Source organism: Aquarana catesbeiana, linkage group LG12 (genome assembly GCF_042186555.1).
Source record: "Aquarana catesbeiana isolate 2022-GZ linkage group LG12, ASM4218655v1, whole genome shotgun sequence".
Taxonomy (NCBI): domain Eukaryota; kingdom Metazoa; phylum Chordata; class Amphibia; order Anura; family Ranidae; genus Aquarana; species Aquarana catesbeiana.
Window position 1 is genome coordinate 81,007,422 of NC_133335.1, and position 272,478 is coordinate 81,279,899.

The 272,478-nt window shown below is 43.8% G+C and overlaps 1 protein-coding gene and 1 long non-coding RNA gene across 2 annotated transcripts; both read left to right on the top strand.

The window, feature by feature from the left end:
- Window positions 1-100,502: 100,502 nt before the first annotated feature.
- Window positions 100,503-212,079, top strand: LOC141113351 (uncharacterized). The gene is made up of 12 exons (XM_073606412.1): window positions 100,503-104,871; window positions 127,602-127,660; window positions 131,349-131,412; window positions 152,228-152,337; window positions 154,288-154,362; window positions 169,342-169,435; window positions 169,592-169,695; window positions 175,821-175,884; window positions 185,451-185,564; window positions 185,783-185,944; window positions 187,622-187,735; window positions 212,017-212,079. Exons 1-12 carry the CDS (start codon window positions 100,561-100,563, stop codon window positions 212,077-212,079), a joined length of 5,334 nt encoding a protein of 1,777 aa, XP_073462513.1. The 5' UTR covers window positions 100,503-100,560.
- A 1,309-nt stretch (window positions 212,080-213,388) lies between these two features.
- Window positions 213,389-242,913, top strand: LOC141113874 (uncharacterized). Its single transcript, XR_012236824.1, has 3 exons — window positions 213,389-213,499; window positions 242,526-242,621; window positions 242,703-242,913. It is a non-coding gene; the product is annotated as an uncharacterized lncRNA (long non-coding RNA).
- Window positions 242,914-272,478: the final 29,565 nt, after the last annotated feature.

A 272,478-nucleotide genomic window follows, 5' to 3' on the forward strand; every position in this document is an offset into this window, starting at 1 on the left:
ACTGTGCCCGTCAAACGCAGCCACTGTGCCCATCAAACACAGCCACTGTGCCATAAAACGCAGCCACGGTGCCCATCAAACGCAGCCACTGTGCCCGTCAAATGCAGCCACTGTGCCATCAAATGCAGCCACTGTGCCCATCAAACGCAGCCACTGTGCCCGTCAAATGCAGCCACTGTGCCCATCAAATGCAGCCACTGTGCCCATCAAACGCAGCCACTGTGCCCATTAAACACAGCCACTGTGCCCGTTAAACGCAGCCACTGTACGCATCAAACGCAGCCACTGTGCCCAAACGCAGCCACTGTGCCATAAAACGCAGTCACGGTGCCCATCAAACGCAGCCACTGTGCCCGTCAAACTCTGCCACTGTGCCCAAATGCAGCTACTGTGCCCATCAAACGCAGCCACTGTGCCCGTTAAACGCAGCCACTGTGCCCGTCAAACACAGCCACTGTGCCCAAACGCAGCCACTGTGCCATAAAACACAGCCACTGTGCCATAAAACACAGCCACTGTGCCATAAAACGCAGTCACGGTGCCCATCAAACGCAGCCACTGTGCCCAAACGCAGCCACTGTGCCATAAAACGCAGCCACTGTGCCCATCAAACGCAGCCACTGTGCCCGTCAAACGCTGCCACTGTGCCCATCAAACGCAGCCACTGTGCCCATCAAATGCAGCCACTGTGCCCGTCAAACGCAGCCACTGTGCCCATCAAACGCAGCCACTGTGCCATAAAACGCAGCCACGGTGCCCATCAAATGCAGCCACTGTGCCCGTCAAATGCAGCCACTGTGCCATCAAATGCAGCCACTGTGCCCATCAAACGCAGCCACTGTGCCAATTAAACACAGCCACTGTGCCCGTTAAACGCAGCCACTGTACCCATCAAACGCAGCCACTGTGCCCATCAAATGCAGCCACCGTGCCCATCAAATCTAGCCACTGTGCCCCTTAAACGCATGGGGGGGCTGTTTGCAGGGGGGGTCCATACAACATTTTGATATGGGGCCCTGTGATTTCTAGCTACGCCCCTGGCTGTGTGTTGAATTATTTTGAGGGGACAGCAAATTTACCCTGTTATACAAGCTGTACACTCATTACTTTATATTGTAGCAAAGTGTCATTTCTTCAGTGTTGTCACATGAAAAGATATAATAAAATATTTACAAAAATGTGAGGGGTGTACTCACTTTTGTGAGATACTGTATGTCTCACAGCAATGAGTTCATAGGAAAGCACAGAAGGAGGTGGGTTCAAGGCCAGTTTCATTATCATAGAAGAACTTGAACTCATGCCTGCCACCCATGGTTTCCCCTAACCCTCTGCCCTTACCATTAACCCACTGCAGTAGCAGGCAGTTTCACAATTCTATACGAAGACATGGAAGGTGGAGAGAGAAGGCTCAAGCTCATCTCTGGTTTCTGACATTCCTATTTGCATTATAATTTCACCCAAATCATCCACTCCACTCCTAAGACACTCCTGATCTCCAGCTCCCTTATTACCTCCTCCCATGCTCAACATCAGGACTGCTCCCGAACCTCTGGAACTCCCTACCCCAGTATGTCCAGCCAGCTCCTACCCTGTTCACCACTAGGTGATCCCCGAAAACTCATTTATTCAGAGAAGCCTAATCTGCCTCCAAAACTTTACCTCACCCAGTTCCATTAGATCAGTGCTTACGGTGAAGTACCCCTGCAGGTCTAAAAATACTTCCTAAGTACCCCTGTCTCGAGAAAGTAATTTCTATTGTTTGGGTGTCATGGTTTCTGTGTGTGTGTGTAATGTCAGTATGTGTTTGTGATGATTTCTCTCATGTGTCCCTCGATGAATCTTGATCTTCTTCTTACACCTGGAAATGAATCAGTCCTTACAGTCCATATGAGTCCATAAAAAGGAAAACACGGCTTGACATGTAGACTCTGTTCTTCAGGAGAGATGACTTATAGGGAGGACACAACATGGTGAGCTGTAGTATTCGTCGGTCGGTCTGGGATCCTCTGTGTCTTGTACGTGGGCTGGGCTTCGGGACGTCTCATCTCGGTGAGGAAGATGTGGTAATCTGCTCGGGCTCTGTTCACTCATTCAATCAGGCAACAGTAGCACCTCTTCACAGCATATAGAAGGAATAGAAACAAAAATAACATGAGTATATATACCCCTACTTCCTTCAACTATGATCCGCTGCAAAATAAAAAATTAAGTCCCCAAAGATTCCCAGACCCTTAAAAGGACTTCAACCTTCACTAGCTATAGCTCTGGCTTTGCCTTGCAGGGATCTAAACCTTATCCATATGGGCCTGAACTTTGTTACTAGTATCCCCGATCCAGGTATAACAATCTTTACTTATGACATCCCAGAAACCCCCCCTTGGACTGTGGGAACTTCCTTGTAGCTTCAACAGTTACATGAAACATCCCATCCTCAATGGATGAGAAATTGTTCAATTGTTTCATAAGCTCAAGCTTCCACCGTGTAGAAGCAATTCCCTTCCAGCTGTCCCTGCCATTCTTACCTTCTCTCGCGCCATCAGATCCTCACGATTGGCTGCGTCATAAGATGCTCGGACGAGTTTCACCAGCACACATGAACCTCTTACATTAGGGGAATTACCTTATAAGCTGTAGATCCGCATTAATACCAAAATAAAGTTGAAGCACACTTGTGGGCTACCTAGTTGTCCTGGTACCAAAGCTGGCAAGAACTAGAGCTATTATTAAAATTATAATTAATTCTACCCTTTAGAAATGTATCGTTAAATTCTATTGACAAGTGTCTGTCTTTGTATTTTACTAGTTTCTCAAAACTCCTCTTACCAATATGAACATTACATATAGCATGTACCGGCGTCATCGCTGGGGCACTAGAGCTCAGTGGAGACTCAGAGTAGACCCAACCATGTGTCCTGTTCACTTTCTTTGTAGACATGTTGTACCTAAAGGGAATGTGTTATGTAACAATATAGCAACACCTCTACATTTAGTTTGGTAATGAATAAAGTCTGTTTGCATGATCTATGAAAGAAGGTAGGGTAATTATTCATAGCAAAGTGGGTCTCTTGTAGCAGAACAATTTGGGCTCCCAATTTTTTGTAGGTGGTAAAGGCTTTTTTCCGCTTGTGGGGAGAATTAAAGCCCTGCACATTGTGTGTGATGCATGTAATTACCATCTATGAAATACGATCCATTTGGGCTCACCTGAGTAGTATAGCGATTTTGTTTGTGCTCCGCCAGAATTCTCCGACGCAAGGGAAACGCCATATATGAAATACCCTTCAAAATGTATATTGTTATACCCAATATATAGAATGCTTTGAATGAAAAGTTTCAGACATTGAAAAAAAGCAAACTGAATTAGAAAATGTAAAACCAAAATAATAGCAAAGAAAAAAAAAACAGCATAACTAGAAAGAGCTGGGAAAACAATGGGTCAGGTTGCAAACAGCATAAACCTGAAACTGAGACAGTAGTGCTGTAAGGGGCGAAAACGCCTCTAACTCCAGAAGTCATATCCGGACTTCGCAGGGAAGTCAAGATATGAGTGGAGTGGGGTGGCACGGTAGCGACATCCGTCGGAATAGCTGACAACTATATATAAAACAATGCAAAGCATGTGCATACTAGAATCATACTTATCAGGGGACTCAAAGCAGAAAATCACCCTCAATGTCCATGTTCAGGGCCTAGATGCAGGTCTCTGGAGATACCTGGAAGCGGGCTCTACCCACCTCTCCGCTCAAGTGCACACAGAGCGTTTTGTCCACCTAAAAATAAAAAGACACAAAACAAAACAAAAAAAGTTTGGAGAGTGATCGTTCTGGTGTCCGCATGTACATCTACAGTTCCGTGGGTGGGAATTCAGGAGTCTTGGGATCATCTCGAAGAAATCCAGATGTCATCAGGCATGAGTGAGTTTCATCAGTTGAGGAATAAACTGGACAGTAGCCTCAGGTGGACAGGATAACAAATGTTGTGCCGAGGGACTTCCAAGAACGGGCATTAGGTGGCGATCTATCCACAGGAGAGATCAAGCAAAGTCAAACAGGGCTAAATGGTGAGAACAGAGTCAGCTCCCAGAAAAAGGTGGGCGAGGCACAGCATCAGCATCCAGCAAGCCCAATTTCACTAAAATCTCCTGCCCTTCCAACAAGGTAGTGGCCGTATATGTAGTTCCATTATGAGGAATGGAAAGTTTAAAGGAGAATCCCCATCGGTAGCGTATGCGGGCAGCTGCTAACACTGTGGTCACCTCCTTCATCTTGCAGCGCCTATCCAGGGTTGCTGGGGAGATGTCCGGATATATTTGTACTGGGGTGCCATCCAGGGTGATAGACTGGGAGTTGCGAGTAGCCCTGAGGATCTCCTCTTTAATAAGGAAGTCTTTCAGGCAGAGTACAATGTCTCTAGGGGGTTTATCAGGAGGTGGTTTCGGGCGCAAAGCATGATGTATGCGGTCGCAAGTAAATGCCTTCACATCATGGTCTGGTAGCAATGATTGGAACAGCTTGCAAATGGCAGGGATCAGATCAGTGTTAGATTCAGGGATCCCCCTAACCCTGAGATTATTTTGTCTGTTACGAATGTCGAGATCATCGACCTGTGATTGCAGCTGCGTGACTGTTGTAGCAAGGTTTTCAAATATCTGGAGAGCTCATTGTGAGCAATGCTGAGCTCGTCATGTTTGGTTTCCAAACGGTCAGTACGTGTTCCCAGAGCTGCAGTCGCCTGAGTTAAGGTATTGGTGCTTTTATGAAGCTCAGTTTGGAATTTAGTGGCAATCTTACTGTAGATTGATTCTATCTAAATCCTCTTTTGTGAGGGGGGTAGAGTACTCACTGTCATGAGGTGGAACGGAGTCAGCCTGTGTGCACTGTGAGGAGGGAGAGGCAGGGCTTCTTGAGACATGCCGAACCTCTCCTGTGACTGCACCAGGTAGTTGGTTAAAGACCTCTGCGCAGTCCGCTCTGGTTTTTTCTTCTTTGGCGGCATGCACAGCTTGATCCTGGGGGTGTTGGGGATGATTGTGCCGAAATTCGGAGTGTTCTGGCCCCAGCAAGCAGGCTAAACGGAGTGAGTAGTGTGGAGCTACTCAGACATGCAGCTGATCCCGCGGAAGTCGCGCATGCGCCCCCCCCCCCCCGTTGTGGAAATTTTTATTAATGTATGTTGTCAGATGCCCCCCAGTGTCTGTTTTGCTGTAATACGCTCATGCGAGGGTATTCGCACATACAGACGCTGGTGGAAGACCATTGGATGTGGAAACCTTCCAATGGACACGGCAGATCTGTTTGCTCTTTTAAGGATGTTTGTTTATGCCTCCCCAAGAGACTGGCCACTCCATGGCGATTGCGTTTAAACTCCTAAGCAAGCAGATCTGCGTACTTGTGGGTGAAACCTTGTGAGCTGCCAAAACTATAAGCTACCTGAAAACTGAAAAAAGCTGCCTGCACTTCCCACACTTCCCCACAATGTGAAAAAAACTATATTTTAAGTATATATACTGTGCTGCGCTACTCCTAACCATCAATTAAGACCTGTGCTATAAAACAATCTAGATATACTGCGTAACATAAAACAGTGGATTGCAATAAAAGTTAAATATACTATAAAGTGCTCGTGCTCTGTGAATCACACACAGTCTATAATGATATAAAAATGATCAACAAAGTAAAGTGATACGGTGTCTTCATGCAATGTGCACTCCTCCCCCATCAGTTGTACCCTCACCTTAAGGGCTTAGAAAATAAGCCTAAAGTTGTTTTCAGCAGATAATCGGGATTGTCCTTATGTCTCCTATTAGTATACTGGCTGCTGTATGCTGATGCTCCACACTGGTCACCTCCTGCTCCTTAACCTCCCTGGCGGTATGATTATTTCAGATTTTAGGTGTTGAAAGCAGTACAATTATTTTGCATGGAAATTTGCCGTTTTATATTGTAGGCCTGTAATTCTTAGGAATAATTCACTTAAATCTGTCCAAACCAGTCTAGTAGACATCCCGGGTATGATAAAGTATGAAAAACGAAATCATAAATTATAATATAAAAAATAACTATAATTAATTATACCAAATAATAATATAATAATAATAAAAAATATTCAATAATGTAATCAAATCAAAAACACTGAAATTTGCTCAGTTGCAGAATTGTCACTGTCATTACTTTTCAGTGTTTGACAGATCTCCCCACAAATCACTATCACTCAAGTGATTCTAATTTATTATCGCAGTTTTCTAGCTGGTCTAAAACCACTTTTGATGTAAATGGACCGTTTTGGTTGCTATGGACAAACTCCAGTTTCCAGGCAGAAAGAACAGTATATATAATATAAAACTGCATGCAGGGTACTGGACAGACCACTAGGGACAAAGGGGATGTGTAATTATTTGATACAGTACTGTAATCTGTAAGATTACAGTATACTGTATCTATACTGTGTGTTTTACTTTTTGAATTTGGCACCGAACCCCTTCCCCGTGCGTCGCAGCGCTCTCAGGGAATGGAGCTCGGCACTGTGAATCGAGCGAGACACGGCGGCTTGCAGATCACAGCGGGGAGACATCGCAGGATCCAGGGGACAAGGTAAGCAACCTCTGCAAGGATCCTGCGATGCGATCCCGAGTCTGGCTCGGGGGTTACCACTTTTGGTATTGAAAATCCAACCCGAGCCAGACTCGGGAATACCGCTAGGGGGTTAAAATAGCCCAGCTTTAAAAGGATACCAGTATCTCCTGGTCACGTCCACCAAGCCTCCTCACATATGCCACATAGGGAAAATAATAGAGGCATACAATAGTGTAATACCGTCTGAGAAATGTTTAATCTTAAAAAATGCTCAATTTACATTCAACTCACATTTGTATAATAAAACATTGCTTAATAAAGTTCTGTAGTGCTGTGGTAGTGAGGGGGGGGTAGGGTCACCTGAATCCCGGATCTGCAACCCAAATTTCACAGCGTTCAGTATATCCTATGCCTCCTCTCCAGACCGCTTCCTGCTTCCCACACGTCAGACAATCAGGCTGCTCCTACCGGTTTCGTCACAGATCTTGTGTCTTCCTCTGGGACTTCCCACTACTTGGGAAACATAGCATAACCATACAAAATTATGCCCCACTGAGCCATAATAGAGTATGGCTTGCATCATTGGTAGCAGTGGGAATGTGCACACGATCGTGTTCAGAACCATGTGCTTGCCGCATGGTTTTGCACACGAACATTTGCACACGTCACTACTGCATTTCTATTTGAATGTATACATGTGTGTTATTGGTTCTTTTGAATTAATACAAGTTTCCAGGAGCCTGGCTATTCTCTTCAGGATTATACTGAGCTTGAGGTGATACCAGCATCTGTCTGTGTTACTTGGAGAGATAAACGAGCGTGCTTTCCCGGCATTATATAAGAGAGCTGTTTGTGCTTTTAAGTGCAAAGAAATATATGCTTATAGGGAGAAGATATGCTTATAGGGAGAAGAATTTCCCTGACATTCATGGCAGACCAGAAAGGAAGCCAACAGATCTTCCTAATTCAACAGACCTCGAGGGGGGAAGAGACCTCCAGAACCAGACCAGCAAAGGCCGGCCTATGGTAAGACAACCATACTTCAAGTTTTTTGAACATTTTTGCTGTTCTGTGTTCGGGATCTTGATTCTCTGTGCGCTGTATGAGGTAAGATCTGCCAGGCAACGAACCTTATGTTTTTTTGTCGCTTTCTGTATAATGACTGGACTTTTATTGTAGGTTATATTTTTGTCATTGTAAGTAGGTCTATTAATTGAGGAAGCACCTATATTTAAATACTCTATAGGTCCCATTTTTTACAAACCTAAAATGAATGCTGTGTGTGACTGAGTAGGCTGTGTAACTGTATGCTGCGTAATAAGTTTGTGATGTATATGAGAAAAAGAAATGGATGAATTGTGATTTTTACCTTTGTATGGGACCAAGACACATGTCCCCATAAGTGTAAAAATATTTTTAAGTAAAGGGTTTGTCTTTAAGTTTCTCTTGAAAATGGCTGCTGCATATTCAAGTAACCCATGTGGAGGAAGGGGGAAGGGCGGCCATGCGTTGTTGGGACATGTCTTTCAGGATTCTAGACAATAGCATGGAGGAGTTCTTTTGTTTTGAGACGAAAGTATCAAGCATGCAAACAACATTGTTGATGGTCCTGGGTATCTGTTGACCTTCCAATTTTCAGAGTCAAGTATTGAACTTTGTTTGAGAAAAGAGTGTATGTTTAAGCCGTGTTATTTTGTGGTTCATGTGGCGTTGTTGTTTCATTGAAAAGCATGTGTTCCTATGGGCCCTGGTTGATGTAGCCTAAAGTGTGTGCCTCTGGTTAAGTGTGCATTCTCAATTGTATAGTCAGTCTTTGTGGAGAAAGATTCTAGTGAATAAGTCTGATTTTGGCGGGATCAACAATTGCATTTCATGTGTTGGTGTTTTAGTGTGGCCCTTTTGTCATCGGCCATTTTGTGGTCACCGTGCGGCCGTGGCTCTCTGTTTGTTTGTTGCAACTACCATTTTGTGTTATATGTAACATTTGGCTTTTTTTCGGATGTGTTGTTTGGTTGGAGAGCCTGTGTTTGAAGCCTCACAAGGTCCCTAGTGGTATGTAGAATGAAATGTTTGTAAGTGTTTATTTTGTGTCTCAAATTTGTAATTTTGTGGGGAGAAGTTTATGTTTCTAGTGAAGAAGTCAGTTTTTGGCGAAATCAACAAACTGCATTTTATGTTTTCATGGCACCATTTTGTCATGGCCTGGCTTTCGTCGGCCATTTTCCATTCTTGTAGTCACCATGTTGCCGTGGCAACTACCATTTTTTGGTCTGCTGTGTTTGGGTGGAATTGCTATTTTGATTTATAGAGGCGCAGTTTAAGGCACGGTTTCCTTTTAAGTGAATTCAATCTTTTCTGTTTTTGTACTTTTTACATACTTTGAATTGTGCTTACTGTACCTGTTAACCCATTTCTTCTTTTTGTGTTGTTACTTTCAGTGGTGCTTGTGACCCAGAAGGAGCTGAGAAGTTGACAAATCTTCTCTCTTCCCTCTCAGCGTCTGTGTTATGGGCATACAGATTACTGCCCTTTTCTAAATTTACAGTTGCTAAGTATTGAAGGTTGTCTTTTCCAATGTATTAATTCTTTGCAGAAAGGTTTAACAGTGTTATAAGCTTCCATATGCTTTAAACCGTGATAATATTTTCAATTTGTTTATCACTACCAGGTGTGTGTCTGTTTTTTGGTGATAATCCACAGCCAGGATAACAGTATTTTCCACGTGTGTCCTTAAATGTGTTTGCAGTAATTTTATTTAACCAGGTGTGCCGGAGGGGCTGAGGTCATTCTTGGAGTTGAGGTGGAGATCAGAGAATCTAAATTCACCAAGCAGCTTCTTTGGGGGTGGTGCTACCTATTTCTTATTTTATTTTTGATATAAGTAAGTAGCTCAGAGACAGGACTCAGGAGGGCAAGAAATTAAAATGGGGAGGCACACATGAAAAAGACTCTCACAATGACACTGACAGCAGTGTACAGCAGCACAGATGATGACACCTCAACAACATGACACGTCCCCTCCTGAGTCATAGTGAAAGTCTCTCTCAAGCCAGGTGGTCCCTTCAGTCCACTCCAGTCCAAACAGCACCCGAGGCTCTGCCGATTCACTTGGCTTTCTTGCACCATTACATCACATGATTGCCTCTGCCAGACCCGTCCCCCACCGGCGCCACCTGCACACACTATAGCAGGCACTCAGGTTGGTCTCGGCCAGCCAGTGGCGTCACTAGGGTTGGTGTCACCCGGTGCCAAAAAAATTGGTGTCACCCCCCTCCACCAACTACCTCAGTACAGACCCCCCTCCACTAACTACAGACCCCACTCCATCAATATAGCCCCCCTCCCTCAGTACAGACCCCCTTCCATCAATATAGACCCCCCCACTAAGTACAGACTCCCCTCCCTCAGTACAGACCCCCTCCATCAGTACAGACCCCCGCTCAGTGCAGACCCCCTTTCCTCAGTATAGACCCCCCACTAAGTACTGACCCCCTCCCTCAGTACAGACCTCCCATCAGTACAGAAACCCTCCCTCAGTACAGAGTCTGCAGACCCCCCTCCATCAGTATCAACCTCCCACCTCAGTGCAGACCGCCCCATCAGTACATACACCCCCCCCAGTGCTGACCCCCATCAGTATAGAATCCCCCGTCAGTGCAGACTCCCCCATCAGTATAAAATCCCCCCCTCAGTGCAGAGCCCCCCATTAGTATAGAATCCCCCCTCAGTGCAGACCCCCCCATTAGTATAGATTTCCCCCTCAGTGCAGAGCCCCCCATTTGTATAGAATCCCCCTCAGTGCAGAGCCCCCATTAGTATAGACATCCCCCTCAGTGCAGAGCCCCCCATTAGTATAGACATCCCCCTCAGTGCAGAGCCCCCCATTAGTATAGAATCCCCCTCAGTGCAGAGCCCCCCATTAGTATAGAATCCCCCTCAGTGCAGAGCCCCCCATTAGTATAGAATCCCCCTCAGTGCAGAGCCCCCCATTAGTATAGAATCCCCCTCAGTGCAGAGCCCCCCATTAGTATAGAATCCCCCTCAGTGCAGAGCCCCCATTAGTATAGAATCCCCCTCAGTGCAGAGCCCCCCATTTGTATAGAATCCCCCTCAGTGCAGAGCCCCCCATTAGTATAGAATCCCCCCAGTGCAGAGCCCCCATTAGTATAGAATCCCCCAGTGCAGCGCCCCCCATTAGTATAGAATCCCCCTCAGTGCAGCGCCCCCCATTAGTATAGAATCCCCCTCAGTGCAGCGCCCCCCATTAGTATAGAATCCCCCTCAGTGCAGCGCCCCCCATTAGTATAGAATCCCCCTCAGTGCAGCGCCCCCCATTAGTATAGAATCCCCCTGAACATGTCCACCCACATACTGTATGCATAAAGTTTACAGACCTCAGAACAGCGCGGACAGATGCACACAGCCGTGTGTGTCCCTCGGGCTCCTCCTCCTGTGTGAAGTAAACAGAGAGGAGGGGGAGGCGGCTTCAGTCCGCTGTGCTGAGGGACACAGCACAAGCCGCAGCGGGCAGTGTAGCGGTGTGTGCCGCTACCTACGGGTGTCACCCCTCTGGCGGGTGTCACCCGGTGCGGCCCGCACCCCCCGCACCCACCTAACAACGCCACTGTGGCCAGCTCAGGACTGGAACTGTGCATGCGCAGTTCTGAGCTGAGCGTCACAGCCATATTTTTTACTGGCAACCTTTTTCTGTCATTGGCATTTTCTAGCTAAAGAAAAGTACCTGTTTTTTACTGGCTGCCAGTAAAAATACTGACGGTTGGCAACACTGGTGAGGACCATGTTGATCTGCTGGTGGTGCTGTGGTTCTCATGGCTGTTAGCTGAAGTTCCAGTGCCCACCAGCAGGTGTCTCCCAGAAGCCAGCAGGTTTCAGGGATCATCTCCACCTGGTTTCAACTGCTAGGTGGCTATATAATGCTGCTTCCACTAGCACATGGCGCCTCGGTGAGCCAGCACAGGAATAACCAGATAAATGTAGCTACACAAGGAAACTGGGACCAGACCGTGTATGTATAGCTTTAACCACATGCTGACCAGCCTCCACAGTTGTACTGCGTCAGAATAGCACGGCTGGGCGAAACAACGTTATGTAATGTCGTTTCGTCCTGTGGCCACTAGGGGGCGTGCCCCCCCGCTTGCTCCCCAAGGCGATGTGAGTGCCCGGCGGTCTCGATCACCACCGGGCTCCCGCGATCGCTCGGGGCACACGGTAAACACACAGTTTCCAGTTCTCTGAGGGGAGAACTGACAGATCGTCTATTCATACAGAGTATGAACAGCGATCTGTTAGCTTCCCTGCACAGTCCCCATCCCCCTTCAGTTAGAACACAAACTAGGACACACATGTTAACCCCTTCACTGCCAGTGACATTTTTACAGTAATCAATGCATTTTTAATCGCACTGATGTGCGATGTGTCAAAATTGTCCGTGTCCACCATAATGTTGTAGTCACGATAAAAATCGCTGATCGCCGTCATTACTGGTAAAAAAAAAAAAAAAATATTAATAAAAATGCCATAAAACTATCGCCTATTTTGTAGACGCTATAACTTTTGCGCAAACCAATCAAACGTTCTTTTACCAAAAATATGTAGATGAATACATATCGGTCTAAACTGAGGAAAAAATATGTTTTTTTATATATTTTTTGGGGATATTTATTATAGCAAAAAGTAAAAAATAATGCGTTTTTTTCAAAATTGTCGCACTTTTTTTGTTTATAGCGCAAAAAATAAAAACAGAGGTGATCAAATACCACCAAAAGAAAGCTCTATTTGTGGGAAAAAAAGGACGTCAATTTTGTTTGGGAGCCACGTCGCACGACCGCGCAATTGTCAATTAAAACGACGCAGTGCCGAATCGCAAAAAAGTGCTCTGGTCTTTGGCCAGCCAAATGGTCCGGGGCGGAAGCCGTTAAAGTGAGATTTCTTTACAGTGAATCAAAGATAATCACACACCAGCAAGCAATAAACATGAGAACACATGAAAATCAAAACTACAAAAATGTACCAGGGGGCTTCCTCTCTGTGTTTTCAGGGACGTGGTCAACCTGGTACAATGTACCACATATTAGGACCCGTGCGGATTAGAGTTCACTCCCTGATTTATTCTGTGACAATGGTGACTATAGGTAAAAACCTTAAGGTGGCTCTTCCTAATGAGCCTGTCAGCGATGCACCCAAGCATGTTCAAACTTTAATCCACTTTGTTTCCCGTGGGAAAAATCCCTATATCGACCACTTGGAAGAAACCAGTGATAGGTCTAGCTGTTATGAAAAATAAACTGACACGGATCATGCTCAACGAAAAGCTGGTCAGTATCTTGCAGGATAAAACTGCTAAGTTTGACCGTGTTTGGGATCCTTGGATTAAGTATCTCCACCTTCCAGCTGACTGAGGAGTGTGGGCGGTGGAGGCGGGCGTTAGGACAGTCCTTCATTTTCCTTTTGCTTTGTCTCATTCTTCTTCCCCTCCATCTCTTCTTTTTTTTTCCTTTTCTTTTCTTTCTTTTATTTCTCACTTTTTTTTTTTCTAAATTTTCGGTCTTTTTTTTTTTACAAAAAAATAAAAAACCCAGCAGTGATTAAATACCACCAAAAGAAAGCTCCATTTGTCTGAAAAAAACGATAAAAATTTAATTTGGGTATAATGTTGCATGACTGTGCAATTGTCATTCAAAGTGGGAGAGCTTCCTGGGCAGGAAGGGGGTGAAAGTGCCCAGTGTAGGCAAGTGGTTAAGTACCGTAGTTTGGTGCAATTTTAAACAATGACATGTTATGTATTTTTTTACTCAGTGTAACATCATCTTATATAGTATACTGGAAAATTGGCTTATATATTGTGTTTTATTGCATTAAAATACATTAAAGTGTAATATTTCCCAAAAAATTGTGTTTGAAAAATTGCTGCACAAAAAAAGTGTGACATAAAAACTTGTACCAATCACCATTTTATTTTCAGGTGCATCTCAAAAATGTAATTTATTTCAGTAATTCAATTCAAAAACTAAAACTCATATTATATAGATTAATTACTTTCTTTTAATTTTGATGATTATGGCTTACAGCTAGTGAAAACCCAAAATTCAGTTTCTCAGAAAATTTGAATATTACATAAGACCAATAAAAAAAGGATTTTTAATACAGAAATGTTGGCTTTCTGAAAAGTATGTCCATGTGCAGTATAGTATGCACTCAATACTTTGTCCGGGCTCCTTTTGCATGAATTACTGCATTAATGCGGCGTGGCATGAAGGCGATCAGCCTGTGGCACTGCTGAGGTGTTATGGAAGCCCAGGTTGCTTTGATAGTGGTGTTCCACTCGTCTGCATTGTTGGGTTTGGTTTCTCTAATCTTCTTTTTGACAATACCCCACAGGTTCTCTATGTGGTTTACGTCAGACAAGATTGCTGGCCAATCAAACACAGTGATACCATGGTCATTAAACCAAGTATTGGTACTTTTGGCAGTGTGGGCAGGTGCCAAGTCTTGCTGGAATATTAAATCAGCATCTCCATAAAGCCGGTCAGCAGAGGGAAGCATGAAGTGCTCTAGAATTTCCTGCTATAGGGCTGCGCTGACTTTTGACTTGATAAAACACAGTGGACCAACACCAGCAGATGACATGGCTCCCCAAATCATCACTGACTGTGGAAACTTCACACTGGACCTCATGCAACTTGAATTCTATGCCTCTCCACTCTTCCTCCAGACTCTAGGACCTTCCTTTTTCTCCTTGGCCCAGGTAAGACACTTCTGATGTTGTCTTTGGTTCAGGAGTGGCTTGACACAATGAATGAGACAGTTATAGCCCATGTCCTGGATACGTCTGTGTGTGGTGGCTCTTGAAGCACTGACACCAGCCGTAGTCCACTGTGAATCTCACCCAAATTCTTGAATGGCCTTTGCTTCACAATCCTCTCAAGGCTGCAGTTATCCCTGTTGCTTGTGCATCTCTTTCTACCACGTTTTCCTTCCACTCAACCTTCCATTAATATGCTTGGATACAGCACTCTGTGAATAGCCAGCTTCTTTAGAAAATACCTTTTGTGACTTACCCTCCTTGTGGAGGGTGTCACTGGCTGTCTTCTGGACAACTGATCAGTCAGCAGCCATCTCCATAACTGTGTAACCTACTGAAACAGACTGAGAGACCATTTAAATGCACAGGACACCTTTACGGGTGTTTTGAGTTAATTAGCTGACATCATGAGTCTACAATATTGAACTTTTTCATAATATTCTAATTTTCTGAGATACAGAATTTGGGGTTTCCACTAGCTGTAAGCCATAATCATCAAAAGTAAAAGAAAGAACTGCTTGAAATCTATCATATGTGTGTAAATTATCTATATAATATATGAGTTTCACTTTTTGAATTTAATTACTAAAATAAATTACTTTTTGATGATATTCAACTTTTTTGAGATGCACCTGTATATACAATTTTTGGGAGTTCTGAGTAATTTTCTAGCAAAAAAATACAGAATTTTACATGTAGGAGAGAAATGTCAGAATTGGCCTGGATGGGAACTGGTTAATTCTAGGAACATGGTCCTTCCAAATTAGGATATAAAAAAGGGAATTAACTAGCCTGAAAATCTTAATCTTATCATAGGGGCATTATGAAGAAAATAGAGTAACTGCGGCATGAGAATTATCTTGATCAAATTTACCTTTCCTGCCACTGAAAGGCAAAAGAAATTCAAAATTTTAATGTGATCACGGAACCTCTGTAGAAGGGGGAAGATGAACCCTTAAATATCTAAAATAAATGGGAATAGGGCACGCTAGAGCCACTGGCGGAGTATTATCTCGGTCTAGTAACATTAGAGCAGATTTCAACCAATTTACAGTAAGACTTAAAAATCTACCAAACTAAGTAATAGTGGTCATGAAGGCCTTTTGAGCCCCCCTAGGGAAAGAGAGCCTTGACTGGGGGCATGGCCAGGTGCCAGACAAAGGGGTGGATGGTGATGATTGGTGGAAACATGGGGGATGGGCCTGAGCTCAGGGAACATGTGCCCCAGGGAATTCTGGGTCTTTCAAAAGAATTGGATGGAAGCGCTGCCCACCCTCCTGCCGCTTTTTTCCTCTGTTATGGTATGTCACAGCTTGCTGCGGTTTCTTGACCTTGCCAGCATTTAAAGTTGCTGTAATGTGCTATGCCCTTGATGAAAAAATTGGAAGTAGGCTGTCTGTCCAGCACTTATGGTAAGGACAGGCCCCACTTCCCCCTTTTGGAATTGAGTGCTCACAGTACGACTGTGACTGTCACTGGTTAAATGTGTTCACATGTTACATGTTGGAATTTAATAAAGCCTGTGGCCTTGCCCTTTCCAACCTAATGGTTGTAAGTGTTTTATTTAATGAGGTAAAAGGGCAAGGGTGGTGGGGGATTTGATCCCATTGTGTTACGTTAATTTGTACCTAGGCCCATTGCACCTCAGCAGTCATGGCCTCTTGCAAGGAGGAATCTGTGTCAACAAGTAGAAGCAGAGTATCATCTGCATAAAGCATTACTTTCTCTTGCCTTACACCATAACAGAAGCCAGTAAAATGTGGGTTAGAACTAATCATAACAGCTAGGGGCTCAATTGCCAAGGCGAATCAAAGGAGTGAAAGGGGATACCCCTGTCTGGTACCTCTCCCCAAGGTAAAAACGTGTGACAATCTACCGGATTCCCTAATGGCTGCCTATGGATGGCTATACCATAAGCGTACCCAGGAGATAAATACTTCTCCAAAACCAAATTTCTCTAATCGCCCTTAAATAGGCTTAGTCGATACTGTCAAAGGCCTTTGTAGCGTTCAATGACAGCAACGCCCTGTGTTCCATGTTGTCTGCTGGTGACTACATAGTCAAGAAAAGCCTTCACAAATGAATGGCTGTAGATTTATTGGGCATTAAGCAGGTCTGATCAAAATGTACAGTAGATGTAATAACCCTATTCAGTCTGGTGCCAGCACCTTCCCCAGGAGTTTAATGTCACTCTATAGTAGTAAGATTGGCCTATAATAGCCCGGATCAACCAGATTCCTACCTGGTTTCAAAAGAGGGATAATGTTTGCTTTAGACATTAGACAGAAGGAGGCAGAGCCTGCCTCTCTAGTGAGGCATTAAGCACAGATAATAACTGTGGTAATTTTGAATCAGCATAATGTTTATATATTTCAATGGGTAGACCATCCTCCCCAGGTACTTTACAATATGGGGAGGAACTGACAGCCTCCTGGAGCTCTTTGCCAGTAATACCTTCATGCCCTGTCTGTCTGCTTACCTGGTCTGTGTCAGCCTTGGGCTGCACTCTCACACCTGCATAGTTAAAGAGTAAGTAAACTCTCCCACTCTGATGCTGCTTTTCATTTAGTCCATTATAATAAGTAATTATCAAACTATAGCCACTGTAATTCAGCCCAAATCGCATATTACTTACTGTTTAAAGAAACTTTAAAAAACTTGTTTCCAGGGGTTAGGCAGCGCCATCTTAAGTATTGTTTTTGGAGTCCACAGTAGACTCTATTTCAGCCCTTACATTGAGCACTTCCTGTACTGTTAACCAAGCCTCCTTCTCAATCCAACGTTTCTATGGCAACCCTGTTTCACTGCTCATAGCTGACTTGTTTTATTTCATAGTATTTACTTGTGCCTATTATCTAGTGTTTGCCTGTGTCAGTCTTATCAGCTTCAGCTGATAAGGCTGCAGTAATCCTGTCCAATGCCCAAGTTTACACTGCAAGTGATGTCACATGGTCACATGGGGTGTAGTATGAAGCTCTGAGTGATTATGCAGTCTCGTGGGATTTCAGAGTTGTGTCTAGGAAGATCTGATAATACACAGAGTGTGTCGTAAATCAGGGGAGATCTGGGCATGCTCAGTGAAGTCATTCTAAAGAACAAAAAGGATTACAACAATACTAAGCAAGTATGGAGATATCTACAAGCAGTGTTCATCTTCATCATGTAATCTTCCCTCAGCGTGGCTCAACCCTAGCCTCTACAGGATACACTATTTAACACTGTGCTGTGCTTATTGATTTCAGCTATTAGTAGGCCCCTCAAATAGGCCTTAAATGCCTCCTATTGTATAAGAGGGGAACCAGAAGTGTCCTGATGTGTAAAGAACTCAGCCATGCCTCACTCCATCTCCCCATGTGATGAGAAAAGTTGTTGCCAAAAGGAGCTGAATTTCCACAGAGCTTTAGACAGGGTAGTAGGCGGTGACACCCGGAGACTCAGTAAAAGGAGAGAATGATCCGAGACACTGCAGGGCCTGTAGCTTCATAGGGAAGCATAACTGTGTTACCCACATCAGGATCGATTCTAGACAGGGTGCTATGGGACTTTGAGAAACATGAAAATTGTTTAGACAATGGATTCTGAAGTATCCAGACATCCATCCACCCCACCTTTATGAACCTTGCCAAGGGTATACCCCTCGAATGAGTGGAGTCTGGCAGAACAGGATGCCTGTCAAGAGAGGGATTCAAGTGTAAGTAAGGAGACCCCCCCACCACTACCAAGGGGGCAGTAGGGGTAAAAAATTGGGGGCAATAAGGATCATCACCCCACCCCCCACACAAGGTGCCCCCCTCCTTTGTCCTTCCAGCCAGGAAGGAAATAATATGCAGGAACAGAAGCCACTGTACTCACACAAGAGGCACTCTGTGTAGTCCTCAGTGCTGTGACCAGGTTCCCTCGAAATGCTGTGTGTGACAACCCCACAAGGTCACTGGCAGACCTCCTCCCTGCCCCATCCTCCTCCTCCACTGCAGATGGCCACCCATGGCGGAGACAGTCAGACAGGAAAACCTGATGCCTTGGCGTGTCTGCACTGAGCAAAGCTCTGCTTGCATTCTCTCTGCCAGGTTCTTCCCTCTTCTGGCCGGGGGAGGAGGGCCAGTGATGTCAGCACCCAGTCCCATTGATGTCAGTGGATCACACACGCTCCGGCCCTTCTTGTCACATACTCCGGCCCTTCTTCCACAGACAACAATGGGGCCAGCTGGGGAATCAGACCAAGCACAATTAATTTCCACTCCTCTCTAAATGTTGCGCCCGGGGCAACAGTACCGGCTGCTCCCCCCACGCTATGCCACTGTTGCTATTGCTGTGCTGGAAAATGAGGGGCATCTATTGTTGCTGTGTTGAAAAATGAGGGATGTCTATTGTTGCTGTGCTGGAAAATGAGGGACGTCTATTTTTGCTGTGCTGGAAAATGAGGGACGTCTATTGTTGCTCTGCTGGAAAATGAGGGACGTCTATTGTTGCTGTGCTGGAAAATGAGGGACGTCTATTGTTGCTGTGCTGGAAAATGAGGGACGTCTATTGTTGCTCTGCTGGAAAATGAGGGACGTCTATTGTTGCTGTGCTGGAAAATGAGGGACGTCTATTGTTGCTGTGCTGGAAAATGAGGAATGTCTATTGTTGCTGCGCTGTGCTGGAAAATGAGGGACGTCTATTGTTGCTGTTCTGGAAAATGAGGGATGTCTATTGTTGCTGTGCTGGAAAATGAGGGATGTCTAATGTTGCTGTGCTGGAAAATGAGGGACGTCTATTGTTGCTGTGCTAGAAAATGAGGGCTGTCTATTGTTGCTGTGCTGGAAAATGAGAGACATCTACTGTTGCTGTGCTGGAGAATGGGGGGCTAGCTATTGTTGCTGTGCTGGATATAAGGGCCTGTCTATTGGTGCTGTGCTGGATATGGGGGCTGTCTTTTTTTCTGGATATGGGGGCTGTCCGTTTTTGCTGGATGGATCTATTCTTGCTGTAGTGGGTCTATTATTGCTTCTACTGCAACAACAAACTGAGGGCTCGTGCACATGGGCGTTTAGAACTGTACAGTAGGGATGAGACCATGTGTGTTCGGATATGAACCTGCCTAAGCTATCCTGCCAGGAAGTTGTTAAAGTCAATAGCCAATGATGGTTAGCAGAAGCATTCCCCACAGCCATAAGGGGAATGTATGCGTGTAGCTTCAGAGCTCAAAATGCCTCTGCCACCTGTAGCAAGGTATCCGGCCTTGTTCAGTCTAAAGAGCACCTCCAAGGCCAGAGATAGCTGACATCCTTCAATATGTAGTGGGTTGTGAGGCATAGTGGGTGCAAAGATGGTGAAAGTCACTGGGCACCAGACACTTTTTGGATTTAAAAGAGGTTTCTTTTGACAGTCCTTTTTGTATTTTGGGGGAAAGAGGGTTAGGGCCAGGACACCCTTAAGTAGTTATAGATTAAATTGGCAGACTCCAAGACTTCAATAGGAGGACAGCCGTGCAGGGAAAGGCGCCACTTCTGCACATACAGGAACGCTGTCTCCTATGGCAACAGTCCTTTAACAGTTCCTAACTCAAACGTACCAGTTCTTTCAACTTCACTACAACTGCCTCTTGTAAGTCTTCAACACTGAGCTCCCGGTCTCTCACTAGACCCTCTGATTCACTGACTCTGAATCCCTTGAGCTCCTCCAAGGTTTGCGGTGGTATCTCCCTCAAGCGTCACCCACGCTTCCCTGCTGGGTCCCTAGCTTGGCACTTCAGATACTTCTCAAGCTTTACCCCTGCTGACCACCTCCGTCCCTGGCTTGACTCACAAGGCTGCCCTGCAAGCATCTCCTCTATTGGTTGGGTCCTTGACTTGATCATCGCCTGAAGTTTCCTGATTCTCCTCCGTCCCCCTTTCGGTGAGAATATGGTTCCGGAACTTTCTTCAGTTACTCACTGTGGTCCCTGTGGTCCCTGGTAAAGGTGGCTGGTCCCTTTGTAGCGATAGCTTCCTTTCTACCTCCGACCACTGACAGCTTCTCCGGCCAACAGAACCGTCACTTTGGTTGGACTGCAAGCCGCAGTCCCAACCCTGTGCTGTCCTCTCACTTCTGGATATGCCCTAACACTGCCTGGCAGCCAAATGCCCCCGGGACAGGCCCAATCTCTGGCCTAGCAGCCCGGGGCGTATGAAACACGTCCACCCAGACAGCCGTCCAGGTGACACAGAACCAAGATCACCTGCCCTCACCTGAATATATAGGTTCTCCCAGCAGGCCAAGGGATTCAAGAAAACCCCTGCCCATTGGCTGAGATACCCCATATACTCATAACCTGACCTTGGGGTGCCCTTCTCATATCCACCAAGTTCCTGGCCACCTAGTGGTAGAAGAGAAAAGTGCAACAGGGTCATGACATGAATGAGCGCATCCCTACTGTACATTGTAAAAACTGGGCTTGTTTTGGTCCCCTTGAGTCGCAGGTATTGTGTAAAGCTAGCTAGCAGCAGAAATCAAGCTGAAATACACAGTGGCTGTTTGCATATATTGGCGCACATCCCCATGTATGTTTACAGAGATGTATGCCCTGAACACAGTCTGGGTTCCAGGCATACACCCTGTACGCATCCCTCCCTATATGCAAGTACCGCTGGTTTGCTTGTAAATATGCATACTCACCCACCCCCCAATATACTTGGTTCCTTGCTGACAGCACGAGGAAAGGAGAAGAGAGCTGATAACTGGCTTCTGTTAAAGGGACGTATGCACTGATTATCAGGGCACTGAATTATCAGTGCAGCCTGATCAGTGCCTCCTCATGAGTGCCCACCAGTGCCCATCAGTAGTGTCTATCAGTGCAGCCTAACAGTGCCCATCAGTGCAGTCTCATCAGTGCATATCAGTGAAGGAGAAAAATTGCCTGATAGCAAAATCTTTATAACAAACTATGAATTAGCAAACAATAAAATAACCCAGTGGTGATTCAATACCACCAAAAGAAAGCTCTATTTGTGTGAAAACAATTGATAAAAATTCAGTTTGGGTAGAGTGTTGCATGACCATGCAATTGTCATTCAAAGTGTGACAGTGCTGAAAGCTGAATATTGGCCTGGGCAGGAAGGGGCTAAAAGTGTCCAGCAGACAAGTGGTTAATCTTAGTCCTGCCAGTGCAGTTTTTGTTTATAAAATTAATTTTAAACTGATTTTTAAATACTATAATATAAAGATGACAATAAGTAGTAACCAACTATTGTACTGTCTTGCCTCTGGCCAATGTTTTTGTTAAGCTTACTGAACTTGACCTATACATGAATGGTTATTAAGGGGTTATATGGCCCTTACACTGACTCCTGCCTTGGTTAATTAGTGAAGAAACTTAAGATGGCTGTGGTCGTTTACAGGACAAAAAGGTCATCATTAATTCATGACTGGTGTTTGCAATGCTTGTCATTTTGTTAAGCTGAATTATCTAGACAGCTCACCTTTCCGTTGTAGAGAATTAGGCGTGCCCCAGCTAGTGTACAACAGTCTGCCACGTGATTGCTTTGTTCATTGGGATTTCTATAATCATTTCTTCTCTAAAGTTTGCAAATTAATACCTAATTATTAATAAACATTATAAGAAGTACACAAGTTAGTTACATAAGGTAGACAGACACCCATGTTATCCTTGCTTTTAACCACTTGAAGACCAGGCCTTTTCTGGCACTTTTTGTTTACACGTAACAATCAGTATTTTTTTCTAGAAAATTTTTTTAGAACCCTCAAATATTACATATTTTTATGTAAAATATTACATATTTTTTTTAAAGCAGAGGCCCTAGAGAATAAAATGGTGGGTCTTGCAATTTTCATAGCGGTTTTTCAAATGCAATTTTTTTGTGGGAAAAAATAAAACAAATTTTTGAATTTTAATGCATCAAAACACAATACATAACTCATTTTTTAAAAATGGCGCTGTTTACATCCAAGTAAACTGGAAGTGATGTAAGGTCATCACTTTTGGGTTACTTTATCATAGAGCCGAACACAACCGATCCGGTCTTTGTTCGGCTCTGTGATCAGTAGAGATGGGCGAACAATGCCCGTTCAGGTGCTCGCCAAACATTCAAATTTCAGGGTGCTTGATGGGATGTTCAGCAGAAATAGTGGTTGTTAAGGAGCAGGCTGGGAAGCCGGCGGCAGCATCCTTAAAGTGGAGTTCCACCCAGAAATGGAAGTTCCGCGGATTCCGGATTGGATTCCTCCCCTCCTCCGGTGCCACATTTGGCCCCTTTCAGGGGGGAGTGGATACCTGTCAAATCCAGGTATCTGCTCCCACTTCCAGGGAAAGTTTTCCGCAATCTGTGAGGCGAACTATGCAATGTTCGGCCACTCCTCATTCCCCCGCTGCCTTCTAGGAGACACACAGATCCCAGAAGACAGCAGGGACCATTCAGAAAGCGCAGCGCAACTCGCGCATGCACAGTAGGAAACAGGCTGTGAAGCCGCAAGGCTTCACTCCATGTTTCCCTTAGTAAGGATGTTGGTGCCTGCACCCGGAGCCAAGGGATGGCTCCCTGGACAGGTAAGTGTCCTTATATTAAAAGTCAGCAGCTACAGTATTTGTAGCTGCTGACTTTAATTTTTTTTTCCCAGGCGGAACTTCTCTTTAACAACAAGTGAGTCACCAAATGTCATCAGACTTCCCCACTGACAGCTGAATAAAAAGAAACAGCAAAAGGGCCTGGTATAGATTGAGGGGGAACCCCATGCCAACATTTTTTTTAAATGGCATGGGGTCCCCCCAAAATCCATACCCGACCCTTATCCGAGCATGCCAGGCAGGCCAGGAAAGGGGATGGGGCGAGTAAGTGCCCCCCCTCCTGAACCATACCAGGTCACATGCCCCCAACATGGGGGGTGCTTTGGGGCACCCCAAAGCACCTTGTTCCCATGTTGATGGGGACAAGGGCCTCTTCCCCACAACCCTGGGCAGTGGTTTTGAGGATCTGCAGGCAGGGGGCTTCTCAGAATCCCCAGCTTCCCTCCCCCCCATGTGAATGAGTATGGGGTACATTGTACATGCATGCTCGGTCAGGGATGTCACAAGGGGACCGTGCCACCCAAAGTTACATATAGTTACATAGTTAGTCTGGTTGAAAAAAGACACAAAGTCCATCTAGATCAAAGGGCCTGGTATGGATTGGGGGGACCCCCACGACATTTTTTTTCTAATTTTTGTATTGCCGGCAATGTGAATCTTTTTCAAGAAAGCTTGCAGCTTTCAATTTAAATGTCTTTTTTTCTTTATATATGGCAGCAGGTTCTATACACGGCACAGATACACCACTTTACAAGCAGACAAGGGGACCTCCCAGGCACAATATTTAAAGTATTTTTTAATTTTTATTGTTTCACTTTAAGCATTATTAAAATCACTGCTCCTTTAACCCCTTCCTGACCACCGCACGCAGATGTATGACAGAAGAATGGCACAGGCATACCCGTACATCCCTTTGTAATCCCTGTCTAGTGGATGGCCGTCGATGTCCACCGGTGGCCGGCGATCACGGCGAGGAGAGGCAGAACGGGGAAATGCCTATGTAAACAAGCCATTTCCCTGTTCTGCCTAGCTACTGCTCCCTGTCATCGGGAGCCATGTCCTGAGTAGCCCATCCCCCCTACAGTAATAACATGCTGAGGGAACACATTTAACCCATTAATCACCCCCTAGTGTTAACCCCTTCCATGCCAGTGACATTTATACAGTAATCAGTGGCTATTTTTAGCTCTGATCGCTGTATAAATGTCAATGGTCCCAAAATAGTGTCACAATTGTCCGACCTGTCCACCGTAATGTCGCAGTCTCGAAAAAAATCGCAGATCACCTCCATTACTAATAAAAAATAAATAATAATAAAAATGCCATAAAACTATCCCCCATTTTGTAGACGCTATAACTTTTGGGCAAACCAATCAATATACACTTATTGCGATTTTTTTTTTTTTTTTACCAAAAATATGTAGAAGAATACATATTGGCCTAAACTGAGGAAGTAATTAGTTTTTTTATATATATTTTGGGAATATTTTTTTATAGCAAAAAGTAAAAAAATATAGCTTTTTTTTCAAAATTGTCAGTCTTTTTTTGTTTATAGCGCAAAAACTAAAAACCGCAGAGTTGATCAAATACCACCAAAAGAAAGCTCTATTTGTGGGAAAAAAAGGATGCCAACTTTGTTTGGGTACAACATTGCATGACCGTGCAATTGTCAGTTAACTTGACGCAGTGCCGAATCGCAAAAAATACTCTGGTCATTAAGGGGATAAAACCTTCCGGGGCTGAAGTGGTTAAAAACAATATTTTTCAAAAACATTGATGGGAACGTTTGGTTCTTCAAGTTCGCTAGTTCACTAGTGATCAGCCAGCGTCGCTCACTAATCCCCCCCTCCTATTCCTGCAAGCTCAGATAAGGGTTTGGTATGGATTTTGAGGGGGACTTCAGGTAATTTTTTTTTGGCATGGAATTCCCCTTAAAATTCGTACCAGACCCGAAGGGCCTGGGATGGATAGGGGGGACCCCACTGAGTTTTTTTCAGAACTTTTAATTGCCGGCAATTGTTTTTACATTTAGCTGTCAGCGGGGAATCCTGCTGACAGATGTTGGGTCATGTAAAGGACGGTTGTAAAGGACGTGGCGGCCGGCTTGCCGGGCCGCTCCTTAGCAACCAGCTATTCTTCAAATAAAATTTTTTTTAACAGTCGATCAATTTTTGACCGGTTCGAATTCTAATCATTCCAAAAATTAGAAATTAGTTTGAAAAGGGATGTACACAATGGATGTAAAAACTGAAGTCCAAACCCGTTTTTTTAACAAAAAAAAGTGACTGGTCAGAGGAAGAAAATGGAACGTCCATGTGAAATGGGCCGAAATGTCTTAACACTTTCTGTATCAAGATCAAATAACAAATATAGAAACAACTTAACACACAAAATAGAAGTCCATTTGAAAAACAGCATGGGTCTGATAAAAAGCCTTGCATTTATATAGCTGCAGTTCTAGTACTCAGTACTGTTGAGTTAATAGAATATACGTGGATACTTCCAATCCGTAGATTATGGCAATCGTCTTTGTAAAAAGGAGGCACCCACAAGCAGTTGCGGCTGATGGTATACTTTTTTGGGGGGGCGGCAAACAATGCACCCAGAGCCACCGCCGGTCGGTCGGGGGGTGGCCCACATACGCCTCCCCCCCCTCCCGGTCGGGTCACCAGCAGTCCCCCCAGTCAGTCAGTCAGTCTCCAGCCCCACACTTACCCCATCTAGGTCGCGGGCAACGCTTCCTATGGTCGGCGTGTGGCGGCTTCTCCTGCATCTCCTCCTCCTTGGCATCACGGCAGTTTCTGCCGTGCGTCTCCTCCCTCCTCCTCTTAGGCGACCAATAGGATCGCTTCTCCTCTCAGCCAATCAGGTGATGGGTCTCAGGACCCACTTCCTGATTGGCCAGGGGGAGAATCAGGAAGACAATAGCAAATATTAATTCGCTATTATCATGTGCTTCTAAAAAATAAAAAAAAAAACCATTAGAATCAATGCATCCGACACCCTGCATGTAGATTAGGGGACGGGTGCATAGTTTAGGGGGGTGGCTGACGGGCCGTCACTGCTCACAAGAAGGTAACTAATAGCACTTGGTACAAAGTTATCTGCAGAGAAAAGTTTCATATCAGTAAAAGTAACTGTAAACGATCACCTTGTAAAACAACCCATTCAGTTTAAAATAGAAATGAAAGGCAAAACATTTTTGTATAGATATAAAAAAACAAAAATAAATACCCTTTTTCCCTTTTTTATTAGTATCACATTTCCTCTGTTCTCAGCTGCATAAGAGCTAGGGGAGGAGAAGCAGTGGTACACTGAGCTTCCCAGTGAATGGCTGTGTGTGTGCGTGGGGGAACGGGGGTCAGAACAAGATTAAACATTTGAAGTGAGCATATTGAGTTCCCAGCATAGCTATAGAACTGACCATACTGTGTTCTCCTGCTTAGTGTGGTCAGTTTTTAACCACTTAAGGACTGGGCCTATTTTTTACACTTGGTGTTTACAAGTTAAAATATTTTTTTTTTTTTTTTGCTAGAAAATTACTTAGAACCTCCAAACATTATGTATATATATATGTTTTCAGACACCCTAGAAAATAAAATGGCGGTCGTGTCAATACTTTATGTCTCACCGTATTTGCGCTGCGATTTTACAAACGCATTTTTTTTAAAGAAATAGACTTTTTTTAATTAACAAATAAGAAAACAGTAAAGTTAGTCCAATTTTTTTTCATATTGTAAAAGATAATGTTATGCTGAGTAAATTGATACCCAACATGTCACGCTTCAAAATTGTACCCGCTCGTGGAATGGCGACAAACTTTCACACTTCTCCATAGGCAAAGTTTAAAAATATCTACAGGTTACCAGTTTTGAGTTACAGAAAAGGTATTTTTCTATATTTATTGCTCTCGGTCTAGCAATCGCGTCGATACCTCACATGTGTAGTTTGAACACCGTTTACATATGCGGGCTCGACTTACGTATGTGTTCACTTCTGCGCGCAAGCTCACTGTCCCTTTGAAAAAAAAATTTTTAGCACTTTTATTGCTTTTACAAGGAAAGTAACCATCCCTCGTAATAGAAAAAAGCATGACAGGACCTCTTTAATGTGAGATTTGGGGTCAAAAAGACCTCAGGTCTCACATTTACACTTAAATGCAATAAAAAATAAAAAATACATTTTTTTTTTTTTCAATAAAAAAAAAATTCCCCTTTAAGACCATTGGGCGAAAGTGACTTTCGACGTTGCTTCCGTCATCCAATGGTATGGAGTTGAGTGGGGGCTATTATTCCCTCACTTGACTTCATGCCTCTGAGGGGAAAGGATCGGATCGTCTCAGTCACTACCGACAGCTCTGGTAAGCAGCGGAGATGACCGGGGGGGTGACACCTCTCCCGCCACCGATAAAAGTGATCGTGTGGCGAATCCGCTGCAGAGACCACTTTTATCTGAAAGCGGACCGCCTGCCGTTTTTAAAAATACAGGGGTTATGGCAGCTATCTGCTATTTACAACAGTATTCAATATCAAATTACCGACGTATAACGGCGATGGGCGGTCTGAAAGTGGTTAATAGGAAAACAGAGGGACAGGCAGCATCGAAGGGGAGTTCACAAAGGAAGCAATACAAAGAGAACAGGATACTTTTTTCATATAGGTACATGGTACAGCAGGCACATATCAGGAATATAAATTGTTGGGGGTAACAAATGCTTAAAGATAAGCCAACCTTCAAATTAGTGTAGAGCCTTGCCATATACATTAAGTGTATTAATATTTTGTGTTACACTGCAGTTACACTTTCAAGTGTTCCTATAATATTGAAGTCTTCCTCAGGCTGGGTTCACATAAGAGCAGCATCTGTCTCACAGCAGGGGTCCGGTGTGTCCTGGTTCACCGTTTCAGGTCCTATTTCAGCCCGAATTTTGGGCTGAATTCGGACCTGAAACGGACCAAAAGACGCACAGCATTTTTGTGCAGATTTCTGAATCGGCTCCATAGAGAGCCGGTCAAAATCTCCTGCTATTGCGAATTGGATGCGGGGATACCACAAACAATTCGCAGTGGTGTGAACCCAGCCTAAAGCCAAGTCGTACTGATTATGTCAGCTACTGTTGAGCATTCTACATGTCTGCATTAAAAGGGTTAAGGTCTGATTTATGAGTCTTTATTAGTTCGGCCCATCACTGAAGAGCTTGTCTTAATTCTATGTGCTACAGTAGAGAGGTGATAAATATTTGGGACAACCTTCCAGAGTATTCTTGAATCCCTGGATTCCTGCTCATAGGGATAATTTGATGAGCTCTCTCTCTCTCGGGTTGAGGCTCCAGGGGTCGTGTGTTTTGGGTCTCCCCTTCTAGGAGATTGCTATAAGATACCGGCTTACAAAAGTGAAAGAAGTATTTCGGCTTTGAGGAAGCACCTGCAGCTGTTCTCCACGTGTGTAGAGGTGAGCCTTCTAAGTATTCCTGACTTAGGAATGGCTACCAAAGTACCACTAAAACAATTCATCCCTAATAAGCTGCAGATCCATTGGTTGCTATAGACCGGCATAGTCTGTGGGAATACGTAATGAATTTGAAGAAGATTAGAAGTCAGCCTGAGTTCTGAGACTGATTTTGAGCAACCTGATTGTTCTTCACCCTTCTTTCAATTTCTGCAATCTGCAAATAAATTGTACAAAATAATTATACAAAATGACTTATACACTAGATAAAGAATCAGCCTTGAGCTGGATGTACCTGCACTGTTATGTCAAAGTAAGTGACCCTGGCTGTCATGCTCATTTAATGCTAATTAGAAGCTCTAAATTTATCCTAGGCCATATGTTAGTTCCAGATCAGTGCCTTACAAAGCAGTGAAGCCATCAACGGCTAGGCTATTAGTACTTTCAGAGTGTACAATGACAACCCCTGTATTTCTTTCAGTATAGGTTTCCATTAAGCAAGTTTAATTACAATGTCTAATATTACACTTGATAAAATTAAAGGATTTCTTTTGTAACACCACAGAAATATGTGGAAACATTTGGGGTTCGTTTATGAATTCAGTACAGGCTGTTTTTTTGCAGAGTGAATGATGGTAAATAAGATGAACCCATGCTCACTATAAACAAAAATGGTCACACAGTGGTTGAAGGAGAAAAGGGTGAATGTCCTTGCATGGTCTAATCAGAGCCCAGACTTAAACCCCATTGAAAATCAATGGAATGACTTGAAGACTGCATTTCACAAACGGTCACCATTAAACTTAACTGAATTTGAGCAGTTCTGCAAAGAAGAGTGGGCAAATATTGCAAAGTCTAGATGTGCAAAGTGAGTAGAGACAAATCCATAGTTGCCAACATTGGGAAAAAAAAATTAGGGACACTTTTTTTGGCTGTAGGCGGAGTCAGCCTATAATTAGGGGGCGGGGCATGCGTTAGCAGGCGTGGCATATAAAAAAGGAAAAATGCGGCGCGCTTCGCGCGCCGCGCAAAAAAATGGGCGTGGTTTACGTGAAATAGTGGGCGTGGCTTACATGGGCGTGGCTAAATGGGGTGTGGTTAGAGTCTGAGGTGAATGAGGGATGCAGAGGGAAAGGGGGGTAGAGGGATGGAGGGAAAGCAGACCCAGACCCTACACCATAATAGCAATGTGTATTCCAGAGTTTAACAATCAGCAGATAAAGATACTCCAAACACCTGGTGTTAGCGCTTCAATCATCCCAGCACCATGGTTGTTATGGTGTCAGGATGATTGAAGCGCATTATTACTATTATTACATTGTAATATAAATAATGAAATCATTCAACTCACCATAATGCAGAATCAGTGGGACCCCTGAGCGTGTCACCTGCCACGTCGCCTGCCACCAGATGCCATCAGGTTCCCCCAGCAGAGTCTGTCCTTACATAAGGTGCCCCCAGCAGAGGGGGGAGAAGGGGGTGCAGGTATGTTGGTGACACAGGGGGGAGGGGGGAATCAGGTATGGTGGTGACACGGGGGGGAGAGGGGGGTGCAGGTATGTTGGTGACACAGGGGGGAGAGGGGGGTGCAGGTATGTTGGTGACACAGGGGGGGAGAGGGGGGTGCAGGTATGTTGGTGACACAGGGGGGGAGAGGGGGGTGCAGGTATGTTGGTGACACAGGGGGGAGGGGGGAATCAGGTATGGTGGTGACACAGGGGGGAGAGGGGGGTGCAGGTATGTTGGTGACACAGGGGGGAGGGGGGAATCAGGTATGGTGGTGACACGGGGGGGAGAGGGGGGTGCAGGTATGTTGGTGACACAGGGGGGAGGGGGGGAATCAGGTATGGTGGTGACACAGGGGGGAGAGGGGGGTGCAGGTATGTTGGTGACACAGGGGGGAGGGGGGGAATCAGGTATGGTGGTGACACAGGGGGGGAGAGGGGGGTGCAGGTATGGTGGTGACACAGGGGGGGAGAGGGGGGTGCAGGTATGTTGGTGACACAGGGGGGAGGGGGGAATCAGGTATGGTGGTGACACAGGGGGGAGAGGGGGGTGCAGGTATGTTGATGACACAGGGGGGAGAGGGGGGAATCAGGTATGGTGGTGACACAGGGGGGAGAGGGGGGTGCAGGTATGTTGGTGACACAGGGGGGAGGGGGGAATCAGGTATGGTGGTGACACAGGGGGGAGAGGGGGGTGCAGGTATGTTGGTGACACAGGGGGGAGGGGGGGAATCAGGTATGGTGGTGACACAGGGGGGAGAGGGGGGTGCAGGTATGGTGGTGACACAGGGGGGAGAGGGGGGTGCAGGTATGTTGGTGACACAGGGGGGAGGGGGGAATCAGGTATGGTGGTGACACAGGGGGGAGAGGGGGGTGCAGGTATGTTGGTGACACAGGGGGGAGGGGGGAATCAGGTATGGTGGTAACACAGGGGGGAGAGGGGGGTGCAGGTATGTTGGTGACACAGGGGGGGAGAGGGGGGTGCAGGTATGTTGGTGACACAGGGGGGAGGGGGGGAATCAGGTATGGTGGTGACACAGGGGGGAGAGGGGGGTGCAGGTATGTTGGTGACACAGGGGGGAGAGGGGGAATCAGGTATGGTGGTGACACAGGGGGGGAGAGGGGGGTGCAGGTATGTTGGTGACACAGGGGGGAGGGGGGAATCAGGTATGGTGGTGACACAGGGGGGAGAGGGGGGTGCAGGTATGTTGATGACACAGGGGGGAGGGGGGAATCAGGTATGGTGGTAACACAGGGGGGAGGGGGGGGTGCAGGTATGTTGGTGACACAGGGGGAAGGGGGAATCAGGTATGGTGGTGACACGGGGGGGAGAGGGGGGTGCAGGTATGTTGGTGACACAGGGGGAAGGGGGAATCAGGTATGGTGGTGACACGGGGGGGAGAGGGGGGTGCAGGTATGTTGGTGACACAGGGGGAAGGGGGAATCAGGTATGGTGGTGACACAGGGGGGAGAGGGGGGTGCAGGTATTTTGGTGACACAGGGGGGAGGGGGGAATCAGGTATGGTGGTAACACAGGGGGGAGGGGGGGGTGCAGGTATGTTGGTGACACAGGGGGGAGGGGGGAATCAGGTATGGTGGTAACACAGGGGGGAGGGGGGGGGTGCAGGTATGTTGGTGACACAGGGGGGAGAGGGGGAATCAGGTATGGTGGTGACACGGGGGGGAGAGGGGGGTGCAGGTATGTTGGTGACACAGGGGGGGAGAGGGGGGTGCAGGTATGTTGGTGACACAGGGGGGGAGGGGGGAATCAGGTATGGTGGTGACACGGGGGGGAGAGGGGGGTGCAGGTATGGTGGTGACATGGTGTGCAAGAGGGGAGCCAGGACCATCAATGTCCCCAGCCAGCGGAGCCCCAGTCCATCCATGCTGGACCTCAGCCTTTGATAAGTGTACTGCAGGGAAAGCTCCAAGCCTCCCATACACTGAGTACACCCCCTCCCCCTATCTCTCCTCTCCCCCACTACACTGACAGGCCACTACTCACAGTGTCAGACAACTCCTGAACAGCCAGATGAAAGCCTCCCTTCTTCCCTCCCGTCACTCCCACTATTCCTCAGAGCTCCGTTGGACACACGGGGGCGGAGGTTGATGGCAGTGGAGGCTGATCACGTCTTCCTTGTGTGCAGTGTAGAGCGGGGAGGGGTTGCCAATCCCTCCAACCAATAGGCTTCAGTGTACAATAGAATTTTCTATTTGTACACTGAAGAGAGAAGCGGATTGGCTGCCCCTCTCCCCTGCACTGAACACAAGGGGAACATTGTGACTGACTCGTGGAGGCAACGGCGGCCATTTTTGTGGAGCCGTTGCCGTTTTTTACAAAAACACTCACGATTTTCTCGGGACAAACCCCAAAAATTCGGGAAAACACCCGGGACAAAATTAAATCGGGACAAGGGTCCCAAAATCGGGATTGTCCCGGGAAAATCGGGACTGTTGGCAACTATGCAAATCCCAACAGACTAAAGGCTGGAATTAAAGCAAAAGGTGGTTCAACAAAATACTGACACAAGGGGGTGATCCTTTTTACAACTCAGTTATTTTGTTTTTGATTTTTTCTTTTCTGACATGTTGGTGTTATATCTTTCACTTGGATGTTATAAGTTGAGTAAAGGGGGTGATCCTTTTCTATACCCACTGTACTAAGCTCAGTAAACACTCACTTTACTAACTGAACAGTCTTTTTAGCAAATCCACCCCACTGCATTCATATCAGATTTCTCTTTTCTGTCAGGTAAGGCAATTCATTTTATGACATGTTCCAGCTGAGTAGGCGCATTTTGAATAGTCAAAGAGGTTCCTTTAGGCCGGGCTCACATATGTGCAGCCATGGGTTCATGCCTGGGGTCCGGTGCATGTATGTTCACCGGTTCAGGTACGATTCAGGTCCAAATTTTTGCCTTAATTAGCACCTGAACCAGACCCAAACACACACAGGACCCTTCTGCAATCCAAACCACAGCTGCTCTGGACCTGTGTGAACCGGCTTCATTGAGAGCCGGTCACACTTGCCTGTCTCGCGAATTGAAACCTGCATCCAATTCTTATATATGTGAACCCAGCCTTAGTGGCCGTAGCCCTATGGATATGGTGAACACACTGAACCACAATAATGAACTTCTGTAGTCTGAGAGGTGGCTTTTATATACTCAATTCCTTCCAAAGCTACATTTCAGTTTGGAAGACTGTTTTTTAACCACTTCAGCCCCGGACCATTTGGCTGCCAAATGACCAGGCGACTTTTTGCGATTCGGCAGTGTGTCGCTTTAACTGACAATTGCGCAGTCGTGCAACGTTGCTTCCAAACAAAATTGACATCTTTTTTTCTCACAAATAGAACTTTTTTTTGGTGGTATTTGATTATCTCTGCGGTTTTTATTTTTTGCGCTATAAACAAGAATAGAGTGACAATTTTGAAAAAAAAAAGCAATATTTTTTACTTTTTGCTATAAAAAATATCCCCCAAAAATATATGTGTAATATAGTGTGTCCTAGGGAGTGATTCTAACTGTCTTGGGGATGGGCTAGCAGTGCACGACACTGATCGCTGCTCCCAATGAGTGGGAGCAGACGATCAGTGTCCTGTCACTAGGCAGAATGGGGAGATACTGTGTTTACACTGGCATCTCCCCGTTCTTCAGCTCCGTGACATGATCGCGGGCACCTGGCGGACATCGAGTCCGTGGGTCCAGCGGGCACGGTCACAGAGCTCGCAGCAGACGTGCGCGTGCACGTCCGCTGTGCACGGCGGGAGATTCAAAGTAATGTACAGGTACGTTACTTTGCCCAGCCGTGCCATTCTGCCAACGTATGTCGGCGTGAGCCAGTCTTTAAGTGGTTAAGGAGTTTGAGGTACATGCCTCTCCATGTTTACAAGTGCCAGGTTGTTGGCACGTGTTAGTGCCCTTTAATTCTTGTAGTGATGTAGTGGGTGGAAATAGCTGTGGGTGGGGCCCAAGGTAGAAGGGGAACAGGACACCCCTGACCAGCATGAGTTAGCCTATGACTTGAGAGAGAGAGAGAGGGAGAGGGAGAGAGAGAGAGAGAGAGAGAGAGAGAGAGAGAGAGAGAGAGAGAAAAATAGCCCTTTGGAGGGCTGAACTAGAGACGTCAAATTTCCAGAAACTTTAAAGCCATAGGAAAAAAAAAAAAATTCTGGAAATAAAATGGAAATTTTGGAAAAATTGGAAAGAAAAGAGAATTCAGTGTGGAGTAGTTTAACAAATTGAAAGTTATTTTGTTACATTGGGAATGTGGAATGCAGTGTATATAAAAGTATTACGCTTAAAATAAAAGTACAGCTTATTCAGTAAATGAGCTAAACTTGTTTTTTAAAATGGTATTTTTTATTACAAATGGAATAACAAGGACTATATATTTCAAGAACATTTCAAAGTGAGAATAGGTAACCCTCCCCCCCCCTTTCCCTCATAATAATATAAAAGCTTCCTGCCAATATGCATTTTCAGTTGTTGACAATGCTGATTCAGAAGCATTTATTGCTATGAAGAGCTTGATGAATGTTCTCCTGATTTTCAGGTGTCACTGTCACAAGTAACACTTTGTGATGACCTAGAAGCAGCAGAATGAGTGTTTCTGAAATGAGAACTCTGGAGAGAAAAGCTACTTACACTATCATTGTATCCCAACAATCACCCAAGGTACAAGATGGAGCCCACAAGCAAACTAAACTGGAACAGTTACTCTTCAGTGCACCCTAGTGGCAGATATGCATATTTCTCTTGTTTGAGAACTTCGAGAAGTACGGTGCTACTTGAATTGTATTCCAAGGTTTGCTTGTCTTCAGCTTAGAGAATTTGCAATCATTTAAGACTTTATGTAAAGTCTCAGAAATCTTTCCTTAAGGTCTTCATGTTATATAGTTTGAATACCATGACATAAATAAATTATTTAGTATTGTAAAAGAACATATTCCACACTTAATTCATTTTTTTTTCCAGGAAAAAAACAGCTTTGAAAAAAAGTGAAAAAAAATTGGAAATATCCCTATTGGAAGATTTCACCTCTATTCCTGTTCTGGTGACAATAATTAGTTAATAAATAAATAAAAAATAAAGGGACAGTATAAAAATAAAAAGTGAAACAAATAAGCAAAAAAATGTAAAGCGCCCCATCCCTCATACGTAAGTCATGCCCGCAGGGGCCCCCGGGCAATAGGAGATTATGGGGCCCCCAGGCAATAGGAGATTATAGAGCCCCCAGGCAATAGAAGATTATGGGACCCCCAGGCAATAGGAGAAGATTATGGGGCCCCCGAACAATAGGAGATTATGGGGGCCCCAGGCAATAGGAGATAATGGGGCCCCCAGGCAATAGATTATGGGGCCACACAGTATACACACATACATACAGTATACTCACACTGAAAAGGTACTGAAGAGGCGGGGCAGCTATAATGTTGGGATTTTAAAAAAAACAGATTTTTACATACTGTCTCTGGTTTTATTGAGGCTGGCAACCCTGATGGGGCCCCTTAGAGCATGGGGCCCTCGGCAGTGCCCGAGTGCCCGAATGGTCAGTCCGCCCCAGCGTGCCGTATATATAAACGGTGTCCAAACCACACACGTTGGGTATTGCCGCGATCGTTAGAACGAGAGCAATAATTCCAGCCCAGGATCTCCTCTGTAACTATAAACAGGTAACCTGTTAAAATTTTTAAAGCTTCGTCTATGGAGATTTTTAAGTACCGTAGTTTGTCGCCATTCCGCGAGCTTGCGCAATTTTAAAGCATGACATGTTATTTACTTGGCGTAGCATCATATTTTACATTATAGAAAAAATTGGGCTAATTTTACTGTTTTGTTTTTTTTTTTTTCACTAAAGTGTATTTTTTCCAAAAAAAATTGCATTTGAAAGATCATTGCACAAATACAGTGTGACATAAAATATTGCAACAACCGCCATTTTATTCTTGAGGCCTCTTTCAGAGGAACGATCCGTTCAGGTCCGCCTGTCAGTTTTTTAGGCGGACCTGAACGGACCCTCCATAGATCTCTATGGAGTGTCGGATGTCAGCGGTGACATGTCCGCTGACATCCGACCCGCTGTAGCGGAGGAAAAACCTAATTTTCCATCCGTTTTCGGATCGGATTGGGTGACGACGGACTCTACGGTCCGTCATCCGATCCCCCATAGGGGAGAGCGGCGCTGTGACAGGTCCATCGCTGCACAGTGTGCAGAGACAGACCTGTCATCTTCCTGCTCAGCGGGGATCGGCGGAGCGATCCCCGCTGAGCAAGCGGATGTTCACGGGGGTATCATCATGGAACCGTCCCATGTGAAAGAGCCCTTAGAGTCTCTGCTAAAAAAATATATAATGTTTGGGGGTTCTAAGTAATTTTTTTTGCAAAAAATACTGACTTTTACTGACAACAAATGTCAGAAAAAGGCCTGGACTTTAAGTGGATAACCCCCTTAATTCCAGCATGTTTCTTCATTTCTAAAAAATTGTGAAAAAAAATGAGATGCCCTTGGGGCGTCTGCTTTCCAAAAAAGGGTCATTTCAGAGGTTTTTAGATAATTCTGGCATTTTAATTTTCACAAAAAGTAAAGGAAACTGTTTTTTTAATTAAAAAAATTAGAATTCCATCAGTTAATAAATACCACAAAAATAAAGTTCTATCTGTCACAAAAAATGGTATACAGTAACACTCATTTGGTACAGCATTGCATGACAAAGTCATTGTCAGTCAAACTATCTGACAGCATTCACACTTCATGTAGTAGAAAACCAAATTCTCGCTTGCATTTTTTTGGGTGTTTTTCATTTGTTTCTACGCATCACACATATGGGTTGCCCTACTTGTGACAAAGAAGCTCCAGAACCTTTTCGGGCATGGTGCATTTTTTCAGCTCGCGTTTTGGCGTGTTTGTAGTGCAGTTGCCACATGGCAAAATATGCATCTGCTAACTGTGCTCATTTTCTTGCACTTTACCAGACACATAAAAAAGGAAAATTTATTGTCAAATACTTACCGTAATTTTCCTTTCCTGATGGACTCCATGGCAGCCTACGTGTGGGTTAACCCCGCCTCCTCTCCAATGCTATAGAACCCCATTCCCATAAATGAGTACTCACCACTAGCTACTGCGTTCCGTAACTAGCCTACTCTTTGACCAATGGGTGGGAACTCCGTCTGCCATGGAGTCCATCAGGAAAGGAAAATTACGGTAAGTATTTGACAATAAATTTTCCTTTTTCCTGACAGACTCCATGGCAGCCTACGTGTGAGAAATAACTAGCCAACCACATGGGTGGGTATGCTGAACAAAACATAATTTTAATTTGCCCTATCAGCCGATAGGATTTTCTTGTCAAAAGAAGTTTATTGAGTATACAATGTTATAAAGATACATAAAGTAAGTTTACAAGGATCTATAAAGTAAGCTCATTGTTTTACAGTAGGGTTTATATAGGTAAATATCATGAAATTTCAAATATTAAACATTGGGTTCACGTAAACCTAAATTAAAGATATATATCATTTCCTTAGTTACTTTTGTAGGTATTTAAATGATTTATACCTACTATACATATTGTTTACAAGTAGAGTGTATATAGGTCAAATAAATTCTGATAATGAGCTTTAATCGTAAGGTGGAGAAAAGGAAAGAGAAAGAAGAAAAAGGGTTGAAAGGTAGAGGTATGGTTCACAAGGTTGTCCCGCTCGTCAGTTTATTATTCTTTTTAGTTCTCTTTGAAGCCTTAGAATGGGTGTCTCTGTAAGTCATTTAATCTGTTACCATGGCAACAGGACAGAGTCATTGAAGTTTGACAGGAACTGTTGTTTTATCCAAGGATGCCAAAGTTTTTCAAATTTTGGAATTTGATTTTGATCGATGGCTACCATCTTAGCATGGGACATTGTATTATTCATTCTGTGAATTGTTTCTGCTAGTACCAATGTAGGAGATTTCCATGCCTTGGCCACTGTTTGTTTTGCAGCCGTTATTAGTTGGATCATAAGTTTGAATTGAGAGAGTGTTAACCATTCCGGTTTTAGATTAAGTAAAGTTAAATATGGATCTGGTTGTATTATTTTTTTAAATATTTTAGATGCAATCACGAAGACTTCCTTCCAGAAGGTTTGGATTACTGGGCACGTCCACCATATGTGTAAATATGTGCCTATTTCTGGGCATCCTCGAAAACAAAGAGCTGAGGTATTAGGTGAATATTTTGCCACTCTAGCGGGTACAAGGTACCAGCGAGTTAGGACTTTATAATTTGTCTCCAGTGCTAAGATGTTGGGTGAAGATGACTTAGATGTGAGCCATATGTTAGACCAGTCCGTGTCTTCTAAAGTTCGTCCCAGGTCCTCCTCCCACCTCTGAACGTAAGAGGGTCTATTAAGATTTGCTACTCCATATAATTGATTATAAAGTGATGAAATTGTACCTTTAGCAAATGGATCTTTTGTACAGATTGATTCAAAAATGGATAATTGGGATAATGGTGTATCCCCCTTTAGGAATGGTGTATAGAAATTTTTGATTTGGAGATATCTAAATATCTCAGAGTTTGGTAGATCATATTTTTCTCTAAGCGATGGGAATGAAAGGAATGATTTAGATGCTATGAAGTCATTTAGTGTCTGAATGCCTGATGTTGTCCAAGCTTTAAAAGAATTTGGGTAGATCCATGCCGGATAAAAGGCCGGATTTCTGATAAAAGAAAGGAGAGGATTGTGTGGAGATTGTAACTGATATTTGGTTTTTAGTTTATCCCAGAGAGATAAGAAGTGTTTAGTTATGGGATTATGAATTTTAAAGCGGTCTTTAGGTTCAAGCCATAATAAATTTGATATTAATAGAGGGTCATTTTCTGAAGCCTCTATAAATACCCATAATGGGATTTCCTGTTTTGCATGGTATTTGGACAGACTGGCCAAATGTGCTGCTCTGTAGTAGTTAGTAAAATTAGGGTATCCCAGGCCTCCTTTATTTTTGGGAAGATGTAGTGTGTGTATAGGTATACGTGGTTTAGAAGAGCCCCATATAAACGAAGTTGCTCTTTTTTGTACTATTCTCAAAAAATAGGAAGGAATTGGAATAGGGAGGACTCTGAATAGATAAAGCAATTTGGGTAGAATAGTCATTTTGATTGCATTAATCTTCCCTATCCAGGATAAAGGAAGTTGCGACCATTGTTTTATTAGATTTGTGATCTGTCTTAATACAGGAGGATAATTGGTTGAGAATAAGTCAGAATGAGATGCTGTTAAATGAATTCCAAGATATGGGATTGATTTTTCTGCCCATGTGAATGGGAGTGCAGCCCTAGCCGGGATCAATTCCATGTTTGTGAGTGAAATATTAAGCACTAGGCATTTCTTAGGATTAATTATAAGGCCGGATAGGGCTGCAAATCCATCAAGAGCTGGTATTAAGTTAGGACCAGAGACCTGTGGTGATGATAGAAAAAGTAATATATCATCTGCAAATATATATAATTTGTTTGTAATACCTATTACTTCAATGCCAGTATATAGTTTGGTTTGTTCTGATGTATTGGGCCATGGGTTCGAGTATAAGGGCAAATAATAAGGGAGATAATGGGCAACCCTGTCGGGTACCTCTTTCGATATTAAAGGCTTCAGATTTGTATCCAGCATATTTTATATAGGCTTTGGGTTTATTATATAATGCTTTGATCCATGTTAAAAAGTGGGGTCCAAAACCCCATTTTTGTAATGAATATTGCATATATTGCCAGGATACTGTGTCAAATGCCCTCTTAATATCGAGAGATAGAAAACATAAAGGGATTTTCCGTTTTTTAGCCGTATGTGCCAATAACACTGCCCTGCGTATATTATCGCCTGCCTGTCTATTTGGCATGAAGCTTACTTGATCTCTATGTATTAATTTTCCTATAATGCTATTGAGGCGTTTTGCTATTATTTTTGCTAATAATTTAATATCGAGGTTTAACAGAGAGATAGGCCGATAATTCACACAGGAAGTATCATCAGAAAGGGGTTTTGGGATCATACAAACAATTGCCATTAGTGTTTCTTGCCGAAAAGAATGTCCATCTAGAAGTTTGTTAAAAGTTTCAGTGAGAATGGGAGAGAGTATTTCTGAGAATGTTTTATAGTATAAAGCCGAGTAGCCGTCTGGGCCTGGTCTTTTGTTAAGTTTTAGGTCTTTTATGGCGTTAGCAACTTCATCTATAGTTATAGGCTCATCCAAACTGCTTTTTTGATTCTGAGATAACTCAGGTAAGGTTATTTTTGAGAAGAAGGATTCAGCCTCTGTAGGATTAAATTCATTGCTTGTCTTGTATAAAGTTGCGAGATGTGAGTGAAATGTATGGACTATTTTAACTGGATTACAAGTGTAAACATTTTTTGATAATTTCAAACGTATTGGTTTGAAAGATTTGTTAGTTGAATTTAATGCCGAGCCAAATATGTACCTGGTTTGTTTGTATTCATGTAGAAGTTGTGTTTGGAGCGTTTGAGGGATTTATCAACTGACTCAGTGAGAAATAGATCGTATTCCAATCTAGATTTTTCCAGATGAGATTTTGTACTCTGAGATGGATTATCTTGAAATGATATGTAGGCTGCATTAAAATTGAGTTCTAGTTTTTTTGCTAGATTTTTGCGTTCCCGTTTAAATAGTGCCATTTGTCTTTGTATTGTACCACGCAAGACAGGCTTATGAGCTTCCCACAGTGTTATTGGGGAGATGTCTGTTGTATTATTAATTGATATGTATTCCTTTAAAGCTTGTTCAATGGCCATCTGATGTAGTGGGTGTTTGAGCATTATGTCCGGTAAGTACCACGTTGGGTCATGCGCTTTTGGTATGGCTGAGGCTATAGTAGTGTATACTGCATTATGGTCAGACCACGGAATCGGAATTATATCTGATGCAATAATTTCTGGTATCATTCCTATTGTTAGAAAAATATGATCTATTCTGGTGAAGGTTTGATGAGGGTGCGAGAAATAAGTGAATTTCTTTTTCATTGGGTTACTTTCTCTCCACGAATCTACCAGATTGTATTTGGAAAGAAGTTGAGAAAAAGGTAATCTAGAGGTTATTTTGGATGGTGTAAAAGGTGATTTATCTAGGAGTTCGAATCCCCACACATTATCACTGTTCCTATTTTGTGTGTATTAATCACTTGTAATATATGTGAGAGGAATGGTGTAGGTTGTTTGTTAGGAGCGTAGTAGGAAATCACCGTGATTGCTGTATCCATTATATAACCCATGAGTATCAGGTATCTACCTTCTGGGTCTTTAATTTCTGATGATAAGGTGAATGGTGTGGATCGGTGAAATGCAATTAGAGTTCCCCTTTGCTTGGTACAGGCAGAAGCCGTGTAAATTTGTTGATAAAAAGGAGAAATATATTTTGGAGTAGAATCTTTGGTGAAGTGTGTTTCTTGGAGGCATACTATGTGAGCCTTCTTGTTATGAAAAGTACGGAAGGCTTTGGTCCTTTTTTGAGGGACATTTATTCCCTGAACATTCAGGGAAAGTACATTCAGTGGTGCCATGGCAACAGATCAAATAGTTTTGACTTACTTTTTGTTATGCAGAGCTGACTGCGCAGATCAACCTGTGTGGACTGAAGAGATGAATAGATAGAAAAGAAACCAGTGAATTCTGGAGTAAAGAGTAAACAAAAAACATATGAGATTAGATGATACATTGTATAAATTATTTTTTGCAAGTAATCACAATTTACCCGTGAAAGAGAATAAATATCTCTCTCAGGGGAATAAGTGCCTTCGTCACACTCTCACATAATATGGTTGGGAGAATGAGGAGGGCTAATGGGGGTACACGGATCTTCCGCTTACAGGAGAGAAGTGCTATGTCAAAAGACATCAAAATGAAGTTTCATTAATTGGAGTGCAGAATATAGTTTTTGTTGAAATTATTTATTCCAGGGTGGTTGTATATGGTTAGTCTTGCCCTAGGCTAAATAATTCAGTTAGAAAGGTACTGTTAATAACTTTGGTATTGATGAAGATAGTTTGAATTATTTTGGGATTTTAACCCTTTTAGAGTAAACAATTACATATTTTATTCATATGTAAATGTTTAAATATGTTAACTCATAAAATTGAGGTTGTATTGCTTCAGATTAGAATAAACAAAAACATAATTCTAGGAACTAGTTAGGTATAATAAATTTGTTTTAAGAAAAGAAAGAAAAAGCTTCCATTACTTCTGGATTATTGAACATATTTGTCCTAAAAAGTAATAAATCTATTGTTATTACCTGATAATATATAACTGAACAAGAATTTCCTTATTTCACCTATATATTCTAAGGCTATATGAATCAGAAGTAATAAGAAATATAACTGGAATGTAACATGATCCCACACAGTGTGTGACTATCAGAATGCAGTTACATTCAGTTATAAATACAGGTTTTTTATAGAGAACCATCTCTTAATATAATAAATGAAGAGATATCAGGAATTAGGATGTCAGTCCATTGAATCTTCTTGGTCCATGGATGATGTGGCATAACGGCCTCTTTTGTGAGAATGACGATTCCCATTTTGTTCTGAAATTTTCTGAGTGCTGCCTGAAGGTGAAGATGATGCCATTCTTCTGCGTGTGGGAGAGTTGCTGCTTGTGGGTTCTGTCAGATTTAATTTTAAAAGGGTTTGTTGTAGTTCACCTGCTGATCTGCTTCTGTAAATTGTACCTTGGTAGTTAAATCTGACTGAAAAGGGGAAGCCCCATTGATACATAATGTTGTGGCGTTGCAGTTCCATTAGTTGGGGTTTCATGGATCGTCTTTTAGTAATAGTAAGTTGGGATAGGTCAGCAAAAATTTGATAATTGTGTCCTTGAAAATTAAATTCCTTTTTTTCTCTTGCAACAATTAGTATTTGTTCTTTCGTTCTGTAATAATGAAATTTTGTGATTATATCACGTGGGGGTCCATCTTTCTTTTTGGCTGTGAGGGCTCTGTGTACTCTGTCCAGTTCTAAACGTTCAATAGGGATATCTGGCTTTAGTTCTTGTAATAGAGCAGTAATAATAGATTGCAGGTCTGTCACAGTTTCAGGTATTCCCCTTATGCGCAAGTTTGAACGTCTGGCTCTATTTTCGTAATCTTCGAGCTTAGTTTGAAGTATTAAATTCTCTTCTTTTAATTGTTCCAATTCTGTTATATTTACTTGGGTTGTAATTTCAATTTCATCCATTTTTATTTCTAAGGCTGCGGTGCGGTTTCCCAGCTCTCTTATTTCTTTGGTTAGGCTTTTTGTTATTTGGTCTGAGGTTTGTTTTAAAGCCTTATGAAGCATCTTTTCAAATTATAATAATTTTACTGGGGATGCTGAGGAAGCTTGTGGAGAAGTTTGTGAGAGGATTTGTTCTGTATCTGACTCAAATGGAGAGTCTTGCTGTGACATTTTCTGTCTGTGAGAGCGTCCTGATGCTGTATCTTGTGAGGTGACTGGAGCTGCTTTAGTTGCAGTGAGTGCCTGTGAGCTCTTTGTGAGGTGATTTTTTATTTCTGCCACGGTTTCCTCCCAGTACCATATTTCCTGCCCAAACTTTCACAGTTTGTTCCCTGGGGCAAAAAGGTTCAAATGGATACCTTTTGAGCCTGCAGGCTCCGCTTTGTCCTTCTCTTCTCTCCTCAGCGGTGCGGAGCTCTAACAATGCATGTCTGCTCCGCTAGGCTCCGCCCATCTCCCCCTTGTCGATAGGATTTTCAACCCAAAGTTTACAGAGGACAGTGAAGCAGGCTCTATACAATAATGAGACATGAACGTATTAATAGAAGCCCATGAGGCTGCTTTGCAGATGGTGTCTGGAGCCACATGTCGGGCCGCCGCCCACGAAGCTGCCATTCCCCTGGTGGAATGAGCTGTCACCGCCTTTGGAGGAACCAAGCCCTTAGCCCTGTATGCTTGCTGTATGGTCTGTACGATCCAGGCTGCGAGTGTCCCGGTTGAGGCTTTCTTTCCTATATTGCTGCCCGAATGAAGGACAAAGAGATGATCAGAACGTCTAAAGGGAGAAGTAACTTTGAGATATTCTTTTATAGCTTCTCCTACATCCAGAGGGTGAGTTTCGGTGGATCCCGGGGACCTGAATGTAGGTAAGACGATCTCCTGATTGACGTGGAATACTGAGGACTCTTTCGGGTTTGAACCCAGCATAGGGATGAGAACTACACGGTCCGGGAAGAATGTCAAGAAGGGTTCTTCATGACCCAGTGATCCGATCTCAGAGACCCTTTTGGCCGAAGTAACGGCCACTAAGAAGGCAACTCTTGCTGAAAAGTCCTGGGGTTCTAGCCTCTCCCTCGCAAGAACCAGACCATCAGTCTCGGCACTGCCAGACAAGGGTGCAGGACTGACCCCTGAGAAAGGAGAAAGAAGGTCCGGTCTGAGAGGGAGAGGCACTGGGTCCCGACAGCTGAGTTGGACAAGGGCCGGGAACCAAGGCCTGTTCGGCCAATAGGGAGCTGTTGTCACTACTTCGACTGCCTCTACTTGGAGCCTCTGTAGGAATCTCATCATAACTGGAAGTGGCAGAAAGGCATACGCCCTCTTGAACCTCCACTGACCCTCCACTGACCCTTCAGGGCGTCCGTTCCGAAGGCCTGACTGCAGAGGCCCCTGGTGTAAAACTTCTTCAGCTTGCAATTGCAGGGGGAAGCAAACAGATCTACTTCGGGATCGGTCTTCAGTGACAGAATCCACTTGAACGTCTCCACATGAAGGGACCACTCGTTGTTGTCCAACTTGGTACGTGATAGGAAGTCTGCTTGAGTGTTTTGGACCCCTGGGACGAAGACTGCTGAGATGTCGGAAAGATTCTTCTGTGCCCACGATAGAATGGGCTCGACTTCCCGAAGGAGAGTGGGACTCCGAGTACCCCCTTGTCTCTTCACATACAAGACCGCCGTGGTGTTGTCCATTCTTAACAACACTGACTCCCCTATCAGGAGGCGAGAGAAGGACTGTAGGGCACACCAGGCCGCTCGAAGTTCCAAGACGTTCAAACCTGAGTTGGGGAGGCATGTGTCCCATTTGCCCTGAGCAAGGTTTGAGCCGCAAAGGGCTCCCCAACCGGTACCGCTGGCATCGGTCGTGACCGTCACCCAAGAGATAGGAGCGATGGAGTGGCAAGTCAGGAAGTTCTTGCGCTGAAGCCACCAGAAGAGGCTGTTCCTCATTGTAGATGTTATGTGGATGATTTGATTCTTGTCCCCTGTCTTCCATTGTTGTAAGAGACCTGATTGGAAGGGACGTAATCTCCACAAGGCCCATTTGACCATGGGAGTCGTGGAAACCATCATGCCAACAATTTTCAGGCACTGGGAGGCTCTTAGTCGCCGGGCATGTAGGGCCCGAGAAACTCTGTCCTGAACCGTCGGGATTTTCTGTAGTGGAAGGGAGATAGTGTTTGCCATTGTGTCAAACTGAGCTCCTAGGTATATTATACGTTGAGCTGGGTCCAGCTGACTCTTTCCTAAGTTCAGGAGCCACCCGAAGCTGGACAAGGTGGAGATCACTTGTTCCCGGTGGGCCAGCAACTGCTCCCTGTTTTGGGACAATACCAACGAGGTAATGGTAAAGACGTACCCCTTTTGATCTTATGAGTGCCACTGTAGCTAGGAGAACCTTTGAAAAGACCCCGGGGGACGTTGTCAGCAGAAGGGGAGGCAGATAAATTGAAGATCATCTGGCCCGACTTGGAAACGGAGGTATTTGTGAAACTCCTTTTCCACTGGAACGTGGAAATAAGCGTCCTTCAGGTCAATCGAAATCATCCAGTCGCCTGGCTGTATGGTTCTCTGGATAGTCGACAGGGTTTCCATTTTGAATCTTCCGTGCTCTATAAATTTGTTGAGATAGGTGAGGTCTATGACTGGGCGCCAAGAGCCACCCTTTTTTTGAAATAGGAAGAGAGGGGAGTATATCCCCTGGAACCATTCGTCCTTCGGGACGTGCACCACTGCTCCTTGAGTCTTCAGAACAGTGCCGGGACAAGGTCATCTGGTGCCCAGGGCGAAGATGAAAAACTGCGCCCCCCCCCGTCGCCCCTCCCCCGGTGAAAAGCTACAGTGCCTACAGATGATGGGATCTATACTAATGAATAAGTGACAGTGCATTAACCCCCTTCTTGCTGCATATTACCAATACCATTGCTAATTAAGCAAACTCCCCTCAGAGACTGCAGACATGATGCAAGAGATCAATGCAGTCAATGCAATGCAGCGGGGGGTAAAACCGCCCCCACTAGTGGCCGAATACCGACGGTAAAGCGCCGCTTACAATAGCGGCACTTTACCGCTGACGCCGCCCCCGCCCCAGTGTGAAAAGGCCCTAAGACCCCTTTCACACTGCGGGCATTTTTCAGGTGCTAAATAGCGCCTGAAAAAAGCGGCTCCATTCACTCCAGTATGAAAGCCCGAGAGCTTTCACACTGGAGCGGTGCACTGGCAGGGCATCAGAAAAAGTCCTGCCAGCAGCTTCTTTGGAGTGGTGAAGGAGTGGTCCTTTTTACGGCCCGCCGAACACACACAGACCCAGCTGTGTGACACACAGCGCCGGAGCGCTGTGTGTCAAACAAGAGGAGGAGGTGGGAGGGGAGCGCTGCAGCCACAGATCAAACTGGTCTGTAGTGTGGCCTCTACTGCGCCCCCCCTTCCTCCAGTAAATGGTTCCACCCAGGCCACCCGCCCCTTCTGCCCACCCCTTGTACCGGCCCTGCTTCAGAAGGTCCACATAGGACAGCAATATCTGTCTCTGTTGCTCTGCATGAGGAAGAAGACTGGAGACGAATCTGGGGGGAGGAGTACTGGAAAAGGCCCATCTGTCCTTATGACCCAGAAGTCTGAGATCGAGGCCACCCAGACGTGCCGGAAGAGGAGCAGACGAGCCCCCACCCGGCCCGCCTGGGCAGGCGCAATCTCAAAAAGACTTGGCCTGGTCAAGACCACCGGACGTCTGGCTTTTAACAGGCTTACGAAATGATGCCTGCCCCCTGCTCCAATTTTTCCTGAAGTCCCGGCCAGGCTTGTAAGAGCGTGCTTCTCTGGAGCGCTCCAGGCTATGTCTTCTGAACTGGGGTTTCTTGTGACCAAGTATGCGCCTGTCCTGGGGAAGGAAGCCTGACTTACCCCCTGTGGCCCGCGTTACTGTATGGTGATGCTAAATTTGCTAAATTTGTGGAATGGTTACAAAAGTTTTAGCCTATGGTGACAAATATTTAGGTGGTGCTGACTGCCTCTTGTTTCATTTTTTTTTTTCAGACTAAAATTTGGAAATTTTAATTTTACATATGGAATGCACATATTTATCTAATGTGAAGTGTAGTAAAGTATTGCTATAGGGGTTGGTCATTTGTTTGGGAAAGTACTAAAATGTGTAATGAGAAGGGCTGCTAAGAGAAATTCTTGGCTCTCTTTATGATAGAAAGATGCCAGAGCCACTGCAGGTGAATTTGTAGGTAGAACATAGTTCAGTGTATAGTATTCATAATAGTGTTGTGTGTAACATTCTGCTTTTCTAGGCTACAGGTATCTGCCTCTGGTCCCCCCCCCCCTCCCACCCTCCTGGGAATATACATAATTCATGTGCTCCATGTGTACAGTGGAGCAGGAGAGGGTGGAGGTGCCAGTGCAAGCTGAACAGGTACGGCTACAGGTGAGTTCTTCCATGTATATATCTAGTGACAGCTTTATCATATGGAGCATTTTTTTACATAAGAAAAACTGCAGACACTAGTTATGCATACCTCCCAACTTTTTGAGATGGGAATGAGGGACACCTACTAGAAAAAGTTTATAGGCATGGGACCTGCCACGCTCCTTTAACCACTTAAGGACCAGCCTCGTTTTGGATTTTAGGTGTTTACATGTTTAAAACAGTTTTTTTTTTGCTAGAAAATTACTTAGAACCCCCAAACATTATATATGGTTTTTCTTCTAACACCCTAGAGAATAAAATGGCGGTCGTTGCAATACTTTTTTTTTGCACCGTATTTGCACAGCGGTCTTAAAAGCACACTTTTTTGGAAAAAATTCACTTTTTTGAATAAAAAAATAAGACAACAGTAAAGTTAGCCCAATTTTTTTTTATATTGTGAAATATAATGTTACGCCAAGTAAATTGATACCCAACATGTCACGCTTGAAAATTGCGCCCGCTTGTGGAATGGCGTCAAACTTTTACCCTCAAAAATCTCTATAGGCGACGTTTAAAAAATTCTACAGGTTGCATATTTTGCGGTACAGAGGAGGTCTAGGGCTAGAATTATTGCCCTCGCTCTACCGGTCACGTCAATACCTCACATGTGTGGTTTGACCATCGTTTTCATATGCATGGTGCTACTCGCGTATGCGTTCGCTTCTGCGCGCGAGCTCGTCGGGACGGGGGGGTTTAAAATTTTTTTTTACATTTTTATTATTTATTTTACATTATTTTATTTATTTTTACACTGTTTAAAAAAAAAAAATGTGTCACTTTTATTCCTATTACAAGGAATGTAAACATCCCTTGTAGAAAAAAGCATGACAGGACCTCTTAAATATGAGATCTAGGGTCAAAAAGACCTCAGATCTCATATTTACACTAAAATGCAATAAAAAAAAAAGTCATTAAAAAAATGACATTTGAAAAAATGTGCCTTTAAGAGGCGTGGACGGAAGTGACGTTTTGACGTCGCTTCCGCCCAGCAGTGTCATGTAGACGAGTGGGCGCCATCTTAGCCTCACTCGTCTCCAGGCACAGGACGGAGACAGATGCGATCGCCTCCACCGCTACCGACGGCTCCGGTAAGAGGCGGAGGGCACCGGATCGCAGCGGGAGGGGGGGCCCTCTCCCGCCACCGATAAAAGTGATCTCGCTGCGAATCCGCCGCAGGGACCACTTTTATCAGAAAGCCGGCCGCCGCACCAAAACGGGGATACCGGGGTTATGGCAGCTATCTGCTGCCATAACAACGATATCCCCATTCAAAGTTTGGACGTACATCGATGTGCGGCGGTCGGTAAGTGGTTAAAGGAGAAATAACCAAAAAAAAAAGATTAGTTAAACCCGCAAGGGCTTTTTTTTAACCTCTACTATTCCTTTTATTGGCTTTTTAAATTTACAAATGCAGCAATTTAGAGACTGGATGAAAGGTTTAGCACTGGGAAACAGTTTTTGATGGATAAAAACTGCATTTTATATACAACTATATAGATCAGACCAAAATGAGGGACAAATGAGGAGGAAAGAGGGACAGAGGGACATTGCTCCAAATCAGGGACAGTCCCTCGAAATCAGGGACGGTTGGGAGCTATGGTTATGTCTATCATATGGATACAAAATCAGTTGCCTAATGGATTTGACTTTCTCTGTATGGTATGCATGCAGGATGTTCTTTAACCACTTCAATACAGGGCTTTTATACACCCTTCCTTCCCAGACCAAATTTTAGCTTTCAGCGCTCTCACACTTTGAATGACAATTACTCAGTCAAGCTACACTGTACCCAAACCAAATTTTTATCATTTTTTTCTCACAAACATAGCTTTCTTTTGGTGGTATTTAATCACTGCTGTTTTTATTTAATTTTTGCAATATAAGCGAAAAAGAGAGAATTTTTTGAAAAAAAAACACTTTTTTTTAGTTTCTATTGTAAAATTTTGCAAATAAGTAATTTTTCTTCATAAATTTGGGCCAAAATGTATACTGCTACATATCTTTAGTAAAAATAACCCAAATTAATGTATATTATTTGGTCTCTGTGAAAGTTATAGAGTCTAGAAGCTATGGTGCAAATCATTGAAAAATTATCACATCTGATCACACCTGATGTACTAAAGGCCTATTTGATTTCTTGAAGCCCTAACAAGCCAGGAAAGTACAAATACCCCCCAAATTACCCCTTTTTGGAAAGCAGACATTCCAAGGTATTTAGTAAGAGGCATGGTGAGTTTTTTGAAGTTGTAATTTTTTCCCACAATTCTTGGAAATTTTTTTTTTTTTTGCACAAAATTGTCATAATAACAAGTTATTTCTCTCACACAGCACATGCATACTTGCAATGACACCCCAAAATACATTCTGCTACTCCTCCTGAGTATAGTGATACCACATGTGTGAGACTTTTACACAGCCTGGCCACATACAGAGGTCTAACATCCAACTAGCACCGTCAGGTGTTTTACGAGCATAAATTGCACATCTCATATGATGACAACCTATCACAATTTTGAAGGCCCTGGAGCACCAGGTAAATGGAAACGCCCACAAAATGACCCCATTTTGGAAAGCTAACACCCCAACATATAATCTATGAGGCATAATTAGTCTTTTGAATGGTTCATTTTTTTCCCAAAGTTCTTGGAAACTGTGGGGAAAAAATGAAAACGCATTTTTTTTTTACACAAAGTTGTCTATTCATAAGATATTTCCAACACATAGCATGTACATAGCAAAAATGACACCCCAAAATACATTCTGCTACTCCTTCTGAGTATGGCGATACCAAATGTGTGAGACTTTTACAAAGCCGGGCCACATACAGAGGCCCAACATTGAAGTAGCAGCTTCAGGCATTCTAGGAGCATAAATTACACATCTCATTTCTCAACCACCTATTACAATTTTAAAGGCCCTGGAGCACCAGGACAATGGAAACGCCCACAAAATGACCCCATTTTGGAAAGCTAACACCCCAACGTATAATCTATGAGGCATAATTAGTCTTTTGAATGGTTCATTTTTTTCCCAAAGTTTTTGGAAACTGTGGAAAAAAAATGACAACGCATTTTTTTTTACACAAAGTTGTCCATTCATAAGATATTTCCAACACATAGCATGTACATAGCAAAAATGACACCCCAAAATACATTCTGCTACTCCTCCTGAGTGTGGCGATACCAAATGTGTGAGACTTTTACACAGCCTGGCCACATACAGAGGCCCAACATTGAAGTAGCAGCTCCAGGCATTCTAGGAGCATAAATTACACATCTCATTTCTCAACCACCTATTACAATTTTGAAGGCCCTGGAGCACCAGGACAATGGAAACGCCCACAAAATGACCCCATTTTGGAAAGCTAACACCCCAACGTATAATCTATGAGGTATAATTAGTCTTTTGAATGGTTAATTTTTTTCCCAAAGTTTTTGGAAACTGTGGGAAAAAAATGAAAACGCATTTTTTTTTTTTACACAAAGTTGTCATAAGATATTTTCAACACATAGCATGTACATAGCAAAAATGACACCCCAAAATACATTCTGCTACTCCTCCTGAGTACGGCGATACCACATGTGTGAGACTTTTACATAGTCTGGCCACATACAGAGGCCCAACATCCATGTAGCACTGTCAGTTGTTCTAGGAGCATACATTACACACAAATTCCTGCCAACCTATCACATTGTTGAAGGCCCTTCATATTTCTAACACATAGAATGTACTGTACATACCAATTACAAACCAAAATACATTTTGCTGAGCAAAGGGTAAAGAAAAGATTACCTGCAGTTTTAGTAGTGCAGTGGTCCACAGAGAAGAGCATCGGTCCAGGCAGCAGGCAGGAACGTGGACAGCGACAGCAAAACAGGCAGCAGGCAGGAATAGTCAGTACAGGTAGAGATGTCAGCACAGCCAAAGCATTAGTCCAGATAGCAGGCAGGGATGTGGTCAGCAGCAGCAAAAGGATCAAAGGATTGTCCATGCAGCAGGCAGGAATACTGTCCATAGTTAGTACATGCAGCAGGCAGAGGTATGGTCAGCACAGCCAGAGTATTTGTCCAGGGAGCAGGCAGTACCATCAAGCTTAGGGCATCGGTCAGGAAAGAATGGGGACAGGGGTAGAGGCTTCTCCCACCCAAATCGCTTTGAAGCCTCCGGGCAACCAGACCCTGTTATGGGAGCACAGAAAACCAAAAACTGTTTTTCTGAACTCCGAACATTATTCTGGAGCCCCTCACATATGTGAGACCCCTGTGTAGCAGGGTGAAAGATCAATCCAAGGGGCAGGCAAAAACATGGTCAACAGGCCGAGATCAGTGCAGGTAAAAGGCAGAAATAGACGGTAGGCAGAGGCATAGTCGATACAGTCCAGGGTCAGTTCACGTGAAAGGCAAAAACATGGTGGAAAAACAATGCAGACGGTAGGCAGAGGCATAGTCGAGAAACAGGCCAGGGTCAGTTCACATGGAAGGCAATGATATGGTTGATTGAGGAAGGGAAATATTCAGGACAGAAATTAAAAACGGGGAAATGGCAGTATTAGAAATATGGACTAATAATTTTCCAGAGTGTGATATCGCCTGAAGCATTCTCCGATGCAAAGGCCAGGTTGGGAGGGACAGTCGGTACAATGGAAGCTGGTATCTTTCCTAATTCCTTTTTTGGTGCACACCCGACATTTTTTGTGGTGTCGTCTTCCGGATCCTGTTGGTGGAATATGGTCCGGGAAATGGCGCTCATGTAGTCTGCTGACAGAATCGGAGCGAATGCTTTCTGGGGGGGATACTTGTCTTCAATAAACTTTATGAAGGTGGTGGGTGTTTCTGTGGATTTTTGGTAGATTATGAAAGAATTTAAAAGGGCCAAATGAAAAAAGTAAATTGCGACTTTTTTGTACCAGAATAAGGATTTTCTTGTTGAAAGATAGGGCTGCAACAACTGATCGTTTAAATCCAACCCCCCCCATGTATTTATTGTACTCAGTGATACAGGTAGGCTTGCGAACGGTACCGCGCCTTCTGTGAAGTTCCACCGAGGTGTCATCGTGAATGGTGGACATGATGTACACGTCTTTTCTATCCCTCCACTTGACAGCCAACACTTCTTCGTTCCTCAAGCTTGTCAATTCCCCCCTTGGAATGTTTGTGGTGACAAGACACTGTGGGAAGCCCTTTCGGTTTTTTCTAGTTGTACCACAGGCCAAAGTTTGTTTGAGATATAGGTGGCGGAGAAGGGGCAAACTCGTATAATAATTGTCCATATAAATATGGTACCTCTTTTGGAGGAGTGGGAATGCCAACTCCCAAACAATTTTCCCACTTATTCCCATGTACGAGGGACACTCAGGGGGCTGGAGCTGGGAATCTTTGCCTTCGTACACGCGGAATGCGTACACATAACCGGTGGCACTTTCACAAAGCTTGTTAAGCTTCAAGCCATACCTCGCCCTCTTACTGGGGATTAGGGATGAGCCGAACACCCCTCGGTGCGGTTCGCACCAGAACCTGCGAACGGACCGAAAATTCGCACGAACGTTAGAACCCCATTGACGTCTATGGGACTCGAACGTTTGAAATCAAAAGTGCTCATTTTAAAGGCTAATTTGCATGGTATTGTCCTAAAAAGGATTTGGGGACCCGGGTCCTACCCCAGGGGACATGTATCAATGCAAAAAAAACTTTTAAAAACGGCCGTTTTTTCGGGAGCAGTGATTTTAATGATGCTTAAAGTAAAAAAAAAAAAAAGTGAAATATTCCTTTAAATATCGTACCTGGGGGGTGTCTATAGTATGCCTGTAAAGTGGCGCGTGTTTCCCGTGTTTAGAACAGTCCCTGCACCAAATGTCATTTTTAAAGGAAAAAATCTCATTTAAAACTGCTTGCGGGTTTAATGTAATGTCGGGTCCTGGCAATATGGATGAAAATCAGTGAGACAAACGGCATGGGTACCCCCCAGTCCATTACCAGGCCCTTTGGGTCTTGTATGGATATTAAGGGGAACCCCGCACCCAAATTAAACTAAGGAAAGGTGTGGGGCCACAAGGCTCTATACTCTGAACAGCAGTATACAGGCGGTGCAAACAAGACAGGGACTGTAGGTTTGTTGTTAAGTAGAATCTGTTTGTCATTTTGAACGGGTACATTTTTAACGTGTTTAGCTCCAGCCAAAAAATCTTTTTTAAGCTTTTTGGAAAACATAGGGAAGGGTTATCACTCCTGTGACATTTGTTTTGCTGTCTTTCCTCCTCTTTAGAAGATTTCACCTCACTTTTTGTCCCAATGACAAATGTTTTTTGAAAATTTGGGTTTTTTTGTGGAACAAGGATTGGAAAGCATCAGTGGAAAGGAGAAATGTTTTTCCCATATTAACTCTTACAGGAGAGAATTTCCCTTCCTAGGGGTAGATTTCATCTCACTTCCTGTTGTCTCCTTCCGTTTGCAAGTAGGAGTCATTTGTAAGTTAGATGTTTGAAAGTAGGGGCCTGCCCTAAATACTCAGCATAAATTTGGCCCTTAGGTGTTGTTGTGGCCACAACAACGTAAGCCCTCACAGGGCCCTGCTGTGAAATATTAGATCAAGAATTGTAATTACATGCCCCTGTTGAACAGGGGCAGAAAAACTGGGCCTTTGGTGGTGGTGGTGCTGGTGCCACAACACTGTAAGTCCTCACTCGCTCTTGGTGGGTGCAGAAATGGGCCCTGCTGTGAAATATTAGATCAAGAATTGTAATTACATGCCCCTGTTGAACAGGGGCAGAAAAATTGGGCCTTTGGTGGTGGTGGTGGTCGTGGTGCTGGTGCCACAACACTGCAACCCCTCACAGACACTCTAGTTGGAACGCAGGAACGAGCCCTGCTGCAAAGTATTGCATCAAAAATTGTAATTACACGCCCCTGTTAAACAGGGGCAGAAAAATTGGGCCTTAGGCACTGGTGCTGGTGCTACAACACTGCAACCCCTCACAGACACTCTAGTTGGAACGCAGGAACGAGCCCTGCTGCAAAGTATTGCATCAAAAATTGTAATCACACGCCCCTGTTAAACAGGGGCTGAAAAATTGTGCTGGTGGTGATCCAAGACTGATTCATTTTTATGAAGGTCAGTCGATCGACCGAGTCGGTGGACAGACGCACCCTGTGATCGGTTACAAAGCCTCCAGCAGCACTGAATGTGCGTTCCGAAAGAACGCTGGATGCAGGACAGGCCAATAGCTCAATTGCATACTGTGCAAGCTCTGGCCAGTGATCCATCCTCAAGACCCAGTAACCCAGAGGATTTTCGGTGGGAAAGGTGTCCAAGTCTGATCTTGCCCCTAGGTATTCCTGCACCATGTAAAACAGACGCTGGCGATGGTTGCTGGAACCGATCATACCTTGGGGCTGCGGACCAAAAAATTGTCTGAACGCATCGGTCAGACGGCCACCTTCTCCACCGCTCCTTCTTTGACTGACCGAAGCCTCAGCAACACGTTGTCCAGAAACAGGAGTTTGTAACCTCCCAGTCTCTGGGAACGCGTTGCACAGACCTTTCTGCAAGGCCTCCCGAAGATGTTTCATCCTCTGCTCCCTCTGCGATGGCAAGATAAGGTCCGCAACCTTACCCTTGTAATGTGGATCAAGGAGGGTTGCCAGCCAGTATTGGTCCTTCTCCTTGATACCACGAATACGAGGATCCTTACGCAGGCTTTGCAGGATCAGGGAGGCCATGCAGCGTAGGTTTGCTGAGGCATTCGGTCCGGAGTCCTCTGGGTCACTAAGGACGACATGGTCCGCAGCCACCTCCTCCCAGCCACGTACAAGTCCATGTGTTTCTTGGGACTGATCCCTTAAAGACTGCTGCTGATGCTGAGTGCCAGGCTCCACCTCCATACTGACACAATCTTCCTCCTCCTCCTCCTCCTCCTCCTCCTCGTCCTCTTCCTGTGTGATCGGCGGGCATGCAGAAACACTGTCTGGATAAAGGGGGCCTTGAGAGCTAAGGAAGTCCTCCTCTTCCTGCCTCTGTTCTGCCTCAAGTGCCCTGTCCATTATTCCACGCAGCGTGTGCTCCAACAGGTGGACAAGGGGGACAGTGTCACTGATGCATGCACTGTCACTGCTCACCATCCTCGTGGCCTCCTCAAATGGTGACAGGACAGTGCATGCATCCCTGATCATGGCCCACTGGCGTGGGGAAAAAAAACCAAGCTCCCCTGACCCTGTCCTGGTGCCATAGTCACACAGGTACTCATTGATGGCCCTCTGCTGCGTGTGCAGCCGCTGCAGCATGGCCAACGTTGAGTTCCACCTGGTGGGCATGTCACATATTAGGCGGTTCTTGGGCAGGTTAAACTCCTTTTGGAGGTCCATCAGCCGAGCACTGGCATTATATGACCGGCGGAAATGCACACAGACTTTCCTGGCCTGCCTCAGGACATCCTGTAAGCCCGGGTACCTGCCCAAGAACCGCTGCACCACCAAGTTAAGGACGTGAGCCAAACAGGGCACATGGGTCATTTGTCCCTGTCGGAGGGCAGAGAGGAGGTTGGTGCCATTGTCGCAAACCACCATTCCTGCCTTAAGTTGGCATGGCGTCAACCACCTCTGAACCTGCCCCTGCAGAGCTGACAGAACCTCTGCCCCAGTGTGGCTCCTGTCCCCCAAGCACACCAGCTCTAGCACCGCATGGCATCTTTTGGCCTGCGTACTTGCGTAGCCCCTTGAATGGCTACGGAGCACCGCTGGTTTCCGAGGACAAAGCACAGGAAGAGGCCATGGAGGAAGAAGAAGAGGAGGGGGTGGAGGAGAGAGGTGTGTCACGATCATTAGCATTTTGGAGGCGTGGTGGCGGAAAAACCTCCAACACTACTGCACCTTGTCCTGCATCCTTCCCAGCTGCCAGCAGAGTCACCCAATGCGCCGTGAAACTTAAGTAACGTCCCTATCCATGCCTGCTGGACCATGAGTCAGCGGTAATATGCACCTTACCGCTGACCGCCCTGTCCAGCGAGGCATGGACATTGCCTTCCACATGCCGGTAGAGAGCCGGAATCGCCTTCCGTGAGAAAAAGTGGCGTTTAGGTACCTGCCACTGAGGAACCGCACATTCCACAAACTCACGGAAGGGGGCAGAGTCTACCAACTGAAAAGGCAGCAGTTGAAGTGCTAGCAATTTTGCCAAGCTAGCATTCAACCGCTGCGCATGTGGATGGCTGGGAGCAAACTTCTTTCGGCGGTGCAGCAGCTGGGGCAGGGAAATTTGCCTGGTACAATCTGACGTCGGTGTACCAAAAGCAGATTGCCCACAAGTACTTGGCTGTGACACACCTAATTCTACACCTTCATTCCTCTCAGTGCAGGTCTCAGAGAGGACTGAAGGTATAGTGGGGTTGGAGATCTCAGCTGATGAGGAGCAAGGAGAGGTCCTCTTTGTTCTTTGGTGTGGGTCTTTTAGATACGCTTGCCAACGAACTGCATGGCAGGTCAACATATGTCTGGTCAAGCATGTGGTACCCAAGTGGGAGATGTTTTGGCCACGCGAGATACGCTTGAGACATATGTTGCAAATAGCAGCGGTGCGATCTGATGCACTCGTCTCAAAAAAGGCCCACACCAAAGAACTTTTTGAATAACGCACAGAGACTGCAGCGCCCTGCACATGTGGAGCTTTGGGGTGTGATGCAGTCAAAGTGCTGCCCTTAGGCTGGCCCCTGGAGGGCATCCGGCCTCGTTGGTGATGTGCCGCCTCCTCCTCCTCCACCTCTCTCCTATCAGGCACCCACGTTGAGTCAGTGACCTCATCATCCCCTCCCTCCTCATCACTGGAGCAAACCTGGCAGTATGCTGCAGCAGGGGGAGCATGACTGCCAGATTGCTGTCCTTCTTGGGCACCCCCTCTGTCTGTGCTCATGTTACTGCCTTCATTGAGCTCAGTATCATCATCAGAGCCTTCCAAACGCTGGGCATCCTCCTGGAGCATGTGCACAACACTGTGGTCAAACAGTTCGAGGGACTCCTCAGGAGGACATGGTGGGGCTAGGGAAGGAGTCACTGATGACATTGAGCCGAGGGAAGAGACCGCTGCTTTGCCAGACAAAGTACCCTGGGCATGGGTGAGAGAGGATGAGGAGGATGAGGACGGCTTGGTCATCCACTCGACCAAGTCTTCCGCATGTTGTGGCTCAACACGGCCAGCTGCCGAAAAAAAGCCCAAGCGTGTCCCACGGCCACATGCTGATGAGGATGCACCGTCTCCATGACCAGCACAAGACACAGAGCCTGCTTGCCCTCTCTTATTGGCTTGTGACTGTCTGCCTCTCCTTCTTGGCCTTCCAGACATACTAATGGCCTGTAGCTGCACTAAGCTGGGATATATATATATATATATATATGTACTGATACTGCAGCTAGCAAAATCAACTGCCTGCCTGTAGTATGAGAACACCACCAACCTTCTACAGGTAGCTTTAGCTGAACACTGTGAGGTGGACGCACCCCACTAACTTGTAGGTTTAGCTGAACACTGTGAGCAGGACGCACCCCACTAACTTGTAGGTTTAGCTGAACACTGTGAGGTGGACGCACCACACTAACTTGTAGGTTTAGCTGAACACTGTGAGGTGGAGGCACCACACTAACTTGTAGGTTTAGCTGAACACTGTGAGCAGGACGCACCCCACTAACTTGTAGGTTTAGGTGAACACTGTGAGCAGGACGCACCCCACTAACTTGTAGGTTTAGCTGAACACTGTGAGCAGGACGCACTGCACTAACTGTAAATAGTCTAGCTGCCTGACTGTGGTACTAATAGGATCAAAAGAACACCATTAATTTTCTTCAGGTAGCTGTATATACTGTAACAAGACAAGCCTGCCTGTCAGTAGGAAGATAACAGGAACGGATCTAGCTGAACACTGTGAGCAGGACGCACTGCACTAACTTGTAGGTTTAGCTGAACACTGTGAGGTGGACGCACCACACTAACTTGTAGGTTTAGCTGAACACTGTGAGCAGGACGCACCCCACTAACTTGTAGGTTTAGCTGAACACTGTGAGCAGGACGCACTGCACTAACTGTAAATAGTCTAGCTGCCTGACTGTGGTACTAATAGGATCAAAAGAACACCAGTAATTTTCTTCAGGTAGCTGTATATACTGTAACAAGACAAGCCTGCCTGTCAGTAAGAAGATAACAGGAACGGATCTAGCTGAACACTGTGAGGTGGATGCACCACACTAACTTGTAGGTTTAGCTGAACACTGTGAGCAGGACGCACCCCACTAACTTGTAGGTTTAGCTGAACACTGTGAGGTGGACGCACCACACTAACTTGTAGGTTTAGCTGAACACTGTGAGCAGGACGCACCCCACTAACTTGTAGGTTTAGCTGAACACTGTGAGCAGGACGCACTGCACTAACTGTAAATAGTCTAGCTGCCTGACTGTGGTACTAATAGGATCAAAAGAACACCAGTAATTTTCTTCAGGTAGCTGTATATACTGTAACAAGACAAGCCTGCCTGTCAGTAAGAAGATAACAGGAACGGATCTAGCTGAACACTGTGAGGTGGATGCACCACACTAACTTGTAGGTTTAGCTGAACACTGTGAGCAGGACGCACCCCACTAACTTGTAGGTTTAGCTGAACACTGTAAGCAGGATGCACTGCACTAACTGTAAATAGTCTAGCTGCCTGACTGTGGTACTAATAGGATCAAAAGAACACCAGTAATTTTCTTCAGGTAGCTGTATATACTGTAACAAGACAAGCCTGCCTGTCAGTAAGAAGATAACAGGAATGGATCTAGCTGAACACTGTGAGCAGGACGCACTGCACTAACTTGTAGGTTTAGCTGAACACTGTGAGGTGGACGCACCACACTAACTTGTAGGTTTAGCTGAACACTGTGAGCAGGACGCACCCCACTAACTTGTAGGTTTAGCTGAACACTGTGAGCAGGACACACCGCACTAACTTGAAGGTTTAGCTGAACACTGAGCAGGACGCACCCCACTAACTTTTGTAGGTTTAGCTGAACACTGTGAGCAGGACGCACTGCACTAACTGTAAATAGTCTAGCTGCCTGACTGTGGTACTAATAGGATCAAAAGAACACCAGTAATTTTCTTCAGGTAGCTGTATATACTGTAACAAGACAAGCCTGCCTGTCAGTAAGAAGATAACAGGAACGGATCTAGCTGAACACTGTGAGCAGGACGCACCACACTAACTTGAAGGTTTAGCTGAACACTGAGCAGGACGCACCCCACTAACTTTTGTAGGTTTAGCTGAACACTGTGAGCAGGACGCACTGCACTAACTGTAAATAGTCTAGCTGCCTGACTGTGGTACTAATAGGATCAAAAGAACACCATTAATTTTCTTCAGGTAGCTGTAAATACTGTAACAAGACAAGCCTGCTTGTCAGTAGGAAGATAACAGGAATGGATCTAGCTGAACACTGTGAGCAGGACGCACTGCACTAACTTGTAGGTTTAGCTGAACACTGTGAGGTGGACGCACCCCACTAACTTGTAGGTTTAGCTGAACACTGTGAGCAGGACGCACCCCACTAACTTGTAGGTTTAGCTGAACACTGTGAGCAGGACGCACTGCACTAACTGTAAATAGTCTAGCTGCCTGACTGTGGTACTAATAGGATCAAAAGAACACCAGTAATTTTCTTCAGGTAGCTGTATATACTGTAACAAGACAAGCCTGCCTGTCAGTAAGAAGATAACAGGAACGGATCTAGCTGAACACTGTGAGGTGGACGCACCACACTAACTTGTAGGTTTAGCTGAACACTGTGAGCAGGACGCACTGCACTAACTGTAAATAGTCTAGCTGCCTGACTGTGGTACTAATAGGATCAAAAGAACACCAGTAATTTTCTTCAGGTAGCTGTATATACTGTAACAAGACAAGCCTGCCTGTCAGTAAGAAGATAACAGGAACGGATCTAGCTGAACACTGTGAGCAGGACGCACTGCACTAACTGTAAATAGTCTAGCTGCCTGACTGTGGTACTAATAGGATCAAAGGAACACCTGTAATTTTCTTCAGGTAGCTGTAAATACTGTAACAAGACAAGCCTGCCTGTCAGTAGGAAGATAACAAGAACGGATCTAGCTAAACTGAATACAGTGTATATATATATATATGCAACACCTGGGATGCATATATATACACAATACACTGTAAGTGCAGCTAACTAACTGACTGTTCTGCCTAATCTATCTAACTCAAATCAAATGTCACTGTCTGTCTCTCTCTCTCTCTCTCTCAATGAACGCCGGAACACACACTACACAGGGCCGCCGTGCAGGCGGCCTTATATAGTGTGGGGTGTGTACTAAATCCCCTGAGCCATAATTGGCCAAAGCCTCCTTGGCTTTGGCCAATTACGGCTCTCTGTTCAGGCGGCGCTGTGATTGGCCAAGCATGCGGGTCGTAGTGCATGCTTGGCCAATCATCAGCCAGCAATGCACTGCGATGCCGCAGTGAATTATGGGCCGTGACGCGCCACACGAATTTGGCGCGAACGGCCCATATCGTTCGCAATTCGACGAACGATCAAACAGCCGATGTTCGAGTCGAACATGGGTTCGACTCGAACACGAAGCTCATCCCTACTGGGGATATATTGCTTGATTCCCAGCCGGCCTGTGAAATGCACCAGGGATTCGTCCACAGATATGTTTTTTTCAGGGACATAAACTTCGGCAAACTTCTGGGAAAAAAAATGAATTAGGGGGCAAACTTTATATAGTTTGACAAAGTTTGGGTGATTTCGGGGGGGCACTGTGAGTTGTCATTGAAATGCAAGAGGCGCGTTATGATTTTGTATCTGGACCTGGACATGGCTGATGAAAAAACTGGCATATGGTGGATGGGTTTGGTCGACCAATACTTATGAATTTCATTTTTTTTGTAAGCCCCATGTTCAGGGTTAGGCCTAAAAACAATTTTAGCTCCACTACTGTTAGCGGTCTCCACTTAAAAGGGCGGGCATAGCTGGAGCTGGGGTTGGTTGCAATAAATTGTTGGGCAAAGAGATTAGTTTGGTCCACGATGCCTTGAATCAATTCGTTAGGGAAAAATAAATTTAAAAAATCCATTTGTGAAAATCTTGCAGTGTTGACCTGCACACCCGGCTGTGCTGTAAAAGGGGGGATCGTGGCTGACCCTGTGGTAGAAGGCAGCCACAATGGGTTTGCCAAGGAATCTGGAAGATGGGTTTGGGCCCTACTTCTTTGGTGTCCACTTGTGCTGGGCCTTTCCTCCTGGGGTCTAGCAGCGCTTGTACTGGGCCCCTCCTCCTGGGGTCTACCGCCGCTGGCACTGCTGGTAGCTGCCTGGTGTTCAGACCGTCGTCTTTTTGGACGGACTACTTCCTCCTCTGATTCGGATCCTGATGTGCTGCCTTCGGGGGGCTCATATTCCGAATCAGGACCAGAATCTGAACTGAGCGGTGAGAGCTCCCCGTTGCTCTCATCGGTCAGACTCAGTATCTGGTATGCCTCTTCTGGGGTGTACACCTTTCTGGACATAGTGGCTGACTGGCTGTATGTACTCTGGTGGCAGGTGGTGAGGTGGCAGGTACTCTGGTGGCAGGTGGTGAGGTGGCAGGTACTCTGGTGGCAGGTGATGAGGTGGCGGGTACTCTGGTGGCAGGTGATGAGGTGGCGGGTACTCTGGTGGCAGGTACTCTGGTGGTGAGGTGGCGGGTACTCTGGTGGCAAGTACTCTGGTGGCATGTGATGAGGTGGCGGGTACTCTGGTGGCAGGTGATGAGGTGGTGGGTACTCTGGTGGCAGGTGATGAGGTGGTGGGTACTCCTGATGGACAGGTACTCTGAGATGACAGGTACTTTGAGATGACAGGTACTCTGAGATGACAGGTACTCTGAGGTGACAGGTACTCTGAGGTGACAGGTACTCTGAGATGACAGGTACTTTGAGGTGACAGGTACTCTGAGGTGACAGGTACTCTTTTTATTTAGGAGGGGCGATCTGGGCACAGTAGTACATATGTGGTAACTCACTGTTAGCTGATCTCTTCTCCTCACACTGGATCGGTGTGTGAGGAGAAGAGCCCAGCAACAGCAGTTACTCAAAGTGCTGTTTACATGTGATGAAGAGCCATGTCATTGGCTACAGTGATCGGGGCTGAGCTGTATCCAGGGGAAAAGCCTCAGCCCTGATCACCGCCCTGATCACCGTTCTGCATCCGCCGGAACCGGCACAATACACGCCGCTTCCCAATGCCGCTCTGCATTGACATCCGCCGTTACCCACGCTCCGCCGCCGCCCGCCTCTGCCGCCCGCCTCTGCCGCCCACCGCCGCCGCTTCAATACCCCCATCGGGGAACAGCTGTGTCCTGAGGGGCCCGCAGTAGCGGTGGAAAGCCGAGGCCGTTATATGACATCCACCCAGGATGGGAGATCCCATCTGTGGACGTCATTTGACTATGGCCGGGTATTGAAGCGGTTAAAGTGGATCTGAACTCAGAAAGTCAAGATTTACTATGTTATAGGGACTATTTAGAAATGCTAAAGTGAAATTAAAGTCATCATTTTCCTCAGTGGGCTGCTAATAACAGAACTTACATGCTCCTGCTGTTGTTTTTATAATTTGTCTCCTCTGAGCTTCCTCCTCATACTGCCACACTGCCTAACTCCCGTTACATGGCTGCCCCCTGGGCCTGCTGGAATCAGTAGAGCCCAGCCAGAGTCTCCAGCTCATGTGTACTACCAACTAGGGTTGCCACCTGTCCAGGATTCACCCAGACAGTCCGGGTTTTGAATCATGTGTTCTGGTTTCAGGTGGACTGAAACCCAGACACATTATTCAGACTGGTCTGTGGCTCCCCAAGTAACCAAGATAGTCACACACAAATCTGTTGCCATCCGGGAGCTGTGGGCAGCTGTCTTGGGGCAGGTTTGGCATCACTGGGGCAGGGCGATGATGTCAGCAACAGCAATTTGGCCACACCCACAGTTTGCTGCGGCACGCTATGCTCACCGCATTACTACTCTCCTTGGGGCACCCAAAGGTGTCCCAGGCCGCAAAGTGTATGGGTTTGGCTTGAAGAAAAGGTGGCAACCCTACTACCAACTCTGGGTATGTGAGTGCTCCCTGTGCTTGCTGGGACCTATAGAGTCCCACTGGACTTTCCAGTTCATGTGTGCTCCCCACTCTAGGTGTGAAAATGCCCTCTATTCCTGCTGGGACCTACAGAGTCCCAATGGAGTCTTCGGTTCGTGTGTGCTCCTAGCTCGAGGTATGTGAGTGCCCCTTGTGCCTGCTGAGACATATAGAGTTCTACTGGAGTCTCTAGTTTATGTGTGCTCCCCACCCCAAGTATGTGGATGCCCTCTGTTCCTGCTGGGACCTATAGAGTCCCACTGGAGTCTCCAGTCCATGTGTGCTCCCAACCACAGCTATGTGGATACCCTCTGTTCCTGCTGGAACATATAGAGTCCCACTGGAGTCTCCAGTTCATGTCTGCTCCCAACTACAGATATGTGGGTGCCCCCTGTGCTTGCTGGGACCTACAGAGTCTCACTGGAGTCTCCAGTTCATGTGTGCTCCCAACTCCAGGTATGTGGATGCACCCTCCCCTATGCCTGCTGGGCCTATTAGAGTCCCATTGGAGTCTCCAGTTCATGTGTGCTCCCAACTCCAGATATGTGGGTGCCCCTTGTGCCTGCTGGGACCTATAGAGTCCCACTGGAGTCTCTAATTCATGTGTGCTACCAACTCCAGGTATGTGGATGCCCCCTGTTCCTGCTGTGACCTATAGAGTCCCACTGGAGTCTCCAGTTCATGTGTGCTCCCAACTCCAGAAACGTGGGTGCCCCCTGTGCCTGCTGGGACCTATACAGTCCCACGGAGTCTCCAATTCATGTGCACTCCTGTTTAGAACTACAATCTTACATGTAGCCATTCCCTACAGGGACAAGAGTCAAGGCTATGCTGATTTGAGAGCCAATTTCAATTCTTGTTGTAGAGGAGGAGGGTAGGTGTGTTTTGGTTTGGAGTCACTCTTGCTCTGCCTGTGTGTGCAGCGCTGGGAACAGCTGCATGTAAGTTTGTAGTTCTAAACAGGAGTGCACACACTTAGTGGAATCTCCAGCAGGACTCTAAAGGTCCCAGCAGCCAGAAGGGGCAGCAAAAAGTGCATGTAAGTTCTGCTACAGTATTAGAAACCCATTTAGGGAAAAATGGGTACATTTTACTTTAATTGATCCTAAGCAGTACCTACAAAAATTGACTTTTTGTCCTGAGTTTCTCCTGAAAAAAGTGTATTTCCTAGTATCTGAGGGTGCCTATGCAATCTTGTGCTTACAGCGTCATAACTGTGCATCTGCAGTGTGAGATCTATGGTACTGCTGCCTCTGACTGAGACTGGTGATCAATATTGTTTTCTCCCTGCTGAAGGCCCTAACATAAGGAAGCAAAACCCTGTTCATAGTGCAAAACAAGGCATCATAAGTCAGTAAAGCATAAAAGATCAGATGAGTCCTTTGCCCTCTGCCTGACTTTTTTGGGCATAGCTTTTAGAGTTCTGTTCTTCCTTAGAGTAGATCTAAACCCAAATGGATCACATTTAGTTTGCTGAAGACTGTGTATTATAAAAAAACTGGCATGTTTCAAGAAAAAATATGTAGCACTACCTCCACAGGGGCTGCTGGTAGCTGGCTCTTTTACTCCTGCACAGCCAGGCAACACGCACTTTCCACTTGCACCAAGACACAAAAAGTCAGTCCCTTAGCTTGTTTTTGTTGATTTTATTAATGGATAAATACTTGAATAGGGTGAAGGGATTTATGGGATGCCCAGCAGATATTGAAACTTGGGGACAATCTTCCTCTCTGCACAAAATCCTGGAGAGGAGACAGAGCGCCTCTAATTGCAGTTTGTATGGAACAATATATTAGTAGTACTAAGTCAGCTACTCACAAAAGGGTTAAAAAACAACGCATTGTATGTCATTACAGTCCCATTCTGTGGGGCCCGAAGGGAGTATGTGTTTGGGTTTAAAGGGATTAGGGGAAAACCCTAGTCCAGCCGGCGACTCGTACGGATGGTGTCCAGCACTGGCAGCTCTGTACAGGCAGAGGAGAATGCTGGAGGCTCGGGGATGATGTCACTTCCGGGTACAGAGCGGAGGAGGCGGCTTTGTGTTCGGAGCATGCATGCTCCTTCTTCAGGCCGTCATGGCAAGTCATTGGGCACCAGACACTTCTTGGATGTAAAAGTGATTTTATTTCTTTTGACAGTCCTTTTTATATATTTTGGGGTAAAGAGGGAGAGGGCCAGGAAACCCTTAGATAGTTGCAAACTCAATTGGCAGACACTGAGATTTCAATAGGAGAACAGCCATGCAGGGAAAGGCCCCCAGCAAGGCGCTACATTTGCACATGCAGGATTGCTGTCTCCTATGGTAACAGTCTTCTCTGCTGGGTCCCTAGCTTGGCATTCCAGATACTTCTCAAGTAGGGATGAGCCGAACACCCCCCGGTTCGGTTCGCACCAGAACCTGCGAACGGACCGAAAGTTCGCACGAACGTTAGAACCCCATTGACGTCTATGGGACTCGAACGTTCAAAATCAAAAGTGCTCATTTTAAAAACTAATTTGCATGGTATTGTCCTAAAAAGGGTTTGGGGACCCGGGTCCTACCCCAGGGGACATGTATCAATGCAAAAAAAACTTTTAAAAACGGCCGTTTTTTCGGGAGCAGTGATTTTAATGATGCTTAAAGTAAAAAAAAAAAAAAGTGAAATATTCCTTTAAATATCGTACCTGAGGGGTGTCTATAGTATGCCTGTAAAGTGACGCGTGTTTCCCGTGTTTAGAACAGTCCCTGCACCAAATGTCATTTTTAAAGGAAAAAATCTCATTTAAAACTGCTTGCGGGTTTAATGTAATGTCGGGTCCTGGCAATATGGATGAAGATCAGTGAGACAAACGGCATGGGTACCCCCCAGTCCATTACCAGGCCCTTTGGGTCTTGTATGGATATTAAGGGGAACCCCGCACCCAAATTAAAATAAGGAAAGGTGTGGGGCCACCAGGCCCTATATACTCTGAACAGCAGTATACAGGCGGTGCAAACAAGACAGGGACTGTAGGTTTATTGTTAAGTAGAATCTCTTTGTAATTTTGAACGGGTACATTTTTAACGTGTTTAGCTCCAGCCAAAAAATCTTTTTTAAGCTTTTTGGAAAACATAGGGAAGGGTTATCACCCCTGTGACATTTGTTTTGCTGTCTTTCCTCCTCTTCAGAAGGTTTCACCTCACTTTTTCTCACAATGGATTGGAAAGCATCAGTGGAAAGGAGAAATGTTTTTCCCATATTAACTCTTACAGGAGAGAATTTCCCTTCCTAGGGGTAGATTTCATCTCACTTCCTGTTGTCTCCTTCCGTTTGCAAGTAGGAGTCGTTTGTAAGTTAGTTGTTTGAAAGTAGGGTCCTGCCCTATATACTCAGCAGAAATTTGGGCCTTAGGTGTTGCTGTGGCCACAACACTGTAAGCCCTCACAGGGCCCTGCTGTGAAATATTAGATCAAGAATTGTAATTACATGCCCCCGTTGAACAGGAGCTGAAAAATTAGGCCTTAGGCACTGGTGCTGGTGCCACAACACTGCAACCCCTCACAGACACTCTAGTTGGAACGCAGGAACGAGCCCTGCTGCAAAGTATTGCATCAAAAATTGTAATTACACGCCCCTGTTAAACAAGGGCTGAAAAATTGGGCCTTAGGCACTGGTGCTGGTGCCACAACACTGCAACCCCTCACAGACACTCTAGTTGGAACGCAGGAACGAGCCCTGCTGCAAAGTATTGCATCAAAAATTGTAATTACACGCCCCTGTTAAACAGGGGCAGAAAAAATGGGCCTTAGGCACTGGTGCTGGTGCCACAACACTGCAACCCCTCACAGACACTCTAGTTGGAACGCAGGAACGAGCTCTGCTGCAAAGTATTGCATCAAAAATTGTAATTACACGCCCCTGTTAAACAGGGGCAGAAAAAATGGGCCTTAGGCACTCGTGCTGGTGCCACAACACTGCAACCCCTCACAGACACTCTAGTTGGAACGCAGGAACGAGCCCTGCTGCAAAGTATTGCATCAAAAATTGTAATTACACGCCCCTGTTAAACAGGGGCAGAAAAAATGGGCCTTAGGCACTGGTGCTGGTGCCACAACACTGCAACCCCTCACAGACACTCTAGTTGGAATGCAGGAACGAGCCCTGCTGCAAAGTATTACATCAAAAATTGTAATTACACGCCCCTGTTAAACAGGGGCTGAAAAATTGTGCCTTAGGCACTGGTGGTGGCGCCCAGAACCAAAAATGTTCTTACAAGCTATCAGCGTGATGATTGAGGAGGAAGAGGATAATTACTCAGGGATAGTCACTCAGCATCAGCATAGGCAGTCTTTGAAGGGATCTGAGATTTCAAAAAAAATTATTCGGTTACATCAGCATCAGGTGCTTGGTAGCTGGTGGTGATCCAAGACTGATTCATTTTTATGAAGGTCAGTCGATCGACCGAGTCAGTGGACAGACGCACCCTGTGATCGGTTACCACGCCTCCAGCAGCACTGAATGTGCGTTCCGAAAGAACGCTGGATGCAGGACAGGCCAGTAGCTCAATTGCATACTGTGCAAGCTCTGGCCAGTGATCCATCCTCAAGACCCAGTAACCCAGAGGATTTTCGGTGGGAAAGGTGTCCAAGTCTGATCTTGCCCCTAGGTATTCCTGCACCATGTAAAACAGACGCTGGCGATGGTTGCTGGAACCGATCATACCTTGGGGCTGCGGACCAAAAAATTGTCTGAACGCATCGGTCAGACGGCCACCTTCTCCACCGCTCCTTCTTTGACTGACCGAAGCCTCAGCAACACGTTGTCCAGAAACAGGAGTTTGTAACCTCCCAGTCTCTGGGAATGCGTTGCACAGACCTTTCTGCAAGGCCTCCCGAAGATGTTTCATCCTCTGCTCCCTCTGCGATGGCAAGATAAGGTCCGCAACCTTACCCTTGTAACGTGGATCAAGGAGGGTTGCCAGCCAGTATTGGTCCTTCTCCTTGATACCACGAATACGAGGATCCTTACGCAGGCTTTGCAGGATCAGGGAGGCCATGCAGTGTAGGTTTGCTGAGGCATTCGGTCCGGAGTCCTCTGAGTCACTAAGGACGACATGGTCCGCAGCCACCTCCTCCCAGCCACGTACAAGTCCATGTGTTTCTTGGGACTGATCCCTTAAAGACTGCTGCTGATGCTGAGTGCCAGGCTCCACCTCCATACTGACACAATCTTCCTCCTCCTCCTCCTCCTCCTCGTCCTCTTCCTGTGTGATCGGCGGGCACGCAGGAACACTGTCTGGATAAAGGGGGCCTTGAGAGCTAAGGAAGTCCTCCTCTTCCTGCCTCTGTTCTGCCTCAAGTGCCCTGTCCATTATTCCACGCAGCGTGTGCTCCAACAGGTGGACAAGGGGGACAGTGTCACTGATGCATGCACTGTCACTGCTCACCATCCTCGTGGCCTCCTCAAATGGTGACAGGACAGTGCATGCATCCCTGATCATGGCCCACTGGCGTGGGGAAAAAAAACCAAGCTCCCCTGACCCTGTCCTGGTGCCATAGTCGCACAGGTACTCATTGATGGCCCTCTGCTGCGTGTGCAGCCGCTGCAGCATGGCCAACGTTGAGTTCCACCTGGTGGGCATGTCACAGATTAGGCGGTTCTTGGGCAGGTTAAACTCCTTTTGGAGGTCCGTCAGCCGAGCACTGGCATTATATGACCGGCGGAAATGCACACAGACTTTCCTGGCCTGCCTCAGGACATCCTGTAAGCCCAGGTACCTGCCCAAGAACCGCTGTACCACCAAGTTAAGGACGTGAGCCAAACAGGGCACATGGGTCATTTGTCCCTGTCGGAGGGCAGAGAGGAGGTTGGTGCCATTGTCGCAAACCACCATTCCTGCCTTAAGTTGGCGTGGCGTCAACCACCTCTGAACCTTCCTCTGCAGAGCTGACAGAACCTCTGCCCCAGTGTGGCTCCTGTCCCCCAAGCACACCAGCTCAAGCACCGCATGGCATCTTTTGGCCTGCGTACTTGCGTAGCCCCTTGAACGACTACGGAGCACCGCTGGTTCCGAGGAAGAGGCCATGGAGGAAGAAGAAGAGGAGGGGGTGGAGGAGAGAGGTGTGTCACAATCATTAGCATTTTGGAGGCGTGGTGGCGGAACAACCTCCAACACTACTGAACCTTGTCCTGCATCCTTCCCAGCTGCCAGCAGAGTCACCCAATGCGCCGTGAAACTTAGGTAACGTCCCTGTCCATGCCTGCTGGACCATGAGTCAGCGGTAATATGCACCTTACCGCTGACCGCCCTGTCCAGCGAGGCATGGACATTGCCTTCCACATGCTGGTAGAGAGCCGGAATCGCCTTCCGTGAGAAAAAGTGGCGTTTGGGTACCTGCCACTGAGGAACCGCACATTCCACAAACTCACGGAAGGGGGCAGAGTCTACCAACTGAAAAGGCAGCAGTTGAAGTGCTAGCATTTTTGCCAAGCTAGCCTTCAACCGCTGGGCATGTGGATGGCTGGGAGCAAACTTCTTTCGGCGGTGCAGCAGCTGGGGCAGGGAAATTTGCCTGGTACAATCTGACGTCGGTGTACCAAAATCAGATTGCCCACAAGTACTTGGCTGTGACACACCTAATTCTACACCTTCATTCCTCTCAGTGCAGGTCTCAGAGAGGACTGAAGGTCTAGTGGGGTTGGAAATCTCAGCTGATGAGGAGCAAGGAGAGGTCCTCTTTGTTCTTTGGTGTGGGTCTTTTAGATACGCTTGCCAACGAACTGCATGGCAGGTCAACATATGTCTGGTCAAGCATGTGGTACCCAAGCGGGAGATGTTTTGGTCACGCGAGATACGCTTGAGACATATGTTGCAAAGAGCAGCGGTGCGATCTGATGCACTCGTCTCAAAAAAGGCACACACCAAAGAACTTTTTGAATAACGCGCAGAGACTGCAGCGCCCTGCACATGTGGAGCTTTGGGGTGTGATGCAGTCAATGTGCTGCCCTTAGGCTGGCCCCTGGAGGGCATCCTGCCTCGTTGGTGATGTGCTGCCTCCTCCTCCTCCTCCTCCTCCTCCTCTCTCCTATCAGGCACCCACGTTGAGTCAGTGACCTCATCATCCCCTCCCTCCTCATCACTGGAGCAAACCTGGCAGTATGCTGCAGCAGGGGGAGCATGACTGCCAGATTGCTGTCCTTCTTGGGCACCCCCTCTGTCCGTGCTCATGTTACTGCCTTCATCGAGCTCAGTATCATCATCAGAGCCTTCCAAACGCTGGGCATCCTCCTGGAGCATGTACCCAACACTGTGGTCAAACAGTTCGAGGGACTCCTCAGGAGGACATGGTGGGGCTAGGGAAGGAGTCACTGATGACATTGAGCCGAGGGAAGAGGCCGCTGCTTTGCCAGACAAAGTACCCTGGGCATGGGTGAGAGAGGATGAGGACGGCTTGGTCATCCACTCGACCAAGTCTTCCGCATGTTGCGGCTCAACATGGCCAGCTGCCGAAAAAAAGGCCAAGCGTGTCCCATGGCCACGTGCTGATGAGGATGCACCGTCTCCACGACCAGCACTAGACACAGAGCCTGCTTGCCCTCTCTTATTGGCTTGTGACTGTCTGCCTCTCCTTCTTGGCCTTCCAGACATACTAATGGCCTGTAGCTGCACTAAGCTGGGATATATATATATATGTACTGATACTGCAGCTAGCAAAATCAACTGCCTGCCTGTAGTATGAGAACACCACCAACCTTCTACAGGTAGCTTTAGCTGAACACTGTGAGGTGGACGCACCCCACTAACTTGTAGGTTTAGCTGAACACTGTGAGCAGGACGCACTGCACTAACTGTAAATAGTCTAGCTGCCTGACTGTGGTACTAATAGGATCAAAAGAACACCAGCAATTTTCTTCAGGTAGCTGTATTTACTGTAACAAGAAAAGCCTGCCTGTCAGTAAGAAGATAACAGAAACGGATCTAGCTGAACACTGTGAGCAGGACGCACCCCACTAGCTTGTAGGTTTAGCTGAACACTGTGAGGTGGACGCACCCCACTAACTTGTAGGTTTAGCTGAACACTGTGAGCAGGACGCACCCCACTAACTTGTAGGTTTAGCAGAACACTGTGAGCAGGACGCACTGCACTAACTGTAAATAGTCTAGGTGCCTGACTGTGGTACTAATAGGATCAAAAGAACACCAGCAATTTTCTTCAGGTAGCTGTATTTACTGTAACAAGACAAGCCTGCCTGTCAGTAAGAAGATAACAGAAACGGATCTAGCTGAACACTGTGAGCAGGACGCACCCCACTAGCTTGTAGGTTTAGCTGAACACTGTGAGGTGGACGCACCCCACTAACTTGTAGGTTTAGCTGAACACTGTGAGCAGGACGCACCCCACTAACTTGTAGGTTTAGCAGAACACTGTGAGCAGGACGCACTGCACTAACTGTAAATAGTCTAGCTGCCTGACTGTGGTACTAATAGGATCAAAAGAACACAAGCAATTTTCTTCAGGTAGCTGTATTTACTGTAACAAGACAAGCCTGCCTGTCAGTAAGAAGATAACAGAAACGGATCTAGCTGAACACTGTGAGCAGGACGCACCCCACTAGCTTGTAGGTTTAGCTGAACACTGTGAGGTGGACGCACCCCACTAACTTGTAGGTTTAGCTGAACACTGTGAGCAGGACGCACCCCACTAACTTGTAGGTTTAGCAGAACACTGTGAGCAGGACGCACTGCACCAACTGTAAATAGTCTAGCTGCCTGACTGTGGTACTAATAGGATCAAAAGAACACAAGCAATTTTCTTCAGGTAGCTGTATTTACTGTAACAAGACAAGCCTGCCTGTCAGTAAGAAGATAACAGAAACGGATCTAGCTGAACACTGTGAGCAGGACGCACCCCACTAACTTGTAGGTTTAGCAGAACACTGTGAGCAGGACGCTCTGCACTAAATGTAAATAGTCTAGCTGCCTGACTGTGGTACTAATAGGATCAAAAGAACACCAGTAATTTTCTTCAGGTAGCTTTATATACTGTAACAAGACAAGCCTGCCTGTCAGTAAGAAGAGAACAGGAACGGATCTAGCTGAACACTGTGAGCAGGACGCACTGCACTAAATGTAAATAGTCTAGCTGCCTGACTGTGGTACTAATAGGATCAAAAGAACACCAGTAATTTTCTTCAAAATACTGTAACAAGACAAGCCTGCCTGTCAGTAAGAAGATAACAGGAACGGATCTAGCTGAACACTGTGAGCAGGACGCACTGCACTAAATGTAAATAGTCTAGCTGCCTGACTGTGGTACTAATAGGATCAAAAGAACACCAGTAATTTTCTTCAAAATACTGTAACAAGACAAGCCTGCCTGTCAGTAAGAAGATAACAGGAACGGATCTAGCTGAACACTGTGAGCAGGACGCACTGCACTAAATGTAAATAGTCTAGAAGATAACAGGAACGGATCTAGCTAAACTGAATACAGTGTATATATATATATATATATATATATGCAACACCTGGGATGCATATATATAGACAATACACTTTAAGTGCAGCTAACTGACTGACTGTCCTGCCTAATCTAGTTAACTCAAAAGAAATGACACTGTCTCTCTCTCTCTATTTCTCAGCACACCGGAACACACTGCACAGGGCCGCCGTGCAGGCGGCCTTATATAGTGTGGGGCGTGTACTAAATCCCCTGAGCCATAATTGGCCAAAGCCTCCTTGGCTTTGGCCAATTACGGCTCTCTGTTAAGGTGGCGCTGTGATTGGCCAAGCATGCGGGTCATAGTGCATGCTTGGCCAATTATCAGCAAGCAATGCACTGCGATGCCGCAGTGAATTATGGGCCGTGACGCGCCACATGAATTTGGCGCGAACGGCCCATATCGTTCGTAATTCGACGAACGATCGAACAGCCGATGTTCGAGTCGAACATGGATTCGACTCGAACACGAAGCTCATCCCTATTCTCAAGCTTCAGCCCTGCTAACCGGCTTGGTTCCTGGCTTGATTCACAAGGCTGCACACAAAGCATCACCTCCGCTGGTTGGGTCCTTGACTTGATCACCGCCTGAAGTTTCCTGATTCTCCACCGTGCCCGTTCGGTGAGAATATAATTCCGGCACTTGCTTCAGTTACTCACTGTGGTCCCTGGTATGGGCGATTGGTCCCTTAGCGGCGACAGCTTCCCTTCTACCTCAGACCACGACAGGTTCTCCGGCCGGCAGAACCGTCAATTTTGCTTGGACTGCAAGCCACAGTCCCAACCCTTCGCTGCCCTCTTACTTTTGGATAGGACCTCACACAGCCTGGCAGCCAGATTCCCCCAGGATAGGCCCAATCTCTGGCCTAGCAGCCCGGGGCAGACGACACACGTCCACCCAGATGGTAGTCCGGGTGGCACAGAACACAGATCACCTGACCTCACCTGAACATATAGGCTCTCCCAGCAGGCCAAGGGATTAAAGAAAACCCCTGCCTATTGGCTGGGACACCCACATACCCATAACCTGACCTTAGGTTGCCCTTCTTGTACCTAGTACCACCAAGTACCTGGCCACCTAGTGGTAGAAGAGAAAAGTGCAACAAGGCCAAGCTTAGGGAGAAATCAATAGATCCCTATCAATCGACCAAGATAACTACTCTTGGCAAGTAAATTTGTGGGGAGCTCCCTGACTAAACTCCAGGGCGCTACACATACATTGTGTTGTTTTTTAACCCTCTTGTGAGTATCTGACTTAGTACTACTAATAAATTGTTCCATACAAACTGCACAAATTGTTCCATACGTAGGTGCTGTGTCTTCTCTCATTATTTGTCTACAGAGTCTGCTTCTAGCTCCTCTACACTGGCTGCCCCCAGTGTGGCATTATGGACTTATTTTAAGACTTTTTTTTAACTGGTATTCACTATCCATTGTGTTACATATTATTGGTCTATTCTACCGCTGTGACATTGTATAAGCATCTGAATGTAATTATCCTAATTATTCTGACACAAATATCTCCCCTATTGTCCTTTACTTATATCCTATATTCCATATTGTGTCACCAACATTAGGGCCAGGTACACTGCATTTCCAGGGTTCCTCCCCCTTCTTGTGCGCTAAGTTCATACCTGTCTGTTTGTTCAAAATCCTGAACTGCTTCCTTCTGTACAAAACAAAACATTTTGTTCATAATCCTTTGTGAATTATGAACAAAAGTACATTACAGACATGGGCCCCTCTAGAAAAGTAGCACAAACTTAAGGTAACTGCTTGCAGGAACAGACTAATCCTAGCTCCAACTACTAAGCAGGTCCTACCAGCTCCCCTGGCTGTTCAGGTAATCTCTGGGGAAGGATGAAAGGGTTAAGCACTAGACATGTGCAGTTCATTTTGTTCAGAATTGAAATTCGGATGAATTTTTGAGTTTTCGGAAATTTGGTGTATCCAAATTTTCTAATTACAATAGTACCGAATTTAAGGGAATCAAAAATAATTCAATTTGAATTAAAATTGATTTTAATAGTTTTTGAATGCGAATAGTTTTTGATTTGTTTTCCAATTTCCAAAGAGAATAGAATAGAAAATAAAGGAATAGAATTGAAAAAAATATAACAGGATAGAAAAGAATATAACAGAAAATAAAATAGAGTAACACATAACAAAATAGAATAGAAAATAAAAGAATAGAATAGAATAAAAAAGGTATAGAATAGAAACGTATAGAATAGAATAAAAAATAGAAAAAAATAGAATAAAAAAAGAATAAAATAAAAAAGAATATAACCATCTTTTGAAATTCGAATTTCAAATAGAATAAATTTGAATTTGAATACAGAAGAAAAGAATAGGATAGAAAAGAATAGAATAGAAAAAAAAAGAATAGACTATAATAGAATAGAAAAGAATAGAATTCAAAGAACAATAGCATAGAATAGAAAGAAGATAACCATTTCCCAAAATTTCAATAGAATCTTTTCAAATTTGAATAGAATAGAATAGAAAACAACAGAAAAGAATAGAAAGAATATAACCATCTTCTAAAAGTCTAATTTCGAACAGAATAAATTCGAATTTGAATAGAAAAGAATAGAATAGAATAGAATAGAAAAAAATAGAAAAGAAAATAATAGAAAAGAAAAGAATAGAATAAACAAATAGAAAAATAATTTAATTCAAAAAGCAAAATAGAAAAAAATGAATTGAAAGAATATAACCATTTCCCAAAATTCAAATTTGAATAGAATAGAAAAGAATAGAATAGGAAGATGGTTATATTCTTTCTATTCTATTGTTTTTTTTTCTATACTATTCTGTTATTTTTTATTCTATTCTAATCTATTCTTTTCTATTCAAACTTGAATTCTTCTATTTGAATCTTGGGAAATGGTTATATTTTTCCTATTGTATTCTATTCTTTTTTAATTCTATTCTTTTGTATTCTATTCTTTTTTATTTGAATTTCAGAAGATGGTTATATTCCTTCTATTTTATGCTATTCTTTTATTATTCTAATCTATTAGTTCTAGTCTATTCTATTCTGTTCTTTTATTGTCTATTCTATTTTGTTCTGTTTTACTCTACTAATATACTATTATATTATATATATATATATATATATATATATATATATATATATATATATATATATATTAGGGATGAGCTTCGTGTTCGAGTCGAACCCATGTTCGACTCGAACATCGGCTGTTCGATCGTTCGCCGAATTGCGAACGTTATGGGCCGTTCGCGCTAAATTCGTGTGGCGCGTCACGGCCCATAATTCACTGCGGCATCGCAGTGCATTGCTGGCTGATGATTGGCCAAGCATGCACTATGACCCGCATGCTTGGCCAATCACAGCGCTGTCAGTAGAGAGAGCTGTAATTGGCCAAAGCCAGGGTGGCTTTGGCCAATTATGGCTCAGGGGATTTAGTACACACCCCACACTATATAAGGCCGCCTGCACGGCGGCCCTGTGTAGTGTGTGTTCCGGTGTGCTGAGAGATAGAGAGAGAGAGAGACAGTGTCATTTGATTTGAGTTAGATAGATTAGGCAGAACAGTCAGTCAGTTAGCTGCACTTACAGTGTATTGTGTATATATATGCATCCCAGGTGTTGCATATATATATATACACTGTATTCAGTTTAGCTAGATCCGTTCCTGTTATCTTCTATCTAGACTATTTACATTTAATGCAGTGCGTCCTGCTCACAGTGTTCAGCTAGATCCGTTCCTGCTATTTACATTTAGTGCAGTGCGTCCTGCTCACAGTGTTCAGCTAGATCCGTTCCTGTTATCTTCTAGACTATTTACATTTAGTGCAGTGCGTCCTGCTCACAGTGTTCAGCTAGATCCGTTCCTGCAATTTACATTTAGTGCAGTGCGTCCTGCTCACAGTGTTCAGCTAGATCCGTTCCTGCTATTTACATTTAGTGCAGTGCGTCCTGCTCACAGTGTTCAGCTAGATCCGTTCCTGCTATTTACATTTAGTGCAGTGCGTCCTGCTCACAGTGTTCAGCTAGATCCGTTCCTGCTATTTACATTTAGTGCAGTGCGTCCTGCTCACAGTGTTCAGCTAGATCCGTTCCTGTTATCTTCTAGACTATTTACATTTAGTGCAGTGCGTCCTGCTCACAGTGTTCAGCTAGATCCGTTCCTGCAATTTACATTTAGTGCAGTGCGTCCTGCTCACAGTGTTCAGCTAGATCCGTTCCTGCTATTTACATTTAGTGCAGTGCGTCCTGCTCACAGTGTTCAGCTAGATCCGTTCCTGCTATTTACATTTAGTGCAGTGCGTCCTGCTCACAGTGTTCAGCTAGATCCGTTCCTGCTATTTACATTTAGTGCAGTGCGTCCTGCTCACAGTGTTCAGCTAGATCCGTTCCTGCTATTTACATTTAGTGCAGTGCGTCCTGCGCACAGTGTTCAGCTAGAGCCGTTCCTGCTATTTACATTTAGTGCAGTGCGTCCTGCTCACAGTGTTCAGCTAGATCCGTTCCTGTTATCTTCTAGACTATTTACATTTAGTGCAGTGCGTCCTGCTCACAGTGTTCAGCTAGATCCGTTCCTGTTATCTTCTAGACTATTTACATTTAGTGCAGTGCGTCCTGCTCACAGTGTTCAGCTAGATCCGTTCCTGCTATTTACATTTAGTGCAGTGCGTCCTGCTCACAGTGTTCAGCTAGATCCGTTCCTGTTAAATTCCTACTGACCGGCAGGCTTGTCTGGTTACAGTATATAAAGCTACCTGAAGAAAATTACAGGTGTTCTATTTGATCCTATTAGTACCACGGTCAGGCAGCTAGACTATTTACATTTAGTACAGTGCGTCCTGCTCACAGTGTTCAGCTAGATCCGTTCCTGTTATCTTCCTACTGACAGGCAGGCTTGTCTGGTTACAGTATATAAAGTTACCTGAAGAAAATTACAGGTGTTCTATTTGATCCTATTAGTACCACGGTCAGGCAGCTAGACTATTTACATTTAGTACAGTGCGTCCTGCTCACAGTGTACAGCTAGATCCGTTCCTGTTATCTTCCTACTGACAGGCAGGCTTGTCTGGTTACAGTATATAAAGCTACCTGAAGAAAATTACAGGTGTTCTATTTGATCCTATTAGTACCATGGTCAGGCAGCTAGACTATTTACATTTAGTACAGTGCGTCCTGCTCACAGTGTACAGCTAGATCCGTTCCTGTTATCTTCCTACTGACAGGCAGGCTTGTCTGGTTACAGTATATAAAGCTACCTGAAGAAAATTACAGGTGTTCTATTTGATCCTATTAGTACCACGGTCAGGCAGCTAGACTATTTACATTTAGTACAGTGCGTCCTGCTCACAGTGTTCAGCTAGATCCGTTCCTGTTATCTTCCTACTGACAGGCAGGCTTGTCTGGTTACAGTATATAAAGCTACTTGAAGAAAATTACAGGTGTTCTATCCCAGCTTAGTGCAGCTACAGGCCATTAGTATGTCTGGAAGGCCAAGAAGGAGAGGCAGACAGTCACAAGCCAATAAGAGAGGGCAAGCAGGCTCTGTGTCTAGTGCTGGTCGTGGAGACGGTGCATCCTCATCAGCACGTGGCCATGGGACACGCTTGGCCTTTTTTTCGGCAGCTGGCCATGTTGAGCCGCAACATGCGGAAGACTTGGTCGAGTGGATGACCAAGCCGTCCTCATCCTCCTCATCCTCTCTCACCCATGCCCAGGGTGCTTTGTCTGGCAAAGCAGCGGCCTCTTCCCTCAGCTCAATGTCATCAGTGACTCCTTCCCTAGCTCCACCATGTCCTCATGAGGATTCCCTCGAACTGTTTGACCACAGTGTTGGGTACATGCTCCAGGAGGATGCCCAGCGTTTGGAAGGCTCTGATGACGATACTGAGCTCGATGAAGGCAGTAACATGAGCGCGGACAGAGGGGGTGCCCAAGAAGGACAGCAATCTGGCAGTCATGCTCCCCCTGCTGCAGCATACTGCCAGGTTTGCTCCAGTGATGAGGAGGGAGGGGATGATGAGGTCACTGACTCAACGTGGGTGCCTGATAGGAGAGAGGAGGAGGAGGAGGAGGAGGAGGCGGCGGTACATCACCAACGAGGCAGGATGCCCTCCAGGGGCCAGCCTAAGGGCAGCACATTGACTGCATCACACCCCAAAGCTCCACATGTGCAGGGCGCTGCAGTCTCTGCGCGTTATTCAAAAAGTTCTTTGGTGTGGGCCTTTTTTGAGACGAGTGCATCAGATCGCACCGCTGCTATTTGCAACATATGTCTCAAGCGTATCTCGCGTGGCCAAAATATCTCCCACATGCTTGACCAGACATATGTTGACCTGCCATGCAGTTCGTTGGCAAGCGTATCTAAAAGACCCACACCAAAGAACAAAGAGGATCTCTCCTTGCTCCTCATCAGCTGAGATTTCCAACCCCACTAGACCTTCAGTCCTCTCTGAGACCTGCAGTGAGAGGAATGAAGGTGTAGAATTAGGTGTGTCACAGCCAAGTACTTGTGGGCAATCTGCTTTTGGTACACCGACGTCAGATTGTACCAGGCAAATTTCCCTGCCCCAGCTGCTGCACCGCCGAAAGAAGTTTGCTCCCAGCCATCCACATGCCCAGCGGTTGAATGCTAGCTTGGCAAAATTGCTAGCACTTCAACTGCTGCCTTTTCAGTTGGTAGACTCTGCCCCCTTCCGTGAGTTTGTGGAATGTGCGGTTCCTCAGTGGCAGGTACCCAAACGCCACTTTTTCTCACGGAAGGCGATTCCGGCTCTCTACCGGCATGTGGAAGGCAATGTCCATGCCTCGCTGGACAGGGCGGTCAGCGGTAAGGTGCATATTACCGCTGACTCATGGTCCAGCAGGCATGGACAGGGACGTTACCTAAGTTTCACGGCGCATTGGGTGACTCTGCTGGCAGCTGGGAAGGATGCAGGACAAGGTGCAGTAGTGTTGGAGGTTGTTCCGCCACCACGCCTCCAAAATGCTGATTGTGACACACCTCTCTCCTCCACCCCCTCCTCTTCTTCTTCCTCCATGGCCTCTTCCTCGGAACCAGCGGTGCTCCGTAGGCGTTCAAGGGGCTACGCAAGTACGCAGGCCAAAAGATGCCATGCGGTGCTTGAGCTGGTGTGCTTGGGGGACAGGAGCCACACTGGGGCAGAGGTTCTGTCAGCTCTGCAGGGGCAGGTTCAGAGGTGGTTGACGCCACGCCAACTTAAGGCAGGAATGGTGGTTTGCGACAATGGCACCAACCTCCTCTCTGCCCTCCGACAGGGACAAATGACCCATGTGCCCTGTTTGGCTCACGTCCTTAACTTGGTGGTGCAGCGGTTCTTGGGCAGGTACCCGGGCTTACAGGATGTCCTGAGGCAGGCCAGGAAAGTCTGTGTGCATTTCCGCCGGTCATATAATGCCAGTGCTCGGCTGACGGACCTCCAAAAGGAGTTTAACCTGCCCAAGAACCGCCTAATCTGTGACATGCCCACCAGGTGGAACTCAACGTTGGCCATGCTGCAGCGGCTGCACACGCAGCAGAGGGCCATCAATGAGTACCTGTGCGACTATGGCACCAGGACAGGGTCAGGGGAGCTTGGTTTTTTTTCCCCACGCCAGTGGGCCATGATCAGGGATGCATGCACTGTCCTGTCACCATTCGAGGAGGCCACGAGGATGGTGAGCAGTGACAGTGCATGCATCAGTGACACTGTCCCCCTTGTCCACCTGTTGGAGCACACGCTGCGTGGAATAATGGACAGGGCACTTGAGGCAGAGCAGAGGCAGGAAGAGGAGGACTTCCTTAGCTCTCAAGGCCCCCTTTATCCAGACAGTGTTCCTGCGTGCCCGCCGATCACACAGGAAGAGGACGAGGAGGAAGAGGAGGAGGAGGAAGATTGTGTCAGTATGGAGGTGGAGCCTGGCACTCAGCATCAGCAGCAGTCTTTAAGGGATCAGTCCCAAGAAACACATGGACTTGTACGTGGCTGGGAGGAGGTGGCTGCGGACCATGTCGTTCTTAGTGACCCAGAGGACTCCGGACCGAATGCCTCAGCAAACCTACGCTGCATGGCCTCCCTGATCCTGCAAAGCCTGCGTAAGGATCCTCGTATTCGTGGTATCAAGGAGAAGGACCAATACTGGCTGGCAACCCTCCTTGATCCACGTTACAAGGGTAAGGTTGCGGACCTTATCTTGCCATCGCAGAGGGAGCAGAGGATGAAACATCTTCGGGAGGCCTTGCAGAAAGGTCTGTGCAACGCGTTCCCAGAGACTGGGAGGTTACAAACTCCTGTTTCTGGACAACGTGTTGCTGAGGCTTCGGTCAGTCAAAGAAGGAGCGGTGGAGAAGGTGGCCGTCTGACCGATGCGTTCAGACAATTTTTTGGTCCGCAGCCCCAAGGTATGATCGGTTCCAGCAACCATCGCCAGCGTCTGTTTTACATGGTGCAGGAATACCTAGGGGCAAGATCAGACTTGGACACCTTTCCCACCGAAAATCCTCTGGGTTACTGGGTCTTGAGGATGGATCACTGGCCAGAGCTTGCACAGTATGCAATTGAGCTACTGGCCTGTCCTGCATCCAGCGTTCTTTCGGAACGCACATTCAGTGCTGCTGGAGGCGTGGTAACCGATCACAGGGTGCGTCTGTCCACCGACTCGGTCGATCGGCTGACCTTCATAAAAATGAATGAGTCTTGGATCACCACCAGCTACCAAGCACCTGATGCTGATGTAACCGAATAATTTTTTTTGAAATCTCAGATCCCTTCAAAGACTGCCTATGCTGATGCTGAGTGACTATCCCTGAGTAATTATCCTCTTCCTCCTCAATCATCACGCTGATAGCTTGTAAGAACATTTTTGGTTCTGGGCGCCACCACCAGTGCCTAAGGCACAATTTTTCAGCCCCTGTTTAACAGGGGCGTGTAATTACAATTTTTGATGTAATACTTTGCAGCAGGGCTCGTTCCTGCATTCCAACTAGAGTGTCTGTGAGGGGTTGCAGTGTTGTGGCACCAGCACCAGTGCCTAGGGCCCAATTTTTCTGCCCCTGTCTAACAGGGGCGTGTAATTACAATTTTTGATGCAATACTTTGCAGCAGGGCTCGTTCCTGCGTTCCAACTAGAGTGTCTGTGAGGGGTTGCAGTGTTGTGGCACCAGCACCAGTGCCTAAGGCCCAATTTTTCTGCCCCTGTCTAACAGGGGCGTGTAATTACAATTTTTGATGCAATACTTTGCAGCAGGGCTCGTTCCTGCGTTCCAACTAGAGTGTCTGTGAGGGGTTGCAGTGTTGTGGCACCAGCACCAGTGCCTAAGGCCCAATTTTTCTGCCCCTGTCTAACAGGGGCGTGTAATTACAATTTTTGAAGCAATAATTTGCAGCAGGGCTCGTTCCTGCGTTCCAACTAGAGTGTCTGTGAGGGGTTGCAGTGTTGTGGCACCAGCACCAGTGCCTAAGGCCTAATTTTTCAGCTCCTGTTCAACAGGGGCATGTAATTACAATTCTTGATCTAATATTTCACAGCAGGGCCCTGTGAGGGCTTACAGTGTTGTGGCCACAGCAACACCTAAGGCCCAAATTTCTGCTGAGTATATAGGGCAGGACCCTACTTTCAAACATCTAACTTACAAACGAGTCCTACTTGCAAACGGAAGGAGACAACAGGAAGTGAGATGAAATCTACCCCTAGGAAGGGAAATTCTCTCCTGTAAGAGTTAATATGGGAAAACAAGTTCTCCTTTCCACTGATGCTTTCCAATCCTTGTTCCACAAAAAAACCCAAATTTTCAAAAAACATTTTTCATTGGGACAAAAAAGTGAGGTGAAATCTTCTGAAGAGGAGGAAAGACAGCAAAACAAATGTCACAGGGGTGATAACCCTTCCCTATGTTTTCCAAAAAGCTTAGAAAAGATTTTTTGGCTGGAGCTAAACACGTTAAAAATGTTCAAAATTACAAACAGATTCTACTTAACAACAAACCTACAGTCCCTGTCTTGTTTGCACCGCCTGTATACTGCTGTTCAGAGTATATAGGGCCTGGTGGCCCCACACCTTTCCTTATTTTAATTTGGGTGCGGGGTTCCCCTTAATATCCATACAAGACCCAAAGGGACTGGTAATGGACTGGGGGGTACCCATGCCGTTTGTCTCACTGATTTTCATCCATATTGCCATGACCCGACATGACATTAAACCCGCAAGCAGTTTTAAATGAGATTTTTTCCTTTAAAAATGACATTTGGTGCAGGGACTGTTCTAAACATGGGAAACACGCGTCACTTTACAGGCATACTATAGACACCCCCCAGGTACGATATTTAAAGGAATATTTCACTTTTTTTTTTTTTACTTTAAGCATCATTAAAATCACTGCTCCCGAAAAAACGGACGTTTTTAAAAGTTTTTTTTGCATTGATACATGTCCCCTGGGGTAGGACCCGGGTCCCCAAACCCTTTTTAGGACAATACCATGCAAATTAGCCTTTAAAATGAGCACTTTTGATTTCGAACGTTCGAGTCCCATAGACGTCAATGGGGTTCTAACGTTCGTGCGAACTTTCGGTCCGTTCGCGGGTTCTGGTGCGAACCGAACCGGGGGGTGTTCGGCTCATCCCTAATATATATATATATATTATATTCTTTTATTTTCTGTTATATTCTTTTCTATTCTATTCTATTTTTTTCTATTCTATTCCTTTATTTTCAATTCAATTTTATTCTCTTTGGAAATTGGAAAATAAATTGAAAACTATTCGAATTTGAAAACTATTCAAATTCGGAAAATTTGAATCAATTTGAACACGAATAAACAAAACAAATTCCGAAAACAAATTAAACGAATTTAACTAAACAAATTTATGTAAATAACGCTGTTTATGTACGGTGGCTCCTTTAAGAGCCATAGCAGGCGCGCTGCGTGGCTGGGGACCCAATGTGTGTGGCCGGTGGGTGCGATCGCGGGCACCACACCCAGAATGGGAATTTGTGTGTAAACACACAAATCCCTGTTCTGACAGGGGAGGAGAGACAGATCTGCTGTTTGTTGTAATTGCAAATCTCTCTCCTCCCCCAGTCAGTTCCACAACCCCCCCCCGCAATTAGAAACACTAACGAGGAGACACATTTAACCCCTTGATCGCCCCTAGTATTAACCCCTTCCCTGCCAGTGACATTTACACAGTAATCAGTGCATTTTTATAGCACTGATCGCTGTATAAATGTCAATGGTCCCAAAAAAGTGTCAAAAGTGTACCATCTGTCCGCCGTAATGTCGCAGTACCACTAAAAATCGCAGATCACCCCCATTACTAGTAAAAAAAAAAAAATAATAATAAAAATACCATAAAAATGCTATAAATATATCCCCTATTTTGTAGACACTATAACTTTTGCGCAAACCAAACAATATACGCTTATTGTGATTTTTTTTTTTTTTTTTTACCAAAAATATGTAGAAGAATACATTGGCTTTAACTGATGAAGAAATTTGTTTTTAAAAAACATTTTTTTTATTTTACCTATAGCAAAAAGTAAAACTTTTTTTTTTTTTTCAAAATTGTCGGTCTTTTTTTGTTTATAGCGCAAAAAAGAAAAACCGCAGAGATGAGAAAATGCCATCAAAAGAAAGCTCTATTTGTGGGGGAAAAAGGACGTCAATTTTGTTTTGGGTACAGTGTCGCACAACCACACAATTGTCGGTTAAAGTGAGGCAGTGCCGTATCGCAAAAAATGGCCTGGTCATTAAGGGGGCAAATCCGTCCGGGGCTGACGTGGCTGAGGGCTGGCTAAGCCACCATGCCAGGCCCACCACCTGGGGATTAGCTTCTAGAAAATTCTCCAAACTTCCAGAGCCAGGGGGAGGCCTCAAAGACCTGCCTGTATGAGTCATCCAGCCTGAACTGCAGTAAACTCTTGACCTAGGTTCAAGAGCCAAAACATAAATTTGCCTTACATTAGTAGCACACTAGAGGGTGCTACAAATGTTTTCACCTTTTTTTGTATCTCATTACTGCTGATGTCCTGTAGCCTTTTTGCAGCCACTTTATCTACATGTAGGTACTCCAGTGGCATTTTGCAGTGTGGGATTCCTGATGGTGACAAAAGTGGAATATGCCTGCTTAACCACTTTAAGACCAGGCATATTTTTTAAACTTGTTTTGTACAAGTTAAAATCAGTTATTTTTTGCTAGAAAATTACTTAGAACCCCCTAACATATATGAGAACAATTCATACTATTTAAGATGGCTGACAGAACAAAATGGATGCCTAACATAACCTTTCAACCCCCTCTTTAAGTCATGAATATGACTTTCTACAGATCCGTAGCCTCCTGAAATCTACGGTCCTTTCTACGTTGGGTGTATTCGTTTACATAAAGCTGCAGATATTTTGTATATGTGTGAGAAGGTTGGTCTGGTGTAGTGCATTTGCTAATACAGAGTAAAATAAGCTTGAAAATCAGGAAGCCTATCAATCCTAACAATAGTACTACGATAATCATAATCACTATTTTCTTTAACCATGAAAACATTCCACCTAAACCCAAACTAGAAAAGGGGTTCCATCCATAATTACCTATGTCCCTTGCTTGTTTCAATAATTAATTTACCTGTGTTCGGTGTTGATTAATAACGTCATAGTAGTCTGGGATTTCCAAGCTGATATTATGAATCCATGTATAACATTCATAATCCTGGGTCATTTCACATAAACCTGTTAGAGCTGCATTCATGCTTTCAATAGCTAATTCGTGTAACTCTAGTTGTCTTCTAATTGCTTTGAGCTCGACATTGAGTAGTTCTATATCTTGGGAGCTTTTTTCCATAACATTATTTATTAGACTAGTGTAGTTATTTAATTTGTCCATCATGGTTATGTCCCATCCTATCCAGGATGGAAACCATGTCCATATCTTATCCGAGGCAGAAAACATAGGTGGGTTTTCTCTCTTGTATTTATAAGTTAACCTATGTACTGGACTTGAAGTAACTTGTATGTGATGTTTCTGATTCTGGCCTAGGGCTGACATGACTGGTACTAACTGTGCTAAATACCACCATCCTTTCACTCCTGCGGAGATCCATGGGTAACAAATTTTACCACAGCATATGTATGTATTGTTTCCCAATGAAAAACTTCTTAGAGAACTACGCTGGGGCTCAGCTCCAGCCTCATGCGCAGCACTAACAAGTTTACCCACAAGTATCCCAGAGGTTGTATTCTTATATGTAGTAAGTTCACTAATGGTGTTGTTAAGGGATTGATTTTTGTAACTACACATCTGACCTGTATGTGTAAAATTACTAGGAATACCCTTCGAAATGTTAAATACTGACTTGGAGCACATACCTACTCCTTTGGATGTATTGCCTAACTGAACACACCACTCGGGTTCATGTATCATTCCTAAGGTGTAAAACATAATACTCTGATTGCGGTATCCTTCTGAGACAATCTTAATACTTAAGACTAGAGTATTTTTCAATAATAACGAGGTTTAGAGGGACAGCTAAAAGTGGGATCTTAGCAGTTTCTGGGTGTAACTTACTACAAATCCAGCATTTTTCATATCCTAACTTTCTAGCATAAGCATATTTAAATTTTAACAGAAACATTTTTTCAGAAAAACCCGTTTCTTTGATCAATTCAATAGAGACATCTCTTTTACTGTGATCTCTGGGTTGAAAGTCAGTATGGTTGGTGTGTACTTTGCTTTTACCACATATGAGTTTCAAGGCTCCTAAGTCATCAGGATGATAGATACAGTTAGTTATTATCCACACTGGGACAAAGATCAGAAGTAGAAGCATCACCAGAAGGCAAAAGGCCTTCCCAGAAGTCTGTGGTGAAATGAGTGACATCACTGTCCTTTATTTCTATGCTTGTCTTTTGAGGACTTAAAACACCTGCTTCGCCTCTTTTCAGCCTTTCTTCAAATCCTGGGTTTAGATCAACCTTCTTTATTCTGCTGGCATGGATCCAGGTAGGACTGTCCTCGGTAAGGATGGCGGTCCTGGTGACGGCTACCACTTTGGTCAATGGTTCAAATGGAACCTCATGTGGCTTTCGACCCTTCTGAAGCCTCTGGACCACAACTTGATCACCGACCTGGAACGGGTGGCTTGGTACCTGTGAAGAAGAAGGAGAGGTGCGAGCGACTCTTCTTTCAACAATATCAAGAGTTTCAATCGTTTTTTTTACATATTCCTCCTGTATCTGTTCCAAATCACCTTCCTCCACCATCAAAGGATGACTAGCCCACGGTGTGGGGAATGGCCTACCCATGATTACCTCAAAGGGGGAATAACCCGTCACACTGTGAGGGGTCATTCTGATTTCAGCTAATACAGCTGGAAGAACTTTTCTCCATTTGCCAAAATTCCCACCCGTAGCTTTCCTTATCCTGTCTTTAATTGTTCTATTCATTCTTTCTACAATCCCTGAACTCTGTGGATGGTAGGGGAGGTGAAATTTCCAGTCTATTTAAGTACTTTTACAAGATCTTTACAGATTTTAGCTGTGAAGGCTGGGCCATTGCCTGAATGTATTTGTAATGGACATCCCCATCTAGGAATAATTTCCTGTGTGAGGATCTTCACCGCAGTTTGTGCGTTTTCATTGTTGGTGACAAAGATTTCTGGCCAGCATGACATCATGTCCACTATGACCAAAAGGTATTGTTGTTTCTTTCCTTCTTTGGGCATATGTGTAAAGTCTATCTGTAAATGGGTAAACGGTGTTGTTGGGTACTCAAGATGTTCATGCTTTGATTTCTTTGGGTTTGTTGGAATGTTCCTAATGCAAGTGACAAATCTCCGTACAAAAGCTTTGACTAGATTAGGTAGTCCTGCAATGAAAAAATCTGCATCTAGGAGTTCACATGTGGCCTGCCAGCCCTTGTGACCCAGTCCATGGTATTGTGCAATGAACAGAGGGGCACTAGCAACAGGAATACAAGGTCTCCCCTCTTGGCAGATTAATCCTGTTTTAGGATCCTTTTGCACTATTCCATCACAGTTCCATTGCGCAATATCATCAGGGGTGACAAAAGCCTGCAGTTCCGTGAGCCAATGTGTCTCTTTCAGAGAATATGGCTGAGGTGTTAGCATGGGCATTTGAATGTTTTCCTTTTGTGTAGATGCAGCTTCTTTGGCAATTCTATCAGCTAATGCATTCCCTTTGGCTATATCAATCATTTGGCCTGTATGTGATTTACAGTGCATGATAGCTAGTTTTGAAGGCAACTGAATTGCATCTAGTAATGCTGTGACTAAGTCAGAATGTGAAATGCTCTTTCCATCTGCTGACACTTATCCCCTGCGAAGCTATATTACACCATGGTCCCAGACCACACCATGAGCATATCTGGAATCGGTGTAAATGTTTACCTCTTTTCCTGCAAACAGCTGGCATGCACGGGTTAATGCTATCAGTTCAGCAGCTTGTGCAGACTGATAGGATATTGGATTGGCCTCGAGGACAGTATCCGGCAGTTGGACCACAGCATATCCCGCGTGATAGACATTATCACTTGGTCTGCTGCAAGAGCCATCAACAAAAACTGTTTGTGCAGTAGGTATTGGTACTGAAAGCATATCTGCTCTAGGTGAAGTGTCCTGATGTATTGATTGTGTACAGTCATGAGGTGGTGGTAAGTCATCCTGTTCTACTTTAAGACCTAATAAGGCATTCAAAATTGGAGCTGGGCCAGAGTTTATGTTTGAACTTTTTATTTTCAGGTTTGAATTGGACAGGAGGATGACTTCATACCCACTCAATCTTTGTGCTGACATATGTTGAGTATTTAAAGCGGAGCTCTGCCGAAAATTTTTTTTTTAAAAGTCAGCAGCTACAAATACTGCAGCTGCTGACTTTTAAAACATGGACACTTACCTGTCCATGGCGCCCGCGATGTCCGCACCCGAGGCCGAACCGTCTCTCCGTCCTCGGGTGCTGCCACCTCCATCTTCGGTAAGGGAATCAGGAAGTGAAGCCGCGCGGCTTCACTTCCCGGTTCCCTACTGCGCATGCGCGAGTCGCGCAGCGCAATACGGATGGTCCCTGCTGTCTCTGGGACCCGTGTGTTTCCCAGCAGGCAGCGGGGAGGGAGCAGGAAGTGGCGTAAATAACCGCAGATTCTGCAGCTATCTATGCCGGAAGTGGGTACAGATACCTGTAATATACAGGTATCTGTACCCCCCTCCCCCCTGAAAGGTGCCAACTGTGTCACCGGAGGGGGGGGGGGAATCTGATGAGTGGAAGTTCCACTTTTGGATGGAACTCCACTTTTAAGTTTTGTGGAGTGTGGTGACATTGTGTGTAGTATGTAAGGTAGTGTCATGACCCAAGGTAAAATGTGTTGCCATCTCTACAACCATTGCACAAGAAGCCAACGCTCTGAGACACGCGGGCATGCCCTGCATCTGTGCTGGAACCACCTTTGAGAAAAAAGCTACAGGGCGTAGTCTCCCACCATGTTCCTGGGCCAGTACTCCCGCCATGGTTCTGCAATTTTCCCTGGCAAACAAGTGAAACATTTTGCCATATTCAGGTAGGCCGAGGCTCGGTCTGGTAACCATTGCACATTTCAACATGGCAAAGCATTTAACATTTCATCAGACCATTTTACAATATCAGACATTTCAGAGAGGGTTGCTTGTCTCAATATATTGTCATATAAAGAACAGTCAGGTATCCATTGGCGGCAGTAACCAATCATTCCAAGAAACGTAAGCATGTCCTTGGTAAGTGGGCGGGGCAGACCCACAAGAGCGGCAGCTCTTTTGTGACTGACTTTCCTAACTCCCGGAGACAGCACAAACCCTAGGTACTCAACCTCCCGTTTACACCATTGTAATTTTTTCTTAGACACTTTGTGACCACATACATGTAACCATTTCAGTAAGGATAGGCTATCAGCTCGGCAGTCCTCCTCTGAAGAACTACAAATCAAAAGATCATCAACATATTGCAACAGTATTGCAACAGTACAGAACCATGAGGGGCAGTCCAAGGCCTGAGGGTGGCTTGGAGTACTATAGAATAGATCACAGGCGAGTCTATGTAACCCTGGGGCATTCTACACCAGGTAAACTGGCGATTGTGTTAATCAATCGACACAGTAAAAGCAAAGAGTGGCCGTGTCTCCTCGTCTACAGGGACGGAGAAAAAAGCTTTCTTTAAATCAATCACAGTAAAACATTTGGCTGTTGCTGGAATGGAGGACAGGAGTGATGGAACATCAGGTACAATGGGTGCTATTGGGAATATGAGGTCATTTATGACCCTCAAGTCCTGTACAAACCTGAAGGAGCCATCCGGCTTCTTTACAGGGTTAACAGGTGTGTTTTATGGAGAAATAATCTCTTCCAGGACCCCATCCTGCAGAAACTTTTTCACCATTGGCACTATGCCATCCATCTTTTCCTTAGAGAGTGGATATTGTTTGTGATAGATAGGAAATGCACCTTATTTGAGAGTGGCCTTGTATGGTGTGCATGAAATAAGTCCTACATCCAGATCTGATGTAAACCAGACCTGGGGGTCTATATCCTCAAAATCTTCTTCACTACTTTGTTGTGACAGCATCAACAAACCTGGTTTACATGCTACTATAGTGATTTTATCTTAGGAAATGTCTAGACCTCCTTCTGAGTTGGTTCTAATTGTGATTCTAGTGGCCCAAACAAGTCTCTTCCCATCAAATTTACAGGGCACCTTGGTATTATCCTAAAAGAGTGTGTGCATATGGTGTAACCTTCATCATCTTCTATCGGTAGGGGTGGGGTCCTATATGTTTTTGTCAGTTTCCCATTAATTCCCAAAGAGGGTTCTGCTGGTTCCCATTTGCCTTTGAAATGATCTTCACAAATAGTACTCCTAGTGGCCCTGCTATCGACAAGATAGGGAAGATATCTTCCATTTACTGAAATAACAACCACTGGACTGTCAGTGAAATCATTCAAGACAAAAGGAAAAGCTGGGACACTACCCTCCGGGCCCCATCATTGTTGTTGATTTCCCCATTTGATTGGAAATGTTGGACCTTGTTGGGTGGATGCCTGTGGTTGTTGTGTCTGGTTAGGGGCAGAGCTGGAGTCGGGAGTCTGAGGAGAGGTGGGTTGAAGACACTGACTCACCCAGTGATCCTTGGCACCGCAGTTGAAACATCCATTGTTCCTAGGGCGACTCATCCCTCTTCCATTTCTGCCTCTAAACCTGCCTCTACCTCTTTCTCTAAAGTTTCCCCTCATATTTCCTTGGAAATGTTGTGTGGAGACAGGTGATGGCTTTGGTCAAAACCATTCAGTAATCATTTGTTTGACTGGGACCACTAAATGGGGTTTGAGATTACTCAGGAAAGTCTGGATCAATAATTGATCCATATCTGGCTGAATACCCAAACCAGCTTCCTGTGTCCACACATCATTGAAACTTTTCCAAAATTCAAGAACTGATTCTGCTGTCTATTGTTTGCATGCTATGGTGGTGGGCAATGAAGATTTTGGTTTAAAAATCTCTAGCATGTGAGTTTTTAATTCAGTCCACATATCATCTCTCCCTTGTTCTGTGTTAAGCTTGTAATTGGTTGCAGCTGTACCCGCCGGTTCTACAGTAGATATAGTTCCGACCTTGGTCCAGTCCCAACCTGTACCAGTCCCTACAACACCCTCAATAATTAACCCTTATATCTTCCTGTGTGTAGTTTCTGCCTTCACAAGCTCTTTTCAGGTAGGCGAGAGTGGCAGATGCAGAGACAGTGGGTTTAGGACAGTTTTTAACTATGCAATTTATGTCTTCAATCTCTATAACTTTTTTTTAATAGACTGTTATCTACGGTCATGAAGGGCAGCTGCTGAGTTGCAGCGGCCGCTTCTTGCTGTTTCCGTTGTATCTTTTGAGCTCTAGTTTCGCTTTGTTTTCCTGATGGGCTTATTATGTTAGTTATAACAAGTCTGTCAGTAACACTAATAATAAGGGACCCTCCCGTTGCTTCATTATCCTTACCTTCCTCAAAATCCGACTCTTTCTCTTTATCTCTTACTGTGGATGAATCTACGGATGTTCTGTCTGCCTGTTGCTGTGGTTGTTGTGGAGGTGGTGCCTGTGGTCTTTGGGGGACAGGATTTGGGTTAGGGTTTGGAGGATTAGGGTTGTTGGTTTGTGTGGTAACCTGCTAGCAAATCTAAGTCCTCAGCTCTCATACTTGGGTATAAACCTTTCGGGGCAGTGGAAGTTGTAGTAGTATTATAGGGCGGGGGCAGGGTGACAGCAAAGCTTCCATGGTTCAGAGATTTCTCTAACTCATGTTTCTTCTCCGAAGCTGGATCTTTATCCTGTATTTTGGGAGGTTTAGTATTCTTATTTGTTCTATCATACCAATAGGGAGCGTATGTCAACCAGTTTTCCCCTCCCTTTCGCACGTAGTCCTTGTCCCATTGGGGATCGGGACCATAATATGGATATGCATCTTTGTCATTTAGGCAGAGGCTTTTAATCATATCCATATGAAAGGGGTCATTCGCGCCATCCCGGGGAAAGGGACTACAACTGCCTAGACTTTCTGTCCATCCTGCCATATGATCCACCCAGGGGTTAACTAGGTATTGATCCCTCCCACATATTCTGGCAACAAAGTCTTTACAATTCTCACCCACATTTGGTAGCTGTAACTTAGCTTGTGCTTTTCCCATTGTCCTAGGAAAACAGAACAATTCACAGTGCTTGACTGCCACCTAGCGGTGTAAGTCAGATAATACCTCAACTTAATAATTTTTTTTTTTTTTTTTAGACAGAGTAATGAAAATAGATTTGGGACAAGTTCAAGAGTTCTTGGGCATACATACAATGCAGCCAGCGTGATACTTTTGAAGCAGTTAAAGCAGTTATACAATCATACAAAGTTTACACAATACATCGATCATTAGTCCCTTGTTCTGCTCCAAACAGAACTAAAACTTCTAGAGTACTCTATAAAAATTCTCTTAAGGTCATCAAAACCTTTTTAAGTGTCTCCAAAACACTATTTATATGACCAGTCAACTTTTATCTCTACTTATGATAGGTTCTATAGCCCACCAGCAATCTCTGTGGATGGAAGCTACACACCTGGCCCCCGGCAAATCAATTTCACTCAATAAGAATAAGATTAACTTACTGTATCAGTTAAAAGTAGCCTTCCATCCTCCGTTAAGGCTCGGTTCACACATCGGCGGCACGACTTGCAGGTCGCCTCAGCGAGGCGACCTGCAAACGACTGCCGGGGCGACTTGCGAGACGACTTCTGCATAGAAGTCTATGCAAGTCGCCCCAAGTCGCCCCCAAAGTAATACAGGAACCTTTTTCTAAGTCGGAGCGACTTGCGTCGCTCCGATTAGAACGGTTCCATAGCACAGAACGGGAGGCGACTTGTCAGGCGACTAGGTCGCCTGACAAGTCGCCCCAGTGTGAACCGAGCCTAAGGGTAGATTCCAATCCCCGGGAAGGGTAGATATCCAATCCCCGGACTGAGCCCCCAGTGCTGATAGCGTTAATGCTGTGTCTAGGGGGGTCCAAGTGCGTTACTTTTTATTTTTTATTTTTACACTGTTCTTTTAAAAAAAAAATACAAAAATGTGTCATTTTTTTTCCTATTACAAGGGATGTAAACACCCCTTGTAATAGAAAAAAAGCATGACAGGACGTCTTAAATATGAGAGCTGGGGTCAAAAAGACCTCAGATCTCATATTTGCACTAGAATGCAATAAAAAATAAAAAAATAAAAGTCCTTTGAAAAAAAAAAAAAAAAAATGTCCCGACCTATGGGCGGAAGTGACATTTTGGCGTAGCTTCCGCCCTGCAATTGTATGGAGCCAAGCGGGGGTCATCTTCCCCTCACTCAGCTCCATGACAAGCTGACAAGCAGGGGAGAGGACGCGATCGCCTCCGCTGCTGCCGCCGGCTCTGAGAAAGGGTGCAAAAACAGGAGAACTTTTGGGGGTAGGGATAAAGAATTTAAGCATTTTCATCTCTATAATAGGAAGTGTCTGAACAGGAAACTTCATGGCAGGATCACCAGGTATTCTTTAATGAAACCTCAGATGTAAAAAAAAAAAAAAATTGAACATGACTTTTGAAATAACATAAACATGTTATTGGGGTTTTAGTAATTTGGTTTACATTGACTTCACCTTATCGCCTTATCCTATCTTAAAGGAAGAAAACAAGAAAAAAAATATTCTAAACCAAGTGGTGTACTAAAATATTTACCAGTGCCCATGAAATGCAGCCTTACCAGTGCCCATGACATGCAGCCTGACCAGTGCCCATGAAATGCAGCCTGGCCAGTGCCCATGAAATGCAGCTTGGCCAGTGCCCATGAAATGCAGCCTTACCAGTGCCAATGAATTGCAGCCTGACCTATGCCAATTAAATTCAGCCTTACCAGTGCCCATGAAATTCAGCCTTACCAGTCCCATGAAATGCAGCCTGACCTGTACCAATGACTCCTGGTCCCTGGTCCTGGTCTGACTCCTCTCCTGGTCTGACATGTAATGATGTCATGTGGGCATGCCTCCGTGCACTGGGCCTGCTCACCTGCTGCAAAGCTTCCTGGGCTTCTTCTACCCAGGCCGGGCCCCCTTCCCTTGCTATATGTTTATCATGCGTGCTGTTGGGGCCCAGCCAGGCCCAAAAAAAGATGGTCGCTGCCACCACAGATCATTCTGACCCCACTGAGTTCCAGCAGGCGGCTGCCCCCCTTCTGACCTCCCTTCTGACCCTTCATGCCCTCGGACCACGGCTGGCCCTGTATGTAACACGGCGGCAACAGGCCTGGTCAATATTCGCTCCATAAGACGCAGAGACATTTTCCCCCATTTTTTTGGGGGAAAAAAGTGCATCTTATAGTGTGAAAAATACAGTAATTTGGGTCAGCACGGTCATCAGATTGCGTACTGTAGAGTGATCTGCTCCACAAAGTACTGCCATACCAATTTTCTGCAAATATTCTCAGCAGGGTGTCAATTGTACATAAAAACACTGATACAGTAGATGCAGGGGACACATAATAGAACATCTAACAAGTAGGGATGGGCTGAATACCCCCATGTTTGGTTCGCAGCAGGACTCCCGAACAGGGGAAATATTTTAATCCGAACAGTAAACCCCATTTAAGTCTATGGGAGCCAAACACGAAAAATCAAAAGTGCCCATTTCGAAGGCTTATATTCAAGTTATTGGCCATAAAATTGGTATGGGGGTCTGGGTACTGGGGACTTGTATCAATAATTTAAAAAAAAAAAAAAAACAATAGTTTTTTTAGGAGCAGTGATTTTAATGATGCTTAAAGTGCAACAATAAAAATGAAAAATTTTAAATATCGTGCCTGGGGGTCCCCTTAATGTGTCTGTAAAGTGGCACATTTGTAGCATATACAAAACATGCTACAGCAGAACTGACATTTCTAAAGAAAAAAAATACTGATTTAAAATGACTCCTGATTACAATTGCCAGCACCCAGCTATTAAAAAATGAAGAAAAAAACGGAGTGCCCCCCCCCCCCCCCCAGTCCATATCAGGCTCTTCGGGACCACCGGAGCATGGCAAGAGGGGGGTGACCCTCTCCTGTCACCGATAAAAGTGATCTCGCTGCGAATCCACCGCAGAGACCACTTTTATCCTAAAGAGAAACACACGCTGTTCCTGAAAATACCAGAGTTATGGCAGCTGGCTGCTGCCATAACAACGGTATTTAGCACCAAAGTACTGACGTATGGGTACAGAGTTTTGCGTGAACTGGTTAAAGGAATTTTTTATTTTAATTTTTTTTAATTTTTTGAAAAAAGAAAAAAAAAATTTCTTTTCTTTCTTCATTTTCAAAAACAAATGAGAGCTGTAAAATACTCACCATGCCTCTTAGCGAATACCAAAATGGGGTCATTTGGGGGGGGTTGTGCTATCTGGACATTTCAGGGCCTCCGTAACTGTGATAGGCAGTGAGGAGTAAAAGTCTCACACATGTCGTGTCCCCATACTCAGGAGAAGCAGCAGAATGTATTTTGGGGTGTAATTCCACATATAACCATGCCATGTTTGAACAATATATCATTTAGTAAATATAAAATATTCCATGGACACAACATTCCTCTCAGCAAATAGCTTGAAGTGTCTACTTTCCAAAATGGGGACATTTGGGGGGGTTTTCTGCCATCTTGACATTTCATGGCCTCCAAAACTGTGAAAGGTAGTGAGGAGTGAAATCACCATTTTACGCCCTTATGCCATGTACACACAAGCGAAATGTCCGACAGAAAAAGTCAGACGGGAGCTTTTCATCGTATATTCCGATCGATAGCCCCATCAGACTTTTTACATCGAAAATTCTGACGGACCTAGAAAGAGAACATGTTCAAAATTTTGTTCAGAACCAATTCCTATCAGGAAAACCGCTCGTCTGTATGCTGTTCCGACATACCAAAAACGACGCATGCTCTGAAGCAAGTACGAGACGGAAGCTATTGGCTACTGGCTATTGAACTTCCGTTTTCTAGTCCTGTTGTACGTGTTGTACGTCACCGCATTCTGGACGGTCAGAATTTGGTGTGACCGTGTGTATGCAAAACCTTCAGAGTTTATTCCGACGGGAAAACCGGTCGTGTGTACAGGGCAATAGAAAGCCTGCAGGCAGTGATTGGTTTTCGGGGTCCTAAGCTCCCAAAAAGTCTCACACATGTGGTATCCCCGTACTCAAGAGAAGCAGAAGAATGTATTTTGGGGTGAAATTCCACATATTCCCATGGCATGTTTGAGCAATATATCATTTAGTGACAACTTTGTTCCAAATAAAAAAAGTTTGTAATTTTCCCGAAACTTGTGGCAAAATATAAAATATTCCATGAACTCAACATGCTTATCAGCAAATAGCTTGGGGTGTCTACTTTCCAAAAAGGGGTCATTTGTGGGGGTTTGAAGTGTCCTGGCATTTTATGCACAACATTAGAGGCTTATGTCACACATCACCCACTCTTCTAACCACTTGAAGACAAAGCACTTTGACACTTTTTGTTTACATTAAAAAATATTTTTTTTGCTAGAAAATTACCCCCAAACATTATATATTTTTTAAAGCAAAGACCCTACAGATTAAAATGATGGGTGTTGCAATTTTTTTTCACACAGTATTTGTTCAGCGATTTTTCAAGCGCAATTTTTTGAAAAAAAAAAACACTTTTTTACATTTTTAATGCAGTAAAACACACTATATTGCCCAAATGTTTGATGAGATAAAAAACATGATCTTATGCCGAGTACATTGGTACCAAACACGACATGCTTTAAAATTGCGCACAAATGTGCAGCTGCGACAAACTACACACATTTTTAAAAGCCTTTAAAATCCTTCACAAGTTACCACTTTAGATTTACAGAGGAGGTATACTGCTAAAATTACTGCCCTCGATCGGACCTTTGCGGTGATACCTCACATGCATGGTGCAATTTCTGTTTACATATGATACCCGACCGACGCTTGCGTTCGCCTTTGTGTGTGAGCACGGGGGGACAGGGGTACTTTTTTTTAATTATTATTTCTTTTTCTTTTTTTTTTTATAATTTTTATTGTCATCTCAGGAAATGTAAATATCCCCTATGATAGCAATAGGTAGTGACAGGTACTCTTTTTTTTTAAAATTGTGGTCTTTTAGACCCTAGATCTCTCCTCTGCCCTCAAAGCATCTGACCACACCAAGATCGGTGTGATAAAAATGCTTTCCCAATTTCCCAATGGCGCTGTTTATATCCGGCGAAACCTAAGTCAAGAAATGCTCGTAGCTTCCGATTTCTTAGGCCATAGAGGTGATTGAAGCCATTCTGGTATCTGATCAGCCCTATGGTCAGCTGGTCCAAATTGGACATTTTGGCCTCTAAATTTACTGGTGCACCAGTGTGACTCCCAGTAAAAAAGAGCACCTGACTGTCAGAGACTGTTTCAAATGCTACCAGGCCTGACTCTGCGAATGCTACAGTTATGTGTTTAGTGTTTTGTAAGTGACAGTGATCAATTGATAGTGCACTTGGGTGGGTTGCGCTAGGCTGGGCTGGGTGGAGGGGCTAAACTCAGGTGCTAGCAGGTATCTGGGCTGATCTCGCTAACTCTGAGTTTTTGGGAACTCTAAACTATTGGGGGTGCTAATATAGTTCTGATCAGAGCAAAGATATTGATCCGTTCAGACAATATACTACTAAGGGAGGTGTATGGTGCGTGCGTGGGAGTTAGCACTACTGTCACTAATCTGATGCTGCCTGGGGCAACGCAGACCCTAACTGATGCTAAAACCTAACTGATATCACCCGCCAGGTGATCCGGGAGTTAAACCCTTTATTAGGTAATATACGGCGGGTGCCCTGATGCTATAAAAAAATAACTAACCAGCGTCACCCGTGACACTAACACGGTGATCACTGGTGACGGGGTGATCAAGGGGTTAAACCTTTATTACCACTTGATGGTCCCATAGCATCAGTTGTAAAGTAGTAGGTTCTTATTTAGGAAATTGTAAATGCTCATAAAATAGCCACAATAAAAAGATTAATTCAATGTGATTCCCATATGGAGTCCCATGTAAAACAGGCACAAAATAAACCAAATAAGTCAAACTAGTTTCCAACTGATAAAAAGCCCACCAGCTAAAGCATGAATGAAGTTGTTCTTGAACTAACACACAAACTAGCACAATATTCTTGTTGTCTTTAAAATAACGTATGGGGATATTATATTATTGGTGTTGGATACAGATTCTCAAACTCAGAAATTCTTAATGTCAAACAGTTCTCATTGTTAAAAATCCCATAGATACTATAAGTGTTTTTTATCCCTAACTGTGTCGCCCCCCCATATGTTTTTTTCCCCACTTCCTGTCCCAATGACACCCTTACAAAGAAAGTGGAAGTGCAATTGTCACTGGGACAGAAAAGCATTGAGAGTAGCAAAAACCTTTTCCTGAAGTCGCAAACTTTCTTTACCCTACTAAAAATGCATTTTTGTATGTAATGTATGTTCATTTATGGTCTTCTGCATTTTTATTTATGACCCCATTGGAGAAGGGAGGGAAACCTCCCTAATAAGGGCAGCAATAAAAATATGACAAAGGTTCTTCATTCTGTGCAAAAAAATAGCTAGAGTAGGCTTTAACTGTAATCAATTAAATAATGTCAATATAAATTATTAAATCATGTTGGTCAAAGTTTCTTAAGTAATTACTGTATTTATTGGCGTATAACACTCGCTTTTTCACCATGAAAATCGGGTGCAAATAGCATGTGCGTGTTATACGCCGATACTTCAATTTTAGCTGCCTCGGAGGGGACAGGGAGGGGGGCGGGACGAGCGCCATCAGATTACATACAGTGAGAATCTCCTGTTTACTCTCTGTAATAGGAATTCCTGTCTCCTGGGCCACCATTGGACCACTGTTCTGTCTATCATAGGACATTCTCACTGTATGTAAGCTGTCAGCGCTCGTCTCGCCCCCCTCACTGTCCCCTCTAGGCTGCAGATGGGCATCGATCAGGCTGAACTGATGGCAATGGTGAGGCTGCTGCACTAATGGCAATGGTGAGGCTGCTGCATTGAAGGCAAGGGTGAGGCTACTTCACTGATGGCAATGGCGAGGCTGCTGCATTGATGTCAATGGTGAGGCTGCTGCATTGATGGCAATGGTGATGCTGCATTGATGTGGAATGATGAGGCTGCATTGATGGCACTTGTGAGGCTGCAGATGAGCATTGATCAGGCTGCATTGATGGCAATGGTGAGGCTGCTGATAGGCACTGACCCTTATTTTGCTTCAAAGTTCCTTATTTAAAATTTAAGTTTTTTTCCTGAAACTTCCCTCTTAAAATTAATGTGCGTGTTATATGCCTGTGCGTGTTATATGCCGATAAATACGGAATGTATTTGCATGGATTTTCATTTATGTATCCAATGCATTAGCTTGGAAGTTCAAATGAACAGTCAACCCTTCAAATAATTAATTCATTTTGATTTCTATAGTTACTAATGTTTTTCTGTTGCTGTGCACACTGAGAAAATCATGCAATAATGCAGGCAACCATCACACAATGGTTTCCCAGTGTAAACTTAGTTCATAAAAGCAATAGTGAACATTTTGAGTATGGGATAGGATTTAGCAGCAGGCCAGGTCTTGGTGCCATTGCAATGGCAGAAGCCTGACATAGTTAAAAGCTCACTTTCACAAACTGAGAGTCTACATCCTGGTTTGTTAATTCAGTTTACCCAACCTGATTTGTTCTGTTTCCTTACAGAGTAAGTTCCAAAAGGAACCCAAGGTTCATTTAAAATGCATCGTTCACAAACTGGTCTAAAGAAAAGAGGCAGAAAGCGAGAAAGCAAAGTAAATGAAAAACATGCTGCAAGGAAGAAGAACTCAGCACTGGACCTAAAATCAGATGGAAAAAGAAGACACGTGAGAAAAATTAGAACAAAAGAAGACAGCAGCAGTAGAAGAGAAAGCTTATCAGAGCAAAGCAGTAATGAGCAAGTGGAAGAAGAAGACAAAATTCCAGAGAGACAGCTAAAAAAGAGAAGTAAAGAAGTAAGAGGAAGGCCAAAGAATTGTAAACATGATGATGAAATTGCAGAGACTGTCAGCATAAATGATAACATGTCTTCCTCAGGGAGCAAGCTGAGCACTTCCGATTTTGACCAACCTTCACCATGCACAGAACACAAGCAGCAGAAGCCCATAGACAAGCAGAAGAAGGGGGAAAAAGCACCTCACGTTAGTGTTAAGACTGCAGGAAAGGTAGAATTATCAAAAACTCCACAAAGTCCAAAAACTGTTGCAATAACCACAACAACACTGGGTGCAGAAGATAAAAAATCTGTGGATATCAACAAATCAGCTAGAGGATGTTCTGAACAGAAAAAGTCAAAAGACAAAGATTTCCAGGATACCACAAAGCAAGAAATAGAATCTATATCCATAACCACAAAACTAGAAAGAGAAAATCCATATGTCACCACAAAATCTGGCAGAGACCATCCATCTACTTTTATAGCAGATGAAACCTCTGCATCCACCACCAGAATAAAAGCTGACGTTACATTAACTTCCAAGCCTGATTCAAAAGTCTCATCCAATACAGAAAATAGGTCATCTAGCTCCGTGTTAAGCATAGAAGCCCCAATATATTTAAAACAAAATCAAAAATTGCCATCTAAAATAAATAAAAGAAAAGAAGATCTGTCTAAACCTAACGCAAAAGAGGAAGCTGTATCAAGAGCCAAATCTAGACAGAAACCATCCCACAGCAAAAGAGTTGAGGAACACAAGCTGCAGGAAAAAGCACAGGTGGAAGCATTACCAAACACAAAACCAAAGATAGAAACTCCAGGGAATAAGCAAGTAAGAATAAAGGTGCCAAATGAGTCAAAAACAAGTGCTAAGGATTTATCCAATAACAAAATAAGTGAATCCTCCCCAAACAGAATAGAGGATGGGATGGGAACTTCATCTGACAACAAGACTAACAGAAATAGTTCATCAATTGTAAAATCTAATGTAGAAAAAGAATCCAAGAAAAATAAGGAAATAGCATCTGCATCAGGAATAAAAAAAACATCTTCATCCACATACAAGACAGAAGTTGTACAGCCAGGCAGCACCAAGTACGTTGAAGTAAAAGAATTAGTCATAGCAGAAGGTGACGACCCAAGAACAAATATGAAAAGAAAAACTTTATCTAAAATGGAAACAAAAGCTGAAAATCCATCAAAAATGAAGAAAGGGGGAATGCAGTCAAACTATAAAGCAGCAGAACAGGAACCACTTAGCACCATGGAAGAAGAGGAAGGATGTTTGAAAAAAAATGAACCCACAATGAAATTAACTAAAGCTACAGCAAAAGATGAAGAACAGCATTCAGTTCTAAATAAGACTGAGCTAGTAACCACATCTAACACTAAAAAAATCTTAAAATCACCATCCACTGCAAAAAGTTCAAAATACATCTTAACATCATCAAAAACTAAAGAAACCAAAGATAAGGAAAACAATATACGTTTGAAACAGCAGAAGATGGAAAGAGAAGTAATAGGGACCCCAAAGAAAAAAAATAATTCTGTAAATACGAGAGAAATATCTAGCCAAAGGACATCGCAACAGAATACAGTTCAAGAGAAAAAAAAGAAGGAAAGCTCTTGTAGTCTTGTAACAGACGATGAGTCAGATAAAGAGAATTCAAAGATTAAGGTGGTGGATGGGGAAACCTTGTCATCATCAGCATCATCTTCATCAGAGAGTAGCTCAGAAGAAGAAGAAGAAGAAGAAGAAGAAGAAGAAGAAGTAAAGCCTAAAGAACAAACAGAGGAAGAGAGTTCAGCTAGTGATGACAGTGAGAGTGAAGAAGGCGGGGAAGGTAGCTCATCTGACTCAAGCAAGTCAGCAGGTGCAACAGAGAAGCGAAGCACTAATCATGCAAATAGTAAAGAACAGGTGGCAGGAAAGAAAAGCAGTGAAGATGAAAGTGATAGTTCAAATGAAACTTCAGATGATGAAACTGCAGACGAAGATGAACACAATCAGTCTGAAATAGAAAATGAAAGGAAAAGTGAACAGGAAAATACTGAACAAGATGAAGAAGAAGACAGTGACAATGTCCTTAGTGGGAAAACTGTTGAAAGAAAGGAGGAAAAGATAATGGAGGAATCTGAAGATGACAATGGAGATGAAGTTGATGCAAGATCAGCAAAAAGTCACAAGAACGGAGCAGATGACACTGAGACAAAGAGCACAGGTAAAAATGCAAAAGGGTGTTCTATTTCAGATCCTGAATTAGAGAAAAAGTCTGAAAATGAAAAAAATGTTGAAGTAAAGGAAGGCCCTTCAGCCAAAAGAAAACCTCTGCCTAGGGGTATAAGATCTAAACTTCTGCATGTCAAGCCTGGCACAACTTCAAAGGATGTAGAGAATATTCCAACACCTAGTGATGGTTTTATGAACCTAATTAAGCATTCCAACCAAATAAGAGCAGAGCCTGAAAAACCCTTATGTGTTAAGCCAGGAAAGAGTTTGAAGAAAAAAGATCAGAGATCATCTTCCTGCTTAAAGGTTAAAAGAGACATTGAGCAGACAATAGAGCTAGCTACAAGACCACATTGTAGTTTCAGTGCACAGACTCAAATAATTGCAAACCTCAGAAAGAGACAAAAGGAAGTCAGAGAGAAACTAAGAGTTAAAGAGAAGGAAAATCAACAAGTCGCCTTAGATAATGCAAAAACAGAAGAGAGCTGTTCGGATGATGACCATATGATGAAAGGGCAACAGTCCATTAATTCAGCCACTCTTAGTATTGTTGATTCCAAAAACAGAACGCTGATAAATGTTCAAGGAAAGGCAAGAGGGGGAGAATATAAAATAGGGCAACTGCTAACTACAGCAGCAAACAAAAAGTATCAAGATAACCAAGGTGCTTCTAACACTCAAGAAATGGAAGAAAAGGATATTGATAGTCAGAATATGCCAAAATGTCTTCCTGGAGTTACTAAAAATGGAAAAACAGCCTGTTCAATTTCAGCCTTTCGTAGGGTAACTGGATGGCTGAAGAGAGTTCCACCTAAAAAATCCAACTTGAAGGAACGTTTAGCTAGTGTTGCACGAGCCATTGGGATCACAGACTGGCTGTTCAGGACATTCGGAAGGAAAAAAAAGCGTAGACAATGTGAACTTAAAAGGAGAACAGCCATGAGGTTACTAAGCACATCAAAGCTCATGAATCAATTCAGCCAGACCTCAGTAAGAAAGTGCAGCATTGAAAAAACTTCTGAAGAAAATGTAGATGCATGTACATTGAAAAGTGCTAATAAGAAGTACAGTAAGTCAGAGAAACATATTGACACATCAGCATCAAGTCTTAAGAAATTTTGTGAGAACCCAGAAGCTGAAGAATCCACTGTTACTGCCGACGCAAAATATGCTATAGTTTTTCCAAGAATCCATCATCTTGCAAAGACAATAAAGATTTCTCCTGCTGTCCAAAGGTGTATGCCCAACACTGGACAGAGAGTAACTGTGTCTGTACAGCCTGCTTCATCAACCAGAATCTCAGAGAGGTTAATGAAAGACACAAAGAAAGGCATTCAAAATCAGACTGATACCATACAACGATATCGACCCTTACAGCTAGTGGAATCAAGATCCAGTATAGGACAAGACTTACAAGCTAATGAAGAGTCACAGAGTTCAGTCACATTTTCAAAGCCCAAACTAAGCAAGGAAAATGAAGAACGTTCAGTTCAAAGCACTCCAGTAGATGGAACAACACTGACTGACTCTCAGGTGGGATCATCAGTTGTAGACTCAACCCAGGATATTCAAGCAGGGGAGGAGGAGGAAGAGCAAAGTCCTTCTTATGAATCAACAACTCATGTTCACTGGGCCCAAAATGTACCTGGAAGAAGTGATCCCACAGGCTGGTTAAGTTCAGAAACTCTCCTGCCACGCCTTACAGTAGAAAATCTTAGCAAATGGACGATCTACCAAGATACTCCTCCTACCAAACCTGCACAACCTATACAACCCCAAAAGGATAGATGGGAGGCCGAGGATTATACAGAAGATATGTTGCAAATGGCCATGAACAAGAAGCAGGTACTGTATTTATTTTTGCATATGAATGGATGACTGCAAACTAACAGTTAAAATGTTTTTAAGTTTTTTTCTTAATAAATTAAAGGCAAAGACAAAGATCATGTGATTGACTATATATGGCCATGTGGCCATATTAGGTCAATGATGTCATGGGAATTCCACTTTTCTTTGTTACATGTGTGATTCGAAGAATGCTGCAGCCATGGATAAGTGGGGGCTGATTTGGTTGGAGTGACTGCTTTCTCGGTTCAGTCTGAACCTAAGTGCTCATCCCCACTAAGAGGTTTGCAGTGCAAGTACCTGCAGATGAATCCTTTGAATATGTAGAGTTCACACCAAGCAGCCCAAAAATTTGGCTTTGTGCAATGGTCACCAGTCTGTTGGCATCCAAAGGGCTCAAATCAACGCTTTATGAACTTGGTATAGAGCTGGTTTAAGCTTGAAGTGTCGCCATTAAGATGAGTTTGTATGTTGCTGTTTTTAATACGAAAATAAAGGAGCTATTTTTGCTCCACAAAAAAAACATTTTATTGAGTTTTCAGAATAATAGCTACATAGTTACATAGTTAGTCAGGTTGAAAAAAGACACAAGTCCATCTAGTTCAACCATAAAAATAAATAAATAATATCATACAATCCCATATACACATTCCTTTACCCACAGTTGATCCAGAGGAAGGTGAAAAATCCCAGCAAAGCATGATCCAATTTGCTACAGCAGGGGAAAAAATTCCTTCCTGATCCCCTGAGAGGCAATCGGATTTTCCCTGGTTCAACTTTACCTATACATGTCAGCACCCAATTATATTACGTACATTTAGGAAAGAATCCAGGACTTTGTTAAAGCAATCTACTAGGCTGGCCAGAACCACAGCTCTTACTGTGAAGAAACCTTTCCGTATTTGGAGATGAAATTTCTTTTCCTCTAGGCCTAAAGAGTACCCCCTTGATCTCTGTGTTGACCGTAAAGTGAATAACTCAACACCAAGTTCACTGTATGGACCCCTTATATATTTTTACATGTTGATCATATCCCCCCTTAATCTTCTCCTCTCAAGCGAGAATAAATTCAGTGAACAGTAGCAAAGGGTGTGCAAGCAGATCAAACAGAAAGGGGCACAAGGAGTACCCAATATTGGTACTAAAAGAGCTATATTTTACATGGAATGTATGCTTCACACACGCAAACACTACCCTAGCTCTTCCCACCTTTTTTTCTTCTGTGTGAGGTAGCTAATTTGCCACCATTGCTCCTGTTTGCAAAAGATGCACAGTTCAATCAAGATCTCTGTGGCTAAAATCTTAATTTGCAGAACATCAATGTATAAACCACTTGTTGTGCAAGCCTTGGACCTATAAATCCTCCAACCCCGAAGACAATGCCACTTCATCACGAACGGAAACTCCCACTTCTCAAAAGGGGGGGGGGTGTCTGTTGGTTAGAGATCTGGTGTCCAGGGGCGCTCCAAGCTAGAGCTCAACTCTCTGCATCCGCCTTACTTCATGTTGTCCAACCTACTTGTGTCGCCGCTACAGTTAGCAGACCTGCATTCTGCCTTTGAAGACCTTTTGAACCAAGGAGTTATAGCATTGTACCATTGGAGGAAAGGTTTAGGGGTTTTTATGCTAGGCTTTTCATTGTACCAAAACCAAAGAGAAGTTGTGCCCCATTTTGACTTGAAGGCGTTAAATGTATTTATTCAAGTTTAAATGTTCAGCATTGAATCCACCAAGATTCTCATGGCCTCCTTCCTTTAGCCAGCCTCAGTAAGCATTAAGTAAGCATATTTGCATGTCCCCATCTGTCCAGCACCATTATGTTTTGCTGTGAGCACACAAAAATACCAGTTTGCAACCATACCATTTGGCCTACCATCTGCACATTGAGTTTTCACCAAGATTCTGGCCCATGTGCCAGCCTTGCTATGGTTCTAAGGGTGATTCCATTGTGGGAGACCTCAACAATCTGATGAGATAACAATCAGTTAAAACTCTGCCCATCCATATGATGCAGACAATCCAGACCCTTAAAAGGTTTGTCTGGATTCTTAAAGTGGTGTTCCGGCCAAAATTATGCTTTTTAAATAAAAATACCCATATAATACACAAGCTTAATGTATTCTAGTAAAGTTAGTCTGTAAACTAAGGTCTGTTTTGTTCGTTTATAGCAGTAGTTTGTTATTTTATAAACTTACAGCAGGCCGTGGCCATCTTAAGTGTGGGCATCTGAAGCCAGACTGTATTTCTTCCTGGATCTCATCCTTGCAGATCTCGCACATGCTCAGTGCAGCACAAGCAGTGTAATAGGTTTCAGGTCAGGTTTCCATAGCAACGGCAGTGTCAGAGAAAGTTGCCGCCCCTTCCCAGAAGGCATTGCAAACAGGAAATGATGCGATGAGCCATGGCTAGGGAGGAGGAAATGAAAAATGAATACAGAAGATATACAGTAGGTGCTGAGAAAAAAAAAATTAAAAATATCCAATTTGTTTGCAGTGCACAGTTTAGTGAGGGATGCTGAAGAGTTGTAAAAGTGGGTGGAACTCCACTTTAACCTTCAGAAACCAGTGCTGAAATATTTATCACTCTGAATATCTGGGTCTAGTTCTAGACAAAGCTCAAGTCAGAGTTTTTCTTTAACAAAAAAAAAAATGTCTGACTCTCAGCTCCCAGTCTCAAATTCTACAGTCAAGGAGCTGTCCTACTTTGCAATTCTGCATGAGTGTTCTGGGCTTGATGGTTTCGTTTGCTCAGTTCCACTTCAGACCCCGACAACACAACATTCTGTCTGCATGGGACAAGAAGGTGAAATCTTTGAACAAATCCATATGCCTGAACCCGAAGACCAAGTTGTCTCTCACCTGCTGACTCAGAAATTCAGCTCTGGAGCTGGAAAATTTCTTCCTCCCACTCTCTTGGAAGAACAATACTACAAATACCAGCCCCCTAACATTGTTAAAACCCGTAAGCAGCACAGTTTATTACATATGCAAAATGAGCTTGGCACTTTGGATGCTTCCACTCCAGTGTGCATTCACTACTGTTGTGTAGTGAGCCTTGACTCCGTGCAGTATAGGCAGTCACTTCCAGCTCCTCCCTTACTTCAGATCTGGTCCTGACATCAATAGTGAGGCGAAAGCGCTCACCGCTGATCAGAGAAGGTACATAGAATGAAAATAGAGGTCACTAGGCTGAAATTTAAAACAGCAAAAAAGTCAGATGCTGTTTTATGAGATTTCTCATAAAACAGCATCAGAGGCTGATACAGCAATTTTATATGTAACAGTTATGCCCCATACACACGGTCGGACTTTGTTCGGACATTCCGACAACAAAATCTTAGGATTTTTTCCGACGGATGTTGGCTCAAACTTGTCTTGCATACACATGGTCACACAAAGTTGTCGGAAAATCCGATCGTTCTAAACACGGTGACGTAAAACACGTACGTCGGGACTATAAACGGGGCAGTGGCCAATAGCTTTCATCTCTTTATTTATTCTGAGCATGCGTGGCACTTTGTCCGTCGGATTTGTGTACACACGATCGGAATTTCCGACAACGGATTTTGTTGTCGAAAAAATTTTATATCCTGCTCTCAAACTTTGTGTGTCGGAAAATCCGATGGAAAATGTGTGATGGAGCCTACACAGGGTCGGAATTTCCGACAACAAGGTCCTATCACACATTTTCCATCGGAAAATCCGACCGTGTACACAGGGCATTAGTCTGTTGGTGATGGGTGAGATTTCTGTTAAAGGGGTTGTAGAGCTATAAATTTTTTCACCTTAATGCATTCTATGCATTAAGGTGAAAAAACTTTTGATAATACCCAGCTCCCCCGTTTTACTTACCTGACACCTCGAAACTCGGCCGCTCGCTCCCGACCTCCATTCCGCCGCTCAGCCTGGTCGCTGATTGGCTATAGTGGATGGATTGAAAGCAGCGCAGCCATTGGCTCGCGCTGCTGTCAATCACATCCAATGATGCGGCGTGCCGGGGGCGGGGCCGAGTGATACAGCGAGCGGCTATAGCCGCCGGCTGTATCACGGGAGCGTGCCCGCAATAACTAACCACCATGCGAGGGAGCTCGCATTAAGGTGGTTAGTTATTGCGGGGAGGAGCTGAGACAGCCGCCAAGGGACCCCAGAAGAGCAGGTTCGGGGCCACTCTGTGCAGAACGAGCTGCACAGTGAAGGTAAGTATGACATGTTTGTTATTTTTTTTTTTTTTAAATTTACCTTTACAACCCCTTTAAATTAAGGACAAAGTTCCATGTCATATGCATCAAGCAACTGTTGCTTTTCAGAGGGGTGACAAGTTCTGTTAAGGCCTCTTCTAATGGCAGTTTAAGGTATAAGGTCCTGCAGGAAGCTCATTAAGCCCCCCCCACACACACACACACACAGTTTTATTTTGATTGTTTTGAGAGCTTGGTAGTTTTTTGTTTGCTGTGTGGCCCGACCCCTAAGTTGGACTGCTTTTGGATGTCTCAGATTAATTTCATCCTGTGTCCCTTAATGAAGCATAAATATAAAAGAATTTTTGGACTATAGTAAAACCCACTTTTTTTTTAAGTTCATTAAGGGACAGAAGCATTCTGGAAGTGGGAGGGGTTACATCTGGCTGGCCATGCCTTTTTTTGTCCAAAGCCTCTTGTAGGGTTGGTATAACCCAATTGTATTAAGCTAACTGAATTTTCTATACGTTAATGTATTTTAAAAAATTAATTTTATAGGAGATCTAAAAATCCTATATTTTGTTTTACAGTTTTGCACTTTAAGTTTAACAATTTCAATACAGAGAACTAATGCACCTTCCTGCCCAGACCAATTTTCAGCTTTCAGCGCTCTCATATTTTGAATGACAATTGTGCGGTCATGAGACATTGTGCCCAAATTTTTATCATTTTTTTCCCACAAATAGAGCTTTCTTTTGGTGGTATTTGATCACCTCTGTGGTTTTTATTTTTCTACGCTACAAATAAAAAAAAAGAACGAAAAAAAGTTTTTCTTTATTTCTGTTACAAAACTTTGTAAATAAGTACATCTCCTTCACTGATGGGCACTGATGAGGCTGCACTGATGGGCACTGATGAGGCAGTGCTGATTGGCACTGATGAGGTGGCACTAATATACAGCACTGATGGGCATTGATAGTGCTACTGATGGGCACTCATAGGCGGCACTGATGGGCACTGACAGGTGGCAAAGATAGTCACTCATAGGTGGCACTGATGGGAACTCATAGGTGGCACTGATAGGTGGCACTGGAGGGCACATATAGACAGCACTGATGGGCAATGGTGGGCACTGATAGGCAGCACTGATCAGAGGCGCTGGCAGGCATCACTGATGGGCAAAGAGTGCCAAGCCTAATGGGCAAAGAGTGCCATCCCTGGTGGGCTCTAGTGGGCTTACCTGGTGGTCATGGGTGGGGGTGGGCATCCTTGCTGGCCATGGGAGGGCATCCCTGGTGGCCATGGGTGGGCATCCCTGGTGGTCCTGGTTGGGCATCCTCGGGGAGGCTGCACTGATAATCAATCAATGCAGACCCCCCCTGTTAGGAGAGCAGCCCCCGTCAAAGGCTCTTTACCTAGATCAGAGATGCGGTGTTTCGGACTGTGCCAGGGCTGGGCACAGCCCTTCCTTCTCTGAGCTGGCCGCTCAGCTGTCAGCTAATTGCCTCTCCTATCTCTCCACAGTGACTCACCTGTTGATGATATCCTGCTCATCAGCCCTGCCTACTTAAGCCGTCCAGTCCAGATGATCTCTGCCTTCGCCTTGGTCACATCTCTAGAAATGCTCTCCTATGTTCCTGTTAAAGACTTGCTTGGCTGACACTCCTTCTGGCTCCAGATCCTGTTTGCTGTTCTACTACACTGTCTCGTATTCCACTTAAGAAGTTGACCTCTTCTAAGGAACTGGCTTCCATTTTTGCTTGGGAGATCTTTCGCTTACATGGGCTACCCAAAGTGATTGTCTCCGACAGGCAGGGGTAATCAGTTTGTGTCCCGGTTCTGGCAAGCCTTGCACAGTTGGGAATTCAGCTTGCTTTCTCCTCTGCGCATCACCTGCAGTCTAACGGGGCCGCAGAATGAGCCAATCACTCCTTGGAGCAATTCCTACGTTGCCGTATTTCTGACCATCATAACAACTGGTCAGACCTCTTACCGTGGGCGGAGTTCACTCACAATAGTGGCTTGAATTCTGCTTCCCAATTGTCCCCGTTTATGGCAAACTATGGTTTCCAACCTTCCATGTTGCCTAACTCATTTGTTCCGCAGAGTATTCATGCATTAGAGGAGCATCTCAGTGGTCTTTGTTCCACTTGGGCACAAGTCCAGGAGGGTTTGCGACATGCTAATGATAGGTACAGACTCCATGCTGACCGCAGACGCCTGCCTGCACCTTCCTACCAGGTTGGGGACAGGGTCTGGCTGTCATCTCGCAACCTCCAACATGGTGTTCCCTCTCTGAAGTTCGCACCTCGGTTTATGGGGCCTTTCCGTATTCTTTGTAGGATTAACTCAGTGGCTTACGCATTAGACCTTCCTTCTAATATGCGTATCTCAAATGGATTTTATGTCTCCTTATTAAAACCTTTGGTCTGCAACCACTTTACCACCTCAGTGCCCCGTCCTCACTCTGTACAGGTTGAGAACCATGAGGAGTATGAAGTACAGTCCATTGTTGACTCTCGTAGGTTTCGTGGGCGCATACAGTACCTGGTGCATTGGAAAGGGTATGGTCCGGAGGAACGCACTTGGGTCTCATCCTCGGATGTATATGCCCCTGTCCTCTTCCGTGATTTCCATAGACGTTTTCCCCTCAAGCCTGGTGGTCCTACGAGGGGGAGGGGTCATTAAGGAGGCGGTACTGTCAGGGCTGGGCTCAGTCCTTCCTTTTCTGAGCTGGCCGCTCAGCTGTTGGCTAATTGCCAGCTTCTATCTCTCCACAGTGACTCACCTGTTGATGATATCCTGCTCGTCAGACCTGCCTACTTAAGCCATCCAGTCCAGATGATCTCTGCCTTCACCTTGGTCACAGCTCTTCTGTGTTCCTGTTAAAGACTTGCTTTGCTGACGTTCCTTCTGGCTCCAGATCCTGCTTCCTGTTCTACGCTGTTCTCTGGCTCTCTGACGTTTTGGCTTGTCTGACTATCCGTTCCAGTTCCTGAACTTTGGCTATGTTTTGACTACGTTTACCGTTTACCTTTTTTTAATTATTATTAAACAAGTGATTTGTACTTCTGTCTCAGTCTGATTCATGGTTTCCCGCAGACTGACACACCACACCACCGATCCCCACGCGCCTTATCCTGCTGGACGTCATATGACACCCAGTCAGGATAACTAAACCACTTCCAGGCTGTCATTCTGCTATAGGCCGGACGGGAAGTAGTTAAACTCCACCCATTACATAATTACAGGAAGGCTTTGTCTAAAAGGGACCTAACACCCACTTACAAAATTCCCAATTACCACACTATTTTGGGACAGAGCCAGATGGTGGCAGACTAGATAACTGCATCTGCTTACAGGCTGCTTTCATTAAAGAATCAAACAGGTCCTGTAAACATGAAGGAAGCCTAAAGCTCTTCCAGTTGGCTTACAAGTAGAAGGCAAAATATTATTAATCAATATTTGATACTTATCTAACCAAAAACATGTAAGAAAAAAGTTAAGCACAAAACTAGAGATAGCTCCCTTTGTCTAAAACCAGTGAAGACAACCACTTGGTTAGCCTGTGATGTTAAATAGACACTGTCACTTTTACCCATTCTGGGCAGGTCTGTAAAAAAGCTCTCGACCTGAACCTCTCACCTCTCCACCTGAACCTCTCACCTCTCCAGTGATCCCCAATGTTCCATCCTAAACCTCAGTGCATAATACCCCTATGTGTGAGCATGCAAACATGCAAAAACAGTTTTGCTCAGTACAACCAGAAGGCAATCATTGGTGGTTAGTGGCAAAGTGCACAGTTGCAGTGGGTGTCAAGTGCATGGTTGTAGTTGTGGTCATCAACAAAGTGCATGGTTGTAGTGGTGGTCCTCAACAAAGTGCATGGTTGTAGTGGTGGTCATCAAAGTGCATGGTTGGAGTGGTGGTCCTCAACAAAGTGCATGAAGTCCCCTTGAACCGCCTTTAGGGAAAGGGAGCCTTGAGTGCTGGAAGCATGGCATCACTATGGGTGTGAGCCTAAAAGGGAAGTTAAGTAGCTCCCTTAGGATTGGCTACAAAGAGGTGACTGTGTGGAGCCTGAACTCTAGGAAAAGGCTACGATAAGGCACCTCCAACTGCTCTGAGGAAGTTCAGCTGTCACACGAGTTGTCCTTCCCCAGTGTTCCTGTATCATCATGGACACAGATCTTTTATCCAGAGGTCAGGCTGACTGGCTCTTTTCTCTTCTTATAGTAAGACTGCCCCCTCAGCTTCTACACCTGCTACCCATCCCCTGCTGCCAGGCCTCTCTTCCAGGGTCATTCCATGCAATTTCCCTCCATCCAGACTGAGCCCCAGCCCCTCCAGGGTCACTACTAATACAGCCAGACACAGGACCCCCTCTGGAGCTACTGGAGCTAGCTCCTCCTCACTCTGCCTTCATTCCCCTTAGTTATTCACACCACAGCCATGCCTCTAATACAGCATCTGCCTCTGCTAATGGACACCGCCTGCCCCATTCTAGGATTCACAGAGCACTGCCATCACATGTGAATGGACTTCGGATGCCTGAAGCATCTCCTTCCCTGGATTCTGTCAGTGAGATCCAGCTCCCTGTGCCCTACAGTGCAGGAACTGATGTATCCTGTCAGTTGTCATCCCCTCCAGCATTCCACTCAGCTCCTCTCACTGAGTGTGTGAGGGATCAGGTTTCCATACTGCAGGAGGCACTTATTACCTCTTTGCATCCCTGCCTCAGCCTGCATGCCAGCCAGCTTTCCTCTTCAGCAACCCGTGGATTCAGTGTTACAGCCTCCCCAAGTGACTTTGCCTTAGATTCTCTGACAGGGCTTCTGTGTGACTTGAGGCATGAGACTCCTTCTTATTAACCCTGTATGTCCCAGCACAACCTCTGACACACAGGGTCAACTCCTGGACTCCAGACTCTCTCTCCAGCTCTTTCTGGGATCAATCATCAGTCCTCCTATTTGACCTCCGTTGGGTAAGTATGGTTATAGGGGGGTCTGGGATAAGTCGAGTGCAGCTGTTTTAGGGCCACTGATGCATTTTTGCAGCAGTCCAATCAATTTCTATTTTTACTTTTTTTGGCTGTCATGCCAGCTGTGGCACCCAGCCATTCCCATTGTCTGGTTCTCAACTGGGTGGCCCTCTAAAATCTATTTTCTCCCTTCAATTTGCACTTAGAACAGGGGATTAAATAAATACATTTTAAAAATGGCACTGTGAGTTTACTGATGTGCTGACACTGGTGCTTTTTGATACACAGACAGCTGACAAATAAAAACATATTGATGTTAATACTGAGAGTGAAAAATCAAAGCAGCTTCCTTGTATTTTTGGGAATTGGCTGCAGGGTTCCTGTGCCTATGCACTGCTTTGTAAAAAAAAAAGAAAATTCCAGAATTAGTCCCTATTCAGTTATGTGGATCTCAGTTGGGTGGTCTACAAAATATACAGAGGGCTATGCTGTTTACTTTTAATACCCAGTTTTGTAGAAAGAACTATGTTTTGACTGCCGAAATGTTAGTTTATGGAATATGTATATTGGCCTGCATTGGTAGCTGCCAACTTTATTCACTCTAGCGCTGACTTTTACGCTGCATATAGTTATTACTCATGTGCCTGCATAGGCCAACTTCTTTTCAGTCACCTGCACAGAACGTCAGTGGTATAAAAATAGGCAACTGCTGACTGTTTATTGAGAGCCACTGTGTGTGCACGACTTTTCCTTTGGTGGTGGTGCCCACCCAGCAGTCGACTCTTTCTGAATGGGGAATATACCACCTGTCAAACCAGGTTCCAAGTTCCACCCTCCTAAGACAGAGGATGCCAGTGAAAGCCAGTACCCTCTCAGTAGGGAGTCTTGGATCTTACAGTCAGGATTTAATCAGGGGTTTTGGGTCCCTTTCATCCACCCCTAACTCTCCTTGTGGGTTTCCTCACTTGGTGTGGTACCCAAAAAACAACAAAAAATATAATATATAATATACTGTATATCAACTTATACAACACTTTTCTTTCCCTGCAGGCTTGTCAGTTAATGGTGGTATTGATCAGGAGAATTCCTAGGACCAATACTCCACTTTTGATACAGCACTTTCTTTGCTGAGTTCTCTGGTGCTTCTACCCTTCTAGTGAAGGCAGATATCGAGTCTGCCTTTCGCTTCCTTCCTGTACACTGCGACTGTTCCATCCCAACAACATGGAAGGTCCTGCCCATCTTCTGTCTTTTTTTTTTTTTTTTCACATAAAAGTTTATTAAAGCATTAAACTGGTATACATACATTTCTGTATAACAAAAGTTGACAATGTATTATAAAGTACAATACAGCGGGTAATCCGGATAAGTACAGTTATTTTGTCTTAGGTAACAATAATAATGGTTTGCAAACATATAGAGAGACCAGCTTCTCAATTATGACTTCTAGTGATGTCGCAGGCAAGACGTGAAGCGGGCCCAAAGTCGTGTCTCAAGTCTTGTCTCTATAGAGAGCTCGATACTTGCTGTATGGTTTATCATTTTACAAAAATGTACTCTGGGTCTCATTAAAGGGAAGAATAAGATAAGTGAAAGGAGAAAATTACAGGAGATACTAGAGAAAGATGGGATATGTGGATAAAAAAAAAAGAAAAGGGGGGGGGGGTATATTAAACTACTGGAGGAGGGTACCTAGGGATCGATTGCGAGAGAGGACCCAAAAAAAAAAAAAAAAAAAAAAAAAAAACAATCCATGGTATTAGTACCGTTCAGCCATATGCAGAACCATTTCAAGTTTTGAATCTTTAAGTGTAGGTCCATGGGTTTGTTAAACATCAAATCAAACAGAATGTGTTAAGACTTTCTACTCATCTCATTAGTTGTTCAAAGACCTGGGAGTATTTAAAGACAAACCACGGAGACCAAGTTTTATGATATTTCTCCGTTATTTCGGAGGATTGTGCTGCTGTGTCTTCCATCTCGCAGATATAGGCAACTCTATTTAGCCAATCTTTGAGAGTAGGAGTATGGGTGGATTTCCAATAAAGTGGAATGAGTGAATTGGCTGCATTAATCAAGTGCTTGGAGAGAGAAGTTTTATATTTTTTAAATGAAAGATTTGTTATATGGAGCAAGCAACATGCCGCATCTAGCTTCAGTTTGGTCTCCGTGATCTGTAAGATAACCTTCCTCACCTCGGCCCAGAAAACTTGGATCGGGTCGCATTGCCACCACACGTGTAACAACGTACCCCTGGCCTTATTGCATCTCCAGCATATTTCTGTAGTTTGAGGGAACCACTTATGTAATTTATCAGGAGTGGCATACCAGTGAGTTAAGATCTTATAAGCCGTCTCCTGCATCCGTGTACTTATCGAGCCTTTATGGGCCAGTATACAAGCAGCTTCCCATTGTTTATCAGTGAATTGTATATTCAATTCTCTAGACCATCTCTCTCTGAACCTGTCCATGTCATCAGGTTGTAAATTCTGTAGTAAAGCATAAGAAAGGGAGGTAGATTTTTCTACTATCTCCCCTTTCAGACATATCTGTTCAAACTCGGTGAGATCTCTTGTGAAGTTGTTCCTGTGTATAGCGGAATTAACAAAACTGCGTATCTGGAAGTATGTCCACATGGGAATGTGAGGTATTTTGTTATCGCTCCTAAATTGGGAGAGATCCTTTATTTTCTTTTTTGTGAAGCATTGCCCAGCTAGTATAGGCATTTTGGTGTCTGTTGATGTCAGAAGGTGGTTGCCCATGCCCGGTGGAAAGTTTGGGTTATCTTTTAGTGGTGTGATCGGGCTTAGCGGAGAAGAGAATTTAGACTGTTTTGCTAGGAAGTGGAAAATGTCAAGGGAGGTACCAATAAGTGGGTGACTCTTTACCATGAGGGGGTATGCTATTTTTGATATCCATGGTAGAAATTGAAGTGGGGAGGAGCACGTATCGTTTTCTATGGTGACCCAATCCTTATTTTTTGAGTGGCAATGCCAGTCAATGATACGGGCGAGATGAGAGGCATGGTAATATCCCTTAAAGTCAGGTATCCCCAGGCCCCCCAACTTTTTGGGTCTGGTAAGGAGTAAGGCTTTAATGCGGGGCGGTTTATGGGCCCAAATGAATTTCATTTGTATAGCGTGTAGTTTTTTGAAGAAACTATGGGGGATTTTGACAGGTAAGGTGCGTAGTAGGTACAAAATTTTCGGAAGGACAGTCATTTTGCAAACGGCTGCCCTGCCGAACCATCCATCTTCTGTCTTTTTGAGCATTGATATTGACATTATGGAGATGGTCTGCCGACTACCTGGGTTAATTCGCTTCTTTCCTTGGTTAAATACTCAAGGGACTCTAGGAAGCTATGGCTATAGCAGCTTCAGTCTTTTGGGGCCATCTTGTTTTCACATTCCATGTACTTCTGATGGGCAGTGCCTTCCATGAAATGTATATCAGATGCACATCATTATGTACAACTTATCAGCCCTATGCGTAATGACTTGGAAGCGTGGTTGTCCTTCTTGCACTCCTCCAATGGTCATTCTTTTATAAATGGAAGAATTGCCGAACACACAGCTGGAGTTTTTACAAGGCTGCATTCAGCTCCTGTAGCTTTGGCGTTTTATTCCAGGATGACTGGTTTGTTGAACCTTGGCCAGCCTCATTGGCCCAACTCTATTTATTGTATAACATGATGCAGTTAGAGCTCTTTCCTAATGTGGTGGCAGTAGAATTATCGGTGGAAAAATTTCTGAATAGGCGAGTGGATTTTTGTACAGATGAGTGTGGTACAAGTGGTTAACTGCCTCTCTGCATGCTCTCCACCTTTGTTCTACCTGTTGTGTTTTTATGGTGCTTGGATGTCTTCAGTTGACTGGTTTCATATGTAGCTAATTCCATTGCTGATTTGTCCTCTTGTTCACAGTTCACCAGCTTCTGCTCTTTGGCTTCAAGGGCTGTGGGTCTTCCCTGTCCTTCTTTTTTGTGCAGTCACGTTTCTGAATCCTGTTGGGCCCCCCGTCCGTGCCTCCCCTCCCAGAACTCTCAGGTAACCTGCCAGCAAATTTGGGACGAATGGGTGCCTCCACCTGTCGATGAGTTCTCCCTTGCCCGTTGCAGGACAGGCACCTGGCTCTTTTCTCCTACCTCCTCTAACTGCTGGATATAGTTGTGGATGGTCCGATGATGTGCACCGCTCCCTCTGCTGTATTGTTTAGTTCAGACTTTTTAGCTGGGAGGACATCTCCAAAGTTTTCTTATTCAGAGGATTTTGAAGGGTTGGGTTTCTTCCCTGATTCTCGGCACCTGTTTTCTGTTATTACTTAACTGACATCCTGTCCATTTTGCCGTCTGTTTTTGCATTTAGGGCTCTCTTGTTTCAAATTGTCTTTTCTTGGGAATTCTTTGGCACCTTTAGGGTTAGTGAACTTGTCGCCAAGGACAAACGCCCAGTTGGTGGTAACTCAGAGGATGTGCTGATCACAGAATCCTTTGTTTTATCTCCCGCTTATTCTTCCAACCTCAACAAAGTCCAATTTTTTTTTCAGCTGGTCTTGCCTCCTAATGATTTTTCCCATGTACTCTTTTCTCATTGGCACAGCCATTGCTGCCCATGTGATGTTTTTTTTCGGATGACAAGGATGGCTTTTAGGAAGATGGGAGTCATTTAAATTTTTGCTATATGTTCGTTCTCACCTTTTGTTCTGATTTATCTCCCTGGCACCGAGGGGAGAATTTTTCTTTGCAGTTGGCAGAATTCAATGTCACAGTTTTCATGGCATACACTGGATGCTGGTATTACTTGAGATAATTTGTTTCAGACCCCTTCATTCTTATCATTAATGTATGGGGTAACAATGCAGGGCATTACCGGCCTGTGGATTCAATCTCCTCTATTAAGCATGTTATTGCTCCATGTTGTGCCAGTTTTAGCAATCTATTGTTTGGTTCAACATTGTTCCCCTTTTCTGGTTTTGGCTTGTCAAATACTTTGTTCTTGTTTTTAGTTCTTGTTTGGAGCTGTTTTGCTGCAAGGTGAATACCTAGGTTTTCAAATTTGTCCACAGGATTGGTGGCATTGCTGTCCGCTACTGGGTTCTTGAGGGAGATAACAGTATTTATTAAGACCTGATGGGGTTCATTTAAATGATTGGCCTAAATATGCAGGTGCTGGCTGCGGTGGGGTGCTTGTCAGTGTACCGCTGACTTGCGTGTGGCGGTTTTGCCCTTACCAGCAATTGATGTTACTTTATGGGCTATGCCCTCAAGTTAACCACTTCAGCCCCGGACCATTTGTTTGCCCAAAGACCAGAGCACTTTTTGCGATTCGGCACTGCGTCGCTTTAACTGACAATTGCGCTGTCGTGCGACGTGGCTCCCAAACAAAATTGACGTCCTTTTTTTCCCACAAATAGAGCTTTCTTTTGGTGATATTTGATCACCTCTGTGGTTTTTATTTTTTATTTTTTGCTATAATAAATATCCCCAAAAAATATATAAAAAAACTACTTTTTTCCTCAGTTTAGGCCGATACGTATTCTTCGACATATTTTTTGGTAAAAAAAAAAAAAAAAAATCGCAATAAGTGTTTGATTGTTCGTGCAAAAGTTATAGAGTCTACAAAATAGGGGATAGTTTAATGACATTTTTATAATATAATATTTTTTTTTTTACTAGTAATGGCGGCAATCAGCGATTTTTATCGTGACTGCGACATATGGCAGACACATCGGACACTTTTGGCGCCATTTTGGGACCATTCACATTTATACAGCGATCAGTGTGATTAAAAATACACTAATTACTGTGTAAATGTGACTGGCAGTGAAGGGGTTAACCAGTAGGGGGCGGGGAAGGGGTTAAGTGTGTCCTAGGGATGTGTTCTAACTGTAGGTAGGATGGGCTACGTGTGACACGACACCGATCACCGCTCCCGATCACAGGGAGCGGTGATCAGTGTCCTGTCACTAGGAAGAATGGGGAAATACTTGTTTACATTAGCATTTCCCCGTACTTCCTCTCTGTGAGACGATCGCGGGACTCCCGACGGACATCAAATCTGAAGGACCCGCTGTCAGACTTACGGAGTTTGTGGTGGGAGCGCGAGAGCCCACAATGCTGCGTCCTAAAGGGCAACATACCTGTACGTTGATCTGCCCAGCCATGCCATTCTGTTGACGTATATCGGCGTGAGACAGTCGGCAAGTGGTTAAATTCTGGGGTCAGTCTAATGCCTGTCTGGCACTCATGGTAAGGACAGGCCTCTTTGGACTATGTAAGTTTATGTTTTATGGGTGCTCATGGTATACTGTGATTGGTATTGTTGTTTGGTACATTTGGAAAGTTGTACAAGTTATATAAAGCTGTGAAATATTAACAGAAACAAATTTGAAGTTTAAAGGTGAAAACAATCAACAGAAATTGATATTGGAAAAAATATATAATTTTATTTTAAAAAAATATTTAAAAAAAAGACAATTAACCACATGCCGACCGGGCCATAGCCGAAAGACGGCCACAGCGCGGTCGGGTTATCCTGGGTGGACGTCCCTGGGACGTCCTCCCAGAATACTGCTCTTGCGGGCCCCCTGGGGCACGCACCTGAGAACTTCCGTGACTGCCGGGTCCAGAGGACCCGGCGCATCACGGATCACGGTGAACGGCCGCTAATCGCGGCCATTTACCATGTGATCGCTCCGTCAAATGACAGAGCGATCACATGTAAACAAACCGGAGTCATGTCATGACACCGGTTCCTCCCTCCCCTCTGTGTACCGATCGGTACAGAGGGGGAGGAGCGGGGGAGGGATCGGATGGTAGCAGCGTTGTGGGCTGCATCTGTAGTGCCCACAGCTGTGCTCTGTGACAAATACAGTCACATACATCCATCCATCCCTCCATGCTCAGCCATCCCTCCATAATATAATACCCTGCAATGCTCTGCAATACCCCCACAATACTCTGCCATACCCCGCAATATCCCACAATACTCTGCCATACCCCGCAATACCCCACAATACTCTGCCATACCCCACAATACCCCACAATACTCTGCCATACCCCACAATACTCTGCCATACCCCACAATACCACGCAATACCCCACAATACTCTGCCATACCCCGCAATACCCCACAATACTCTGCCATACCCCACAATACTCTGCCATACCCCACAATACCCCGCAATACCCCACAATACTCTGCCATACCCCACAATACCCCGCAATACCCCATAATACTCTGCCATACCCCACAATACCCCGCAATACCCCACAATACTCTGCCATACCCCACAATACCCCGCAATACCCCACAATACTCTGCCATACCCCACAATACTCTGCCATACCCCGCAATACCCCACAATACTCTGTCATACCCCACAATACCCCGCAATACCCCACAATACTCTGCCATACCCCGCAATACCCCACAATACTCTGCCATACCCCACAATACCCCACAATACTCTGCCATACCCCACAATACCCCACAATACTCTGCCATACCCCACAATACCCCGCAATACCCCACAATACTCTGCCATACCCCACAATACTCTGCCATACCCCACAATACCCCGCAATACCCCACAATACCCCGCAATACCCCACAATACCCCGCAATACCCCACAATACTCTGCCATACCCCACAATACCCCACAATACTCTGCCATACCCCACAATACTCTGCCATACCCCACAATACCACGCAATACCCCACAATACTCTGCCATACCCCGCAATACCCCACAATACTCTGCCATACCCCACAATACTCTGCCATACCCCACAATACCCCGCAATACCCCACAATACTCTGCCATACCCCACAATACCCCGCAATACCCCATAATACTCTGCCATACCCCACAATACCCCGCAATACCCCACAATACTCTGCCATACCCCACAATACCCCGCAATACCCCACAATACTCTGCCATACCCCACAATACTCTGCCATACCCCGCAATACCCCACAATACTCTGTCATACCCCACAATACCCCGCAATACCCCACAATACTCTGCCATACCCCGCAATACCCCACAATACTCTGCCATACCCCACAATACCCCACAATACTCTGCCATACCCCACAATACCCCACAATACTCTGCCATACCCCACAATACCCCGCAATACCCCACAATACTCTGCCATACCCCACAATACTCTGCCATACCCCACAATACCCCGCAATACCCCACAATACCCCGCAATACCCCACAATACCCCGCAATACCCCACAATACTCTGCAATACCCCGCAATACCCCACAATACTCTGCAATACCCCACAATACTCTGCAAAACCCACAATGCTCTGCAATACTCTGCACTACTCCGCAACACCCCACAATACTCTGCAATACCCCGCAATACCCCACAATACTCTGCAATACCCCACAATACTCCGCAACACCCCACAATATTCTGCAATACCCTGCAATACCCCGCAATACTCTTCAATACCCCGCAATACTCTGCACTACTCCGCAACACCCCGCAATACTCTGCACTACTCCGCAACACCCCGCAATACTCTGCAATACTCCGCAACACTCTGCAATACTCTGTACTACTCCGCAACACCCTGCAATACTCTGCAACACCCCGCAATACTCTGCAACACCCCGCAATACTCTGCAATACTCAGCCATACCCAGTCATACTCGGCGATACCCTGCCATGTGCAGCCATACCCAGCCATACGCAGCCATACCCAGCCATACGCAGCCATACCCAGCCATGCACAGCCATACCCTGCCATACCCTGCCATGCGCAGCCATACCCAGCCATGCGCAGCCATGCTCAGCCATATTCAGCTGTACTCGGTCTCTGTATGTGGCCAGGCTGTGGAAGTCTCACACATGTGGTATCGCCGTACTCAGGGGGAGTAGGAGAATCTATTTCGGGGTGTTATTTTTGGTATGTACATGCTATGTGTTAGAAATATTGTATGAATGGACAACTTTGTGTTAAAAAAAATGTGTTTTAACCACTTCCGGCCCGCCGGCCGTCATACGACGTCCTTGAATTTGTGCGGGGATATCTGAATGATGGGTGCAAACACAGGCATCATTCAGATATCAGCTTTTTCAGCCGGCGATTCCCTACACCATAGGAATGATCATAGTGGCTGTTTCACTACTTGATCGTTCTTATGGGAGGCGAGAGGGGACCTCCCCCCCTTCCCGCCGCCCTCCGGTGCTTCTACCGTCTCACCGCTACGATCGAAGCCAGGATCGTTTTTTTTTTATTTTATTTCAGGCTTCCCAGCCTAGAGGTGAGATGTGGGGTCTTATTGACCCCATATCTCACTGTAAAGAGGACCTGTCATGCCATATTCCTATTACAAGGGATGTTTACATTCCTTGTAATAGGAATAAAAGTGATCAAAAAAAATTTTGGGGGGAAAAAAGTGTCAAACTATAATAAATAAAGTAAAATGAACAATAAAAAAAAAAAAAAAAAATTTTAAAGCGCCCCTGTCCGTGTGCTCGCATGCAGAAGCGAATGCACACCTAAGTCCCGCCCACATATGAAAACAGTGTTCAAACCACACATGTGACATATCGGTGCGAACGTTAGAGCGAGAGAAATAATTTTGGCCCTAGACCTCCTCTGTAACTCAAAACATGTAACCAGTAAAAAATTTTAAAGCGTCGCCTATGGGGATTTTTAAGTAGCAAAGTTTGGCGCCATTCCACGAGCGTGTGGGATTTTGAAGGGTGACATGTTAGGTATCTATTTACTCGGTGTAACTTCATCTTTCACATTATGCAAAAACATTGGGCCAACTTTACTGTTTTTGTTTTTTTTTAAAGCACAAAACTGTTTTTTTTCCCAAAAAAAAGCGTTCAAAAAATTGCTGCGCAAATACCGTGCAAGATAAAAAGTTGCAACAACCGCCATTGTATTCTCTAGGGTCTTTGCTAAAAAAACATATATAATGTTTTGGGGTTCTATGTAATTTTCTAGCAAATAAATGATGATTTTTACATGTAGGAGAGAAATGTCAGAATTTGCCTGGGCACTCCAGAACGCCTGAAGGTGCTCCCCTGCATGTTGGGCCTCTGTATGTGACCACGCTGTGTAAAAGTCTCACACATGTGGTATCGCCGTACTCGGGAGTAATAGTAGAATGTGTTTTGGGGTGTAATTTGTGGTATGCATATGCTGTGTGTGAGAAATAACCTGCTAATATGACATTTTTGTGGAAAAAAAAAAAGAAAAAAAAAATCTTGATTTTGCAAAAAATCGTGGGAAAAAATGGCAACTTCAAAAAACTCACCATGCCTCTTACTAAATACCTTGGAATGTCTTCTTTCCAAAAAGGGGTCATTTGGGGGGTATTTGTACTTTTCTGGCATGTTAGGGTCTCAAGAATATAGATAGGCCGTCAGTAATTCAGGTGTGATCAATTTTCAGATATTGGCACCATAGCTTTTGGACTCTATAACTTTCACAAAGACCAAATAATTTACACCGATTTGTACTTATTTTTACCAAAGATATGTAGCAGTATAAATTGTGGCCAAAATTTATGAAGAAAAATTACTAAATTTGCTAAATTTTATAACAGAAACAAAGAAGTTCAGTTCCACAGTATTCTACTGAATATGTTTTAAGGCTGATAACTGATATGCCCCGTACACACGGTCGGATTTTCCGATGGAAAATGTCCGATCGGAGCGTGTTGTCGGAAATTCCGACCGTGTGTGGGCTCCATCGGACATTTTCCATCGGATTTTCCGACACACAAAGTTGGAGAGCAGGAGATAAAATTTTCCGACAACAAAATCCGTTGTCGGAAATTCCGATCGTGTGTACACAAATCCGACGGACAAAGTGCCACGCATGCTCAGAATAAATAAAGAGATGAAAGCTATTGGCCACTGCCCCGTTTATAGTCCCCACGTACGTGTTTTACGTCACCGCGTTCAGAACGATCGGATTTTCCGACAACTTTGTGTGACCGTGTGTATGCAAGACAAGTTTGAGCCAACATCCGTCGGAAAAAATCCTAGGATTTTGTTGTCGGAATGTCCGAACAAAGTCCGACCGTGTGTACAGGGCAATAAGCAGAAGCTGATTTATGTCAGGCATATAAAGCATAAAGCATGTACTTATATACAGTGGGGACGGAAAGTATTCAGACCCCCTTAAATTTTTCACTCTTTGTTATATTGCAGCCATTTGCTAAAATCATTTAAGTTCATTTTTTTCCTCATTAATGTACACACAGCACCCCATATTGACAGAAAAACACATAATTGTTGACATTTTTGCAGATTTATTAAAAAAGAGAAACTGAAATTTCACATGGTCCTAAGTATTCAGACCCTTTGCTCAGTATTTAATAGAAGAACCCTTTTGATCTAATACAGCCATGAGTCTTTTTGGGAAAGATGCAACAAGTTTTTCACACCTGGATTTGGGGATCCTCAGCCATTCCTCCTTGCAGATCCTCTCCAGGATATAACAAAGAGTGAAAAATGTAAGGGGGCCTGAATACTTTCCATCCCCACTGTATATATTGGAATAGACATTTCAACATGATACTCTTAATCACATCCATTACAGTGTATATGATGTAATCTCCAACCTCTAATGTTGAATCTATCTTCAATAAAGCTGTGGCCTTGCCCTATTTCCAACTTAATCAGCTTCCGTGTCTTTTTAGGGGAGCAAGGTATTGGTTTTTAAGTTGGTCATAAATGAGCCTATGCTTTTCAGCAGTCATGGTTGTAGTGGTGGTCAGCAAAGACGTGCATGGTTGCAACGGTGGTCAGCAGTAATGTGCAACAGTTGCAGTCAGCAGTGAATTACATAGGTGCAATGGTGGTCAGCATAAAGGGGATCATTGAGCTGTATTATCAGTCTGGTCATGCATGTGCAAGTTTTTACTTCCCTCAAGGCCCAGCAGCACTGGGGTTGGTTCTCAGAAGTGTTGTCATCCTGTTGCTCCCAGAGCTGACAGTGGCATCGGAAGTAGTTAAGCATTTTAGGGTGAGTCAATTTGGGTCAACTTACGCTTTGCCTGCCCTTAACCAGGCCAGAGCTCCAGTCACAGCTACCTATGTGTGAAATGGGTAAAGAATTAGAGCAGATTCTTGCCAATTTATACGCTGTAGAAACCTTAATCAGCTCTGATTTCCTGCACCAGATTGCCATTTTTCCATCTGGTTTGTGCCTACAATGCACAAATTTTGCACCTAGCTTGCACCAATATTGGATTCAGCTTTATATTATATAAATATTATACTAATCTGAAAGTGTAACTGACCCCTACAGTAAACCAGAGCACAGCTGCTGCTGTAAAAGTGAGTTTAAATGGTTAGTAGGCACTAGAGGTGGTACCCTCCCCCATTTATTAGCACTGTGTCCGCACAGTCTGGCACTGGGGTTGCAGTCTTAAAGCAATGGAGAACAGTGCATCCTGGGCACAGATCATTGTTATGGATTTTTATATCTCCTAAAATGAGCGACGGATACCATTTAAAAAATAAGATTAAAATACGTTGTGACTTACCCAACCGGGACAGGGGCTTTTGGAGGGGACTGCAGGGTAGCCTCTTGCCTACTGACTATGGGCCCTGGCATTTGAGGGAGCTATGAGCATTCATGAAGATGTCCTGTTATATAATGCAAGATGGCATGTTAGTGCCACATTTAACAGTCAAGGAAGCCATGATGGTTTCTGCCAACTTGAAAGCTGGTTAATGAGATTTGGACAGCCCTGGGTCTTCTTGAATATTGGTGCCAGACTGGAGGGGGGTGGACTCCCTTTCTAATCAAGGCTTGGTCTGGTGCTAGCCGTTGATTAGCTTACTGTTAATTAGATCACTGGTAGCTGTTGCTGTTCATTAGATGTACTGATGATATTATAGTTTGCATTGTTTAGGATAATGTGAAAAGCTTTAGGGTAAAGCTCTTACCCAATTTTCTGTGGTAAATATTCTGTATGAATTTTCAACAAAGAGTTCCAGTTTGCACCTAAGCTAGTGTTGTCTAGTTCTTGGGTGCAGTTCTCAGCTATAATACATGTTCCTGGTCCCAGAGTGGAGGAAGCTGTATCTTGGCAGAGACACCCAGGCTGGGTGCCAGGCGGTCCATCACAAACGTAATTTACTTTTTGGAATAAGTATGCTTCAAAAATGCCATTGTCTTCTAAAGTAAGGAAAATAAAATTATGATGACAATAATGACATCTAAACTACACAGTGATTTTCACATCATTTTCAGTGGTTGGGACCAAAAATAGTATAGATTGTCCAGACTCTAGTGAAAATGAGAGAAATGCCCTCATGAACACTTGTCCTCAGAACAAGTGTTTTCACTGGAAGATTTCCCCTCTATTTATGTTCTAGTGGCAGCTCAAATGTTTTCATTTTTCTCGTTCAGTCTCAGTTCAAATGGTCACCTTAAAAAAAAGAGAGGGTGAAGGCATGTTTTTGTTTTTTACTAATGAACTAGAAAAAGTGAAACAGTGCTGGAAAGCTGTATGTTGAAATGGTGTTGTATAGTACTTGATTAACTTTTGTCTTTTTGTTCATGTGAAATAGGCCTGTACAGGGGAGCAGTGCCCAGAAGTGGAGGAGCTGTCTGATTTATCATTTTTACAGTAAGTGTCAGTAAGTACTGGTAAGTTGCAGCATGCTACATTTTTGGTTCTGGGCTAAATATATTTTAGGGCTCTCTTTAAATATTGCATACAAATATTTTTATTTTATGCCAGTTGGTGGCATTCTTGGATCCATTAACATGTTTCAGGCTCTCCCTTGCACCTCTTTTGAAAAAAAAAGGTTTTTTTTACAAAGCTTAGTAGTGGTGGTTTACCACAAAAACTGTATAAATCAGATTAATGACTCCCTGATTGTTCTGTTTAGGCCAAAAAGTTTAAAAGCAGACAACTTTTGCTGTGTTCTCTTTAGAAAGCTTTTAGTGGTCTGTGAATTCTATAAAAAATTATATATTACATAAAAATATACAGTAAAATTATACCCCAAAAATGATAGTTTCTTACTATATTTTATGCATTTTCTATTTATATATATGTAGTGCCCTCCCAGTTAGGCCTTTAATTAAATTTAGTTATTGGCTCCACTATAGTAAGTGGCGTGGTTTTTCCCAGGTAGGTTCTTAGGTAAATTAAGTTTTTGTCCCACTATAGTGAATGGAGTGGTTGCTGCTTGTTTTGGTCTGATCAGGGTTCCTAAACTGAGAGCTTGATTGCTTCCCCCTGCCTCTGGAAGAAGCTTCCTGAGCATAGGGAGGGAGATTCAAATGATCAGCTGAATATTTATTAAACCATGGTCAATTACTGGAAGGGGGCATCCAGAAGGTGGCTGGGGGTCATAGGTGTGTGCGTAGGGGGTGTACCAGGTGTGCCTGGGTGCACACTAATCACTCTGTGTGGTGCCGATCCCCCCTACTGCCCGGGCTTCCCCCATGTTGCGCCCCCCATCGCAGTGCTGCTGGCTTCCCTCCTCTCCCCCCAGCTGCTGCAGGGGATGTTTCAGGTTGGAGAGTGTATGTTTGAGCTTTGAGGTGCACACCCTAACACAATAGGCTGAGCACACCTATGCTAGGGGGTAATAAATAGACAGGAGGCCTGAGCAGATTGTTCTTTCCTTGTTAGTCAGGATTCCAGTACTCCTAGGTCTGCTGCCCCTAGGAGAAGAATACCTGAGACAAGAGACTGCAGTTTGAGCCCTATTGGTTGCCAGGCTGAGGGCCTTAGGAGAATTGCTGACGACACATACTTGCGGAAAGACACTGCTCAGAGTCCTGGTCTGGAGAAGGATTGTGTTGTCTTCCTCACAAGAGATCTACCTGTGGTGGCAAGTCCTAGGACACTGTGAGTAAGGATCTCACTGAGGGCTGATAGCTGAGCAAAGCAGAAGGGATCAGTAGCCAGATATTCTCCTACGGTCTTCAGCTGTGAGGACCTAGACATTCCAACTCTCTCCTGCTACCTCCAGACAGCTGCTATTGGGAGACTAGAAAAAAGTTTGTCCTTCTGTGCTGTGCTAAATGTTTTGGAGTATCCCATGACCCCTACCTCCCTTTAAAGTTCTGCCGTAATAAATCCTGAAAAGACATCCCCTAGACTGAGATTTAATTGTGTGCTGGTGTGATTGGTGGCCTCTGTACTACTTAAGGAAAACCTGTCTGTTTTTAGTGGCCCTTTCGGAGAAAAGGGCTACATATAATTTTATTTTACACATAAAAATTCACAAGATTCACATGTACTGTAGGTTTTCCAAAAAGTACATGGCAGAAGCAGTTTCCTTTCAGACAGTCTGGCTCCAATTGAAGCCTAGAACCTTCATTTTGAATGGACTGCCTATTGCATCACAGGTTAATGCATGTGTTGCAGCACACTGTGTTCTGGTATGAATGCGTCCTTGGAGCCATACATTCAGCTTGTTGCATTGCACGCATGCTGAACCTTTTACTTTAGCACAGACCCAGAACAAGTTAGCAGCTAAGGACTTCACACTTTTCTCTGACTGAATACTTGATCTAGAAACATGACCTAGAAACCATTGAAGTCCATGGATCAGCAAAGGAGCCAGGCAATTGGCATTTCAGAAGACGATTTATAAGTGTTAGTTTTGCTGTAGTAGTTGGCTTACATTGCACAGATGTGCCCCTACACAGGCAGGGTAAGGGCATCTCCCGTCATATTATTAAAAGGAATTTTGCATTTTTGAATGTATCACTTTAAGCATTACTAAAATCACTGACCTCTGTCAGAGGTTTTTTTTTTTTTTTTATGTCTTTGCTTTAGCACATGTCCCCCAGGTTAGTTTAGTAAGCATTTGTTTGAAAAGCTGCTTATTAGCCTAGAAAATGGCCATTACTATTTTTTTAACATGCGGGCACTGTTGACTTCAGTAGGGTTCTGAACAAGTATGTTTGGCTCAGTATGTTTGATTCATCAGTAATCCACAGCATTGGGACTAACTGACTTGTAATCCAATATAAGAACAAGGAGGGCTAAATAGTCTTTTTGAGATAAGGGCAAAGAGCACTCCAAAGCTCTGAGTTTCTGACAAGATTAATTTTTTATACTTATAAAACATATATAACGAAATGCTTTCAGTGACATATTTAACAGATATAAATGAAGCAAAAAAGAAAAGGTTATTGTTCGAGTTACATACACTTTGACTATGCTCACTCAGGTGTCTGTTTATGAAACCGATCAGCGGTGATCCCGAGGATTGCCGCTGATCTCAGTCCATTAATGGTTTATGAAACAGAGATAAGTGGGGGAGAACATGGTCCCTGCTGATCATCTCTGCACACAGAGAAGCTGTCATTGACTGATACAGAAACAGCCAGTTTATGAAGCTGCGATCTCAGCACTTTACTGGCGATCTGTCAGAATTCACACTCCCCGATTCACCAGCTCAGAGCTGGTGAATCTGGGAGTGAAGAGAGAATCCCGGGGGAACTGAGGAGGAAGGAGGAAGATTATTAACTTCCTTCTACCTCGATCAGACCCCCGAAGACAGGAAACATGTCTCCCTGTCGTGTGTGTTTGTATATATATATATATTTATATATATATATATATATATATATATACATACATACACACACAGAGTACACCTCTCACATTTTTGTAAATACTTTATTATATCTTTTCATGTGACAACACTGAAGAAATTACACTTTGCTACGATGTAAAGTAGTGAGTGTACAGCTTGTATAACAGTGTAAATTTGCTGTCCCCTCAAAATAACTCAACACACAGCCATTAATGTCTAAAGCGCTGGCAACAAGATTTACAAAAATGTGAGGTGTGTATTCACTTTTGTGAGATACTGTAAATATGTGTGTGTATATATACAGTATATGTTTATATAATGTGTGTGTGTATGTATGTGTAAAAAAAAATATATATATATTATATATGGACTAATTATTGTATTAATTAAGATGGGTGGTCTCCTCTGGGAATGTCCATGTACTGAGCAGTGATAATTTACCACTGCTTTATAAACAGACACCTCAAGTGAATTTCTGGTACTGTAATCTCGCTATGTCTCATGAGATTCCAGAACCAGGGGGCGTTCTCCACTGTTTGAAGTGTTAGTAGATCGCTTAACTTCACAAAAGGAGAAGTGATCTATACCGCTTCATTAACAGGCACTCAGAGGAGAACGATCTCCTCTGTGAATGCCGGAGAACGGAGCAGTGGATATTTTCCACTGCTTCATAAACAGACACCTTATTGTTTTACTTGTAAGATGTGCAGTAAATACTTTGTTACATAATGTATAACTATTTTTCCCTAGGGAAGTATGTGAAAGTTCTGTCCTGCTATGCCTAAAGAAGAGATTTCACCGGAATGCTATATATGTAAGTCTTTCTATTACATATTGTCACGCTTACCCCTATCGCAGGTGGTCAGACACTATAGCTAGGTTCTGTGTTCTTCACCTATAGCAGCCCCCTTTCCCATAAGGCAAGCAGACCTACCGGTACCCGTTTGCCCCCAGGACTTATACACGATGCTATAGTGCCTGGCTACAATGCCAGGGCATGCGCAAACTGAGCAAAGCAAACAGGTACTTGCGGGTTGGCAGACATTCAAGGTTCAGAATAGTCGGGGTCCATGTCTGAAGTCAGAAGGCAGGCAGAGTTCAAAGAATAGTTGATACCCAATCCGAGGTTTTCAACAAGGTAATCCAATCTAGCAGAGCAGGGCAGGCAAACAGGGAGCTTGATCAGGTATTACACACACTATTACAAGCATGAGACTGCAGGCTTGGCTAGCTTAAATCAGGTTTGGTCTCCACCCAGAGACTGGCCACATTAATCACCTTGCAGGTGGACGGACAGACAAGGAGAATGCCACAACCCTAACCAGGATTCTGGAATGAGGAGCAGACGTGCTAGACATTCCTGACATTGCCCCCCCCCCCCACCAAGGAGGGGCTCCTGAAACCCATGGAGCAGGCTGGGCATCTGGTACAGGAGGGTCAGGCTGGGCATGGTCAGGGGATCAGCAAGGCCAGGTTGGTAGCAGGTGGCATGTCACTGGAGTCAAACTGGATAGCTGGAACATAAGCTGGATGCAGAGTGGCTTGAAGAAAAGGTTGAAAGCTCCACCTGGCCAAATGAGGTAGTCTATCCAAAGCATGGATGGATGGATGGATGGAACTTCTTAGACAGATTTGAGAAGATTTATTTGCAGCAGGGGGAGCTAGGTTACTGAAAGTTCTGAGTGAAAAAGCAGAAGGCTCAGTTAGCATGGGCTGGATCAGAAACACTGGTTAAGAGGCAGACTGGGCCACATCAATGGGTGTAGAGACAGACTGGACAGCATTGGCAGGTGAAGAGGCAGGTGAATTTGGGGACAAGTTAGCCTGGATGTGTGTCCAAGGGCATTTAGAGACAGGCAAAGTTAGGGGTAATCCAGAGGGTTTGAGTTTTGAGGTCTTTGAGCGAGCACAGGACTTGAAAGCTTTTGCATAGGAACAGGAGTCCATATGGAGAGAGGGCCACCAAAGCCCACAAGAAGCTAAAGAAAAAGTTTTAGTAATCCCTGGGTGCCCGGTTTCTTCTGAAAGCACTTTAAGGCTAAGATTGAGGGGAACAAACAGCTGTCCAGGGGGTAGATTGGTCCCAAAAGTCAGGGGAAAAGGCCCCCATTACTTGTGCTGGAGGTAAGATATTGTGAAACGTAGAGAAAGTTTCCAAACAGGGCTCAAGGCTGCAAGACAGCTGGTAATTTCGGCCTCTAGGAGGAAAAGATTCAGACTGTGGCACTTGGCTGGAGAGGTGGCCTGTAGAGGACTCAGTAAACTTATCAGTGTCTTTTGCTACAAAAGAGTCATATAAACGCAAATAGTTATGCAAATTAGAGTCACACATGGAAAAGTTTTCATGATCAAGATCTAAATGGGGCTGTAATAAAGGCACACGCCTTGTACTGGCCAGACATGAGTTACAAATGGGCAACTGGTCAGCAGTTTTAATGCAGTTCTGGAGGCAGGTATGAGACCAGGACCTAATCTCCCCTTTAGCCCAATCTATGTGCAGGTTATGAAGTTTATGCCAAGGATAACCTAAGATAAGAGGATAGGCAGGAGATGTTATCAAGTAGAAGCTTTTTGTCTCCTTATGAAATTCCCCAAACCAATAGTCAGAGTACAGGGGGTCCCCGGGTTACAAACAAGTTAGGGACTGTAGGTTTGTTCTTAAGTCGAATCTGTTTGTAAGTCGGAACAGGTACATTTTTTAAGTGTAGCTCCAGCCAAAAAAAACTATTTTTAAGCTTTTTGGATAGCATAGGGAAGGGTTAACACCGCTGTAACATTTGTTTTGCTGTGTGTGCCCCTGTTCAGAAGATTTCACCTCACTTTCTGTCCCAATGACAATTGGATTTTGAAAATTTTGGGTTGTTGTGGAAACAAGCCTTGGTGATAAAGCGTCAGTGGAGGTACCTTTTCCCCATAATAGCTCTTACAGGAGAGAATTTCCCTTCCTAGGGGTAGATTTCCTCTCACTTCCTGTTGTCTGCCTCCGTTTGTAAGTAGGAGTCGTTTGTAAGTCGGATGTTTGTATTAGGGGACCCCCTGGCAACCAATCGCAATCGCTGCCTGATCTGATACAGTAAACTGATTTTAAGTCTAGCAGCTATTTATTGTATGTCTCAGAGCAGGTGGAGAGTGAAATTGTATGGGGGGGGCCAAGAAAATGTTTGCCCAGGGTCCATTCAATATTAAAAACGGCCCTGCTCGAGGTGCTGCAGCCAACATGGACTGATTAGGGTCTTCTGGTTAAAAAGTCCAGGATCCAATTACAGAGGGGCAGGTTGAGGCCCAGCAAGTTCAATTTAGTGATAAATGGCTGAGGAATTATTTTATTAAATTCTGAGCTAAAGTCAATGAACAGCACTCTAACATAAGATTCTTTCTGTTCTAAGTGGGTAAGGGCCAGGTGGAGGGTAGAGGATACTGCATCATCCGTTTGGACGGTATGCAAACCGATGTGGGTCCAGCATGTTTGGAAGACTGGGACTTAATGTGATGCATGAATAATCTCTCAAAGCACTTCATCATTATTGGAGTTACTGCTATGGAACAATAGTCATTCAAACAGGACACAGGTGTCTTCTTTGGCACTGGAATTATGGTGGTGGATTTAAGACATGTAGGGACAACCGCCTGCCTCAGTGAAATGTTAAAGATATCTGTAAGGACATCGATCAGCTGTACAGCACAGTCTCTCAGTACACATCCAGGTATGTCATCAGGGTCAGTAGCCTTCCCTCTGTTGATCCTGAACTGGGTCTTCCTTAGCTTGGCTGCAGATATGGGTAGTTTTTGTGAAGGTGTTTGTTTCTGCATCTCAAACCGTGCATAAAAGTGGTTGAGTGCATCCGGGAGGGAAGTATCATTGTCACTGGCCTGTGGCAGGGGCTTGTAGTCAATGATGGTCTGGATGGCTTACCACAGAGCCTGTGTATCTTTGCTGTCGCTAAAGTGTTTATTGATTTTTTGAGCATATTGTTGTTTTGCCTTCTTGATGCCATGAGACAGATTGGCTCTTGCTGTTTAAGAAGCTTCTTTATCTCCTGATCTAAAAACCTCATCTCTGGTCTTTAGCAGCCCAAGAACCTCTGCTGTCATCCATGGCTTGTGGTTGGCATGTGTGGTGATAATCTTGGTGACTGTCACATCATCTATGCAATTTTTGATGTAAGCAGTCACTGTATAATTGTTATAAGTGGCAGCCTCTGTAAACATGTTCCAGTCTGTGTGCTGAAAGCAGTCCTGCAGTACTGGGGTAGCATTGTCTGGGCATACTGTGATTTATTTTTGAACCAGTTTCCTGCAAGTGTAAGCAACAGTTTGTATGCTGGAATTAGAATAACAGGGATGTGATCTGAATACCCATGGTGGGGATGGGGTTCAGCCTTTTTTGCATTTTTCTCTGTTGTATAAAAAAAGTTCAGTATGTTGTTTCCCCTTGTTGCAAAATTCACATGTTGGTAGAACTTCGGCAAAACTGTCTTTAAGTTTGCAGGGTTAAAGTCACCAGCAATAATGAAAAAGCCACCAGGGTTGTTTGTTTGATGTTCGTTGATAAAGCTGTAAAGTTCGCAAAGTGCGTCCTTAGCGTTTGCACACGGGGGAATGTAAACTGCGACAATAACAATAGCCGCGAACTCCCTCGGCAGATAGAATGGTCGACACTTTACAAACATAAACTCTACCAGGGATGAGCAGTGTTTTGTTACTACCACAGCATTGTTATACCATTCTTTGTTGATATACACACACAGACCACCTCCGCGAGTCTTACTGGACAGTGATAAATCTCTATGCGCTCGGTTAGCCTGTGTAGCCAATGGTTGGCTCTGAGGAAGAGGCAAGCCCTCAAAACACATCAGCCTGTTGGACTTCTGAAATTGACCTGCAGCATGATATGTTGTATCGTGGACTCGAAGTTGCTATTTTTATATGACAAGCCCTGCTGTATCTATCAGTTTGTGAGTATAATACTTACAGTCAGGTCCATAAATATTGGGACATCGACACAATTTCGAATCTTTTTGGCTCTATACACCACCATAATGGATTTGAAATGAAACGAACAAGATGTGATTTAACTGCAGACTTTCAGCTTTAATTTGAGGGTATTTACATCCAAATCAGGTGAACGGTGTAGGAATTACAACAGTTTGTATATGTGCCTCCCACTTTTTAAGGGACCAAAAGTAATGGGACAATTGGCTGCTCAGCTGTTCCATGGCCAGGTGTGTGTTATTCCCTCATTATCCCATTTACAAGGAGCATATAAAAGGTCCAGAGTTCATTTCAAGTGTGCTATTTGCATTTGGAATCTGTTGCTGTCAACTCTCAATATGAGATCCAAAGAGCTCTCACTATCATTGAAGCAAGCCATTATTAGGCTGAAAAAAAAAAAAAACAAACCCATCAGAGAGATAACAAAAACATTAGATGTGGCTAAATCAACTGTTTGGAACATCCTTAAAAAGAAAGAACGCACTAGTGAGCTCAGCAACACCAAAAGACCCGGAAGACCACAGAAAACTGTGGTGGATGACCGAAGAATTCTTTCCCTGGTGAAGAAAACACCCTTCACAACAGTTGGTCAGATCAAGAACGCTCTCCAGGAGGTAGGTGTATGTGTGTCAAAGTCACCAATCAAGAGAAGACTTCACCAGAGTGAATACAGAGGGTTCACCACAAGATGTAAACCATTGGTGAGCCTCAAAAACAGGAAGGCCAGATTAGAGTTTGCCAAACATCTAAAAAAGCTTTCACAGTTCTGGAACAACATCCTATGGACAGATGAGACCAAGATCAACTTGTACCAGAGTGATGGGAAGAAAAGAGTATGGAGAAGGAAAGGAACTGCTCATGATCCAAAGCATACCACCTCATCAGTGAAGCATGGTGGTGGTAGTGTTATGGCGTGGGCATGGATGGCTGCCAATGGAACTGGTTCTCTTGTATTTATTGATGATGTGACAGCTGACAAAAGCAGCAGGATGAATTCTGAAGTGTTTCGGACAATATTATCTGCTCATATTCAGCAAAATGCTTCAGAACTCATTTGACGGCGCTTCACAGTGCAGATGGACAATAACCCGAAGCATACTGCGAAAGCAACCAAAGAGTTTTTTAAGGGAAAGAAGTGGAATGTTATGCAATGGCCAAGTCAATCACCTGACCTGAATCCAACTGAGCATGCATTTCAGTTTCTGAAGACAAAACTGAAGGGAAAATGCCCCAAGAACAAGCAGGAACTGAAGACAGTTGCAGTAGAGGACTGGCAGAGAAACCCAGCGTCTGGTGATGTCTATGCGTTCCAGACTTCAGGCTGTAATTGACTGCAAAGGATTTGCAACTAATTATTAAAAAAGTGAAAGTTTGATGGATGATTGTTAATCTGTCTCATTACTTTTGGTCCCTTAAAAAGTGGGAGGCACATATACAAACTGTTGTAATTCTTACACCGTTCACCTGATTTGCATGTAAATACCCTCAAATTAAAGCTGAAAGTCTGCAGTTAAAGCACATCTTGTTCGTTTCATTTTAAATCCATTGTGGTGGTATATAGAGCCAAAAAGATTAGAATTGTGTCAATGTCCCAATATTTATGGACCTGACTGTACTTCTTTTTACATTATAAAGATCATTGTTGAGGATAATACACTAGGCCAGTGTGCCCTCTGTTTTGTTTTATGGTTTCAAGGTTCAGAATAGTCAGGGTCAATGTCCGAAGTCAAAAGGCAGGCAAAGTTCAGAGAATAGACGATATCCGATCTGAGGTCGTCAACGAGGTAATCCAATCTAGCAGAGCAGGGAAGACAAACAGGGAGCTTAATTAGGTATTACACACGCTATCACAAGCATGAGACCGCTAGCTTGGCAAGCTTAAGGCTGGGTTCACACCATTGCAAATTTAAGTTGCAATAACAGGAGATTTTGGCCAGCTCTCTATGAAGCCGGTTCACATATCTCCGCAGCAGGTGTGCATCTTTTGGTCCATTTAAGGTCTGAATTCAGCCCAAAATCTGGGCTGAAATCGGACCTGAAACAGTGAACCAGCATGCATCAGACCCCTGCTGTGAGCCACATATGGCTCATATGTGAACCAAGCCTAAATCAGGTTTGGTCTCCACCCAGAGTCTGGCCACATTAATCACCTTGCAGGTGGACAGACAGACAAGGTGAATGCCACAGCCAAAACCAGGATGCAGGAATGAGGAGCAGAAGCACTCCTGACACTGATCTGGGTAATGCCTTGTTATTGTATGCTACTGCAGTGTTTCTCAATTCCAGTCCTCAAGGCGCCCCAACAGGTCATGTTTTCCGGATTTCCCTCAGATGAAACAGCTGTGGTAATTACTAAAGCAGTGAAACTGATCAAATCACCTGTGCCAAATAATGCAGAGCCTGAAAACATGACCTGCTGGGGCGCCTTGAGGACTGGAGTTGAGAAACACTGTGTTACTGTATCACTTTAAGTAAATTTTTTTTTTACCTTATTGCATTTTATGCAATAAGCTACAGCCTTGTTCTGACAGCCTTGTTCTGCAAGACCCTGTTCTTGGGTTTCAAAGAGACAAGGTTGTCTGGAGTCATAGGGCCTCCATTCTCCCTAAGGTGGAATCTTTCTTCCACTGTACTCAGGATATTGTATTTCCCTCTGTCCTGCTCTGGTACACCTCAGAGGGGTATCTTCCATTGTTTGAATGTGGTTATGGATTGTTCAATTCTATCTTTCAGCCACCTTATTGTGATAGCCAGGTTGACCCTTATGGGAACCCTTGGCAATCGCACTGCCATCTTTAGGTGGCTTAGGCAGCTTATTGCCCAAGCCTACTGGCTTAAGGAAAAGGTTCACACTTTTCCTGTGAAGGTGCACTTTTCTAGATCAGTTACTGCCCTTTGGGTCTTTCAGCATCACACATCTGTTTTCCAGATTTTTAAGGAGACTGTCATCTGGTCTTCTGTTCACACCTTTCTAAGTTTTACTAAGTGGATGTTCAGGCTCAACTGCTACAAGCTTTGGCCTTTAGGTCTTTCAGGCAGCTCTGTGAAGACATCTCAAAATTCCTTTTGACTCTAGGGTTTATTTACTAAAGGCAAATTCCCTGTGTACTACAAGTGTACTCGCTTTAGATCTGAGGTGAAGTTCTGAAATGAGGGGAAGCTCTGCCGATTTTATCATCCAATCATGAACCAGCAAAAATGCTGTTTTTTATTTTCCTTGCATGTCCCCCTACAGCAACTGCACTTCCAAGTGGATTTGCCTTTAGTAAATAAACCCCCCCGTCCTTTAATGATCGATCACTATACCACCATTTTTGACTCACAGTAAAATAATTTTATTGGAGTTTATCATATAACCTAGGTTACACCCTTTAATCTTAAAGAATAAGTTCAGCTTCAGGAACATGTTACATGTTCCACTTGTTTTTAGGTTGGAACATGTTCCTGCTCCTGCAGCACATCGTTTCTTTAACCGCTTCAGTCCCAAAAGATTTTACCCCCTTCCTGACCAGAGCACTTTTTACAATTTGGCACTGCGTCGCTTTAACTGACAATTGCGCAATTGTTCGACACTATACCCAAACGAAATTTGTGTCCTATTTTTCCCCACAAATAGACCTTTCTTTTGGTGGTATTTGATCACCTCTGCGGTTTTTACTTTTTGCACTATAAACAAAAAGCTTCAGAATTAAAAAAAAAAAAACTAATTTCTTCATCAGTTTAGGCCAATATGTATTCTTCTACATATTTTTGGTAAAAAAAAAAAAAATCGCAATAAGCGTATATTGATTGGTTTGCGCAAAAGTTATAGCATCTACAAACTATGGGAAAGATTTATGCCATTTTTTTAACTTTTTTTTTTTTTTTTTTACTAGTAATGACGGTGATCTGCGATTTTTAGCAGTACTGCAACATTGCGACAGACAGATTGGACACTTTTGACTCTTTTTTTGGGACCATTGACAATTATACAGCAATCAGTGCTATAAATATACACTGATTACTGTGTAAATGTCACTGGCAAAGAAGGGGTTAACACTAGTGGCGATCACGGGGTTAACTGTGTGTTCCCTCAGTGTGTTCTAACTGTGTGGGGATGGGAGTGACTAGGAGAGGAGACGTCGTTTTTCCTACTTAGTAGGAACAAACAATATGTTTCCTCTCCCCTGACAGCCCAGGGATTTGTGTGTTTACACACACAAATCCCCGTGCTGGCTTTCATGCACGCGATTGCACGTGGCCAACGGTGATCGTGCCCGCTGGCGATCATGCCTGCCGGCCACGCGCATCGAGTCCCCCTCTGGTGGCCAAAAAGCGATAGGACGTACCCGTATGGGGTATCGCCCAGGGGAGCCATTCTGCCGCTGTATATCTGTGTGAGCCCGTCGGGAACTGGTTAACTGACAATTGCACGGGTGTGGGAACGCTGTACTCAAACAAAATGTATGTCCTTTATTTTCCCCCCACAAATAGAGATTTCTTTTGGTGGTATTTGATCACCTCTGCGGTTTTTATTTTTTGCGCTATAAATAAGGGCAACAATTTTGAAAAAAAAAAAAAAAAATTTTTACTATCTGCTATATAATATACTCAATAAAAAAAAAATCTAATTTTTTCATCAGTTTAGGCCAATATGTATACTGCTACATAATTTTGGTAAAAAAAAAAATCCCAATTAGCGTATATTGATTGGTCTGCACAATCAGCGATTTTTAGTTCCGTTAGGAATGGGAAAGTAGAAAACTCTCTAGGGCTACGTTTCCACTATTGTGACCCCAAAGTCACGATATTCAGAGTGCGACTTTGATGCAACTTTGAGTGCAGCCTTGATCAAACTTTACAGTCTCTGGATCAAAGTTGCATCAAAAGTTGCATCAAAGTAGTGCAGGAACCCCTTCAAAGTTGCTACAACTATAAGTCAAATAGATTGGAACGACTGCCATTGAAATCAATGGGCTGTGACCTGCCATGCGACCCTATGTGTCCAAAGTTGCATGACAAGTCGCACTAGTGGAAACGGAGCTTAAGGCAGGGTTCACACTGGAGAACACAGCAGCTCACAGCTGCTCCAATCTCAGTTTTAGGTCCAATTTCAGCCCTGAATTTTGGGCTGAATTCGGACCTGAAACGGACTAAAAGATGCACAGGGCTCCTGTGCAATTTGCACTGAAGGCGCTGCGAAGATGTGTGAACTGGCCTCATAGAGAGCCGGTCACAATCTCCTGCTATGCGAATTGGTAACCCGCATCCAATTAGCAATAGTGTGAACCCAGCCTTAAGGTGCTTACAGAACTTCCTCTTGCTTGGCAGGAGACTCTACCTTGATTGGAACAGTTCCAGTTCTTCCTGGTCATCCTGGTCATCCTAGTGGGAGAACACATCGCAACAGCTGTTGGACTTTGCGTGTGGCTTGTATCCAACTCTTTAGGGATTCTCCCACCACGTGCCACAATAGACATTCCATTTGTTAGAAAACACCACCCCCTTTCCCAACCACCTAGCATTAGCATAGCTCACACCAGGGGCGGACTGACAACTCATGGGGCCCCTGGGCAATAGGAGATTATGGGGCCCCCCGGGGAATAGGAGAAGATTATGGGGCCCCCGGGCAATAGGAGATTATGGGGCCCCCAGGCAATAAATTATGGGGCCACACAGTATACACACACATACAGTATACATACACAAACACACAATATACACACACAGACTACACATACACACACTGAAAAGGTACTGGAGAGGTGGGGCAGCTATAATCTTGGGATTTTTAAAAAAGCACAGATTTTTACATACTGTCCCTGGTTTTATTGAGGCTGGCAACCCTGATGGGGCCCCTTAGTGGCATGGGGCCCTCGGGCAGTGCCCGAGTGCCCAAATGGTCAGTCCGCCCCTGGCTCACACAGAGACTTGCCCACTGGGACTGGAATCCCGCATCCCCACCAGGCTCCCTCCTTGGATCGGCTGATATAGCAGTGGGTGTGTAAAGGAGGATTCAGAGCTTCTGCTATGAAGGCTGAACCTTGGCGGTGATTTATAACAAATACATCTGGTAGAAGAATGTTGTGACCTAATGAGATCTTTATCATCTTGTGCCATGTATTGTCAATCTGACCTAGAAGGGCTCACAAAAAACAAGATAGGGCAGAAAGGAAATGGTTAAAGAACCCAAAAAGATTACCCAGGTCAACAAGGAAAGAAAAGGGTTAGATACACCCTCTCATACCTGCTACACAAGGGCTGGCAGCGATACATCCACAGGGGGAAACTGCACAGACAGAAAACCTTCACAGGTGATCAAATCATAGTCAAATCACAGAGGCAGCATACAAGGGTGGTAGGCTCGGTTCACACTAGGACGATTTGTCAGGCAACCTAGTCGCCTGACAAGTATTGTCCCGTTCTGTACAATGGAACCGTTCTAAGGGGAGCGACGCAAGTCGCTCCGACTTAAAAAAAGGTTCCTGTACTACTTTGGGGGCGACTTGGGACGACTTGCATAGACTTCTATACTGAAGTCGTTTTGCAAGTCGCCCAGGCAGTCGGTGAGGCGACCTGCAAGTCGTGCCGCCCCTAGTGTGAACCGGGGCTTAGTGCAGAGCATACACCTGGGATGATTGCACATAGCATTTAGGGAAACTGCTGCAAGCTGCCCACAGAGCAATTCCAATATCAACAGTACTGACCGCTGATTGAATTTCTCCACTGTAATGATGCCACCGTCGCCCACAGCGTGCATGCGCTGAGTCCCTGGGCAGGAATAATCCAGGGATGCCTGGCCGGAAGAGAGAGCAACAGCTTGGAACGCAAATGCGCTCTAGCTGCCATCGGCTGGAAGACACTAGAGCCAGAGAAGAAAACAGACAAACAAAAAACACACAAAATGCTGCCAAGGAATATGTAATATAAAAGTATACATCACCGCACACGGCAACCCCCACGACCATGCCTGGCGCTGAAGAACACAGATCTGCAATTCAATTCTGCTTCCACGATCAAACCGGGCCAGGGTTGATCACGCCAAACTTGGGGCAGATAGGGCCACCTGCTAATAGCTGGGCTGTCTGGCCATTTCACCGCTTGCCTGCCAATGGTCAGGCTTTCACTCATTCAGCGCCTCTTCCGTTTTTGCCCACTCCATACCCTGCCAGGGCTTATTGGAGTAGTATTGTGACATGCCTTCCCAGTCACCGCCGGCCAGTCTTGATCGTGGAGGAGAAAACTTCAGGTAGTCAAATTACCAAACTGGTCCTTAGGAGAAGGAAAGAAAAGGAGCGTGGCCTCTGGCTCAGATCAAAGATTTATGGGAGTGGGGTCCTATGGGGGGGGGTCCTATAGGGGAGGAGTTAACCCATACGTATGCTGCCATGGAGTCTGTCAGGAAAATATCTTTTAGAAAGAGAATCATTTGTAATTAATAATACAGTTGGTTAATTATTTAATATAGTTAATTAGTGAATTAGATAATTAGTTAGGACAAGTGTGTGATAATATATTCTCAATTATAGATAATTATGTCTATGAATTTATGTGTTTTCTGCACATGGTTGTATTCCTTGACTCAGGAGCGTATTATGAAATCAGTGGGCCTGTGTGCAAGATTAAATTAGAGCCCTAGATGTTGATAAATTTAAAAATGTGACGTGCAAAGTGTGCTGCATCACAAACTTGGTGGTTTAAATTGCGCACAATATTTGGCATGGCTTAAAAGGGGTGTTATTAAATAGAGTCTGAGTTGACTTACATAGTGCAGAATGTGGTAATGTTAAATTGGAAATGTAGAGTGTATGTCAGTGAGTAGTATGTGCAGGATGATGTCAGTAGTTTGTTTTTTACTATTTTATTTTTTAATTATCTTTTTACAATTAAATTTTTCTTCTTTTTTTTCCATTTTTTTTTTTTTTTTAATGCTGGACGGTGTCAGTACAGCAATAGACAGTGTCAGAATTTTTTTATTTGTATTTTTTTAAATTATTTTTCACGATTTTATTTTTAAATGATTTCTTTCTATTTATTTTCCTATTATTCTTTTTTTCACAATGATTTTCACAGTGGACAGTGTCAGTAAAGCAGTGGATGGTGTCAGTAGTTTTTTGTTCTTATTTTATTTTCTATTATTTTTTACAATTTCAATTTTATTTTTATTTTTTTTTTTTTTTAGTTTATTTTTTTAAATAACATTTTTTTTTCCATAGTGCCTCTGTGGATAGTGTCAGTGGATGGTGTCAGTAGGACAATGAACAGTGTCAGTAGAGCAGTGGATGGTGTCAGTTTTTTTTTTTTTACAAATTTATTTTTTACAATTTAACCACTTCAGCCCCAGAAGGTTTTACCCCCTTAATGACCAGGCCATTTTTTGCGATACGGCACTGTGTTACTTTAGCTGACAATTGCGGTTGTGCGATGTACCCAAATAAAATTGATGTTCTTTTTTCCCACAAATAGAGCTTTCTTTTGGTGGTATTTTATCACCTCTGTGGTTTTTATATTTTGTGAAATAAACAAAAAAAGGCAGTCAATTTTGAAAAAAAAAAACAATATTTTTTATTTTCTGCTATAAAACATACACAATAAAAAAATGTAAAAAATCTGATTTCTTCATCAATTTAGGCCAATATGTATTCTGCTACATATTTTTGGTAAAAAAAAATCCCAATAAGCGTACATAAATTGGTTTGAGCAAAAGTTATAGCAAGATAGGGGATAGATTTATGCCATTTTTATTATTTTATTTTTTTTACTACTAATGGCGGTGATCAGTGATTTTTAGCGGGACTGCGACGTTGCGGCAGACAAATCGGACAACTAACTGACATTTTTGAAACTTTTTTGGGAACCAGTGACATTATTACAGTGATCAGTGCTAAAAATATACACTGACATTGTATTAATGACACTGGCAGGGAAGGGGTTAACACAAAGGGGCAATCAAGGGGTTAAATGTGTCCCCTCAGTGTGTTTACAAACTGTATGGGGGATGGGCTGCCTGGGACAACACAGAGATCCATCTTCCTGCATAGAAGAAAGACAAGGTCTTGGTGTAAATCCCCTGTCGGAACGGAGATCTGCCTCGTTTACTTAGGCAGATCCCCGTTCTGTCTCTGCGGGGAACGATCGTGGGCAGCCGGCAGACATTGAGTCCACCAGATCTGATGATTGGCTCCCCCGCTAGCCAATCAGCGCGTGTGTGTGCCCACAGAAGCTAGTGCCATACCATTCACACAGCCGACCCGCCTTGCAGGTGGTCGGCAAGTGGTTAATTTTTTTTTATGTTTCTCAATGCTTTTAGGAGGCCAGCGGATGGTGTCAGTAGAGCAGTGGATGATGTCAGTAATTTTTTATTTTTATATATATTTTTTTATAATGTAATTTTTTATTATTATTTTTATTTTTTCCCACAATTGTCTTTGGGGGAGGGAGTTAGGGCAGTGGATCATGTTAGTAGGTCAGTGTACGTAGGTAGGTAGTGTAGGTTTTATTTATTTATTTATTTTTTATCACATATTTATTTTTTAAATCTTATTTATTTTCACAATACTTTTTCTTTGGGGGGAGTGGATGGTGTCAGTAGGTTTTCTTTTATTTTTTACAATTTTTTAATATTTTTTTTTTTTTTTATAGTGCTTTCCGTTGGGACAGTGTACAGTGTCAGTAGGGCAATCAACAGTGTCAGCAAAGCAGTGGATGGTGTCAATAGTTTTTTTTTTTTTTCTTTTTTATTTACTTTATTTAACTTTTACTTTTTTTTCACACATATATTTTTCTTTTTCATTTTTTTAACAATGCTTTTTGGGGGGAGAGGGTTAGGGCAGTGGATCGTGTCAGTAATTTTATTGTATTTATTTATTTTTACAATTTTGCACTTTGGTTATCTTTTTTTTGTCCACATTGCTCCTTTTGGGGGGGTGGGGGATGGATGGTTTTAGTAGTGTTTTATTTTAATTATTGTTTACAATTTATTTCTTTAGTTATGTTTTTCTCAATGCACAGTGGATCTGTCAGTAGGACATTGGACGATGGCAGTCGTTTTTTGTTTTTATATATTTTTTTTATTTTTACAAATGTATTTTTTTGACAGTTTATTTCTTTTATTTTTATTATTTTTCACAATGCTTTTTGGAGGGAGGGAGAGGGCTATGACAGTGGATCTTATTTTATTTCCTTTTATTTTTTTACAATTTTTACAATTTTATTTTTTATTATTTTAATCTATATATATCTATTTTTTTAGTTTTTTTTTTTCATTATTTGCTTCTGAGAGGTGGCAGTGGACATTGTTTTTAGAGCAGTGAATAGTGTCAGCAGTTTCTTTATTTTTATATACTTTTTTTTATTTTTACAAATGTATTTTTTTTTTGACAATTACATTTATTTAAATTTTTTTTTCACAATTGGGAGGGGGTTAGGGCAGTGGATTGTGTCAGTAGGACAGTGGGTGATGTCAGGATTATTTCTATTTTTTATTTTATTCTATGTTTTTAAGTCTTTTATTATTTTTTACAATTTTTTTTATATTTTTTTTTCACAATGCTTTATTTGGGGGGGGCAGTGGATGGTGTCAGTTATTTTTATTTATTTTTTTTTTTACAATATAATTTTTTATTATTTATTACAATTCTTTTTTTAACAGCCCTCTTGGGGGGATTTAGTGAGATTATTTTACTTCGGCCTACATGCTGTCTTACTTCAACAGCTGTTTTCTTTTCTCTTTCTAAACTTCTCACCTTACTTCTTTGCAATAGAGCAGGCAAGAAGTTCAATATTTTTCTAAAACCTTCTACATTTTTATCATTACGGCTTTTATTTCTTATCTTTTTGTTGTTACCACACTAAACTATAATTTGTTTTATCTTTTTTGTATTCATTTTATGTTGATGCTGATTGAGTAATCTAATAAAATCAAACTTTAAGGCTGGCTTTACACCAGTGTGAATTGGATGTGGGTTTCCCCGCATCCAAATTGCATAGCAGGAGATTGTGATCGGCTCTCTATGGAGTAGTCCTGTGCGTTTTCTTGTCCGTTTCAGGTCCGAATTCAGCCAAAAATTCAGGCTGAAATCGGACCTGAACCAGTGAATGGAGATGAACCAGATTCCCTGCTGTGAGTCACTCCATTCCTCAGTGTGAACCCAGCCTAAGGCCCAGTTCACACTGATGCGATAAGCGCTCCGACTTTGGAGCACATGTCTCATCAGAAATCGCTCCCCATGCAATGGATCTATTCTAATAGGTGTGACTTGAGTCGCTCCAACTTCGACAAAGGTTCCTGCACTGCTTTTGGTCCAACTTCGGTATGACTTTTGTTGACTTCTGTTAAAAAAAAAGTTGCATGCAAGTTGTGCCAAAGCCGCACTGGGATTGGGCTTTGAAGTCACGAGATTTTGAAGTTGCGGCAGTGTGAACCGGGGCTAAAAGCTGGCCATACAGTTATCAAATTTAGGCCAGTCCATGATGAATCAGCCACAATTCGCTCCATTGGTGGCCCTGTCAGCAACACCCAACAACAATATTACATTTTTTAATCAACTTATGTTGAAGGAAAGGTGGTAAAATTTTGGGCGAATGGTGCCTGCGCTCAGGGTATTCTGACAGTTGACGGGGTACCGTATACTATAACATTCTCCCAGAGCATTCCTTGCATGCGCTAATCTGATTCAGTCTGTAACCTGGGTGGACTTTTGAGAACTTTCGAGTTCTTCCCTGCCATATATGCTGCTTTCATAAGGAGGAACATTCTTGACCTCATTACATTATTATATTTGCTTTCCTGACAAAGGAGTTAAATTACTAAAACTGAAGAGTGCAACTTTTGGTGCAGCTCTGCATGGTAGCCAATCAGCTTCTAACTTCAGCTTGTTCAATTAGGCTATGACAAAAAACCTGGAAGCTGATTGGTTCCTAATGCATAGCTGCACAAAAGTTTGCACTCTCCAGTTTTAGTAAACCAACCTCATACGGTCTGTGCCACCTTTGCCATGCATTCAGATGACTGAAAGCTCAGTGATAAGGATGGGGTTTGCGTTTCTCGCTAGGGATGTATTATTTTCCTTGTCAAAAGAAGTTTATTGAGTATACAATGTTATAAAGATACATAAAGTAAGTTTACAAGGATCTATAAAGTAAGCTCATTGTTTTACAGTAGGGTTTATATAGGTAAATATCATGAAATTTCAAATATTAAACTTTGGGTTCACGTAAACCTAAATTAAAGATATATATCATTTCCTTAGTTACTTTTGTAGGTATTTAAATGATTTATACCTACTATACATATTGTTTACAAGTAGAGTGTATATAGGTCAAATAAATTCTGATAATGAGCTTTAATCGTAAGGTGGAGAAAAGGAAAGAGAAAGAAGAAAAAGGGTTGAAAGGTAGAGGTATGGTCCACAAGGTTGTCCCGCTCGTCAGTTTATTATTCTTTTTAGTTCTCTTTGAAGCCTTAGAATGGGTGTCTCTGTAAGTCATTTAATCTGTTACCATGGCAACAGGACAGAGTCATTGAAGTTTGACAGGAACTGTTGTTTTATCCAAGGATGCCAAAGTTTTTCAAATTTTGGAATTTGATTTTGATCGATGGCTACCATCTTAGCATGGGACATTGTATTATTCATTCTGTGAATTGTTTCTGCTAGTACCAATGTAGGAGATTTCCATGCCTTGGCCACTGTTTGTTTTGCAGCCGTTATTAGTTGGATCATAAGTTTGAATTGAGAGAGTGTTAACCATTCCGGTTTTAGATTAAGTAAAGTTAAATACGGATCTGGTTGTATTATTTTTTTAAATATTTTAGATGCAATCACGAAGACTTCCTTCCAGAAGGTTTGGATTACTGGGCACGTCCACCATATGTGTAAATATGTGCCTATTTCTGGGCATCCTCGAAAACAAAGAGCTGAGGTATTAGGTGAATATTTTGCCACTCTAGCGGGTACAAGGTACCAGCGAGTTAGGACTTTATAATTTGTCTCCAGTGCTAAGATGTTGGGTGAAGATGACTTAGATGTGAGCCATATGTTAGACCAGTCCGTGTCTTCTAAAGTTCGTCCCAGGTCCTCCTCCCACCTCTGAACGTAAGAGGGTCTATTAAGATTTGCTACTCCATATAATTGATTATAAAGTGATGAAATTGTACCTTTAGCAAATGGATCTTTTGTACAGATTGATTCAAAAATGGATAATTGGGATAATGGTGTATCCCCCTTTAGGAATGGTGTATAGAAATTTTTGATTTGGAGATATCTAAATATCTCAGAGTTTGGTAGATCATATTTTTCTCTAAGCGATGGGAATGAAAGGAATGATTTAGATGCTATGAAGTCATTTAGTGTCTGAATGCCTGATGTTGTTCAAGCTTTAAAAGAATTTGGGTAGATCCATGCTGGATAAAAGGCCAGATTTCTGATAAAAGAAAGGAGAGGATTGTGTGGAGATTGTAACTGATATTTGGTTTTTAGTTTATCCCAGAGAGATAAGAAGTGTTTAGTTATGGGATTATGAATTTTAAAGCGGTCTTTAGGATCAAGCCATAATAAATTTGATATTAATAGACGGTCATTTTCTGAAGCCTCTATAAATACCCATAATGGGATTTCCTGTTTTGCATGGTATTTGGACAGACTGGCCAAATGTGCTGCTCTGTAGTAGTTAGTAAAATTAGGGTATCCCAGGCCTCCTTTATTTTTGGGAAGATGTAGTGTGTGTATAGGTATACATGGTTTAGAAGAGCCCCATATAAACGAAGTTGCTCTTTTTTGTACTATTCTCAAAAAATAGGAAGGAATTGGAATAGGGAGGACTCTGAATAGATAAAGCAATTTGGGTAGAATAGTCATTTTGATTGCATTAATCTTCCCTATCCAGGATAAAGGAAGTTGCGACCATTGTTTTATTAGATTTGTGATCTGTCTTATACAGGAGGATAATTGGTTGAGAATAAGTCAGAATGAGATGCTGTTAAATGAATTCCAAGATATGGGATTGATTTTTCTGCCCATGTGAATGGGAGTGCAGCCCTAGCCAGGATCAATTCCATGTTTGTGAGTGAAATATTAAGCACTAGGCATTTCTTAGGATTAATCATAAGGCCGGATAGGGCTGCAAATCCATCAAGAGCTGGTATTAAGTTAGGACCAGAGACCTGTGGTGATGATAGAAAAAGTAATATATCGTCTGCAAATATACATAATTTGTGTGTAATACCTCCTACTTCAATGCCAGTTATAGTTTGGTTTGTTCTGATGTATTGGGCCATGGGTTCGAGTATAAGGGCAAATAATAAGGGAGATAATGGGCAACCCTGTCGGGTACCTCTTTCGATATTAAAGGCTTCAGATTTGTATCCAGCATATTTTATATAGGCTTTGGGTTTATTATATAATGCTTTGATCCATGTTAAAAAGTGGGGTCCAAAACCCCATTTTTGTAATGAATATTGCATATATTGCCAGGATACTGTGTCAAATGCCCTCTTAATATCGAGAGATAGAAAACATAAAGGGATTTTCCGTTATTTAGCAATATGTGCCAATAACACTGCCCTGCGTATATTATCGCCTGCCTGTCTATTTGGCATGAAGCCTACTTGATCTCTATGTATTAATTTTCCTATAATGCTATTGAGGCGTTTTGCTATTATTTTTGCTAATAATTTAATATCGAGGTTTAACAGAGAGATAGGCCGATAATTCACACAGGAAGTATCATCAGAAAGGGGTTTTGGGATCATACAAACAATTGCCATTAGTGTTTCTTGCCGAAAATAATGTCCATCTAGAAGTTTGTTAAAAGTTTCAGTGAGAATGGGAGAGAGTATTTCTGAGAATGTTTTATAGTATAAAGCCGAGTAGCCGTCTGGGCCTGGTCTTTTGTTAAGTTTTAGGTCTTTTAATGCGTTAGCAACTTCATCTATAGTTATAGGCTCATCCAAACTGCTTTTTTGATTCTGAGATAACTCAGGTGGGATGTATTATTTTAATAGGTTTCTTTTTGTTTTTAGGGTTTTTTTATAGTGATTTTGTAGCAAGCAGTGGGCTGAAGTCAGCCTATCTGTACCTCAACAGGAGGGATTTCTAAATCTGGACTGTACTTTCTCTGCCACTTGTAGCTTGAGCTTGCTCTAGGAGGTGTGCTAGAGAGGTATAATTCTGTGTTATGAATCTTTAATGACACAGCAAATCAGCAGGCTTGGGGTAGCCAATATTGGGGTAACTATTAATAAAGAAGTATGGGGTTTTGGTTTTTGTTTTTTTCTTTTAGAAATCATACTTACCTAGGTGGATGCAGCATCGGTCCGATGCTGCCTCTGTACCCGCCAGCTTTAAGGTTGTATTCACATCTTGGCGTCCCGAATCACGGGCAGAATCATTGCTATTCTGCCCACGATACCGAATCACGGCAAGTAGCGGGACGCCCGTGCGATCCCTGTCACTTCCAATGGCACCCCAATTTTGCCACGATTGTCACCCGAACAGAATCGCGGGAAGCCTGACGCCCAAAAGAAGTACAAGAATAGCTCACACAGCAGCGGGAGCCATTGGCTGTCAATCACAGCCAGTGAGTCAATGAGGAGAGAGTGGAAGGCCATGCTCTGTGTGTGTGTGAATGGACAATGTCTATTCACTGGAACGGTGCTCAGGAGCGTGTCTGCTCAAGTGCCCCATAACAAAAGGCTTATTATTGGGGGCACGCAATAAGGCGAGGGACCCAAAAAGCAGGTAAATATAACATGTTTGTTTTTTTTTGCTTTTTTGTTTTTTTCTAATTTTAACCTTTAGAATCACTTTAATTCTGAACACAGTCCCAAGCCAGTGCTCTTTGTCTCTCAAAAATGTTGGCCTAGTTTTGCTGTTGCAGAGCTCTGTTTCTTTTGACAGTAGTTTGCCTATTAGCCCTAAAATGAGCAAAATCTACCAAGGTTTCCTACTATAGACTTCAATAGGACTTGCCTCTAAGTTCAGGTTTGCAAAATTTTGACAACGAGTTTTCCTCGAACCTGGGATTGCATAAGAGAAAGCAATTTGTGAAATTTTGCATTACCAATATTCCTGGTATACCTGATATGCGTTAATATCTGAGGTCCAAGCTACCATGATTTGTACCAGAAGAGTGACTGACAGTCTCCCCCTTCTCAACATATTGGCTCGGTCGAAATAGGTCATCTGACACATACTCTTTCTAATGGTGTCTCACTTTTCAGTTCTACTTGTGGCTTCTCATGTTGTGCTTTTCGCAACACATGCAGACTACTTGGTGTAGGGTCCCACCTACATAGCTTTCCCCCATCCATCACTAAGAACAAAGGTGTGCACCTAGAAAGAGTTTTCAAGAAACGTTCCTTTTCATCCTACCTTTTAACTTTAGATAAAATAGATACTCTTGCTACACCTCTGAATTTGTGTGTGTTTACAACTGTCCACCATGATTAACATCAGCAACCAAAAAATTACTATTCAAAAAATATATTTTCCTAAACAGATCTCTACATCAGATGTCAAATATGGATGTTATTATTATAAAAAAGGAGAGAAGTACTTGGTCGTTTTAGAAAAGGGTCAGTCCATTCCAAAAAAGGAAAAGTTGGAAGCTACTGTATATGTAACAGGGCTTGTATAACCCACGTATTTTCTTTCCTTCAGACATCTGCTGGTCACATGCTGCTGTCAGTGAACCCCTTTAAGTCTCTGAACATTTACAGCTTAGAAATGGCTCAAATTTATCAGGACATCAACATCGTGGAGAGGCCACCGTAAGTATGAGATCACTGATTACTAAATCCAGTTTTCTTATGGTATGTCAAAATCACTCACAGTAACTATGGGCAGATTTAAAAGGTCTGTATTGTATTCTAAATATGTTTTAATTACATAGTTAGAGTTAGTAAGGTTGAATAAAGACACCAGTCCATCCAGTTCAACCTGTATGTGTGTGTGTTCATGTCAAAAATAGTATCCCGTATCCCAGTATACTGTGTTCACTAAGATGCCCATCTAAGAGTTTTTTGACACTATCAATACTTCTCCACCAATTGTGGAGGTGAGTTCCACATCCTTACTGCCCTGATAGTGAACAACCCCTAAGCAATTTAAGGTTAAACCACATCTCCTCCAGTTTCATTGAGTGGCCCTGTGTTTTCTTATACTCCCGGAGACTGAATAATTCAATCCTGGCATTTATTTTTAAATAACGCCTAAATAGTACCTCAGTCTATTGATCTCTAGCACAGTTAGAAGCCAAACAGGCTGTGTAGCTTTGCACAGTGCTGTCAGTCTAACACAGAAAGCCTGATAACAGAAGGAGAGAGCACAAGAGTCACCTCATGAGACTGTTGCTGCTAGTTCATAAACCAATCACTAGTTGGTGTAAGTCCCTTTGCTGCAGTAAAGCAATCAGCTTTTAGTGAAAAAAAGTTAGAATGTGCTGCGCTATACATATGGTGATATAAATTGACTTGTACCAAAATTTTAAACTCTACCAAGATGTGTATCCAACAAAATAATGATATAACTTATGATCATATCAAACATGAATATCCACACTAAAACCAGTGAATGTGAATTAAAATAACAAAAAGTCCATATGCGACATCAGCAAAGGAATCTTTAGAGGTGAAAGTCACAGATGTATTAAACTTCAATTTTGATAGAAGGGAACCAAGCCAATCCAATGAAGAAGTCACCATGGTGTGTAAGCCGCCACCGATAGAAAGATTTAAATGTGCTTACCAGATTGAGTAAAATGGACATTGGGAGAATAAGCTCTCCCAAACTTATCGCTGTATGACAGATCACCAATCCAATTCCACATCAGGCATAATAAACTTCTTGCTTTTTCAGTAGGTCAATCAAAATAGAAGCAAAGACATCTCCACATAGTGTAAAACCATTTAACATAATATTTATTGAAAGAACATTGCATTAACATCAAGCAGGAAATAAACAGGCATATTGTCATACAATCCAGGAACTCTGTAGTAGAATGCAGTAGTTAGATGAGCGTCAACCCGACATGTTTCGTCCGCAAAGACATAATCTGGGGTCAGAAATCTGCTTTTACTGTCTGGCAGGGTTGACTGAATTTTAAGAGGGACTGAACAGAATCACAAACCCTTTGGTAGACACATTCTTGGCACATATCAGTTTCAAGTATGTACCGTGTACTTATCGATGTGCTCATACATTTGTTTTAAAGCGGAACATTGGGCTGGCCCACAAAATGCAGAAAATAATGCTTATACTATATCTGAGGGGGTTAATACAGATATTCCATGGTCTGACCCCCTTCTCTCCAGTGCCAGAATGTCTGTGGGGACATATGATATTAGCGAGAAGGGTGCCAACACAACCGGTCAGAGGCCAGCAAGAAAGGGGGGATTGGTGAGCAATTAACATAACTTAAGGAGGTGTTGAGGAAGACTGTGGGACCACAGATTCAGTAAGTAATACTCTATATTAAATTAGCTCTAGTCAAAACAAACATTATATTATGCATATGATGGGGAATGAAAGAGCATTTCATTTCCTGGGTCCACTGTGAAGATTCATTTGATTTTTGTTCTGTGAAATGCTATCACTTTTTGCTCCTCCTTTTTATTTTCATAGATATATCAGAAATTTGTTTTATTTCTCCAAAATGCACACTGATATGTGGTGTGGATAGTTACTGGTAGTATTCGCTGTGTTAAATTTTTTTTTTTCAGCCATATTTTTGCTGTGGCAGAGGAAGCATTTATACTCTCCCGGAACTCTGAACATCCACCGAACATCCTTCTCAGGTGACTGTTTTTTTCTTGCTTGGATTTCTTAGACACTTTATTTGAAATCAATGTTTTTAATGTTATTTCACTTTTTTAAAGTATTGGGAAAAGGATTGTGATGTGGGTCAATGACAAATTCAAAAAGGCACCAACATCCCTGGGTAGGAAGTAGACAGAGAATTTTTTTTAAGGGGATTCTTTAGGGTGCTATAAGACATAATAGAACCAACAAAGTTTTATATACAAAAACACATTTTATTTATACATGGTTAAAAATAAAAAGTAGTGTATAACCACTTCACGCAAATTGCCGTACCCGTACGTCGGTACTTTGGCGCTAAATACGGTTGTTATGGCAGCAGCTGGATGTCATAACACCAATATTTTCGGGAACGGCAAGCGTTTCTCTTTAAGGTAAAAGTGGTCTCTGCGGCGGATTCGCCAAAAGATCACTTTTATCGGTGGCGGGAGAGGTACCCACACCCCTCCCGCCACGCTCCGGTTGTCTCCACCGCTTAATGGAGCTATTGGTAGCGACAGAGCTGATCGTGTCCACTCCCCTCACTGCCTGGATACCGAGTAAGGGGAAGATGGCCTCCGCTCGGCTCCATAGCATTGGAGGGCGGAAGTGACATCAAACGTTACTTCCGCAAAATGCTCTTAAAGGAGAATTTTTAAAATTTTTTTTCAAATGACATTTTTTTTATTTATGCATTTTTTTTTATTGCATTTTAGTCTTTTTGACCCCAGATCTCATATTTAAGAGGCCTTGTCATGCTTTTTTCTAATACATTCCTTGTAATAGGAAAAAAAAGTGACCCAATATTTTTTTTTTTAAAAGACAGTAAAAAAGGGGGGGAGTTTTTGGACTTTATGAAGCACATCATCTCATAATGAATACACTTCCATCCCGGTTTCAAGTAACAAAGAAAAGGGTATTTTGGGACTTTAAATGAGGCAGTTGACTGGTTGGGGTTAGAATAAAAATATCAGATTTTTATTGGATAGGTATATGGTAAAAATATATCACATGTATAAAAGCTAGCATGTACATATGCACATAGCATAACCAACATTAATACATATACATAGTGGTCATCTTGGTAACATATAGCACTAGATAGTTATAGTCAAAAATGACATGGAATAAGTACATATATAGGCCAAGTAGCACATTCACAGCATGATAAAAAATTAATCTACAATTTTTAAAAGACAGTGTCAAAATAAAAAGAAAAAAATGTAACGCGCCCCGTCACGACGAGTTTGCGTGCAGAAGTGAACGCATATGTGAGTAGTGTTCAAACCACACATGTGAGGTATCGCCGCGATTGGTATGCCCCGTACACACGGTCGGACTTTGTTCGGACATTCCGACAACAAAATCCTAGGATTTTTTTCCGACGGATGTTGGCTCAAACTTGTCTTGCATACACGCGGTCACACAAAGTTGTCGGAAAATCCGATCGTTTTAAACGCGGTGACGTAAAACATGTACGTCGGGACTATAAACGGGGCAGTGGCCAATAGCTTTCATCTCTTTATTTATTCTGAGCATGCGTGGCACTTTGTCCGTCGGATTTGTGTACACACGATCGGAATTTCTGACAACGGATTTTGTTGTCGGAAAATTTTATCTCCTGCTCTCCAACTTTGTGTGTCGGAAAATCCAATGGAAAATGTCCAATGGAGCCCACACACGGTCGGAATTTCCGACAACACGCTCCGATCAGACATTTTCCATCGGAAAATCCGACCGTGTGTACGGGGCATTAGAGCGAGAGCAATAATTCTAGCTCAAGGCCTCCTCTGTAACACAAAACTGGTAACCTGTAGACATTTTTAAACTTCGCCTATGGGGATTTTTTTTTTTTTTAAATTGTATTTTTATTTAAGTATCCAAGAATAGGTACAAAAATTGTATCAGGGTGTACATTGCACTATCAACAAAAGTGCATTATAAACAAACATAATGAAAACAAGAACAAAAAACAAACAGATGTAAGTGATAAAAGAGTGTTCACATACATAAGGCACATATATGTATTCAATTAAATCTTTATGATGAATGCGATAAGCATACTGCAGGAAAGTAACCAATATCCCGTGGGTAGCTCAGAGCACTCACACAGGAAATATAGAATTAAATTGTGTTAAGAATAGGGCATATTTGGCAGTATGGGGGTCCCAAATTCCGAAAGATCCCATGGTTCCCATATTTTATTGAATTGGGGGATGCAGTCATGTACCGAAGCTGTCAAGAACTCCATTGTCCGAATCTCAGACACTAAATGTAGATATCCGGACCATGGGGGAGGTGTATTGGATAGCCAGAACAATGGGATAATCCTCCTGGCAGCTAGCATTATATAGGATATCAGTTTGTTTGTCTTTTTTGTTACCCCTGAGGGGGGGAGGCCCAAAAGGTAGTTCAAAGGATCCAACGGAAGGGACACCCCAGTTACCTTTTGTATAAGCAAATGAACATCATTCCAAAAAGGTTGTATCAAGGAACATTGCCAGAAGATATGGAATAGTGAGCCTATGTCAGATCCACACCGCCAACAGAGCTGTGAAACTGAAGGATCATACTTATGGATTACATCGGGAGTTCTGTACCAAAACATGAGAATCTTAATGTTTGTCTCCCTCTGAGTGACACATTTAGATGATTTAAAGGTAGAGGACCAGATCCTATCCCACATCTGCACCGTGACAGGACGGCCCACCAACTGAGACCATTTGCGCATGTAATGATGTAATGTTTCCGAAATTGGGGTTGGCTCATGGAGGATACGATAGATACATGAAATTAGGTGTAATTGATTGGGGCCTTGAGCACACAGGTGTTCAAAGGTAGTTGGTTTATCCAGGGTCAGGGTTGGCGATTTAGAATGAAAAAAATGTCTAACCTGTAAATAGAAGTGAAAGGAGTGTGGTGGTAGATCAAATTTCTCTCTTAAAACGTCAAAGGGATGTAGCTTCCTTGTTATGGAATGAACTAGGTTCCGCAGCTGGAAAAGATGCACATTTATCCATGAAAAGATCCTACCCAGGGACATACTATCTGGAATGAGGGGATTCAGTAGTACATTTACAAGAGGGGAGCAGGGGGACATGAGAGGATAACGTTTGAGGCAATTGCGCCAAATGGTTAAAGTTAGTGTCATTGGGCCAGTACACTGACGTTTATAGATAGGGTCTAAAACAGGGGGAGCGCCCCAAACCAAGGAGCTCGGATGGACCGGATAAAGTACCCCCTTCTCAATGGCGGACCATTGGTTAGGTGCACCTAAGGAAGTCCAAGAGATGATGGCCCTTAAGTGTGTTGCGTGATAGTATTTGGTGATGTCCGGGGCTCCCAGACCTCCTCTGGACCCAATGGAAAACATCACGGAACTTGCTATGCGGTGAGCACCGCCATTCTATATAAATTGTAAAAAGGATCTTTGAAGTGTTTTTAATTGTGAGGCGGGTACAGCTACTGGGAGAGTTTCGAAATAATAAAGTAGCTTGGGTAAGATAGACATTTTTAATATATTGACTCTACCCAGTAAAGACAAGGGATGCTTGGTCCAGGACGACAGGGACTTATTTATATCCAATATAAGAGGAGGGAAGTTGGTACTATAAAGGGAGGAATAGTGAGGGGTGAGTAGGATACCCAAATATTTAAGAGAGTTACTACACCATTTATAAGGGTATGATTCTTTAAGTTGGGATAATAATAGTCCTGGAATGTGTATAGGAAGGGCTTCGGTTTTAGAGTTGTTAACTTTGTACCCGGAAATAGCACTAAAAGAAGTCAATAATTTATGTAATGAGGGAAGAGATATCAGCGGGTTGGTGATAGTTAACAGAATGTCGTCTGCAAATAATGATAGTTTATACTCCCCCTGTCTCATCACCACCCCACGAATATCTGGATTTACACGAATAGACTCGGCTAGGGGTTCTAGGCATAAAATGAAAAGCAGCGGTGATAGGGGGCAGCCCTGGCGAGTTCCATTTGTCATGGGGAAACTAGGAGACATGAAAGATGACATTTGCACTTGCGCTGAAACATTTGAATACAAGGCTTCCAAGGCTTTCAAAAAAGAACCATCAAAGCCATATACTTTTAAGGTGGCAAACATGTAGGGCCAACTTAGCCTGTCAAAAGCTTTCTGCGCATCTAGGCTCAAGATCAATGCCGAGCGTGAGGTTCTATCTAAAAGGTCTATTAGGTCTATTGTACGACGGGTGTTATCTCCTGCGTGTCTACCAAGAACAAATCCCACTTGATCCCTGTGTATCAATTTGGGAATAAATGCGGAAAGTCGGGTAGCGAGTATTTTAGTAAATATCTTATAATCCGAATTTAGGAGGGCTATGGGTCTATAGTTGTCCGGAATAGAGGGATCCTTTCCAGGTTTAGGGATAACCGAAATGAACGAGTGGGAAAACTGGGAATGTGGGGGAGTTCCCTTAAGAAGGGAATCATATAAGGCTAGCATATGAGGAGATAAAATGTCAAAAAAAGATTTGTAGTAGGAGTAGGGCAATCCATCTGGGCCAGGGGATTTGTGTGATGGTAGTTTTTTAATTATAGCCAGTAACTCCTCAGCTGACACTGTTGCATTTAAACACTCCAGGTCTGTTTTAGATAATTTTGGTAATTTTATATTGGAGAAAAAGGACTCGAAATTTACCTGCGTAAAATTAAAATGGTTCTCCGGAGTCAGGCAATTATACAGTTTGTTATAAAAGCTACCAAAAATTTTTGACATTTCACGAGGGCAATGTGTTCTAGATCCATCTGTCTGCAGTAGGAAATCAGGCAGGGAGTTGAACGGACGAGGGCATAACTTATTGACTAACATCCTGTGGGGCTTATTTGAGAATTCGTAGAATTTCTGTTTCGTCCACAGCATGGACCTAGCTGTTCTGTCAAGTTTTGTTGATTTAATTTGTTCTCTAAGGTGAGTGACTTTACGTAGTTTCTGCACCGTGGGACCACCCAAAAGCCTCCGTTCAGCAATTACTAGAGCAGACGTTAAGGACTGCAATAAACTGTTTCTATCTCTCTTCAGTCGAGAGCCCTCAGCTATACATGCACCTCGGAAAACAGCCTTATGTGCCTCCCACAGCGTAGAAACCTGAGATACCGATCCGGAGTTGAGTGTAAAGTAGTCTTTCAAGCTATTTGCTAGGATAGAACGAGATAATTCAGACTGCAAGAGGTGGTCATTAAGACGCCAGTGACAGGATTTAGTATAAGTCTGGGATAACATAAGTTCTAGTGTAATGGGTGCGTGATCCGACCATGTAATAGGGGAGATGTCTGATTCAACTACATAGGGGATAAGTGGAGCCGAGATAAAAAAATGATCAAGACGGGAGTACATTTTATGAGCTGGTGAGTAAAACGTAAATTGTTTGTCAGAGGGATGTTTTATCCTCCATGAGTCGAATAATCTGTATGATCTAATACATTTGCGGAATGCATTGGCTTGAGACAATACTCTTTTAGGTGGGGTGGTACTAAAAAGCGTTTGTCTGTCCCTATTGGGAGACATGACCAGATTGAAGTCTCCACCAACCACCATAAAAGGTTGTGAGTGGTATTGGGGGGAATCAAAGAGTTTGTTGAGGAACTCAATCTGGCCCGTGTTTGGGGCGTATAAATTAACCAGTGTAAAAGAGGTAGACATGTATTCACAATCTAGGATAAGAAATCTCCCATGAGGATCTACATGTGATCTCCGAACTTTGACAGGACATGCTTTCCTGATCAAGATAGCCACTCCTGCCTTGCCCGTGGAATCAGAGGCAAGATAGGAGATGGGAAAAAACCTGGAGGCAAATTTTAATGATCCTCCTGCCCGGAAATGGGTCTCCTGGATCATCACTATGTCTGCGCCCGAGGCCCTGAAATCTTTCAGGGCCATCCAGCGTTTACCAATGGAGCCCAGGCCTTTTACATTATAGGACATAATTTTTAGGGCCATGACTGTGATCTATCTAAGAATGCTAGTGTAAATACATCTAGTACTATAAACCTGGAATTAGCATGAAAATAGGAAAAAACACATTGCAGTTTACAATTAATCATGATAATAAACGTTTGTCCAACTCTAATCATTGAAAAACACACTCCAAATTCCTTATCCTTTAGAGTAAAGTGATAGTGACCGTAGGGTCTCAAACTATGGAACACATCATTAGATATGCACAAAAACTGTAAAAAAAAGAAAAAACAAAAAAGAAAAATCAAGGAAAAAAGTTCAAAATTCTGTAGACCTGAGAGAAAACAGTTTCTCAGGGAGCCCTGGGCGTAGACCAGGGCCTGGTGGGGACGTGGGCGGACCTCCATCTGGCAATTCTGCTTGAGGAGATGAGAAAGGGGCCGCCGCTCACCTTATGCACATGTAAGCGGAAAAGACAAAAAATAGAACAAAAGAAAAATTTTTTGAAGAGGATAACAAATATAACAGGTATGCTTGACACTTAAGAAATTCCAAAAAACCTTTAGTAAATGTATCTCAAGGGATGAGAAATATTCTGCCCCGAAAAAAAGGGTCGAGGCAGATACAAAAACTGAAGGGGCCAAGACAGCAATGTCGTTTCGTCTAGAAAAAAGAAAAAATTTGTCCGAAGCTCTGAGAAGAAACGGTAATGCTAAAGGCAGGGAGAAATAGAACCAAGAATAAGAGTGATCAGGGGGGGTGCTCAAGGGGGTTGCTTAGAAGATCTCAGGTGTTGAGGAGTAGAAAGGTGCTTCTTTGATTTGCCCCGAACAGGAGTCCAGATGCGAGTAGGTGTAGTTGGAGGCAGTCGGGCCTGTGTGTTAGGAAGGTTGTTATCTTCTTCCGGTAAGGGGGGGAGACCCAAACTTTTCAGGAAGGCCTCTGCTTCTTGCAAATCACGCAAAGAATATTGGGCTCCATCTTTGGATACAGCTAGACGGAAAGGGAATCCCCAGTAATATGGTATCTTGTGTTGTTGTAAATGTGAGGTGAGGGGGCGCAGATTCCTCCGTTTAGCGAGAGTGATGGGGGAAAGGTCGCTAAAGATCTGCAGCTTAGCGCCTTTGTGTGTAATTTGGGATTTATTGCGGGTTGCCAGGGTTAGTGCCTCTTTACTTTCGAAGTAGTGAAACCGTACCACAACATCCCTGGGTCTGGCTCCAGTCGGTGGTTTAGGGCCCAGGGATCTATGGGCCCTGTCCAATCGCCAATCTATGTCCACAACTGAGGGAGCCAAGTTATTAAAAAGGCTCAAAAGGTAAGGTCGGAGTTCAGAGTCACACACTGTTTCCGGAATCCCTCTGAATCGTAGGTTTTGTCGTCTTTCTCTGTTCTCCAAGTCTTCTTGCTGTAATTGGAGCTGAGATACAGATAGGCGTAAGTTATGATTTTCCTCTTCAATTGCTTGTACATAATTTACCATTTCGTCGAATTTATTCTCCAGAGTGTCTGTGCGATCTCCAATTTGGGTTATTTCCCCTCTCAATTCAGCAGCTAGTTTGTTCACCTCAGCCGAAACATTAGACGTAATCTGTTGGAGTAAAAGTTGCAGCTTGGAGTCCAGGATGTCAGGGGTGAGGGTCATATTCAGGGGTGGAGGAGTAGTTGCAGGGTTTTGCGAACTAGTCAGGGAGGAGTTTGCGGAATCTTCTGAGTCCAGGGAGGGGTCCAGTAAGGCGAAAGGATTCGCGGAGGAATTGGAGGAGGCTGACTGTGGTCTGGTAACATAACGCTCCATTGTTGGTTCTTCTCGTGACACAATTAGTGGTTTGTAGTTTCGTTGCTGTTGGCCAATTTTGCCCATGAGGTACACAGAGGTTTTAGTGATCAAACATGCAGGCTTACCTCCAATGTTTTATGTTTGCTAATATTGCTGTATGGAGGTCTTGGTGAGCAGGCAGGCGCCCAGGGTTTATTTAGGCAGCATCTCTCTCAGGGTATTATTGTGCTCCACCTAGATCCTCACAACTCCCTAATTACATCTAATTACATCTCTGCCTCCCCCTCCTGAGAGTCTGGGGTGAGAAAAGCAATTCCTGCAGTCCCCAGCCCCTTGCAAGTAGCTATGCAGCTGAGGGGACAGAGGGTGGCTTCTGGGTGTATGTGAGAGTCCCAAGATGGCCGCCGGGCTCCAGAAGTAGGCCGAAGCCTCAGTCTATCCTAGTTAAAGGCCGCCGGATCGGGAGACACGGCCGTTTGCAGTCACTGGGGCATCCACGGGGGTAGAGAAAGGGATGATTTGGGTGATCTGACTCCCCCCAGGGACCCGGTAGTGGGCGGATTTACTCACTGCGTTCCGGAATGCCTGAAATTTAGCCCGCAGGCCGCGTCAGGTAGCTAGGCCGCAATGCACGAATCCGGGCGCCGGATAGTTCTCCGCGGCCTCCCCGGATCCACAAGCCGATCGGTCCAGTCAGGGCAGGTCCCAAACAGTCACTCCTCAATCCGTAAGCCCACAGGTTAAGATAGGGAGAGAGAGAGAGCGCCGCCGGTCCGTCCGTAGGCCCCAAGATGGCGGCGGAAAGCTCCGGTGGCAGGGGGAAAGTTCAGCTGCAGAACAAGATCAGACCCGCCGGGGTCCTAAATATTAGTCCAGGATAGCTCAGCAGGGGTCTGGGATCAATAATATATGGCCTATGACTGCGGGGGCACAGCATAAGGCCACGGATGGTTGCAGATCCAAGAGGAGCTCTGATCACACACGTCCTTCCAGCAGCAGGTCCGGACACGCCCCCCGCCTATGGGGATTTTTAAGGGTAAAAGTTTGTCGCCATTCCACGAGCAGGCGCAATTTTGAAGCATGTCACAAAAAATTGGGCTAACTTTACTGTCGTCTTATTTTTTTTAATTAAAAAAAGTGTGCTTGTAAGACCGCTGCACAAATACAGTGTGACAGAAAGTATTGCAACGGTCACCATATTATTCTCTAGGGTGTTAGAAAAAAAAAAAAAAAAAATATATATATATATATATATATATATATATATATATATATATATATTAGTGTGTGTGTGTGTGTGTGTGTGTGTGTGTGTGTATATATATATATATGTTTGGGGGTTCTAAGTAATTTTCTAGCAAAAAAGAAATGATTTTAACTTAAACACCGAGTCTGAAAAAAAGGGCCGGTCCTTAAGTGGTTAACAGACAAATTAACCAAGAACAACTTGTCTTTTGGGGTATCACACATAGAGTTGTTTTCTTTAGCTTTTCTTTTCACACAATCAGTGATGGTTAAGTATCTATCCCAACATGTTTTGCCACCAAGGGCTTCCTCAGGGGATTTTTTTGTATATAAACGTCACTGTTTAGAAGACGAACACTAATATACTAAAATAATATACAATAATGCAAGACCAAAAACAGTTATTGAATGATAAATACATTTTGTTGTTTGCCATGTTAGTCATATCATTGCTTACCCACATCATCCTCCCCGTACCCCCCGACAGGAGCAAAAAGACAAAGTGCAAAGAACACCAGGAAACGCCATGCAGCCGCAGAGGGCGCACAAGGGCCAAGCTATAACATAATGATGATCCATGAATTACTTAACAGATTACTAGATATATAACAGGTGAACACCAAAGAAAAAAGTGACACACCAAGAACACATATCTCTAAAAAAAATATACTTACAACACAAGTTGTTAATGTGGAAATGTCCGAGGGTGCCAATTTTGAACACCAATTATCAAAGGGTAAACCAGCACACGCTGGAAAAACAGAAAAATGAAAGAGAAGCTCTCACTTCTCTACAAACCAATTCCCAAATAGTGATAATACCTGCTGACAAAAGCGGTAAAGGCTCGTGATGACATATCCAGTCTACTTAAACATATAACTTCTTGGCATCGTTACATCGACAATGTTCTTCTATACACATATGGGACAGTGTACAAATAAGACATGTCTATGTACACTTTTTAGCATATGTTTTTTAATGTGATTCGATAAATTTTGATATTTTATTCTAATGTGAGACTATTTTCTTTCCTATTGGGATTATAGTGGCAACCTTTAAAGTCTGTGTGCTGTGTACCTTATTCAAGCCTATTCATAGCTGTACTTAAATGTGATTTGTGCTTTGTTCACAGCACACATTCTGCCATATATCTATTTTTGCTCTTATTGTTCATTTTTCTGTTTTTCCAGCGTGTGCTGTGTAACGAGCCCCTTGCTCGCTCGGTTCCACTCTCCCGACACTCCTCTGCAGCTATAGAATCAGAACTACAGCTATGTGCCGTTCTAACCCAGTTGTGATAGCTCAGAACAAACACCAGGCAGGCTGTATGTAAGTTCAACCAGGAATCTCCTTTATTGCAAAATACAGGCTCTTTTATACACTAACAGTGGAGGTGCATACCTTCGGCTCATATTACTCTAACAATACACCTGTAACCTAATTAACCTAATTAACATGAGCTAATTAACTAATCCCTTTAGACAGCCTAGATGACTCAGACATGACCTTTAGGCCAAACTGGCCCTCTTGTAGTTCAGAAAATCCAATCAACATTATCACAATAGCAGAGTTAATTAAACACAAACAACAATGGGGATCTAATGACTCTTAGATCCCATAATAGAGACTTATTTACAATACACATTTTAGCAGACAACAGACAGGTAGCTGGAATTGATGACATTAGCATTTAACAGTAGGAGTCCCAACGGTATGAATCAGTCACTATTCCAATATGGCAAATCCAGGGTCCCCAGAGTCTGTGTGTCCTGGGGGACCAGGACCCAAATCCACAGTAATACCACCTCAAGGGTCCCCAGGCATACAGCTCACAAAGAACACTGTTCCCCCAAATGCCAGGGCCCACGATCGATCGGCAAGAGGCTAGCATACAGTCCCCTCCAAAAGTCTCTCTCCCGGCTAGGTCTGTCACATGCTGGTTTACCCTTTGATAATTGGTGTTCAAAATTGGCACCCTCGACCATTTCCAGAATAACAACTTGTGTTGTAAGTATGTTTTTTTTTTTAGAGATATGTGTTCTTGGTGTGTCACTTTATTCTTTGGTGTCCACCTGTTATATATCTAGAAATCTGTTAAGTAATACATGGATCATCATTATGTTATAGCTTGGCCCTTGTGCGCCCTCTGCATCTGCATGGAGTTTCCTGGTGTTCTTTGCGCTGTCTTTTTGCTCCTGTCCCAAGGTACCGGGAGGATGTTGTAGGTGAGCAATGATATGACTAGCATGGCAAACAACAATTTCATTTATCATCCAATAACTTTTTTTGGTCTTGCATTTATATACAAAAAACAAAAAATCCCCTGAGGACTGTGTGAAAAGAAAAAGCTAAAGCAAACAACTCTGTGTGATAACCCAAAAGACATGCTGTTCTTGGTTTATTTGTCTGTTAAACACTACTTTTAATTTTTAACCATATATAAATAAAATATGTTTTTATATATAAATGTTATTGGTTCTATTATGTCTATGGCACCCTAAAAAAATACTCTTAAAAAAACTTCTCTATGTCTATTTATTTTTTAAAGTAAAGTTTTCTTGATTTTTAACCCCTTCACACCTAAGGGTAAAATAAATCTAAAAGCCTAAGCACAATTTTGCAATTTTGACATGTGTTAGTAAAACCGCACATATCATCACAACTACTTTGTGCATCCAGGTGGATTATACCGTGTTTTTTTTTCAGGACAAATTTGGCTTTCATTTAGTGATAAATGGTAAGCTGTATATTTCTTGTTACTACCATACCCTACTACCAAAGAACAACCCAAAATACATTTTACTGCTCCTGACGATTGCAACGATACCACATATGTGTATGTTATTTGTTGTTTGTACCCATAGTACAGCCCAGAAGCAATAAAACACGCTGACACTAACTGACATTGATACAAATTACAAAAATAAATCCTGCTCAAAATATACTGACCCTGACCTTTTGACCCTGACCTTGACCTTTGACCCTCACTTGACCCAAACACTAACCCTTGCAGTGACCTAGATCAAACTTTTTTTTAATTTTATTTTATGTTGTATTATTTAATTTAATTTTTTTTTCCTTTTTTTTTCTTTCTGCATGAAAAGACAAAGATACAATGTATCTATCTACCCATTCACAGAAAGAAAAAAAACACAGGTGCGGACTTCACAGTGACTGATCACTGTGGTTGCCAATCGGAGATTAGCACAGCAATCAGGTGGCCCGGAATGCTCCCGATCATTAGTACGGAGCCTGGGGCTCTCAGTGAGACACCGGTCTCTGTGCTGGGAGCGCGGCATGCAGCGCACTCCCAGCACAAAGGGAAAAACACATATATGCGGCACCACAGAAAAAAGTCCAGTTCCATGTGTTACGTCGGCGTGAAGGGGTTTTTATATATATATATATATATATATATATATATATATATATATATATATATATATATATATATATATATATATATAATAAATTTCATTGTGACAAACTAGGAAAGCAGATAAAACATGCCGCTGCCTAAGCACCCAGGACCTGACTTAAAGTGGTTGTAAACCTCAGACATGAAATATGAACAAAGCATATCTCTGTATAGTGTGCTGCAAAAATAGGAAGAGATAGCCTGGCCGCTGTACACATCACCAGCCCGGGTGGTTATCAGGTAACAGCAGCCTCAGCTCGATTCATCCAGATCACAACTCCAACATGTTTCGTCCTACCCTCAGTGCTTAATTATGGAGATGAGGGTCTGCTGGTGGCAGGGGAATAAATACCATCATCAAACTTCACGTGTTATATAGCAATAATGAGAACTGATAGACAATTTAGAGACTTGCGTACAAAGGTGCAAAAAGTAAATAGGGACTAAAAACAATGAGTGCAAATATGGTAAAAATAAAAATATTGCATATGAAATGCAAAAAGAAAAGGAAGAAAAAATTACAAACTGCCACAAACGATCCTACAAAAGCCTAATCCCCTAGTTAAAAAAATTTAAAAATATAATAATATTTTCATTTAGTTATTAGTATTCACTTTAAATAATGTACGAAAAAGCTAAAAAACCATGTCTTGAAAGGCAGGAGAAAATCTTAGGTGGCGAGGACGGAGATTGTGCCATGATAATAAATCTGTGTAGTAACTCCCAATTGTGAAACTCGATCAAAAATAACAAAAAAAAGTCCAAAATTTACAGAAGGGAAAAAAGGAGAAAGACCCCATACAATATTGCTCATACCGACAATAATATTCAATACACAAATGTTTAAAGAGAAATATTGTGTGAGATAGGGGGTCAAAACTAGCACAATCTAAGGGAGCTGATAAAGTAACCTGTTAAGGACACATACAACTGGGATGAGTCTATTCACAGGATTTACTTGAGTGAATAAATTGTCTCCAACTGAGGAATAAAATAGAAAAGGGCATGTACACTGATTATCAGAGCCCTGATTATCAGTGCAATCTCAACAGTGCCCACCAGTGCTGCAAATCTGTGCCCACCAGTGCTGCCAATCAGTGCCCTCATTGCTACTAATCAGTGCCCATCAGTGTCTCCTCATTAGTGTCGCCTATCAATGCTACCTCCCAGTTTCCATCAGTGCCGCCTACCAGTTTAACCTCATCAGTGCCCATCAGTGCAGCCTGTCAGTGCCCATCAGTGCACATCAGTGAAGGAGAAAAATTACCAGGTTGCCAAATTTTATAAGAAACTATGAAATATTTTTTTTGTCTTTTTTTCTGTCTTTTTTTTCATTTATTTAGCAAAAAAAAAAAAAGAACCCAGTGGTGATTAACCGGTTCTCGACTGGCACACGCAGATATACTGCATCAGAATGGCTCCCCTGGGCGAAACCCCATACGGGTACATCCTTCTGCTTTTCAGCCACCAGAGGGCAACACGCGAGCCCGCTGCATGGCGGGGGTACCCGTGGCCGGCGGGCACGATCGTCGCTGGCCATATGCGATCTCGTGCACGAGTGCCAGCACGGGGATTTGTGAGTATAAACACACACATTTCTGTGCTGTCAGGGAAGAGGAAACATATCGTTTGTTCCTACTAAGTCTCCTCTCCTAGTCACTCCCATCCTCACACAGAACACACTGAGGGAACACACAGTTAACCCCTTGATCACCCCCTAGTGTTAACCCCTTCCCTACCAGTGACATTTACACAGTAATCAGTGCATATTTATAGCACTGATCGCTGTATAATTGTCATTGGTCCCAAAAAACTGTCAAAAGTGTCCGATCTGTCCGTCGCAATGTTGCAGTACCACTAAAAATCGCAGATCACCGCCATTACTAATAATAAATAAATAAAGAGCCATAAATCTTTCCCACGGTTTGTAGATGCTATAACTTTTGTGCAAATCAATCAATATACGCTCTTTGCCATTTTTTTTTTTTTTTTTACCATAAATATGTAGAATAATATATATTGGCCTAAACTGATGAAGGATTTTTTTTTTACATGTTTGGGGATATTTATTATAGCAAAAAGTAAAAAATATTGTTTTTTTTTTTTCAAATTGTCGCTCTTTTTTTGTTTATAACGCAAAAAATAAAAACCACAGAGGTGATCAAATACCACCAAAAGAAAACTCTATTTGTGGGGGAAAAAAAGGACGCAAATTTAGTTTTGGGTACAGCATCGAACGACCGCGCAATTGTCAGTTAAAGCAACACATGTGCCAAATTGTAAAAAGTGCTCTGGTCAGGAAGGGGGTAAAACCTTCCAGGGCTGAAGCGGTTGAATACCTCCAAAAGAAAGCTCTATTTGTATGAAAAAAATTATAAAAAGTTCATTTGGGTATAGTGTTGCATGACCGCGCAATAGTCATTCAAAGTGTGACAGCGCTGGAGGCTGAAAATTGGCCCGAGCAGGAAGGGGGTAAAAATTCCCAGTAAGGCAAGTGATTAAGCCTCTACTATATAATTAAAGTGAAACCAATATATTTGCATGCATTACTGCTAACCATTTTTAGCACTTTTACTATTTTTCTATTTATGTCCCTTTGCTTGCAGTGGACATTCAGGTTCTGGTAAGACAGAGGCTGTCAAACTATTGTCCCAGTACCTTACTACTCCCCAGAGAAGACAAGGGGACAAGATTTTACAGGTAAGTCATGCTCCAAGTTTCACAACGCAGAAGACAGTAGACTTATTGGTAGTTTTTTTTTGTTTTTTTTTACTCTTTGATAAAATGATATAAAATATACATTCGTTTTTATTTACTTGTTTTGTACTACCTAGAGGTTTTTTTTCTGTTTCATAGCTTCTGGATTTTTTTAAGGTCTTGGAAAGTTTTGGACATGCTAAAACTGTGTTGAATAGAAATTCCTCTCGATTTGGGCAAAGTCTTCAGGTGTTTCTTCAAAGGTAAGGTACATATACACTTCCAGACAAGGATATGGAAGTGTAAGGTATTGCAGGCATATATATTTTTTGAAAGAAATACTATCGCTATCTGATAATTAGAAAAAAAAACTCAAGTCAAGTCAAACCTTACTGGTGAACAGCTAATGTTCTCCAGCAAACTGTGCAACTGTGCTAAAGACAGATCATTTACCTATTTTACCTTCATCTGAAGCAGATTCCAGACAGCCACTTACACATGTTGTAAGTGGGTCTTTATCATAAAAACTGTGTTTTGCAGCTTCTTTCTCTGTGCTTAATGTATCACCAATCAGACTCAGTCCCACATAACAGATTAGAATGCAATTGGTAGTATGACATAATACTGACCCTTTCATATACTAAGCTATGTTTGAGAAACAGAAATGAGTATATTTTGGGGCGTGTTTGTGAATACCTCTATATTGCAAATAGGTAAGCATAAGTGTTCCCATATGAACAAATTATTCTCAAAGGGGAAAGCGGGTAGGGTAATGCACAACAGCAATGTCTGGGTGAAACCTATGTAGACTGTGTTCCTTGCATGTATTTTAAGGCTCAATTTTCAGTTTTTTTTTTTAACTCAAATATTTTTTATGTACAGATAACCATTTGGTTTTATGTTCCAGTCAATGATACATGTAACTCAGCCAGAAGTCACAGTAGCATCAATGTAGGCAACAGCGCTGTAAGAACAATGAAAAAGCAACTAACAGTGAAAATTAGGCAAAACCACCTCCAGCACCTTATATTGTTTATAATTTACATTGTGGTGGGTAGAAATCCTTCAGGGATCAGGAGAAACATGCCTGGGGTATTGCTCAAGTACTGGTTGTTATGCCATTTACCAAATACCACCTTACCTATTTAAATAAATCAGACCAAACATACTTCTTGGGTTTAAATGGCCATAGCAGCCCTTTTATTACAATAACCAACCATGAAAAATCACTTTATTACATAATATAACCGGTAATAACCAGAAAAATATACCATAACTTCTCAGACTGAATGTAACTCTCTGTTTCTATGTCTTAGGATTTTTGAAGGCACCCTTGACTGACCAACTAGCTGTATGTGGCACCACCTTGCCCTTTTACGGCCCCTAGCCGCAACTTACACCGACTCAGGAGACAATTGTTTGGCAACTTCTCCAGCCAATACAGCCAACTGCCCCAACACGTATTACTTCCGCCCTTATTAGGGCAGGAACACCCATACTAGAGATGGGTCCAACCCATTGTTCATCAAAGAACGTAACCATCCCCGCCTTCAAAAACCCTACGACCTCTGCCACAGACGCCCAGCGTGAAACCTTACGCCTGGGCGGCCCACCACACCCGAAGGACCCACTGTATACCTTCCTGCAGATCCAAAGACCAAAGGTCAATCCCCACCGCATTTAAATTAACCCCATCCCCTCTCAGGAACAGCCAAGGGTCCTTTTCCAAGTCCCAATGGTGAATAGCCAAGCCACCATTACGGACAAAAATCTTTGCCACTTCTTTGTTTACTTTGATCCTAGCTTTGTTAACCCTCTCCACAGACAGCGCCAAACACCAGGAAGCCCTAGCCACCATGTCAGACCACACAACAATGGTGTTAGGGAACAGGGACTGCAAGCGCAGAAAATTAGATTTCATATACCTACACAATTCTCGAGAGGAGCAAAGCCCCAGGTCATTGCCCCCCACATGCAACAGTAGCACATCCGGGGACCTGTCAAACCTAGAATAGTGATGTACCTCCGGTAAGACCCTGGACCATAACATCCCCGGGACCCCGTTCCATCTGATCCTGACCTGTCCACTGGGATAACCCAACTGTCGGCCCTCCGGCTCAACCGCAGCCCTTTTAGCCCCCAAAAAACATAGGAATGGCCGAGGATCCACACTAAACATTCTGAACCTGAAAAACAAACAGAAGCATAAAAACCACAACACATATAACACAACACAAAAACATAGACAGGCAAACACGTTAACCCAGCCATGAACTGGACACAGGCTGGCACCCCACCAAAGAAGGACCCGAACCACTACGGCAACAGGTGGGGCCGTACATATAACCTGAAGTTCTGCAACTCCCAGCACTCAATTTTTCGCACTAACCTATCCTTCAAACCCCAGAGAGCCGCCTCAGTGGCCACCCCGATCCGAAACGAATGAGAGGAATAGTTCTGCTGGGGGGAACCTGCAGCCAGAAGAATCTTTTTAAAATCCGACCCAAATTGGAACCTGGACAAGGTTGACCCATCCAACCTTGGTAAGGTAAGGAAAGGCCCGGGCCCCTTCCCCCTTAGAGCCCACCACTCCCGTACAGCCCGTACCAGGCATGCTGGAGAGCCGTGGACCCCACCCAAATCCATCCACTTACCTTTACCACGCTGGTCCGTTTTGGACCTGCTAATGAAAAACGAAACCCTGACCTCCCGCTGCACCACAACGGCCACGTCCAAGCCCCCACCACCACGTTTAGATCTGCACACCAGTTCGCTAATCCCAAAAAAGGCCAGGACAAATGCTGTCTTAAAAAGCGCAGCTTTGTAAGCCAAAAAGCAAACGACCCCCAGACTCCCCAAGACGGCCACCAGTATCTCAAAAGAGACCGGGCAGGGAGCATCCGGCACAACCTTACCCCTTCTGTAGGCCCACAAAACCCTCTTCACCAACATATGCTTTGTCACATCCCCAACCCCTGACAGCTGAAGCCAAAATGCCAAGCCGGCCATTTTGTGACCCAACTTGGAAATAGAGACCCCGTCCTCCACGTTCCTGCCAATGAAATATAGCAACAAGCACAAAAGCACAAACAATCATCTTCGCCCCTACAATCGCCTACCTCATTGATCTGGACTTGCCATTCCCCCCCAAACCTTTTCGTAGGCACTCCAAGAGGCCGGGCACACCAAATTCTGAAGTAGCCCAGCTACCGTTCAAAGGCAATGTCCCACAATTGTTCCGGGCAAGGCACCCCATGCTGCTCTGCTTCCGGTGCCAACAAACGGAATCTGTACCACTGAAATGCATCAGCCACATTATTGTTCACACCCGGCACATGCCCTGCACAGACATAACAATTCAGACACAAACATTGAAGCACCAGGTGTTGAAGCGGAAACTTTGTTAATGACCTGCACCGCTCTCAAGTTGTCGCAATGAAAGCGAACCCTCTTGTTCCTGAATTCTCATCGCCAAAGCACCACGGCCAGTACTATGGGAAACAGTTCCAATAGTACCAGGTTGCCCAGCAAATCTGCCTCTCACCACGAATCCGGCCATCTGCCTGCACTCCACTGACCTCCAAAAAATGCCCCAGAACCCACAGCACCTGACGCACCCGTAAACACCTCCAAATTCAAGTTGGAAACCATCTAATCCATCCACAATGACTGCCCACTGTACTGCTCCAGAAACACCTGCCACACCCGCAAATCGGCCTTGTGGGCCGCAGTCAAACAAATATAATGGTGCGGACACCTGCCGTAGCCAACCTCCTACAAAATAACCTCCCCACGGGCACGCAAAATTCAGCTTGCCCAGCAGCCACTGCAAGGAATGCAGGTCCTACACTTTAGTCGCGGGCTTGCTGTCCCTGTATCTAGCGCTTGGAGATGACGTCACTGGTAGCCGCCACTCTGTCTTCTCGATCTCTCCTCCTCCCCTGCTGGAAGGCCTGGCAGAAGCGTGGGACGGTCCCGGTCTGGTGTAGCCACGCATCCCCTCCAGCAGTTCCACGGCTTCTCCCGCTGGCAGTCCTGGCCACCCCAGACATCTGGCCCGCACTGGTGGATCTTGCACTCCCTCGCCGGGCCACTCCAGCAGCGTGCAGGACTCTTGTTGTGATGGCCACATGGTCCCGCTGATCCACAGATGGGGGTTGGGAGCGGGTAGATGACCCACGCTCCCCCCCAGGGCTCGCCTGTGATGAGGATTCCTCCCAGCCCAACCAGCCGACGGAGCAGGCGTTCTTTTGGTAGTGGAGGTTGATGGTCCAGGATTGGGCTCCCAGCGTGGCAACAACCCCTCAGGATCAGTTCAGGGCTCAAGCGCACAAATTCAATAAATGAATACTAAGTAATAGTAAACAAACAATTACTCCTAATCCTAACCGTAGCTCCAACTCCTAATCCTAATCCTAGCCTAACCTTAACTGTAACCCCTTACCCTAACAAAAAAAATAAAAAATAAATGAATAATAATAAATAAAAAAGAAATAAAAGGGAAGAAAAAGCTGAAATACCTAGCAACAAATGATGCAACAAATGATAATTTTCTCTATTTGCAAATTCAAAAACGCCAAAGCTCATTGTGTGCAAGTCGTGCAAAAAAACGCGCCAAAATCGTGCATAAAAGCGAACAAAAAAACACTGGAAAAATGTTCAAGGACGCTACACTCAGGTGGAAATGCAGCCTAAATCCAAAAATTCGATACTTTTCAAATTCCATGCATGTGTGAGATGTAAATTTAAATCATTCGCATTGGGATAGTAAATAAACTGTCCAAGGTGATAGTGTCTCCCTCCCACACCATCAACAGGTCATCAATGTATCTGCGACACTACTTCAAATTTCCCAAAAAGGGATTGTCACTTGAGGGGACACTAAACCCCTCCAAACCATATACAAATTTGCCAGGAATGGGGAAAATTTAGCACCCATAGAGACTCCTCTCCTTTGTAAGTAATATACTCCATCAAGCATACAATAGTTGTGTTAATAAAAATTCTACTGATGTAGCCAAAAAGTCATGGAGCTCCTCTTGATAATCACTTTATATATTCAAATGATACCTCAAAATAGCCAGTGCAGGAGAAATCAAAGAGTGCGGTGCTTTTACGCTAAAGGGTTGATTTACTAAAATTGGAGAGTGCAAAATATGGTGCAGCTCTGCATAGAAACCAATCCACTTCCAGGCTTTTTTGTCAAAGTTTAATTGAGTAAGCTGAAGTTAGAAGCTGATTGGCTACCATGCACAGCTGCAGCAGACATTGCACTCTCCAGTTTTAGTAAATCAACCCCTAAGTGTTGCCCACATGAGATCCCCTTACCAATACAGATGTCTAATATGGAAAAGGACCGACTTTGTATTTTTAATATATTCTGGGAGCCTCTGTACCAGTACCTGCAGATGTGAGTCTACCCATACCTAAGTCTCTCAAACTGCAAGCCAACACCTGCCATAATTGGGAGCCCTTCCAGAGGGACACCTGAGTTATGTATTTTTGGGTGTCTTCCCCCATAGGTAGTCAGCCACCTTTTACTTAATATTTGTTCACCCCTTTGTATAAGTTCATATAAGGCATTTTAAAAAACTGCATTAGTATCCCCTTTTAAAACCTGATATACTTTAGTTTATTGAAGTTGCTATAGGTGGTTGCATACTCCTGGGAACTGAGGATCACTATTCCACCCCTTTTTCTGCATTCTTGATTACTGTCTGTTCTTTCTTTTAGACTTTTTATTGTGGCGTATTCTTCTGCTTTGTCTTACTCTCTCTACTCTTCTTATCTTTCAGGCTCATTAGTTCTTGTTCCACCTTTTTGTAAAAGATATCTACAGCTAAACTCCTTGCCTGTAGGGGACAAATGTATTTATCTCCCATGTGAAAGTACAACTGAAGGAAATATATATTTTTTTAAATTTTGGATAGAGTAAGAAGGGGTAATAACCAGCCAATTGGGGAGATTTCATTCCACTTCTTCTCCCATAGCAACAAGAAATGAGAAGAAATCTATGGTAGTCACCAGAACTAGTGTGCCCATTGGAAGATTTCAACCTCTATTCCTGTTCTGGTGACCACTCAAAATTTGGAATGTTTTTACACTATTGGTGATAATAGTTACCAGGACAAATAGAGTGAACAAGGACATCTGTAGCAATAAAAAGCTGAGCTAAAAAATCTGAACTAAATCTGAACTAAAAACCCCAAACTAAAAGTTTTGTCTACAGTTACACTTTAAGTTTTAAAATTTTCTTCATTACTGTATTTATATACATGTATGGGAATGTTCAATTTAGGATATGACATTCCCAACTGTGAACTAGAGTAAGACCTTTTCTGTCCTTGTTGGTCAGTATCTGCCGTCATTATTTTGCTTTATGTTTTAGAGGTCTTGTGGTGGGCTGCTCAATGTCTCACTATCTACTGGAGAAGTCCCGTGTTGTGTTCCAGGTTGGTGATTTACTTGATTTTAAGGCTCTTGTCCAATTGTCAAACAGGTACCAAATCAAGTTAGTGTGTGATACACAAGCCCTCAGAGGCAGGGCTGTCATTTCAGAATGCAGTTGGCAGGGTTAGGTGTGGATAATTGCCCGATGTCAATGTCACTTATGAATTAGCAGTGACAAAGTTAATAGCCATGCCTGTAAAATGTCTAATCCCACAGCCTATATGGCAGTTTCTCTGAATTCAGGAGTAGTGCAGAGCTGTAGTCACGTCATTACAGAAAGGGGCACTCTAGTGGTATTTGATGTAAGTACTGTGCAAAAGTGTTGGGCGAACAGTTCGGGCCGAGCAAAAGTTTGGCCCAAACATCGCCCGTTTGCCCATTTGGCGAACACACGAATTTGCGGGGTACTCGGCGGGATGTTCGCCCGCTGAACGCCCCACAATGCACTGCGCACTGCACAGTGCATTCTAGGGCCCTTATTGGATGAAGCCTTGCACCTGACTGCTGGTCAGGTACAGGGCTTTGCCAATTAGGGCACAGAGCACTGGAGAGCCCTGATTGAACAAAGAGATTTGTCCAGTCACTGCTCAGTGTTCATAGTTCCCACCCCACACTATAAAAGGTTCCTTCCCACAGGAAGCTTTTCCAGTGTATTGTTGGAGTGAAGATAGAGCAGGGCTCAGTTCGCTACTAGCGAGTTAGTGTATTCACTTATTGTGACTCTGAGTGTAGAGTGTAAGGGGGTTATTTACTAAAGGCAAATCCACTTTGCACTACCAGTGCGCTGCAAGTGCACTTGGAAGTACAGTCACTGTAGCTCTGAGGGGGACATGCAAGGAAAATAAAAAAACAGCATTTTTGCTTGCACATGATTGGATGATAAAATCAGCAGAGCTTCCCCTCATTTCAGAGCTTCCCTTCAGATCTACAGCGATCTACACTTTCAGTGCACTTTCAAGTGCACTTGTTGTGCAAAGTGGATTTGCCTTTAGTAAATCAACCCCTAAGTGTAGTGTGAGTATAGCGTGTCAGTATAGTGTAGTGTGAGTATAGTGTGATGTCAGTGTAGTGTGTTAGTGTAGTGCAGTTTTTAACACAGCATTACATATCATTTAGTGCTGTACACAGTGCTGTATACCCTTTTTTTTTTTGGTTGCTGTATGTTTTTTTTTTTTGTCCGCTGTCTGCCCCCTTTTTTAAAAATTGTCTGCCGCAGTTTTTCTGACTGCGACACTGTGTTCCCCCTTTTTTTAATTACATTTTTTTTGTTTGAATTTTTACATTTCTGTCAGCGTCAGTCCTCAATTTAAAGTGCACCAAACACAATTTTTCATTGAATAAAGTTCATCCAATCACACATTCTATTAAATTTGGGTAATAAGCCCCCCTATCATGTCTTGGAGGCCAATAAGGAGAGGCAGACATTCCCATGCCACTATGAGGGGGCCAGCAGCGTCTGTTTCTACAGGCAAAGGTGGACATGGTTCGTCCACAGGCAGGGCACATTTGTCTCTGTTTAGTGATGTTGGCCATGCTATCCAGCCACAGCATGCAGAGGAGGTGGTGGAGTGGCTTACTAAACCATCCTCGTCCTTCTCATCCTCTATGACTGAAGCTGACACTAGTGCGCAGTCCATCGCAGCTGTCAGAGCGGCTTATTCTGCCTCTAGAAGGTTACGGGGTAAAGGCACCACCCACACCCCAATCCCAATTTTTCCACACCTGTTACTTCTATCCAAAGTCTGCGAAAGAGAAACCAGACTTTAGTGTACTATAATTTGGCTTCTTCATATAAGGCTTGCTCACTGTGGTGAAAAACGTTGCTATTTCCATCCAAAGTCTGCCAAAGTCTGCACTGTGTCGCTTTAACTGACAATTGCACGGTCGTGCGACTTTGTACCCAAACAAAATTTATGTCCTTTTTTCCCACAAATAGAGCTTTCTTTTAATGGTATTTGATCACCTCTGCGGTTTTTATTTTTTGCGCTAAAAATCATAAAAAGAGCAACAATTTTGAAAAAAAAAACCCAATATTTTTTACTTTTTGCTATAATACATATCCAAAAAAAATGTAAAGAAACAAATTTCTTCAAAAAATTTAAGCCAATATATATTCTTCTACATATTTTTGTTAAAAAAATTGCAAAGCGTATATTGTTTTGTTTGCGCAAAAGTTATTGTGTCTACAAACTATGGGATATATTTATGGACTTTTTTTATTGATTTTTTTTTTTTTACTGGTAATGGTGGCGATCTGCAATTGTTAACGAGACTGCGACGTTGCTGGGGTCCTTCAGGGCAGTACCGAGGCCCCCATACCTTTTTTATGGCCAATAACTTGCATATAAGTCTTCAAAATAGGGACTTTTGATTTTTCAAGTTTGGGTCCCATAGATAATAATATGTTTCACGGTTTGGGTCTGAACTTTTACAATATTCGAGAGTTCTGCCGCAAACCGAACCAGGGCAAATGTTTTAGGCAGAAGAAATGCTGCAAAGTAAGAACTCTTTAAAAAATATACAGTATATTTACATTTTTTTTTATTTCAATTTACAAAATTAAAAGTGATCAAATAGAAGAAAAATCTAAATCAAACCAATATTTGGTGTCACTACCCTTTGGCTTCAACCAGCATCAATTCTTACACTTGCACACTTTGTACACTTGCACAAAGTCAGGGATTTTGTAGGATTAGAGTTGGGCAACTAATTAACCAATTACACCAAGCATATGCTAATAATCATACCCGACATGTTTCAACTAAACAGTCATCATCACACCCCAGATGATGACTGTTTAGTTGAAACATGTCGGGTGGACCCCTCATGACTACCGCTACAAGATTACATGCCTGTTTTATCTTCTGAAAATGTGAGTTGATCTTGATTTAACATTTTTAAATAAATCCAAGTTGAAACGTTATCACGCTATGTGAGTGTTTTTATCCCTCACATGTTATATAAATTATTCGCTTGGCCCATGGTGTACCCATTGATGAGGAAGCCGTGCTGATTTCTTCCCCCCATCTGTGTGATGTCATCTGACCAGATATAATCCCCTGACCGGTCGGTCATAAAGCCTTTTTGACCTGTATGGCATACGCCATTTCAGGCCAATCTTTCTGGTAAGCCTCCTCGGTTTCTGGTGATGGTTCTGGCACTGATTTCAATCCTCTGTGCACCTTTGGTCTCCCTACGGACTACTTATCTACCAAGTTGCCGGGTCTGAACAATCCCCCTGCATGCCCAGGAGACACCTGTTTATCATCGATTTTTGCACTGTCATCACAGACTTTTTGCTTTTGTTTGTTCACTCATTTGGACTCTATATTTTATATTTAATATTATTTTGTGACTTTTTACACTACCTAATTTATTTTATGTATTTAAGTGTTACTATTTGTCACTATCACATCCATCCACGTAGATTTTTTCTGATTTATATCGGAATATCTGCTTTTTGAAGTCACTGTATGTGTAATTTAATTTTTTCATATTATCTACTTATCACCTTTATATACAGTTCATAGCGCCACACTTTTTTGAATTTTTAATGAGTGACCATGTGTCTTATTAAACTCCCGCGAAAAAGTTTTATCCCTATTGTGGGATCACCGGTACGGTATTTGTAAATTGAAATCATATCCCCTCTCAAGCGTCTCTTCTCCAAAGAGAATAACTTCAGTGCTTGCAACCTTTCTTCATAACTAATATCCTCCAGACCCTTTATTAGCTTTTAATAAGAAGGGAGCAGAAAGGGTGGGACTTTGCATGAAGCATGTGCGGGATAAGGGTTTGGTTAATAGTAGGGTAATAGACATATCTATAATACAATTTTTAACTTGATTTCCAATAATTACTATCTAATTGGCTGACATTTCTATTGTTCATACAATTACGTAAGTGGACATGGGAGTAGATACCTACTAAGTTAAGCTTAATGAAATAATCCATAACAAAGATGAAGTAAAAGGGTATACAAAAGTAAAATTAAAAGCTTTTATTATATAGATATAAAATAAAATATGAACAGGTCCATACAGTATTGAAAGAATATAGACAGCAATACATGGACAGAGAATATTGATAATACATTATGGAAATACTGGTTGTGACACATAGTTAAAAACACAATATCTGTTGGCTCTACGCATTTTGCGACTTATTATCGCTCATCAGGAGAAAGCGTGTATTGTGTCTCTGAGATGACAAAAACAAAATTACAAATTGATCCAGGACATTCACATATTGAGGGGGCAATGAACACAAGGTCAGAGTCCCAGCTGGTACTTACAGGGTGTCCATGTACTGCTGGCCCCGGGGCCGGGCCACCAACGCCACCAATTGCGGGCACCGCTCCCCCCGGGGGCTGAGACTGGGGACCCGAAATGGCAGGCACCCCATACAGGGCATACCCAGGGTAGACAGGCATCACGCTATAGTGAAATGTATGAGCTGTTGGGAAGGTGAGAAGCAGTAGCTGTGGAAAAATGAAATATACCCTTTTACTTCATCTTTGTTATGGATTATTTCATTAAGCTTAACTTAGTAGGTATCTATTCCCATGTTCACTTACAGGGCAGCAAGGGGGTGTAGTGGTTAGCACTTTCACCTAGCAGCAATAGGGTTGCTGGTTCAAATCCCAACCACGACACTATCTGCCTGGAGTTTGCATGTTCTCCCTGTGCCTTTGTGTGCCTCCGGTTTCCTCCCACACTCCAAAGACATGCTGGTAGGTTAATTAGATCCTATGGGGTAAAGGACCACGCTATACCGCAGTTGGACATAGGAGGGAAAAAGTGCCCTGAGGCGATTCAGTTTGCATAGGTAGCGCTATACAAGTCATTCATTCACTTACGTAATTGTCTGAACAATAGTAATGTCAGCCAATTAGATAGTAATTATGTGAAATCAAGTTAAAAATTGTATTGTAGAAATGTCTCTTACCCTACTAATAACCAAACCCTTATCCCACACACGCTTCATGCAGAGTCCCGCCCTTTCTGCTCTCTTCTTATTAAACAAATTAGGGATGGAGGTAATTGACTAATATCACCACCTCATTTAAAGTCCCACCAAATCTTTATCCTTTATTAGCTTTGTTGCCCTTTGTTGTACTTGCTCCATTTCCAGTACATCCTTCCTGAGGACTGGTGCCCAGAACTGGACAGCTTATTCTAGGTGAGGCCGGACCAAAGTCTTGTAGAGTGGGAGAATTATCGCTTTATCTCTGGAGTGAATCCCCTTTTTAATGCATGCCACGATTCTGTTTGCTTTGTTAGCAGCAGCTTGGCATTGCATGCCATTGCTGAGCCTATCATCTGCTAGGACCCCCAGGTCCTTTTGCATCCTAGATTCCTCCAGAGGTTCTCCCCCCAGTGTATAGATTGCATTCATATTTTTGCCACCCAAATGCACTATTTTACATTTTTCTACATTAAACCTAATTTGCCATGTAGTTATCCACCCCATTCATTTGTTCAGATCTTTTTGCAAGGTTTCCACATCCTGCGAAGGAGTTATTGCCTTGCTTAGTTTAATATCGTCCGCAAATACAAAGATTGAACTGTTTACCCCATCCTCCAGGTCGTTTATTAACAAGTTAAATAGGATTGGTCCCAGCTCAGAACCCTGGGGGATCCCACTACCCACCTCTGACCATTCCGAGTATTCCCCATTTATCACCACCCTCTGAACTCGCCCTTGTAGCCAGTTTTCAATCCATGTACTCACCCTATGGTCCATGCCAACACACCTTATTTTGTACAGTAAACGTTTATGGGGAACTGTGTCAAATGCTTTTGCAAAATCCAGATACACCACGTCTAAGGGCCTTCCTTTGTCATGATGCACTGTTCAAGCTCTTTTGAAGAAGCACAAAGAAATGGGCAATTTTGAGGACCGTAGATTCAGTGGTCAACCAGGAAAACGTAACCACTTAAGAACCTAGCTTCTTTCTGAGATTTGGTGTTTACAAGTTAAAAAAAGTTTTTTTTTGCTAGAAAATTAACTAGAACCCCCAAACATTATACTTTTTTTTCTAACACCCTAGAGCAGGGGTCTCCAACCCCCGGGCCGCGGCCCACTACCGGGCCGCAGCCTGTATACAGGTGGGCCGCGAAGTCTCCACAATCTGAGGTGCGGTGGGCAAGCAGAAAGATCACCACACTTCTGCCCACACAGCCCCGCCGCTACACTGTTGGGGGTGAAGCAGGCGAGCAGAGAGATGACATCATCTTCCACCGCCCGCCCGCATTACCACTGTTCTGCCCACACACCACTGTTGGAGGTGAATCGGGGAGCAGAGAGATGACATCATCTCTCACCGCCTGCCCTGCATCACCGCTGTTCTCTCTCACGCGGAACCCACCACTCCACTGCACTGCCTCTGTGCTTAGTGACAATTTGCATCTAGGAGGCAGGAGACAGTGGCATGTGCAATCTGCATCTGGTGGCATGTGGCAAGTGACTGTGGCAATCTGCATCTGGTGGCAATCTGCATCTGGTGGCATGTGGCAAGCTGCATCTGGTGGCATGTGGCAAGTGACTGTGGCAATCTGCATCTGGTGGCATGTGGAAATCTGCATCTGGTGGCATGTGACTGTGGCAATCTGCATCTGGTGGCATGTGACTGTGGCAATTTACATCTGGTGGCATGTGGCAATCTGCATCTGGTGGCAATCTGCATCTGGTGATAGGCACCGTGGCAAGCTGCACCTGGTGGCAGATTCTGCATTATGGTGAGTTAACCATATTAACCATTGAAGTGCTAACACCAGCCTTTTTCTGACAAATTGGCCGCAATAAAAAAAAAGCATCATCACCCAGACCCCCCCCCCCCCTCCCCTCTCAGGCCTTGGCACAATTTTCATCCACAATGCCGGTCCCAAAAAGGTTGGGGACCACTGCCCTAGAAAATAAAATGGTGGCCGTTGCAATACTTTCTGTCACACAGTATTTGCGCAGCGGTCTTACCAGCGCACTTTTTTTGGAAAAAATATACTTTTTTTAATTAAAAAATAAGACAACAGTAAAGTTAGCACAATTTTTCTTATATTGTGAAAGATAATGTTATGCTGAGTAAATTGATACCCAACATGTCACACTTCAAAATTGGAATAGTGGCAAACTTTTACCCTTAAAAATCTCCATGGGCGACGTTTAAAAAATTCTACAGGTTGCATGTTTTGAGTTACAGAGGAGGTCTAGGGCTAGAATTATTGCTCTTGCTCTAACGATCACGGTGATACCTCACATATGTGGTTTGAACACCGTTTTTATATGCGGGCGCTACTCACGTATGCGTTCGCTTCTGCACGTGAGCTCGGTGGGACGGGGTGTGTTACATTTTTTTTTTTTTTTTTTATTATTTGTTTTACCTTTTATTTTTTATTTTTACACTGTTCTTTTAAAAAAAATAAGTCACTTTTATTCCTATTACAAGAAACATAAACATCCCTTGTAATAGTAAAAAGGCATGACAGGACCTCTTAAATATGAGATCTGGGGTCAAAAAGACCTCAGATCTCATATGTACACTAAAATGCAATCAAAAATAAATAAATAATTTTTCATTTGAAAAAAAAAAAAATGTCCCTTTAAGAGCTATGGGCGGAAGTGACGTTTTGATGTTGCTTTCGCCCTGCAATGATATAAAGATGGGCGGAGGGCCATCTTCCCCTCACTCGTCTCCATGCCTAACAGGGAGAAGAACCTGATCACCTCCGGTAAACGGCAGAGGACACCAGAGTACGGCGGGAGGGCGGCCTCTCCCGCTGCCGTTAAAAGCAATCTTGCGGTGAATCTGCCACAGGGACCATTTTTATCTGAAAGCGGACCGCCCGCTGAAGAAGAGGATACTGGGGTTATGGTAGCTAGCTGCTGCCATAACAACGATATTCCTCTTCAAAGTAGTGTCGTAAAACGTCCATAAGTGGTTAATGTAGCCGATAGACACATCATGCTTACTTCCCTTCATCATCGGAAAATGTCCAGCAGTGCCATCAGCACAGAACTGGTGGAAACCAGTGGGGCGCAGGTACACCTATCTACTTTCTGGAGAAGTCTGGCCAGAAGTGGTCTTCATGGAAGAATTGCAGCCAAAGAGCCATACCTCTGACATAGAAGCAAGGTTAAGTGACTCAACTATACATGAACATAGGAACTGGGGTGCAGAAAAATGGCAGCAGGTGCTCTAGACTGATGAGTCAAAATGTGAAATATTTGGTTGTAGGAGGCAGTTTGTTCACCAAAGGGCTGGAGAGTGATACAATAATGAGTGTCTGTATGCAACAGTGAAGCATAGTGGAGGTTTCTTGGAAGTTTGGGGGTGCATTTCTGCAAATGGAATTGGAGATTTGGTCAGAATCAGTGGTGCCCTTCATAATGAGAAATACAGACAGATATTTATCCCCATGCCATACCATCAAGCAGGTGTGTGATTGGCCTCAAATTTATTCTGCAGCAGGACAATGGCCCCAAAAATACAGCCAATGTCATACAGAACTATCTTCAGCATCCTGAAAGTGATGATTTGGCCCCCACAGAGCCCTGATCTCAACATCACAGAGTAATGCCCCGTACACACAGTCGGACATTGATCGGACATTCCGACAACAAAATCCTAGGATTTTTTCAGACGGATGTTGGCTCAAACTTGTCTTGCATACACACGGTCACACAAAGTTGTCGGAAAATCCGATCATTCTGAACGCGGTGACGTAAAACACGTATGTCGGGACTATAAACGGGGCAGTGGCCAATAGCTTTCATCTCTTTATTTATTCTGAGCATTCGTGGCACTTTGGCCATCGGATTTGTGTACACACGATCGGAAATTCCGACAACGGATTTTGTTGTTGGAAAATTTTATATCCTGCTCTCAAACTTTGTGTGTCAGAAAATCCGATGGAAAATGTCCGATGGAGCCCACACACGGTTGTAATTTCCGACAACACGCTCTGATCGGACATTTTCCATCGGAAAATCCGACCGTGTGTACGGGGCATATGTCTGGAATTACATGAAAAGGCAGAAGGGTTTGAAGCAGCCTACATCCACAGAAGATCTGTGGTTAGCCCTTCAAGGTTTTTGGAACAAACTAACTGCAGAGTTCCTTAAAAAACTGTGTGCAAGTGTACCTAGAAAAATTGATGCTGTTTTGAAGGCAAAGGGTGGTCACGCAAAATATTGATTTGATTTTGATCTCTCTTCTGTTTTCCATTTTGTTAATTGATAAAAATAAACTATTACACTTCTATTTCTGAAAACATTCTTCATTTACAGCATTTTTTCACCTGCCTAAAACTTTTGCACAATAGTGTATTTTCTGTTTAGTATTTGCAGATCATAGAAGTTTGGATTTATGGTGATACCATTTATTAGCTAACTAAATAGACTTTAGTGCAAGCTTTCTTCATGCAAGCAATGAAGAGGCCAGCATGCCTTGAAAGCTTGTGCTACAATCTATTTAGTTAGCCAGTAATGGTATTACCCCGGTATCAACCTAAACCTGAACTTCTACTTTCACCGATGGTACAATACTCTGCTGATTGGTATTTACTCTTAGGCTCTGAGTGAGAGGGGATTCCACGTCTTTTATGAACTTCTTGAGGGGCTTCCTGAGAATGAAAAGCAGTCACTATATTTACAAGAGCCAGAGACATATTATTATCTTAATCAGGTGAGACACTCAAATATAATTTGCATAAAGACTTGATTTTTCACATACGTTCTTCTGTATTTATTTTTTTTTTCCTTTTTTCGTTTAGTTTTAATTCCGTTTTGTATTTGGGGGGAAAAAGTTAATGTTATTAGAATAAACAACAAAAGTTGATCCATTTAAAATACAGATTGCAATTGACTTATTTTGGTAAAATTGTTACTTTGGTGATTTTTGAGGGTCGAGCATGTGATCTTCCAGGAAAAAATGACAAGATAGACTTTGAATTGCTTGGAAAATGCCTCCGTGGGATTGGCCTTACTGATAGTCAGCTGACTTCCATATGGGCTATTCTCAGCGCCATTCTACAACTGGGCAACATCTGCTTTACGTCATTCCAAGTAAGTGTTATTACCGCAATCATTGGAAATTTTGGGGTTACAGGCATTTATTCGGTCCCCCTTCCTCTTTCCCTCTAACCTCTCCTTCTCTTCTGTTCATAAGCATGTTAGGACCATGGGAATGTTGTAACTGATTTGCAGAATACGTTTTTTTAAAAATACTTCAAGTGGATCTTTCAGCAACTTTATCAAAAAAAATCCAAAGTTGTCACCGCAGAAATATAATTAAAAAAAGCTGCACCTTTTATCTTATAGTAGCCATTTAACTCCAGGCAAGTGACATTGCCTAGGCTTAGATCAGTGGTTCTCAACCTGGCTAGTGCCGTGACCCCTTGATAAAATTTCCCAAGTTCTGGGGACCCCTAACAGTAAAATTATTTTCGTAGCGTGGGTTGTCAGCACCCAAGGCAAGACAAGTCATTTGAGCCCCTAACCCATGGACATTTAGCGCCCCCTGAGTCCCTTCCACTTGTACAGTATTGAAAACCCTTATGGTACATTTTAGGATGTACCACTCTTTCTCTTTGTTCTCCTTTCTTTCCCTTTCATCTCTCTGTATCCTAATTTCTTGTTTTTTTTCCCCATCCCTCTCGCTAGTCGTCTTTATTGTTCTTTCTCTTTTTCTTCCTCTCCTTTTTTCTTTGTTCCTCCCCCTCTTTTCCTCTCCCTTCCATGTATTCTCTATTTTTATTCCTTCTCTTACACCTTGGTGGGGGGGTGGGGGTAATGGGATGAGTGGCAGTGCTGGCAGGGAGTTGGGATGAGTGGCAGTTCTGGGTTCTGATCAGCCAACTTAGGTGCTCTTGATCAAGGTCATCTGCTGATCTGAGAACTGTAGTGGGGACTTTTAATGGCAACTATAATCACAGGTAGTGTTACTCACTTTGTAGTGTCTCATAGTAGTGACACCTATGCCAAAATCAGGAAATAGGATCTCCTTCAGCCCCTCCCACTTCACATTCCTCACCAGTCAGCTGACCTCTAGTCCTTGCCCCCCAGCCATGCCGTGAACCGAGTGGGCGGCCGAGAAGAGGCTAAGTGGACGGCCACGCTTGGCGGACGCAAAAAGACTGGTGAGGGTATCAGGAACAGCCCAGGATTCGGTGACCCCTGGCAAATCATCATTTGACCCCCGAGGGGGTCCCGACCCCCCAGGTTGAGAACCGCTGGCTATGATGATGTCATCAGTCTGCAGCAGGCTGGAGGAAATGTTTGCTCAATCTGTCTCCCCCAGTGGTTAGGCTAAACTTTGTCGTTTTTTAGCAAGTCACAAGGTGAAAAATGTAACAGGGGCTGATCTGTATCACATATCTGTGAACACAGTCAAGAACTACAATAACACCACAATGTTGTTATACAAGAATTCAGACCACTGTCACAGACCTGCATGTAGCGTCTGTTCAGGTCTGCCTGAAAAACTGACAGGCGGACCTGAACGGTCCGTTCGTGTGAAGGGGGCCTTATGTTTCTCATCTCTTTATTAAATGTCAGCGGTTACAGTACAGTGAGTGAAATTTCTCTTTAATATGAACATGATATCTGATACTAGGTCTACTTGGTATTACCACTTTGGGTCACAATACAATTTTCACTTTTGTTTCTTACTGGTCATTGTCATGAAGACAAAGACATTTCTAGCCCTAAATAATCATCCTTTTAATTTAAATATCTTCATAGAGAGATGCTTTTGGATCAGCAGCTGGTTTCAGGATAACTGAGATCAGAATTGTGGCGAGTCTTCTACAAATTTCTCCTGAAGAACTTCAGAAAGCAATTACACAGAGAGTTACCGTAAGTCATGTTATTGATATCAGTAAAAAATAATCTCTTCAACTCCAGTGACCCTTTGAGTACAAAGATACATGCAAGAAAGATCAACCAATATAATGGGATTATAGCGGTCCAAAATGGAAAAGAAAAGTCATGTGTAGACAAAGTATGTATAAAAGATACAACAAATTTATTAATACATTTTAAAAACTGACATACAACAAGATAATGCTGGTGGGCAATAGAAAAAAGCCACAGGTACAGAACAAAGATGCTAATATTAGCATGATGGTATAAGCATCATGCTAATATGCGCATCTTTGTTGTGTACCTATGGCTTTTTTCTATTGCACACCAGCATTGTCTTGTTGTATGTCAATTTTTAAAATGTATTAATATATTAGTTATATCTTTTATATATACTTTTTGTCTACACGTGACTTTACTTTTCCATTTTGGGCCGCTATATATCCCATTATATTGGGGATCTTTCTTGCATATTTCTACTAGGGATGATGGCTTATGCCCCTACAACCATATCCCCTCACCTCTATGTAACTATGAATACACAGATGTACACTATATTATCAAAAGTATTGTGACGCCTGCATTTACATGCACATGAACTTTAATGGCATCCCAGTCTTAATCCGTAAAGTTCAATATTGAGTTGGCCCACCCTTTGCAGCTATAACAGCTTCAACTCTTCTGAGAAGGCTGTCCACAAGGTTTAGGAGTGTGTCTATGGGAATGTTTGACCATTTTTCCAGAAGAGCATTTGTGAGGTCAGGCACTGATGGTTTGTGAACTGGTTCAAATCATTTGGTGGAGGGAGGATTATGGTGTGGGGTTGTTTTTCAGGGGTTAGGTTTGGCCCTTTAGTTCCAGTGAAGGGAACTCTTAAGGCGTCAGCATACAACGACATTTTGGACAATTTCATGCTCCCAACTTTGTGGGAACAGTTTGGGGATGGTGGCCCCTTTTTGTTCCAACATGACTGTGCACCAGTGCACAAAGCAAGGTCCATAAAGACATGAATGAGTGAGTTTGGGCTGGAGGAACTTGACTGGACCTAACCTGACAGAACACCTTTGGGATGGATTAAAGCGGAGACTGTGAGCCAGGGCTTCTCGTTCAACATCAGTGCCTGACCTCACAAATGCGCTTCTGGAAGAATGGTCAAACATTCCCATAGACACACTCCTAAACCTTGTGGACAGCTTTCCCGGAAAAGTTGAAGCTGTTATAGCTGCAAAGGGTGGGCCAACTCCATATTGAACTCTATGGACTAAGACTGGGATACTATTTAATTGAATGCGCGTGTAAAGGCAGGCATCCCAATACTTTTGGTAATATAGTGTATATTTCAACAGTAAGCCCAGGAAACAACTAGGTTCAGTCTTTACATGTTATTGAGCGAATATTGCTCTAGTACAAAGTCAAATGCCCCGTACACACGAGCGGAATTTCCATTGGAAAAATCTTGGATGGTTTTTCCGATGGAATTCCGCTCAAGCTTGGCTTGCATACACACGGTCACACAAAAGTTCTCTGAACTTTCGACCGTCAAGAACGCGGTGACGTACAACACTACCACAAGCAGAGAAAATGAAGTTCAATGCTTCCGAGCATGCGTCGAATTGTTTCCGAGCATGCATGGTTTTTTGCACGTCGGAATTGCATACAGACGCTGACCCTGGATGATGCCTGAACTTTGATGTAGTCAAAACCAATAAGGACATTATCAGGAGCAAAACATAATCTCTATGAGAGGTAATAAATACCTTTATTATATTTACATATTACTTAGTATAGATGCACTTAAGTACGTCTATACCCAAAATAAAAAGGGAGTGTAAACATTCAATTACGATGTAGCCAGGAGCTGGATATCCGTACCTGCAATCACGAGACATTGTGTAACCTCATTTTTTGGGAGTTGTTTCCCCCTAGTGTTGAATTCAGACTCTAAGCTCTCTTATCTGGAATGCAGAAACTAAGCAAAGCAAAGCATCTTGGGACATATAGTTCAGATTGATTTGTCCTCTAGCTGAATCATAGGGAACTACAACTACCAGATGACTGAGGAGGAAGAACAGAATACTGAAAAAGTCTATAAAAGGGGCTGGTTGAGGCCTGGCTTGCACTCTTGGGACTCCGGCCTGGATCTGTGAGCAGAGATTCCGTGACAGTGTGTGTGGTGCGACCGTGTCGTAGTCTGCAAAAGGAAAATCACCCAGCAGAGATTCAGAGGGACACCTGCGGACAGCATCTCCTTCCCTGTCTGGCGGCAGCCTGGAGGCCGCCCCTGTTCAATCTATTCTGCATTTGCATCAGATTTGTGTAAGTCGTAGTGCGGTGTGATGGAGGCCGGACACAATCCCTTGAGCCAGGTTCCTGAGAGAGAGCTTGCCAAGTCATCATCATCATCATCATCTCTCATTCCAGTATTTGTGAGCGGGCATCAGCCAATTCATTTATAATAGACACTGTATACAGACACCATTGTCTCTATTCACTACCCATTGCCTATGGTACTGAAGGATAAAACCATTCATCCACATAGACACTGTATACAGACATCGCTGTCCTCATTCACCCCACTGTTACTTGTAGTTCTACTGGATACAGAACCTTTGAATCAACAGTCACTGTGATTTCATTTGTATCTTGCTAATACAGTAATAAGAAGAGCCGGAAAAACTGTAATCCTTGAAGTGTTGTCTATTGGTACATCAGAGTGACAATAAAACAATAAGTCTGACGTGTTTCAGCAATAGCCTTAGTCGTAGCTAGTTTAAAACAGATATGGCAAAATATATATATACTCACATACGCATATGCAAACTCCACCCCTACATAACTGGCCTATCAGGTTAGTGTTACAGAAAATTAACATATTTGATTGATACCACCAATTATTCAAGTGGTTAGTGACTACACCTGTTTTAGCCAGCATGAGAAGAGGGAGAGGAAAGAAAGGCAATATAAAAAGTTATTTTGTTGAGCTAAAAAAGAAGTGTGTAGAAAAAATGCTACATGAGATATTAGGACCTTATTACTCCAAAGGAGAAATATATTCCTTAAAAGAAGGAAAAAATGTTCAAAATGGTCAAAATGTTCAAGTAAAATACTTTGTGGTAGCAACAAAATGTAAAGTCAAGATTAATGGCCGGATCAAAAGAAAAAAAAAAAAAAGGAAAGGAGGGGGCGGGGATTCAATTAATGGCAGGTTCAAAAAAGAGGGATGCAATTTATGGCTGGATCACAAAAAGGGGATTGAATCTATAGCAGGATCAAAAAAGAGAGATAAAAAAAATGCTACATGAGATATTAGGACCTTACTACTCCAAGGGAGAAATATATTCCTTAAAAGAAGGAAAAAATGTTCAAAATGTTCAAGTAAAATACTTTGTGGTAGCAACAAAATGTAAAGTCAAGATTAACGGCAGGATCAAAAGAAAAAAAAGAAAAGGAAAGGGGGGTATTCAATTAATGACAGGATCAAAAAAGAAGGATGCAATTTATGGCAGGATCACAAAAAGGGGGATTGAATCTATGGCAGGATAAAAAAAAAGAGATACAATTAATGAAGAAAGAGGGATGCAATTAATGGCAAGATCAAAAAAGAGGGGAATTAAATTTATTGCAGAATTGTAAAAAAGGGGATTGAATTTATGGCAAGATCAAAAAAGAGGGATACAATTTATGGCAGGATCAAAAAAGAGGGATACAATTTATGGCAGGATCAAAAAAGAAGGGGATTACATTTATGGCAGGATCACAAAAAAGGGGATTGGATTGATGGCAGGATCAAAAAAGAGAGATACAACTGATAAAAAAACGGGGATTTGATGTATGGCAGGATCAAAAAAAAAAAAGGGGGGGGTGAAATTTATGACAGGATCAGAAAAGAGGGATCAAAAAAGAGGGATGCAATTTATGGCTGGATCAGAAAAGAGGGATGCAATTTATGGCAGGATCAAAAAAGAGGGATGCAATTTATGGCAGGATCAGAAGAAAAAAAAAGGTAGGGGGGGGAATTCAATTTTTGGCAGGCTCAAAAAAGAGGGATTCAATTTATGGCAGGATCAACAAAAAAATGTATTTCTTTCCTTTTCTTCTTTCTCTTTTTTCCCCTTTTCCCCTTCCCTTTCTCCTTTTCTTCCTTCCCCTCTCCTTTTCCTTTCCCCTTTTCTCCTTTCTCTTACCCTTGTGTTGGGCAAGAGGAAAGGAATAGAGGACAGAAAACAAGCACAGAAGGTACATACCGGGACAAAAAGGCAAATACTGAAGCAGATGACAATAAAAATGGATAAGGGATAGGATGATGTCATTTGAGAAATAGATCCACATCCCATCTGTGGTTCATGCCTGTGGGGATGTGTGTCCCCAACAGGAAAATCCACTTAACTTCCTGTTCCAGTAGCTTTCTGTTCTTGTCTCCTCCACGTACCGACATTTTGATTTTTTTAACTGCAGAGAAAGAGAAGGAATCCATATTACCTTCATGTATAAATTTGAAGTGTTTAGATACATTGGATAATCTTCTCTCATTACTACCCTGTTTCCCCCAAAATAAGACCTAGCGTGATTGTCAGTGATGGCTGTAATATAAGCCCTACCCCCAAAATAAGCCCTACCCTGTTTCCCCGAAAATAAGCCCTACCCTGAAAATAAGACCTACAAGGACTTTAACTAGGGCTTAATTGGGGAGTAGGGCTTATATTGCAGCCATCACCGACAATCACGCTAGGTCTTATTTTCGGGGAAACAGGGTATATGCTGCTTCATTATAATGTTCGCTAATTCTTGTGCGAAGGGGCCTAGTGGTGCATCCTACATATTGTAATTTACAAACATCACATTCTATCACGTAGACTACATATTGAGTACTACAATTTATAAAGTCCTTAATAGGAAATTCCTTATTATTATGGTACAAGGTGATAGACTTGTGATTCTTGTTATGTTTGTTACAATACCTACAAGTATTTAAACCACAACTATACGAGCCATTAGTACTGAGCCACGTTTTGGAAATGGTGGTGGTTTGATGTAGACTGGGCGACAAAAAGTTACCTAAAGTTGGGGCATGACCATGAGAGAAATTACACCCTTTAGAACGCACATCTATTAGGTCCTTGTCACCATAAAGTATGGGAAGATGTTTATTGACAATCCGTTTGATCTGATTAAACTCTCTGGAAAAAGTGGTGACAAAGGTAAAGGAACTCTTGTCCTTGTTCTTTTGATTTTTATGTTGTGTATTTTTTGAAGAGCAAGGGGATTTCTCTCTGTTATCCAATAGATTGTTTCTGTCCTTCTCTGAGGCTATGGAAATGGCTCTATTAATATGCCACTTCTGATAGCCTCTATCGCTTAATCGTTTTGAGATGTTAGAGCATTCTAGCTGAAAACTTTCCGGGGTGGAGCAGTTGCTCTTAGCTCTAATAAACTCAACCACCGGGATCGAACGAATAGTATGGGGTGGATGGCAGCTGGGGGCCAGAAGTAAGGAATTTCCGGCAGTAGGTTTGCGGAAGGTTCCAGTATTTATAAGACCAGTGCTAAGGTCACCCTTGAGTGTGATATCTAGAAAATCAATCATGATATTGCTCACATGAGAGAATTCAAGATTAAGGCTGTTATTGTTAAGGTATGAAACAAAAGTTAAAGAGGAATCAGTGTGGTCCCAAATTAAGATCAGGTCGTCTATGTATCGCCCATACCAATGGATGTGGGGTGCATAGATATTGAGATGTGAAAAAAGAAAACATTCTTTCCACCATCCCATGTATAAATTAGCTATTGGAGAAAATTTTGCTCTCATGGAGGCTCCACAGCATTGTACATAGAAGGAATCGTGAAAGTAATTGTGTTGTAATAAAAAGGTAACAGCCATAATGATGAATTCTTTGAGCTGAGGATCATAAAATCTATATTTGGACAAGTGATATTGTAGTGCATCTAGAGCAAGATGATGTGGTATGAATGAATAGAGAGACTTAACGTCTAGAGTAACCCACAAATAATGCTCTGCCCATTGTACTTCATTTATATACTTTAGGATTGATGCTGTGTCTTTTATATAGCCCGGCAGTCTTGTCACTAAAGTTTGCAAATACTGGTCTACCCATTCACCTAATCTCTCTAGGAGTGAACCGATGCCTGCTACTATTGGACGACCTTTTACAGGTCTTTCAGGTTTGTGTATCTTGGGGAGATAATGGAACACAGGGACAACTGGATGTTCAACTAAAAGGTGATCTGCAACCTTTTTTGTCATAACTCCCATTTCCACACCTGTGTCCAAGAGATGTCCGAGTTTACTCTTCAAAACTGGAGTGGGATCAGATTTAAGGGGGCGGTACGTTGAAGAATCATTAAGTTGCCGCAAGGCTTCAATTATGTAATCACTGTCATTAAGTACCACTATAGCGCCCCCTTTGTCTGCCTCTCGAATTACAATATCTTTGCGATTTTTAGGATCTGCAAGAGCCTGTCTTTCAGATGTACTGATGTTGTTAAACGTTCGCGATGCAGGACTGTCAACCATTTCTTTCAAAGACAGGAGTTCCTTCTCCACAACCTGTTGAAAGATGTCTACTGTGTTCCCTCTAAGATGTACAGGATAAAAAAGTTTATCACCAGTATAGGTAGTATCTTTGGATATGCCGTACATGCCCCCAGAGGATTCAGACTGCAGGTTCTCTAGTATAGATTTAGCCTTGAGATTTTGAAAATCAAAATTGGCCAGATTTTTTTGATCCTGACAAAAATTGCATCCCTCTTTTTTCATTAATTGTATCTCTCTCCTTTGTTCCTGCTATAAACCGAATCCCTCTTTTTTGATAATTGTAGCCCTCTTTTCTGATCCCGTCATAAATCTCATCCCCCCCCTTTTTTTTTTGATCCTGCCATAAATTACATCTCCCTTTTTTATTAATTGTATCTCTCTTTTTTGATCCTGCCATCAATCCAATCCCCTTTTTTGTGATCCTGTCATAAATTTAATCCCCTTCTTTTTTGATCCTGCCATAAATTGTATCCCTCTATTTTGATCCTGCCATAAATTGCATCCCTCTTTTTTCATTAATTGTATCTCCCTTTTTTTTTTTGATCTTGCCATAAATTCAATCCCTTTTTTTGCGATTCTGCAATAAATTTAATCCCCCTCTTTTTTTGATCTTGCCATTAATTGCATCCCTCTTTCTTCATTAATTGTATCTCTTTTTTTTTATCCTGCCATAGATTCAATCCCCCTTTTTGTGATCCTGCCATAAATTGCATCCTTCTTTTTTGATCCTGCCATTAATTGAATATCCCCCCCCCCCTTTCCTTTTTTTTTTTTTCTTTTGATCCTGCCGTTAATCTTGACTTTACATTTTGTTGCTACCACAAAGTATTTTACTTGAACATTTTGAAAATTTTTTCCTTCTTTTAAGGAATATATTTCTCCCTTGGAGTAATAAGGTCCTAATATCTCATGTAGCATTTTTTTCTACACATTACTTTTTTGACTCAACAAAATAACTTTTTATATTGCCTTTCTTTCCTCTCCCTCTTCTTATGCTGACTAAAACAGGTGTAGTCACTAACCACTTGAATAATTGGTGGTATCAATCAAATATGTTAATTTTCTGTGACACTAACCTGATATGAGTATATATATATATATTCCCATATCTGTTTTGAACTAGCTACGACTAAGGTTATTGCTGAATCGCGTCAGCTTTATTGTTTTATTGTCACTCTGTTGTACCAATAAACGACACTTCAAGGATTACAGTTTTGCCGTCTCTTCTTATTACTGTTGCATTGGAGTGTGTTGGGACACATCAAACCTTGGCACCTGTGAGTGGACCTGGTGTATGGATTGAGTTGTCCCTGCAGAGAGCGCTGTTACCTTTCTTCTTTTCCATCTTGCTAATACAGTTTGTTTCTTTATCTTACAGGACTACTTCAAACCTCCCTACCTACTGGAGGGATTGCCTTTACTGTGCTCCTTGAGTTTGAATTTACCTAGCACTCTCTGAAAGAGCAGGCTAGATTCCATTGCAGTTGATTATTATTAAAGGTTTATGACATTTGCATTTTAATGTTGGCACCTGTGTGTTGAGGAACAGAAGGGAGAGGCCTGACACAGGTAAAAGCCATTCCTCTGCCCTTCTGCTACCTGTTCACATAGGTAATGCTTAGTTGTGAATAAGTACTGGTTATATTCAGATATTCTTTGTATTTACTTGTTTGACCTTTGACCTTTTCCATCTGAGTGTCACTTTATTTCTGGTGATATTCAGACTGGAAATACTACTCTAGTGTATAACTCTAGGTTGTTCTTTTTTCAATTGCCTTTATCCTACATAGTAAACAAGTCCATTGGTTTAACTGATTGTGGTGTACCTATTTTTATTGTTGTCACTCACTAAATTAAAACAATGTCTGAACCCAGGGTGTCAGGGGTGGTGGAGGACTTGCAGGGTCGGAACAACCAGTGGGGTACTGATTCTACTAGTGGCCCTCACTAGGGTACCGCTACATTTGGGGGCTCGTCCAGATACCCCTCATGGGATGCCCAAGCAAGTCATGTGAACAGCTCAGGGATGAAGAGAAGATGGACTCTTCACTTCAGTCACTGCCATCAGCTGGGCATGGGAGCAGGAAAGTCAATTGGAACTGGCTACAGTGGTGAGAGTGCCCAGGATTGGCTGAAAGGGAGGTGAGACAGCTGATGAGAACGGCTGTACTACAGCAAGGGTCTTACATAGTGGATTTGAGGCCAGAATTTATGGAAGACTACACCTATGTCCTGATAGAGCGGCGAGAGAGTGTACCCGCTGGATTAAGAAAAGACACTGTAAGGTTGGCGGAAGGACTCAAGGCTCAAGTGATACCCTTACTGACAGCCGGTACCCCAGACGAAGACTGCTCTAGACATGGTTAGGTGAGTCCTGTGCCGGAGATGCTTCCGTTATGGGAGTGTCCTATGCTTCTTCTTTCTTGCCCTACGCTTCTTGGTGGAGAGTCTGATAAGGAGCACTAATATTTCAGCAAATCAAGGGTATTGGAAGCTACCATTTTTTTTCAGGTCGCACACCCACCCCAGAAGGGGAAGAGGAATTTGAAAATTGGATGGATTGAGCCATTCAAACAGTTGAAGAATGGACTGTACCAGAGGCACTGAAGAGACAGAGAATAAGTGAGAGTCTCAGGAGCTCGGCAGCTGATGTCATTCTGAGCTTAAAAAGGGGAAAGCCAGACTGTGTAGCCATGGATTACATCGAAGCTTTGTGTGCTGTCTATGGGAGAGTAGAAAAGATACCCGATCTGGTGTACAAGTTTGAACACACTCACCAGTGTAGAGGAGAGGGACTGTCTGCTTATGTTGTCAGAGTGGATCGAATCCTACATCAAATCATTCTAAAAAAGGGATTGATCCAAAAGAGGCCGATAAAGTCTGGGTTAAAATAATTCAGCAAGGGGCTCGACCCCCAACTGTGCTTCGCCTGTTGCTGAAGGGGGCACAGGTGGCTCCAACCTACCCAGAGTTAATGAAACTGGTCAGAGAGGAAGAAGCTTTGTTGGAAGAAAAGAATCAAGGGTCGCGAGAAGGGGCAAAGGTCCCCTCCAAGACAGAAAAGGTGTCAGCATAGCCAGTTCAAGTGGAAAAAGGGGTCCAAGAAGTAGACAGTGATGAGGAGTCAGAGTGGGAGGAGTGTGCCTAGACCTCCCTTGTGCTACCTGTTCCTGAAAACACTCCTGTTAAAGTATTTATGCAAGTAGCTCAAGCACAAGATCAAATTAAATAGACTTTGTTGCGTGTGATGGAAACTCAAGCCACAGCTCAGGTGGATAAGACTGACCCCAGAAGATGTTTTCAGTGTGGGGAACCAGGGCATTTCAGGAGGCAGTGCCCTTAAAAGAGGGGGGAACAAAACTTCCTTGCATAAACTGTTGAAAGCACTGCAGCAGCTGCTGTCAAGTCAGAAGGTGGGAAACTTCAGGGGGTTTCAGTGAAAGAGCCAACTGAGAGCCCCAAGAAGGAATGCCAGAGGACGAGTTTAGAGCCCATAATTCCGGCATCCCAGAGGCCAAGTAACCCGTCACCGGAGTCAGGGACTCGGGCACAGGGAGTCAATGTCTCATCACCACCTAAGGCCATAGTTAGGTCCTCTCACCATGGAGGTAGGAAGAACCCAAGAAGAGCCTTATCCAGAAAGGTTCTGGGAAATTTGCTGGAAAATTTAGTGGGGTCGTTCCCAATTGTGTCTGTACGTGTAGAAGGTGTTTATACCAGGGCACAAGTTACCTTACTTAACAGGAACTTTTATGCCAAATTTTTGAACCACATCCCCTTAAGCAACCTTGAAGAGCTAGAAATTTGGGGAACTGGGACTGACAAATTTCCATATGATGGATACATCCCCATCAAGATCGCTTTTGGGCCAGCAGCCACTGGAAAAATGAAAACAGTTGACACGCTAGCAGTGGTGTGCCCTAGGCCTGAACGTAATTCCATGCTGATTGGGACCAACACCATCTTGGTGAGGAGGTTGTTAGCTACTGTGATCAGGGAAGATGGCTCGATGCCCAACAGAGTCCACCCTCAGTTACACCAGGCGTGTCAACGAGTGATTAAGGAACAGAACGCCCCTGTTGAAAGAGTGGGATGCCTGTGGAAGTTAGGAACCAAAGAGAGAGTGTTACAGCCCAGGGAGATGGCTTGTCTGAAGGCCACTGTCAAGCTCAATTGGGAACACCCGGGACCCTTCGTTGTGCTGGAAACTGACACCCAAGCAGAAGCTGCTGGGATAGTGATGGTCCCTGAATTGGTCCCCACCAAGGCATTGTTCCAAAATGGGAAGAAGGTGCCAATCAGTCTCCGAAATGTTACAGACCACCCTATTACATTAGGGGCCAGCATGTTAGTCAGACAAGTGAGTGCAGCAACCCCAGTGCCTCCCGCCGAAGTTGTTAGAGGAGGAGTATCAGGGGCTGAAGAAAGAAATTCAAGCATGTGCTGAGGTGTTGCCTCCTGCGTGGCAAAGAAGGATGAAACTCCAAATGTCCAGATAGGAGAAGATCTTTTCTGAAGATGATTTTGATGTATGTGCATGTGTATGACGAATGTGCATTGACTACTGAACTTTGAATCGACTAACCATCCCCGACCAGTATACTCCCTGTATCGAGGATGCACTTCAGTGTCTCACTGAAGCGGAGTGGTTTAGTGTACTGGATTTGAAGAGCGGGTATTATCAGATACCAATGCACCCTGAGGATAGAGAGAAGACTACATTAATTTGCCCTTTGGGGATTTACAAATACAATCAGATACCACAAGGACCATCGGGGGGCCCCAGTGACATTTCAACGACTCATGGAGAGAACTGTGGGAGACATGAATCTGATTGAAGTCCTGGTGTACCTGGATGACATCATAGTGTTCGGAAGGACTCTAGAAGAACATAAGGCATGACTGGAAAAAGTCTTCAAAAGGTTACATGAGAAGGGGCTCAAATTATCATTAGAAAAGTGCCAGTTTTACCAAACTTCAGTCACCTACTTGTGCCGTGTTATTTCACCCGGAGGAGTAGCCACAGATCCAAAGAAGCTGGAGGCAGTTGCTACATGGCCTAGACCAGAAACTGTGATGGAATTTAGATCCTTTCTGGGGTTCTTTTTAGAGGTCGACCGATATATCGGCCGGCCGATATATCGGCCGATATTTGGCTTTTTTTACTTAATCGGCATCGGCCGATTGTGCTGATTAAAAAAGCCGATTATAACTTCAGCGGGACTTGCAAATTACTTCTGTAATAGAAGTCAATTGCAAGTTGTCTGAAGGTTTCTTCTCTCCTCCTCTGGGCAGCCTGCCAAATCTGATAAGAAGATACATTTGTATCTCTTCCGGTTCTTTTATCAATAGACTGAACTCCGTGTGGAGAAGTTCTCAGTTTAACCATTTAAAGACTAAATCTTTTTTGACATTTGTTGCTTACAAGTAAAAATTCTGTATTTTCTGCTAGAAAATCACTTGGAACCCCCAAATATTATATATATTTTTTTTAGCAGAGACCCTAGGGAATAAAATAGCGGTTGTTGCAATATTTTATGTCACACGGTATTTGCGCAGCGGTCTTTCAAACGCAATTTTTTAAATAAAATACACTAATTAAAAAAAAAAAATAAGCAGTTAAAGTTAGCCCATTTTTTTTCCTCCAAAAGTTTTGGTTACCTGTTTTTGTGTATTTAATATTAAGATATAGTTATTTTTTTTTAAATCTAAATTATACATACAAGTGAACTGATTGGAGGTTTGTTTTGTTCAATAAATGTTTAAATGTAAAAAATTTTCTGTATCACTTATTACTTAAGTTTGCTTTCACACTGGAGCGGGCAGGCGTTGACGGTAAAACGCTGTTAGTTTTAGCGGCGCTTTACCGTCATTTTAGCGGCGCTATTCGGCTGCTAGCGGGGCGCTTATAACCCAGCTAGCGGCCGAGGAAGGGGTTAAATGCGCCCCTGAAGTGCTGCTGCCGAAACGCTTTGCAGCCGCTTCGGCAGCGGTGCGCATTCATTTCAATGGGCAGGAATGGTGGAGGAGCGGTATACACCACTCCAAAGACATCCTGCCAGCACATCGCCTCAGTGTGAAAGCACTTGGGATATCACACTGAGACTGTAGGGAAGCCGTTTTACAGGCACTTTACAGGCGCTATTTTTAGCCCAAAAACGCCTAAAAAAATGCCCCAGTGTGAAAGGGGTCTAACTGTTAGATTTTATGAGATGAAGGGGGAAAAAAAAAGAAAAAAAAAAAAATCGGCCTAATATATCTGCCCAAAAAAATCGGCATCACATATCGGCCATCGGCCACCGCGATTTCTAAATATCGGCATCGGCATCGGCCAGAGAAAAACCCATATCGGTCGACCTCTAGTTCTTTTATTACAGGAGGTTTGTAGCCAACTTCACAAAGATTGCTAGGCCCCTCAATGAACTGCTGCAGGTTGCCTCAGATGAAGTAGAAGATAAGGCAAGAGTGAAGAAGTCTGGAATTCGAGGAAAAAAGAAAATCCATCCGAGAACAATTTGAGCAGGCTTATTAGTGTCTGAAGAGGAGTCTTACTAAAGCCCTGGTGCTGGCCTATGCAGATCCGGCCAAGTCCTATGAGCTCCATGTGGATGCTAGCCAAAATGGATTGGAAGAAGTCCTCTATCAAGAACAAAACGGCGGGCGCATTAGCTGGAATTCAGTTGAGCCTGAAATATCGGCCTGGAGCTGGAAATAGAGATGCAGACGCTCTGTCTCGTAGGCCTCATCGGCAAGCAGAAGAGCCAGCCGACTGGACTTTTGTGACTACTGATGGTGTGCAAGCTTTGTGAAGAGGCATGGCCCAACGGCTGAAGGGGACCGTAGGAACTGAGTCCATAGGAGTTCCTCCTCCTGGAGTGCCTCAGTGTTACTGTGGACTGATGCAAGTGCAAGGTGAGGGCCTTCCTCGGCTGTCAAAGAGAGATTTGAAGATGGACAAGACTCAGGATCCTCAATGCCAACTGGCCACTTAAGCTTTGGTTAAGCAAGATCCAGCTTTACTGTTAAAAAGTCCTACATCGTACATCGGTGTTGATAGCCTTGCACGTTGAATATGGGCATTTAGGCACAGAAAAGACTTTTCGCTTAGTTAGAGACAGATTCTTTTGGCTCATTATGAGAAAGGAGATAGAAAGCTATTGTCGTGCCTGTTTACCATGCATTCAGCAGAAGACAGTTTTTTTTTTTTTCTTTTAATTTTTTTTATTGCATTTTCAAGACAAACAATACATATACAACTTAAAAACTAAAAGAAAAAAAAAAACTGTGGTGCCTATATAAAGTATCCCACACATCACATGACAAGATATTATAATTTGTGTTATTTATCGCATGATGAGTTAACCTATGGCTCGCTTCTTCTTGTATCTATATAGAGGTCATTTGAGACGTCAAGTCCTCTCTCCAATCGTAGCCAATAAATTCTCACTACTCCCCCCCCCCCCCCAGCAACCCCCATCATATTATTGAAGACTCAACCAGCTGTTTCCACATCCTTTAACCAAGTACGCCAGACTCTATCGTACTTCATCGGGCACCCTCTATTGAAGTATGTGTCTCCTATATAAAGGAAGGTTATTATTGACCAGACTTTTCCATTGTGTCAATGAAGGGGGGGTGGGCTTCTTCCATTGCATGGCAATGTTTTTCCGGGCATAGAATAGCAATAGCCCTACCAATGTGCGTTTTGCCATTGTTGGTACAAGTGTTTCAATTAACCCCAATAGACAGACTTCCATGGCATGTGGTAGTGTAGTTGATGCGACTCTATTTACCGTGTCGAGTACCTCATTCCAATATTGCTGAATTTTAGGGCAATGCCAGAAAATATGAGAGAAATCTCCTGGGGAGATTCCACATCTCCAACACTCCGATGGACATGTAGGGTTCATTTTATGGAGTCTATGTGGAGTAAAGTACGCTCTATGCACTATTTTAAATTGGATCAGCCTATCCCGCATAGAAACTAAGGAGCAGAAAGGGAAATCCCAAGCATCATCCCAATCATCATTGTCCAGCGAGGGTATATCAAGCTGCCAGCGAGACCAGAGCTTATCTAAAGGTGGGAGAGACAAATAGACCAAATGCTCATAAAGCTGTGAGGTAGGTTTCTCTGCACATTTAGTTCTAAGTGTCTTCTCCAGTCCTGACTGGACAACGATGCAGGAAGCGCGTGGAAACTGCGCAGCAAAAGCATGTGATAATTGGAGATAGCGAAATTGGTAATGATGAGGTATGTTATACATGGACGAAAGGTGTGAAAGGGGAGATAATGACATTTGTGACACTATGTGAGAGATAATTTTTATACCATACTTAGTCCAAGCAAAGGGGTCTGGAAGTTTGTAAATGTGTGGCAAAGTAGGGTTCAGCCAGATCGGGGTGTTAGGAGAGATCTCGGTTGATTTGTATTTTTCTATATCTAGACCTGCCCGCCAAGCCCGCAGGGTGGTATGCATAGAGGGTGTCAAATGATATGGGGCTCGAGGGCCTCTGAATATCAGGAATTGCAAGGCTTCAAAAGAGCCCACTATCGTGGCCTTTAGGGCTGCGGAAGAGTTCGTTTTGTCAGGGTGCAGCCACCAGGCCACTGTCACCAGTTGGGTAGCCAGAAAATATTTGTAGCAATCAGGAAATGCCATACCACCCTGCGTTGTCGGCCGCATCAAAGTCGACAGCCGATACCTGGGTGGCGAGGAGCCCCAGATAAAGGATGAGAACAATTGATTCATTGTATTAAAAAACGATTTAGGTATCCACTGAGGGGAGTGGCGGAACAAATACGTGAATTTGGGGATAATTTTCATTTTAAGGAGATTTATTCGTCCCCAGACTGACAGAGGTAAATTACTCCACGTTTTAAGTTTTGTCTTAGTGTCCAAGAGTATAGGGGTAAGGTTAAGCGAGATGAAATCTGATGCTTGTGTGGATATATGGACCCCCCAGGTACTTAAAAGTTTCCACCCATTTTAGTGCACAGTCTGGGGAGGAAGTAGTTTTGGCCGCCTGATCTATCGGAAAAAGTATGGATTTGGACCAGTTGACCCTTAGCCCGGTGACTCCCGCAAAAGTGTCTAACACGTTCAAAACACCCTGTAAGGACGGGCCAGCATCATTGAGGAACAGTAGCATGTCGTCCGCGTACAGGGCCAGCCTCTCCTCCAGCAAGCCAATACGAAGACCTTCAATATGCGGGGACGTACGGAGCGCCTCCGCCACTGGTTCAATAGCTAAGGCAAATAAAGCCGGAGAGAGAGGACAGCCCTGCCGGGTTCCTCTGGTGAGCCTAAAAGGGGCTGACAGTCCACCCCCCAGTCTTACCGATGAAGTGGGGCATTTGTACAATACCAGGAGCCATTGAATAAACAACAAGGGGAACCCCATTCTACGCAATGTAGGTAAATGAATCCACGCTTAGGACAGTATGAGGGCTGCTGCCTATCTCTAATTAGTACCCCTAAGGGTCTAATTGCATAAGTGGATAAGTATTATGAGAGTGAGAACGGCGCTGCCCTCTCCGTTGTTAGATAATGGGTACAGGTGTTATAAGTTACAAAGTAGTTTTATATAGCTAAATTATATATAAACTATATATAAACTTCACCATCAACTGTCATAATAGGGTCCCCAAGCAAAAAAACCATTATTCGGGCAAACCCAAAAAACTCAAAACACCAGTGGCTTAGAGAATGGTAAATGAAGCTGTTAAATAAAATATGTCCCTCCGGTGAATAAGAATTGCTGCCACAATGAAATATGTGATAAATCGGTGGGAAAATAATATAGTGGACAATGCAGTATTTTGCGAGTGAAAAAATATATAAATTGACCCCAAAATTCAAAAGTATTGGGACAAGATGGCGCCCCCCAAATTTTTTTTTTTTTTTTAAAAGATAAGAAGTATATGTGCATCATGGTGTCATTGGAATAACCGTGTTAACCTTTCCATAAGTGTGTGAAAAAATAATGAGTGAGATAGTGATTAGTCCCAATATTCAAAGGTATTGGGACAGTAAGGCGCTTGTAGTCCTAAGTATGTGTAAAACAAAATCAAAGTCAGATCACCCACTCCCTGTGCATTAAATACAATAAATAAAGAACAAGTAACTATATAAATATAGAGATGACATATATAAAAGTAAATTCCAGTTATTCTTGCTTAAACCAGGTGATGGTTAAACTGCTAGAAGATATTTTATATATAGTCCACAAAATGGGTGTTGTAAGCAAATATGAGAACAAAGTTCAAAAGTAAAATGATGCACATATAATTCTTATCTTTAAAAAAAATTTTTTGGGCGCCATCTTGTCCCAATACTTTTGAATTTTTGGGTCAATTTATATATTTTTTCACTCGCAAAATACTGCATTGTCCACTATATTATTTTCCCACCGATTTATCACATATTTCATTGTGGCAGCAATTCTTATTCACTGGAGGGACATATTTTATTTAACAGCTTCATTTACCATTCTCTAAGCCACTGGTGTTTTGAGTTTTTTGGGTTTGCCCGAATAATGGTTTTTTTGCTTGGGGACCCTATTATGACAGTTGATGGTGAAGTTTATATATAGTTTATATATAATTTAGCTATATAAAACTACTTTGTAACTTATAACACCTGTACCCATTATCTAATAACGGAGAGGGCAGCGCCGTTCTCACTCTCATAATACTTATCCATTCTACGCAATGTTTCCCAAAGAAAAGGCCACTCTACGGTGTCAAAAGCCTTTTCTATGTCAAGTGAGGCTATAGTTCTCGAACCCGTGTTGTGATGTTGGGCATGTATGTTGGTATATAACCTTCTGAGGTTGACATCCGTGGATCTACGGGGCATAAAGCCAGTTTGGTCCGAATCAATGACTGAAGGCAATAGGGGATATAGTCGTAGAGCAAGTAGTTTGGTCAAAATTTTAAAGTCGTTATTTAGCAATGCAATTGGCTGGTACGAGGCGCAGGAGGTTGGGTCTTTAGAGGGTTTGTGTATTAAAGTCAGATATGCAAGATACATGGAGTCGGGTAGTTTGCCATCCTTCAGGCATATATTATATAACTGGGCCAACAGGGGTGCCAGAAGGTCTCCATGCGAAAGTCGATTGGAAGGCCATCCGGCCCCGGCGCCTTACCAGTTGGGAAGGATTGGATGGCATTTAGAACCTCTAGGGCCGTAAATGGCCTAACTAGTGTCTCACGCTCCTGATCTGACAGCCAGCCCAGCGCCAAGGGATCTAACAGGTCCCGTAGCCGCACAGGCTGAAAGTCAGAGGGCAGGGTGGAGGTATACAACTTTTCATAAAAAGCAGTAAACGTTTGTAAAACCTCAGAGGGTGAAGTCACCATGTACCCATCAGCAGTCTGCAGAGTGGAGACAAGCGTAAGTGGTTGGTAATTCTGCGCCAATAGGGCCAGCAGGCGACCATTTTTGTCACCTTGTTCAAAGGTTCTTTGTCTGCCCCTATGCGTTTCAAGTCATGTAACCTCTGTCAAGTGAAGATTCAGTTCTCTCTGAGCTGCCATAAGTGAGTCAAAATGAGATGGTGTGGGGTCCGAGCTATAAGTAGAGGTATGATTTGTCACCGACTGTTGCAGTAGTTGGGTCTCCTTTAATTGTTTCTTTTTAATATGGGCAATAGATGAGATGTATTGTCCCCTCGTATATGCTTTAAACGCATCCCAAGTGTCAGCAGAAGACTTTACCTGTACGAGCTGCTTCCATGGGACATTTACAAAGTCAGGGGCCCATGGAGTTGGTGTGCATTGACTTCCTTTGCCTGGAACCTGATACCTCACCATATAGACTTATGTTTGGAAGAGAGGCCCGTCTCTCGATTGACCTAGTCTTTGGAACATCTGTGGACAACAGATGTTCAGGGGATACGTGGAACGGCTGCGCAAGAATTTGAAGCAGGTCTATGAGAACGCTATGGAACATACTGCCACCAGAGAGCTGAGAAATAAAAGGAATTTTGATCTGAAGGTGAGAGTGCAGGATTTACAGCCAGGAGATCAGGTGCTGTTAAAGAATTTGGGTGTGCCTGGAAAGCATAAATTGGCTGACCGTTGGAGGCCTCAACCTTAAATCATCTTCAAACAACTTCCTGAGTTGCCAGTTTATCAAATTTAAACCTGAAGGGAAGCCAGGGCCTCTAAAGATGTGGCACCGCAACCATTTGCTTCCACTGTCTGATGCTGTCCGAGTGCCTCAGGTTTCTTCTCCGCTTTCATTCAAACCAACTCCACCCAGGACTCGTTCTCGTCAACGACTCCCCACTTGCCCTGTGGTACAGGAAGAGGAAGAAAGTGAGGATGAGGAAATAGTGCCCTACTGGTTGTGGCCTTCAACTACCGAAGCTGATACAGAAACCAATGGACTGAGGAAAGAAAGAAGACTGTCAATAGAGGTGGAAAAGTCACCCAACCTAGAGGTGGATATTTTATCACCACCCAGGAGAAAGGACAAAATGTTAAAATTGAGAGTACCAGTCCAGTTTTGGAGCAGGATGTAGAAGACTTGATTCCTTTTGTTGACAGAGATCTACTTGTGCCTGCGCCCGAGTGTCACACAAAGAAGGAATTATCATTGTTGGGTGGAGAAGAAAGTGGAAGTAATGTGCTCACTGTAAGAGAAACCCGGGTAACAAGTGCGCAGTGGTGCGCAGGCGTGGACATTCAAAGAGGTGCATAAGAAAGGACACGTACTGGCGCATGCATGAGCGCGAGCTGGCGCGCACACATGGGCACGAGCCGGCACGCACACACTTGCGCGCATTGGCGCCAGTCCGCCTATTTAAAAATGCCAGTGACATGCACACTTTGCTGAGTGGTCTTTTCAGCTAGTGCCTATTTACCTGAGCCGTACCAGTTCCCTGTATCCCAACCCGACTTGTCTGAACCTTCCCTTTGACATCTGCCTGTCTACTTGTGACCCCGGCTTGTACTTGACTCCGCTTCTGCTTAATGTTCCTGTACTTCATTGCCCGACTGTGTACCGAACCTGACCTGTGTCCCGTCTCTCCCTCTACCTCACGTCTCAGTACCTGCTCTGTCCGGCTGTTGATGACCCCCTGGCTTACGTCCTGACTACGCTTCCAGCTGCTGATTCAGCGACACGGAGCTCCTGTTCTCAGTTCCGGTCCAGTGCTCTCCAGCCACCTGGTTCCTGCCAAGACCCAGCCTGAGCCATCAGCTACATCGGCCCATGTGCCACTCTGTGTCCTCCACTCCCTGTCATCACTACCAGGGGTGTTGGACAGGAGGTGCAAGAGGAGTCCCCTCTACAGCTTGATCTCCACCAGGTACATGACATCAACTCTGATCCTGCTGAAGAAGCTGGCCTTTCCATTCTAAAGTCTTGTCCTGCAACACCGTGTCTAGATCTCTTATCAGAATCTCATGATCTCACAAATATTAAAAGTCCTGAAAAGAACTCCACCCCAGTGCCAGAGGTTCCTTCCCCTATCACATTGAGGAGAAATATACATCCACCAAGGAGACTCACCTATGATACTTTAGGAGAGAACTCCTAAACTGAGGCTGGTTGAGACCTGGCTTGCTCTCTTGGGACCTCGGTCTGGATCTGTGAGAGAGATTTTGTGTCAGTGTGTGTTGCGACCGTGTCACGGTCTGCAAGTGGAATCACCCAGCAGAGATTCGGAGGGACACCTGTGGATAGCGTCTCCTTCCCTGTCTGGCGGCAGCCTGGAGGCCGCCCCTGTTCCTATACTGCATTTGCATCAGATTCGTGTGAGTGGTAATGTGGAGTGTGGCGGAGGCCAGATGCCATCAAGTGAGCTAGGTTTCTGAGGGAGAGCTTGCCAAGTCATCATCATCACCATCATCATCATCTTGCATTCCAGTATTGGTAAGCAGGCATCAGCCCATTCATTTATAATAGACACTGTATACAGACACCATTGTCTCTATTCACTACCCATTGCCTATGGTACTCAAGGATAAAACCATTCATCCACATAGACACTGTATACAGACATCACTGTCCTCATTCACCCCACTGTTACTTGTAGTTCTACAGGTTACAGCACCTTTTGAACCAGCAGTCACTGTGATTTAATTTGCATCTTGCTAATACAGGAAGAGTTTGTTTCTTTAATTATTACAGCCAAGTCAGTCAAGTTGCTTTGCCTTGCTATTCAGGAATTTTTCATTTGCAATTTTTACAAGGCTAGCTGAAGACAAAAGTATTGCTTCCTTATATTACAGGTCTACTTCAAACCTCCCTACCCACTACAAGGATTGCCTTGAGTTAGAATTTACCTAGAACTCTCTGAAAGAGCAGGCTAGATTCCATTGCAGTTGATTATTATTGAAGGCTTATGAGAAACAGAAGGGAGAAGCCTGACACAGCTAAAAGCCATTCCTCTGCCCTTCTGCTACCTGTTCACATAGGTAATGCATATGCTTAGTTGTGAATAAGTACTGGTTATATTCAGATATTCTTTGTATTTACCTGTTTGACCTTTTCTATCTGAGTGTCACTTTATTTCTGGTGATATTCAGACTGGAAATACTACTCTAGTGCATAACTCTAAGTTGTTCTTTTTTTCAATTGCCTTTATCCTACAAAGTTAACAAGTTCATTGGTTTAACTGATTTGTGGTGTCTTATTTTGTTGCTAGGGTTATAGCAGGATGGGCATCTTTTCTTCAGCTCTGCTGTATAAAAGATTAACCTATTTTTACTGGCATGTAGGGTTCCATGTAGGGTGCTTTCCAGACTTGGAGGTCTTTCCAGGTCCAGTGCTGCCAGCATTGACTCAGAAATTGCCCTGACTCCGAAGACTCACTCCTTCAGTAGCCCAGTATGGCCAAACACTGGGAGTTTCCTCATTTACATAGGTTGCTGGGAACTTTTATTTTCCCCACTTCCTGTGGGTTTCTAGTGCTGACGGGGTTAATGATGTGGGACTGAGTGCTAACAATATCTGCTGGTGTAGTGTTTCCCCTATCTCTTTCCCACAATACAGTGTTAAAGAATCATTTTCCCAATGCTACTCCAAGCGCCAGTGCTCCAAGCTAATGGCTCTGTCTGGAGCTGCCTGGTGTGTACATACTGATAGGATGGACGTCGACTGCTGGGTGTAGCTGGTTCCTCTACCATTTCGGCTATGATTTTCACTAGAGTCATACCTTCTACTTTGATTTACCCATGGCCTTAGTGCTTTTAAGCTATTGGCCACAAAGACTCTGAGTAGCAGACATCTGCCATTTCTCCCATATTAAAGGAGACCATTTCGGCTCTTGGAGGATGTTGGGAGGATATTGTACAAATGTGGGTTATCCCCACTGTGAATCTGATGTGCCCCACCTTATCAAAGAGACCACCATACCAGTGGAGGATGCACCTTTGGTTCAGGACCCAATTGTTAAGCGCTTTTCACCTCATCTTCACTGTGACTTTACTTTGCAGATGTCACACTCACTTGTTCCACCCTCCAGTGAGGGGTCTTTTCCTCTGTGTGCAGCTTCCAGCCAATCATTAAGGGGGCACTGTCTTAAAGGGCTGGCATGTGGTTCAATGCTTAAGCAACACGGCTGCGTGCTAGCAGCTGGACCCGCCCAGTACCAACCAGCATTTCCACAATGATCCTTAGTTCTCTTCTGTACTGCTTGTTCTTCTTGTGACCTCCAATGCCCTTCAGTGTTTCCTGTTCCTGTACCCTGTGTGCTCCAGCATTTATCCAGTGTCTCCATGTAACCCAGTAACCCATCAGTTTCCAGTTAATGTGTGACCTCCTCAGCAACCTATTGCAGCTAGAACTCCCCTTCCTTTGTTCTGGTGTCTCCAGCACCCATGCCTGCATGCCTGGGACTAAATCCTGCTTCAGTGGTTCTTGAGCCTCAGTGCTGCAAGAGGCTCTTTTCTGCATACTTGCACTCAGTTCCCAGTAGCTGCCTGCTCAAGTGAGTCAGAGGTCTGCAACCTGGGGGTCATCAGCAGTGAAACCCATCACCCCTTGTGGAATGCCCTAGTAAAAACCAGGTAGCTCTTTAGATTCTGCACCTTAGTACTTCTAAGGGCTATAACCTTCTCTGAACATATAGGCATGCTGAGTCCTATTTTGATGTCACTGGGTAGCCTGATTCTCTAAGACTCCACTGGTGCTCTGTGTCTCCTCTGTGAAGCTGTCTGGCTCAAGTTCACCAAATAAAAAAGGCCGTATATCATCCATTGGATTCTGTTTGGGTTGTGAGAGTCTCTCCCAGCCACTGCTCTTTAAGAAAGACAGATTTGTTTTCGGTTATCCCAGATGGTTCCAGCTATCCTTGTCAAGGCACACTCTACTAGATCAGTGAGTGCCTCTTGGGCTTTTTGGCATCAAGCAATTGTTTCCCAGTTTTTCAATATTGCCACCTGGTCTTCTGTTCACACAGTCATTAAGTTCTTGCAAGTGAACCTTGTGGCCTCATCTGATGCCAGCTACAGGCGCAAGGTCCTTCAGGTGGATTTTTAGTTGAAGGCAGCCCCCAGTTCTCTGTTGTTTTTCCTGTGCCTGTTAGTGGTCATTTGCTGTGTTGCCCACTTCTCAGTTGGACTGCTTTTTGATGTTGCAAAAGTGAAAGACTTCCCGTGTCCCTCAATGGATGAGAAAGAAAATAAGATTTTTTTTACTCCCTGTAACATCCTTTTCTTGTAGTCTATTGATGAACACATATCCCACCCTCTGTGTAAATGATTATGCTCTCAGTATTGCTTTGATACAATATTGAGGCATGCAGTTAGTAGTTGGGGTTATCCTGGGCTAGCCTGCCATTTATTTTGTCGGCCAATGTCCAGTCCTCCTGTAGGCGGCAGTATAACCCAAAGGTGAAGGACTTCTTGTGTCCCTCACTATTTTTCCTATGTTTCTATTTTACCTTAACTCCTTTCTCTATAAAATCCTTGGCGATCCTGACAGTCAAAGGCTCTTTCTTTTGAATAAACGCTTTGTGATGAATTCTTTGCAGCAGTGTCCCCCTGCTGCATCCTTATGCATTCTGATGAAGAGGTTAAATATCAATGTTGCCACTGCCGATAACCTTCCCCATCCTTGCCAGTCAGTATAAAGTAAGTAACAATTAAGAAAAGAATGCATTTACAACTTTAAAAAAACTTTTGGTCCACGATAAAAAAAAAAAAAAAATCTAGGGTCTAGTTAGTGTCCACAGAAGAATGAAAATGGAAATTGAAATAGGTTCAGAGACCAATTTTATTCCAAGGGGGACAATCTAAAGAGTAGCCAATATGCTTTGGAGTTCAAAAATGCTCCCTTCATCAGGGTTTGGTTGAAAGGAATGTCAATGGACTAGAAGGGAACTGGATCTTTAATGGTATTTCTACCAGTGTGATTCCTGAAACACGTTGGATACTCTTTGGTGTAGATCCTCTGGGGTGTAGAAGCCACCTGCCTCGAAACCAGATTTTTATATATATCAACATTTAAGATAGCAATACCAATAAGATAACCTCACGGGTCCAGCACTATTTTTACACTTTCCTCATCTATTCATACCAATACAGTAATGTTTTCTTTGGAAAACTTTTGTATCAGTGACAGGCTATGTATGGCCCGATAGCCAAATAACTCTATAATTCATAGATGCAAGCAATGTATACTTAGATTTAAACAATTCAGTATATTTAGTATGAATAAAATAATTTAATTCTATTAGTCTTCCTAAATATAGCTGTCTTTCTTCTCAGATGACATCTTATGACCAGGTTCTTTCTCCTCTCACTGTGGAAGCCTCCATTGATATTCGGTAAGTAGGATAAGTGACAATCCCCAGGTAATTCATTGTGCTAACATTATTTTACATGGGCACCTAAGGAATCTGATTATTAAAGCCTAATTCTATGTTTGAAAAAAATCTCCTCTCCCCCTCCCTGAATTCCACACCCCTTGACATTTAAAAAATATTCGGAGTAAATACAGAACCCTAAATCTGGAGGTCTATGTCAATTCCATACAGTCAAGTGAAATGCCAGGTGAGTCCAGGTGACCGATGCACCCCGTTGGGGTCTGGAGAACACAGCAAGGTAGTGGACCCTACAGCTGACTGCTGCGGATGGAGCTCTAGGTGATACAGGAGAGCAGGTACTCTGTAGTACCAACACGAATGACACTGGGAGCTAGAGCATGAGATTTCCCAGGGCGCAGAATCTCAGAGCCAGCGGGTGTTCACCAGAGACCCCTAGTTGTGAGGGTGGATTTAGCTGCAGTCTGGCTCCAAGTCGCGACCCCTAGGGCCTCTCAGCTCGCGCTCATGGTAGACTACAGGGAGGTAGAGAGGAAGCAGCAGACTGCGACAACAAAGGATAGCCAGGAGATAGCCAAAGGTTGGAGCAACAAGCAGGTAAGGTTAGTCAGGAGATAGCCAAAGGTCGGGGTAACAAGCAGGTAAGGATAGTGAAGAACAAGCCAAGATCGGTAACTTCCACAGACGTAGAAGACACAGCAAGTCGCACACTTAAGCCAAACACACAATATTGATCAGAAGGGCTGGCTTGCAGTGCACAGGTTAATATAGAGTTCCCTTATAGGGGCTGGGGTGGAGCCATGCTTTGAGGAGAGATTACTTAAGCAGCCAGGTGAGAGTGGCTGGCCTCTTAAGCTGAACACATGGAGAGGTAAGCTGACAGACAAACATTACTGCATATCCATGACAAGGTGTTTCAATTTCTTGTCTAGTGGTGCATACTATTGCACAGTATGGCACTCACATTGAAATGTATGAGTGCCATTCTATGCAACAATACACTGTGAACTCAGGCTGTGTGATAATGCACCCCTAGGGGGTGTGTCCAAGACATCCTGGGCTCACATGGGAGGGGCCAAACGATGCTGGTTGTCATTCAGCTTTGAAATGGATAGCAACAAGTGGCCGAAGAGGACTTGGGGGGGGGGGGGGTGGTCAGCGCTGAAGCATGTAGTGCACTAAAAACATGGTGCACAGAAGCAGATGAGTTAATAAATCCATGGTAAAGTGAATTTTGGCTTGAACTAGTTTTGTGTTTCTACATTGGGAAATGTTTAATATCTTGTTATTTGTGTCAACCTAGGGATGCAATTGCACAGTCACTCTATGCTCTTCTCTTTGACTGGCTTCTGGAGAAGGGAAATGATTGGCTCAGACCCAAGGAAACTGACAGCTCTTTTGGTATTATTGACATCTGTGGCTTTGAGGTACAGTACTACCATTGTGTTTTCACCATAAAGTGTATATGAAACCATATTTATTTGTAGTAAATACATTAGGGATAAAGAAAAACCCTTATCAGATTCTTTTTTTCTTTGCGTCTTTTGGGGGGGGATTTCTTTTTCCTTCCTATCCTGAAGAAACCATCCACCACAATCTGAGGCTTAGACGCCACTAGACCTCTGAAGGTATGCTGTGGTATCTGGCACAAAGCTGTCAGTAGTAGATCCTTTAAAGTCTTGTAAATTGTAAATTGGGGCCTCCATGGATTGGACTTGTTCTTCTAGTACAGGTCACAGATGCTCGAGATTGAGATCTGGAGATCTGGAGAATTTGGGAGCCAGCTCAAGACCTCAAACTTGTTGCTGTGTTCCTCAAACCATTCTTGAATTAATCAGATCATGTCACCTTCTACCATTGCTCTGTGGTCCAGTTCTGATGTTCATGTGCCCATCATAGATGCTTTTGGATGTGGATACAGGTCAGCATGGGTACCCTGACTGTTCTGCGACTACACAGCCCCATACACAACAGATTGTGATACATTGTGCTGTGTGTTCTGACACCTTTCTATCAGAACCACTTGTCAAAGGAACCTTTGATCCCTTGCCCCCCAACAAAAAAAAGATATATACATTTATATACAGTGTATATATGTGTATATATATATATATATATATATACACACACACACACACACACACACACACACACACACACACACACACACACACACACACACACACACACACACACACACAGAGTTTCTACAAATAAGGCTGCATGTACATTATAGTATTGCACAAAATCACTCCGAAAAACATTTGTATTTTTTGCACTATTGTGCCAAATGCATAGGGCAGCCCATTCATTTCAAAAGGATTCCCTATGTGTGACAATCGCAGCAAAATATCTTGTGCACCTTTTTGAGTTTTGTGCGTTTTTTAACATAATTTTTGAAGCATTGTCGCACGGTGTTTCTGTGTTTCTGCGCATCTGTTTTGACGCATCTAGGGTTCCATTTACAATAAATAGTACTGCAAGTGTGGCATGTGGTTTTGCCAAGTTTTGTAAACGAATGCAAAATTGTGTGGTTTTGTGCACTTTTATGAAACTCTACAGTGTGAATGCAAAATGTCTATGTTACTACTAGCAATTTTTTTACTTTTTACTAGTTGTTACATATTACAAAATGATAAAGAAATTCTAATGGACTAATATGAGCTACTTTATACATTTTTTTTTCCTCAGAAACCATTTATAAGGACCTGGGTTTTTTGCTGGGTGCTTTTATTTTTTAACCACTTCAGTACAGGGCACACCTTCCTGCCCAGACCAATTTTCAGCTTTCAGCGCTGTCGCACTTTGAATGACAATTGTGCGGTCATGCTACACTGTACCCAAACTAGATTTTTATAATTTTGTTCCCACAAATAGAGCTTTCTTTTGGTGGTATTTGATCACCTCTGCATTTTTTATTTGTTGCTAAACAAATAAAAAAGTTTTTCTTTTGTTTCTGTTATAAAATTTTGTAAATAAGTACGTTTTCTACTTCACTGATGGGCACTGGTAAAGCGCCACTGACGGGCACTGATAAGGCGGCACTGATGAGGTGGCGCCAATGAGGTGGCACCGGTGGGCACTGATGGTGGGCACTGATAGGCAGCACTGATATGCAGCACTGATGGGCACTCATGGGTGGCACTGATAGGGGACACTTATGGGCACTGAAAGGCTGCACCGATGGGTATTTATGGGTGGCACTGATAAGTGGCACTAATGGGCACTGATACATGGCACTGATAGATTTCATTGTTAGGCATCACTGATGGCACTGGCAGGCATTGGGAATGGGCACTGATTGTCAGCTGCCTGAGCACTGATTGGCAGCTGCCTGGGCACTGATTGGCATTTCCCTGGTGGTCTAGGGTGGCATACCTGGTGGTCCAGTGTGGTGCAAACCCTGGTGGTCCTGGCGGCATCCTGGTGGTCCTGGGTGGGCATTCAAGGGGGAGCTGCACTAATAAACAATCAGCACAGACCCCCCCTGTCAGGAGAGCAGCCAATCGGCTCTCCTCTATTCGCGTCTGTCAGACGCGAGTGAGGAAAAGCCGATCAACGTCTCTTCCTATTTACATTGTGATCAGCCCTGATTATCTGATCACCTCTGGGATTTTTATTTTCTACTAAACAAATAAAAAAATGACTGAAAATTTTGAAAAAAAATTTTTTTTTGTTTCTGTTACAAAACTTTATAAATAAGTAAGTTTTCTCCTTCACTGATGGGCACTGATAAGCCGGAACTGATGGGTACCAATGAGGTGGCACTGATGATGGGCACTAATATGCGGCACTGATAGGCACTGATATGCAACACTAATGGGTACACATAGGTGGCATGGATGGTCACTGATAGGTGGCACGGATGGGCATGGATGGGCACTGATGTACACTAATAAATGGTACTGATGTATGCCAATCAGTGCCAAACAATAATGCCTGGCAATCAGTGATGCCCATTGTGGGCACTGATTGGCATCCATTGTGGGCACTGATTGGCATCCCTGGTGGTCTAGGGTGGCATACCTGGTGGTGACATCCCTGGTGGTCCTGGTGCTGTCCCTGGTGGTCCAGTGTGGGCATCCTCGGGGGAACTGTGCTGATAATCGATCAGCACAGACCCCCCCTGTCAGAGGAGCAGCCGATCGCCTCTTCCTGTTTACGCTGTGATTGGATACGGCTGATCATGTGATAAAGAGTCTCCGTCAGAGACTCTTTACCTAGATCGGAGTTGCGGTGTGTCAGATTTACACACCGCAACAACAATCGCCACGATGCGCGCCCTCTGGGGCGCGCAGCGGCTTGATATGCTGGTGACGTCATATGATGTCCGGTCAGGCTATTGAAACCACTTTGCCGCCATCATTTTGCTTTATGGTGGTGCTAAGTGGTTAAATGTCTTGATCGTGTGTCTTCTTTTAGAATCACATTGGTAAAATAATACATCCACTTTAATGAGCAATTGTACCTATAAAACACATTTGCTGGTTTAATTTATCCACTCAAGCATATAGAAGGAAAGAGAATCCTCATAGTGTGAAACTGCAAACTTTTATTGTCCCAAAAACACCCGACCCTTAAGCTATTGCACTTACACAAAGATATATTTAAAACAGCATTCAGGTATAATACACACTGCTGGTGAAAGCAGTTCCGATAATCTCACCACCTCAGAAAGGAACAGATCGTTTGTGGTGGTTCCCAGGAGAGACTTGGAACAAATCCGCAGTGCAGCAAGCCGTGTGGTCTCCTCTAGATGCGTTTCCACATTCTGTCTTTGTCAATAGGGTGTTTTTGGGACAATAAAAGTTTGCAGTTTCACACTATGAGGATTCCTTCTATATGCTTGAGTGGAATAAGAGGATTGTAGGTGTGTTCAGTCTGGAATGTTCAGGATCAGGACACCATATCTCTGTCGATTTGATCATTACAGAAATCGCACGCTGATGTCCTCTAGTTGCTGAGATAAAGCTGGATTGATTCACTAAGGCGATTGATAATTAGGAGTCCGGTGAGTGCAATTCCTATAGGGAGTGGAATCACAAGGTGTGGTGACGGTGGAACATTTCTGCAATGATATGAACTGTCTCATGAGAAATTACTCAACACCTGGACTGTCACAATTTTTATATTTTTAGAGTGCTGGTTGCTCATATGCATTTTTTTTTTTAACTTTATTAATGTGGGTTTTTTTGGGGTTTTTTTGAGCGCTGCTTAAGTTGGAAAGAACCTATTTCTTTGGAACTTTTTGCTTTCTTCTTAATATTATATTTGATTATAGCAGATATAATTGACCCTGTTTGCTTTTACTTATTATAAAAAAAATAATAATAATAAAATAAAAATAATAGCCCTTTAAGTGTGTGCATGATGCCGGACACACAGGTGTATGGGAAGCATGACGCGCTGCAATCACTGGAAAAAAAATAAATGAAATAAAATAATGGCCCTTTAAGTTTGTGCAGGGTGTCAGACACACAGCTGCTATGGGAAGCATGACGTGATTGCAAACAAGAAGCTCTATTGGCTTCCTTTAGAAAGTCCTCGGGGCGCAGAACTTTGCGCCCTGAAAACTCCCTCCAATAGCATTGTTCCCTGCTGTGGTGTGTGATTGGCTGGTCCTGTGCCTTCACTTCCGGTTTCTCTGACTCATCCCGGCCAGTCCGAAGGTGGATGGAAGGCGACTTGCTGTGAGTACTAGGGGGGAGAGGGGGAGAGGGGAGACTTCTAATGTAAAGGTGGGCTCTGATGGTGACATCTGATGTAAAGGGGGACTCTGATGGTGACATCTGATGTAAAGGGGGACTCTGATGGTGACATCTGATGTTAAGGAGGAATCTGATGGGGACATCTAATGTAAAGGGGGACTCTGATGGGGATATCTGATGTAAAGGGGGACTCTGATGGGGACATCTGATGTAAAGGGGGACTCTGATGGGGACATCTAATGTAAATGGGGACTCTGGTGGGGACATCTAACGTAAAAGTGGATTCGGATGGGGACATCTAACGTAAAGGGGAACTCTGATGGTGACATCTAACGTAAAGGAGGACTATGATGGGGACATCTAATGTAAAGGAGGACTATGATGGGGATATCTGATGTAAAGGAGGACTCTAATGAGGACATCTAATGTAAAGGAGGACTCTGATGATGACATCTAATGTTAAGGAGAACTCTGATGGGGACATCTAATGTAAAGGGAAACTCTGATGGGGACATCTAATGTAAAGGAGGACTCTGATGGGAACATCTGATGTAAAGGAGGGTTCTGATGGGGACATCTAATGTAAAGGGGGACTCTGATGGGGACATTTAATGTAAAGAGGGACTCTGATGGTGACATCTGATGTAAAGGGGGACTCTGATGGGGACATCTGATGTAAAGGGGGACTCTGATGGGGACATCTAATGTAAATGGGGACTCTGGTGGGGACATCTAACATAAAAGAGGATTCGGATGGGGACATCTAACGTAAAGAGGAACTCTGATGGTGACATCTAACGTAAAGGAGGACTATGATGGGGACATCTAATGTAAAGGAGGACCATGATGGGGATATCTGATGGAAAGGAGGACTCTGATGGTGAAATCTGATGTAAAGGAGGACTCTAATGAGGACATCTAATGTAAAGGAGGACTCTGATGATGACATCTAATGTTAAGGAGAACTCTGATGGGGACATCTAATGTAAAGGGGGACTCTGATGGGGACATCTAATGTAAAGGAGGACTCTGATGGGGACATTTAATGTAAAGAGGGACTCTGATGGTGACATCTGATGTAAAGGAGGACTCTAATGAGGACATCTAATGTAAAGGAGGACTCTGATGATGACATCTAATGTTAAGGAGAACTCTGATGGGGACATATAATGTAAAGGGAAACTCTGATGGGGACATCTAATGTAAAGAAGGACTCTGATGGGAACATCTGATGTAAAGGAGGGTTCTGATGGGGACATCTAATGTAAAGGGGGACTCTGATGGGGACATTTAATGTAAAGAGGGACTCTGATGGTGACATCTGATGTAAAGGGGGACTCTGATGGGGACATCTAATGTAAAGGGGATCTCTGATGGTGACGTGATGTAAAGGGGGACTCTGATGGGGACATCTGATGTGAAGGAGGACTCTGATATTGACATCTGATGTAAAGGAGGACTCTGATGGGGACATCTAATGTAACGGAGACTCTGACGGTGACATCTGATGTGAAGGAGGACTCTGATGGTGACATCTAATGTAAAGGGGGACTCTGATGGGGAAATCTGATGTAAAGGGGAACTCTAATGGGGACATCCAATGTAAAAAGGGACTCTGATGGGGACTCTGATGGGGACACATGATGTAAAGGAAGACTCTGATGGGGACACCTGATGTAAAGGGGGACTCTGATGGGGACATCTGATGTAAAGGAGGACTCTGGGGACATCTGATGTAAAGGAAGACCCTGAAGGGGGCATCTGATGTAAAGGGGGACTCTGATGGGGACATCTGATGTAAAGGAGAACTCTAATGGGGACACCTGATTTATAGGGGGACTCTGATGGGGACATCTGATGTAAAGGAGAACTCTAATGGGGACACCTGATTTATAGGGGGACTCTGATGGGGACATCTGATGTAAAGGAGAACTCTGATTGGGACACCTTATGTAAAGGGGGACTCTGATGAGGACAACTGATGTATAGGGGGATGCTGATGGGGACACCTGTTGTAAAGGGGACTCTGATTGGGAAATCTAATGTAAAGGGGGACTCTGATGGGGACATCTGATGTAAAGGAGGACTCTGGGGACATCTGATGTAAAGGAAGACCATGAAGGGGACATCTGGTATAAAGGGGGACTCTGATGGGGACATTTAATGTAAAGAGGGACTCTGATGGTGACATCTGATGTAAAGGGGGACTCTGATGGGGACATCTGATGTAAAGGGGGACTCTGATGAGGACATCTAATGTAAATGGGGACTCTGGTGGGGACATCTAACATAAAAGAGGATTCGGATGGGGACATCTAACGTAAAGGGGAACTCTGATGGTGACATCTAACGTAAAGGAGCACTATGATGGGGACATCTAATGTAAAGGAGGACCATGATGGGGATATCTGATGTAAAGGAGGACTCTGATGGTGAAATCTGATGTAAAGGAGGACTCTAATGAGGACATCTAATGTAAAGGAGGACTCTGATGATGACATCTAATGTTAAGGAGAACTCTGATGGGGACATCTAATGTAAAGGAGGACTCTGATGGGGACATTTAATGTAAAGAGGGACTCTGATGGTGACATCTGATGTAAAGGAGGACTCTAATGGTGACATCTAATGTAAAGGAGGACTCTGATGATGACATCTAATGTTAAGGAGAACTCTGATGGGGACATATAATGTAAAGGGAAACTCTGATGGGGACATCTAATGTAAAGGAGGACTCTGATGGGAACATCTGATGTAAAGGAGGGTTCTGATGGGGACATCTAATGTAAAGGGGGACTCTGATGGGGACATTTAATGTAAAGAGGGACTCTGATGGTGACATCTGATGTAAAGGGGGACTCTGATGGGGACATCTAATGTAAAGGGGATCTCTGATGGTGACGTCATGTAAAGGGGGACTCTGATGGGGACATCTGATGTGAAGGAGGACTCTGATATTGACATCTGATGTGAAGGAGGACTCTGATATTGACATGTGATGTAAAGGAGGACTCTGATGGGGACATCTAATGTAACGGAGACTCTGATGGTGACATCTGATGTGAAGGAGGACTCTGTTGGTGACATCTAATGTAAAGGGGGACTCTGATGGGGAAATCTGATGGGGACACATGATGTAAAGGAAGACTCTGATGGGGACACCTGATGTAAAGGGAGACTCTGATGAGGACAACTGATGTATAGGGGGATGCTGATGGGGACACCTGTTGTAAAGGAGACTCTGATTGGGAAATCTAATGTAAAGGGGGACTCTGATGGGGACATCTGATGTAAAGGAGGACTCTGAGGACATCTGATGTAAAGGAAGACCCTGAAGGGGACATCTGATGTAAAGGGGGACTCTGATGGGGACAGCTGATGTAAAGGAGGACTCTGATGGGGTCACCTGATTTATAGGGGGACTCTGATGGGGACATCTGATGTAAAGGAGAACTCTAATTGGGACACCTTATGTAAAGGGGGACTCTGATGAGGACACCTGATGTATAGGGGGATGCTGATGGGGACACCTGTTGTAAAGGGGACTCTGATTGGGACATCTGATGTAAAAGGGGGCTTTGATGAGGACACCTTATGGTAAGTGTTTTTTTTTTTCTTTTACTTGAAATGTGGATGTGATTTGCCTACTGTTACAGGCACAGTGAGGCTGCATATGATTGGCACAGTGGGGCTGAAATTGATGAGCACAGTGAGGCTGGAAATGATGGGCACAGTGGAGCTGAAATTGTTGGGCACAGTGAGGCCGCATTTGATCGGCACAGTTTTACCTAGCAGTAATGATACATAATCAACTGATAAATGGCTATTTACAGTCCATTACTAAAAGTTACATTTTTCAGTTTGTTTGTGCCCCCCCAAAAATTTTGAGCACCAGCCGTCCATTGGATTTGACTTGTCAAATCGCATGTCAAAACGGCCCGATGTGAACAGGGGCTCAAATTCCACCAGGTGGATGTCTTTACCTCATCTGAGGTCAGCCTCAGGTGGAAGGTGCTTAAGGCAGCTCTTTAAACTGCAGGCAACGATCATGAGCTGTACCCCCACCCCTTCTTTGACTACTTTTACTTCTCTTACTGCTTTTGGATTTTCCAGAGGTTTAAGATTTCCAGTGTCCCTCATTGGATAAGAAATAGGATTTTTGTACTCATAAATCCTTTCTTGGAGTCTATTGAGAGGAAAACATCCCAACGCTCTGTTTATGATCATGCTCTTGGTACATAAAAAGACCAAAGCCCCTTATTAAAAATATTGATGAGCGCCCCAACAGAAAACAACACCCTAATTGCCATGGCAGGTGACAAATGACTGAAAAGGAGGAAGTAGTAATAATAAAGTAAGTAGGAAATGCATAGTATACCACACAGAATGAAACAGTGTGCAGAAAAGAGAATTTACAGCACAGGATACAGTAAAATGTACAACAAAGTTTAAAGCGGTAATAAACCCTAAACACAAACATGTATGATATTACAGCTTACCACTACTTAGATATGATGGTTGCATTCAATTTCCTTTTTAGGCTTTCTTCCCTTTATTTTTACCTGGTGATCCACCCAGTAAGTCTGTTGTTTTTCAACAGAACAAGCTGTCCTGCAGATGTAGCAGTTAGAGACTTGAGACAAACCATTTACCACTCGCAAGGGTGCTTACAATGATCAGCTTTGTTTTTATTTATGTAAAATCTTTATCCCAAAAGGACAAGAAAAAAACATTTGCAGTAACTCCATAAAAAAATGTTAGAACCCTGACTGTGATTTATTTACAGCAAAAAGGGTCAAGTATGAAAATGCTGACGCTGGTTCCGTGCAATGTTTCTGTAGTTCCTAATATTATAGATGACAAAGCTGCTGCCTCACTTTAAAACAGCCACCTAGGTGGTGTATTTAAAGGAATGGATAGTGGGTATGGTGCTGCTTTGTAAGATAATGTTTACAAGTATAATATGTGTAAAAGATGATAACATCAGTGAGTTCCTATGTGATAAATAAATTAAACTCAATAGGTACATAGTGTTATAAGTTATATGATATTGGAGTGCAACCACTGAATATTGATATACCCTTTACATATAATATAAAATAATACTTGGTAACCCTGTGCCAATTAATGCCAAAACAATCATTAGAAAAAACAGTTCAAATCAAAGTGACAGGTGCTCTTTAAAGTGCTTCAGACCATAAATTAAGCAATTTATATATAATAAAAATTTCACCAGTGTTTAATGTGCTTTAAACCATAAATTATATGTGTAGCACCCTGATGTTAGGCAGGGTTGCTGTCAAATTTAGTTGCCAGGTGATAGTTGCCTTGGCCAATTGGAGATCAATTGATTCCTCTCTAAATTTGAACTTGTTGCACCCTTTCTCTTCTGTCACTAGGTGGCACGATGTTAGTGACATTAGATATGACAGGGGCTTTGCAATCTCAGACATGAATGGATGGGGTGTCTAAGCCAATGGGCAGGGATTTTCTTTGGTCCCTTGGCCTGCTGGGAAAGCTTATTTATGTGGGTAGTGCTGGAATGCAACCTGGTTTAATATCATATTTCTGGAGTTTCACTTCCTGGTTGATACAGACAGTTGGCCTAAGTTGGAATGTAACAAGTTGCACATCAAAGCTTTGTAGAACAAAAGCTTGGCTCCTGACCAACTGGTGTAATAAAATGGAAATCCTTGATTAGCACTCTACAAGCAAGCTTCAAAGAGAGATGATTGATGAAGTTAAGCTACAGGAGATCAGATGACCAACAGTCAATGAAGATGACTCGGGTCACATAGCGATAATCCATGGATGAATACTGCCCCTAGAGGCCAATACAGAAGGACGGACAGAAATATAATATATTAAAAGGACTGCCTCTTGGTAATATTTCATTGAACAGGATACTTGTGGGGTGTGGTTACGAGGGTGTCTGAATGCAGTGTAAAAGTGCACACAGAAATCAATCCCTTTTTGCTCTTGCTTCTCTGAGCCTCACAGCTCTCTGTTACCATTTTGAGCCCAGCTGATGAGAAAATATCTAGAGGACAGCCTTGCGATAAGTATCTTTGATGTTCTTTTGTTATATGCTCTGTAATATTTTTCTTTTAGTGTTTTCATATTAGCATTTTCCTTTTTTCTTGAGAAATAAATAAGACGTTGTTTTACTAAGCAGTGTGTTTGTTTTCATAGCTAACGTTATATCATTGTGCTTATCAACAGTAACATTATCAGAGTTTTAATAGACTAGCTAACTATAGGAATAGACAAGTTAACCACTTAAGAACCGAGCCTCTTTCTGAGGCACAGTTTTTTTTGCTAGAAAATTACTTAGGACCCCAAAACATTATATATTTTTTTTCTAACACCCTATAGAATAAAATGGCGGTCATTGCAATACTTTCTGTCACACCGTATTTGCGCAGCGGTCTTACAAGCTCGCTTTTTTTGGAAAAAATGCACTTTTTTGAATTAAAAAATAAGACAACAGTGAAGTTAGCCCAATTTTTTTTTATATTGTGAAAGATAATGTTACACCGAGTAAATTGATACCAAACATGTCACACTTCAAAATTGCACCCGCTCATGGAATGGCGACAAACTTTTACCCTTAAAAATCCCCATAGGCGACATTTAAAAAATTATACAGGTTGCATGTTTTGCGTTACAGAGGAGGTCTAGGGCTATAATTATTGCTCTCGCTCCACCGATAGCGGCGATACCTCACATGTGTGGTTTGGACACCGTTTTCATATGCGGGCGCTACTCACGTATGCGTTCGCTTGTGCACGTGAGCTCGGCGAAATGGGGGGCATTTAAAAATGTATTTATTTTCTTATTTATTTTACCTTTTATTTTTTACACTGTTCTTTTTAAAAAAATGTGTCACTTTTATTCCTATTACAAGGAATGTAAACATCCTTTGTAATAGAAAAAATCATGGCAGAACCTCTTAAATATGAGATCAGGGGTCAAAAAGACCTCAGATCTCATATTTGCACTAAAATGCAATAATAAAAAAAATGGCCCTTTAAAATCTATGGGGGAAGTGAAGTTTTGACATCACTTCCGCCCTGCAATGGTATGGAGACGGGTGGGGGCCATCTTCCCCTCATTCGTCTCCGTGCCTAGCAGGAAGAAGGATCCGATCGCCTCCGCCACTGCTGACGGCTCCGGTAAGCAGTGGAGGGCACCAGAGTGCGGCAGGAGGGGGCCCCACTTCCGCCACCGATAAAGTGATCTCACGGTGAATCCGCCTCAGAGACCACTATTATCGGAAACCGGACTGCCCGCCGAAGAAGAGGATACCAGGGTTATGGCAGCTAGCTGCTGCCATAACAAAGATATCCCTCTTCAAAGTTAGGACGTCTATCGGCGTGCGAAGGTCCAGAAAGTGGTTAATACATATATGCAATAAATAGAGGGAATCCATAACCACCCTCAGATAATGTTTATTTTAGCATTTATTTCAATTGGCACCCCAGAAGGCGTGTGGAATTTATTTCTCCACAGAACCCAAACCCTAATGTATTTTTGTCTTGAGTCCCTATAAGCTAATGAGTCCTCAATTACACCTAGAACTGAAAGCCTTCTCTACTGTGGACAAGATTCACGCGCGTTCTTGAACTCTGAAGCCCTGCGTGAGTGGTCCTGAAAGTTCTATGAAATATTTTATCGGTGAAGTGGATGTGCAAAACCTGGTGAGATTTTTGGCTGGTATATGTGTATTTGTTAACATTTATTGTATTGTTAATGCAAATTGTTTGGGGCCTGTGTAGCTCGTCAAGTGTGCTGGCAAATGAGGGGCTGATTACTCTTGGTTATCTGATGTAGCCTGCAGATTGACAGGATAAACCAGACATCTTTGAGGAGAAAGTGGGGGAAATACAGATTTTTTTTTTCGTTTATTTTTTTCCCCACGTGAGAGTGAAATAGCTCTTTGTTCCAATAGAAGTTCAATGTAGCCTGCGTTCTGAGATAATAGGGCTAAAGCCAGTGATAGTAATAGTACATTTCACCTGGTGTGGGACTACAAGTAAAAGTTACCTTTTAAACAGCTTTTATCTGTATGTTTGTGTGTGCATTGTGTAAGCAACTGTTGTATAGACTGGTTAAACAAGATTCAGTGTGAACTTAGCATATCAATAGAGGTCATTGAAGATTTTCTTAAAAAACATGCCTGTGTTAATTTCAGCACTGTGGCAGAAGACGCTTTAACGCACCAATTTAAAGAGTTATTGAGACAATGTAATATTCATAACGATCAGATACATAAACCATATTCGAAGAAAGGCAAGAAAGCGCTGATGGCCAATGTTGTATGCATGTTATTGAAAATGAAAGACATTGCTATAACGAAAGAAGGCCAATGGTATACTGATAGAAAAGCAATTATTGGAGCAGCTACAAAGTGTAACTAAGAATATATTAACAATGGTTGCAAAGGCAGATGCAAATGTTTGTGATCACATTGAACAATTGGTGACTGAGAAACGTGTATTGGAACAGAAAGTTAATGAATTAGAGAAAACATGTAAACAAAGAGCAAATTGTATTGCCCCTTCAAATCAAGGAGAGGCTGAGAATGAGCGTATTATAATACTGCTTAAGAAGGAATTACATGAAGCCCGGTCTGCCATAATGGAGTTCTCCTCAGCACATGCTCAGTGCTCAGCAAAGATAGATGTTGCTATGATAGGGATCAATGTGATATATGAATGAGGAGTATTTAAATAAAAGTGCGGTAACTACGCTTGACATTGATTTAGGAGTTGAAATGGAAAGCAAGCCTGATCCTTTCAAGAATAGTAACACAGTAACAGTGGAGACTTCTGACGAGTCCATTGCTAGTGATTCCTCCTACAATGAAAGTGTAAAATCTGTTGATTCCAATCATAGTGATGTTATGCAGCAATGTGAGTCTCCATCGCTGCATGCTCAGAGAAGGGCCTATGCAGGGAGACCAGCTCTCAAGTGCTTTGTTTATAAAAAGGGTGTTCACATCGCTAGGTATTGTTTGGTGGCTAATAATGTTATGCAAAGGAAATCGCACTACCCTAAAACTACACCAAGGCGTTATGAAGTTTATTCTGCAAGATGGGGTAGCAATCCAGGGCACTTTTAAGACCCAAATGCTGAGTCTACAAACCAAAAATAGTTAATTAAGACAGGAAAAGTATCACTATGTAGAACAGTTGCATAAACTCAAAATGTAGGTAGCCGCATGTTTGGAAAATGTGAAAAAAATTAAACACATAGCATTTACATAGCAAAAATAACACCCCAAAATACATTCTGCTACTCCTCCTAATTATAATGATACCACATGTGTGAGACTTTTACACAGCCTGGCTACATCTCATTTCTCAACCACTTATTACACTTTTGAAGGCCCTGGAGCACCAGGATAATGGAAACGCTCACAAAATGTCCCCATTTTGGAAAGCTAACACCCCAACGCATAATCTATGAGGCATAATGAGTCTTTTGAACGGTTAATTTTTTTCCAGATGTTTTTGGAAAATGTGGGAAAAAAATGAAAACGCATTTTTTTTACACAAAGCTGTCTGTTTATAAGATATTTCCAACACATTGCATTTACATAGCAAAAATGACACCCCAAAATACTTTCTGCCGCTCCTTCTGAGTATGGTGATACCAAATGTGTGAGACTTTTACACAGTCTGGCCACATACAGAGATCCAACATGCAAGGAACACCGTCAGGTGTAGCGCAGTTTTAGTAGCGCAGTTGTCCACAGGAGGATAGCACTGGTCCAGGCAGGGACTTGGTCAGCAACGGTGAACACAATTGCCCAGGCAGCAGGCAGGGATACTGTTCATATACAGTCCAGGGTCAGTGAAGGCAGAGATATTGTCAGCAGTGCCAAAAATATTGGTCCTGGTAGAAGGCAGGAACATGGTCCATGTGCTGTGGTCAGTGCGACAGGCAGAGGCATGATGGCAGTAAGTCCTACAGGCAGAAGTAGGGCCTCGTTCAGGACAGATTGAGACAGGGGTAGAGGCTTCTCCCACCCAAATCTCTTTGAAGCCTCCGAGTCTGCAGACCCTAATCTAGGATTGAGAAAACAAAAAAAAATGTTTTCTTCATCCAGAAAAACTATTCTGGAGCCCCTCACATATGTGAGACCCCTGTGTTAAAACCCACTAGTCCAGTTGCAGGGTACAAGATCAGTCCAAGGGGCAGGCAAATAACATAGTCAAACAGTCCAAGGTCAGTTCCAGATCAGGCAGTGGTATGTACAGTATCATTAGGCAGAAGCATGGTCAAATAACAGTCCAGGGTCAGTTCCAGATCAGGCAGAGGTATGTACAGAATCGGTAGGCAGAAGCATGGTCGTATAACAGGCCAGGGTCAGTTCCAGATCAGGCAGAGGTATTAACAGAATCGGCAGGCAGAAGCATGGTTGAATAACAAGCCAGGGTCAGTTACAGAGCAGGCAGTGGAATAAGTGGTGTGAGGGTAAATGACAGGAACTGAGGATTACGTTTACCATACTTCACTAATAATTTACAGTATGGCAACGGCGAAAAACAGTCACCTATGCAGAGGCCTGGTTGGGAAGGACAATGGGGACAATAATAAGATGTCTCTTCTGACTCCTCCACTTGTACACACCTTACATCTTTTTTGACGTCTTTGGCCTGTTGGTTTGGGAGGGATTTTATCAGAAAAGTGGCGCTCGGAGAGTCAACTAAGAACATCTGATTGGATGTTTTCTGGTGGGCCGTTCAGGAATATAAGGGCAGTGTAAATTTCCTCCTGGTAGCCAAGGAAGGGTTGGGGGTTTTGGGTGGAGTTGCGGTAAATGATATAGGAATTGTATATGGCCAAATTAAAAAAATAAATTGATACTGTTTTATACCAATGGTATGTCCGTCTTGTGGCAAGGTATGGTTCGAGCATTTGGTCGTTGAAGTCGACTCCCCCCCCATAAACAAATTGTATTTATGGATGCATGTTGGCCTTTGGATGGGGCCATTCCTTCTGGGGATTTCCACATAGGTATTATTGTGGATCGAAGACAACATGTAGACATCCCTTCTGTCCCTCCACTTCACTGCCAGAATCTCCTTGTTTTGCAGACTTGCCGTCTCTCCTCTTCTCAACTTCATATTGACAAATGCGGTCATTGTACCAGTTGCTTACTCCTAGAGATGTGAGGACACAGAATGAGGTTCATGCAGGACGCTTATTTCTGAGAAGTAACCGAAAGAGGAGGGATGTATTCAGCAATATATGGGGGAATAGGAGCTGGGATGGGTGTTGTTAATGGAGTGGACATCAGATTCCTAAGGAACAAACTCCCAAACTCTCAGCCAAAGCTTCAGACAGCAATAGCATCCTTAATAATATTCAACAAAGTCACATAAATACCCAGGTTAAAGTGGCTCAGGATTTTGTCCACCATGTTGAGTGGTTGGTAGAGAGTGTGGTGGTACAGGACAGAAATCTGTCATGGGCTCTGGCATGCATGCAGGGGCAGGTGGAGGTATCGACCAACATCAAGCTGATGGTACAGTATGGAAGCTGGAGGCAGGTTGATATTTCCTTCTGTCGGAGGCATGACCATGATGTCCTTTGTATGCCAGGTCAATACACGGTGGTGAACAAGAAATGTTGGGAAGATATTTCACTCTGGGTTCTGGTTGTTGAGATCAATGCTGGGAGGGAAGCACCTGAGTATTATTTGGGACATAGACGAGTTTGTTTCTTTGTCCTAAAGGATACCGATGTAATGTTAGTCATGGAACTGGGGTGTTCCTTGAACCTAACAATAGGTAGATGTGTATGGTATACCCTGGGCATGGTCTCTGAAATCCAGGTACAGGGATGGAATTTTGTGGTTTTGTCATTGTTTCAGTTTTATATGTGTTGTTAGACTCAAAATTTGTATAGGAAGGGTCTCACATTTATCTATGCAAGTTGAGGGACGAATTGATGGTAAGGTCTTTTTGTACAAGTTAGAGGCTTTGCTGCCAATTCAGAGACCTGAAATACCGCTGATGTGCCAAAATTGCGGTAGGAAAGGCCAATGTGAGCAAGCCTGCCTAATCCCGACCCGTATCTACAGTAAAGACTTATATGAGGTTGGAAGCGGGATGCTTAATTTGGTGTGTCACATATATATGCATATATTATGGTAATGGCTTGATTTATGTTATGGTATAGTGCAGGGATATGCAATTAGCGGACCTCCAGCTGTTGAAAAAGTACAAGTCCCATCATGCCTCTGTCTCTGGGTGTCATGCTTGTGGCTGTCAGAGTCTTGCTATACCTCATGGGACTTGTAGTTCTGCAACAGCTGGAGGTCCACTAATTGCATATCCCTGGTATAGTGTGACATATGTGTATTTTAGGTTAGTAATATGGGTGAGTAGGGATGAGCTGAACACCACCCGGGTCGGTTTGCGGCAGAACATGCGAACAGACAAAAAATTTGCACGAACACCGTTAAAGCCTATGGGACTCGAACGTGAAAAATCAAAAGTGCTAATTTTAAAGGCTAATATGCAAGTTATTGTCATAAAAAGTGTTTGGCAACCCGGGTACGACCCCAGGGGACATGTATCAATGCAAAAAAAGTTTTAAAAACGGACGTTTTTTCGGGAGCAGTGATTTTAATAATGCTTAAAGTGAAACAATATAAGTGAAATATTCCTTTAACCGCTAAGCCACCGCCCACCGTCATATGACGGCTGGACGAGGCTTCTGTTGTTCTGGGAGGACGTCATATGACGTCCTCGCCCTCCCGAGCCACTAGGCTGCGTCACTTGGGACCCGGTGCGCGTGCCCGGCGGCCGCGATGTCCGCCGGGCACCCGCGATTGCCGGGTAACAGAGCAGGAGCGTGGATCTGTGCATGTAAACACAGATCCACGTCCTGTCAGAGAGGACAGGAGACCGATGGCATGTCCCTTGTACATAGGGACAGCGATATGTCACCTCTCCCAGTCAGTCCCCTCCCCCCACAGTTAGAATCACCTCCTTAGGTCATACATTAACTCCTCGAGCGCCCCCTAGTGTTAACCCCTTCCCTGCCAGTCACATTTACACAGTAATCAATGCAATTTTATAGCATTGATCGCTGTATAAATGTGAATGGTCCCAAAAATGTGTCAAAAGTGTCCGATGTGTCCGCCGCAATATCGTAGTCACAATAAAAATTGCAGATCGCCGCCATTACTAGTAAAAAATAAATAAATAATAAAAATGCTATAAATCTATCCCCTATTTTGTAGACGCTATAACTTTTGCGCAAACCAATCAATATACGCTTATCGCAATTTTTTTTTACCAAAAATATGTAGAAGAATACGTATCGGCCTAAACTGAGGAAAAAATTTGTTAAAAAAAAAAAAAAAATTGGATATTTATTATAGCAAAAAGTAAAAAATATTGTGTTTTTTCAAAATTGTCCCTCTTCTTTTGTTTATAGCGCAATAAATAAAAACCTTCAAAAAATGTCCATAAAATACAAAATATAAGTGATTAAACGTCCGTGAGGCACATGAAACACCAATCTGGATATCTGACTTCCACCGCTGTGAGACCCGTCACCAGAAAGATTGAAGGCTTACCGGACCGCCTTTTTTAAAAGGCATGAATCAATCACCACCATGGATGCTGTCCCTCTCCTGGCTGGATCCTGCTGTGAAGCACTGGATGGTTGATCCCAATCAGTCAGCCGTGAAGGAGCGCCAATCCCAGTAGCATAAATATCCAAGAAAAAGAGGAGAGATGCTCCAATGGTGTAGTAAATTAATGGTTCTTTTATTAAAAAGCCATGAAGGCGTTTAACAATACAAAAGTCCTTGCAAGGAGTGATAAAACAATTCCGATAGAAAATGAAAAATGGATTGGTGATAAAGCATTAGTGGAGACACCTTTTTCCCATATTAACTCTTACGGGAGAGAATTTCCCTTCCTAGGGGTAGATTTCCTGTCACTTCCTATTGTCTCCCTCCATTTCTAAGTAGGAGTTGTTTGTAAGTCGGATGTTTGAAAATAGGGGACCGCCTGTATATACTATACGGCCTGCCCTATACACTCTGCAGAAAATTGGGCTTTAGGTGTTGGTGGTACCAGAACATTGTATGCCCTCACAGTTACTCTTGGTGGGCGCTGGAACAGGCCCTGCTGTGAGATATTATATCAAGAATTGTAATTACGCGCCCCTGTTAAACAGGGGCATAAAAATTGGGCCTTAGGCGGTGGTGGTGGTGGCACAACACTGTAAAGCCTCACAGATACTTTTGTTGAGCACAGGAACAGGCCCTGCTGTAAAATATAAGATCAAAAATTATAATTACGCGCCCCTGTTAAACAGGGGCATAAAAATTGGGCCTTAGGCGGTAGTGGTGGTGGTGGCACAACACTGTAAAGCCTCACAGATACTTTTGTTGAGTGCAGGAACAGGCCCTGCTGTGAAATATTAGATCAAAAATTGTAATTACACGCCCCTGTTAAACAGGGGCATAAAAATTGGGCCTTAGGCAGTGGTGGTGGTGCCCTGAACCGAAATATTCCTAGAAGCTATCATCATGAAGATTGAGGAGGAATAGGATAGTCACTCAGCATAATAGGATAGTCACTCAGCATATGCAGTCTTCAAGGGATCCCACAGCGAAGGCTGGATAAGTTCTGCAACCTTACCCTTGTAACGTGGATCAAGAAGGGTTGCCAGCCAGTAATGATCCCTCTCCTTGATACTACGAATCCTAGGGTCCTTTCGCAGGCTTTGCAGGATCAGGAAGGCCATGCAGCGTAAGTTTGCAGAGGCATTCGATCCTAAGTCCTCTGGGTCACTAAGGATCACATGATCCTCAACCACCTCCTCCCAGCCACGTACAACTCCATGGGTTTCTGGGGACTGCAAACGATCCCTTGAAGACTGCTGCTGATGCTGAGTGTTATCCTCCACCTCCATGCTGACACAATCCTCCTCCTCCTCTTCTTCTTCCTGTGTGATCGGCAGGCTTGCAGGAATACTAGTAGCTGGATAAAGGGGGCCTTGAGAGGTTCGAAAGTCCTCCTCTTCCTCCCGCTGTTCTGCTTCAAGTGCCCTGTCCATTATTCCACGAAGTGTGTACTCCAACAGGAAGACAAGAGGGACAGTATCACTGATGCATGCATTGTCACTGCTCACCAACCTCGTGGCCTCCTCAAATGGTGACAGGACAGTGCATGCATCCTAGATCAGTAGCCACTGGCGTGGTGAAAAAAAGCCAAGCTCCCCTGACCCTGTCCTGGTGCCATACTCACACAGGTACTCATTGATGGCCCACTGCTGCGTATGCAGCCACTGCAGCATTCCCAATGTTGAGTTCCACCTGTTGGGCATGTCACAAATGAGGCGATTCTTGGGCAGGTTGCATTCTCTTTGAATGTCAGCCAGCTGAGCACTGGCATTATATGACTGGCAGAAATGACCACCTGGCCTGCCTCAGGAGATCCTGTAAGCCAGGGTACCTGCTCAAGAACCGCTGCACCACCAAATTCAGGACGTGAGCCAAACAGGGAGCATGGGTCAAGTGTCCCTGTTTGGCTCATACAACCATTCCTGGCTGAAGCTGGCATGGCATCAACCACCTTTGAGCCTGCCCCTGCAGAGCTGACAGAATCTCTGCCCCAGTGTGGCTCCTGTCCCCTAAGCAGATCAACTCAAGCACTGCATGACATCTTTTTGCCTGAGTGCTTGCGTAGCCCCTTGAACGCCTACGGAGCACTGCTGGTTCAGAGGAGAAATCTGCAGAGGAAGAGGCCATAGAGGAAGAAGAAGAGGAGGGGGTGGAGGAGAGAGCTGTGGAAGAATTACCACTAGCATTTTGGAGGCATGGTGGCGGAACAAGCTCCAACAATACTGAACCCTGTCCTGCATCCTTCTCAGCTGCCAGCAGAGTTACCCAGTGCGCCGTGAAAGAAAGGTAACGTCCCTGTCCGTGCCTGCTGGACCATGAGTCAGCAGTAATATGCACCTTACTGCTGACCGCCCTTGTCCATTGAGGCCAAGACATTGCCTTCCACATGCTGGTAGAGAGCCAGAATGGCCTTCCGTGAAAAGAAATGGCGTTTGGGAACCTGCCACTGAGGTACCGCACATTCCACAAATTCACGAAAGGTGGCAGAGTCTACCAGCAATTTGGCCAAGCCAGCATTCAGACGCTGAGCATGTGGATGGCTGAGACCAAATTTCTTTTGACGGTTTAGCAACTGGGGTAGGGAAATTTGCCTGCTAAAATCCGATGTTGGTGTACCTCTAGCAGAATGGCCGTAAGTACTTGGGACACCTATTTCTATACCTTCATTCCTCTCAGTGCAGGTTTCTGAGAGGACTGGAGGTATAGTGGGGTTGGAGATCCCAGCTGATGAGGAGCAAGGAGAGGTCCGCCTTGTTCATTGATGTGGGTCTTTTAAGTGCTGTTGCCAACGGACTGCAAACTTGGCAGTATGCTGCAGCTCGGGGAACGTGACTGCCAGTTTCTTCACCTTCTTGGGCACCCCTCTCTCTAGGCTCACATTACTCCCTTCCACAACCTAGGTACCATCATCGGAGCCTTCAAATTGCTGAGCATCCTCCTGCAGCATGTACCTTACACTATGGTCGAATAGTTCGGGGGACTCCTCCGTGCATGATGCTGAGGCTAGGGAAGGAGTGACTGTTGAAATGGAGCCGATGGAATAGGCCACTTTGGCAGCTGCATTGGCAGGCAAACTACTGTGAGCCTGGGTGACAGAGGATGAGGAGGGCTTTGTTATCCATTCCACCAACTCTTCTGCATGTTGTGGCTTAATAACATGGCCAGCTGCAGAAAAAAAGGACAAGCGTGCCCCACGGCCACGTGCTGAGGATGCACCGTGTCCACGACCAGCACTTTCGACTGTAGACACAGAGCCTGCTTGCCCTCCATTAATGGTCTGTGAGCGTCTTCCTCTCCTTGGTGGCCTTCCGAACATGCTGTAAATTTTGTTTAGCAAAACCACACTACCTGTATTGTATACTGTGTACACCACCAGAAAAGTAGTAGCAAGTGCACTAGGGGTGCACGGTACTGTGCACACCAATAGAAGAGTAATAACAACTACGGGTGTACTGTATGTATTGTGTACTGTGTACACCAGCAGAAAAGTAGTAGCAACTGCACTAGGGGTGCACGGTGCTGTTTACACCAACAGAAGTGTAATAACAACTATGGGTGTACTGTATTGTGTACACCACCAGAAAAGTAGTAGCAACTGCATTAGGGGTGCACGGTACTGTGTACACTAACAGAAGTGTAATAACAACTATGGGTATACTGTATTTTGTACACTACCAACAAGTAGTAGCAACTGCACTAGGGGTGCACGGTACTGTGTACACCAACAGAAGTTTAATAACAACTATGGGTGCACTGTATGTATTGTGTACTGTGTACACCACCAGAAAAGTAGTAGCACTAGCAACTGCACTACGGGTGCACGGTACTGTGTAAACCAACAGAAGTTTAATAACTATGGGTGTACTGTATTGTGTACACCACCAGAAAAGTAGCACGGTACAGTGTACACTAACAGAAATGTAATAACAACTATGGGTTTACTGTATTGTGTACACCACCAGAAAAGTAATAGCAACTGCACTAGGGGTGCATGGTACTGTGTACAGTACACCAACAGAAGTGTAATAACAACTATGGGTGTACTGTATTGTGTACACCAGGGCTCAAAATTTCAAGTCCCGAGCTACTAGCCAGGCCTCAAGGGTTACTCGCCACCAGTTGCCCCACCCAGCCCGCCTGGCCCCTAATTCCACCCCTAAACACGCCCTCATAAATTATCTCATGAAATGACACTTAAATGTATTATGCAGAGTTAAGTTATAAAAATAAATATTAACAACAACTGTATCCGTGCCCACCAATGCCGGCTGCGTGTGTCCCCCATGCAGCCTTGTGCCCACCAATGCAGCCTTGTGCCCACCAATGCAGCTTTGTGCCCAGTGCCCACCATGCAGCCTTGTGCCAACCAATGCAGCTTTGTGTCCACCATACAGCCTTGTGCCCATTGCCCACCAATGCAGCCTTGTGTCCACCAATGCAGCCTTGTGCCCACCAATGCAGCCTTGTGTCCAATGCCCACCAATGCAGCCTTGTGCCCACCAATGCATCCTTGTGTCCAGTGCCCACCAATGCAGCCTTGTGCCCACCAATGCAGCCTTGTGCCCAGTGCCCACCAATGTAGCCTTGTGCCCACAATGCAGCCTTGTGCCTGCCAATGCAACCCTGTACCCACCAATGCAGTCTTGTGTTCACCAATGCAGCCGTGTGTCCACCATGCAGCCTTGTGCCCACAATTCAGCCTGTGTCCACTATGCAGCCTTGTGCCCTGCCCACCAATGCATCCTTTTGCCCACCATGCAGCCTTGTGCTCACCAACGCAGCCTTGTGCCTACCAATGCAGTTTTGTGTCCACCATGCAGCCTTGTGCCCAGTGCCCACCATGCAGCTTTGTGCCCACCAATGCAGTCTTGTGTCCACCATGCAGCCTTGTGCCCACCAATGCAGTCTTGTTTCCACCATGCCATGTTCCCCGCCGCGCAATGTCATATACAGCCCCGTCCCCTGGCCGGGGAACTTTGATTGACAGATCACCCGTCACTGGGATTGGATGGGTGATCTGTCTATCAAAGTCCCAGGACCAATGCAGCCTTGTGCCCACCAATGCAGCCTTGTGCCTAGTGTCCACCAATGCAGCCTTGTGCCCAGTGCCCACCAATGCATCCTTGTGCCCACCAATGCATCCTTGTGCCCAGTGCCCACCAATGCAGCCTTGTGCCCACCAATGAAGCCTTGTGCCCAGTGCCCACCAATGCAGCCTTGTGCCCACCAATGCAACCTTGTGCCCACCAATGCAGTCTTGTGTCCACCAATGCAGCCGTGTGTCCACCATGCAGCCATGTGCCCACAATTCAGTCTGTGTCCACTATGCAGCCTTGTGCCCTGCCCATCAATGCATCCTTTTGCCCACCATGCAGCCTTGTGCCCACCAAAGGAGCTTTGTGTCCACCATGCAGCCTTGTGCCTACCAATGCAGCCTTGTGCCCACCAATGCAGTTTTGTGTCCACCATGCAGCCTTGTGCCCAGTGCCCACCATGCAGCCTTGTGCCCACCAATGCAGTTGTGTGCCCACCAATGCAGTCTTGTGTCCACCATGCAGCCTTGTGCCCGTCAATGCAGTCTTGTTTCCACCATGCCATGTTCCCCGCTGCGCAATGTCATATACAACCCCGCCCCCTGGCCAGGGAACTTTGATTGACAGATCACCCGTCACTGGGATTGGATGGGTGATCTGTCTATCAAAGTCCCGGGACCAGGAGGAGGGGCTGTATCTGACAGCGAGCGACGGGGAACACGGCTATTAAAATGAAAGCTGTTATCGCTGTGTTCCCCGCGCTGCGCTCTGGTTTTCGACGAACAGGCGAACAGCCAATGTGTGTGTCGAACTCATGTTTGACCCGAACAGAAAGCTCATCCCTATGGGTGAGTAAGGCCCTCCTCGAGACTCGGTATCTGAAAGCTGGTTAATATGTTGCTCTGAGTGTGCTGGTGAATGGTGAGTGAATGGACACCCCTTGCCTGTATTGCACCCCGTTGTGAAGATACCAGAAAGGAGAACACACAGAATAGTGACATGGAAGCTGTCGCTGAAGAATGATGGTGGTGTGTCACTCAGTGGCAAAGCGGTACATGTTGGGAAGCACAACACGTTAAGACAGTTATGGACTGTTACATAGGAACTGTTTCTGAAGAAATGTTGGGAAGTGCAACACGTTAAGACACGTTATATCATTGTGCTTATCAATAGTAACATTATCAGAGTTGTAATAGACTAGCTAACCATAGGAATAGACAAGTTATTACATATATGCAAAAAATAGAGGGAATCCGTAACCACCCTTGGATAATATTTATTTTAGAATTTATTTCAGATGGAGTCAGGTGATCGGGGTTCTGTTCCAATTGGACAGCTGTCTGGGTGTACGTGTGTTGTGCTGCCCTGAGCTGCTAGGCCGGAATCCTGAGGCCTATCCCGGGGACATTTGGCTGCTAAGCTGCCTGAGGGCCAGGAGTGGGAAAACAGCGTAGGATTGGGACTGCTGGCGTGTATTCCAACCAGAAGTAGTGGTTCAGCCAGACGGGGAACCAGCTGTGGTCGGAAGTAGAAGGGGAAGCTGTTGCCACTAAGGGACCATCCACCTTGTTACCGGAGACCACTTTGAGTAAGCTGAAGCCAGTACCAGAACAGTCTTCTCACCAGCCGGGGACGGTGAAGAAGTTGTCCCTCGAGGCCGGGGTCGGGCCCACCTGCTCTCCTTGATGGCGGAACCACCGGGGAAAAAGACGCCGGAGTCGGTAAGCCTGCAAAGGGTGAAAGTTGTGTGCCAGTGGGGGAGGTGATACCTGTGGCCATTAAGGGAGACAATGCAGTTGTGCCAAACAAATTCAGCTCCACGCACAATTATCTCCCAGTCAAAGAATGCTCCACTATCTCCAATTCGGATGTCCCATCCGATCAGGTCTCTGAACTGTTTTCAGACACTTTATCATGGACTGGAAAGTGGACTAATAGTGATGAGGAGCAATTGTGTGATTAAGAGGGGGATGGAGTTCCCTCTATGCCAGCGGCTAGTGTCAAAGTCAAACTGTCTGCCAGTGCAGCTCCCTTCTTTATACATTACATTCTTATACAAGTCCTTTGAGGAGGATCGTTGGGCAAGACGGGTTCCTAAAGTTGCATTGAACAAACCAATCCCATTGATTAAGTCTGATTGCAAGCCTGATACTGTTGCCAGATACCCAGTTCAACGTGCACCAGTCTTAACCGGGTATGGAGACCCTAAAAGACTGCCCAGGCTGCCCAAGACACAGCGCATAATTATTAAGAAAGTGGCTGAGAAGTCACTATCTGTATCCCTATATACCAGCCCATCTAGAGGAAGAGATCCAGGACAAGGAAACACAATGGGTAGATGAAGCTGTGTGGGGTTTTCTTCGGATCCCTTTGCGGGTAGATTTCCAAAAGTTGTCACCCAAGAAAGCTGAGAGGTACACTTCAGTTTTGCAAACCTGGAGCTATTGTCGTAAAATTGACCCAGATAGTGTGATTATCCGCAGGCCAAACAAGAAAGACATTCAACATTACATTAATACGGTAAATGCGAAAGGAGAAACCCTGAAGTTATCAGATCCCAGATACTACTGGTAAATGCCATCGAATTGTGTTTTCACTGACAAAACACAATTAAGTGGAGTTAAGACGCTATGCTGAAAATCACTCCACCTCTTGTACAGAAAGTGTTGCCAGTGGGGGACATTCCTGTTGGCTGTATTGCTGGGACTGTGTTGGACTGTGTGCTGCCGGCAAATACAGGGAGTGCCCACTTGAGTCATGCTGGTTGGTGCTCTGGAATTGCCAGTATTCCTCCCTTGGAAAAGTAACATGTTGATCCGACATTCAGCGTGTTTGTTTCTTCAACCAATCAGGAAATTCGTTCTCGGTCCCCGGCTGTTGTGTGGACAGACTGAGATTACCACTGCAAGGGGACCTATGTCAAGAAGTGCGGTCTCTTGCACCATGACCTGGCTGCTTGTTGCTTGATTGCAGCTATGCCACCTGTCCCCGGAGTTGTCCCTGAGAAGAAGGGAAACTGCTAAGAAATGTTGTGCTACCCCGAGTGGAAAAAAAATTGATGGACTTTGGGACTTCAAAGACACTGGGGTGTTTAGTTAGTTAGGTAGAATAAGCTGTGGAAAAGGGGCCAAATGGACTGTCAAGTGTACCAGGATTGTTGTTCATATGCTCGCCACCAGGTGGCATGAGCGGTGCCAGCCTGAGTGAGCCCTTGTTCACAATATGCACTTATCTGATAGGAAATGCTAAGAGAGTTTTTCTGTAAGATAGCTATGAAAAGGCGTGGCACTCTCGGATGAGGGTGGGGCCCATTTTCACTTGAATTTGTGTTTAGATATAGAGATCATTATAGTTTAGGCATATTATAGGGTGTATTTACACTGCTTTGCTGCTCTTGGTTGAGGGTAATTAATATTTACTCAACATTCACTTATGTACCCTACATATTGCACTGTGTTATTGTAGAGATAGGATGTATTTCTATGCTGTCAATTTTCTCTTTCAGGTGTTCCTGCACCCCATGTGTCTTTCTTGGCACAAGAGAGACAGTGACTTCAGCTTTTATAATCATGCTAACATTTTCTATATTTTTCCAGGTGTACATAATAGATAGATAGTTAGGCTATAAGGCTACTGTTTATATTTTCCCCTTTTATATTGTTTAGGTGGTACGCCACACGTAAGATTGTATATATTAGCTGCTATTTAAATGCCCTTGTGTGAAATGCCACTTGCCTATGTATATACACTATTCTTTTTTTCATGTGGTACGCCACATGTCTTGTTATAGTTTTCTTCTTTTCCTGTTTCCCCACCCATCCCGGTTTTTGCCAGGACATTCACTCTCAGGCTTGAGAGTTCAAATTATTTTTCTGCAAACTCCAAGACGTAGTTTTCCTAGGCTGGTAGAGGATGTAGCATCCTGATATTAGGCAGGGTTGCTATCAAATTTAGTTGCCAGGCGATAGTTGCCTTGGTCAATTGTTAGGAATCAATTGATTCCTCTCTAAATATGGACTTGTTGCACCCTTTCTCTTCTGTCACTAGGTGGCACTATGTTAGTGACATTAGATAAGATAGGGGCTTTGCAAGCTCAGACATGAATAGATGGGGTGTCTCAGACAATGGGCAGGGATTTCTTTGGTCCCTTGGCCTGTTGGGAGAGCCTATTTATTTGGGTGGAGCCAGGTGATCGGGGTTCTGTGCCACCTGGACGGCTGTCAGGGTGGACGTGTATTGTTCTGTCCCAGGCTGCTAGGATGGTATCCCGAGGCCTATCCTGGGGACATTTGGCTGCTAGGCTGCCTGAGGGCCTTTCCAGGGGCGGGAGAGCAGCATAGGGTTGGGACTGCTGGCTTATAATCCAACCAGAAGCAGTGGTTCAGGAGAACCAGCTGTGGTCAGAAGTAGAAGGGGAAGATGTCGCCACTAAGGAACCATCCATCTTGTTACCGGAGACCACTGTGAGTAAGCTGAAGCCAGTACCAGAGCAGTCTTCTCACCAGCCGGGGACGGTGAAGAAGTGGGAAAATTTCAGCGAGTGCCAAGCCAGGGACCCAGCGGGACAGCAAAGGTGATGCTGATGGAGCACCAGTGGGTGCCAAGCCAGGGACCTAGCGGGTCAGCAGGGGTGATGCTTGAACAATATCTGTGAGTGCCAAGCCAAGGACGCAGCAAGTAAGCGGGGGTGATGTTTGAGGAAGATACTGAGTGCTAAAAGTGGAAGAGCTCAGGGGATTCAGTGGCTATTGGATCTGAAGCCTGGTGAAAGACTGGGAGTTTGTTGCGTGAAGAGGCACAGTGAGTGATTGTGGAGTAAGCGGAGAACTGTTTGTGTTGCCAATAGTTGAATACAGCTACCGTTAGTAATTGCTAAAGATTGTTGCCATAGGAGACAGCGGTCCTACCTATACAGAAGTGGTGTCCGGCTGGAGGCCTTCGCCTGTATAGCTGTCTTCCTATTGAAGTCTGAGTCTGCCAATTATCATTGCATCTACTTAAGGGTGTCCTGGCCCTAACCCTTTCTCCCACAGTTCTGTTCAAGAGACAATAAATCTCTTTGCATTCAAAAAGTGCCTGCCCACCATTTCATCTTGCAGTACACCCACCATGCCTTGTAACCCACTCTACACAGAAGAATGTTAGCTGTCCCTAACTCTGGAGGTCACCATTAGGCCTCAAGGGACCCAGGACTTTGCTACATACGCAAAAATAAACAATTCATATGAAAAAAATGGATGTATGTATGGACTCAAATTTTAACATATAAGTAAGTCCTGCTATGGTTGATAAAGTGACAGGTGCTCTTTAAAGGTGCTCCAAGAATTCCATGTGTCGGGAAAATAAATGTATGTCCTCAGGATTGAAACATTAGCAAATTCATCAATATTCATAAAGTGTCGGGTGCTCTTTAAAGGTGCTCCAAGAATTAGTGCTTGATGCTGGTGTTTCGGATCATGCTCCCCCTTATATACCACACTCACCAGAGAGCTCTCCCCTCTAGGGGATAGCCAGCATTCACAACACACAGTGGCTGAAACAGCAAACCTCAGATTCACAGCCGATATGGTGTTCCTCTTTCCTTTAACTTTCTTGCCCCATCGTCTACCATGTGGCGATAGTAAAGGCGAGATCCCATAGTGCAATACTGTATAAACATTTTATTGATTACAAATCCAAAATGCACTTACATCAAAACGGCATTTAAACTGCATAAAACAAGAAGTCCGGGCCGCGATGTGTTCCGCGGACCTTAACCAGAAATGATGTAATGCCGCTGGTTGCTCCACCCTACGCGTTTCATCAGTACATTGTCATCAGGAGCGGCCTATACATGTTTCTTCAGTACGACGTCATCAGGAGTGGCAATAATTTGCACAGAGTTACCAAGTATTATTTTAGATTATATGTATAAGGTTGTATCAATATTCAGTGGTTGCACACCAATATCATATGACATATGACTTATAACACCTATTGCACCTATTGAGTTGAATTTATTATCACATAGGAACTCACTGATGCCCTTTGCACTGATGATTTTATTTTACAGAATCTGGGAGTTAACAGTTTAGAGCAGCTGTGCAGGAACTTTGCCAATGAACAAATCCAGTGGCACAGCATGGAGAGACTGCTGTCTCAGGAAAAGGTACTCGTGGCAAGAATGGTTGTGGTTATATTTAATTAACTCATATCTGGGCAGATCTTTTAATGCTGTTTTCCATGGAAGGCTGAATATGCCAAAGATGGCTTATGCTGGATCCCACTCTCCGCAGAGGGACATGCTTCTTGTTTGGGACTTCTGACCGATCGACCCCATGGAATTTTTCACATTTTGGAGGAACAAACTGAGTTGCCACAGGTAGGCTCTGTAACTAAATATGAGGTTGTGTACTGATCCCCTATGTACAAAGGATTTATTAAATACAGAATGTACATAACGCAATAGAACATTCATCTATAACCATTCAACTCACCCTAGAAAACTGCCTTCCGCTTAAAGGGGAACTAAAGTTTTTTAAGAGATCATCTTAAAGTAAAGAATCTTATCAGTTTGTGTTCATGTATTAAATACCTTGTTTCTATGTATGGGTCATGACTACATAAAACATAAATATATATATGGGAATCAAGTTTGCTTTTTAGATATTAAGGTTCTGCACCTTGCTTACCATTTCACTGCAAGCCAACCTGACTTGATCTTACCTGGGCATTAGTCACATGAGGGCGTTTAAAAGCAGCAGATTTCTTTTCATGGCATAAAAAATGGAAAATTGTATACTCACCTTTCCATAATTTTCCTTTCCTGACGCACCCCATGGCAGCACACACTTTGGGTTGTGACACCGACTCCACAACCTGATAGAACTGGTTAGCTATAAGATTTGAAGAGGAGTCCACCGCTGTATTCTCAGTAACTATCACCATAGAAGGGTGGGTGTCTGTGTGCTGCCATGGGGTGTGTCAGAAAGGAAAATTACAGAAAGGTGAGTATACAATTTTCCGTTTTCCTGAAGCACCATGGCAGCACACACATTGGGAAATAACTTGCTACATGGGTGGGTGCTTTCAGAATATTTTAATTATTTAAGTACAGGATATGGAAGAATTAGTTTGAATGATAGACCTCCCGAACTCAACCGTAGTTAATTGAGCCGGATCTAATCTGTACTGAGACATGAATGTGGATCTAGAAGACCAGGTTGCTGCCTTGCAAATTGTTTCTGAGGACACTCTACAGTACGTTGCCCAGGAGGTCGCCACCGCTCTAGTCTAGTGGGCCTTCAGTCCGTCGGGTACTGGAAGCTGCTGTAATAGGTATGCTCTTTTGATGGTTTTAATTAGCCAGGAAGCTATTGTTCTAGAAGAGGCTGCCTGACCTCTTTTTGCGCCACTCGGGATAATGAAGGTTTTCTGTCTTCCTGAACGGCCTAGTAGCTTCTAAGTAGGAAGAAATAACAGATTTAATGTCCAAAGGGTGCGGGTTCCCTTCACTAGTAAGAAAAACTGTTAGATTGATTTCGGAGTTGAAGTGGAAGGTAGATGCTACCTTAGGTATAAACTGTTCCGAGGGTCTGAGGACGACTCTATCCAGGTAGAAAACTAGATGAGGCTCTTTTATAAGTAGAGCTTGCATCTCTGAAACTTTTTTAGCAGATGTTATTGTGACCAGAAAGGATAATTTGAACATTAGATCCCATAAGGATATTGAATCCAAAGGAAAGAAGGGTTTCCTTGACAGAGCTTCTAGAACAACAGATAAGTCGGGAAAGTTGGTTTCCTGGGCCTTATTTTCAGGCATTACTTCTGGAATTGAATTATGAGGGGATTTAGAGCCCATCTTATTCCCATCATGGCAGACAGGGCAGAGACCTGAACTTTGAGAGTGCTCGAACCTAGTCCTTTCTCTAGGCAGCGGTAACGGGTCTTCTGTGCTCAGATGCCAGACGGTCGCGAACCTTGGCCTCCTTGGCCAAAATGGCAACACGGCTATGACTGTAGATGTCGAGTTCCTCAGCCTGGCTATAAATCTGGCTACTAGTGGAATCGGAGGAAATATATATCCTAGGTGAAATTTCCATGGTTGGTGAAGACCCCTTCCGCCGTTGGATAGGCAGCTCTCGCTAGGAATCGGGGACATTTGTTCTCTGGAGTTGCCGCCAGATCTATATCGGGAATACCCCATCTGCGAGTAAGGAGAGCAAAGGCTTGAGGACTGAGAGACCACTCGTTGTTCGATATGAATATCCTGCTTAGATCGTCCGCGAGTTGGTTCTGTACTGCCGGAACATATATTGCTTTCAAGTCCATCAGGTGAACTTGGGCCCATTCGAGTATAGGGCAAACTTCTTCCATGAGCGTGTTGCTCCTGGTGCCCCCTTGTCTGTAAATGTAGTTCACAGCCACTGTATTGTCCATGCGTAAGAGAACGCTCTTCCCTGAAAGAGATAGTCCGAAAGTTAAGAGGGCTTGCCAGGCGGCCCTAAGCTCCAATATGTTTGAGACTATGCCCTGTGTCCCTTGTTGTTGATAATGTGCTCCCCACCCCTGAAGGCTGGCATCTGTCATGATTTTTTCTGGTCGTGGGGGACTATGGGACGACAGCGACTTAGGTTGCTGACTAGTGTCCACCACCATGCTGACTTTTTCACCGCCTGGTTGATAATTATCCGCTGGTTCATTGATGACCCATTCCACTGTCTTAGTAATGAATTTTGGAAGGTCTTTGAGTTCCACTAAGACCATTGGACCATCAGGAAGATGGAAGACATTGAGCCCAAGATGCTTAGGCATGTTCTGGCAGGTAGGTACTCTGCCTCCAAGAGCCTCTTTATTTTGTGAACCAATGGCCTTATCTTCTCTTGGGGAAGTCCAACCGTGTTGGAGTTGGTGTCCAGTTGGGCACCTAAGAAAACCATTTTTTGTGTTGGGACCAGGCTGCTCTTTTTCCAGTTTATTATCCATCTGAACTGTTGAAGTGTGGAAATTAGTATTGTTCGATGTTGAAGCAGGATTTGTTGACTGTCGGCCAGGAGGAGAATGTTGTAGAGATAGTGAAGGACTCTCAGTCCTTTTTCCCTCAGATATGCTATTACCGGGAGTAAGACCTTTGTAAAGGTTCTGGGAGCCGTTGATATCCCGAATGGGAGGCTCTGGAACTGAAAGTGCTGGTGACCTATTGCGAAGCGTAGGTATTTCTGGAAGGTTTGGTGCACGGGGATATGCAGATAGGCGTCGGACAAATCGACCGACAGCATCCAATCTTTTGTTCCCACTGATAGTAATATGGATTGGAGGCTCTCCATTTTGAAGGATTCAACTAGAATTGTTTCGTTGAGGCTCTTTAAATCTAGCACCAGCCTCAAGTCTCCCGTCTTCTTTGTTACTAGAAAAAGTGGAGAATAAAAACCTGCACCCCACTGATCCCGTGGAACTTCTACCATTGCCTGTTTTTGTAGTAATTCCAGGATATAATTGATTAGAAGTTTTCGCTTCGGGAGAGATGATGGTAGTTTGGTAACTCTGTAGTGATCCTTGGGGAGTTTGTGTTTGAATGTCCATCTGTGACCCACTTGGATGGTGGATATCATCCAGGGGTCTTTTATATACTCTGTCCATACCTGAGCAAATAGACTCAACCTCGCTCCTACTATCGCGGACTGGGTGTGCGTGCCATCAAACTGACTTTTGCTGGTCTCCCGAATTGGGGGCTTTGGACTTTTGCACCCTCATAAAGGATGTTTGGGGGTTTCGCCAGTTCCATTTGAATTCCTTCCCTGGTCTATAAGACTTAGCTTCTCTGTATCTTTCAGGCAGGTGACGTCTAAAAGGTGGGTTTTTTTGTTGTTTGGGTCTTTTATCAGAAGGCATGAGACCCGATTTACCCCCCGTGACTTTCGAGATTGCGGAATCTAGCTTAGGAACGAACAGGTTGGTTCCGTCTTAGAGAATTCTACACCAACTGGATTTGGAGGTCGCATCTGCTACCCAGGGTTTTAACCATAGCGCCCTCCTGGACATTACCGAGGCCAACATCGCTCTTGCTGAAGATCTTATTATATCAACCGACGCCTCTGCCAGGAAATCTCCTGCTAGGCTGAGTTCCTGCAGAGCAGATACGATTTTTTCTTGGTCCGCTGCTTCCAGCAATAATTTTTCAATGTTGGATGTCCAGCTAGTGATAGCTCTGCCAACTGCTGCCTGCAGGCACCTCCTGCCGCTGAGTAGGCTTTTTTAAGATCGAGGTCTATTTTTCGATCCATTATGTCTCTGAATGTTACGGCATCCTCAATCGGCAGAGTTTCATGTCGTGCCAGTTGCATTAATGAGGAATCTATTACTGGAGCCGAGATGAGAGGTTTTTACCGTTGGTTCTCTTAGTGGATAATGTTTGGCTAGCCTATTCAGACCACATTTTTTTATCTGGCTTTTGCCATTCATCCTTTATTAACTCCTTGAGTTCTTCAGTAAATGGGAACGTTTCTGGATCCTTTTTCAGGTTAGGAAAATATTTCCTTAGTTTGAGTGGGGCATCATTCTCTTCTTCCCAACCGATCGCCTCTTTCACCAATTTCACGAAAGGATCTATTAGTGCGAAATCAAATGAGGTGGGCATTGGAGTTTCATCCTCTTCTGGTGAGTCCTCTTGATCATGAGGAATATAAGAAGTTGAAGCCGATGTAGTTTGTCTAATCGGTTCGGATGTTGCCACCTGCAGAAAAGATTCCTTTACTGACTCTCTTATTATGTTGGACACTTCCCTTGCATCCGATTCTTTATCACAGGTTGCCTCGTCAAGGCAGGTTTGGCACACTAATTTACTAGGCAGAGCTTGTGCCCCACGGACCAAGCAGGCATTAGCCGCAGGACAGGTATGGTGGTCGTCTCGAGGTTAGTGGGATGATGCCAACTCTCTGTGGTGATGGGAGGAGGTTCTTGACCGGCTTCTCCGGGAATGAGAGTGTCTTGAAGGCAAAAGTTCTTTGCGTTTAGAGTGTGATGACCTTGACGACCTGCCAGAACTACCAGGATGAGATGATATTAGTGGCATGGCTCTTTTCTCCTCTTCACTACTTACCCCATGTACGTTCCCTTACCTTATAGTCCGTGGATGGTTTGCTTGAGCAGCGGCCTCCATAGTAAAGGATAGAGTGTAACTGTGAAGGAGATTTAGCTTTAAACAGAGATGCAGAGGATAGGTAGTCTGAAAGGGGGAGATTGAATGAACAAATCTTACCAGGTGACAGAGGTCAGTATTATGGCAGCAAGGCAGCAATAGCAGGAGAAGCACCAAGGTCCAGGGTATGCTTTTATTTTCAGAGAGGCTGCCTGTGGTATGAAAAATGCCGTTTCTAAATAGACCGCCATTGCTGCGGACTGACGTCAGAGCCACGCATACGCCGTAGCAATTTGCGGCGTCTGGTGCCATCTTGGAGACTGGCAACGGCATAAGCCACCTTTGTCACTTCCGGTCGCGCCATGGGGCCGATCCGACCTCCACGGTGAGAAGGGCAAGGAAGCTGAGGGACTACAGCGCTCAGCGTGCCAAGGGGCGTAAAACAGCAAAAAATAAAGGCAGAAAGGATCATGTAAACGGACAGGAGAAGTGAAATAGGAAAGCAGGAATATGAAAAAGGTAAGAGGTGGAGACCGCTGCAATTAGGCTAAACCTGTTTAAGGTTTGTAAAATGTAAAGGATTGTAACATACCACTTAGACCATCAGAGTGGGGTTCCCTGCATAAAGCTCATTTAGAGACTTGTACAGTCCTAGCTGGGGCGAAGAGGTAAGGGGTTCCAAGCTTTAACCGGTCATTCCAAACAGGTAAGGAAAAAAAGCAGAATACAGAGGTGGACTCCTCTTCAAATCTTATAGCTAACCAGTCCTATCAGGTAGTGGAGGTGGAGTCACCCAATGTGTGTGCTGCCATGGTGCATCAGGAAAAGGTAATAATGTAATGAAGTAATGCTGATGTGTGCGATATTGATTCATATTTAATGTGAATGTTAGGTATACTGTAGGTCCACAATAAAATATTCCAAATATAGTATTACCACTTCCAAGTACACTATATTGCCAAAAGTGTTGGGACACCTGCCTTTACACGCGCATGAACTTAAATGGCATTGCTGTCTTAGTCTGTAGGGTTCAATATTGAGTTTACCCATGTAGAGAGAAATTCAGTCCGGATGGCTGCACTCCAACAATAATTTCTTTATTAGTTAAAAACCATACAGCAAGAGATGGAATGAACAGCTAACATGTTTCACACCATGGCTACTGGTGCTTACTCATAGACTCTGTGCAGGCCAGTCAAGTTCCTCCACCCCAAACTCGCTCATCCATGTCTTTATGGACCTTGCTTTGTGCACTGGTGCGCAGTCATGTTGGAACAGGAAGGGGCCATCCATAAACTGTTCCCACAAAGTTGGGAGCATGAAATTGTCCAAAATGTCTTGTTATGCTGACGCCTTAAGTTTACCCTTCACTGAAACTAAGGGGCAAAGCCCAACCCCTGAAAAACAAACCCACACCATAATCCTCCCTCCACTAAATGATTTTGAGGGGCTGTCCAATACTTTTGACAATATAGTGTATGTCAAGATTACTCTGGGTCTCCTCTATGTTTATTATACTATACCATCATTGTACTGCGGCAGGTCGGCACGATCCCGGGAACCGTCGTAGCTATATGTCGGCTCGCGGGATCGGGATAGCAGGCATGGGTGCCGATGCTTGTGGCCGATGGTCGTGATGACCGCCGGCCACAAGCGATCGCGAGCAGGAGGGACAGAACACGGAAGTGTGTGTGTAAACACACAAATCCATGTTTTGTTCTGAGAGGAATGACAGATCGTGTGTTCCTATTAGGAACCACGATCTGTCACTTCCTCCAGTCAGTCAACTCCCCCTTCAGTTAGAATCACCTCCCAGGGAACACAGTTAACCCCTTAATCGCCCCCTAGTGTTAACCCCTTCACTGCTAGTGACATTTTTACAGTAATCAATGCATTTTTATAGAACTGAACGCTGTATAGATGCCAATGGTCTCAAAAATGTGTCAAAATTGTCCGATGTGTCCGCCATAATGTCGCAGTCACGATAAAAATTACTAGTAAAAAAAGAAAAAGAATAATAAAAATGCTATAAATCGATCTCCTATTTTGTATACACTTTAACCTTTGCGCAAACCAATCAATATACGCTTATTGCTTTAATTAGCTTTTTTTTTTTTTTTTTTAAATGGGGATATTTATTACAGCAAAAAGTACAAAATATGTTTTTTTTTTGTTTTTTTTTCCAAAATTGTCACTCTTTTTTTGTTTATAGCGCAAAAAATAAAAACCACAGAGGCGATCAAATACCACCAAAAGAAATCTCTATTTGTGGGAAAAAAAAGGACGTCAATTTTGTTTGGGTGCAATGTCGCACGACCGCGCAATTATCAGTTAAAGCGGCGCAGTGCCGTATCGCAAAAAAATGGCCCGGTCATACTGCGTCCAAATCCTCCGGGGCTGAAGTGGTTAAACCAGAATTCTGGCTTAACGTAGATGTAAACCCAATGGCTAAACTTTTATATTAGCTTTAAAGAATAAAACAATCATTTCCCTTTGGGATTAATAAAGTATTCTGATTTTGATTCTGAAGAAGAACTCCAGGAAACTCAGAAACTCTAGCTACAAAGGGTCCGACAGTCTTTCCGACGGACTTCCGACGGACTTTTGACAGACTTCCGACGAACTTTCGAACGAACGGACTTGCCTACACGCGATCACACCAAAGTCTGATGGATTCGTACGTGATGACGTACGACTGGAATAATATAAGGAAGTTCATAGCCAGTAGCCAATAGCTGCCCTAGCGTCGGTTTTCGTCCGTCGGACTAGCATACAGACGAGCAGATTTCTTGATAGGAACTGGGTCCGGCGGAGTTTCGACGTAAAGACTTGAAACATGTTCCAAATCTAAAGTCCGTCAGATTTTCGATAGAAACAGTCCGCTGAAGGTCAGATGAAGCCCACACATGGTCGGATTGTCCGCCGGATTCGGTGCGTCGGACCAGTCTGGTCGAAAAGTCCGCTTGTGTGTACAGGGCATTAACCCCCCCCCCTTCCCTTTTCCCCTCTCCCTCACATTTTCCCTTCCCCTCCTTTTTCCTTATTTTCTTTCCCTCATCCTTTTCTCCTCCCCCTTTTCATTTTTTCACTTTCTCTTTCCCCCTTTTATCATCCTTCTTTTTCCTCCCTAATTTATTTTTCTTTTGTCCCCCTTTTCAGAAAAGATAAAAATGGGTGTGAAATTAAAGCCTATTAAAGTGTTCAGCAATACACCCTAATGAGTTTTGCAGTTTGTGTCAACGGCAGTCCCCAATTGAACTAAAGTTTATAGTGCACCAAACACCACATTTTACTTTTATTTTTTTGCCGCTATGTCTTTTTTTATCATTATTTTGTTCCCCTGCCCCCTTTTTCTAAATTGTCAGCCACAGTTTGTCTTATATATATAATTTTTTTTTTCGTTTTTCAATTTGTATCAGCGGCAGTCCCCAATTGTTTATTTTTTTTTGGCACTGCCTTTTTTTTCATTATTATTAATGTTGCTCTCCTGCCCCCTTTTTTAAATTGTCAGCCGCAGTTCCCCCTTTTTTATTCAATTTTTTTTTTTTTTTTTAGTTTCTCAACTTGTTTCAAACTTGTTTCTCAACTTTGGTGCACTATTAACTGTGTACAATTGGGGACTGCCGTGCCAGCGGCTCAATTGTACACAGTTTATAGTGCACCAAATACCACATTTCCTTAAATAAAGTGCATCCAATCACCCATTTCCTATTATCTAATAAATAAGTGTAATAGGCCAATCATGTCTGGGAGGCCAAAACGGAGAGGCAGATGTTCCCATGCCACAATGAGGGGGCCAGCAGTATCTGTGTCCACAAGCAAGGGTGGATGTGGTCCGTCCTCAGGCAGGGCACCTTTGTCATTTTTTACTGATGTTGACCATGCTATCCAGCCACAGCATGCAGAGGAGGTGGTGGACTGGCTTACTAAACCATCCTCATCCTCCTCATCCCAAGCTGACACTAGTTTACAGCCCACCGCAGTTGCCAGAGTGGCCTATTCTGCCTCCTTGTCCACAGCTACTCCTGCCATAGCCCCACCATCATGCACGGAGGAGTCAGCTGAATTATTTGAACACAGCATCAGCCATTTGCTTCTTGAGGATGCACAGACATTATTTAATTCTGATGTTGGTTCTGAGGTTGAGGAAGAGAATAACATGATCCTACAGAGAGGGGATAACACTGATAAACAATTGGCAGTCATGTTCCACCATCTATAACTATATGGTATTAAACGTGCAGTAACGCAATTAAATATATGGCGTTAAACGCGCAGTAATGCAATGAAATATATGGCCTTAAACGTGCAGTAACGCAGTGAAATATACAGCATTAAACTTACAGTAACGCACAAAGCTAGATGCAACTTTTAGCATTGTAACTTCTTTGTAGCAAGTCAATGGGTAAAAAGCTGTACTGACCGGTGTCATATATTTAGGAACACAGCTAACTCTTCTGGAGAGAAAAGCAAATGAAAACCCTGTCCTGGGGAGTTCTGTGTATACCTCTAATTCAGTGGTTCTCAACCTTTTTGAGATCAGGTCCCTTCCTACCCAACTGTAAAGCGTAAGATCTCTGGAGGGGGCTGAAAGTCTGTCTAGGAGGCCGAGGGCTTTGCAGGGGCACTGTTTGAGTCTGGAAGGCACTGTGGGAGCTGGGGGGGCATTTTGTGACACATTTGGAGGTTGGAGGCACTAGGGGGTACTGGATACTCTGCAGCAAGCTGGGGGGGACACTGCAAGGGGCTGATTGGCACTATAGGAGACTGGGCAGCACTGTGAGAGATTGAGGGGCGCTGTGGGGGCTGAGGGCTCTTAGGCGGCCTGTGGGAGATTGAGGGGCATTGTGGGCCACTATGGGAGGTTGGGGGACTATGGGAGCCTAGAGGCAATGTAGGAGGTTAAAGGATCTGCTGCTTGTTGGAGGCACAGGATAAAGGTGACCAGGACCAAGTATCACGCCACAGTCAGGTGGTTGAAAAGCACCTCTCTAGTTGATACACCGTTTTTTAGGCATGCATATATTTATTATGACAATCTGACGGTAGATACCTTAAAGTGGATAAAACTTCAAAGCAAGCACCTGTTAAGAAAAAAAAGATAATATGCTTAATACAGTTGTAATCCGCTGGATTTTTTTTTCTTACCTGCAAGGCAAGGCATAATGTGCTAGTATGCATCGCATACTAGCACATTATGTGAAACATACCTGAAAACAAAGCTTTCCAGTGATGCAATGTCATCGCTGGAGACAGCTTCCATCTTCCCCCGTCTTGCTTCCGGATTCGCGGACCCCGACTCTGTGACTGGCCAGAGCAACGATGACGTCACTCGCATGCATGTGTGCGGGAGCCGCACAGGGCTCTGAAGTAACGGCACGGGTGTGTTACCATACCTATAGTGCTTATGATGTGTTTTTTTACATGTTTTTCTTGTGTTTTTGAAGTGTTGAAAACCATCAAGGCAGGTAACACGTTTATTATTTTTATAGAAAAAAAACAGACTTTACAATCACTTTAATCACTTTCCACATGCTAGCTGTCAAATGACGGTTGGGCGGTTGTGGCTCTCGTTGTCGGTAGACGTCATATGACGGCCCTCCAGAACGACCGATCTCGTGCGCCCGTGGGGGCGCGCATCGCGGCGATCGGTGGTGCGGTATGTCAGTCTGACACACCGCTACACCAATCTTGGTAAAGAGCCTCTGACGGAGGCTCTTTACCACATGAACAATCAGGGCTGATCACAATGTAAATAGGAAGAGCCGTTGATCGGCTTTTCCTCACTTGCCTCTGACAGACGCGAATAGAGGAGAGCCGATCAGCTGCTCTCCTGACAGGGGGGGGCTGTGCTGATTGTTTATTAGTGCAGCTCCCCCTTGAATGCCCACCCAGGACCACCAGGATGCCGCCAGGACCACCAGGGTTTGCACCACACTGGACCACCAGGTATGCCACCTTAGACCACCAGGGAAATGCCAATCAGTGCCCAGGCAGCTGCCAATCAGTGCCCATTCCCAGTGCCTGCCAGTGCCATCAGTGATGCCTAACAATGAAATCTATCAGTGCCATGTATCAGTGCCCATTAGTGCCACCTATCAGTGCCACCCATAAATACCCATCGGTGCAGCATTTCAGTGCCCATAAGTGTCACCTATCAGTGCCACCCATGAGTGCCCATCAGTGCTGCATATCAGTGCCACCTATCAGTGCCCACCATCAGTGCCCACTGATGCCACCTCATTGGTGCCACCTCATCAGTGCCCGCCTTATCAGTGCCCGTCAATGGCGCTTTACCAGTGCCCATCAGTGAAGGAGAAAACTTACTTATTTACAAAATTTTATAACAGAAACAAAAGAAAACATTTTTTATTTGTTTAGCAAAAAATAAAAAACGCAGAGGTGATCAAATACCACCAAAAGAAAACTCTATTTGTGGGAACAAAATTATAAAAATTCTGTTTGGGTACAGTGTAGCATGACCGCGCAATTATCATTTAAACAGCGACATCGATGAAAGCTGAAAATTGGCTTGGGCAGGAAGGGGGGTGTAAGTGCCCTGTATTGAAGTAGTTAAATGCCACTTAAACACAGGGCATTGACGCAAGTGTCAACAAGCCATTATGCTATCAGTTAAGTAAGCAGTTCTTGTACAGCCTGCTTTAACATTGCAAGATTTCCCATTACATTATTTGTAATATAGGGCTGTCTAAAACCCCTTCCCTTCTATCTGACTGATCCCAAGTCAAGTTTTATACAGCAAATTATATATTTGATAAAGGTTTATAAAGCAAACAAGATATGTATGTAATGTTTTTCGTTATTTATTTATTTTGTATTGTAAGATAAATTAGGTAGATCACTTTCAGGTGTATTTCTTTCAGGGAAGGACTTGTTTTTTCCAACTGTATCTCAGGAAAATAACAGCTAGCTTTCAGACTTCCCTGTTTGTCATCTAATTGAACACGTTAGATAACAGCTACATAAATAGAAGCTCGGGAGGAAGTACATAGCAGGTTGCATCCATGACTACCTCTAAAGATGTATTTGTTAGCAAACACTGCAAAGATATCACTTTACTGTTTAAGCAACTGCTTTTACAGTCCTATTGAAGGGGGTGCTACAATGTGAGACCAGACTATATAACCATATAGGCCTCCACAATAGGGTTGCCACATTTTCTTCAAGCCAAACCCAAACACTTTAGCAACGCACAGTCATTTTTTTGTTTGTTTGTTTGTTTTGTATACACTGTAGGATTGTAACAGAGCTGGGACACCTTTCGGCGCTCCAAAGAGAATAGTAGTGCGGCACATAGTGCCCCCTCACCCTCCTGTCAAGCCATGTTCGGAGACACATTTCTGTCTGAATAATGTGTCTGGGATTCAGCTGGACTCAAACCCGGACACATGATTCAAAACCCGGACTGTCCGAGTATATCCCAGACAGGTGGCAACTCTACTCCACAATCCCCTACCTTTTTAGCACCAGGGCATTTTGGTATAAGTTTAATCAATCAAATTACGATGTTTAACCACTTGCCGCCCGCCATATAGCAGAATGACGTCGGCAAAGTGGTTTCAATATCCTGACTGGATGTCATATGACGTCCTCAGGATATTGAGCCGCTGCGCGCCCCCGGGGGCGCGCATCGCGGCTATCGTTGTTGCGGGGTGTCAGTCTGACACCCCGCAACACTGATCTAGGTAAAGAGTCTCTGACGGAGACTCTTTACCACGTGATCAGCCATGTCCAATCACGGCTGATCACGATGTAAATAGGAAGAGCCGGTGATCGGCTTTTCCTCACTCGCGTCTGACAGACGTGAGTAGAGGAGAGCCGATCGGCTGCTCTCCTGACAGGGGGGGTCTGTGCTGATTGTTTATCAGCACAGCCCCCCCTCGGATCCTACCCAGGACCACCAGGGAAGCCGCCCAGGACCACCAGGGAAGCCGCCCAGGACCACCAGGGAAACCAGCCACACTGGACCACCAGGTATGCCCCCTAGACCCCCAGGGAAATACTAATCTGTGCAAAGGCAGCTGCCAATCAATGCCCAGGCAGCTGCCAATCAGTGCCCACTCCCATGCCTACCACTGCCAGTGCCACCAGGGATGCCCATCAGTGCCGCGTATCAGTGCCACGTATCAGTGCCCATCAGTGCCATGTATCAGTGCCACGTATCAGTGCCCATCAGTGCCACGTATTAGTGCCACGTATCAGTGCCACATATCAGTGCCACGTATTAGTGCCCATCAGTGCCCATCAGTGCCACATATCAGTGCCACGTATCAGTGCCCATCAGTGCCCATCAGTGCCGCATATCAGTGCCACGTATCAGTGCCCATCAGTGCCACGTATCAGTGCCCATCAGTGCCGCCTATCAGTGCCCAGCAGTGCCGCCTATCAGTGCCCAGCAGTGCCGCCTATCAGTGCCCATCAGTGCCACCCATAAGAACCCATCTGTGCAGCCTTTCAGTGCCCATAGGTGTTGCCTAACAGTGCCCATCAGTGCCCACCAGTGCCACCCATAAGTGCCCATCAGTGCCGCCTATCAATGACCATCAGTGCTGCATATCAGTGCCACCCATCAGTGCCGCCTACCAGTGCCCATCAGTGCCGCATATCAGTGCCCATCGTCAGTGCCCGTCAGTGCCCGCTCATTGGTGCCACCTCATCGCTGCCGCCTTATCAGTGCCCATCAGTGCCGCCCCATCAGTGAAGGAGAAAACTTACTTATTTACAAAATTTTTAAACAAAAACAAAAGCAAAACTTTTATTTTTTTCAGAATTTTCGGTCTTTTTTTATCTGTTTCGCAAAAAATAAAAACCGCTCAAATACCACCAAAAGAAAGCTCTATTTGTGGGAACAAAATGATAAAAATTCAGTTTGGGTACAGTGTTGGATGACCGCGCAATTGTCATTCAAACTGCGACAGCGCTGAAAGCTGAAAATTGGTCTGGGCAGGAAGGTGTCTAAGTGCCTTGTATTGAAGTGGTTAATTAACATCAGTTTTACAATTTATTTGTGTTAATTAATCAAATGACCAAATTACATAAAGGAGGTAATTGTGAATTAAAGTTGAGATTTAAAGTACATGTGAACCCACACCTTGTAAAACAACCCATACAGTTTAAAATAGAACTGACAGAAAAAAACTTTAGTGCATAAAAAAATACCAGTATTTTTTCTAAATAGTTTTTATAAGAGCACATAATCTCCATTCTCAGCTGCATAAGGGGCTTAGGTGTCCATTTATGAAACTCCTCAGGATCACAGCTGACCTCCCATGTGTACCAGTTTATGTAGCAGAGATGAGAGGAGCAATATGTTCTATCTGTTACAAAAGGCCAGTTTATGAAAGTGAGCTCTGAAGATCTCACTGGCCGTTACACTGAAATTGTAATGGCCTCCCAGATTCTCCAGCTCATAGGTGGAGAATCTGAGAGATAAGCTGGTGTGATTTGAGGAAGAAGACTTCTGTCTTCCTATATATCAGCACCAGTGGGTTAAAAATTAATATAAACAATATACATATGTAGGAAAAACTTCTCCTCTGTTCTCCCTCTGAGAACAGTAGGTCTCGGATTCATAAGCAGGCTGCAGAGGACATCATTTTCCTCTGAGAACTGCCAAGAACTGATCTGAGAAAAAACTTCTGAGTTAAACCACTTGCCGACCGGCTCCTGTACATATACGTCGGCACTTTGAAGATGGATATCTCGGTAACAGCAGCATCTCTTCAGGAGCTGGTCTTGTTTACGATAATGGTGGTCTCTGCGACGGATTCGGCGCAAGATCACCGTTATCAGCGGCGGGAGAGGGGCCCCCCCTCCCGCCGCTTACCGGAGCCGTCGATAGCGGCGAAAGCGATCGGGTCCTTGTCGTGGCTGGGTATGGAGATGAGTGAGGCTAAGATGGCCCCCCCACCCGTCTCCATATCATAGCAGGGCGGAAGCGACGTCATAACGTCACTTTCGCCCATACGTCTTAAAGGGCCATTTTTTCAATGTCATTTTTTCAAATGACAACATTTTTTTTTTTTTTTTATTGCATTCTACTCCAAATATGAAATCTGAGGACTTTTTGACCCCAGATCTCATATTTAAGAGGACCTGTCATGCTTTTTTCTATTACAAGGGATGTTTAATAGGAATAAAAGTGACCCAATTTTTTTTTTTTTTTTTAAACAGTGAAAAAATAAATAAAATCAAAGAAAATAAATAAGAAAGAATTTTTTTTTTTTAAAGCGCCCGTCCCGACGAGCTCACGCACAAAAGCGAACGCATACGTGAGTAGCGCCCGCATATGAAAACGGTGGTCAAACCACACATGTGAGGTATTGCCGCGATCGTTAGAGGAGCTATGAATAAGCACTCATCGTGAGTGTGAAACGCGTCAGCTGTTTTTGTACGCTGTGCGGCTTCCAGCTTTCCTCGATTTGCCCGCGATCGTTAGAGCAAGAGCAATAACTCTAGCCCTAGACCTCCTCTGTAACTCAAAACATGCAACCTGTAGAATTTTTTTAAATGTCGCCTATGGAGATTTTTAAGGGTAAAAGTTTGACGCCATTCCACGAGCGGGCGCAATTTTGAAGCGTGATATGTTGGGTATCAATTTACTTGGCATAACATTATCTTTCACAATATAAAAAAAATGGGCTAACTTTACATTTACTGTTTTATTTTTTTATTCAAAACAATATTTTTTCCAAAAAAGTGCGCTTGTAAGACCGCTGCGCAAATACGGTGTGAAAAAAAGTATTGCAATGACCGCCATTTTATTCTCTAGGGTTTTAAACTTGTAAACACCAAAATCTCAAAGCACCTTTGAGAGCTGGGGGTGGAGAAACAGCAGTACATTGATCTTTCCAGTGAACGACTGCAGGGGGGGGGTGTCAGCACAAGTCTGATCATTGGAGGACAGGCATGCTCTTCTCCCAGCACAGCCAGAAAACGGACCACACAGAGCTGGATGTGCTCTCATGCCTAGTGTGGTCAGTTCGAGATAGGAAAGCAGGGGGACTGACAGGATCACCAGGTAATTTACACAAAGGAAGCAAAGCAAAGATAATAAGATACTTTTTAACAAAAGTACTTGGTTCAACAGACACCTATCAGGAATATGAAATGCTGGGGTAACATTACCTTTAAATAAACATCATGTATTGCAGAATTTAAAGCTGAACACTAGACAAATATAAAATGAATGCAGCTCTGTAAACATTACATCTTTAAATCTGTAAAGGTTTTTCCAAATATAAGAGATGCAAGTAACTATATAAAATAACCAGTTCAGTGTATTCCAATGCCCTCTAGGGTGAGCATAAGACAAAGAATAGTATTAACCCCTTCCCACTGACAGTACACAGATATGCAGCCTCATGGAAGTGGGTCTTTATCCATGAGGCTGCATATCTGTGTACCTCTGTGCTGCAAAGCGTACTCCCAGCATAGAGACCAGGCTCTCCCCAAGACCCCCGGGTCTCGTACTAACAATCTGGAACCCAGGACTCCCGGTCACCTGATCGCTCTGATAGCCTCTGGACTGAATTGATTGGTCACTAGTAGGGATGAGCCGAACACCCCCCGGTTCGGTTCGCACCAGAACCCGCGAACGGACCGAAAGTTCGCACGAACGTTAGAACCCCATTGACGTCTATGGGACTCGAACGTTCGAAATCAAAAGTGCTCATTTTAAAGGCTAATTTGCATGGTATTGTCCTAAAAAGGGTTTGGGGACCCGGGTCCTACCCCAGGGGACATGTATCAATGCAAAAAAAACTTTTAAAAACGGCCGTTTTTTCGGGAGCAGTGATTTTAATGATGCTTAAAGTAAAAAAAAAAAAAGTGAAATATTCCTTTAAATATCGTACCTGGGGGGTGTCTATAGTATGCCTGTAAAGTGACGCGTGTTTCCCATGTTTAGAACAGTCCCTGCACCAAATGTCATTTTTAAAGGAAAAAATCTCATTTAAAACTGCTTGCGGGTTTAATGTCATGTCGGGTCATGGCAATATGGATGAAAATCAGTGAGACAAACGGCATGGGTACCCCCCAGTCCATTACCAGGCCCTTTGGGTCTTGTATGGATATTAAGGGGAACCCCGCACCCAAATTAAAATAAGGAAAGGTGTGGGGCCACCAGGCCCTATATACTCTGAACAGCAGTATACAGGCGGTGCAAACAAGACAGGGACTGTAGGTTTGTTGTTAAGTAGAATCTGTTTGTAATTTTGAACATTTTTAACGTGTTTAGCTCCAGCCAAAAAATCTTTTCTAAGCTTTTTGGAAAACATAGGGAAGGGTTATCACCCCTGTGACATTTGTTTTGCTGTCTTTCCTCCTCTTCAGAAGATTTCACCTCACTTTTTTGTCCCAATGAAAAATGTTTTTTGAAAATTTGGGTTTTTTTGTGGAACAAGGATTGGAAAGCATCAGTGGAAAGGAGAAATTGTTTTCCCATATTAACTCTTACAGGAAAGAATTTCCCTTCCTAGGGGTAGATTTCATCTCACTTCCTGTTGTCTCCTTCCGTTTGCAAGTAGGAGTCGTTTGTAAGTTAGATGTTTGAAAGTAGGGTCCTGCCCTATATACTCAGCAGAAATTTGGGCCTTAGGTGTTGCTGTGGCCACAACACTGTAAGCCCTCACAGGGCCCTGCTGTGAAATATTAGATCAAGAATTGTAATTACATGCCCCTGTTGAACAGGAGCTGAAAAATTAGGCCTTAGGCACTGGTGCTGGTGCCACAACACTGCAACCCCTCACAGACACTCTAGTTGGAACGCAGGAACAAGCCCTGCTGCAAAGTATTGCTTCAAAAATTGTAATTACACGCCCCTGTTAGACAGGGGCAGAAAAATTGGGCCTTAGGCACTGGTGCTGGTGCCACAACACTGCAACCCCTCACAGACACTCTAGTTGGAACGCAGGAACGAGCCCTGCTGCAAAGTATTGCATCAAAAATTGTAATTACACGCCCCTGTTAGACAGGGGCAGAAAAATTGGGCCTTAGGCACTGGTGCTGGTGCCACAACACTGCAACCCCTCACAGACACTCTAGTTGGAACGCAGGAACGAGCCCTGCTGCAAAGTATTGCATCAAAAATTGTAATTACACGCCCCTGTTAGACAGGGGCAGAAAAATTGGGCCTTAGGCACTGGTGCTGGTGCCACAACACTGCAACCCCTCACAGACACTCTAGTTGGAATGCAGGAACGAGCCCTGCTGCAAAGTATTACATCAAAAATTGTAATTACACGCCCCTGTTAAACAGGGGCTGAAAAATTGTGCCTTAGGCACTGGTGGTGGCGCCCAGAACCAAAAATGTTCTTACAAGCTATCAGCGTGATGATTGAGGAGGAAGAGGATAATTACTCAGGGATAGTCACTCAGCATCAGCATAGGCAGTCTTTGAAGGGATCTGAGATTTCAAAAAAAATTATTCGGTTACATCAGCATCAGGTGCTTGGTAGCTGGTGGTGATCCAAGACTCATTCATTTTTATGAAGGTCAGCCGATCGACCGAGTCGGTGGACAGACGCACCCTGTGATCGGTTACCACGCCTCCAGCAGCACTGAATGTGCGTTCCGAAAGAACGCTGGATGCAGGACAGGCCAGTAGCTCAATTGCATACTGTGCAAGCTCAGGCCAGTGATCCATCCTCAAGACCCAGTAACCCAGAGGATTTTCGGTGGGAAAGGTGTCCAAGTCTGATCTTGCCCCTAGGTATTCCTGCACCATGTAAAACAGACGCTGGCGATGGTTGCTGGAACCGATCATACCTTGGGGCTGCGGACCAAAAAATTGTCTGAACGCATCGGTCAGACGGCCACCTTCTCCACCGCTCCTTCTTTGACTGACCGAAGCCTCAGCAACACGTTGTCCAGAAACAGGAGTTTGTAACCTCCCAGTCTCTGGGAACGCGTTGCACAGACCTTTCTGCAAGGCCTCCCGAAGATGTTTCATCCTCTGCTCCCTCTGCGATGGCAAGATAAGGTCCGCAACCTTACCCTTGTAACGTGGATCAAGGAGGGTTGCCAGCCAGTATTGGTCCTTCTCCTTGATACCACGAATACGAGGATCCTTACGCAGGCTTTGCAGGATCAGGGAGGCCATGCAGCGTAGGTTTGCTGAGGCATTCGGTCCGGAGTCCTCTGGGTCACTAAGAACGACATGGTCCGCAGCCACCTCCTCCCAGCCACGTACAAGTCCATGTGTTTCTTGGGACTGATCCCTTAAAGACTGCTGCTGATGCTGAGTGCCAGGCTCCACCTCCATACTGACACAATCTTCCTCCTCCTCCTCTTCCTCCTCGTCCTCTTCCTGTGTGATCGGCGGGCACGCAGGAACACTGTCTGGATAAAGGGGGCCTTGAGAGCTAAGGAAGTCCTCCTCTTCCTGCCTCTGTTCTGCCTCAAGTGCCCTGTCCATTATTCCACGCAGCGTGTGCTCCAACAGGTGGACAAGGGGGACAGTGTCACTGATGCATGCACTGTCACTGCTCACCATCCTCGTGGCCTCCTCAAATGGTGACAGGACAGTGCATGCATCCCTGATCATGGCCCACTGGCGTGGGGAAAAAAAACCAAGCTCCCCTGACCCTGTCCTGGTGCCATAGTCGCACAGGTACTCATTGATGGCCCTCTGCTGCGTGTGCAGCCGCTGCAGCATGGCCAACGTTGAGTTCCACCTGGTGGGCATGTCACAGATTAGGCGGTTCTTGGGCAGGTTAAACTCCTTTTGGAGGTCCGTCAGCCGAGCACTGGCATTATATGACCGGCGGAAATGCACACAGACTTTCCTGGCCTGCCTCAGGACATCCTGTAAGCCCGGGTACCTGCCCAAGAACCGCTGCACCACCAAGTTAAGGACGTGAGCCAAACAGGGCACATGGGTCATTTGTCCCTGTCGGAGGGCAGAGAGGAGGTTGGTGCCATTGTCGCAAACCACCATTCCTGCCTTAAGTTGGCATGGCGTCAACCACCTCTGAACCTGCCCCTGCAGAGCTGACAAAACCTCTGCCCCAGTGTGGCTCCTGTCCCCCAAGCACACCAGCTCAAGCACCGCATGGCATCTTTTGGCCTGCGTACTTGCGTAGCCCCTTGAACGCCTACGGAGCACCGCTGGTTCCGAGGAAGAGGCCATGGAGGAAGAAGAAGAGGAGGGGGTGGAGGAGAGAGGTGTGTCACAATCAGCATTTTGGAGGCGTGGTGGCGGAACAACCTCCAACACTACTGCACCTTGTCCTGCATCCTTCCCAGCTGCCAGCAGAGTCACCCAATGCGCCGTGAAACTTAGGTAACGTCCCTGTCCATGCCTGCTGGACCATGAGTCAGCGGTAATATGCACCTTACCGCTGACCGCCCTGTCCAGCGAGGCATGGACATTGCCTTCCACATGCCGGTAGAGAGCCGGAATCGCCTTCCGTGAGAAAAAGTGGCGTTTGGGTACCTGCCACTGAGGAACCGCACATTCCACAAACTCACGGAAGGGGGCAGAGTCTACCAACTGAAAAGGCAGCAGTTGAAGTGCTAGCAATTTTGCCAAGCTAGCATTCAACCGCTGGGCATGTGGATGGCTGGGAGCAAACTTCTTTCGGCGGTGCAGCAGCTGGGGCAGGGAAATTTGCCTGGTACAATCTGACGTCGGTGTACCAAAAGCAGATTGCCGACAAGTACTTGGCTGTGACACACCTAATTCTACACCTTCATTCCTCTCACTGCAGGTCTCAGAGAGGACTGAAGGTCTAGTGGGGTTGGAAATCTCAGCTGATGAGGAGCAAGGAGAGATCCTCTTTGTTCTTTGGTGTGGGTCTTTTAGATACGCTTGCCAACGAACTGCATGGCAGGTCAACATATGTCTGGTCAAGCATGTGGTACCCAAGCGGGAGATGTTTTGGCCACGCGAGATACGCTTGAGACATATGTTGCAAATAGCAGCGGTGCGATCTGATGCACTCGTCTCAAAAAAGGCCCACACCAAAGAACTTTTTGAATAACGCGCAGAGATTGCAGCGCCCTGCACATGTGGAGCTTTGGGGTGTGATGCAGTCAATGTGCTGCCCTTAGGCTGGCCCCTGGAGGGCATCCTGCCTCGTTGGTGATGTGCCGCCGCCTCCTCCTCCTCCTCCTCTTCCTCCTCCTCCTCTCTCCTATCAGGCACCCACGTTGAGTCAGTGACCTCATCATCCCCTCCCTCCTCATCACTGGAGCAAACCTGGCAGTATGCTGCAGCAGGGGGAGCATGACTGCCAGATTGCTGTCCTTCTTGGGCACCCCCTCTGTCCGTGCTCATGTTACTGCCTTCATCGAGCTCAGTATCGTCATCAGAGCCTTCCAAACGCTGGGCATCCTCCTGGAGCATGTACCCAACACTGTGGTCAAACAGTTCGAGGGAATCCTCATGAGGACATGGTGGAGCTAGGGAAGGAGTCACTGATGACATTGAGCTGAGGGAAGAGGCCGCTGCTCTGCCAGACAAAGCACCCTGGGCATGGGTGAGAGAGGATGAGGAGGATGAGGACGGCTTGGTCATCCACTCGACCAAGTCTTCCGCATGTTGCGGCTCAACACGGCCAGCTGCCGAAAAAAAGGCCAAGCGTGTCCCATGGCCACGTGCTGATGAGGATGCACCGTCTCCACGACCAGCACTAGACACAGAGCCTGCTTGCCCTCTCTTATTGGCTTGTGACTGTCTGCCTCTCCTTCTTGGCCTTCCAGACATACTAATGGCCTGTAGCTGCACTAAGCTGGGATAGAACACCTGTAATTTTCTTCAAGTAGCTTTATATACTGTAACCAGACAAGCCTGCCTGTCAGTAGGAAGATAACAGGAACGGATCTAGCTGAACACTGTGAGCAGGACGCACTGTACTAAATGTAAATAGTCTAGCTGCCTGACCGTGGTACTAATAGGATCAAATAGAACACCTGTAATTTTCTTCAGGTAGCTTTATATACTGTAACCAGACAAGCCTGCCTGTCAGTAGGAAGATAACAGGAACGGATCTAGCTGAACACTGTGAGCAGGACGCACTGTACTAAATGTAAATAGTCTAGCTGCCTGACCGTGGTACTAATAGGATCAAATAGAACACCTGTAATTTTCTTCAGGTAGCTTTATATACTGTAACCAGACAAGCCTACCTGTCAGTAGGAAGATAACAGGAACGGATCTAGCTGAACACTGTGAGCAGGACGCACTGTACTAAATGTAAATAGTCTAGCTGCCTGACCGTGGTACTAATAGGATCAAATAGAACACCTGTAATTTTCTTCAGGTAGCTTTATATACTGTAACCAGACAAGCCTGCCTGTCAGTAGGAAGATAACAGGAACGGATCTAGCTGTACACTGTGAGCAGGACGCACTGTACTAAATGTAAATAGTCTAGCTGCCTGACCGTGGTACTAATAGGATCAAATAGAACACCTGTAATTTTCTTCAGGTAGCTTTATATACTGTAACCAGACAAGCCTGCCTGTCAGTAGGAAGATAACAGGAACGGATCTAGCTGAACACTGTGAGCAGGACGCACTGTACTAAATGTAAATAGTCTAGCTGCCTGACCGTGGTACTAATAGGATCAAATAGAACACCTGTAATTTTCTTCAGGTAGCTTTATATACTGTAACCAGACAAGCCTGCCTGTCAGTAGGAAGATAACAGGAACGGATCTAGCTGAACACTGTGAGCAGGACGCACTGTACTAAATGTAAATAGTCTAGCTGCCTGACCGTGGTACTAATAGGATCAAATAGAACACCTGTAATTTTCTTCAGGTAGCTTTATATACTGTAACCAGACAAGCCTGCCTGTCAGTAGGAAGATAACAGGAACGGATCTAGCTGTACACTGTGAGCAGGACGCACTGTACTAAATGTAAATAGTCTAGCTGCCTGACCGTGGTACTAATAGGATCAAATAGAACACCTGTAATTTTCTTCAGGTAGCTTTATATACTGTAACCAGACAAGCCTGCCTGTCAGTAGGAAGATAACAGGAACGGATCTAGCTGAACACTGTGAGCAGGACGCACTGTACTAAATGTAAATAGTCTAGCTGCCTGACCGTGGTACTAATAGGATCAAATAGAACACCTGTAATTTTCTTCAGGTAGCTTTATATACTGTAACCAGACAAGCCTGCCTGTCAGTAGGAAGATAACAGGAACGGATCTAGCTGTACACTGTGAGCAGGACGCACTGTACTAAATGTAAATAGTCTAGCTGCCTGACCGTGGTACTAATAGGATCAAATAGAACACCTGTAATTTTCTTCAGGTAGCTTTATATACTGTAACCAGACAAGCCTGCCTGTCAGTAGGAAGATAACAGGAACGGATCTAGCTGTACACTGTGAGCAGGACGCACTGTACTAAATGTAAATAGTCTAGCTGCCTGACCGTGGTACTAATAGGATCAAATAGAACACCTGTAATTTTCTTCAGGTAGCTTTATATACTGTAACCAGACAAGCCTGCCTGTCAGTAGGAAGATAACAGGAACGGATCTAGCTGAACACTGTGAGCAGGACGCACTGTACTAAATGTAAATAGTCTAGCTGCCTGACCGTGGTACTAATAGGATCAAATAGAACACCTGTAATTTTCTTCAGGTAGCTTTATATACTGTAACCAGACAAGCCTGCCTGTCAGTAGGAATTTAACAGGAACGGATCTAGCTGAACACTGTGAGCAGGACGCACTGCACTAAATGTAAATAGTCTAGAAGATAACAGGAACGGATCTAGCTGAACACTGTGAGCAGGACGCACTGCACTAAATGTAAATAGTCTAGAAGATAACAGGAACGGATCTAGCTGAACACTGTGAGCAGGACGCACTGCATTAAATGTAAATAGTCTAGATAGAAGATAACAGGAACGGATCTAGCTAAACTGAATACAGTGTATATATATATATGCAACACCTGGGATGCAGGCGGCCTTATATAGTGTGGGGTGTGTACTAAATCCCCTGAGCCATAATTGGCCAAAGCCACCCTGGCTTTGGCCAATTACAGCTCTCTCTACTGACGGCGCTGTGATTGGCCAAGCATGCGGGTCATAGTGCATGCTTGGCCAATCATCAGCCAGCAATGCACTGCGATGCCGCAGTGAATTATGGGCCGTGACGCGCCACACGAATTTAGCGCGAACGGCCCATAACGTTCGCAATTCGGCGAACGATCGAACAGCCGATGTTCGAGTCGAACATGGGTTCGACTCGAACACGAAGCTCATCCCTAGTCACTAGTCCTGAGTGGGTATTCGTGTGGGCAAAAAGGAAGGAATGTCTTCCGGTGGATCGTGCCCAGTGATGGATGGTGGCGGTGGCGATGGGCCCTCTCAGGGATTGAGCTGCTGCCTCTTCTGTGCAACCTTAAGATCATTTCAGCATGTAGACTCAGATAAAAAGGAAGTTGCAACTGGTATCCAGAGAAATGTGACTTCTAAAATCAGGTTCATGGATCTTTATTAAAAATTTGACAACATCCACATTAAGCCAATGTGTTTCGGAGGAACAGACTCACCCTTCTTCAAGACAGTTGCCTTCTATTTGGTGGGAACAATTCCCATGAGTGGTTATGTTGGATCAAGGTTCCTAAATGGCAGGATGCTAGCAGCTGGCATCCTGCCATTCAGGAACCTTGATCCAACATAACCACTCATAGGAATTGTTCCCACCAAATAGAAGGCAGCAACAGCCCTAAAGAAAGGTAAGTCTGTTCCCTCCAAATGCGTTGGCTTGATGTACATGTTGCTAATTTTTAATAAAGATCCAGGAACCAGATTTTAGAAGTCACATTTTTCTGGACACCAGGTGCACCTTCCTTTTTATCCAAGTCTGATTGAATACTTTCATTGTATATCTCCGTGTTTTCTTTCTGAATGGAGAGAAAGATGCATTGCATCTTTCTCGCCTTGCAGGAGAGAAAAAAATAAACAAACAAAAGTATGTAAAAAAAAAAAAAAAAAAAAATTTAAATAAAAATGTAAAAAATTGAGAAATAAAAGATAGATCAAGGTTTATTCTAGGTCAGTGCCAGGGTTAGTGTTCGGGTCAAGTTAAGGGTCAAAGGTCAGGGTCAGTATATTTTGGTTAGGATTTAAAAAAAACATTTTTTAAATTAGTATCAGAGTCCGTTTTTGTCAGTGTATATCACTGATAGTAACTGACAAGCAAAATGTGCACCATTGTTTCTGGGCTCTGGAATGGTTACAAACAACATACACATATATGCTATTGCTGTGATCGTCAGGAGCAGGAGAATTTATTTTGTTTTGTTGTTTGGTGGTTAAATTATGGTAATAGCTAAAAATATACAGCTAAATTTTAAAAAGATGTACATAAAAAAATATTACATAAAAGAGGTCATTGTGAATTAAAGTTGAGATTTAAAGTATATGTGGACCCTTACATTGTAAAACAACCCATACAGTTAAAAATAGAACTGAAAGACAAAACATTTGCGCATAGATAGAAAAACACCAGTATTTTTTTTAAATACTTTTTTCTTAAGATCACGTATTCTCCGTTCTCAGCTTTATAAGGGGCTTAGAGAGTTGGGGGGTGGAGAAACAGCAACACACTGATCTTTCCAGTGAATGACTGTGCAGGGGGGAATGTCAGCACAAGTTTGATTATTGGAAGACAGGCAAGCTGTTCTCCCAGCACAGTCAGAAAACTGACCATACAGAGATGAATGTGCTCCCATACCTAGTGTGGTTTTGAAATAGGAGAGAAGGCAAACTGGCAGGATTACCAGGTATTTCACACAAAGGAGAATTTATTTTGGATTAATCTTTGGTGGTAAGTTATGGTAATAGCAAGAAATATACAGCTAAGTTAACCGCTTGCCGACCAGTTCACGCAGATATACTGCAACAAGTTGGCAGCGCTGCGCAAATCGCTGTACCTGTACGGTGGCTCGCACAGGCGCACTCTCGTTCCCACTGCGCAGATCGCCACCATTACTAGTAAAAACAATTTTAAAAATAAAAGTCTCTAAATCTATCCCATAGTTTGTAGACGCTATAACTTTTGCGCAAACCAATCAAAAATATGTAGAAGAATACATTGGCCTAAACTGATGAATACATGTGTTTTTTTTATATTTTTTTTTTGGATATGTATTATAGCAAAAGGTAAAAACAACAAAAAACATTTTTTTCAAAATTGTCGCTGTTTGCTTGTTTATAGCGCAACAAATAAAAACGGCAGAGGTGATCAAATACCACCAAAAGAAAGCTCTATTTGTGGGGAAAAAAGGATGTCAAATTTGTTTGGGTACAGTGTCACACAACCGCATAATTGTCAGTTAAAGCGACGCAGTGTCGTATCGCAAAAAATGGCCTGGCCATTAAGGGGACAAATCCTTCTGGGGCTAAAGTGATTTAAAAAAAAAAAAAAAAAAACTTTTTTTTTTTACTATTTGGGCAAGTTTTCCTTTGATTAAAAAAAAATCTTGAGATATCCCTTACCATTTACCTCCAAAAGAAAGCCCAATTCGTCCCCAAAAAAACAAAGTATAATTCACCTAAATACATAAAGTAGTTGTGATAATATGTACAGTTTTACTAACACACGTCAAAGTTGCAAAATTGTGTTCAGGCATTAACATTTGTTTTACTCTCAGTCAGTAATGGGTTATAAAGGATATTTTAGTTGTGAGATCACAACATTGAGGCCTGATTTACACCTATGCATTTTTAGTGCTTTTTGCATTTTGCAGATTTGCAGTACAGAATGTGGTTAATAGGAAACCATGTTAAATGGACTGTAGTGCAAATCTGCAAAAAGCACTAAAAATGCATAGGTGTGAATCAGGCCTTCAAGTGATGTATCAACTTTGTACCTGAGATACAAAAATAATTGGACAAACAAGTGAATGTTACCTAAATGTATTGGCTTCAATTTCTACATTCAACCCTGCTGGAGATAGTGTATTGAGGGTAAATATCCAAAACCTTTCGCATTCACACAATCTTTTGAAGTGCTGAGCGGAAATGTTTTTTGGTGTAGATCCAATGACTGACACTCTCAATCCCTCGGTATCTTTGTTGTGTTTCTCAGATCAGACTTAGAATAAGGTGAATACGGTTCTATATACGATTTTATAATGTACAGTTAGATAACGTTTTATTTTTTACTTTTTTATACATTTACTGTATGGTCTGTTATGTTGTTACTCATCTGTCACACTGGCTGGACAATACTGCATTTCTTGTTACTATGGCTACTTTGTTTCTATATTATCATTGAGATGATTTCCAGTTGCTGGCTGGGCTTTATTGCTCCGAGTTGGTTCAAAACTATTGCTGCATAATATTTATGTCTTTGATTTATCCTAGATCCTTTTGATAAAAGTTGTATATAGTTATAGTTTTATGTTGAACACATTAAGTGCCGGTTCACACTACAGCGACTTGGGATCCGACTTGTAAGTCTTCAAGTCGCTGGACATAAAAAATTCCATAGAAGTGAATGAGAGTCGTCTTAATGTACACTACTGAAGTTGCTCAGAATTCAGAAAAGGTTCCTGTACTACTTCAAGGCGACTTCTAGGTGACATGTACTCATAGATTTCAATGGAAGTCGCCTCCAAGTCGGGTCTCCATCCATATTGAAGTGACTTTACAGGAAAAAGAAAATAATTTACCCAGGTACTTCCCACATTTACCTAGGCAACCCCCTCCCTCCCTCCCTCCTACAGAGCTGATTATTCTGTGATTGGCCACAGACAAAGTTGCCTCTCCTGGAGGCAGCTTTAAGTCGCGTTGTAAGTTGCTCAAAGTAGTGCTGAAATCGCCTCCAAATTGCCTTGCAAAGTCGCACTGTAAATCGGGTTGCCCATGTGTGAACCGACACTTAAAAACATGTACTAGTATTGTTAACTACATTTTTGTTGCAAAAGTGTATATGGCTTTGAAAACGAAAGAAGTGTACAAAATCTTAGGAAAAAACAAAGTTGTGAAATGATAAAATATTACTTAAACCTAAAATAATTTTAGTAAAATGTGTACTTTTTTCAGACCACCATTTATTAGGGGCAATATTATTTAAATCTGAACTCCATGCGGATATAAAAGACACAAATGAATGCAGGCCTGTATTCATTAAAGTCTAATTAAATATAAGTCAAAAAAAGGAAAAACCATGTAAGTACCTGAATTTGACTTGGTATCAGACTTTTGCAGTGTCTGTACAACAGCGTTTAGACTGGGAAAGGGAGAAGCAGCACTTGGAGCCAATTAGTTATGCTGCAGGGCTCATATGCTAAGAAAAAAAAACATTTTAAATGGAGGAAAGAGCAGAGTGACAGAGAGTTGAGATCATCAGGATACTGCTTCTTCTTTTACTATTCCGTCACATTCCCTGGAAAACAGAACTGTCCTGTGTGGCAAAGCTGGGTAAATCTTAGGGCAAAAATACAAGTCCTTTAGCAGGTGCAACAGCTATGTGTATTTAGCAGTGTACTTGGAGTTCGGCTTTAGGCATTAAAAGAACTTTTCCATTTAAGAATTGAATTTACATAAAAATAGGTCCGAATGTTCCAATTTTTTACAGTGCTCACAAGTGATGTCTGTAGATTTATATGCATCTCCTTCTTCATCTTATCACAATGGTCCTCTCTTGGAGAGTGATATCAAGTAGAAAACCTGTATGATAGCCACAGGGTTTTAGGTATAGGCATCATCGCCTAGATAGCCATATATACCCCTGCTATAAATTAGATATAACATTTTGCTTTCTTTTAACCACTCTAAGCTTGTCCTGCTTCTGGCTTCACCTCTTGTCTGCCTAGCTGTATATGTACAGTGGCCAGGCAGGACAAGTGTCATTCTGGAAGGACATACAGGGGTGACCACCGGAAACAGCAGATAACTGATTAATGTACCAAGCCACTGTGCTCCACCCTCATACCATGTGATCACTGTGATCAATCACAGCGATCAGATGTCATGGCTGTCATTCATGAGACCATTATTCGCTTTAGCTAATATTAAAGGATAACTAAACCTTCATTTAAATAAATAAACATGTCATACTTCCGCTGTGCAGTTGGTTTTGCACAGAGTGGCCCCTGATCCTCCTCTTCTGGGCTCCCTCAGTGGCACTCCTGGCTCCTCCTCTTCTCGAGTGCCCCGTTGGAGAGCTGCTCTCCCTTGGGGCACTCGTGCAGGCACGCTCCCTTGTCCTGTTGCTGCGTCTATTGACACAGATAGCAGGACTTGGCTCCGCCCCCCCGACTCCCGCATCATTGGATTTGAATAACAGCAGCAGGAGCCAATGGTTGCTGCTGCTATTAATCTATACAATGAGGATCCCGAAACACCGGTTGGAGCTGGTGTGCTCGTCCCCTGTAAGTAAAACAGGGGCCCTGGGGGGCTGCTGCACTAAAGAAGGTTTTTCACCTTAATGCATAGAATGCAATAGTGTGAGAAACATCGAGGTTTTACAACCCCTTTAGAGCCCTTTCACACTGAAAGCGCCCAGGCATCGGCAGTAAAGCGCCGCTATTTTTAGCAGCGCTTTACCATCATTTTAGAAACTGACGGTAAAAACCAACCCGCTAGCGGCCGAAGAAGGGTTAAAACTGCCTGCAAAACACTGCTGCAATGGCGGTTCGGCGGCGCTGCCCATTGATTTCAATGGGCAGGGGCGCTTTAGGAGCGGTGTATTCACCGCTCTTACAGCGCTGCAAAGAAGCTGCTTGCAGGACTTTTTGTGACGCCCTGCCAGCGCAGCGCCCCAGTGAGTGTTAAAGCACTTGGGCTTTCACACTGGAATTGCAGCTGAGGCTTTTTTCAGGTGCTTTACAGGCGCTATTTTTAGCGCTAAAGCGCCTGAAAAACGCCTCCAGTGTGAAAGGGGTCTTAA

Excerpts from the sequence above, each read along its gene's own strand:
- LOC141113351 (XM_073606412.1), top strand. The coding sequence starts at position 100,561 with ATGCATCGTTCACAAACTGGTCTAAAGAAAAGAGGCAGAAAGCGAGAA. Across the intron at positions 104,872-127,601 it reads TGGCCATGAACAAGAAGCAG|GCCTGTACAGGGGAGCAGTG; the intron begins GTACTGTATTTA and ends CATGTGAAATAG. Across the intron at positions 169,436-169,591 it reads AAGGGGACAAGATTTTACAG|CTTCTGGATTTTTTTAAGGT; the intron begins GTAAGTCATGCT and ends TCTGTTTCATAG.